At 42.3% G+C, this 220,694-nt stretch overlaps 6 protein-coding genes, 1 long non-coding RNA gene, 1 other non-coding gene and 1 pseudogene across 20 annotated transcripts; 4 read left to right on the top strand and 5 right to left on the bottom strand.

Moving 5' to 3' along the window:
• Positions 1 to 6,797: 6,797 nt before the first annotated feature.
• Positions 6,798 to 58,450, top strand: stxbp5b (syntaxin binding protein 5b (tomosyn)). 5 transcript variants are annotated; one of them, XM_029729474.1, is made up of 29 exons: positions 6,798 to 7,288; positions 8,081 to 8,178; positions 15,484 to 15,565; positions 16,656 to 16,756; positions 17,751 to 17,885; positions 19,146 to 19,209; positions 19,325 to 19,408; positions 19,809 to 19,932; positions 21,866 to 21,944; positions 22,091 to 22,245; positions 34,052 to 34,124; positions 34,349 to 34,496; positions 34,694 to 34,761; positions 34,956 to 34,996; positions 35,155 to 35,381; positions 37,550 to 37,731; positions 37,994 to 38,119; positions 38,527 to 38,678; positions 46,905 to 46,970; positions 47,147 to 47,209; positions 47,327 to 47,374; positions 48,283 to 48,333; positions 48,682 to 48,801; positions 50,082 to 50,321; positions 52,413 to 52,770; positions 54,560 to 54,725; positions 54,834 to 54,945; positions 55,189 to 55,409; positions 55,707 to 58,450. In XM_029729474.1, exons 1-29 carry the CDS (start codon positions 7,151 to 7,153, stop codon positions 55,746 to 55,748), a joined length of 3,564 nt encoding a protein of 1,187 aa, XP_029585334.1. In that variant the 5' UTR covers positions 6,798 to 7,150; the 3' UTR covers positions 55,749 to 58,450. The 5 variants fall into 5 exon arrangements, with proteins under 5 accessions (XP_029585334.1, XP_029585336.1, XP_029585335.1 ...); XM_029729476.1 differs by lacking the exon at positions 48,682 to 48,801 and having other exon boundaries at positions 6,799 to 7,288; XM_029729475.1 differs by lacking the exons at positions 47,147 to 47,209; positions 47,327 to 47,374 and having other exon boundaries at positions 6,799 to 7,288.
• A 1,535-nt stretch (positions 58,451 to 59,985) lies between these two features.
• Positions 59,986 to 144,177, top strand: LOC115172243 (SAM and SH3 domain-containing protein 1). Of its 5 annotated transcripts, none has more exons than XM_029729480.1 (22): positions 59,986 to 61,313; positions 94,056 to 94,082; positions 124,046 to 124,180; positions 124,449 to 124,499; positions 124,919 to 124,974; positions 129,351 to 129,391; positions 129,737 to 129,826; positions 131,111 to 131,223; positions 131,482 to 131,583; positions 133,171 to 133,303; positions 133,766 to 134,044; positions 134,234 to 134,433; positions 134,861 to 134,935; positions 135,032 to 135,178; positions 135,361 to 135,499; positions 135,716 to 135,885; positions 137,710 to 137,916; positions 140,307 to 140,457; positions 140,647 to 140,778; positions 142,262 to 143,262; positions 143,656 to 143,787; positions 143,915 to 144,177. In XM_029729480.1, the coding sequence occupies exons 1-22, from the start codon at positions 60,780 to 60,782 to the stop codon at positions 143,969 to 143,971; spliced, it is 3,972 nt and encodes a 1,323-aa protein (XP_029585340.1). In that variant the 5' UTR covers positions 59,986 to 60,779; the 3' UTR covers positions 143,972 to 144,177. The 5 variants fall into 5 exon arrangements, with proteins under 5 accessions (XP_029585340.1, XP_029585342.1, XP_029585341.1 ...); XM_029729481.1 differs by having other exon boundaries at positions 59,987 to 61,313; positions 133,766 to 134,035; XM_029729482.1 differs by lacking the exon at positions 94,056 to 94,082.
• A 3,325-nt stretch (positions 144,178 to 147,502) lies between these two features.
• LOC115172061 (D-aspartate oxidase-like) lies at positions 147,503 to 159,299 on the bottom strand (annotated as a pseudogene).
• A 1,016-nt stretch (positions 159,300 to 160,315) lies between these two features.
• On the top strand, positions 160,316 to 167,546 carry zbtb24 (zinc finger and BTB domain containing 24). 4 transcript variants are annotated; one of them, XM_029729488.1, is made up of 9 exons: positions 160,316 to 160,362; positions 160,976 to 161,320; positions 163,116 to 163,794; positions 164,006 to 164,173; positions 164,365 to 164,532; positions 164,610 to 164,691; positions 164,954 to 165,218; positions 165,410 to 165,667; positions 166,065 to 167,546. In XM_029729488.1, the coding sequence occupies exons 2-9, from the start codon at positions 161,024 to 161,026 to the stop codon at positions 166,542 to 166,544; spliced, it is 2,397 nt and encodes a 798-aa protein (XP_029585348.1). In that variant the 5' UTR covers positions 160,316 to 160,362; positions 160,976 to 161,023; the 3' UTR covers positions 166,545 to 167,546. The 4 variants fall into 4 exon arrangements, with proteins under 4 accessions (XP_029585348.1, XP_029585349.1, XP_029585347.1 ...); XM_029729489.1 differs by having other exon boundaries at positions 160,350 to 160,367; XM_029729487.1 differs by lacking the exon at positions 160,316 to 160,362 and adding an exon at positions 160,374 to 160,854.
• A 262-nt stretch (positions 167,547 to 167,808) lies between these two features.
• Positions 167,809 to 171,416, bottom strand: LOC115172245 (uncharacterized). Its single transcript, XR_003871410.1, has 2 exons — positions 171,136 to 171,416; positions 167,809 to 168,274 (listed from the first exon to the last, which is right to left on the bottom strand). It is a non-coding gene; the product is annotated as an uncharacterized LOC115172245 (long non-coding RNA).
• Positions 171,417 to 171,781: 365 nt separating this feature from the next.
• trnal-uaa (transfer RNA leucine (anticodon UAA)) lies at positions 171,782 to 171,864 on the bottom strand. Its single transcript has one exon. It is a non-coding gene; the product is annotated as a tRNA-Leu (tRNA).
• A 1,169-nt stretch (positions 171,865 to 173,033) lies between these two features.
• On the bottom strand, positions 173,034 to 180,080 carry LOC115172246 (syntaxin-11). 2 transcript variants are annotated; one of them, XM_029729491.1, is made up of 3 exons: positions 179,935 to 180,080; positions 175,700 to 176,388; positions 173,034 to 174,138 (listed from the first exon to the last, which is right to left on the bottom strand). In XM_029729491.1, the coding sequence occupies exons 2-3, from the start codon at positions 176,381 to 176,383 to the stop codon at positions 173,983 to 173,985; spliced, it is 840 nt and encodes a 279-aa protein (XP_029585351.1). In that variant the 5' UTR covers positions 176,384 to 176,388; positions 179,935 to 180,080; the 3' UTR covers positions 173,034 to 173,982. The 2 variants fall into 2 exon arrangements, with proteins under 2 accessions (XP_029585351.1, XP_029585350.1); XM_029729490.1 differs by lacking the exon at positions 173,034 to 174,138 and having other exon boundaries at positions 174,655 to 176,388.
• Positions 180,081 to 184,393: 4,313 nt separating this feature from the next.
• LOC115172250 (syntaxin-11) lies at positions 184,394 to 188,162 on the bottom strand. The gene is made up of 2 exons (XM_029729507.1): positions 188,005 to 188,162; positions 184,394 to 185,893 (listed from the first exon to the last, which is right to left on the bottom strand). Exon 2 carries the CDS (start codon positions 185,891 to 185,893, stop codon positions 184,988 to 184,990), a length of 906 nt encoding a protein of 301 aa, XP_029585367.1. The 5' UTR covers positions 188,005 to 188,162; the 3' UTR covers positions 184,394 to 184,987.
• Positions 188,163 to 204,188: 16,026 nt separating this feature from the next.
• akap12a (A kinase (PRKA) anchor protein 12a) lies at positions 204,189 to 217,930 on the top strand. The gene is made up of 4 exons (XM_029729503.1): positions 204,189 to 204,536; positions 210,507 to 210,606; positions 210,855 to 216,964; positions 217,074 to 217,930. Exon 3 carries the CDS (start codon positions 211,538 to 211,540, stop codon positions 216,920 to 216,922), a length of 5,385 nt encoding a protein of 1,794 aa, XP_029585363.1. The 5' UTR covers positions 204,189 to 204,536; positions 210,507 to 210,606; positions 210,855 to 211,537; the 3' UTR covers positions 216,923 to 216,964; positions 217,074 to 217,930.
• The last annotated feature ends 2,764 nt before the right edge of the window (positions 217,931 to 220,694 follow it).

Genomic DNA, 220,694 nt, shown 5'->3' on the forward strand with positions numbered 1-220,694 from the left:
CATTTGCCATCATCATGAGTGTCAAAGGAGTAGGCATGATGGCACAAACAGACTGGACTCAGGCTAAGGTCTGCAGCAGCTAGGAATGTGTGTGAGAGTGTGTGTGTGTGTGTGTGTGTGTGTGTGTGTGTGTGTGTGTGCGTGCGTGCGTGCGTGCGTGCGTGCGTGCGTGCGTGGGAGACAGAGTGTGCGGAAGAGCATTTTGTGGAGAGAACAGAACAGTGGAAAATATCTCTCCTCTTATCTGTGTTGCCATACCTTCTTACCCCTCAGGAGAAATATTTCAGACAAGGTAAATAATCTCTATTCCCATCACATTTATCTGACTTACCTAACCTCTGCTATGTTAGAGAAGATAGGAGAGAATATTAAAAGACAGGTATCTTACATCACAGGTTAGAGCGTTGGGCCAGTAACCGAAACGTCGCTGTTTCGAATCCTGTAAGTCGCTCTGGATAAGAGCGTTTGCAAGGGGGTCGGATCAAATAGGCCTACACATTTCATTTCCCATGGAATGACCCTTGCGTAAATAAGTGAAGTATGTGTGTGTGTGTGTGTGTGGAAATGTTAAGCCTGCTTGTTGTAGTACAGTACCGTACCACGTCTGTGTGTGTGGAACCACCAAGACTCTTCCTAGAGCTGGCCGCCTGGCCAAACTGAGCAATCGGGGAAGGGCCTTGGTCAGGCAGGTGACCAAGAACCCGATGGTCACTCTGACAGAGCTCCAGAGTTCCTCTGTGGAGATGGGAGAACCTTCCAGAAGGACAACCATCTCTGTAACACCACCAATCAGTCCTTTATGGTAGAGTGGCCAAACGGAACTCACTCCTCAGTAAAAGGAACATGACAGCCTGCTTGGAGTTTGCCAAAAGGCACCTAAAGGAATCTCAGTCCAGGAGAAAAATGATTCTCTGGTCTGATGAAACCAAGATTGAACTCTTTGGCCTGAATGCCAAGCTTCAAGTCTGGAGGAAAGCTGGCACCATCCCTACGGTGAACCATGATGGTGGCAGCATCATGCTGTGGGGATGTTTTTCAGCAGCAGGGACTGGGAGAGTACTCAGGATAGAGAGAAAGATGAACATAGCAAAGTACAGAGAGATCTTTGATGAAAACCTGCTCCAGAGCACTCAGGACCTCAGACTGGCGTGAAGGTTCACCTTCCAATAGGACAACAACCCTAAGCACACAACCTAGACAACACAGGAGTGGCTTTGGGATGAGTCACTGAATGTCCTTGAGCCCGGACTTGAACCCGATCAAACATCTCTGGAGAGACCTGAAAATATCTGTGCAGCGACGCTTCCCATCCAACCTGGCAGAGCTTGAAAGGATCTGTAGAGAAGAATGGGAGAAAATCCCCAAATACAGGTGTGCCAAGCTTGTAGTGTCATACCCAAGAAGACTCGAGGCTGTAATCGCTGCCAAAGGGTCAAGTCAAAATATATGTCACGTTGTCAAGTGTGCTCCCTCTCCAGCCTCTAGGTCACCAGGCTGCTCATTATGGCGCACACCTGTCACCATTGTTACTGTCACAACTTCCTTCGAAGTCGGTCCCTCTCCTTGTTCGGGCGACGTTTGGCGGTCGACGTCACCGGTCTTCTAGCCATTGCCGATCCAACTTTCATTTTCCATTTGTTTTGTCTTGTCTTCCAACACTCCTGGTTTCAATCCCATCAATTACATGTTGTGTATTTAACTCTCTGTTCCCCACATCTCCTTGTCCAGTATTGTTGATTGTAAGAGATTGTGCACGTTATGTCTGGCGTGCGAAGGGTTTCGTCCCATTGTATTTATTTATTGTGTTTGTTCACGGGGATTTTATTATTAAACTGCACCGTTGTAATATAGTCTTTGCTCTCCTGCGCCTGACTTCTCTGCCGCCAGTACGCACACATTACAGTTACGCGCACCTGCGCGTCATCAGACTCACCTGGACTCCATCACTTCCCTGATTACCTTCCCTATATGTCACTCCCTTTGGTTCCTTCCCCAGGCGTTATTGTTTCTGTTCCTGTGTCATGTCTGTGCGTTGTTCATGTTTCTTATTTTGCATTATGTTGTGTTTATTTATTAAAGCACTCACTCCCTGTACTTGCTTCCCGACTCCCAGCGCACATCGTTACACACGTGCCGAATACAAGAGGTGTAGACCTTACCATGAAATGCTTACTTACAAGCCTTTAACCAACAATGCCGTTTTAAGAAAAATAAGACTTAACAAAATATTTACTAAATAAACTTAAGTAAAAAATAATAGAGCAAAAACAAAATAACAATAACGAGGCGATATACATTCTTCTACAAAGTACTGAGTAAAGGGTCTGAATACTTTATATTAATAATATTTTTTTTACCCATTTTCCTCCCAAATTGGTAGTTACAGTCGTGTCATCGCTGCAACTCCTGTACGAACTTGGGAGAGGCGAAGGTTGAGAGCCATATGGCCTCTGAATCATGACCCTGCCAGGCCGCACTGCTTCTTGACACACTGCTCGCTTAACCCGGAAGCCAGCTGTACCAATGTGTCGGAGGAAACACCGTCCAACTGGAGACCGTGACAGCCTGCATGCGCCCGGACCTCCACAGAAGTCACTAAAGCGCAATAGGACAAGGACATCCCGGCCGGCCAATCCTTCCCCTAACCCGGACGACGCTGGGCCAATTGCTCACATCGGCTACGGAGAGCGTGATCACACAGTAGTTCAGAACAGCTGGTGCTCTCATGCATGCTTCAGTGTTGCTTGCCTCAAAGCGAGCATAAAAGGCATTTAGCTCATCTGGTAGGGTTGCGTCACTGGGCAGCTCGCAGCTGGGTTTCCCTTTGTAGTCCGTAATAGTTTGCAAGCCCTGCCACGTCCAATGAGCGCCAGAACCGGTGTAGTAGGATTTAATCTTAGTCCTGTATTGACGCTTTGCCTGTTTGATGGTTCCTCTGAGGGCATAGTGAGATTTCTTATAAGCGTCCGGATTACCGTTCCGCTCCTTGAAAGCGGCAGCTCTAGCCTTTAGCTTGGTGCGGATGTTACCTGTAATCCATGGCTTCTGGTTGGGATATGTACAGTTGAAGTCGGAAGTTTACATACACTTAGGTTGGAGTCATTAAAACTCGTTTTTCAAACACTCCACAAATTTCTTGTTAACAACTACAGTTTTGGCAAGTCTGTTAGGACATCTACTTTGTGCATGACACAAGTAAGTTTTCCAACAATTGTTTACAGACAGATTATTTCACTTATAATTCACTGTATCACAATTCCACTGGGTCAGAAGTTTACATACACTAAGTTGACCGTGCTTTTAAACAGCTTGGAAAATTCCTGAAAATGATATCATGGCTTTAGAAGCTTCTGTTAGACTAATTGACCTCATTTGAGTCAATTGGAGGTGAACCTGTGGATATATTTCAAGGCCTACCTTCAAACTCAGTGCCTCGTTGCTTGACATCATGGGAAAATCAAAAGAAATCAGCCAAGACCTTAGAAAAAAAATTGTAGACCGCCACAAATTGCTCCCAAGGTTCATCCTTGGGAGCAATTTCCAAACGCCTGAAGGTACCACGTTCATCTGTACAAACAATAGTACGCAAGTATAAATACCATGCGACCACGCAGCCGGCATACCGCTCAGGAAGGAGACGTGTTCTGTCTCCTAGAGATGAACGTACTTTGGTGCGAAAAGTGCAAATCAATCCCAGAACAACAGCAAAGGACCTTGTGAAGATGCTGGAGGAAACCGGTACAAAAGTATCTATATCCACAGTAAAACGAGTCCTATATCAACATAACCTGAAAGGAAGCTCAGCAAGGAAGAAGCTACTGCTCCAAATCTGCCATAAAAAGCCAGACTACGGTTTGCAACTGCACACGGGGACAAAGATCGTACTTTTTGGAGAAATGTCCTCTGGTCTGATGAAACAAAAATAGAACTGTTTGGATATTATTACCATCGTTATGTTTGGAGGAAAAAGGGGGAGGCTTGCAAGCCAAAGAACACCATCCCAATCGTGAAGAACGGGGGTGGTAGCATCATGTTGTGGGGGTGCTTTGCTGCAGGAGGGACTGGTGCACTTCACAAAATAGATGGCATCATGAGGTGAGAAAATTATGTGGAAATATTGAAGCAACATCTCAAGGTATCAGTCAGGAAGTAAAAGCTTGGTTGCAAATGGGTCTTCCAAATGGACAATGACCCCAAGCATACTTCCAAAGTTATAGCAAAATGGCTTAAGGACAACAAAGTCAAGGTATTGGAGTGGTCAGCACAAAGCTTTGACCTCAATCCTATAGAAAATATGTGGGCAGAACTGAAAAAGCGTGTGTGAGCAAGGAGGCCTACAAACCTGACTCAGTTACATCAGCTCTGTCAGGAGGAATGGGCCAAAATTCACCCAACTTATTGTGGGAAGCTTGTGGAAGGCTACCCGAAACATTTGACCCAAGTTAAACAATTTAAAGGCCAAATACTACCAAATACTAATTGAGTGTATGTAAACTTCTGACCCACTGGGAAGGTGATAAAATAAATAAAAGCTGCAATTAAACCATTCTCTCTACTATTATTCTGACATTTCACATTCTTACAATAAAGTGGTGATCCTAACTGACCTAAGACAGGGAATTTTTACTAGGATTAAATGTCAGGAATTGTGAAAAACTGAGTTTCAATGTACTTGGCGAAGATGTATGTAAACTTCCGACTTCAACTGTACATACGGTCTTTGTGGGGACGCCGTCGTCGAGGCACTGATGAAGCCGGTGACTGAGGTGGTATACTCCTCAATGCCATTGGATGAATCCCGGAACATATTATTATTTGTATGAATATAACAAGATTCAACAACAGAGACATAAACTGAACAAGTTCCACAGACATGTGACTAACAGAAATGGAATAATGTGTCCCTGAACAAAGTTGGGGTCAAAATCAAAGTAACAGTCAGTATCTGGTGTGGCCACCAGCTGCATTAAGTACTGCAGTGCATCTCCTCCTCATGGACTGCACCAGATTTTCCAGTTCTTGCTGTGAGATGTTACCTCACTCTTCCACCAAGGTACCTGCAAGTTCCCAGACATTTCTGGGGGGAATGGCCGTAGCCCTCACCCTCCGATCCAACAGGTCCCAGACCTCCTCAATGGGATTGAGATCCGGGCTCTTCGCTGGCCATGGCAGAACACTGACATTCCTGTCTTGTAGGAAATCACGCACAGAACGAGCAGTATGGCTGGTGGCATTGTCATGCTGGAGGGTCATGTCAGGATGAGCCTGCAGGAAGGGTACCACATGAGGGAGGTGGATGTCATGGTCTGGGGCGGTGTGTCACAGCATCATCAGACTGAGCTTGTTGTCATTGCAGGCAATCTCAACGCTGTGCGTTCCCTGTAACGCACAGCGTTAAGATTGCCTGCAATGAAAACAAGCTCAGTCTGATGATGCTGTGACACACCGCCCCAGACCATGACAGACCCTCCACCTCCAAATCGATCCCGCTCCAGAGTACAGGCCTCGGTGTAACGCTCATTCCTTCGACAATAAACACGAATCCGACCATCACCCCTAGTGAGACAAAACCGCGACTCGTCAGTGAAGAGCACTTTTTGCCAGTCCTGTCTGGTCCAGCGACGGTGGGTTTGTGCACATAGGCGACGTTGTTGCCGGTGATGTCTGGTGAGGACCTGCCTACAACAAGCCCTCAGTCCAGCCTCTCTCAGCCTATTGTGGACAGTCTGAGCACTGATTTAGTGATTGTGCATTCCTGGTGTAACTCGGACAGTTGTTGTTGCCATCCTGTACCTGTCCCGCAGGTGTGATGTTCGGATGTACCGATCCTGTGCAGATGTTATTACATGTGGTCTGCCACTGCGAGGACGATCAGCTGTCCGTCCTGTCTCCCTGTAGTGCTGTCTTAGGCGTCTCACAGTACGAACATTGCAATTTATTGCCCTGGCCACATCTGCAGTCCTCATGCTTCCTTGCAGCATGCCTAAGGCACGTTCACGCAGATGAGCAGGGACCCTGGGCATCTTTCTTTTGGTGTTTTTCAGAGTCAGTAGAAAGGCCTCTTTAGTGTTCTAAGTTTTCATAACTGTGACCTTAATTGCCTACTGTCTGTAAGCTGTTAGTGTCTTAACGACCTTTCCACAGGTGCATGTTCATTAATTGTTTATGGTTCATTGAACAAGCATGGGAAACAGTGTTTAAATCCTTTATAATGAAGATCTGTGAAATTATTTGGATTTTGACGAATTATCTTTGAAAGACAGGGTCCTGAAAAAGGGATGTTTATTTTTTTGCTGAGTTTATATAACGTTTTTTTTTTAATCAAAGTTGCCCGGATGTCACGTGTTCTACTTATATCAGTACACTCGTAACAACGTAACCATTACGAAACTTCCATTTGATCAAATAAACCTCAGCCATTACATGTTTTTGTTGACCAAATTCGACACTTTTGTTGACCTTCATACAAAACTCCTCGCTTTGTGAGTGGAAAAAGAAACGAAACAACTCCACCTGCCGGAGAAAACATTATTGGTCCAGTTGTCCATGTAGCTTCGCCTCTATTTTCAATGAGTGCTAGCATTGTGATTTTGTCAAGTAAACTCGCTGGATAGGAACATTAATGTATAGTGCATATTTCATAATGTTGAAGGTTATTATCTTATTCAGTGATTCGTAATTTGTTTAACAACAGTTTCCAAAAATAATAATTGAACGTTATTTATACGTTTACATACTGGATCCAATGTGTAACGTTACATCCGGCGTGTTGCTGCCTCTACCGCGCAGACTCGTCTCTGCGTTTCCGTGTTAGCTAGGCTGGCTAACAGTAGCCTAGCTAGCTGGCTGCCGTCAGCGGAGGGCTTACAATCGACTCCGACTGGATACATGCAATATCGATGGTTACAAATAGATTTTTCGATAAGAATGCATTATTGTGCATATGCTTAAACTGTGTACACGTGAATTGTACTGTGGAGAGTGCAGTGACAACACAGTCCGTAACATGCGAGCGAGATTAAGAACAAGATAATAGTGTTAGCCAAGTGTGCGTCTTTAACTAACATCTAACTAGGAAGTGCACCATCCAATTTATGGTGGCTTTGTTGATCCAATTTGTGTGTTTCGTCCTCGTCTGTATTGAGGGAAAATGAAGAAGTTCAATATTAGAAAAGTGCTGGACGGCTTGGCTTCTTCTTCATTTTCCTCTGCATCTCCACAACCGGGAACTAGTCAAAACGATGTGATCCAAGAGACACTACGGTCGGAGCATTTTCAGCTCTGTAAGGTGGGCTACTAACTAGATAGCTGTTTTGCTGGGAATCATTGAAGTTTACAGCGAGTTAGCAGGTGCAGTGTTGACACATTGACAGCGCTTGATTTTTAAATCGTTAGTGTCTAAGTTATTTGTGTCTATGCTGACATTGCTTTGATGCGGTTCTTGTAACTAGCTAGTATAGGGGGTAGCCAGCTATAGAATTGTTAGTTGTCAAGATAATCAACTGACTGCCTCCCACAGTCCCAATTTCTGGCATTGCCATTGGCCAAAGCATCAACCCACCAGTTAACAAGCAAGGTTATGTCATCTTTGTCTTTAATGTCCTCAACCAACCAGCCATAAATTCAATCTGAATAATCCTCTGGATTATGTAATTAAGTACCGGACTAAACTGCACTCCATGGTCAAGGAATTTTCAGATTTAATGTCAGTGGAGTTTAGCCTGCTATAATTAAAGTGATAATGTTATCCGGTGTTGTTGGCTAGCTAGCAAGCTACAGCAGCTATCCAATGATCTGACTGTGACAGGGAACACCTGGCTTGTCAAACGGGATAGCTACTTTCCTAGAAATATTTAGCTTTTTACTTCTGTGGAAAAGAGACACTCGTCTAGATATGGATTTAAACTGATCATACATCTTTTGTATTTAGACGAAAACAAATGCCTCTGAAATGTCACACAGTTTCCTGGATACAACAAAACATGAGATGACATAAGAGTAGTTGATTGTATGTCTGTAAAATGTTGAATCTGGATGTGATCTAACAGCTAATGCAGGATATGTTATTTGGCTTCTTCAGACTGTGCGCCATGGCTTCCCTTACCAGCCCTCCTCCATGGCCTTTGACCCTGTGCAGAAGATTCTGGCCGTTGGGACTCAGAGCGGAGCTGTGAGACTGTATCTTTTTTGTCTTTAAATAGGGAACTCAACAAACAATATTAGCAGTGCAATTAGACCTATCTCTGAGATTATTCATTTATGACCAGTTTCCCAGACAGGTTAAGCCTTGTCCAGGATTAAAAAGCATGCTCAATGGAGATTCTCTGTTGATAGTATTATGGGACCTTATATTGGCTTCTGTGTAAGATCCTCAAGTACAATAAATTAGGAAATTGTGGTTATAGAGGATTACCCAATAGTACCACATGTTTTCTCTGAGCAGCAGAGTCAGGTTCCCTATATAGGGAATAGGATGCTGTTTGGGACGCACCCTCATACTCATTAGTTAATATCTCTACCATGACATGATGAGCTGTTCGGCTCTGCTCTGCTGCCATATCCTGGGGAGCCAACCTGGCCTAAGCTCCTCCACTGTGCTGCCTGGTGTGTGCCAGGATGACAGCCCATTTCCACCTCGTGGCCTAGGCTATGTGCTTTGAACAAAACTGGTCCTGCTGTGCATGTCTGTCAGACCATGTGAGAGCGCACACAGCCAAGCTGCTGGCTACATGCTGCAGGCCAGGCAGGGTCCCGGTCCTCACTGGTGAAACATAAGCCTTAAGAATAAAATAGCTGTTGGGTTTGTACAACTCCCTAAAGTCAGTTAAGCTCGGCTTGGGTAAACGTATTGATTTGAAGGTCATTCAATGGCATGGCACCAGTTTATATTGTTCTCAGAGAGTCTTTTTTTGGCATCATGCCATGCTCTAGTTTAGAAAATGTTTGCTTTGCACAGCCCAAAGTAACACAATCTACTGTATGTCATCAGGAGCATCTCATTGCTCCTTGGTCAAGTTGTTATTGTAAAAGATAATGTGTTCTCAATGACTTACCTGATTTTAACAAAGCCAATATATGAGCAGCCATTTACCATATGTTTGTTATTTTATAGGGATGGGTTGCTCTATTCCTTTATCAATCCCAGTCTATACCCTAGGACCATTGTTTAGTTATAATCCACCTCCTAAAGAACATAAACACACACTCCTCCATGTTTTAGTGTTCTAAAGAATGTAATTACTAAAGAACACACAGCAAAATGGTCTACATTTTATAGATCTGTCTCTACTACCACAGTGTTTTTATCTCTATATTTCATGGACATTTCCACTACTTATCTAATACCTTTATTTCTATGGCTCTTGGCGACAGGTAGCCTAGAGGTTAGAGTGTTGGGCCAGTAACCGAAAGGTTGCAGGTGTCAATACCCAAACCGACAAGGTGAAAAATCTGTCGACGTGTCCTTGAGCAAGGCACTTAACCCTAATTTACTCCAGGGCCACCTTACTACTGTGTGTGTGTGTGTGTGTGTGTGTGTGTGTGTGTGTGTGTGTGTGTGTGTGTGTGTGTGAGTGAGAGTGTGAAACCGGCAGTAGTAGTCCAAGAAATAAGGCCCAAGGTGGTGTGGTACAGTGCATTCAGAAAGTATTCAGACCCTACTAAAATAGTTTTTTTCCCTTCAATCTACACACAGTACCCCATAATGACAAAGCAAAAACAGATTTAGTTTTTGCAAATGTATTAAAAATAAAAAACTGAAATAAACATTTATGTAAGTATTCAGACCCTTTACTCAGTACTTTGTTGAAACACCTTTGCCAGCGATTACAGCCTCGAGTCTTCTTGGGTATGACGCTACAAGCTTGGCACTTGTATTTGGGGAGTTTCTCCCATTCTTATCTGCAGATCTTCTCAAGATCTGCCAGGTTGGATGGGAAGTGTCGCTGCACAGCTATTTTCAGGTCTCTCCAGAGATGTTTGATCGGGTTCAAGTCCGGGCTCTGGCTGGGCCTCTCAAGGACATTCAGAGACTTGTCCCAAAGCCACTCCTGCGTTGTCTTGGCTGTGTGCTTAGGGTTGTTGTCCTGTTGGAAGGTGAAACCTCACCCCAATCTGAGGTCCTGAGTGCTCTGGAGCAGGTTTTCATCAAGTATCTCTCTGTACTTTGCTCCGTTCATCTTTCCCTCTATCCTGAATACTCTCCCAGTCCCTGCCGCTGAAAAACATTCCCACAGCATGACGCTGCCACCACCACGCTTCACCGTAGGGATGGTGCCAGATTTCCTCCAGACGTGATGCTTGGCATTTAGGCCAAAGAGTTCTATCTTTTTTTTCTCCTGGTCTGAGAGTCCTTTAGGTGCCTTTTGGCAAACTCCAAGTGGGCTGTCATGTGCCTTTAACTGCGGAGTGGGTTCTGTCTGGCCACTCTACCATAAAGGCCTGAATGGTGAAGTGCTGCAGAGATGGCTGTCCTTCTGGAAGGTTCTCACATCTCCACAGAGGAGCTCTGGAGCTCTCTCAGAGTGACCATCGGGTTCTTGGTCACCTGCCTGACCTAGGCCCTTCTCCCCCGATTGCTAGTCTTGTTAGTTTCAAGCTTCTTCAATTTAAGAATGATGGAGGCCACTGTGCTCTTGGGGACCTTCAATGCTGCAGACATTTTTTGGTCCCTGTCCCAAGATCTGTGCCTCGACACAATCCTGTCTCTGAGCTCTACGGACAATTCCTTCGACCTCCTGGCTTGGTTTTTGCTCTGACATGCTCTGTCAACTGTGGGACCTTATATCGACAGGTGTGTGCCTTTCCAAATCATGTCCAATTAATTGAGTTTACGACAGGTGAACTCCAATTAAGTTGTAGAAACATCTCAAGGATGATGAATGTAAACAGGATACACTTGATCTCAGTTTTTAATCTCATAGGAAAGGGTCTGAATACTTATTTAAATAAGGTATTTCTGTTTTATTTTTTATACATTTAAAAAAAAAATCTAAGCCTGTTTTCGCTTTGTCACTTTGGCGTATTGTGTGTACATTGATGATGATAAATGTTGTATATAATAAATTACAGTAAGGCTGTAACGTAACAAGATGTGGAAAAAGTCAAGGGGTCTGAATACTTTACGAATGCACTGTATATGGCCAATATACCACTGCCAAGGGCTGTTCTTGTGCATGCTGTTGTGGCGTGATATAATGGTCATATATCAAAAACTCCTGAGGTGCCTTATTGCTATTATAAACTGCTTACCAATGTAAATTAAGCACAAAAAATACATGTTTTGTCATATCCATTATCAGGCGATCAGCATTCAGGGTTCAAACCACCCAGTTTATAATACAGTAGTGTTACCGGTTACAGAATCTTTGGCGTTTGACACTAGTTCCTACTTCACAAATGTCAAATAGCAGAAGAGCAAGTTATTTGCGTGTTGTGTTATATTGTAAGCTGTTTGGTTTTCTATTGAAACACATTGTTTGTACATTTTCATGTGACTTGAGGTATGCAGGTTCTTGTCTTATGATGATTGTCATCATGTTGTCATCTGATATGAACCCTCTTGTTGTTGTGAAATGCTGCAAGGCGAACCACTGTGGTTTACCAATGAGGAAGTGTCTCTTTTTCTGTCAGTTGGTGGAATAGCCCTTCTCTCTCTGTGGTGTAGTTTTACTTAGCATACCTGGGTTAAAACATACTGAACAAAAATATAAACACAACATGTAAAGTGTTGGTTTCATGAGCTGAAATAAAATAAATCCAAGAGATTTTCCATATGCACAAAAATCTTCTTTCAAATTTGGTGCACAAATGTGTGGCATATCAATAAGCTGACTAAACAGCATGATCATTACACAGGTGCACCTTGTGCCGGGGACCATAAAAGCCACTTTTTAAAATGTGCAGTTTTGTCACACAACACAATGCCACAGATGTCTCAAGTTTTAAGGGAGTGTGCAATTGGCATTCTGACTGCAGGAATGTCCACCAGAGCTGTTGCCAGAGAATGTAATGTTCATTTCTCTACCATAAGCTGTCGAATTTGTCAGTACTTCCAAATGGCCTCACAACCACGCCAGCTCAGGACCTCCACATCTGGCTTCTTCACCTGGACAGCTGATGAAACTGTGGAAACCGTCTCAGGGAAGCTCATTTACATGCTCATCGTCCTCAAGTTGGCCTTGACCTGACTGCAGTTTGGTGTCGTAACTGACTTCAGTGGGCAAATGCTCACCTTTGCTGGCATGCTGGAGAAGTGTGCTCTTCACAGATTAACCCCGGTTTCAATTGTACAGGGCAGACCGCGTGTATGGCGTCGTGTGGGCGAGCGGTTTGCTAATGTCAACGTTGTGAACAGAGTTCCCCATGGTGGCGGTGGGGTTATGGTATGGTCAGGCATAAGCTACGAACAACGAACACAAATTGCATTTTATTGATGGCAATTTGAATGCACAGAGATACCGTGACGAGATCCTGAGGCCCATTGTTGTGCCATTCATCCGCCGCCATCACCTCACGTTTAGGCATGATAATGCTCGGTCCCATGTCGCAAAGATCTGTACACAATTCCTGGAAGCTGAAATGTCCCAGTTCTTCCATGGCCTGCATACTCACCGCCCATTGAGCATGTTTGGGATGCTCTGAATCAACGTGTACGTCAGCGTGTTCCAGTTCCTGCCAATATCCAGCAACTTTGCACAGCCATTGAAGAGGTGTGAGACAACATGCCACAATCAACAGCCTGATCAACTCTATACGAAGGAGATGTGCCGCGCTGCATGATGCTGATGGTGGTCACACCAGGTACTGACTGGTTTTCTGATCTATGCCCTTACCTTTTTTTTGTAAGGTGTCTGTGACCAACAGATGCATGTCTATATTCCCAGTCAAGTGAAATCCATAGATTAGGGCCTAATGAATTTATTTAAATTGACTGATTTCCTTATATGAACTGTAACTCAGTAAAATCTTTGAAATTGTTACACGTTGCGTTTTATATATTTTTTCAGTGTACTATTTGAAATCTTGAATACTTTGAGAGTTTGTTCTAGCCTACCTGAAGTGTCAGATGGGTGGGGTTTACAGTTTTGGGACTATTCTATTGGTCTACTAAAGCCAGGCAGACTCAATCAATTACAGATCAATTATTTGAACTGATATCAAATAGTATTGGAACCCAAGTCTGCTACTAAGAACAGTGCCTCTCAACTAGAAAGGAGATGCTGATGCTATCATAGGGACCACATGTGACTACTTCCTGTGCCATGACATTCCAAAAGCATGTGTTTTGGCTTTTCATGAGAAGTGGAAAATGTTAGCACTAAAATATTCTTGTAATTGATTGTGTGGTGGTGATTAGTGAATCCTGTACTCTGTCAGCAGCCCAGCAGCAGCTATGTAAACTGTAGGAGTCTTGGGTGTTAACGCTGCTGCACAATCAACATGAACTCAACTGCTTTTGGACTTGGGAGAAGGAACTCTACTCACTTGATCACAGTAATTGTTCAGATGATGTATGCGGAGTGATCACTGACATTACACTTTATAGCCCTCTGATCAGATGATATTGTGATGCCTACGGTGGAGGCTGCCTGGTTAATGGCACTCTGTTGGGCTGTAGTGTAACCCCACCTTAGTTTGTTCAAGGCATTCAGGGGTTGTTTGATTATAGTTGTTGTTAATCCTGTTCAAACAGACATTATTTCAGTGTGTCTGTCAGATCCAAGCTAATGACACAGTTGCAAGTACACTGAGTGTACAAAACATTAGGAACATCATCCTTATGTTGCGTTGCACTCCCTTTTGCCCGCAGAACAGCTTCAATTAATTTGTGTCGAAAGCATTCCTCAGGGATGCTGGCCCATGTTGACTCCAATGCTTCCCACAGTTGTGTCAAGTTGGCCTGTTAGTGGCATGGGGCATTATCTTGCTGAAAATATCAATTTTGCAGATGGATACACTGCTGCCATGAAGGGATGCACATGATTGGCAATGATGTCCTGTGGCATTCAAAACGTTGCTCCACTTTTATCGAGGGGCCCAATGTCTGCCATGAAAACAGACCCCACACCACCACCAGCCTGCAATGTTGACACGCACCATGTTGGATGTATGTACTCATGGTCCCCCCCCCCCCCCCCACACACACACACACACACACGTTGCGAGCAAAACATTTTAGTGGCCCCCCTCTAGACAGCGGCCGGCCTGTAATTCGACCATGATAACAAGTTTAGATAGTTTAGTGCTAAGTTAGCTGGCCAATCTAAAAAAATGTAACATGGGTGTTAGCTAACAAGAGAGAAACTGCTGATGCACAACCAAATTTCGAAATTGCACCTTGTCTTTTCTAACTCGCAACAGTAAGTTGAGACTCTGACTGAGTTTCAATGTTTTAGTTTTTTTATGATCCGAGGATCATGGAAAGAGCAGGCGTTCCGGATGTTTTGTACACTCCGTTTATAGCCATTGATTCTTGAAGAATATGACTTAGAAATGCCGCCTTAGTTAAACTTTCTAACCCCATTAGAAACCAACACATAAGCTTGTTTTATCCCTTTTGTTTGTAGACAATGTAATTGTAAACAGACTACAGATTGGCCCTGTAGGTATTTTTAAGGTCTAACTCATTTAATCTACATTCATTTTGAGACCGCTATTGGCTCAATTCCACAGTGAATTATTTCTCACAGGACTGTTCCCATGGTTGCTTGGCAGTTATGTACAGTATATCAGTGGCCTTGTGGTCATAGTTTCACAGTGTCAGCAGACGGGAAACCTCTGACTTGAAGGACCCCACAGCCTGCATCCCAAATGGCACCCTATTCCCTATGTATTGTACTACTTTTGACCAGAGCCCTAGTCACAGGTAGTGCACTAGGGAATAAGGTGCCATTTGGGACACACCCGGAGAGAGAGAGCTGATACTCCGCAGTAGCCCTGTGCTGCTTGTCTAATTGGCTTCCATACTGATTGATGCATAGAGTTATGAATAACACTGTCATGGTCCACTGGTTTTTATTTGTAAGTCCCTCACTTGTATTTAGTCAGTCATATGGACAGATATAGTTGTGTGGAGCGGAGTCAGTCAGTGTTGTTTTAAAAGCTAAGGGAGGGAAGCAAAGAGTCTTGACTTTCTGTGGTTGGGATCTCCAAGCTCATTCAACTCTTGGGCTCAGGGAAAATACATCATCCAGACCCATTGCTGAAGTTGAATGCAACCTGGTCCAAGCATAGGAGGATTCTCATGTGCCAGTCATATACAGTACTACCATGCCTCCCTTTTTAATTACTACACATCTGTATTGTTTCCTTGAACCCTGCCAGAATGGGTATTTACACAAAATATTTACACGATGGCTGGTGCTGTATGTCTTGCTGGTGACAAATCTAATTTCCCCTGGGGATGTGTATAAACCCAGATGCTGATGACGAATACGTGGTCCATCTCTCCTGTATGGTCTGTTCCTTGACTGAGCTGTTTAGTTTTGGCCGTGCGGGTGTGGAGTGTTACTGTCAACATGAGAGTGGTGCAGCTGTCATTCAGCTCCAGTTCCTGGTCAACGAGGTGAGTCCCACTCATAGAGTTGGGTGCAGGGCACATCTTTGCATTTTTGTTCCCCCTCTATCCAACTCTATTGTCCCGCTCCCCAGCAGCACTCCCCAGGGCTCTGTCTCAACAGTGTTTCCTCTCTGTTCTCACCTTCTCCAAACGCATTTGAGAAGAAGGTCCGAGGGACAGAACCTCCAATGCGTTTTGAGAAGGAATCGAGGAGAAAGAACATTATGGAATCGAGGAAATACTATTGATAAAGTCCTGGATTGAATCATTGCCTTATCCCTTCAGCGCTAGTTATTCATCCCTCCAGCCCCATTCCTCTCCCATTATATAATCTGTTTTATCTGTTCATTAGCATGCACTACAGTTAGACAGTATGTAACTAGCCTAGTGGTTCTCACCCAATGTTTAAAGGGTAGGTAGCATAAACGTTACCATATTTAGCATATGGATTTGTGTCAAAAGTCCCAATGCAAAGTTACAGTTCACTTTTCTATTTTGGGATTTATTACATAAAACCGATCAAAATGTCGGAAAATTTTCGGTAGCACAGAATAGATCCTCCATATGACGTTGAGAAATAGTGCATTGTGGGTAGTTCCGGAAATAAATTAATAAATGTCAAAACCCCGAAACATAACTATGTTTGTAGTTATAGGTAACCAGACCGTGACTACAACTAAGTTACTAAATCTTTGACCACACTGTGTTGTTACTTTGGTTAGTAAAAACGCGTGCTTCCTACCCTTTAATGGACCATGAATCTTTACTAGTGAACACATTGAGTTAACAGTAATGTAGGCTTTGTGGAGGCAAAACTCTGTAATGGGTTCTTTATTGTATGGACATGATATTGTTTTATTCAGCCCTTCCTCTGACTCAGACCTGTCCTTTTAGCATGTTCACTGAAGTTATGTTCAGTAGGCAGGCAAAAAAAACGAAAGAAAATGTCCAAAATGGAGTGAAATGTGTACTTGTCGAATGAGAAACACATTTTTGTAAAACTTTTTGTAACCGTGTGCCATTATGAACATTACCCTGTTGGTTCTTTATTAGATGTGTGGAGGTATTATAACCCCTTTATAACCACTATCAACAGGGGGCGCTAGTCAGTGCCTTAGCTGATGACAGCGTTCATCTGTGGAACCTGAGGCAGAAGCAGCCAGCTATCCTGCACACTCTCAAATTCAACAGAGAGAGGTACGTAGGTATAACATGAACAGTGGTCGTATTTGAATAGAGCTGTAGCTACATTAAAATAGGCTAACTTAGACCTGTGAGTCATCATATGAAATATTCCCTTTTAAGTATTTTCTCTCGTCTTAATTCCCCCTCTCTGCGGTTGTGGCTACGTCCAAAATGGCACCCTATTCCCAATATAGTGCACTACGTTTGACCAAGGCCCATCAAACGTAGTGTGCCATCTAGGGAATAGGGTGCAATTTGGGGTATATGTGTGTCTAAAATTACTCCTGCTGCTTGTTGAATTTCTCCCGCTTCTCTGTCTGGCCAATAGCCCTTGAACCTGCTTGATACCATAGTAACCATTTTCCGTCTGCATTTAGTGATATATCATGTGTTTTATTCTAATGAAAGACTTCTCAAGGCACCGTCTTCATTTTATAGTGCACTACTTTTGACCAAGGCCCATTGGGCAATAGTGTATAATTTCGGACACAGCCAGTCAGTTGCTTGCTACCAGATAGGAATTCATGCTGCTGGCTCTGCATGCAAATATTACACTGTGTATTTATTATGGACCCTTTTTGTCACATGAAAGTGTAGGTTCACCTGTCAAATACTGTAGAATTTTTGATATGTCCCTTGCTAAAATAGGTTATTAGGTCCCCCTTTCTAATGTGTTTTAATGTGTATATTTTATTGCTTCAGAGAAAGCTATCAGATTTACAGTATTTGACAGGTGAACCTACACTTGATGTAGTTATGTTTGTTGAAGTAACTAAGAAATAATATACTCTTTCTCATTCACCTTTTTACATTATTCCCTCCCATTTTGACAGGATCATGATCAAATAATCATAATGTCTGCATCCGAAATGGCACCCTATTCCATATATAGTGCACTACTTTTGACCAGAACCTTATGGGCCCTGGTCAAAAGTAGTACACTATATACGGAATAGCATGCCATTTGCGATTCACCTCTTGATTAGTTTTGCCTTTGCCCCTCCAGGATCACGTTTTGTCACCTGCCCTTCCAGAGTAAATGGCTGTACATTGGCACAGAGAAAGGAAACATCCACATCGTCAACGTTGAGTCCTTCACACTCTCAGGCTACGTTATCATGTGGAACAAAGCCATCGAACTGTGAGTCTGTCTGTCTGTATTATGCTGTTATCTGCTTAGGTTTCTATGTCTACGCCCCAAATGACATCCTATTCCCTATGGGCTCTAATCAAAAATAGTACACTATACAGGAAATATGGTGCCATTTGGGACGCACGCAACCTGTGTGTTAGTTAGAAGTCTGTCAAAGACTGTGTTTATTCTTTTGTGCCATTTCTGCCGTGTTTTTTGTACTTAGACCAAGGGTTTTAAACCAAGGGTCCGTAGCCCCTTGGAGTCCGCGGAGGTACTGCAGCGGGACCATAAAAATTTATATAAAAATATATATATCTTTCTAATGATGTCAACTTTATTTTTCAATTCCTAATATTGAGCAAATTACACTCACTGGAGTATCTGACATATGCTTTGAAAAAGTACCTGCAAATACTGTAGGCTACCAGTGCGGCAAGTGCTGCTGGTAAGCTTTTTTGACTTGGACATACTTTTTTGCCAACACATGTCTAACCTTTGTTTAACAAACTAAACACATGCTCTTAGCGAAAATGTGTTTGTAGTTACCTTTCTAGGACATAGGCTAAGTTAGAGTTTACACGTACTCTTTCAAAATAATGAAAAACGATCTACCAAATCTCCAAAAGGACTGATTCGAGGCAGAAATTAGTTGGAGCACTCAGCAAAAAAAGCAGAGTAATAACTTTGTTCAGGATGAGTACAGTTGACTGACATTTTGACATCAAGCTGATGTGTTCTTTAGTGTCAAAGTCAGTCACCTGTACTCATCCTGAACAATGGATTAAAGTGAGTTAAAATGAATTATTCTCAGCCTTTTTTCTTGACTGCTCCAACTCCTTTCTGCCTCGAATTAGTCCTTTTGGAACTTTTTCTTGGTAAGCCCTTTTCATGATTTGTGTCATTGTTGTCGAGCACCTTTGTTTGGTGAGGTGTGAAAGCCCACCTGAACTCTTATCTCCCAAATCTATTCATTTTAAAATGTTGTTTACTTCTCCTTGCCTTTATCGTTCACCTGATGGTAAGACAAGACATGGTATTTTCTTCCCCACTAACGTACAGTGGGGGTCCCTGGGTTTGCCTGGGAGGGGGTTGAAGACCCCTGACTTAGACTATTAATTTCCTTGACAGCTGGGGAAGTTGGAATGTAAACCAGGAAGAAGAATTTAATTAGATAAGAATGTTACATTCATCGTTTGAATCAGACAGTAGAAGCCAAGCATGTTAGGAGTGAGCATGTTCCCTCCATCTCCCCTTGTACCTCCTTAGGTCCTCCAAGTCACACCCTGGGCCTGTGGTCCACATCAGTGATAACCCTATGGACGAGGGAAAGGTAGGAACTTTCCAAAGAACCTTCATTTATTCATTCCAGAGCTTCATAACATTACTGATTATTTACAACATGCTACTAAAAATAAAATTTTCAAAATGTTTTGTTATTTTGGCAGATTTTGATTGGATTTGAATGTGGGACTGTTGTGTTGTGGGACCTGAAATGCAAAAAAGCTGACTACCGCTACAATTATGATGAGGTAAGGCATCTTCCTGTGGCTGTTGGTTCCTGTGGGAACTGACTGGAAAGAGGGGAAGTTCCATTTAAATATGAAATACACAGTGAACAATGTTGTTCATGATTTGTCGTACTACATTATTGATCTTCATTGCTTAAGTTTGTATTGGGGCTTTATGTTGATGCTCAATTCAACGTAATTTTTGGAAAGTACCAATGGATTTGTAAGAAATGTATATTTTTGTGGATTCTGACTGATTATGTAGCAATATTTTGGGAAAAATAGGATGTTAGAGATAGCCTTTTCTAAAAGTCATGAGATCCACACCACAACATGCTGTTATTTCCCTCAAAGTTAATATACACTATGAAGCAGCCACTCTGTGTTTAGTCCTATCTCTGTGTTTTCTCTTTATCTCCAGGCTATCCACTCAGTAGCCTGGCACCATGAGGGCAAACAGTTCACCTGCAGCCACTCAGATGGAACTCTGACTACATGGAACGTACGCGTCCCTGCCAAGCCTACAATCACCATCACACCACACGGTACGTTCTGCTGTACACACAGACATACCACCAAGGGTCTCAATGCACCTTAGGGGGGAAAAAAGATGGATGGAAACAGCACAACATAGGGAAGCCGATGTGCGTTAGACCTTTAAACAAGTTAGCACTCACAAGGTTGTAGGGCCAGACGGATTACCAGGACGCATACTCCGAGCGTGTGCTGACCAGCCGGTGTCTACACTGACATTTTCAACCTCTCCCTGACCCAGTCCGTAATGTCTACATGTTTCAAGCAGACCACCATAGTTCCTGTGCCCAAGAACGCCAGGGTAACCTGCCTAAATGACTACAGCCCCATAGTACTCACATCTGTAGCCATGAAAAGCTTTGAAAGGCTGGTCATGGCTCGCATCAACACCATCATCCCAGAAAGCCTGGACCCACTCCTATTCGCATAGCTCCCCAACAGATCCACAGTTGACGCAATCTCTATTGCACTTTTACACGGCCCTTTTCCACCTGGATAAACGGAACATCTACATGAGCATTCAGCACCATAGTGCCCTCCAAGCTCATCACTAAGCTAAGGACCCTGGGACTGAACATCTCCCCCTGCAACTGGATCCTGGACTTCCTGACAGGCTGCCACGCTGACCCTCAAAACGGGGGCCCCTCAGGGCTGCGTGCTTAGTTCCCTCCTGTACTCCCTGTTCATCCACGACTGTGTGGCCATGCACGACTCCAACGCCATCATTAAATTTGCAGACGACACAACGGCGGTAGGCCTGATCGCCGAAGACGATGAGACTGCCTATAGGGAGGAGGTCAGAGACCTGACATTGTGGTGCCATGACAACAACCTCTCCCTCAACGTGAGCAAGAAAAAGGAGCTGATCGTGGACTACAGGAAAAGGAGGGCCGAGCACACTCCCATTCACATTGACAGAGCTGTAGTGGAGCGGGTTGAGAGCTTTAAGTTCCTTGGTGTCCACATCACTAGGGACCTATCATGGTCAAACACACCAACACAGTTGTGAAGAGGGCATGATAACGCATATTCTCCCTCAGGAGACTGAGAAGATTTGGCATGGAACCTCAGATCCTCAAAAAGCTCTACAGCTGCACCATCGAGAGTATCCGGCTTCTGATCGCAAGGCGCTATAGAGAGTAGTGCGTATGGCCCAGTACATCACTGGGACCGAGCTTCCTGCCATCCAGGACCTCTATACCAGGCGGTGTCAGAAGGGCCTAAAAATTGTTGACTCGAAATACCCAAGTCAATGACTGTTCTCTCTGCTACTGCATGGCAAGTGGTACTGGAGCGCCTTGTCGGGGACCAAAAGGCTCATTAAAAGCTTTTACCCCCAAGCCATAAGACTGCTGAACAGTTAATCAAATGGACTATTTACATTATTGACCCCCTTATTTTATTCTTATTTGTTGTTATTTTTTGTACTGACTCTCTTGCACAGGCTTGATGTACACTCACTGGACTCTAACCACACACGTACACACACACAAAACACATGCATATTGACGCTACACACACACACACATTTACATTCTCTGTTTATTATCTATGCATAGTCACTTTACCCCTACCTACATGTACATATTACTTCAATTTCCTCGACTAACCCGAACCCCTGCGCATTGACTCGGTACCGGTACCCCTTGTATATAGCCTTGTTAAAATGATTTTGTGTTACTATTATTCCTTTAGTTTATTTAGCAACTTTTTAAACTTTTTTAATCTTTGCAATGTTGGTTAAGGGCTCATAAGTAAGTATTTCCCGGTGAGGTCTATACCTGTTGTATTCAGCGCATGTGACTAATTACAATTTCATTTGAGCACGCCTAAATGAGTTATGATAGACTATATGTTTATGTGGGCATTTAAATACATGTTTACTAGTTCTATTAATCAGTGTAGAGAAAATAATTTTTTGTTGTGTGCAAAATGACATCTCAGGTAAGCAGCCCAAGGATGGAAAGAAGCCAGAACCATGCAAACCTATCCTTAAAGTGGAGTACAAAACGACAAGAGCTGGGTGAGTGATTGGTTGTCCGAATAAACAATAAATAAAGGCTAGACCAGGGACCCACACATGGTGCCATCTGGGGGCCTGTCCTGCGACACACTTGACCATATGATAGGTCTTGTATTATTTATTTAATTTACTTGTTTCTTATCTAGGGACGCCTTCATGGTCATGTCTGGAGGCCTGTCCTATGACACAGGGTGCAGGAGAGCCTGTCTGACAGTGATGCATGGGAAGAGTACCGCCCTCCTGGAGATGGACTATCCCATCGTAGACTTCCTCACGCTCTGCGAAACACCATATCCAAATGGTGAGTTCGAGTTTTATACTATGGAAGCATATAGCTGTAAAAAATCATTTTGAAATTGGATAATGATACATTTTGAGAGCCACCGTGCCTTCAGAAAGTATTTATAACTGTTGACTTATTCCACATTTTGTTGTTACAGCCTGAATTCAAAATGGATTAGATTTTTCTCTCTCACCCATGTACACACAATACCCCATAATGACAAAGGGAAAACTTTTTTTGAAATTTTTCCAAATTTATTGAAAATGAATTTGAAATATCTCATTTACATAAGTATTCGCACCCCTGAGTCCATACTTTATAGATTACAGCTGTGAGTCTCTAAGAGCTTTCCACACCTGGATTGTGCAACATTTGCCAATTTATTATTTTCAAAATTCTTCAAGCTCTGTCAAATTGGTTGTTGATCATTGCTAGACAACCATTTTCAGGTCTTGCCATATTTTCAAGTAAATTTAAGTCAAAGCTGTAATTCGGCCACTCCGGAACATTCACTTTCTTCTTGGTAAGCAACTCCAGTGTAGATTTGGCCTTGTGTGTTAGGTCATTTTCCTGAAAGGTGAATTAATCTCCCAGTGTCTGGTGGAAAGCTAGTATTTTTCCTGTGCTTAGCTCCATTTTGTTTCTTTTTTTTAATCCTGGAAAAACTCCCCAGTCCGTAACGATTACACATAACATGATGCAGCCTCCACTATTCTTGGAAATATAAGCAGAGGTAATCAGTAACGTGTTGTATTAGATTTGCCCCAAACATAACACTTTTTGTTCAGGACTAAAAGTGAATTGCTTTGCCACATTTTTTTCCTGTATTATTTTAGTGCTTTGCTGAAAACAGGATGCATGTTTTGGAATATTTTTATTCTGTACAGGCTTCCTTCTTTTCTCTCTGTCAATTAGGTTAGTATTGTGGAGTAACTTCAATGTTGTTGATACAGCCTCAGTTTTCTCCTATCACAGCCATTAAACTCTAACCATTTTAAAGTCACCGTTGGCCTCATGGTGAAATCCCTGAGTGATTTCCTTCCTCTCCGGCCACTGAGTTATGAAGAATGCCTTTATCTTTGTAGTGACTTCACCGTGCTCCAAGGGATAGTCAATTTTTTTACCCATCTACAAATAGGTGCCCATCTTTGCGAGGCGTTGATAAACCTCCCTGGTATTTATTATTGAATTTGTGTTTGAAATTCACTGCTCGACTGAGGGACCTTACAGATTATTGTATGTGTGGGGTGCAGAGATGAGGTAGTCATTCATAAATCATGTTAAACACTTATTGCACACACAGTCCATTCAACTTATGTGACTTGTTAAGCACATTTTTACTCCTAAACTTATTTAGGTTTGCAATAATAAAGGGGTTAAATACTTATTGACTCAAGACATTTCAGCTTTTCATTTTTTATTAATTTGTAAAAAAAAAAAAATGTTTAAACATAATTCCACTTTGACATTATGGGGTATTGTTTGTAGGCTACTGACAAAAAAACATGACATGCCAAAACGTGGTATATTTGGAAAGAAGAAATCTGGGAGATTGAGGAAATGACCAGAAGATAGATAGGTGTTACATAGTTCAGAATACACAAGATCAAACACACACACAATTACGTTTTTTATTTATTTTGAGAGTTGTCTTTCATTGACAATCTGAGTGAATTATTGATTCCCAGAGCTGGAAACAGATCAGATGGCTTCCACAACATGTGAACAATATATGAATAAAATGGGATTGATAGATCCAACAACTAGAAATGGGCAGATGTTTTAGTAAGTGGTGTCAGGTGTGGTCACGGGACATTTCCAAGTGTCCCTAAACCTCTCCAAAGGTTAGATAATTCCAGTGCTATTACATATTTGCAATCCCTAAATGCTATTTGTTCTGTATAAAAACACAATTCATACCATATCAACCTCTCTCAAACATTGTGGTGGTGTTGGGGTACATACAAGGGATATCCAAGTGTTTTTTTTTCAACCTCTCCAAAGTGCCTGAACGTTTAGCCTAGGCATATCCAATGTATTGGTCCCACATACAAATGAACTGTTTACAAAAACAATACAAAAGCAACAGATATACATAAAATATACTGCTCAAAAAAATAAAGGGAACACTTAAACAACACGTCCTAGATCTGAATGAAAGAAATAATCTTATTAAATACTTTTTTCTTTACATAGTTGAATGTGCTGACAACAAAATCACACAAAAATAATCAATGGAAATCCAATTTATCAACACATGGAGGTCTGGATTTGGAGTCACACTCAAAATTAAAGTGGAAAACCACACTACAGGCTGATCCAACTTTGATGTAATGTCCTTAAAACAAGTCAAAATGAGGCTCAGTGGTGTGTGGCGCCTCCACGTGCCTGTATGACCTCCCTACAACGCCTGGGCATGCTGATGAGGTGGCGGATGGTCTCCTGAGGGATCTCCTCCCGGACCTGGACTAAAGCATCCGCCAACTCCTGGACAGTCTGTGGTGCAACGTGGCGTTGGTGGATGGAGCGAGACATGATGTCCCAGATGTGCTCAATTGGATTCAGGTCTGGGGAACGGGCGGGCCAGTCCATAGCATCAATGCCTTCCTCTTGCAGGAACTGCTGACACACTCCAGCCACATGAGGTCTAGCATTGTCTTGCATTAGGAGGAACCCAGGGCCAACCGCACTAGCATATGGTCTCACAAGGGGTCTGAGGATCTCATCTCGGTACCTAATGGCAGTCAGGCTACCTCTGGCGAGCACATGGAGGGCTGTGCGGCCCCCCAAAGAAATGCCACCCCACACCATGACTGACCCACCGCCAAACCGGTCATGCTGGAGGATGTTGCAGGCAGCAGAACGTTCTCCACGGCGTCTCCAGACTCTGTCACGTCTGTCACGTGCTCAGTGTGAACCTGCTTTCATCTGTGAAGAGCACAGGGTGCCAGTGGCGAATTTGCCAATCTTGGTGTTCTCTGGCAAATGCCAAACATCCTGCACGGTGTTGGGCTGTAAGCACAACCCCCACCTGTGGACGTCGGGCCCTCATACCATCCTCATGGAGTCTGTTTCTGACCGTTTGAGCAGACACATGCACATTTGTGGCCTGGTGGAGGTCATTTTGCAGGGCTTTGGCAGTGCTTCTCCTGCTCCAACTTGCACAAAGGCGGAGGTAGCGGTCCTGCTGCTGGGTTGTTGCCCTCCTACGGCCTCCTCCACGTCTCCTGATGTACTGGCCTGTCTCCTGGTAGCGCCTCCATGCTCTGGACACTACGCTGACAGACACAGCAAACCTTCTTGCCACAGCTCGCATTGATGTGCCATCCTGGATGAGCTGCACTACCTGACCCACTAGTGTGGGTTGTAGACTCCGTCTCATGCTACCACTAGAGTGAAAGCACCGCCAGCATTCAAAAGTGACCAAAACATCAGCCAGGAAGCATAGGAACTGAGAAGTGGTCTGTGGTCCCCACCTGCAGAACCACTCCTTTATTGGGGGTGTCTTGCTAATTGCCTATAATTTCCACCTGTTGTCTATTCCATTTGCACAACAGCATGTGAAATTTATTGTCAATCAGTGTTGCTTCCTAAGTGGACAGTTTGATTTCACAGAAGTGTGATTGACTTGGAGTTACATTGTGTTGTTTAAGTGTTCACTTTATTTTTTTGAGCCGTGTATATATTAAAATGTTTTATCAAACACAAACTTGGTTAGACACGTGTCCTTCACTAAAAAAGGTGCAAAAATAGAAATAAGCTGAACTATTTACAAATGGCATTCGTGTTGGTTTTACATCCCAGGTGTAGATCATTAGATTTCACTTTCAACGTAGCTTGTGCATGTCCTGATAGTCTTTGAAGCAGTCCCTCTCTGCTCTCTGCCAGGAAACATTTCAGACAAAAGATCTGTCATTTCCCCTTTTTCCCCCTCCTCTGTGTTTTGTGCAATGCTTGCAGTTCTTCCTTTTTGTCTTTTGGCATGTGTGTTGGATAGTGGCATTCACCTTGAGTGGGGGTCTTGTGATGGTTGTGAGGTTGCTTTGGGCCCCCAATTCGGCCATTTCAAACACCAGCTGCTCTCGAAGGCCAACTGGGAGAGAGGGGTTTGACCTTTTGCTTTGGCCATCTGCTTGTGGAGAATGGAAGCATTTACTGTAGCAAACCTCTCTTATACCACATCCTGGTCTTGTGGAGGACCTGGTAGTAGCCTATCAGAGCATCAGATAGGTCGACATCCCCATGCTGGCATTGTAGTCCTTCACAGGAATGAGGACATTCTTCCTCCTTGAGACATGGTTGTTATTGAATGCCTTATGCTGTGTGGTGAGCATGGTTACTTTCCTAGTGTCCTTCCATTTCACAAAAAGCACCTTGTTCAAATCAAATTCTATTGGTCACATACATGTATTTGGCAGATGTTATTGAGGGTGTAGCGAAATGCTTGTGTTTCTAGCTCCAACAATACAGTAATATCTAACAATTTCACAACATACACACAAGTCTAAGTAAAGGAATGGAATTATGAATATATAAATATATTGGTGAGCAATGTCAGAGCAGCATAGACTAAGATACAGTACACTCCCAGCCTCCCTGTAGGCTGTCTCATCATTGTTGGTAATCAAGCCTACTACTGTTGTCGTCTGCAAACTTGATGATTGAGTTGGAGGCGTCCGTGGCCACGCAGTCATGAGTGAACAGGGAGTACAGGAGGCTGAGCACACACCCTTGTGGGGCCCCAGTGTTGAGGATCAGCGAAGTGGAGATGTTGTTTCCTACCTTCACCACCTAGGGGTGGCCCATCAGGAAGTCCAGGACCCAGTTGCACAGGGCAGGGTTCAGACCCAGGGCCTCAAGCTGAATGATGAGCTTGGAGGCGACAATGGTGTTGAAGGCTGAGCTATAGTCAATGAACAGCATTCTTACATAGGTATTCCTCTTGTCCAGATGGGATAGGGCAGTGCGATGGCGATTGCATCGTCTGTGGACCTGTTGGGGCGGAAAGCATATTGAAGTGGGTCTAGGGTGACGGGTAAGGTAGAGGTGATATGATCCTTGACTAGTCTCTCAAAGCACTTCATGATGACAGAAGTGAGTGCTACAGGGCGATAGGCAGTTCAGTTCCCTTTGCTTTCTTGGGTACAGGAACAATGGTGGCCATCTTGAAGCATGTGGGGAGAGCAGACTGGGATAGGGAAAGATTGAATATCCCCGTAAACACACCAGCCAGTTGGTCTGCGCATGCTCTGAGCACGCAGCTTAGGATGCCGTCTGGGCCGGAAGCTTTGCAAGGGTTAACACGATTAAATGTCTTACTCACGTCGGCCACGGAGAAGGAGAGCCCACAGTCCTTCGTAGTGGGCCTCGTTGATGGCACTGTTATCCTCAAAGCGGGCAAAGAAGCTGTTTAGCTTGTCCAGAAGCAAGATGCCGGTGTCCGCGATGTGGCTGGTTTTCCTTTTGTAGTCCGTGATTGTCTGTAGACCCTACCACATAACGTCTTGTGTCTGAGCTGGTAAATTGTGACTCCACTTTGTCGCTATACTGATGTTTTGCCTGTTTGATTGCCTTACGAAGGGAATAACTACACTCTTTGTATTCTGCCATATTCCCAGTCGGAAGCTACCTGGAACATATCCCGGTCCGTGTGATAAAAACAATCTTGAAGTGTGGATTCCGATTGGTCAGACAAGCGTTGAATTGTCCTTAGCAAGTGTACTTTGTTAAAATCCCCAGCTGCAATAAATGCGGCCTCATGATATGTGGTTTCTAGTTCGCATGGAGTCCAGTGAAGTTCCTTGAGGGCCGTCGTGGTATCGGCTTGAGGGGGGATATACATGACTGTGACTATAACCGAATAGAATTCTCTTGGGAGATAATATGGTCTGCATTTATTCTAGGTCGGGTGAACAAAAGGACTTGAGTTCCTGTATGTTATCACAATCACACCATGAGTCGTTAATCATGAAATATACACCCCCGCCCTTCTTCTTTCCGGAGAGATATTTATTTCTGTCTGTGCGATGAACTGAGAACCCAACTGGCTTGATGGACTCAGACAGTATATCCCGAGAGAGCCATGTTTCCATGAAACAGAGTATGTTATAATCCCTGATGTCTCTCTGGAAAGAAATCCTCACCCTGAGCTCGTGAACTTTATTATCCAGAGACTGAACATTAGCGAGTAATATACTGCAGTGGGTGGTGTGGTGTGCACGCCTCCTAAGTTGGACTAGAAGTCCACTCAGAGTACCTCTCCTCCGCCGGCGGTGTTTTTCGGTCGGCCTCTGGAATCAGTTAAATTGCCCTGCGGGGTGCGAACAAAGGATCCAATTCAGGAAAGACGTATTCCTCGTCGTAATGCTAGTAGTGCTGGTGAGTTATCGCTGCTATGATATCAATAGTTCTTCCCGGCTCTATGTAATAACACAAACCAAAAATCTGGGCAACTAATGTAAGAAGTAATACATAAAAAATAAAAAAAATATTGCAAAGTTTCCTAAGAGCTAGAAGCACGGCTGCCCATCAGACGGGGTGATTGGTTGACATATCTGTTGGGGGTGAAGACCTTGACCGGTGGGGGCAATTTATGGGGAGGGGTGGCTCTACAAATGATATCATCAAAAATCTCTGCATCCTACCACTCTTTGTTAGTCCTGATCTAACGTATGGTCCCCCTCTCCGCTGTCTTTGTCATGTCGTTTACCTTGGTCTTGGGGAACCCGATTCTGTTCGGAGGAATGGTGCCACAAGCCCCTATTTTCTTTTTCAAAGAGGTCTATGAAAAGTGGATGTAGAACCATCAGAGGTGGTGATTGACATAGCAGTGGGGAGTGAAGACCTTGACCGGCGGGGGGCAGTTGCTGGGGAGTGGTGGCTCCCAAATGTTATCATCAAAAATCTCAGCATCCTACCACTTTGGTGAATAAAATAAAGGGATATATTGTTGTAAGACACACATAGTTACAGTTGACTGAATTTAGAAAATGACATTAGTGTAAAGTAAAAACACCAAGCCTAAACTTTATCTGTAAAGTGACTCACATAGGTGTGAAGTGCACACACACAATGCAAACAGTAACATTTTGGAGACAAAGGAACAGGTGAGAACCACAAATTAACAACATTAACAATGAGAGTTTAGTGATCTATCCAAAGGATGAAACTCAGAAGAGCAAACAGTGAAGTAATATGAAACATAGACAATAACTACTTTGGAATTATATAACATTGAAATTACTTGTTACATAGGCCTATGCAAACTAAATCCAATGCAGAAAAAGCAGACAACTTTTATAAAAAATGAAATACATATAGTAAATTATCTCTGTCAAGTCATGAAAATAATTTACTTGCAGATCTAAAAGTGGATCCAATCCTTCTAGAAAGCAATCTTTGTCGGCCGAGTCGAAATCCTCGCCGTCCAAATCGCTCCCCTGGTCCGAGTCAGACTAGTATTTTATTAAAAGCTTCTATGTTGGTATGCTTATTCATAGCTGCCTTCTTTTTAGCTTCCTGTTCGATATTCTTAGTTTTTACCTTTCTTACCCCCTTGAGAAGCCATCTTTTATGCTAAACGATGAAATCTGTTTACAATGTAATGTAACGTGCTTGATGCATCTTGTCTCTGGGCCAGGTAGCAATAGTTCACATTATACATAAAAGGTTCTAGGCCTTGCTTTCTCCCACCCAGGTTAACTGCATATCCCTAGAAAACGTATCTCATTGGCTACAAGACTATCAAGGTGCCATAGTAGCCAATCCCCTGTGTAATGGATGCCTACGGCGCGTAAGCAGCCGCCGTCATATTTTTGATGCGCAAAGATATAGTTACTCGGTGGACATTCACATGTTGCCATTAAGTCATGCATCATCAGATAACATTGGCAATAGGCTAGATTTGTTCCTACCAACCTAAGGATTCATTTCATACCCCCCCATGTATCTCTAACTCAAAACACAGACCAAATGGAAGCTTACCTTGTAAATGTTTGGTGAAAATGTTGTGAAAAATATACATTTTGACTCTCAGGGCTGGTGGTCAATAACGGTAGGTCACAGGCAGCCAAATAAGACATCCTCATTTTATTTCTTGATTTAACCTTTAGTCAAATTCTTATTTTACAATGATGGCCAAACCCTCCCCTAACCCGGACGACGCTGAGCCAATTGTGCGCCGCCCTATGGGACTCCTGATCATGGCCGGTTGTGATACAGCCCGGGATTGAACCAGGGTCTGTAGTGACGCCTCTAGCACTGAGATGCAGTGCCTTAGACCGCTGCGCCACTCGGGAGTCCCGGATTTCAGTGTGTATCGACGTATTCCGTGTTTATTTAGTTTATGCTTCACAACCCTAACCGGAATGTACAGTTGAAGTCGGAAGTTTACATACACTTAAGTTGGAGTCATTAAAACTCGTTTTTGAACCACTCCACAAATGTCTTGTTAACAAACTATAGTTTTGCAAGTCGGGTAGGACATCTACTTTGTGCATGACACAAGTCATTTTTCCAACGATTTTTTACAGACAGATTATTTCACTTATAATTCACTGTATCACAATTCCAGTGGGTCAGAAGTTTTACATACACTAAGTTGACTGTGCCTTTAAACAGCTTGGAAAATTCCAGAAAATGATGTCATGGCTTTAGAAGCTCTGATAGGCTAATTGACACTTTTGAGTCAATTGGAGGTACCTGTGGATGTATTTCAAGGCCTACCTTCAAACTCAAGTGCGTCTTTGCTTAACATCATGGGAAAATTAAAATAAATTTACCAAGACCTCAGGAAAAAAAAATTGTATACCTCCACAAGTCTGGTTCACCCTTGGGAGCAATTTCCAAACGCCTGAAGATAGCACGTTCGTCTGTACAAACAATAGTACACAAGTATAAACACCATGGGACCACGCAGCTGTCATACCGCTCAGGAAGGAGACGCGTTCTGTCTCCTAGAGATGAATGTACTTTGGTGCAAAAAGTGCAAATCAATCCCAGAACCACAGCAAAGGACCTTGTGAAGATGCTGGAGGAAACGGGTACAAAAGTACCCGTAAGGCCGCTCAACAAGGAAGAAGCCACTGCTCTAAAACCGCCATAAAAAGCCAGACTACGGTTTGCAACTGCACATGGGGACAAAAATTTTACTTTTTGGAGAAATGTCCTCTGGTCTGATGAAACAAAAATAGAACTGTTTGGCCATAATGACCATTGTTATGTTTGGAGGAAAAAGGGGGATGCTTGCAGGCCGAAGAACACCATCCCAACCGTGAAGCATGGGGGTGGCAGCATCATGTTGTGGGGGTGCTTTGCTGCAGGAGGGACTGGTGCACTTCACAAAATAGATGGCGTCATGAGGGAAGATTTATGTGCATATATTGAAGCAACATCTCAAGACAGCAGTCAGGAAGTTAAAGCTTGGTCGCAAATGGGTCTTCTAAATGGACAATGACCCCAAGCATACTTCCAAAGTTGTGGCAAAATGGCTTAAGGACAACAAAGTCAAGGTATTGGAGTGGCCATCACAAAGCCCTGACCTCAATCCTATAGAAGATTTGTGAGCAGAACTGAAAAAGCGTGTGAGCAAGGAGGCCTACAAATCTGACTCAGTTACACCATCTCTGTCAGGTGGAATGGGCCAAAGTTCACCCAACCAATTGTGGGACGCTTGTGGAAGGCTACCCGAAACGTTTGACCGAAGTTCATCAATTTAAAGGCAATGCTACCAAATACTAATTGAGTGTATGTAAACTTCTGACCCACTGTGATGAAAGAAATAAAAGCTGAAATAAATCATTCTCTCTACTAATATTCTGACATTTCACATTCTTAAAATAAAGTGGTGATCCTAACTGACCTAAGACAGGGAATTTTTAATGGGATTAAATGTCAGGAATGGTGAAAAACTGAGTTTAAATGTAATTGGCTAAGGTGTATGTAAACTTCCGACGACTTCAACTCTAGGTAGCATCCATCTTGAAATGAGGTCTTCGGCTCAGCCTGCCTTTATACATTCATATGCCCATATATGATAGTAAGTCACAAAGATTTTAAGGCACAGATCAATAGCCAAGATATCCAGCATTCCGCAGACATCCTGCTTTTGCAGATAAGGGCTACCGTTCTCATACCAGACTGAATTGAATTAAAAAATCTTTACATTTAAGAGGTTAAACAACAAAATGTGAAAAAGGGTCAAGGGGTGTGAATAATTTATGAAGGCATTGTATATTAAGCTTCAATATCTAACACTATCATTAGGATTTCTTTATCAAGACTTTTCTGTCGTTTTCTAATGGTTTAACTCTTTTTAACCTCTCTAGGGCAGGTGGCACCAAATCGTCCCACCTACGTAACAGCCAGTTGAATCCTGTGGCGCGATTTTCAAATACCTTAGAAATGCTATTACTTCAATTTCTCAAACATATGACTATTTTACAGCTATTTAAAGACAAGACTCTCGTTAATCTAACCACACTGTCCGATTTCAAAAAGGCTTTACAACGAAAGCAAAACATTAGATTATGTCAGCAGAGTACCCAGCCAGAAATAATCAGACACCCATTTTTCAAGCTAGCATATAATGTCACAAAAACCCAGAAGACAGCTAAATGCAGCACTAACCTTTGATGATCTTCATCAGATGACACACCTAGGACATTATGTTATACAATACATGCATGATTTGTTCAATCAAGTTCATATTTATATCAAAAACCAGCTTTTTACATTAGCATGTGACGTTCAGAACTAGCATACCCCCCCGCAAACTTCCGGGGAATTTACTAACAATTTACTAAATTACTCACGATAAACGTTCACAAAAAGCATATCAATTATTTTAAGAATTATAGATACAGAACTCCTCTATGCACTCGATATGTCCGATTTTAAAATAGCTTTTTGGTGAAAGCACATTTTGCAATATTCTAAGTACATAGCCCAGCCATCACGGGCTAGCTATTTAGACACCCAGCAAGTTTAGCCTTCACCAAAATCAGATTTACTATAACAAAAATGTTATTACCTTTGCTGTTCTTCGTCAGAATGCACTCCCAGGACTTCTACTTCAATAACAAATGTTGGTTTGGTCCCAAATAATCCATCGTTATATCCAAACAGCGGCGTTTTGTTCGTGCGTTCACGACACTATCCGAAATGGTAAATAAGGGTCACGAGCATGGCGCTTTTCGTGACAAAAAAATTCGAAATATTCCATTACCGTACTTCGAAGCATGTCAACCGCTGTTTAAAATCAATTATTATGCAATTTATCTCGTAAAAAAGCGATAATATTCCAACCGGGAATATGCGTTTAGCTAAATAGAGGAAAAAAAAGAAAGACGGGGGCGACCAGTGCACGCGCCTAATGCCCATTGTCTACTGATCGGCCACTTGACAAAGGCGATCATGTGTTTCAGCCTGGGGCTGCAATGACGACATTCAGCTTTTTCCCGGGCTCTGAGAGCCTATGGGAGCCGTGGGAAGTGTCACGTTACCGCAGAGATCCTTTGTTTTGGAAAGAGATGTCAAAGATGTCAAAGAAAGCCAATAAATGGTCAGACAGGCCACTTCCTGTAAAGGAATCTCTCAGGTTTTTGCCTGCCATATGAGTTCTGTTATACTCACAGACACCACTCAAACAGTTTTAGAAACTTTAGGGTGTTTTCTAATAAGTATATGCATATTCTAGTTACTGGGTAGGAGTAGTAACCAGATTAAATCGGTTACGTTTTTTATCCGGCCGTGTAAATACTGCCCCCTAGCCCTAAGAGGTTAACATGTTTTAACTTTTTATTTTTTTTCTTCTGCGTCCTCACAGATTTCCAGGATCCTTATGCCGTAGTTGTCCTTTTGGAAAATGATTTAGTTGTCATCGACCTTAGACAAATTGGGTGAGTTTTGTAGTTACAGTAGGCTACTTGTGTGCTTACTTGCATGTTTACTTATGGTGGCACGATACATGGAACGATGGCCTGCTGTTTGCAGACTTGACATATAGTAGGGGGGAGGGGTTAGAATGAAAGCAGAAGACAAGTTTCCATTTGACACTAAAGTAATATTCTTCTTCTAAGTCTTAGTGTCTTACAACCACAGCCTTTTCCCTTTTGACTGACAGATACCCAATATTTGAGAACCCGTACTCTCTGTCGATCCACAAGTCTCCAGTGACGTGCGTAGAATATTTTGCTGACTGCCCTCCTGAACTCATACCTGCACTTTACTCTGTTGGCTCCTGGCAAAAGAGACCTGGTTACAGTAAGAAGGTAATGTATCCCACTTAAAAATAATATTTTAGAAAATAGGCTTTATCCCACTTAAGAAATGTGTTATGTGCTTACATTTGTTTTTCAATATTGGAATAGGGCTTACTGAATTGTTTTATATTGGAATAGGGCTTTGACTGTATTTATGTGGTCACAAGGTTATATTTGTGTAGTAAATGCCTTTTTTGTATTTCCAGGAATGGCCCATAAGTGGTGGTAACTGGGGCCAAGGCACACTAAGCTACCCTGAGATCATCGTCACTGGGTGAGTACCTACCGAACACCTGAAGGCTGAGACAGAAACACAACCATAGAGATCCTATAATTCCCCTCTATAAGTAATTCTTAATATGTCTATGTGCACAACACTTACCTAACACAAACTGGATTTCGAGTATGTATTTACGGTATGTATTTACAAACAAAACTGTTCTCATTTTCCTTCTTTGCAATGAACAGACATGCTGATGGATCAATCAAGTTTTGGGATGCTTCTGCAAGTGAGTGGCGTTTCATTTGATTCCTTCTATTATATAATTGGATGAAATAGGAATACCACAATGGTTCGTCCCTTTTGTAAAGCAATGGAATACATTTGTGTGTAGTATGTAGGTCGTTGCTCACAGTTCATTACATTATCCCCCTTCCTTTGTTCTAGTAATGCTCCAAGTACTGTACAAGCTGAAGACTGCCAAGGTGTTTGAGAAGGCTCTAAAGGGCGGTAAGGAGGAGAAGCCGAGCACGGAGATAGTGGATGAGGATCCCTACGCCATCCAGACCTTGTCGTGGTGCCCAGAGAGCAGGATGCTGTGTGTGGCTGGAGTCTCTGCCCACGTCATCATCTATAGGTTCAGCAAACAGGAAATAACCACTGAGGTGGTGCAGGTAACTGTAGCAACCAGTTTCTCAATATCATACCAATGCAGTGTTTTGAATATACGGTTGAAGTCGGAAGTTTACATACATCTTCGCCAAGTACATTTAAACTCAGTTTTTCACAATTCCTGACATTTAATCCTAGTATAAATTCCCTGTCTTAGGTCAGTTAGGATCACCACTTTATTGTAAGAATGTGAAATGTCACAATAATAGTAGAGAGAATGGTTTAATTGCAGCTTTTATTTATTTTATCACATTCCCAGTGGGTCAGAAGTTTACATACACTCAATTAGTATTTGGTAGCATTGCCTTTAAATTGTTTAACTTGGGTCAAATATTTCGGGTAGCCTTCCACAAGCGTCCCACAATTGGTTGGGTGAATTTTGGCCCATTCGTCCTGACAGAGCTGATGTAACTGAGTCAGGTTTGTAGGCCTCCTTGCTCACACACACTTTTTCAGTTCTGCTCACACATTTTCTATAGGATTGAGGTTAGGGCTTTGTGCTGACCACTCCAATACCTTGACTTTGTTGTCCTTAAGCCATTTTGCTATAACTTTGGAAGTATGCTTGGGGTCATTGTCCATTTGGAAGACGTATTTGCAACCAAGCTTTAACTTCCTGACTGATACCTTGATGTTGCTTCAATATATCCACAGAATTTTCTCTCCTCATGATGCCATCTATTTTGTGAAATGCACCAGTCCCTGCTGCAGCAAAGCACCCTCACAACATGATGCTGCCACCCCCGTGCTTCACGATTGGGATGGTGTTCTTCGGCTTGCAAGCATCCCTCTTTTTCCTCCAAACATAACAATGGTCATTATGGCCAAACAGTTCTATTTTTGTTTCATCAGACCAGAGGACATTTCTCCAAAAAGTACCATCTTTGTCCCGATGTGCAGTTGCAAACCGTAGTTTGGCTTTTTATGGCAGTTTTGGAGCAGCGGCTTGTTCCTGGCTGAGCTTCCTTTCAGGTTATGTTGATATAGGACTCGTTTTACTGTGGATATAGATACTTTTGTACCGGTTTCCTCCAGCATCTTCACAAGGTCCTTTGCTGTTGTTCTGGGATTGATTCGCACTTTTCACACCAAAGTACGTTCATCTCTAGGCGATAGAACGCGTCTCCTTCCTGAGCGGTATGACAGCTGCGTGGTCCCATGGTATTTATACTTGCGTACTATTGTTTGTACAGATGAACGTGGTACCTTCAGGCGTTTGGAAATTGCTCCCAAGGATGAACCAAACTTGTGGAGGTCTACAATTTCTTTTCTGAGGTCTTGGCTGATTTCTTTTGATTTTCCCATTATGTCAAGCAACGAGGCACTGAGTTTGAAGGTAGGCCTTGAAATATATCCACAGGTACACCTCCAATTGACTCAAATGAGGTCAATTAGTCTATCAGAAGCTTTTAATGCCATGATATCATTTTCAGGAATTATCCAAGCTGTTTAAAGGCACACACAACTTAGTTTATGTAAAACTTCTGACCCACTGGAATTGTGATACAGTGAATTATAAGTGAAATAATCTTTCTTAAGAAAATTGTTGGAAAAATGACTTGTGTCATGCACAAAGTAGATGTCCTAACCAACTCACCCAAACTATAGTTTGTTAACAAGAAATTTGTGGAGTGATTGAAAAACGAGTTTTAATGACTCCAACCTAAGTGTATGTAAACTTCCGACTTCAACTCTATATTAGGATGTGTGGGTGTATTACAGGGATGTTTTTTTTTTACCTGACTCATCTGGAATTCCTGCTTTTCTGACATCATTCTCCATTCATAAAATCGTTGAACTTTACCTATTTCCAAAACCAGTATTTCCACCTGATTTCCCATTTCACCTGCTATTAGTGTTCATGTTTATGACTAGATATTATCACTAGGGCCCTGTGTTTTGGGCATTAATGTCATGGATTTTAACCTTTATTTAAAACATTTTCATCAAACTTTCCCCTTTTCTTTTTATGTCAGATGGTCCAGCACCATCCTCAATTGCTTTCATTTTTGGTGTAATTCTTTAATTTGAATGGTTAAGCTCTAGGTCATGTGATATGATACTCCAAAACACAGGGCCCTAATTATGACTGTAAATAGCTGTGGATAAGAGTGTCTGCTAAATTACTCAACAACAAAAATTAAATAACATATTTGTTGTTGACTCTCAGCTGTTGGAGGTGCGTATGCAGTGTGAGCTGGATGATGTGGATTCTCCAGACACTGCAGGAGAGCATCCTCCCACCCCATCTACCCCAGTACACTCCTCCTGCCCAACCCAGGAGGGAGACCCCCCTGAGACCCAGCCCTCCACAACTGATGACGGGCCCCGGGATAATGTACCATGCCTCAAGTACGAACCAAACAGTTCATGTTTTTTTCCTGCTTAGCATTGACATTTCAATTGTAGACTCCAAATCTCCAATATAGTGTTTTATTACAAAAAGTGCCATCCGTGAAGATAAGATAATAATTAGGCTATTTGTATATAAGATTAATGCAGATACAAATGCATGTGAACAATAGGTGGTAGTGTAGATGTGTATCTAGGTACACTACAGTATTCACTTTTAACACCGCAAGTCATCTAATCCTGGTGTGTTGTTTCACTGCAGAGTCCGGAGCTCCCCTCTGAAGCAGTCTCCTGGTTACCAGGTGGAGCTGGTCATTCAGCTGGTCTGGGTTAGTGGGGAGCCGCCTCAGCAGATCACCAGCCTGGCTGTCAACTCCTTTTACGGACTGTAAGTCTACGTCTGCCTGCCTGTCTGTCGGTGTCCGCACGAACCACTGCACTCTTGATGGTCAAGATGTACATTAGACACATCACCTGCGGTTGTATTCATGCAGAGATCACACACAAAGGGAATATACTGTAACTGTGTCAAAGGCTTTATTGGTTGCCTTAGTGTCAAACTCATTCCATGGAGGGCTGAGTGTCTGCGGGTTTTCGCTCCTCCCTTTTACTTGATTGGTGAATTAAGGTCACTGATTAGTTTTAATTGAAAGGAAAAAACGACAACCTGCAGACACTAGGCCCTTCATGGAATGAGTTTGACACCCCTGCCTTAGGGGCTGAAAACCTTTTGTGTTGTTTATAAAACTGCAGATGACATCAGTTAAAAAATTAGCGCATTCTCTTTTCCTTCAGTGTGGCGTTTGGCAACAGCAATGGTCTGGCTGTAGTGGACTACCTTCAGAAGATCCTCCTCCTGAACATGGGCACGTCAGAGCTGTACAGTCCCTCAGACCCCTACCAGAGACAGCCTCGGTCGCCTCGCAAGAAACGACAGCCATCTGGAGGTGAGGGGCTCCCTGAATGTTGAGTAGGCTAAGGCATGTATGTTCCCAGAAATGAGAAATGGAGTATATTCGGACAAAAAGTAGAATCAGAAAGACTACAATATCTTCCTTATGCGATTAGTTTTTCATGCAGCAGCAGGGGATAATAACTTAAGTATGTTCCCTAGAGCCCCCACTTGATGGTGTTATGAAAGATATTAGTATAGTGATGTCAAGCGAGTTGTAGTCCGGACTGAAAGGTATTGATAGTCAAAGCCAGGGGATCGAATAAGAACACAACTACTGTATATTCAGTGAGGTCCAAAAGTATTTGGACCGTGACAATTTCTGTTGTTGTTTTGGTTCTCTACTCCAGCACTTTGTAATGACACAATGACTGAGGTTAATGGCCCAGTGCAATCAAAATAGGTTTTTCTGTTGTTAAATATATTTCCACTCTATAAGGTTAGAATAATATTGTGAAAATGATAATGCCCTTTTAGTGTAAGAGCTTTTTAAAAAGACTGCCTGAAATTTCAGCCTGTTTTGGTGGGATGGAGTTTTGACCTGCCTGGTGACATCACCAGGTAAATTAGTTTATAGACCAATAAGAAAGATTTCCAAGCCTCTCTGCCAATAACAGCTAGTTTTCAGTTTCCCCCTCCCCACTCAGACCCCTCCCAGACATTCCTAGTAAAATTCTTGCTTGAGAAATTGCTCTTTTTGTTTGTTTTCAATTAAAGTGGTCAAAAACACAGTTAGGTACTTACTTGTTACATAAAAATGGCTACATTGGGGCTTTAAAGTGCAGACTGTCATATTTTAGTTTGAGGGTATTTTCATCCATATCGTGTGAAACATTTAGAAATTACACCACTTTATGTATATAGTCTTTTCATTTTAGAGGACCAAAAGTATTGGGACAATTTACTTGTGTATTAACTTACTGTAGTCAAAAGTGTAGTATTTGGTCCCATATTCCTAGCACGCAATGACTACATCATGCTTGTGACTCTACAAACTTGTTGGATGCATTTGCAGTTTGTTTTGGTTGGGTTTCTGATTATTTGGTGCCCAATAGAAATTCATGGATAATAATGCGTTGTCATTTTGGAGTCACTTTTATTGTAAATAAGAATAGAATTTGTTTCTGAACACTTTTATATTAATGTGGAGGCTAGTTTGTAGCCAGAAGTTTGATGTAGTCATTGCATGCTAGGAATATTGGACCAAATACTAAACTTTTGACAACTTTAATACACATAAGTGAATTTGTACAAATTCTTTTGGTTCCCTAAAATGGGTTGGCAGTGTAGAAAAAGTGCTGTAACTTCTAAACGGTTCACCCGATATGGATGAAAATACCCTCAAATTAAAACTACAGTCCGCACTTTAACCTCATAGTCATTGTATCATTTAAATTACAAAGTGCTGGAGTACAGAATCAAAACAACAAAACATGTCACTGTTCAAATACTTTTGGGCCTGTCTGTCTATGACTCTTAAAGCCAGTCACTGAGCTGGCTAGATGTGCAGGCCTCACACTCTTGGCAGCCAAGTGCTCCACCCCCTCCAGTAGCATCTCTCTCTCATCACAGGTGGACTGTCCATCTGTTCAGTGGCTCAGTAGAAACTCCGAGAAGCATGCTCATTATGAGTGGGATCTGTCTGTGCCGTGGAGGTACTGCAGGGGGTCCGCGGACAGATTAAAAAAAATAAAATAAAAAATATTTTTACATTTCTTTTTTTCTTTTTATTACTAACAACAACAGATTCAACAAATTTTGGCCAAGGGATCCGTGGAATAAGTTTAAAGCTTGCAATGCAATACAATGTAATAATATTAAAGGTACTATATGTAATATTTTTCCATTGTAATTTCAGAAAATGTCTTTAAAATATCTACAATAATAGTTTAATGATAGTGTTTCACAATACTTTTTCCCCAAAATGTTTTATTGGGCACACACAAAATTGCATTTAATGGTGCAGCCTTCTTATTGGTCAACAAAAGACGCACCATCTCAATTCCACACCATGAGAGCCATGAGAAAACTAGTGATCAGTCGTGGAAATAAAAAGTGCTGAAAACAACTTGGCTTCCTATTTAAAAAAGAAGATGAATAAGCTATGAAAGAAAAATACTGGAGTTTTGGTGCAGTTACTAGCGCTAAAACTATATTGCTATATTGTCAAAACGATATATCCTAAAAAAGAATATCCCTATGTAAATATCATTATTTAAAATAAATTATCTCTATTTACATGTGATAAGGCCGCACAGAAGGTCAGAGATAATTACAGACCATTGTAAAAATCTGAAGGATCCAAAAGTGCCACTAGATGTCTTGTGATACCAAAATTCTGGTATTGTAGTTTACTAGTGAATTTATAAAGTTCCCAGTAATATACCCTCTCTTTGCAACCCTAGTCCTGTCATTCCCCCACTCATGTTCTCTTGCTTTCTTGCTTTCTCTCTCTCCCCTCTGCCTCCCCTCTCTCTGTCCGTCTCTGTCCTCCTTTTACTCGTGCTCTTCTATATACGTTCATTCATCTTCTGTATTACACATTTATTGACTACAGTCAAATGAAACTTTCAGTTTCACTCACATCTATTCAAACATCTTGATTGGATTTATAGAAAAATACCATTTACAAATCTATAAACGGTGCCATTGTTTGAAAACAGTCAATTTAATTAGGGAGTGCAGATGGGTCATTCCACGAAAAGAGTGCCTTTGTGCGTCCCTTTGATATTTTAAGTAGACATTGTGCACCGATATTGCATTTTAAAAGCCTGTTATATGTAATGAAGTGCCCTTCAATATAGACCACATCGAGAATTCAATAAATCTTCAAAATTCTGCGTTTTGACATGCCCCGCCGTGCACCCTCTGTGACTTCTAGGAAGATTTTAACCCACTTAACCCCCAAATGTCTCCCAAGTTTTATCATCGTTGTAAAGCCCTAGTTATTTTGGTGCTTTGACAAATTCATTTCTTAAGATTATTTATTTAGTGTAATTAGTGATTCATTAATCCCCTCATTTTGAGATCAACCCTGTTACGTGAGGTGAACTCTCGTTTTTAATATGGTGAAAATATTCCTTGTTAAATATTTTCTTCAAAAGAAACAGTGAACATCTAATGGGTAAATCACAGTGTAAAAGCAGGTGAGCTGGTTCTACTCTTGTTGGCCATGTTCTCTTTTGTGATGGAGAACTGAGTGGGTCGAGCATAACGCGTCAACCCTGTTACCCATAGATAGACAGGCTAGACATGTTTTAACAATTTACATTTTGCTTGGGAAGCTTTCATTCAATTGCCGCTCGCTGTTGCACACAAGCTTCAATTCCCCCTGTCAAAAAGGGGATTTATGGGTAATTTTAAGATGAAATGGTCAACCCTGTTACTTTTTATTTGGCACTTAATAGGCTCTTACTATAGTATACTTTATTTATTTAACCTCTTGATTGGAAAACATGTTTTTTAGGAAATTGAACATGTACTCTTTATGATACAAAAAAAGAGAAGAGAATGAGGTGAAATCAAATGTTTTTTTGGGACCAAGTTACACTTATCAAAAGGCACCAAATTGGTGGAACGACCCAGATGCTAGCCTCTGAGTTCCTTGGATTTTTTCTATTCTTATGATTTTTTTGTATCAATGTTTTGTCTTACCTTTCTTTACTGTTGTTCTCCTTCTGTTGCTCTCTCTCTCTCTGTTGCTCTCCCTCTCTCTCTCTGTTGCTCTCTCTCTCTCTGTTGCTCTCTCTCTCTCTCTGTTGCTCTCTCTCTCTCTCTGTTGCTCTCTCTGTTGCTCTCTCTCTCTCTCTGTTGCTCTCTCTCTGTTGCTCTCTCTCTCTCTCTCTCTCTCTCTGTTGCGCTCTCTCTCTCTCTGTTGCGCTCTCTCTCTCTCTGTTGCGCTCTCTCTCTCTCTGTTGCGCTCTCTCTCTCTCTGTTGGTCTCTCTCTCTCTGTTGGTCTCCTTGTCTTGCCTTGTAAAGACAAAGACATTCCGCCTGTGACGTCTTGCATGGCCCGCCTTTCTATCTTTTATAAGTCTGTGAAACAGACTTATCGTTCTTCTAACACCCGTAAGTCATCTCATGTTTATCATACTCGGTTGTCTTCTACATTTTTTTCCCTCTCCATCTCTCTCTTTCTCTTCAAACTGTATCAATCACCATTTGTTTTCATGCACTCAGACAACTTATTTTAGTTGACACTTATTTAAAAGTGTATGAATAAGTAGCTTAACTGGACATGGAATATGATTTTCAAATGATAGCCACATGGAGGAATGGGGAAGATATTGCGATTACTGACAGCCTTAGTCTTTGTTAATATCTATCAGCTCAGTTAAAAAGCTGCTCATACTAGAGGTCGACCGATTCTGATTTTTCAACGCCGATACCGATTATTGGAGGACCAAAAAAAGCCGATACCGATTAATCGTCCGTTTTTTTATTTATTATTTTTTTAATTATTATTTAAAAAAAATATATATTTATTTTTATTTATTTGTAATAATGACAATTACAACAATACTGAATGAACACTTATTTTAACTTAATATAATACATCAATAAAATCTATTTAGCCTCAAATAAATAATGAAACATGTTCAATTTGGTTTAAATAATGCAAAACAAAGTGTTGGAGAAGAAAGTAAAAGTGCAATATGTGTCATGTAAGAAAGCTAATGTTTAAGTTCCTTGCTCAGAACATGAGAACATATGAAAGCTGGTGGTTCCTTTTAACATGAGTCTTCAATATTCCCAGGTAAGAAGTTTTAGGTTGTAGTTATTATAGGAATTATAGGACTATTTCTCTCTCTACAATTTGTATTTCATATACCTTTGACTATTGGATGTTCTTATAGGCACTTTAGTATTGCCAGTGTAACAGTATAGCTTCCGTCCCTCTCCTCGCTCGAACCAGGAACACATCGACAACAGCCACCCTCGAAGCAGCGTTACCGATGTAGAGCAAGGGGAACAACCACTCCCAAGTCTCAGAGCGAGTGACGTTTGAAACGCTATTAGCGCGCACCCTGCTAACTAGCTAGCCATTTCACATCGGTTACACCAGCCTAATCTCGGGGGTTGAAGTCATAAACAGTGCAATGCTTGAAGAATTGCGAAGATCTGCTGGCAAACGCACAAAGGTGCTGTTTGAATGAATGCTTACGAGCCTGCTGCTGCTGCCTACCATCGCTCAGTCAGACTGCTCTATCAAATATGAAATCATAGACTTAATTATAACATAATAACACACAGAAATACGAGACTTTAGTCATTAATATGGTCGAATCCGGAAACGATCATTTCGAAAACGAAACGTTTATTATTTCAGTGAAATACGGAACCGTTCCGTATTTTATCTAAAGGGTGGCATCCCTAAGTCTAAATATTCCTGTTACATTGCTCAATATTATGTCATGATTATGTACAATTCTGGCAAATTAATTACGGCCTTTGTTAGGAATAAATGGACTTCACACAGTTCGCAATGAGCCAGGCGGCCCAGACTGCTGTATATACCCTGACTGCTTGCACGGAACTTAAGAGAAGTAACACAACGTCACTTCCCTAGTTATAAGAAATTCATGTTAGCAGGCAATATTAACTAAATATGCAGGTTTAAAAATATATACTTGTGTATTGATTTTAAAGAAAGGCATTGATGTTTATGGTTAGGTACATTGGTGCAACGACAGTGCTTTTTTCGCAAATGCGCTTGTTAAATCATCACCCGTTTGTGGAAGTAGGCTGTGATTCGATGAGAAATTAACAGGCACCGCATCGATTATATGCAACACAGGACACGTTAGATAACTACACATGGCTGATGATATTACTAGTTTAGTGATTATGTTAAGATTGATTGTTTTCTTATAAGATAAGTTTAATGCTAGCTAGCAACTTACCTTGGCTTCTTACTGCCCTTGCGTAACAGGTAGTCAGCCTGCCACGCAGGCTCCTCGTGGAGTGCAATGTAAGGCAGGTGGTTAGAGCGTTGGACTAGTAACCGGAAGGTTGCAAAAACGAATCCCCGAGGTGACAAGGTAAAAATCTGTTGTTTTGCCCCTGAACAAGGCAGTTAACCCCCGTTCCTAGGCCGTCATTGAAACTAAGAATGTGTTCTTAAAACCTCTTGCGCATATCATCCCGTTAGCGGGATCCTTTTCCAGCGAAAACTCCTAGCGACATTAGCATAACGAAATTCAATATTTTTTTTTTTTTCAAATATAGGGCTGTCTCATATCGTTTTATAGATACACCTCTCTTGAATCGACCCTCGTTGTCCGATTTCAAAAAGGTTTTACAGGAAAAGCACAATATTAGATTATGTTAGAGGAGTACTTTGTAAAAATTGCATCATATGAATTTTCCAACCAAGCACATGCATCACATATAACCAAAAAACAGCTAAATGCAGCACTAACCTTTTACAAACTTCATCAGATGACACACCTAGGACATCATGTTACACACAGCATGCAATCTTTTGTTCAATAAAGGTCATATTTCTATATAAAAACAGCACTTTACATCGGCACCTGACGTTGACTAACTATTTTCCCATAAAATGCGTCCCGGGAAACAGTGCTACAATTTTATAAATTACTATTCGAAAACATTTTTTTTTTTTATATTGTCAATCTAAGATTTATAGATGAATATCTCTTGAAAACACCTGTCATAACAGATTTTAAATTAACTTTACAGGGTAATCACACTTTGAGATCAAAGGGGATGCGATACCCAGAAAATGAGCTCGAAAGCCTAGCTCGGCGCCATCTTTGAACAATTGCAAATCACATCTGATATTGTATAATATCGCCAATAATCCCTCACCTTTAGTTGTCTTCATCAGAAAGCACTTCCCGATATCCCAGGTCCATGACAAATGTATTTTCGGTCGAAAAAGTCCATGCTTTATGTTCCATTAGCTTCCTGTTGTTAGCGCGTCCTAAGGCTGTAATCAAATGTTGATCCGTGCGCGGCACCTGGCTGACGATAAATGACTGTTTACTGTCAGTTAGGTTCGTTCAAACATGTCAAACGTTGTATAAAATAATCGTCAGGGCCTGTTTCAACAAGAGAGCCAATCAGATTCGAGTGAGACGATTTCATTGTGTTTCAAAAGGTTTCCAAAGGTGGGGGCAGACACGGCCGCCGACGTCACAATGCTGATGGCCCTACTACAGTGACCAATTGCCACATCGTCTCTTTCACTGAGTTTCGACCGCAGAACCCTCAAAACACTTTGTAAAGACTGGGGACATCTAGTGGAAGCACTGGAAAGTGCTCAATTATCATTTTTTCACGTTGTGAATTATAGGTAAGGCTGTGAAGTCGAGTCGACAATTCAGATTCCCACTTCCTGGTTCAATCGGTCTCGGGGTTTTGACTGCCATACGAGTTCTGTTATACTCACAGACACCATTCAAACAGTTTTAGAAAATTTTGGGTGTTTTCTATCCATATAAAATAAGTATATGCATGTCCTAGCTTCTGACTTTGATTAGTAGGCTGTTGAAAATGGGAACGATTTTTTTTCAAAATGCGCTGTGGCGCCCCCTATCCTAGGGTAACGTCAAGAAATCTGACTTGCCTAGTTAAATAAAGGTGTAAAAAAAAAAAAATTATCGGCAAATCGGTGTCCAAAAATACTGATTACCGATTGTTATAAAAACTTGAAATCGGCCCTAATTAATCGGCCATTCCGGTTAATTGGTCGACCTCTAGCTCATACCATAGTTACTTGCTTCAGATTTTTCCAAACTATGAACATTTTAAGCTCACTTTGAAGCTAGTTGATGGTCAGCAGCAGTCTTCAATGTAGAGAACACATTGGTCTTAGACATGTCTGTTCTCCACAGTTCTGTGATAACAACACGTTGGTCTAAGACATGTCTGTTCTCCACAGTTCTGTGATAACAACACGTTGGTCTTAGACATGTCTGTTCTCCACAGTTCTGTGATAACAACACGTTGGTCTAAGACATGTCTGTTCTCCACAGTTCTGTGATAACAACACGTTGGTCTAAGACATGTCTGTTCTCCACAGCTCTGTTGGTCTAAGACATGTCTGTTCTCCACAGCTCTGTTGGTCTAAGACATGTCTGTTCTCCACAGCTCTGTTGGTCTAAGACATGTCTGTTCTCCACAGCTCTGTTGGTCTAAGACATGTCTGTTCTCCACAGCTCTGTTGGTCTAAGACATGTCTGTTCTCCACAGCTCTCAGTGATAACAACAATGGAAACAACGCTTTAGAAGAGAAAAGCAACAAATCCCCAACGTCAGGTAAAATGTCATTCTCCATTACTGTATAATACAAACGCAATCTACCTTTTTTCTTGAAGAAGTACAAATTACACATGTTTGATATATCTATTTACGAGCTGCTTTTGGGTATCGACTCAGTAAAGGAGTGTTAAAAGGGTTGATGTCCACTGAAGTGTTGTTGTTGCCGTATACAGTAGGCTCTACGTCACCTACCAATTCAGACGATGAACACAAACAGCAAAGGTTCATACAGAAGGGTACTGTATTACATTGATGAATCAACAACATCTACTCAGCTTCATTCTTCCCATATGTTCTGGCCATCGGCAATGCAATTTTACATTTGCCTTTGTCTTTTTAAAACACATTTGCAGTGAAGTCCAAAAGCAGGCGGTTTTCCAAGACGGTTGCCAATGACTTTGGTAGTGTATGATCCCTGTGTTATAAACTCTACTGCTTTCTCTCTTACCGACTTCACTGGGCTTCTAACCAAGGCTGTGCCTTAATCCAACGTGCTGCTGCTGATGATGATGATGATGATGGAGAAGATACATGCAATCTGTGGGTTGTTGTTGTCAATTACAAGGTGGCTGATGGTCTATCGAAGTGATCCGCTGCACTTTGTCAAATGCATGACAGATAGACGGGCCTCCACATTTCTCTCTCAGATGAAATTTACTATGCTTTTTGCACCAGAGTAAAATCATTGTAGCACATGTTCTCTCTAAAGAGAATATAATGTGAAATAAAGATCACAAAAACTTTTTACAAAATCACTCAAATCTAAAAGCGTTTAAACGTATAGTAATTCTGACTGTTAATCTTTTACCAATTTCGAACTAATTTGAGGTATTGGGAATGTTCATCAATAGAATAATGTAAGTTTTGGTTTGACAAAAATATATAAATATTTATATTACAGGACCTTGGTACTTGATTATTCCCTTGAATGATTTTTCCTCTCTCTCCTTTCCAGTCTTCCATTGTAACAATAACCAGAATTCCATCTCTTTTTCTTGTGTACCTCTTGCTTTTTTTGACGTTACAGGCTGTGTGTGTGTAATAATGCTAGGCTGGCATTGACTGTGTGAGAGAGGGTACTTCTCCTCGTAGCCTGGCTGTTTGGCATGATGCACTAAATAACCAGCTGCCTCCGAGGATCAATGCTAATTCTACATTCTCCTCTCATGCTTTTTGCCAATGAATGACAGATGACAAATTTGCTGAGAGTGATCAAAACAAGCGTCATTTTATATGGCCAGTTCAAAATGTTTTATTCATTTGTAAAGAGGGTATGTTTTATTTTATTTATACATTTTTTTTCTTGCAGCCAAGATGTCAAGGAAAATTTGCTCGCCTACAGAGCAAAAGACAGACCTGGGTAAGCTCTTCTAACTTTGTGTTGTTTACATTCCCTAGTAGTCCTTCTACTTTTCAGGTGCTGTTCCATTCCCACTTCTTAAGTACCCCAAACGTTCCTTACATTTTCAATGTTCATAAATGTTGTTTTGTGAGAGTGTAGCCCTAGCCTGGTGGAACCAGCCTGATAGCACACTATTCTGTTGTAATGGTAAACGCAGCTATCGCACGATCAGGCTGGTCCCACCAGGCTAAGCTTAGCCTAACCTGTAAGAAAGACACTAATGTGCAAAATTCAAATGCTGTTATCTTTTAATCTGGTAAACTGAGACACGTACTCTCTGTTTGCCCTCGTCCTCTCTGTGAGCAGAGAAGAGGGTGCGACGCCAGCGCTCTCTCCCGTATAAGAAGCGCTTTTGTTGTGTGAAGGAGGGCAAGGAGCCCAGGAAGTCTCTCTCCCAACAAAGGACTCTCTCAGTCCCTTACCTCAGTGAGTGGACCAGGCATGTGGTCTGTGTCTGAAATGGCACCCTATTCCCTAAATAGTGCACTACTTTTGACCAGGGCCCACATAGGGCTCAGGTCAAACGTAGTGCACTGTATAGGGAATAGGGTGCCATTGACTTGGGCTGCAGTGGGATAACTGGTACTGGTACTAACCCCCACCACTTCTGCTAAGGCCTACTGTTAGCTGGTTCTGAACTTTAACACTAACTCTCTCACTGACTGACTTGTTGATTCCCTTGTTTTGTTTTTGAGGACGTTCTTCAGTTACTGTCTGTATTGTGTTGAAAATCCTTCTTTTCTTGTTTACTTCTCTGAAACACGTGTGTTGAATGCAGCAATGTGTTTGACACAGAGATGGATAGTGATCACGACTTGGAAATAACCTGTTTTTGCATGGACATTGCCATTGAGGGCTTTCACCATTTTGAAGCAGTCAACTAGGTGAGACTTCCTATGGGTTAAGGAAGGATCACATAATTCCATCCAGGTCACCAGAAGGGATGAGCCGTTATACTCGTGAGCAAACATTCTATAACCAGCACGTGGCAGTAAATCACCAAACCTTGGCTTCATATCTGTTTTAAACAACACACTCCAGGTGGCACAATATGCAACCTTTCAGCCAGACAGCCAGTTTGTTTACCAACTCCTAGAAGTAGTAGAAGAAAATGGACTACTTCAAAATGGAGATGGCCTCAATGGGTCTGCCCCTGCTCTCACAGGCACCATCATGGTACAGACACAAAGATTAGTCATCTATGTTTTTCCCATGCTATTCAAACTGCCACTCATATTGTAGTAAAGTAATCCCCCCTCTTGTCTCCTCAAGTGTGGTACTGCATAAGGTAGGTTTTTTTTGGGACGTTTCACATTGAGAATAGACTTTCTTTGGGCAAATTGCCAGTGTGTTACTGTAGGTGAATTAGGCACTGAACTTATTTGTCAATGTTTTTAACATATTTGTCGTTTTGGAAAACACAATTAACACGATCTCCGGTAATCTCTCAATGATGAAAGGCCATGTGGTTTCTCTGGAATTGCCTTTATTTTCTGCTACTCTAGTTGGGTGTGTGTTTCATGTGCATTGTGAAGAAATTTGATGTTTTTTTCTCATTCTCTCTAGCTTGGATGTACCTCTGTCTCCCTGGGTTAATAACCACTCCTATTTTCCTTTTCCTATTCCTACTAAATCAAAGTAACCACTTTCATATTATCCCTCACGTCCCCTCTCTCTCCATTTGTCCTCTGTGGGCCACCATCCAGATGCCAAGGACAGTTTGTTCAGCCGCTCGAGGAGCTCCAGTGTGACCAGTATAGAGCGGGAGTCCCGCGAGGCCATCTCCTCCTTCCACTTCAGTGAGAGTTTCCCCAGGAAGTCCGACAGCAGTGGCAGTCCCAGCCTGTGGGTGGGCACTACCCAGGGCACTGTTCTGGTCCTGGCCCTAAGCCTGCCACCCACAGGGGACCTGAGGCTTCAGCAACCTGTCAGAGTATCATCTTGTGGTCAGTGTGTTTGCACCCTATTCCATGTAGTGCACTACTTTTGACCGTGGCCCATAGGGCAGCCATGGTAAGTTTTAATGACAAGACAATGAGTGCTACTCAGGGAGCCAGTCCAACTTTTTAGGTCTCAGAGAAGGTTAATTAGTCACACAAGCCGGTTCACTGAACCATCTCTGTGGCAGAAGCATTACCACCACCCTCATTGTGGTGGCGGAATCTGGATGTAACCGGAAGGAATAGCTTGCAGCCACAAATCTTTATTTGCATTAAAGCAGTGGTTCCCATACTGTGGTTTGGGTACAACTAGTGGTGTACAAGGTTACTGCAGATTGTCACCAAACTATATATTAACACAAATATATACAGTGCATTCGGAAAGTATTCAGACCCCTTCTTCCACATTTTGTTACATTACGGCCTTATTCTAAAATGGATTAAATAAAACATTTTCCTCATCAGTCTACACACAATACCCATAATGACAAAGTGAAAAAAGGTTTTTAGAAATGTTTGCAAATGTATTAAAAATAAAAACATACCTTATTTACATAAATATTCATACTCCTTGCTATGAGACTAGAAACTGAGCTCATGTGCATCCTGTTTCCATTGATCATCCTTGAGATGTTTCTACAACTTTGATTGGAGTCCACCTGTGGTAAATTCAATTGATTGGACATGATTTGGAAGGGCACACACCTGTCTATATAAGATCCCACAGTTGACAGTGCATGTCAGAGCAAAACCCAAGTCATGAGGATGAAGGAATTGTTTGTAGAGCTCCGAGACAGGATAGTGTCGAGTTACAGATCTGGGGAAGGGTACCAAAAAATGTCTGCAGCATTGAAGGTCCCCAAGAACACAGTGGCCACCGTCATTCTTAAATGGAAGAAGTTTGGAATCACCAAGACTCTTCCTAGAGCTGGCCGCCCGACCAAACTGAGCAATCGAGGGAGAAGGGCCTTGGCCAGGAAGGTGACCAAGAACCCAATGGTCACTCTGACAGAGCTCCAGAGTTCCTCTGTGGAGATGCAGCACCCCACCAATCAGGCCTTTATGGTAGAGTGGCCAGGCGGAAGCCACTCCTCAGTAAAAAACACATGACAGCCCACTTGGAGTTTGACAAAAGGCACCTAAAGGACTCTGACCATGAGAAACAAGATTCACTGGTCTGATGAAACCAAGAATGAAATCTTTGGCCTGGAGGAAACCTGGCACCATCCCTATGGTGAAGAATGTTGGTGGCAGCATCATGCTGTGGGGATGTTTTTCAGTGGCAGGGACTGGGAGACTAGTCAGGATCGAGGGAAAGATGAACGGCGCAAAGTGCAGAGAGATCCTTGATAAAACCTGCTCCAGAGCGTTCAGGATCTTAGACTGGTTCACCTTCCAACAGGACAACGACCCTTAAGCACACAGCCAAGACAACGCAGGAGTGGCTTCAGGACAAGTCTCTGAATGTCCTTGAGTGGCCCAGCCAGAGCCCGGACTTGAACCCAATCGAACATCTCTGGAGAGACCTGAAAATAGCTGTGCAGCGACGTTCCCCATCCAACCTGACAGAGCTTGAGAGGATCTGCAGGGAAGAATGGGAGAAACTCCCCAAATACAGATGTGCCAAGCTTGTAGCGTCACACCCAAGAAGACTCGAGGCCGTAATCGCTCCCAAAGGTGCTTCAACAAAGTACTGAGTAAAGGGTCTGAATACTTATTTAAATGTGTTTTAAGTTTTTTTTATTTTATGAATTTATAAAAACCTGTTTTTGCTTTGTCATTATGGGGTATTGTGTGTAGATTGAGTGGAGAAAAATTTAATACATTTTAGAATAAGGCTGTAACGTAACAAAATGTGTAAAAAGTCAAGGGATCGGAATACCGTACTTTCCGAATGCACTGTAATATACTCATGTTATTTTTTTGCGTTTGTTTGCATTAGAGAAGGAGGGAGTGAGAAACTTCCTCAGAGGTCTAACCTGTCTCTATTTTCCAGGTACTCTGATCAGACTATGGTGCAGCATAGCTCATAAAGCATGATAAATGTGCTTGTAATTCATCATGATTGGAAATACATGACTTGTCTCTGTATCCCAGGTACTCTGGTCACACTTAAAGGAGGTATCCTGACCATGGCTTTCCTTGACTCCCTCGGGGCGGTCCTCCCCCCTTCCTACGAGCCGTGGTCGGAGCCCAACCCTCCGGACGAGGAGAAGGAGAAGGTGAGGAAGCGCAGGCCGGCCTCTCCACCCCCCACCCAGGAGGGTCAGGACAGCCAGTATGCTGTGGTGTGTTCAGAGAAACAGGCCAAGGTGGTGGGCCTACCCTCCCAGTCCTGCTTCTTCAAACACAACATCACAGAGGGCTCCTTTGTGCTGAGAGCTGACGTGGTGCAGATGACTGCTGGACTCTGCCTCGCCTGCTTCTGTGCTAATGGACACATCATGGCTTTGAGGTACTCTTAAAGGCCCAGTCTGTGGTACTGTACAGTGGGGGGGAAAAGTATTTGATCCCCTGCTGATTTTGTACGTTTGCCCACTGACAAAGAAAGGATCAGTCTATAATTTTAATGGTAGGTTTATTTCAACAATGAGAAACAGAATAACAACAAAAATATCCAGAAAAACGCATGTCAGAAATGTTATAAATTGATTTGCATTATAATGAGGGAAATAAGTATTTGACCCCCTTTCAATCAGAAAGATTTCTGGATCCCAGGTGTCTTTTATACAGGTAACGAGCTGAGATTAGGAGCACACTCTTAAAGGGAGTGCTCCTAACCGCAGCTTGTTACCTGTAAAAAAGACACCTGTCCACAGAAGCAATCAATCAATCAGATTCCAAACTCTCCACCATGGCCAAGACCAAAGAGCTCTCCAAGGATGTCAGGGACAAGATTGTAGACCTACACAAGGCTGGAATGGGCTACAAGACCATCGCCAAGCAGCTTGGTGAGAAGGTGACAACATTTGGTGCGATTATTCGCAAATGGAAGAAACACAAAAGAACTGTCAATATCCCTCGGGCTGGGGCTCCATGCAAGATCTCACCTCGTGGAGTTGCAATGATCATGAGAACGGTGAGGAATCAGCCCAGAACTACACGGGAGGATCTTGTCAATGATCTCAAGGCAGCTGGGACCATAGTCACCAAGAAAACAATTGGTAACACACTATGCCGTGAAGGACTGAAATCCTGCAGCGCCCGCAAGGTCCCCCTGCTCAAGAATACATATACATGCCCGTCTGAAGTTTGCCAATGAACATCTGAATGACTCAGAGGACAACTGGTGAAAGTGTTGTGGTCAGATGAGACCAAAATGGAGCTCTTTGACATCAACTCAACTCGCCATGTTTGGAGGAGGAGGAATGCTGCCTATGACCCCAAGAACACCATCCCCACCGTCAAACATGGAGGTGGAAACATTATGCTTTGGGGATGTTTTTCTGCTAAGGGGACAGGACAACTTCACCGCATCAAAGGGACGATGGACGGGGCCATGTACCGTCAAATCTTGGGAGAGAACCTCCTTCCCTCAGTCAGGCATTGAAAATGGGTCGTGGATGGGTATTCCAGCATGACAATGACCCAAAACACACAGCCAAGGCAACAAAGGAGTGGCTCAAGAAGAATCACATTAAGGTCCTGGAGTGGCCTAGCCAGTCTCTAGACCTTAATCCCATAGAAAATCTGTGGAGGGAGCTGAAGGTTCAAGTTGCCAAACGTCAGCCTCGAAACCTTAATGACTTGGAGAAGATCTGCAAAGAGGAGTGGGACAAAATCCCTCCTGAGATGTGTCCAACTACAAGAAACGTGTGACCTCTGTGATTGCTAACAAGGGTTTTGCCACCAAGTACTAAGTCATGTTTTGCAGAGGGGTCAAATACTTATTTCCCTCATTAAAATGCAAATCATTTTATAACTTTTTTGACATGAGCTTTTCTGGATTTTTTTGTTATTCTGTCTCTCGCTGTTCAAATAAACCTACTATTAAAATTATAGACTGATCATTTCTTTGTAAGTGGGCAAACGTACAAAATCAGCAGGGGATCAAATACTTTTTTCCCCCACTGTATGTACTCTGAGGTACTCTTACTGTAACACAGACCTCTAGTGCTGTCTATGGCTGATTGTGGCAGATGTTGTATACTACAATGCCTACTTCAGTGCATTCATACTGTTTGTGTCTCTTGCTCAATCTTTGCCTCTCTCCCTGTCTTTCTCGCTCCTTCTCTCCCTTCCAGTCTACCCAGTCTCAGACCACTCCTGGATGTGAACTACCTTCCCCTGACAGACATGAGGATAGCCCGGACCTTCTGCTTCTCCAACCTGGGCCAGGCCATGTACCTCACCTCCCCCACCGAGATACAGAGAATCACATACAGCCAGGAGACCTGCGACAATCTACAGGTACGCGTGTGTGTGTGTGTGTGTGAGTGACGGAGAGCTATCACGTTTTGTGGGTATGATTAAATACTGCTGTTCTCTTTGACACTGTTACATCGGCATCTTTTCTAGGAAATGATGGGAGAGTTGTTTACACCGATAGAGACACCTGAGGCTCCTAACAGAGGTTTCTTCAAGGGCCTGTTTGGGGGAGGAGCTCAGTCCCTGGATAGAGAAGACCTGTGTGAGTATCATCCCCACAGTACACCTCACCGTCAATATAAAACGGTCTTCTCATTTAACTGTGACTGACATTCTAGAGCATTTTGAGGGCACATCGGATTGATTTGGACATAGATTATCCCATACAATATGTTTGGCATGTGTTTATTAATGGCAGATTCTTATTGGACATAGAGCTAATGGCATTGCAATGATGAAGCCTGTTTTGTTGGCACACTGTTTTCTCTCCTTTTCTCCTCGACAGTTGGTGAGACGGCGGCGGGTAAGGCGTCTCGTAGCCTGGCGCAGCACATTCCTGGGCCCCAGGGAATGGAGGGCATGAAGGGGGCAGCCTCGGGAGTGGTGGGGGACCTGGCCCGTGCCCGGATAGCCCTGGACGAGAGGGGGCAGAAACTGGGCGAGCTGGAGGACAGAACCGCAGCCATGATGGCCAGCGCTGACTCCTTCTCTAAACACGCTCATGATGTAGGGAATATCCACCTGGTCATCTGTGAGGTGGAAACCTGGTGTCAACTAGTATTTGTTCTCTTTCAAATACTTTGAGCGCTTGATTGATTCTGCCTGGAGTGCACGATGGACAGGGTTTTCACTTTTGAAAAAACAATGAAGCTCAGCTAAAGTATTTGAAAGAAAATTAATACTACCTGAACCCAGGTTTGATGTGAAGCCTGCCTTCTGTGACAGTGTTGTCAATATATATATTTTACCTTTTTATTTTATGAGTCTCGTACTCTCATCCTCTTCCTTCTTTTTCTCTCTCAGATGATGCTGAAGTACAAAGATAAGAAGTGGTATCAGCTCTGAACGCAGCGAGAGGAGACAGTGGGCCTCAGTTGTCTGCTCGCACCATTTCATCTGCAGGAGATGCAGCTCCTCCTCCTCTTCTTCATCTCTCTGCAGGAGGAAGAGTTATCTAACAGACTGATGCTTTCCTCCTAGCAGCACAATAAAACACTGCATTACCTCAGTCACCTGGTTACCAATGAGGACGAGTAGACTAACAGACTTGGAAGGAACAGAGGAGGAAAGTTTATTCTGGATGTTTCTTTCTATGTCATCTGAAAGAGATTATTTCCTTAACACACCAGAGGAGGGGAGACTAAATGTATGGGGGCTTCTCCTGTGTTTTATCAGTTATGTTCTCAGCTGCTTTGTTGTCCATGAGGTAAGACAATTCTACTCAAAATGAGCACCGTTAGGTTGCCTGTGATTTACCTGTGCAGTGTCCAGGTGAGGTGATGTCTGCTCTTCAGTGTCAACCAATCGCAATGGGACCTCTAAGGGGAGTCTCCTGTGTGTGGAGGAAGCTCCATGGAAACCACAGTCAGTGGAGCCAGCTTTCTGCTTTTGAAGTCTCAATATCTATAGCAATGGGTATGAAAGGATGAATCAGCGATTGATTCACCCCCCCCCCCCCTTGTTTCGTCTCAAGTCCTTACTTTTTTTCTACAGATTTGTGTTGTCTTTCATGCAAGTCTTTATTTGTCGTCTTTATTTGAGACCGTTTTTGTTTTTCAGGAGTCCATCCAAGCACTTAATTAACCACGAGTTTATTGACCAGTTTATTTACCATGAGTTCTTATCACACCATCAATATAACTTATCTTTTCTCCTACTTACAGTTGGCCTGGTTATACGTTATTATCACGGTTAGTTTTCCTATCAGGTTTGTTTTGAAGCAGGAAGTCAAGGGCCTGTTCCCATGTTTGTTTACTGAAAGGTGAAAGTTGAACTGGTTATCATGGAGAGTAAGTTATCGGCTGCTGTGTGTTCTGAGTGAAAATATTACAGGCTCTTACTGAATCCACTAGACAAAATGAAGTCTACATTAATATGACCAAAAGGTGAAGGATTAGTATGTTGAAAACACTTTGCAGCTGATACTGTATATAGTTCTATCGTACTAATAGAGGTATGGCCATAGAATGTCAGTGCCAGCTTTGTATTTTTGTTCTGGGCTCTTGATTGGCTGAGACAAGAGTTGAGGTTAATGTTCTGGGCTCTTGATTGGCTGAGAGATAGAGTTGAGAGTAATGTACAACGGAATAGGGTGAAGTTGCCCCTAGATGCTGATTTTGGGTCAGTTTAGCATTTTCCTCACTAATGGATAGGGGATTCTAGCTAATCCTAAGTCTGTACCTAGGGGAAACCTAAAGGCCTACAACTCTTCCTCAACATACTAAACAATGTGGTAATATTGCAGTACTGTATACAGGTTGGATTACTCTCTGTGGCTTATCATTTGAAATAGTTTTTAATGTTTAGAAAAGAAAGCATGTCTGTTCCATCACAAGGATACAGACATAAGCCATCTGTCTTTTTGTATTCGTAGCATCAGTAGAAGAAGTGACCAGGTGCCACTTGATGTGCGGTAAAACATTCATTGGTCATTATTCTCTGAATCAACAGCCATCTTAGACGACTCTCTTCCGCCTTTGCTTATCATGACGCTGTATATGCTAGCCTCTACCTATGTATGTGTATATCTGTGTGTGTGTTTGTGAACGTACATATATTCAGATATGTGTATGGGCACATATTTTTTTTCCCTTAATGGTGTTTTTCAGCGGGATTTTTTGTTGTTGTTGCCCCGTGCAAGGAGATGCTGCCATTTGAGTTGAGGTAGATGTGTTTCTCTTATGTTCTTGATTTTCCAAATGATTTTCCAAATAAGAGACTACAGATTGTTTTCACCCCAGCCAAAAGCTGTAAATAAATGAGTAGTGCGACAAGACAACTGGAGACATCTGATGGTGTTGGTTCGGGGGAAATGGCACGGGGTCTGTCCCAAATGGCACCCTATTCAAAAGTAGTGTACTACATAGGGAAAAGGGTGCCATTTGGGACACGGGTGGAGACAGGTCAGCAGCCATTTTATTTTCTGACACCAAAGAGTTGCTTAATTATACACTGTTGTCTTGTTTGTCCAAACTCCAACAGTCTGTCTGGATGTGATAACTCTATAGACCATACTGTTTGGAAAATGGTGGAACAGCTTCTCCTCGCTTGTCACTCCCTAAACTTGTCACATTACATCATGTACCCGGTGTGCAGAAGACCCAGGAAAAGTAGATTTTCATTTGACCGGATGTGTTATTTGTCGTACTACTGAGCTACATGTATTGTAAAGAGCTGTTGTGTGGTTTTGCACTGTTTCGTACCTTGAACCACTTGTTTGTTTTTGTTTATATTTTTCCTTTTTCTTGTTCATTTCTCTGAGGGACCAAAACATGATGGAAACGTTAACTGTGTCATTTCCCAGTAATATACAGCCTTGCTTCACTTTCGGATTTGTTTTCATTGCCAGTTAATGATGTTCTAATAGATTTATATATTTGAAAAAATATATATTTTAATTTCAATATATTCCATATTAATACTTTTAATATAATTTAAGAAGAATAGAATGGTGCATTTTAAGACGCCACATTTTTCTCCAAAACAATGGTTGTACATATTGCCCAATATTCAAACATGAAAATAAACATTTCTGGTGATCTATTAAATGTGTGCATCTCAGAATCCGCTAGATCCAGTTTCTGGAAGATTGTCTGAAGGTGATTTCTCTGGATGGGTTCCCAGTATATTTACATCCACTAGAAGCCATTCAGTCAGGTCACAACATATTTGAGGTCCTTGTTGTTCTCTTGCACTTAGGAGGATGCATGAACTTTTCATGTTTACAGACTTGAAAGAACCATGTATTCCATACGGTCTATTGCAACCTATCTTGATTGACCACAAATTCATGAAATTTCTCGTTATCAATGTTTGTTTTTCCTCTGGAGTGTGAAAGACTATTTATTTGCTCCTTGATATCTGTGATCCTTGGGACATCTCTACCCCATTGAAGTTGACATTTTAAAATGGTAGGGTTTAGGGTAGGGATGTCCCAAAGATTCCAGATAGAAATAACCATATTTATTTGATGAGAGCCATGATTTTGTTTTCCTGTGTTCCCCATACTCCCTTTTCTTACCTAGCAGATCTATTGCAACTGAAACAATACTGTACACAAACTGCAACCAGGAGAGGCCAAAAGGTTTCTCAACCAACCAACCGCCATACTCGTATGGGATAAAATAGCTGTGTAGTTACAATTTATTGTACAGTTTTATAAAGCTGCAATTTCACATGGATTGATGTCTGAGTCTGAATACATCTGCTGCCACAAACGATATAGGAAGTATGTAGCTACACTACATGGCCAAAAGTATGTGGACACCCCTTCAAATTTCAGCCACCAAGACATGCAATCTCCATAGACAAACATTGGCAGTAGAATGGCCGTACTGAAGAGCTCCGTGACTTTCAACGTGGCACCGTCATAGGATGCCACCTTTCCAACAAGTCAGTTTGTCAAATTTTTGCACTGCTAGAGATGCCCTGCTCAACTGTAAGTACTGTTATTGTGAAGTGGAAACGTCTACGAGCAACAACGGCTCAGACGCAAAGTGGTAGACCACACAAGCTCACAGAATGGGACCGCCGAATGCGGAAGCTCGTAAAAATCATCTGTCCTCGGTTGCAACACTCACTACCAAGTTCCAAACTGCCTCTGGAAGCAACGTCAGCACAAGAACTGTTTGTCGAGAGCTTCATGAAATGTGTTTCCATGGCCAAGCAGCCGCACACAAGCCTAAGATCACCATGCACAATGCCAAGTGTCGGCTGGAGCGGTGTAAAGCTCACCGCCATTGGAGTCTGGAGCAGTGGAAACACTTTCTCTGGAGTTATGAATCACGCTTCCAACATCTGGCAGTCCGACGGATGAATCTGGGTTTGGCAGATGCAAGGAGAACGCTACCTGCCCCAATGCATAGTGCCAACTGTAAAGTTTGGAGGAGGAGGATTAATGGTCTGGGGCTGTTTATCATGGTTCGGGCTAGGCCCCTTAGTTCCAGTGACGGGGAATCTTAACTCTTAAATCATAAATCAGGCGTGGTACAACTCATTAAAAAAAAATATATATATATTTGGAGCCTACTGATTCACATCACTCGGCAATTATTGCCTTAATTTTTCAATCAGTCAACTACGGTGTGTCGGACAGGGGCCGCTAGAGTACAGATCATTCTCACTGGTCATAAAACAACACAGGCAGGCGCAAAGCGAACACGTTTTGATTGAATGGAACTTTGGATTCGAAAGCATACCAGACGGAAGAGAATGTTCAATCGGGAGAGAGAGGATGCATTGAACCATGTGCTCCAACAAATGTATTGGTATCTGTTGATAAGAAGCAGTGATAAATGAAAACCTTTTTATCTCACATTTAGGTTACGGTGTCGGATCCTCCTGAAGTTGAACTATATCGCGACTGCCTTTGGAAACTGCTGCAACGAAACGAACATACGGTTGAGGAATAGAAACAGACTGAAGTTCAGCCTGTGTAGGCCTACACCTATTGCGCAATTCCTTTATTTGTCTTTTGAAACCTATTGTGTTTTGCTTGGATATCATGCCACGCTTTCTCGTTCTCGCCTGCTTGGATTGATTGGTAACCACATGCACCTGCTTGGTTGGATTTTTGGAACCTCCACAACGTGTAGGCTTATGAAACATTTAGGCAAAAATGTTTCTATTCTGAATCGTGAATGCGCACGTCTTGGTCATTATTGTAACACTAGTTGACTTGATTCCTTGGATCTTTCATAAGTGGAATCATCTTTGCATGAGCCTGGAACGTTGGACAACTCATGGCGATGACATAGCTGCCGCGGCATATGTAACGTCTCAAGGATACCGCGCGCCCCTGAAGTTTACGTTTTGGATATAATACTATTTCTAACAGCATGTGCATGGCATACATTGCTTATCGTATCGGATATCAAAATGATGCGCACCGGCCCCAGCTTTGTCTACGAGTGGCTACACACTATTCAGCTGCCTCAATACTTGGAGGCGTTTGTGGACAATGGATACGATGATCTGGAAGTTTGTAAACAAATTGGGGACCCCGATCTTGACGCCATAGGGGTACACGCGCAGCACCACCGACAAAAAGTACTCAACGCGGTGAAGAAGTTGAGAGAGGAGGACAAGAAAAAGGCTCCCGGTCTTTACTTCACCCTCGAGCCTTTGAACCCCTCTCCCCTTAGCCCCTTGTTAGGCACCAGCACCACGCTCATCACAGATTGCGAGAATGATTTCCAGTGGTCAAGGTCATGGACAGAATCCAATCAGGAGGAAGTTGGAAATGGGGGTCACCAAAGATGTCGCCAACAATCATCTTGTCCTACAAACCACAATCTAAGTTTAACTGATGATTGTAAAAAGCTGGTGACCAATCCCAAACTGAAGGTCTTGATCAGGGATAAACTTGTGAAAGATGGAGTCAACCTCAATGAGCCGCCATACACCTATAAGGTAGGCTCCTATTTATCATTCATGGTGTTGATTACTATAAGGATTTGTTCAGAGACTGTCACATACAATTACACACTCTTCCCTCTGGGCTTGCTGTGATGAATAGTATGGCCAATTTCTTTGATGGTGCTGTCTACCATCAATTCTGCTCATTCTTTCAGTCAGGATGACCTCTTTGAGGTCTGTGACAGGCAGTCAGAGGACTTAAATATGCATACATTTAGAAAATGTATTTACTCAGAAATGATTTTGGTCCTATAGGTCTGACCCGACCTGCTGAAGCAATCTTCCGTTGTCCGAGTGCATTTCATTTAAGTCCTACGGTAAAACGTTATTGCCCTGGCAGCTGTCAATGTTACCTAACAGTGTTTTACTGTGGGTAGAACTAATGGCTTCCGTTGTGGAGGAGTCTGCCTCCATAGAGAAATACAATGCCTTCAGACTTTTTCCACATTTTGTTGTTACAGCCTGAATTTAAAATGGGATACATGTAGATTTTTTGGGGGGGGGCACTGGCCTACACACAATAACCCAGAATGTAGAAGTGGAATTGTTTTTGAAATGTATACAAATGAATTACAAATGATAAACTGAAATGTCTTAAGTCAATAAGTATTCAACCCCTTTTGTTATGGCAAGCCTAAATAAGTTCAGGAGTAACAATGTGCTTAACAAGCCACATAATAAGTTGCATGGACTCACTCTGTGTGCAATAAGTGTTTAACATGATTTATGAATGACTACCTTCTCTGTAGCCCACACGTACAATTGTCTGTAAAGTCCCTCAGTCTAGCAGTGAATTTCAAACGGATACAACCACAAAGACCAGGGAGGTTTTCCAATGCTTCGCAAAGAAGGGCACCTATTGGTAGATGAGTAAAAAATAAAATAGCAGACATTGAATATCCTTTTGAGCATGGTGAAGTTATTAGTTACTTCTTGAATGGCGTATCAATACACCCAGTCACTACAAAGATACAGGAGTCCTTCCTAACTTGGTTGTCGGAGAGGAAGGAAACCACTCAGGGATTTCACCATGAGGCCAATGGTGACTTTAAAACGGTTACTGAGTTTAATGTCTGTGATAGGAGAACACTGAAGGATGGATCAATATTGTAGTCGCTCCACAATCATAATGTAATTGACAGAATGAAAAGGAAGCCTGTTCAGAATAAAACTATTTCAAAACATGCATCCTGTTTGCAATAAGGCACTAAAGTAAAACTGCAAAAAAAAAATATAATAATGAGTGTGATTTCCGGGATCGGTGAGCCAGGCACGGCTGTCCAAAATGTCTCTTCTCCTCCAAAAAGTCGTATTGGAGCTGAGCTGTGTCACAACCGATTAAGAAGACATGCTTAGACTACAGTCTCGGGCAGCATTCTATAGAATGTCGAGAACACAGCGCATCAGCTACTTTGTGTTGGTTTCCTTTTTAATGTCTTTAGCTCCTCTCTGAAAAGATTACATTTGATTTAAAAAAATATATATATTTACTGTGGCTCAGAGTTTTCACATTGCAATCTGTATTATGTAACATGTTATAACTCTTCCACACGCAAGTAAAATTAAACTCCTTCCAAATCTGACTTGGATCATCAGTATTTTCCAAACTACAGTGCCACTGATAAGTGACTTGATTATTATCCATAGCATGAGTAGATGCGATGCATGCAGAACTGTGCAGAGCTCTCATGGCTGCTCTGCGCGCATTTTAAGACGATGTTGTGCTTTTGTGCTCCGATTCTCTCCTACATGCCCATAATGTTCATGAAAGATTCAGGGGCTACGAACTGCTAAGTGCAGAGAGGCACTTTGTGACTCACTACTGACCTTTTTGTATGGAAGCACAGGCAAACAGATTCAGGTTTATCTGACGGAAAATATACTGAACAAAAATAGAAATGCAACATGTAAAGTGTTGGTTCCATGAGCTGAACTGAAAGATCCCAGAAATGTTCTATACGCACAAAAAGCTTATTTCTCAACTTTTGCACAAATTTGTTTACATCCCTGCTCGTGATAATTTCTCCTTTGCCATGATAATCCATCCAGGTGTGGCATATCACGAAACGGATTAAACGGCATGATCATTACACAGGTGCACTTTGTGCTGTGGACAATAAAAGGCCACTCTAAAATGTGCAGTTTCGTCACACAGCACAATACCGCAATTGACATGCTGACTGCAGGAATGCCCACCTGAGCTGTTGCCAGAGAATTGAATGTTAATTTCTCTACCATAAGCCATCTGAACGTTGTTTTAGAGAATTTGGCAGTATGTCCAACCTGCCTCACAACTGCAGACCACGTGTGGCCAGATCAGGACCTCCACATCCCTTTTGTGGGGAATAACTCATTCTGATTGGCTGGGCCTGGCTCCCCAGTGGCTGGGCCTGGCTCCCCAGTGGGTAGGCCTATGCCCTCCCAGGTCCACCCATGTCTGCGTCGCACCTGCCCAGTCATGTTGAATCCATAGATTAGGGCCTAATGAATTTACTGAACTGTAACTCAGTAAAATTGTTGCATGTTGCGTTTTATATTTTTGTTCAATATAGTTATTTTTGGTCCTATAGTCGTTTCAAAGCAGCACAGACAATTTAGTTAGACTAATCATTGGCTGACCTGATCACTTCCGCAGAGGGTTTTATAACAATACATTAAAAGGGAGCAAACAGGAAAATAGTGGAGAAATGGAAGAGCCAGAGATGATAGGAACCAGAGGCTATGGCAAAAATGTTTTCCATGTCTGCCATAATCACAGCATCTGTGTGAATTTGATTATGATACCCTAATTGATAAGATTGTACAGCACACCACTGTTCAATGTTTGTTTTGACCTACAGTATTTACCTTGTTGATATAACCGTTAACTCTGGCATTGTTTGCTCTTACATATATCTGTTGATGTCAAACTGGCATTTGGAAAAGGACGGCCACAACCAGCGCTTGATCCATGGGCTGTTGATAGCTTTTTGGAACCGAGTCCTTTCAGGTCAGCAGTTTTAATTCCATTAAGTTGGAGGATGCAGCTATAGGCTACAGGCCAGTTAGAATGATTCATGCTTTCTACAACCGGAGGAGGAACCATAGAATCAGTCGAATTGTAGAATTAGAATCATTCTATGTAAGGGGCTGTGTTGGGGATAAAGGGATCAATCAGAACTGTTTTACCAGAGTAATAATATATGCGATTAGTGTTATTATAGTTATGCATGGTAATAGCGTTGTTATTACACAGTGAGAATGAATCTTATTACAAGCAGATCTGACCGCATTGTAAAGTAAATGCTGCTAGTTTGGACACTGTCCTAATTTGACCATTGAAAAAATGGGTCTGTATGCTGTAATTGCCTAAAACCTTGGCCTTGTTTCGATGTGTGTTCCATAGCTGCACGGCACGATCAATCCTAACTAACTGAGCCCTACAGTTTTTTTTGCCTGCCTGGCTACGTTCCAAATGGCACCCTATTCCCTTTTCTAGTGCACAAATTTTGACCAACGCGTCTGGGGGGGGGGAACAATTAATACAATTAGGCCCTCATAAACGACTTAACTACTGCCTCGGGCCTGGAATAGACATTGTGTCTCATAGAAAATGACAAGCATTAGAGGCTATTTAAAGTATAGCTGTAATCTATGTGCATATAATACGGTTGCAGCCTCAGGCTCGACTTTCTCACAGTGAAGTTAATCTATGCTGGAATACTTAGCTACTGTAGGTATTTCTCTTTTACTATATTGACAAAGACGAGATTTAGAGAAATAAGAACTCATGAGTCATGAGATGTAGCTCGCACCGTTGAGGTTTTAGCAGAACTATGTAATGTGGCCTAGTTGGTTAAGTCTGTTTTTAACTGATTTTATTCTTTTTTTCGGCTGGTGTTTTACAAGGATCCAACAAAGTACATCATGAGATTTCTCTGAATTCACGTAGAAAATGTGCCTTTCATTCTAACGTGAGGCAGCATATGGTAAGTTTTGTCTGGTGGGACGTATTCCCCCTTTCTCTCTGTCACAACAATGGGGCACATTACCCCAGAACCCCTCTGCTCCACTGGACTGGCAGTCTGACACATTCTTAGAAGAGAATGGCTAACAACAGTTCTACTACCAGAGAATTAGAATGAGTTCTATAACTTCTAAAGCCCTGCTCCGGAAGGGTTGGCCTGGTTTGCCCTTCGAGGTTCGCAGGACAAGCAGAACCAGCAGGCTCTTTTGGATAGTCTGGCCCAAGATAAAGCCAAGCTGAATAGGACCTCAAACGGACAAAGCTCTATAGAAACAGACAGATGTCTTTGTTACAAAAAATACAGTATTAAATGGACTGTTTGTCTTTCATGCGTTTCTTAAAACAATTGACTACTTGTGCTTATGTGAGAGTTGGGGGGTATCCAGATTTCCATAACTTCATACTGTTCCTGCGCCATTCCAGGCTATACACTACCGTTCAAAAGTTTGGGGTCACATAGAAATGTCCTTGTTTTTGAAAGAAAAGCTATTTTGTCCATTTAAAATGACATCAAATTGATCAGAAATACAGTATAGATATTGTTAATGTTGTAAATGACTATTGTAGCTTGAAACGGCTGATTTTAATGGAATATCTTCAGAGGCGTACAGAGGCTTATCAGCCACAATTACTCCTGTGTTCCAATGGTACGTTGTGTTAGCTAGTCCAGGTTTATCATTTTAAAAGGCTAATTGATCATTAGAAAACCCTTTTGCAATTGTTAGCACAGCTGAAAAGGGTGGTTCTGATTTAAAGAAGCAATAAAACTGTCCATCTTTAGACTAGTTAAGTATCTGGAAGATCAGCATTTGTCGGTTCGATTACTGGCTCAAAATGGCCAGAAACAAAGAACTTTCTTCTGAAACTCGTCAGTCTAGTCATGTTCTGATAAATTAAGGCTATTCCGGACCTATTTTCTCTCCATATCCCCGGATTTCTACCGCTAGCTCTGGACATTTACACCTGGTTCTTGCAGCTAGCTAGCTGCTATCCGAGTGACTTGGCTAACGTCGGTCCCGGAGCTAACATCAATTATTCCGGAGCTAGCCAGCTGAAGAGTTCCATCAGCCACTCCTGGGCTACGATCACCTATCCGGACCCGTTTTACTGCCGATGCGGAGGCCCATCGGTCCTTCCCGACTGGACTACCGACGTTATCTGGCCGAAGGAATTATCCAACTGGCCCCTCCGTCGCGACGTAACCTGAACGCCCATCTGCGGCCAGCTAATCGTTAGCTGTCTTATCGGCTGCTATCTGAATAGGTCTATCAGCCAATTTTCTTGGGCCACTATAACTATTTTGCCAATTGGATTGGTCCCCTCTACCACACGGAACCCCACTAATCTACCGACGGAAACGCACGAGGTGGCTAATAACAGACCATCTTCCGCAACCGACCTCACTACTCACTGGACCCCTTTGATCACTTGGCTAAGCATGCCTCTCCTTAATGTCAATATGCCTTGTCCATTGCTGTCCTGGTTAGTGTTTATTGGCTTATTTCACTGTAGAGCTCTAGCCCTGCTCATTATACCTTATCCAACCTCTCAGTTCCACCACCCACACATGCGATGACATCACCTGGGTTCAATGATGTTTCTAGAGACAATATCTCTCTCATCACTCAATGCCTAGGTTTACCTCCACTGTATTCACATCCTACCATACCTTTGTCTGTATATTATACCTTGAAGATATTTTATCGCCCCCAGAAACCTGCTCCTTTTACTCTCTGTTCCGGATGTCCTAGACGACCAATTCTCATAGCTTTTAGCCGTACCCTTATCCTACTCCTCTGGCGATGTAGAGGTGAATCCAGGCCCTGCAGTGCCTAGCTCCACTCCTATTCCCCAGGCGCTCTCTTTTGATGACCTTTGTAACCGTAATAGCCTTGGTTTCATGCATGTTAACATTAGAAGCCTCCTCCCTAAATTTGTTTTATTCACTGATTTAGCACACTCTGCCAACCCGGATGTCCTAGCCGTGTCTGAAAATACTGGCTTAGGAAGACCACCCAAAACTCTGAAATCTCCATCCCTAACTACAAAATTTTCAGACAAGATAAAGGAGGTGGTGTTGCAATCTACTGCAGAGAGAGCCTGCAGAGTTCTGTCCTACTATCCAGGTCTGTACCCAAACAATTTGAACTTCTTCTTTTAAAAATCCACCTCTCTAAAAACAAGTCTCTCACCGTTGCCGCCTGCTATAGACCACCCTCTGCCCCCAGCTGTGCTCTGGACACCATATGTGAACTGATTGCCCCCCCATCTATCTTCAGAGCTCGTGCTGCTAGGTGACCTAAACTGGGACATGCTTAACACCCCAGCCATCCTACAATCTAAGCTTGATGCCCTCAATCTCACACAAATTATCAATGTACCTACCAGGTACCACCCCAAAGCCGTAAACACGGGCACCCTCATAGATATCATCCTAACCAACTTGCCCTCTAAATACAACTCTGCTGTTTTCAACCAAGATCTCAGCAATCACTGCCTCATTGCCTGCATCCGTAATGGGTCAGCGGACAAATGACCTCCACTCATCACTGTCAAACGCTCCCTGAAACACTTCAGCGAGCAGGCCTTTCTAATCGACCTGGCCCGGGTATCCTGGAAGGATATTTACCTCATCCTTTCAGTAGAGGATGCCTGGTTATTTTTGTTGAAATGCCTTCCTCACCATCTTAAATAAGCATTCCCCATTCAAGAAATTTAGAACCAGGAACAGATATAGCCCTTGGTTCTCTCCAGACCTAACTGCCCTTAACCAACACAAAAACATCCTGTGGCGTTCTGCATTAGCATCGAACAGCCCCCGTGATATGCAACTTTTCAGGGAAGTTAGAAACCAATATACACAGGCAGTTAGAAAAGCCAAGGCTAGCTTTTTCAAGCAGAAATTTGCTTCCTGCAACACAAACTCAAAGTTCTGGGACACTGTAAAGTCCTTGGGGAATAAGAGCACCTCCTCCCAGCTGCCCACTGCACTGAGGATAGGAAACTCTGTCACCACCAATAAATCCACTATAATTGAGAATTTCAAAAAGCATTTTTCTACGGCTGGCCATGCTTTCCACCTGGCTACCCCTACCCCGGTCAACAGCACTGCACCCCCCACAGCAACTCGCCCAAGCCTTCCCCATTTCTCCTTCTCCCAAATCCAGTCAGCTAATGTTCTGAAAGAACTGCAAAATCTGGACCCCTACAAATCAGCCGGGCTAGACAATCTGCACCCTTTCTTTCTAAAATGATCTGCCGAAATTGTTGCAACCCCTATTACTAGCCTGTTCAACCTTTCTTTCGTGTCGTCTGAGATTCCCAAAGATTGTAAAGCAGCTGAGATCATCCCCCTCTTCAAAGGGGGGACATTCTTGACCCAAACTGGTACAGACCTATATCTATCCTACCCTGCCTCTCTAAAGTCTTCGAAAGCCAAGTCAACAAACAGATTACCGACCATTTCGAATCCCACCACATCTTCTCTGCTATGCAATCTGGTTTCAGAGCTGGTCATGGGTGCACCTCAGCCACGCTCAAGGTCCTAAACGATATCTTAACCGCCATCGATAAGAAACTATACTGTGCAGCATTATTCATTGACCTGGCCAAGGCTTTCGACTCAGTCAATCACCACATCCTCATTGGCAGACTCAACAGCCTTGGTTTCTCAAATGATTGCCTCACCTGGTTCACCAACTACTTCTCTGATAGAGTTCAGTGTGTCAAATCGGAGGGCCTGTTGTCCGGGCCTCTGGCAGTCTCTATGGGGGTGCCACAGGGTTCAATTCTTGGGCCGACTCTTTTCTCTGTGTACATCAATGATGTCGCTCTTGCTGCTGGTGGTTCTCTGATCCACCTCTACGCAGATGACACCATTCTGTATACTTCTGGCCCATCTTTGGACACTGTTAACTACCCTCCAGACGAGCTTCAATGCAATACAACTCTCCTTCCGTGGCCTCGAACTGCTCTTAAATACAAGTAAAACTAAATACATGCTCTTCAACCGATCGCTGCCTGCACCTGCCCGCCTGTTCAGCATCACTACTCTGAACGGCTCTGACTTGGAATATGTGGACAACTACAAATACCTAGGTGTCTGGTTAGACTGTAAACTCTCCTTCCAGACTCACATCAAACATCTCCAATCCAAAGTTAAATCTAGAATTGGCTTCCTATTTCGCAACAAAGCATCCTTCACTCATGCTGCCAAACATACCCTCGTAAAACTGACCATCCTACCGATCCTTGACTTCGGCGACGTCATTTACAAAATAGCCTCCAATACCCTACTCAATAAATTGGATGCAGTCTATCACAGTGCCATCTGTTTTGTCACCAAAGCCCCATATACTACACGCCACTGCGACCTGTACGCTCTCGTTGGCTGGCCCTCGCTTCATACTCATCGCCAATCCCACTGGCTACGGGTCATCTACAAGACCCTGCTAGGTAAAGTTCCCCCTTATCTCAGCTCGCTGGTCACCATAGCAGCACCCAACTGTAGCACGCGCTCCAGCAGGTATATGTCTCTGGTCACCCCCAAAGCCAATTCCTCCTTTTGGCCGCCTCTCCTTCCAGTTCTCTGCTGCCAATGACTGGAACGAACTACAAAAATTTCTAAAACTGTAAACACTTATCTCCCTCACTAGCTTTAAGCACCAGCTGTCAGAGCAGCTCACAGATTACTGCACCTGTACATAGCCCATCTATAATTTATCCCAAACAACTCCCTCTTCCCCTACTGTATTTATTTATTTATTTTGCTCCTTTGCACCCCATTATTTCTACTTTGCACTTTCTTCCACTGCAAATCTACCATTCCAGTGTTTTACTTGCTATATTGTATTTACTTCGCCACCATGGCCTTTTTTGCCTTTACCTCCCTTATCTAACCTCATTTGCTCACTTTGTATATAGATTTATTTTTCTACTATATTAGAAAATTAGACTGTTTGTTTTACTCCATGTGTAACTCTGTTGTTGTTGTATGTGTCAAACTGCTTGCTTTATCTTGGCCAGGTCGCAAATGTAAATGAGAACTTGTTCTCAACTTGCCTACCTGATTAAATAAAGGTGAAATAAAATACATTTAAAAAAGACGTGCCATTGAAACACAGGAGTGATGGTTGCTGATAATGGGCCTATGTAGATATTCCATAAATCTGCCGTTTCCAGCTACAATAGTCATTTACAACATTAACAATGTCTACACTGTATTCCTGATCAATTTGATGTTATTTTAATGGACAAATGTGCTTTTCTTTCAAAAACAAGGACATTTCTAAGTGACCCCGGTAGTGGTAAATGCAACATGCAATCATTTTAAAGATTTTACTGAGTTACAGTTCATAAGGAAATCCATCAATTGAAATACATTCACTATGCCCTAATCTATGGGTTTCACATGACTGGGAATACAGATATGCATCTGTTGGTTACAGATATCTTAAAGGTAGGGGCGGGGGATCAGAAAATCAGTGAAGTTCCTTCCCTCTGTAAGTGATGTTTTGAATTACAGCGTATCTGTTTTAAAAGCCCAAGTACTTTAAGAACTGTACATTCATGTCTGCTTTAATCCTCTAGAGTGGTCGCCTTGTCAGTCTGTAACATTGCCTCACTACCCTGTGTAACAGTATAGCTTCCGTCCCTCTCCTCGCCCCAACCTGGGCTTGAACCAGGGACCCTCTGTACACATCAACAACTGACACCCACCGAAGCATCGTTACCCATCGCGCCACAAAAGCCGCGGTCCTTGCAGAGCAAGGGGAACAACTACTTCAGGTCTCGGAGCAAGTGAAGTCACCCGATTTGAAACGCTATTAGCGCGCACCACCGCTAACTAACTAGCCATTTCACATCGGTTACACCTGCAGACACATCAGTGCAATAAATCTTGACCTTAATAGCCTTGCAGCACAGTGACTGACTGGTATTTAGTATCCCTAGTAGTACTTCACTATCCCTTTACTGACATTAACAGCTATAAGTAGACCTACTGTATATGATAAATACATTAATGCATATTTCTGTCAGAGTAGAGTACACTGAAGGTCAGGTCAACTATATAATGTAGGTCATAGTCAGTGCCCTATGGAAGTCAGATGAGGTTGTTCAATAGACTACTATCGCAGTCTAAATATAACTTAGCTCAGTCTTGTTAATTGCAATCCACTTTTCTGAATCAGTAGTGAACAATTTAGGGAATAGGGTGCCATTTGAGATGCAGTCTTTGTTTTCAATTAGTTGTATGCTCCTGCTGGCTGCTAAGTTTACCCATAGTTGGCAACCTATTGGCCACCAGCTGTTTATTCCCAAAGAGCTATCCCCCTGTCTTCACATCCTCTCCTCCAATAGTTGAGGGTCATAGCCAGGCTGGTCCCAAGGAGCTAGACCCTCCCCTCTTCACATCCTCCTCTCCTTCTCTTATAGGTGAGGGTCATAGCTAGCCACCCTCTTCACCTCCCTCTCTATAGTCTAGTCACCAAGCCCAGACTACAACCTATTGCCCACCAGCTGCCAGCCCCAGTGTGGTTCCAGGGATGTAGCTCTCCTCTCCTTCTCCCTCTATAGTGGAGGGTCACAGCCAGGCCACCACTGTAATAGTGCATTTGAAGCCTGCTACAATGACCTTGCTTAAGTTCCACAACTGACTTACACTTTTTCTCTCCCTCCCTCAAAACACTTTTTACTAGATTTAAGATTGGACATTTTCAGGGGGGTTAGTTTAGTTTAAAAAAAATAAAAAATTATCTACCTTTTTTATTTAATCAGGGAGTCACCGTTGAGACCAGCGTCTCTCTTACGAATTAGCCCGGCATAAACCATTTTATTGCATGCATCCCTCTATGCTTCGAGTTACCCAACCAAGGTGAAATGGAAATATCCTGTTACCGTGTGTGTACTATATTGGTGGAAAATAAAATTGGGAAAGTAGTAAGTAACCCTGTCACACACATACAAGAGAATCCGTACCTATGTTTTCTTCCAATTGGCTACATATTCTCATGCGAATATTCTACCATCCGCATGAAGAAAATATTCGAATATTCCCACCTGTGGTGTTTCCGCCAACCTCACTTGTGGATACAAATCAGTGCGTGATGAAATAGTGTGCGCAAAATGTACTTTATTGATTAAGTTTTCATTTACTGAAAAAAATGCGTTTCCAGTGCTTTTTCAACTCTACGGATAGTTGTGTCACATGCTATTTATTAACGTAACAGTAAATGTGCATACTCTGGTCTTGGCATGTGTGCTCTAACCAACAGCTTGCAGATACAGTGCGGGTATACAAGTCTCAAATATTATTATGGATGAGAGCGAGCATATTTGTCAAACTGCAGTCAAACGTCGATCATCATATCACCAGAATCAGGCCCTCGATTTTTATTAGAAAGGAGCATGAAAATCATCACCATGCACTTTCACCACCACGTGAAATCCGTAACTCCTTTAATCTGTAGCCTAGTACTGCGTGGTTTCCGGAGTCGTAGTGGGAGGACCACACACCAATATCATTGTGTGAATCCAAGTTTACTTCAATATGATGGTTATTATAGGCGATCAATATTTGCACATTAAAGGCGTTTCCAGCGAAAATTTCACGTAATTTTAGACAGAAAGATCCCACCATGTCGAACTAACAAATTATCTGTCGGTATTTCTAAAGTTGTACCGAAGGGGGGGAGATAATGTGTCTTACTTTAATTTAGGATTATCTGCATGTCTTCGGGTTATGATATTTGTGCGTCTAACTTTCTCACTCATCATTACTCACAATTCATTCAGTATCATCTGTAATCATGGTAACGTCCACATAGTGTAGAAGGGATTAGTAACACATTACATTCTTATTTACAATCAACGTGACTCAAATGACACAATACATTATTTACCATTCATTTCTATTGGGCACAAAATAATGAAACGCAACCAATACAAACAGCAAATGCATCCAACAATTTTGTAAAGCTCACAAGCTTGAACTTGTCATGTCGTGCTATGAATATGAGACAAATACGTAAGTTTGTATTACTTTAATACACAAGTGAATTTATCCCAATACTTTTGGTCCCCTTAAATGGGGGGACTATGTACAGAAAGTGGTGTAATTTCTAAACGGTTCACCTGATAAGGATGAAAATACCCTTAAATTAAAATATGACAGTCTGCACTTCAACGTCAGTCATTGTGTCATTTCAAACCCAAAGTGCTAGATTTGAAGTCTAAACCCAACTTTTTATTTTTATTGCCTCTTCACTGTTTAACAGGGAAAATCCATATTTATGAACAGAACATGCTTTTTTTTTTTAGGTTTGCCATAGTACATTATATTGAAAACGTGTTTTTAATGACTAGATTACTAATCTACTACCTTCCCGGAAAATCCCACCCACAATAATTAATTGACCCTACCAACTCTGACTAATTTTATTAAAATAAACAGAACAGCACACAATGTAATTGTGTTTTTGTTCTTAACCACACATTTCTACTGTAGCCTACCTTGACAATCTTGCTTTTAAGATCAAAGAAAATAAAAGGGTTTTACATTTAAGAAATCTGTAGCCTGCAGAACTAGGCTACTATTATTATTCCCCCCTTTTTTTTAATTGCCCTTCTGTTTTTAAGTGTCATTTTGAACAACCACGTTGAGTAGGCTATATCTTACAGCAAGTGAAGAACTAGAATAATCCTGAAAAGGTATGAGGAAAAACAAGTGTAGTCTCAGCAAGTAGATTAGTTGTCCTTTCCTTTTTCCTCCGACATTAACATTTTTTTAGGCACCATTGTTTGAAATGTTGTCACCATGTTTAAAAGAATATATAAAAAAATGCAGCATACATATTTGGTGCAAAGAGGGTAGAAAGTGCTTATTTGGTCAATTTTTAACCTACCAAGCCAACTACAGCTGTTTTATCGAGATACAAATATCCTGTGCTTTTTTTCATTTGGCACATAGGCGCATACAGACCACTGCATAAAAAGGCACATTTGCAGGTTGAACACACTAGTGCACAATTCCGAAAATGTTCTGTTTCTGGGAAATTTGTGGGCACGTGTCCAGCAGTGTTCGGGCCTTCGTGTCCCATAAATCTCAGATAATGTATGGACGTGTAATATGTCCGGAAACGGTTCAGTAAATCCTGAGGAAAGGACCACACACATCTACCCACTTACCAGAACACATCTTGAAATTCCAGTGCTTGCCTTTGACGTTAGTTGCAATACATCTCCGTTCCATGTCCCTCCCATAAATGGCTGTGTACTTGCTCAAGGTTGGGCATACTTATTCGCCTCATTGAATGCTGATGCTTGCCTTGGTGGCTGTCACTGGTGTATTGAAAACACAATTATTAAATGAAGGAATTACAGTGAATTAGGAATGAATTAATTACTTTTTAATTATTATCTTCACACATCAGGGTTCCTTCACCTTTTCAGAAATGTAATTCAAGCACCACTATGAAGGTTTTTCCAGCACCTCACAACATCGATATACTAAAACGACTCTTAGTTCTTTGAATAAAACAATACACAATACACTTCTTGAAGGATGACAATTTCAGTAGAGCAAGAGAAAGCGGGTAATAGCATCTGCATTTAAGCTGAGCGGAGCCTGAAACTAAAGTAACTCCAGTACTCTGTTTTGATTCTTTTGAAAACGCTTTAATCTTTTGAATTTTGAATGTTGTGCTTACCTGCTTAAATGTCTTAAAGGGGGTTGGGTGTTCTACCTCATGGAGGAATATGAACGGGCCTATTCAAAGATCGAACAAAGTATTTTCAAGAGAATCAAGCACAATACTGACAGTAGCCATCCAGCTTGGCCCAGAGCGAGGCTCCATTGGGGGTGCTATAGTGTTGGGTTGAGGGGTCAATGGGATATAGGTTTGCCTTGATCGAAACCCCAGACATGATCCGTGTGGTGTGGCTCGCGAAGTAGCTTTGGTCCCTCTCAAAGCAGCGCTGTAGTTCTTAAATAAGGGCAGTGAGGGAGGACCACACTCCGGAAGTAGGGACGTGACGAGCCACATTGGTTGACCGTTTTGCAGGCCATCCTCTTCATCGCTCATCAGGTCCTCATTAACTGCTCTCTAAATGTCTCTCACATCGTCTGCAAGCACTCTTGACCGTGCATCTAGAACACAGTAAACAAAGGCATCAGTCTCAAGTAATATATCTTTATCCCACCAACCTCAGATTGAGAGATAGTAAAGGGGAATTCGAACCTTTGACATTTATCACTTACCTTGATTGTACTTCCCCAAACAGTTTTTCTTATCTTGTGAAGATTATTGGACTATTGTGAAAACAACATTCAACGACTGTTTTCATTCTACTCTTCTAGACTGAAATACAGCACCAGTCCAATGTTTGGACACACCTGCTTATTCAAGGGTTTTTCTTTATTTTGACTATTATCTACATTGTAGAATAATAGTGAAGATATCAAAACTATGAAATAACACCTATGGAATCAGGTAATAACCAAAGAAAAGTGTTAAACAAATCAAAATGTATGTTATATTTGAGATTCTTCAAAGTAGCCACCCTTTGCATTGATGACAGCTTTGCACAGTCTTGATATTCTCTCAACCAGCTTCATGAGGAATGCTTTTCCAACACTCTTGAAGGAGTTCCCACATATGCTGGGCACTTGTTGGCTGATTTATTTTTTTTCCTTCACTCTGCAGTCTAACTCATCCCAAACCATCTCAATTGGGTTGATGTCGGTGATTGTGGAAACCAGGTCATCTGATGCAGCACTCATTACTCTCCTTCTTGGTCAAATAGCCCTTACACAGCCTGGATGTGTGTTGCGTCATTGTCCTGTTGAATAACAAATGACAGCCCCACTAAGCACAACCCAGATGGGATGGCGTATCACTGCAGAATGCTGTAGTAGCCATGCTGGTTAAGTGTGCCTTGAAATCTAAATAAATCACTGACAGTGTCTCCAGCAAATCACCCCCTACACCATCACACCACCTCCTCCATGCTTCAAGGTGGGAACTACACATGCAGAGGTCATCTGTTCACCTACTCTGCATCTCACGAAGACATGGCGGTTGGAAACAAAAATCTCAAATTTTGACTCATCAGACCAAAAAACAGATTTCCACTGGTCTAATGTCCATTGCTTATGTTTCTTCGACCAAGCAAGTCTCCTCTTATTGGTGTCCTTTAGTAGTGGTTTCTTTTAAAGCAATTCGACCATGAAGGCCTGATTCACGCAGTCTCCTCTGAAAAGTTGATGTTGAGATGTCTGTTACTTGAACTCTGAAGCGTTTATTTGGGTTGGAATCTTAGGTGCAGTTAACTCTAATTGTCTTATCCTCTGCAGCAGAGGTAAGCAACACTGAAGCATGCACGAGAACACCAGCTGTTTTGGATGACTGTGTGATAACGCTCCTGGTAGCCGATGTGAGCAAGACCTTTAAACAGGTCAACATTCACAAAGCCGCGGGGCCAGATGGATTACCAGGACGTGTACTCAAAGCATGCGCGGACCAACTGGCAAGTGTCTTCACTGACATTTTCAACCTCTCCCTGACTGAGTCTGTAATACCTACATGTTTCAAGCAGACCACCATAGTCCCTGTGTCCAAGGAAGCGAAGGTAACCTGCCTAAATGATTACCACCCGGTAGCACTCACGTCGGTAGCCATGAAGTGCTATGAAAGGCTGGTCATGGCTCACATCAACAGCATCCTGCCATATACCCTAGACCCACTCCAATTTGCATACTGCCCCAACAGATCCACAGATGGCGCAATCTCAATCGCACTCCACACTGCCCTTTCCCACCTGGACAAAAGGAACGCCTATGTGCGAATGCTGTTCATTGATTACAGCTCAGCGTTCAACATCATAGTGCCCACGAAGCTCATCACTAAGCTAAGGATCCTGTGACTAAACACCTTCTGCAACTGGATCCTGGACTCCCTGACGGGCCGCCCCCAGGGGGTAAGGGTAGGCAACAACACGTCTGCCACGCTGAATCTCAAAGCTGGGGCCCCTCAGGGGTGTGTACTTAGTCCCCTCCTGTACTCTTTCTTCACCCATGACTGAGTGGCCAAACAACTCCAACACCATCATTAGGTTTGCTGACGACACAACAGTGGTAGGCCTGATCACCAACAACGATGAGATGGCCTATATGGACGGGGTCAGAGAACTGGCAGTGTGGTGCCAGGAAAAGAACCTCTCCCTCAATGTGAGCAAGACAAAGGAGCTGATCGTGGACTACAGGAATGGGGGCCGAACAGGCCCCCATTAACATCAACGGGCTGTAGTGGAGCGGGTCGAGAGTTTCAAGTTCCTTGGTGTCCAGATCGTTGGTGATGTGATCATGGTCCAAACTCACCAAGACAGTCGTGAAGAGGGCAGTACATCACTGGGGCCAAGCTTCCTGCAATCCAGCTTCTTGCAATTTTCCGCATTGACTGACCTTCATGCCTGAGTATAAACCCATCCATCAACATACCTTCATACAGTATAAACCCATCCATCAACATGCCTTCATACAGTATAAACCTTTCCATCCCATCAACATACCGGCAGTTCTAAACACAGTAATCTAACATTGTATTTATGAGGAAATTACTATTCTGAGAGCCTGGAATATGTGTTTCTCATAGTCAAACTTTCCATATCCAGAATGAAGGAATGTATATACAGTATCCCTAGTGGCAGGACAGAACTCCATGAATATAAATCTAAGTTTCTATTCCCTGGTTTCTCATCAGATGGTGGTGACATTTTATGATCTCTTAGATCTCCCATCTTTTACACATCTCCATTCTCTACTAGTTTAGATACTGTCTGAATAATGAATGACTACTGTATGTTACTTCTCACCTCACAGAGACTGATAATAAGATGACCACTCTCAAAGAGCTTCTAGGGTACAGGCTGAGGCAACTGGGGCCAGTAGATGTGAATCTGTGTTAGAGATGCTGGGAGTAGTGCTATGGTACCGTCTATATCCCCAAAGCTAACAGGGAAGTGCAACTCCAATTATGGAGTTTCAAGTATCTTTCACAACAACTACAAAATGTTAAACGGGGAAACGGTGCCACTGTCCTTCCCACGGTGGTTAGAAATGCATCAAAACACTAGGATATTGAAGTAAAGACCCTTACCAACTAATATCAACATTTTTATATTTACGTGTGCAAAATGATTTGCCTTCTGTAAGTTTAAGAAAATATTTCCTTGTGTCTTTTCCTTCCGTTACCTAAGGATAATGAAAGTTCACAGAAGTAACAAGTAAAGGTAGACCTACCAATTTAGTTTAGTATTTTTACTGCTAACAATTTTGTTTATGATTTAAGTAATTTAAAACGTGTGACTCTGTTACCACATCGGTAATACAATGACCAAAAAATCTGTAAGAGGATGACTGCAACTGATTTGGCTACAATGGTAATTCATAGTAGTCACAAACCACAGCTGGGTCACCTGCTGGGTCACCTGCTGGGTCACCTGCTGGGTCACCCCCCCACACAGTTAATGTCACCTCTCCTGGCTCTTACCGACCAGCTAACCATGAGCCCCCTTTCTTTCCATTTACTGTAACCAGCATTCTCACCTACTGAGCACTGACCGACACCAGTCATCTCAGCGTTATTCTGACTGTGGAATTGCCATACACAGATAATATTTTCTAAGGAATGTAATTGTAGAAAGAGGAACAAGACAGCGGGGCCGTCTCTCTTTTTCCCTCTAGCTAACCGCTGGCAGAAATAATAAGACCAGTAACACATTTACCCAGCATGAACCAACTGTGCGCACAGTATAGCATGTGGGCGAAAGTGTTTGTTGATTGTGTACAGTGTTGGTATATTAACACTTAATCTTTCAATAAAGAAGTAAACTGAAATCTCTTCTAAATTGCTGCTGTGGGGGGGGGGATCATGTAAGTGAACTGTTAATGCTGTACATCAGATTAGATGGGAAAGGTCAACAGAGGTTTACTGATGCATTTAGTGGAGTCAGACCGTATGGGGAAATCCACAGGAAACTGGCTTGCCCAGACTGCCTGTCGTCTGTCTATACCTGAGTCACTCTCTGCTCCCTTTCAACTCTGCAGTTGATCCATAGCCTTTAAAGTTTATAGTTGAAACTATACAGGAGAGCAAACAGGAAACGTATACATTTATCACTGCGTGCTTTATATTTCCTTCAAATGTATTTTTGTCCTCTGGGGGGGAGAATTTTTTAGATGGGTAAAATACATTTATTTAAATGGTTTACAATACTTTGACAAAATCATACAAAGCTGACCTAAGAACTTGTCAGTCCATTTCTATACATCTGACAGCATGGATATTGTGCACCAACTCCCATCCTCTTTATTAATCGTTCTTCTCTGTTGTCAGGCAGACTCTTTATAGCTTTGACCTGGACAGCTGGAAAAGGGACTGATATCAAAACAGTACGATTGATTTAAGTTGGAGCTGTAACTGAACACTCAGGAAACTGAACACTCTCAGTCAAGGAGCATTAACTTACAAATTGCTTAAACATTGCACAGCTGGAAGGACAATTAGGTGTGTGGGTATGGATGAGTGCATGCTGAGCCAAGTAACCTAAACATGCCATCCAATCACTAGGAGAGTCATGCAATTGCCATCTTAGAAAACCACTACTGTCTTGGCAAGACATTCAACCTTATCCAAGCAAGTAAGAGCATTTACTTCACTGCTCCTCTCCACACTCACTCTGGTGTCAAATCTATTGGTGATTCCCCAGATACTACAGTACCGTAGTAGCATATGGAGGTGGGAAGGGGAAACTTTGCTCCGTCCCAGTACCCAGCACAGATGGACAGACTGGATAATGTAGTCACAAACGCCAAACACCGAGTGTCTGTCTATTGACAGACACTGAAGTGGAATGCAGCCTATGGTTGTGTCCCAAATAGCTCCCTATATAGTACACTCCTTTTGACCAGAGCCCTATGGATCCTGGTTAAATGTAGTGCACCCCATGTTTTAAAGTATAGGGCTGGAACCACTTGACCTTTCCTTCTTAAGTGACCATGGCTCGCCTCTTTTTAATGATTCCATTTCTCCGCTGCCAACACTGTTCCGCTGTGGAATCATAATGTATTAGTAGTCAATATGCAATGAAAGTATTCATACCCCTTGACTTATTCCAAATGTTTTAGACATTTTAACAAATGCATTGAAAATGAAATGCAGAAATATCTCATTGACATACAGTACCAATCAAAAGTGTGGATACACCTACCGTAATTTCCGAACTATTGAGCGCACCTGAATATAAGCCGCACCCACTGAATTTAAAAAAATATATATTATTTTGAACATAAATAAGCCGCACATGTCTATAAGCCGCAGGTGCCTACCGGTACATTGAAACAACAAATGAACTTTACACAGGCTTTAACGAAACACGGCTTGTAACAAAAAATCAAAAATTAGCAGTAAGCTTTAGTTGTCTTTTTGCACTGAGTCAATTCCTCACGCTGCTGTTTCCAACGTCTTATCGACTCATTAAGACCAAGCTCCTGTGCAGCAGCTCTATTTCCTTTTCCAACAGCCAGATCAATTGCCTTCAACTTGAAAGCTGCATCATATGCATTTCTCCGTGTCTTTGCCATGATGAGGGTGACAAAATGACTACCGTAATCAGAATGATGGGAAGTTTGAGAGCGCTCGATTTTAATCTAAACCGTAAACAAAAAAGTTGTTTGACCTTAACCCGTTCGGCAATTTCATTGGTCTAATGAAAGCTTCATGCCGCCAAAAAACTGAGCACGTCCCAGAATGGGTTTTTTTGGAGAAAAAAAATTTGAAAGCGGGAAAAATCCATAGGTTCAAAGTGTGGGAAAAAAGTTGCGGCTTATAGTCCGGAAATTACGGTACTCATTCAAGGGATTTTCTTTTATTTTTACTATTTTCTACGTTGTAGAATAATAGTGAAGACATCAAAACTATGAAATGTATTAAAGTGGCCAGTGATTTGGGTCTGTATGTTGGCAGCAGCCTCTCTCTTAGTCGCTTTGTAAGTCGCTCTGGATAAGAGCGTCTGCTAAATGACTTAAATGTAAATGTAAGTCACTACTTCACAGGAGAGCCGTTTTGAATGTAAAAAATCACAATATAAAAGAAAATATCAATATAATAAAAAAAATATATATCAATCAAAATGCGTTTTTGGCTCCCAAACCTCCCTGGTCTTTGTGGTTGTATCTGTGTTTGAAATTCACTGCTCGACTGAGGGACCTTACACATACAAATGTGTGGGGTATAGAGATGAAGTAGTCAATCAGAAATCATGTTAAACACTATTATTGCACACAGAGTGAGTCCATGCAACTTATTATGTGACTTGTTGAGCACGTTTTTACTCCTGAATCTTTTGTCTTGCCATAACAAAGGGGGTTGAATACTTATTGACTCGACATTTCAGCTTTTCATTTGTACCAATGTTGAAAAACATAATAGGGTATTGTGTGTAGGCCAGTGACCATTTAATCAATTTTAAAATCAGGCTGTAACACAAAATGTGGAAAAAGTCAAGGGGTGTGAATACTTTCTAAAGGCACTGTATAAGGTAAATAGTTAATTTCATGACGAGGACAGCAATCACTTTTGCGAGGTACACTGCATGGTTGAAGCGAGAGAAGAGAACTCAACTTCCAAATGGTTAATTTTTTTTGTTGTTGAGATGGTGGTGAAATCCAAAATTGTTATATATTCATTGTCATAGCTAATTTGTCAACGATAAATATTGATACATTACTATTTCAAACACTTAATCTGCAAAACTGACAAGTTAATTAGTGGGCGATGGTAATTTCAGAACCAAAGTGAGGGGACAAAAACAGTCTTCTTTGACCCCCTAATCTGATAGTGTGGTGGTAGATGCCATGTCTTATTGATGGCTCAGGTGCCTACGTATTACATACACCATAGACATACAGTGACCTCTGTAATTATTGGGACAGCAAAGTATTGTTTTCTTCTTTTGTCTCTATACTCCAAACTTTTGGATTTGAAATCAATGACTATGATGTTAAAGTGCATACTGTCAGCTTTGAGGTTATTTTCATCCATATCAGGTGAACTGTTTTAGAAATTACAGCACTTTTTGTACGTAGTCCCCCCCATGCTATCATGATTACAGATAATTCTGAATGAATTGTGAATAATGATGAGGGAGGAAGTTAGATGCACAATATCATAATTATTCACAATTAATTCAGAATGACACACTACATTATTTACCATTAATTTCTATTGGGAACAAAATAATCTGAAACACAACTGAAACAAACAGCAAATGCATCCAAGAAATGTGTAGTCACAAGCTTGACGTAGCTATTACATGCTATGAATATGGGAGCAAATACTTTTTTTACCACTTTCATACCAGTGGCGGTCGGTACCGTTTTAAGATGAGGGAGGACGGTTTTATTTTTATGAGCATGGCCTTATTTCTATTAATATTCTGTTCACCCAGCTCAATGTAAAATCAATAGGTTTAGGCTACTACATGATACTAAAATGTTCGCTATACCCATCATGAGGTTGCTACAACTTAGCCTGCGAATTAAAGTTTACAACGTAGGTGCACAGGTAGAGACATTTTTAGTAATTAAGGTGATAGTGACTCATTCAATACCAACTTGCACACTCTTGCAAACAAGTTTCTGTTGGACAAATTCAAGTATGTTTATCCCCGTTTTGTTCGGTTTGCTACTGTTTTAAGAAATATTTTTCAACAAAATGAATAGACCCCTGATCACCGCAAACAGTTCACTTTCATGGCAGCCACATACAAACAGCATGATCAGCCACCTTAGTGATAGACTGTTCTCTCTGCTACCGCACAGCAAGCAGTACCGGAGCGCCAAGTCTAGGTCCAAAAGGCTTCTAAACAGCTGCTACCCCCAAGCCATAAGACTCCTGAACATCTAATCAAATGGCTATTTGCATTGTCCCCCCTCCCCTCTTTTACGCTGATGCTACTCTGTTTATTATCTATGAATAGTCACTTTAACTCTACTCTACCTCTAGAGGGGCGGCAGATAGCCTAGTGGTTAGTGTTGGGCCAGTAACTGAAAGGTTGCAGGATCGAATCCCCGAGCTGACAAGGTAAAAATCTGTACCCCCTGTATATAGCCTCGCTAGTGTTTATTTTAATTTCGATTTTTTTACTTAACTTATTTTTCATAACTGCATTGTTGGTTAAGGGCTTGTAAGTAAGCATTTCACTAAGGTCTACACCTGTAGTATTCGGCGCATGTGACAAATTTGATTTAATCGTTTGCTTGTATTATTCCTTCTCACATTTACACGCTGTCCTCCTCCTCTTACTTTTTCCTCTCACCTTTTCCTTTCGCTTGTGGACAATACAACAGCTGTCTGTGACCAGGCGAAAAAAATCTTTCCAAGCCAAACCTTCAAACCGTAACCGCTGCACACAGCCTACATGGTTGTCATCATGTTAACTGACATCAATCAACATAGCTACTAGAACTAATTTGTTAATAAACCTGCTACAATCATGCAGTACAGTGTACAACAAGCAGTTGTTAACCACTAGCTAGGTAAGTGAAAGTGGAAAAAAATACTACAAAATCTCTGCTTCTCCATTTATGAACAAATTAATTTGTTCAACTGTTGTAAGTCGCTCTGGATAAGAGCGTCTGCTAAATGACGTAAATGTAAATGTCTTTCTCATACTTTGAGTCAACTACTCACCACATTTTATACACTGCCGTGCTAGCTTACCTATAGCTTTTGCTTTCAGTACTAGATTCATTTTCTGATCCTTTGATTGACATGTTGACCCAGTCACATACTGCAAAAGGTCTGATTGGTTGGAGGATGTACTCTCAAAGTTGTCATAATTACTGTGTAAGTCCATGGAAGGGGGTGAGAACCACGAGCCTCCTAGGTTTTGTATTGAAGTCCATGTACCCAGTGGAGGACGGAAAATAGCTGACCTCTGGTTACACCATGGTGCTACCCCAGAGAGTGCTTTTGAGGCTACTGTAGACCTTCATTGCAACCATGCGTTTCTAATCATTTTATTTGATGACGTGAGTATATTTAGTATAGTTTTATCTAAAAATTACATTTTATATTTCACAATTTTTCTGATATTCACTGAGGAGGATGGTCCTCCCCTTCTCTTTCAATGTTTAATACACGTGAATATGTCCCAATACTTTTGGTCCCTTAAAATGGGCGGACTATGTACAAAAAGTGATATTTCTAAACAGTTCACCCGATATGGATGTACCCTCAAATTAAAGCTCAGTCTGCACTTTAATCACTGTCCCAATAATTACAGAGTGCACTGGACAGCATTTACACACAGAAACAGAAGTCAGCTGGGAGAGGCCCAGCTCATGAGATCCATCAGCAGCAGATTTTAATTTCAAATGGAAAATCAATGTGCAACATTTTAACGTATCAAATTGAACCGAATTGCATCGATTCGTTCTCTAATCAAATTGAACCGCACCAAATTGTATCTTTATGCATATTGAATCGTCTTGAATGGGAATGATGCACATCCCTAAATAATAGTGATGGCTCGTCTCTCTGGTTAGATTCTGAAGCATTGAGTAGTATTCTGAAACCCACTTCACTGCTCCTCTGGTGTGTGACTGATGCATTGTTGGTAGTCATTAGCTCAGCGGCACAGCGGGGAGGTGCTGTGGGTTTGAGCTGGCAGACCGGCAGACCCCGGGCTCTGGGCCCCATGCTGTGTCCTTTCACTCCCCTGTCACCAGGAGGCAGGAGCAGCTATGTGTGGCCAGGCCAACACTGGCCTCAGTGGACCGTGCTGCTGGTTGCCTACTGGGCTGAGATGTTAGCGACTTGTCTGGCCTGAACCTGACAGCTGCTGTAGTCAGGGCCGCCTGCCTGGGTTAACCCTAACCCTGCCTGGGGCTTACCTCTTCACCAGCAGTTAAGGGTTGGTACACCCAGGGCTCACACTGTACTGTAATTAGTCTAGATGAGCAGACAAACTCCATATTGCACAATGAGGCCGACGTGCTGAGACAATACCCACGTGGTGCCTCCTATACAGGCTGAATCTCCTGTGTGAGGCCTCCTGCCTCCGACACACACCAACGTCTCTAGCCTCATATATGGGCTAACGGACTCACTTGTCTGAGCGCCTTTAGCTCAGGCACCAGCCAGTCTCCTTTTGAGGTGAAGTGAAGGGAATGATGGGGTTTATAAATATTCCATTGGCATGTTATGGGTTCAGAGGTTAAACAGGGACTGACTCATCCATGTAGTTGTTGGTGCTACAGTGAAAAGTACACCCATGATCATCATCAAACTGGAAGGCTTCTTTCTCACAGGGAATTTCCTAAATGTCACAGAATGAAAAGAGCACTCTTATCACTTCAGCATCAGTCTAGGAGCTTTGGTGGTGAAGGTTGGAGCTAATGCTTAATTCTTTCTCCACTCTGGCAATAATATGATGTTTGACTGGATAGACAGCCTTGTTTTTAATTTGCTTTTGCCATGGGATGATGGCAGACCTGAGTTCAAATACTATTTGAAATCATTTTCAATGATTGAGCTTGCCTGGCATAGTGGAACCAATTGAATAGAATAGTCGCAAAACAGCAGGGGTCTCACAACTGTATTTCTGCGTGTGCCATTTCTGAAGTCATACATACGCATGTTTCCCGTTTATAAATCAGACCTTTCATAAAACTGCGGGCGTAAACAAATATTAAAACTCAGCCTGGAAAACGCCTTTAATGGTGACGGCACCATTTTATTTTATGTATAATTTGGAACTATTTGCATTATGCCGTGGCATACAGAAGACAAATTGTTCAATATTTAGATTATTGGGTTTCTATGTCCGGCCTTGGAATAGGCTCTGAGATTAAATGGGCAATGATGTCACGCTCCTATCACACAGTAATACTGTAGCCCACCCATAATGTCAAATATTTTACGTAGACCAGTAGCTTATGTGAATTTTGTTGAATTTCTGAAGGAGAAAACAATGGCACATTTTGTTGTGGACCTGTCAGCAGGACATTTCATTTCGACAAGGTTTTGCATCGACTTTTCCCCCAACCTAAATAAGATGCACTGCCTGCAAATGCGGAAGCATTGTCTAAGGTCAGGCTACTCAAAAATATGCAATTACAGTAGCATACACTGGCCTACATCAATGTAAAATGTTAACTGTTCAACAGTTAAATTCGACTGGATAATATAAACCGTGCTGCCTATTGGATTGCAAAACTTGAAATATAAGTACGCAGCCTATCAATTTAATAGGTCCAATTAAATGAGCGATGCGCATGGTAATTTTTGTGTTTCTTCAGGAGCATGAACCCATCACCACAAAAAGTGAGGGATTTATTCTGCAAGAGTTATGACAATAACATAAATAGGGAAAAGACAACGGCAATCTGTAGCATGCAGGTATGAATTGAGCCACATCTAAAACGTTATACCTTTTCTATATCCATATAGAAACACTAGCTACGACCTGCCTTATTTAGCTAGCTCAATGTGAAATTCTGAAAAACCCAAAAGTCAGCTAGCAACAACAAAAAACTATCCACTCAGAAAACAACCCCAAACAGATTAACACTTGTCAATATTATCATCAATATTACAGGTTAAAAGAGTCTCAGAAACAGCTGTACAGGTTATGTACATCATACATTTGTTTCCCTATTTTAGATTTTTTTAAAAAATGCATAGATTTTTGCTCTACTCACAAATGGAAAATTTGTAATAGGAGGAAATAATGTTTTCCTCCTATTTTATTTTTAAGAATAAGCTTTATCATATCCCCCATTTGCACAAAATACTTACTTGCCCACTTTTAATGCAATATTTCAACCATTGGCGGAGATATGCATACGCAAAACTAAAGTTTGCAGGGAGGTGAGCACATTCTCCAGTTAAGTTAAATTTACAGTGCATTTGGAAAGTATTCAGACCCCTTGACTTTTTCCACATTTTGTTACTTTACAGCCTTAATCTAAAATGGATATAATTTTGTTTTTTCTCATCAATCTACACACAATACCCCATAATGACAAAGCAAAAACACATTTTATAAAAAATATAAAACTGCTATCACATTTACATAAGTATTCAGACCCTTGACTCAGTACTTTGTTGAAGCACCTTTGGCAGCTATTACAGTCTTGTCTCCTTGGGTATGACTTAACAAGCTTGACACACCTGTATTTAGGGAGTTTCTCCCATTCGGTTCTGGCTTGGCCCCTCAGAGAATTGTCCTGAAGCCACTGCGTTGTCTTAGTTGTTGTCCTGTTGGAAGGTGAACCTTCGCCCCAGTCTGAGGTCCTGAGCACTCTAGAGCAAGTTTTCATCAAGGATCTCTGTACTTTTCTCCGTTCATCTTTCCCTCGATCCTGACTAGTCACCCAGTCACTGCTGCTGAAAACATCCCCACAGCATGACGCTGCCACCCATGTTTTACCATAAGGATGGTTCCTCCAGACGTGACCCTTGGCATTGAGAATTCAGTCTTGGTTTCATCAGACCCGAGAATCTTGTTTCTCATGGACAGAGTCCTTTTGGGTGCCTTTTGGCAAACTCCAAGTGAGATGTCATGTGCCTTTTTACTGAGAAGTGGCTTCCATCTGGCCACTCTACCATAAAGGCCTGATTGGTAGAGTGCTGCAGAGATGGTTGTCCTTCTGGAAGGTTCTCCCATCTCCACAGAGGAGCTCTCACCTCCCTGACCAAGGCCCTTCTCCCCTGATTGCTCAGTTTGGCCGGGCGGCCAGCTCTAGGAAGAGTCTTGGTGGTTCCAAACTTATTTCATTTTTGAATAATGAAGGCCACTGTGTTCTTGGGGAACTTCAATGCTGCAGAAATTTTTTGGTACCCTTCCCAAGATCTGTGCCTCGACACAATCTTGTCTCGGAGCTCTACGGACAATTCCTTCGACCTCATGGCTTGGTTTTTGCTCTGACATGCTCTGTCAACTGTGAGACCTCTGTCAGGTGTGTGCCTTTCCAAATCGTGTCCAATCAATTGAATTTACCACAGGTGGTGCATCTCAAGGATGATCAATGTAAACAGGATGCACCTGAGCTCAATTTCAAGTCTCATAGCGAAGGGTCTGAATACTTATGTAAATAAGGTATTTCTGTTTTCGCCTTTTCATTATGGGGTATTGTGTGTAGATTGATGCAATGTTTTATTTAATACATTTTAGAATAAGGCTGTAACATAACAATGTGGGAAAACTGTAAGGGGTCTGAATACTTATAAATGCCAACTTTTGCGTGTGAACTGCCACACGCACATTTTGGGGTATATTGTGTACATACGCACGGTTTATAAATGAGGCCCCTGAGAACAATGTAGCATATTTTTGTGTTTGTCAGGAGTTCTTTCTACCGTGTGTGACATTGTTAAACATCCATATCGAAATTCTTAATGCGCTTTAAAAGCAGTCAGAGAGCAGAGATTCCTTGAACAGCCGATGTTTACTGGAGCGTTGTTTGTCATCATGCCCAATGGTTCCCATGTAAGAGTGACTCGTGCGATCTCTTTCTCGCGTGCTCACCTTTTCTCTCTCGCCCCCCCCCCCCCCGCCTTCTCGCTCTCATCTTTATTTCCATCTCCGTCTGTCTTTATTTCCATCTCTGTCTCTTTCTTGCTCTCGCTCTTTCCATCTCGCTCTCTCGGCAGGCTGTGTCACCCCCTGGCTGCTCCACATACACCATGTTAATATGCATGGCACAGATGGGAATATAATGTAAATTAGAATACTGTATAATGTATTGGTGTCCCTGGTCTCAGAGTATGTTAGTGGTGTTAGGTGAGAGACAGGTCTGTAAAATCCTGTGAAATGTTTTTGACATTTGTGCCTGAAGTATTTATCAGGACACAATTAATTGAAAAATAGTTTTATGAAATGTTGGCCTTTGCATTATAACAGAGAACATTCTTCTTTCAACAACAACATCATCAGTCTACCGTGAATAAGGGAGAGCCCTGAAGAGGATAGCAGATGCGTTGACATTTTAGTTTTTTAAAGTTCCTGTCTCACTAGATTCAAAAACATTGATTCAAAGGATATGGGGGGAATTTACAGGGTAGACAATTAATTGATTCAAACATGAGAGTTTGAGAGATTTCTACACTGGTTTTGTTACGGTACAAATGTTCAAGCATTCTAGACAGTTTTAGGATATACTTGTTTCAAAACTCTGCAAAGAGGATGACTTTCTTCATGAGACGATCAATCATTTATAGCCACTATGCTACATCAGTTGGGCTACAGGTGATAATGCTTCCTTCTAATAGTATACCTGAAAGTATGGATCATGCATAGGCTAATATGTTAAAATCAGTGCCTTCAAAAGTATTCATACCCCTCAACTTATTACACAATTTGTTACAACCTGAATACAAAATTGATAAAATGTTATCTTTTTTTCTTACCCATCTACACACAATACCCCCATAATGACAAAGTGAAAGCATGTTTTTAGAATATTTTACAAATGTATAGCTTTGCACACCTGGATTCTACTATCTTTCACATTCTTTTAATATTTCTTCAAGCTCTGTCAAGTTGGTTGTTGATCACTGCTAGACAGCCATTTTCATGTCTCGCCATAGATTTTCAAGCCAATTTATTTCAAAACTGTAGCTAGGCCACTCAGGAACATTAAATGTCATCTTGGTAACATTGTCCTGCTGGAAGATGAATTTGTCTCTGTCTGTTGGAAAGCAGACTGAACCAGGTTTTTGTCATAAGATTTTGCCTGTGTAAACTATCACAGCCATTAAAATAAGAATTTCTTCTTATCTGACTTGCCTAGTTAAATAAATTGTTTTAGTTAAATCAAATCAAATGTATTTATATAGCCCTTCTTACATCAGCTGATATCTCAAAGTGCTGTACAGAAACCCAGCCTAAAACCCCAAACAGCAAGCAATGCAGGTGTAGAAGCACGGTGGCTAGGAAAAACTCCCTAGAAAGGCCGAAACCTAGAGAGGAACCAGGCTATGAGAGGTGGCCAGTCCTCTTCTGGCTGTGCCGGGTGGAGATTATAACAGCACATGGCCAAGATGTTCAAATGTTCAGAAATGACCAGCATGGTCAAATAATAATAATCATAGTAGTTGTCGAGGGTGCAACAAGTCAGCAACTCGAGTAAGTGTCAGTTGGCTTTTTCATAGCCGATCTTTGAGAGTATCTCTATCGCTCCTGCTGTCTCTAGAGAGTTGAAAACAGCAGGTCTGGGACAGGTAGCACGTCCGGTGAACAGGTCAGGGTTCCAGCAGGTCTGGGACAGGTAGAACGTCCAGTGAACAGGTCAGGGTTCCAGCAGGTCTGGGACAGCAGGTCTGGGACAGGTAGCACGTCCGGTGAACAGGCCAGGGTTCCATAGCCGCAGGCAGAACAGTTGAAACTGGAGCAGCAGCACGGCCAGGTGGACTGGGGACAGCAAGGAGTCATCATGCCAAGTAGTCCTGAGGCATGGTCCTAGGGCTCAGGTCCTCCGAGAGAGAGAAAGAAAGAGAGAATTAGAGAGAGCATATTTAAATTCACACAGGACACCGGATAAGACGAGAAATACTCCAGATGTAACAGACTGACCCTAGCCCCCCGACACACAAACTACTGCAGCATAAATACTGGAGGCTGAGACAGGAGGGGTCAGGAGACACTGTGGCCCCATCCGATGAAACCCCCGGACAGGGCCAAACAGGCAGGATATAAACCCACCCACTTTGCCAAAGCACAGCCCCCACACCACTGGAGGGATATCTCCAACCACCAACCTACCATCCTGAGACAAGGCCGAGTATAGCCTACAAAGATCTCCGCCACGGCACAACCCAAGGGGGGGCGCCAACCCAGACAGGAAGACCACGTCAGTGACTCAACCCACTCAAGTGACGCACCCCTCCCAGGGACGGCATGGAAGAACACCAGTAAGCCAGTGACTCAGCCCCTGTAATAGGGTTAGAGGCAGAGAATCCCAGTGGAGAGAGGGGAACCGGCCAGGCAGAGACGGCAAGGGTGGTTTGTTGCTCCAGCCTTTCCGTTCACCTTCACACCCCTGGGCCAGACTACACTTAATCATAGGACCTACTGAAGAGATGAGTCTTCAGTGTGAAGACCCTCCCACTCTGTCTGCCGTATTTTCTCTCTTTGCTCTTGTTCCTTATTAGGATGCCGGTGGGCGGAGTTGGGAGGGTCGTCAGCTACATGGGAAACACCTGGGCCCGGGTGTGTCCCAGGATAAAGGCACCTCTTCCACATTCATTGGGGAGACTCTCTCCATGCTGACACCTTGTTGTTTTTGGCTGTGGTAGTTGTGGTTTTTGGTTGTTTTGCTTTGGCACCCTTCAACACTCTGCGTTATTACATTCAGGTATGCAAAACACTCACTTATACTACTAATTACACACACCATTGTTAATTACTTAGTTACTTTATTAAATAAAGTAACTATTTTGATACTCCTTGTCTCCACGTTGTCTCCCTTTTGTTGCGAACTCTGAGCCGGTTGGTAACATCAGTAAAGACTTAAAGGTTGAGACTGAGTCTGCGTCTCTCACATGGGTAGGCAGACCATTCCATAAAAATGGAGCTCTATAGGAGAAAGCCCTGCCTCCAGCTGTTTGCTTAGAAATTCTAGGGACAATTAGGAGGCCCGCGTCTTGTGACCGTAGGGTACGTGTAGGTATGTACGGCAGGACCAAATCGGAAAGATGGGTAGGAGCAAGCCCATGTAATGCTTTGTAGGTTAGCAGTAAAACCTTGAAATCAGCCCTTGCCTTAACAGGAAGCCAGTGTAGGGAGGCTAGCACTGGAGTAATATGATCAAATTTTTTGGTTCTAGTCAGGATTCTAGCAGCCGTATTTAGCACTAACTGAAGTTTATTTAGTGCTTTATCCGGGTAGCCGGAAAGTAGAGCATTGCAGTAGTCCAACCTAGAAGTAACAAAAGCATGGATTAATTTTTCTGCATCATTTTTGGACAGAAAGTTTCTGATTTTTGCTATGTTACGTAGATGGAAAAAAGCTGTCCTTGAAACAGTCTTGATATGTTCTTCAAAAGAGAGATCAGGGTCCAGAGTAACGCCGAGGTCCTTCACAGTTTTATTTGAGATGACTGTACAACCATCCAGATTAATTGTCAGATTCAACAGAAGATCTCTTTGTTTCTTGGGACCTAGAACAAGCATCTCTGTTTTGTCCGAGTTTAAAAGTAGAAAGTTTGCAGCCATCCACTTCCTTATGTCTGAAACACAGGCTTCTAGCGAGGGCAATTTTGGGGCTTCACCATGTTTCATTGAAATGTACAGCTGTGTGTCATCCGCATAGCAGTGAAATTTAACATTATGTTTTCGAATGACATCCCCAAGAGGTAAAATTATATTTAACATTATGTTTTCGAATGACATCCCCAAGAGGTAAAATTATATAGTGAAAACAATAGTGGTCCTAAAACGGAACCTTGAGGAACACTGAAATTTACAGTTGATTTGTCAGAGGACAAACCATTCACAGAGGCGAACTGATATCTTTCCGACAGATAAGATCTAAACCAGGCCAGAACTTGTCCATGTAGACCAATTTGGGTTTCCAATCTCTCCAAAAGAATGTGATGATCGATGATATCAAAAGCAGCACTAAGATCTAGGAGCACGAGGACAGATCTAGGAGTCACCATTGGACTCGTGAGGAAATCCCTGAGCGGTTTACTTCCTCTCCGACAACAGAGTTAGGAAGGACGCCTGTACCTTTGTAGTGACTTGTTGTATTGATACACCATCCAAAGTGTAATTGATAACTTCAACATACTCAGGGATATTCAATGTCTGCTTTTTACATTTTTACCCATCTACCAATAGGTGCCCTTCTTTGTGAGGCATTGGAAAACCTCCCTGGTCTTTGTGGTTGAATCTGTGTTTGAAATTCACTGTTTGAATGAGGGATCTTGCAGATATTTGTCGTTCAAAAATTATGTTAAGCATTTACTGCACACAGTGAGTCCATGCAAATTAGTATGTGACTTGTTAAGCACATTTTTCCTCCTGAACTTATTTAGGCTTGCCATAACAAAGGGGATGAATACTTATTGACTTAAGACATTTCAGCATTTCATTTTTTTAAATTAATTTGTAAAAAATTATATAAACTTAATTCCACTTTTACATTATAGGGTCTTGTGTGTAGGCCAGTGACACACCATCTAAATTTAATCCATTTAGGGGTGGATGGTGGATTGTGATGTCAGGTTTAGTACGCCGTGGAGTGTGTGTGTGTGTGTGTGTGTGTGTGTGTGTGTGTGTGTGGTAGATCATGGTGATGCTGGGAATGAACACAATCCAAACTTGTGCTCTACTACTCGTGCTATACTGTACAAGCAACCAGCTCTTGCTGTTTCAAACATACAGAGTACCATAGAAGAGCCTGTACATCTCTTGTGGCTCTTTTTCCTGAAGTGGCATTCAGTAGGCTGTTTCTAGGTGAAGTAATCTCTATTGTGGTGTTTTTGTGTTTCAGTATGTGTGGGTTAGGTGCTCATCATACATCACTGAATTAATCGGAGTGGAAAAAAGTCCAAATAACACAGCTGTGTCCACTTTCCTCAAAAGGAGTCTCCAGTTTTGTGATCATTGTGCCCGAACCTGATTCTGCTCTCCTGTATCTAACCTCATTTGTATCTTCCTTAGGACTCTGTCATCAAGCCTGCCTTGCCAGTGAGTGTCAATTTGGTTCCCATTCTAGAGTTGGTCAATTTAGATGTATGGGAGTTAACTCCATCTGCTGCTTTGATGGCTTTCGGTCAGTGAGTGAGAGATGCCTTCCCACATGTTGTGTGATACATGTCCTCTATGGGAGCAGTGGAGCGCAGCGGTGTCCTTGTCTGGCTCATTCACATGTTGCATGTGCACTCTCCCCAGAATGTATACTGTAAAGCTCTACTAATCATACACCGGTTAACAAAAACTACATTTTTCTAGTGATTCCTTTGCTTTGGCCTCAGTAGTTTGTCTATTGAACGTGTTACAGGATTTGGTTTTTCCATTTAAATTTCGAGGTTGGATGTGAGCACGTGGGGTGCACCAACGCGTCACCTCGTTAGTATGTGTTACACCTGTGCTGGTTGGTCATCTCGTTAGTGGGAAGGTGTTTCACCTGTGCTGGCCCTGGTGCTATTTAAGAGTGGCCGGCTCCAGTTCTCTTGAGATGTGGAGGGTTAACACCTTTTTAGTTGACGCTCTCTATGTTTGTCTAGAAATCTGACAGTGTTAACCTCAATAACATGTGCCCCATTCCCTGCAGAATGGGGCACCACTAATAAATCCTTCAATTCCTCCTTTTATTCTGGTCTGGGAAATTCCACAGTAGAGTGATGCGAAGACAGATTTTTCACTTTAAAATGTATTCCATAATTCGGTTACCAAGCTTTGCATCTGCACTGTTCAAGTAAATGTGTTTTTGTAAAATATTCAGTGGAAATTCTTGACCGTAGTCCTTGTGCATGGTTTGTTTTAACGTTGCAATCATTGGTTTTTGTTTGACATTTTAAAGTGAAAAATCTGAGTCTCAGCATCACTTTAGTGGAATTGCCAGTCTCCTTTAAAGCTACAGTCTGTGATTTTGTTTTTAGAGAAACTGTATCCTTGTCACTTTTTTTGCTGTAAAGCTGAGTGATATTGCACCTTTACGGCTAGAGCCCAGGGATTTCTCCTGTCTGCTCCTCTCCTGCATGTTCCTTGACAGGATGGGGCACATCAAATAAATCTGCAGTTTCTTTTAATCTGGTGTGCTTTCATAAAACTGGGGGGATTTGTACCTGACCCTCTAAATGTATCACTGAATGAAGTAGGCCTAATCAGAAATTGTAAATCATGAAATGTGTAATAACCTCAAATTTTTTTAAAGAATTGTCCTGTCTCTGACTTGCATATACCTGGGCCTCTATTTCTCTCTCTGTGGTCCTGTTTGGTTCAGTTGGTAAGACCATGGCTCTAGCTATGTGAAGATTGTGGGTTCAATTTCCGCAGAAATCACCTACTCATAATGAAAATGTATACACTCACCGTACCTTGATCTAAACTCTTTATGACGGAGATACTTTTGGTCACAATGTTGCCATATCTCTAAGACACAATCTCCACATTTAGACACACTAAATTTAGAATACAGGATTTATTCATGAATCTCATTTTTTGTACGTTGCTTAATGTGTTTCCTGATATAATGGACCTTGTGTACTATTTCTATGCTTTGTTTTGTTTTTGCATCTTTTACCAGCTTCAAATAGCTGAAAATCAATATTTTTGGTTATAGCAAAGATATTTCACAGCAGTTTAAATGGTACAATGACTCTGTACACTATACTTGCTTGTTTTGTCACACAAACTGAAATTAGGCAAACTATTAGAATTTTTGCATACAGGAAATGGCGGAGTGATTTCTGCATAGTGCATCTTTAAAGGCCCAGTGCAGTCAAATGTGTTTACATACACTTAGGTTGGAGTCATTAAAACTCGTTTTTCAACCACTCCACACATTTCTTGTTAATAAACAATAGTTTTGGCAAGTCGGTTAGGACATCTACTTTGTGCATGAAAGGTAATTTTTCCAACAATTGTTTACAGACAGATTATTTCACTTATAATTCACTGTATCACAATTCCAGTGGGTCAGAAGTTTACATACACTAAGTTGACTGTGCCTTTAAACAGCTTGGAAAATTCCAGAAAATGATGTCATGGCTTTAGAAGCTTCTGATAGGCTAATTGACATAATTTGAGTCAATTGGAGCTGTACCTGTGGATGTATTTCAAGGCCTACCTTCAAACACACTGCCTCTTTGCTTGACATCATGGGAAAATCATAAGAAATCAGCCATGACCTCAAAAACAAATGGTAGACCTCCAAGTCTGGTTCATCCTTGGGAGCAATTTCCAAACGCCTGAAGGTACCACGTTCATCTGTACAAACAATAGTAACAAAAGCAAGTATTAACACCATGGGACCACGCAGACGTCATACCGCTCAGGTATGACGTCTGCTGCTGCTACTCTGTTTATCTTATATGCATAGTCACTTTAACCATACATCCATATACATACTACCTCAATTGGCCCGACCAACCAGTGCCCCCGCACATTGGCTAACTGGGCTATCTACATTGTGTCCCACCTCCCGCCAACCCCTCCTTTTACGCTACTGCTATATATATATATATATATATATATATATATATATATATATATATATATATATATATACCTTTTTTTCGCACTATTGGTTAGAGCCTGTAAGTAAGCATTTCACTGTAAGGTCTACACCTGTTGTATTCGGCGGACGTGACAAACTTTGATTTGATTTAAATCGTCACCCGTTTGGCAAAGTTGAAGTAGGCTGTGAGTCAATGATAAATTAACAGGCACCACATTGATTATATGCAACGCAGGACAAGCTAGTTAACCTCTATGGGCTAGCAAACGTCCCACCCTAGTCAACAGCCAGTGGAATCCCGTGGCGCGATATTCAAATACTTTAGAAATGCTATTACTTCAATTTCTCAAACATATGACTATTTTACACCATTTTAAAGACAAGACTCTCGTTAATCTAACCACACTGTCCGATTTCAAAAAGGCTTTACAACGAAAGCAAAACATTAGATTATGTCAGCAGAGTACCCAGCCAGAAATAATCACACACCCATTTTTCAAGTTAGCATATAATGTCACAAAAACCAAAACCACAGCTAAATGCACCACTAACCTTTGATGATCTTCATCAGATGACACTCCTAGGACATTGTTATACAATACATGCATGTTTTGTTCAATCAAGTTCATATTTATATCAAAAACCAGCTTTTTACATTAGCATGTGACGTTCAGAACTAGCATTCCCACCGAACACTTCCGGTGAATTTACTAAATTACTCACGATAAACGTTCACAAAAAACATAATTATTTTAAGAATTATAGATACAGACTCCTTTATGCAATCGCGGTGTCCGATTTTAAAATAGCTTTTCGGTGAAAGCACATTTTGCAATGTTCTGAGTAGATAGCCCGGCCATAAAAGGCTAGCTATTTTGACACCGACCAAGTTTGGTACTCACCAAACTCAGATTTACTATAGGAAAAATTGGATTACCTTTGCTGTTCTTCGTCAGAATGCACTCCCAGGACTTCTACTTCAACAACAAATGTTGTTTTGGTTCCAAATAATCCATAGTTATATCCAAATACCGCCGTTTTGTTTGTGCGTTCAGGTCACTATCCAAAGGGTAATGCGCGAGCGCATTTCGTGACAAAAAATGCAAAATATTCCATTACCGTACTTAGAAGCATGTCAAACGCTGTTTAAAATCAAATTTTATGCGATTTTTCTCGTAAAATAGCGATAATATTCCAACCGGGCAACGTTGTATTCATTTAAAGGCTGAAAGAAAAAAACTGGAGAAGTCTCGTGAACGCGCATCTCAGTCTCACTGTCCCCAGGCTGACCACTTACAAACTCTGCTGCTGTTCTTTGCCCAGAGACAGCAGACACCCCATTCCACTTTCTGGCAGCTTTAGAGAGCCAATGGAAGCCTTAGAAAGTGTCACGTTACAGCACAGATGCTGTATTTTCGATAGAGATGCAACAGAAGGACAACAAATTGTCAGACAGGGCACTTCCTGTATGGAATCTTCTCAGGTTTTGGCCTGCCATATGAGTTCTGTTATACTCACAGACACCATTCACAGTTTTAGAAACTTTAGAGTGTTTTCTATTCAAAATTTTCTAATTATATGCATATTCTCGTTTCTGGGCAAGAGTAGTAACCAGTTTAAATCGGGTACGTTTTTTTATCCGGCCTTGAAAATAGTTTTTTTTTTATTTTATTTTTTTATATAAGTTTAATGCTAACTAGCAACTTACCTTGGCTCATTGCAGCCACAAGGTCCTTTTGACGCTGCACTCGCGTAACAGGTGGTCAGCCTGCCACGCAGTTTCCTCATGGATTGCAATGATCGGCCATAATCGGTGTTCAAAAAGGCCGATTACCGATTGTTATGAGAACTTGAAATTGGCCCAAATTATATCGGCCATGCCCAAATGTGCCTAATTGGTTTATTCATACATTTAAGTTAATAATTGTGCACTCTCCTCAAACAATAGCATGGTATTATTTCACTGTAATAGCTACTGTAAATTGGACAGTGCAGTTAGATTAACAAGAATTTAAGCTTTCTGTGAATATCAGATATATGTCTATGTCCTGGGAAATTTTCTTGTTACTTACAACCTAATGAAAATCGCATTAGCCTACGTTAGCTCAACCATCCCGCGGGGAGGACACCGATCCTGTAGAGGTTAATAGAGCCCCACAGTGGAGATGTCCATAAAACCTATCGGTCAAATAACCGTGTAAATCTCTTAGACAAGGTAACTAGCTTTTGTCAATATCTGGCTTTATTTGCTCTGATTCGAAAATGCTAATTAGCATCAAAGTAGACGACATACAAAACCACAAATCCCGGCATGCTCAATTTTAAAACTTGCACAAGACAGTTCATATAATTGTCCATTTTAAAGAAATGTAGCCAATTCATTACTACATTAAGCTAACATTCGATAGTTCATCCAGAAATCCATAACTTTGCCTCGATTCGCCAGTCTCGTCCAGATCATCATGGTATCCAAATTAGCATTTTAATTTTGGGGGGGTAAATACAGCTTATATATATATATTAATATAATATATATATATATATATATAAGTCACCTTGTCCTAGAGAGACTTTTTATATTATCAAAACATCAGGCCAGGGTAGGCCTAAACAAAACACAGCCCTTATTTTAAAATGTTTCTAAACTCCCTTAAGGGGAAAATTAATGGTGGAAAACGATTTGAAACATTTCCCTGTTTGACCGCTAGCATTTATAGGTATTATGACTTGTACTCTGTTGGACCTTTTTAAGAGACACGGTAGCACATGAAGACGAACTGGCTGGGGTGCAGTGATTGAGATAATGGAGATCTCAATCTAGACCAAGATCAAAATCTGTGGCCCATTTTGAAGCTCTGGTCAAAAGTATTACAATATTTTGGGAATAGGGTGTCATTTGTGACACAGCTAATGTCCTGAGAACTAGAGGGTCTGTTTGAAAGGCTCATGGCACCAGAGACAAAAGGACTTTAATTTCAACAGAGCCCTCATCACTAAAATAAGTATAATCGAACTGACTGAAGTAAATGAATGTGCACTCGATGCTTTTGGCTCTGCTGTGAAGGAGAATGAGCGAGCATGGAGCTCGTGGTTATTGAAAAGGAGCTCATTCACATTAAGACTGTCTCTCCTCTTTCTGTCCCTCTTTCACAGTCACTCATTCTCTCTTCTGTGGTCGTTGTTCTTAACTGTGGTAGAGTCCTAAGTGAAGGCCTGTCTCTTCCCTGTGGGAGATTTTATTTTTCAGGAGACGGAACCTAACGCCCCGCTAATGTACTTAAAATGTTCCTGCATACCCTTTCTACACACTCCTTTTGACATCTACAAGCTCCAACAGACCTCACTACAGCGCTGGGAACATTGTCTCCTAAGTGTGTGTGGTAGTGTGTGTGGTAGTGATGTCGAAAGTTCAGGCTGCTGCTCATACACTGTGGGAGCTCTAGCCTAGAGTGCCTGGTTAAATTGTTTGAGTGCATTTTTGAACTCTCTAAATTATTAAATAGAATTAGATGTAATTGTTGCAATAGCTTGTGAGTGGGCAACCTACTATCATCCTAAATTGACATGTTGAATTATTTTGCCATATTAAATTATTTTATATTGCACACATTTTCCTAATGTGGACACTGTGTTACTACCTTTACAACAAGCTTGCATTTTCACCACAGAGTGGAATTACACATACTTTTTACCTGATTGGTGATGTAAATATAAACATTTAGTCATCAAGATTATACTAAATTGACGCTTTAAACAGCTTGTGTTTCGTTTAGTTCTGTTTTTATCATACGTGCCTGTCTGTCCCAGGACTTAGAAGCAGTTGTCATTTTCAAACTCAAATGGCACAGATAATTGAGTGCTCTTTGTATAAAAGTCGCTGGTCACAAACAAATAGTCAAGCTACTGTATCACTTAAATGAAAGCCAGCCCCTGTCGCTATATAGAATTACCTGTGAGGTGATGAGTCATAAAAAATGATCCAGTCAATTGTTGCGTTTCCTTTTTTCATGTTGGCCATCTACCGTAAACATTGTGGCACAAGGAGATTAGTTGATAAATGGTTACTACAGGTTCTCATCAATCGACAGGTACGGTGCCTTCAGAAAGTATTCATACCCCTTGACTTATTCCACATTTTGTTGCAGCCTGCATCTACATACAATACCCCATAATGACAAGTGAAAACATGTTTTTAGAAAGTTTAGCAAATTTGTTGAAAATGAAATGCTTCTCATTTACAGAAGTATTCACACCCCTGAGTCAGATTTTTCTCAAGCTCTTAAATTAGATAGGGAGCGGCGGTGAACAGCAATCTTCAAGTCTTTCCACAGATTTTCAATGGGATTCAAGTCTGGGCTTTGGCTGGGCTACTTAAGGACTTTCACATTCTTGTTCTGAAGCTATTCCAGTGTTGCTTTGGCTGTATGCTTGGGGTCATTGTCCTGGTGAAATGTAAATCTCAGTCTAAGTTTGTTTGCACTCTGAAGCAGGTTCTTATCAAGGATTTGAAAAAGAAAAGGAGAGCCGCACACTAGGAGCTCAGATGCAATAATTTAATAATCTAATATCCGTTTCGACAGACAAGCTGTCTTCATCAGGGTATAATGACAAACACTGCGGGGTGACTAGATTATATAGTGTCAAAGGACACACTCACACAGGTGTCTGGAATCATGGCTGGGTGTGGCCTGATATCATTGGTTAATTCTCAGATATAAAAATAACATACAAAAAACATGAATGATAGCATACGATCATAGATACAATTTGGCTACAATAGCAAAATCACAATAAAAAGAATGGCTAAAGATCAAAATATTTGTTGAGACCGAAGGGAGCAAGCCTCTCGTTTTAACAATAAATTGTCGAGGGCCCCCCTCTCCTAGGGAAGGTGACATGTTCAATGCCGATGGGACGAAATCGAGTGGTTCGCTTCCAAAAAGTGGGCCGCAACTGGGTAAGTCGAGTTCCTGCACCTAAAGGTGCTACGTTGCTCCGAGATTCACACTTTTAATTCGTGCTTTGTTTTATCCACGTAAGGACAAGTTAAGATAACTGCCTTAGTGGAGCACGTGATAACACCTTTGGTTGGGATCGGTTTCCCTGTTTGAAGGATCTACATTTGTAAGTGCCATTGCATTGAACGCAGCCATTACACTTGTAGTTTCCATTCGGTAGAGGCACAAATAAATGTTGTGCAGGGATATTTTGGGGCGATAAATCAGTCGACCAATTGAGTTCTGATTTCTGCCCCGTGAGAATACGACAAAGGGAAGGTCCGAAAACACATTACCGATACTGTCATCGGATCATAGAATGTGCCAATGTTTGAACTATTCCCTTAATTTGTTCAGAGCACTTTGAATAGCGGGTAGTTAGAATGCAAGAATGCTTATTTTTGCGAGACTGTCCTTGAAAGAGATCATGTCTAGATTTGTTTTGAATTTTCTCAATGGCAGTATTAATCTGACAATTTTTGTACCCCCTCTTTATTTTCTTTGTGTCTCAGACATATTTCTTTCAATCTGAATGTTTTTTGCAAATTATTTTGATTCGGCAGAATTGGCTGTAGGCTAAACTGTTTTTCAAGGGAAGGGGTGACCACTATCAGCCCTCAAACTGTTACGATCGGTAGGTTTCCTGTAAAGGTCAGTGTATAGAACATTATCCTCACCCAAAATCAGAAGGTCAAGGAAACTGATTTGACGTGTGTCAGACTACATTGTAAATCTCAGATGCTCAGAACAAGAGTTAAGAAAAGCATGGACTTCCTGGAGCTGTTTTGCATCACCCCTCCATAGAACAAAAATATAATCAATGTACCGTTTCCAAATGTTAGGCAAGAAAACGTTTGAGAGGGTTGAACATTGACTGTTTCTCAATGTAACCCACATACAAATTAGCATAGTTCAGGGCCATAGGGGATCCCATAGCAGTACCCTTCGTCTGAATAAAGAAATAATTTAGAAACATGAAGAAGTGTGTGTGTGTGTGTGTGTGTGTGTGTGTGTGTGTGAGTACTATTTCAGCCAATGTTATAATGCATGCACTGGAAGGTAATTCATTAGGGTCACGTTACAGAACAAAATGTTCCATGGCTTCAATATCGCCCTCGTGTGGAATATTCGTGTATAACGACTCAACATCATCAAAAGTAACTAACAAGGTGTTATCCGGGAGAGGATCAAGAGATTCAATAATAGAGATCACACTGCTGGTGTCCTTTACAAAGGAGGGGAGCTGTTCTGCGAGGGGTCTAATGAAGTCAACAAAAGTCGATAAAGGGGCCGTTACTGCATCAGTGCCTGCTACAATAGGGCACCCTGGAGGTTTTGTTTCTTTCGCCTCCAGATCTCAAAGGATTTGCCTGTATTTGGCTCTAGGAATTGTTCACTCTATCCTTACTAGTCTCTCAGTCCCTGCCGCTGAAAAGCATCCCCATCGCATGATGCTTCACGGTAGGTATGGTGTTAGACGGGTGATGAGCCTTTTTCTCAGGACAGGCTTCCATCTGGCCACTTCCATAAAGCCCAGATTGGTGAGGTGCTGTAGATACTAAAGTCCTTCTGGCAGGTTCTCCCATCTCAGCCAAGGACCTCTGTAGTTCAGTCAGAGTGGCCATTGGGTTCTTGGTCACCTTCTTACCCGGTTTCTCAGTTTGGTCTGGGTAGTTCCATATTTTTTTCAATTTCCCAGTGATGGAGACCACTGTGCTCTTGGAAACTTTCAACACTCTTGAAATTGTTCTATACCCTTCCCCAGATATGTCCCATCACAATTCTCTCTCGGAGATCTACGGACAGTTCCTTGGACTTCATGGTATAGTTTCTGCTTTGGCATGCACTGTCAACTGTGGGATCTTCTGTAAACGGGTGTGTTTTTTTTCTAAGTCATGTCCAAACAATTGAATTGGCCACAGGTGGACTCCAAGTTGTAGTGACATCTCAAGGATGAACGAAGGAAATTGGATGCACCTGAGCTCAATTTGGAGTGTCATAGCAAAAGGGTGTGAATACTTATTTCAATGAGATATTTCTGTGTTTCTTTTACAAGAAATGTGCAAACATTTCTAAAAACATGTTTTCGCTTTCATTATAGGGTTGCGTGTAGATGGTTAAAAATATATATTTAATCCATCTTGAATTCAGGCTGTAACACAAAGTGGAGTAATTGAAGGGGTATGAATACTTTCTGAAGGCATGCAGTATACTCAAGTACATTGTGGTTTGTCTTTGAGAAGAGTGCAAACGGTACATGTCGCAGAGGTTGTCCTAGTTAAATATATCTTCCTACAATATTTATGAGAGTGATTTCATTTGCACGGACTATTGATTTTATAGTAGAACAAGCTAATGAATTCTAGTTTGGAGTGGCCACTTGGTGAATGTTGGTGAGTGTGCTGTTTTTAAGGTTCTAATTTAGCCAGATTTAAGTCATCTGAACACAGGTGTGATAATGTATGTGTAAGGAGTCATTTTTATGTTTTGGTCTTCAAAATATCACAATCTATTTCAGCATTTGATTATGAATTTGGACATTTTAAAACCGGTGTTTTTGACTCCTGGCTATAAATCAAATATTTGACAAGAACAAGCAGCAACAGTATAATTTTCAATATATGTTTTAGGAATATAAATTATACTTAAAAAATATATATATTTTTGTATATGTAAAAAAATATAAAATATATATATATTACACTGCTCCAAAAAATAAAGGGGACACTTAAACACATCCTAGATCTGAATGAAAGAAATAATCTTATTAAATACTTTTTTCTGTACATAGTTTAATGTGCTGACAACGAAATCACACAAACATAATCAATGGAAATCCAATTTATCAACCCATGGAGGTCTGGATTTGGAGTCACACTCAGAATTAAAGTGGAAAACCACCCTACAGGCTGATCCAACTTTGATGTAATGTCCTTAAAACAAGTCAAAATGAGGCTCAGTAGTGTGTGTGGCCTCCACGTGCCTGTATGACCTCCCTACAACGCCTGGGCATGCTCCTGATGAGGTGGCGGATGGTCTCCTGAGGGATCTCCTCCCAGACCTGGACTAAAGCATCCGCCAACTCCTGGACAGTCTGTGGTGCAACGTGGCGTTGGTGGATGGAGCGAGACATGATGTCCCAGATGTGCTCAATTGGATTCAGGTCTGGGGAACGGGCGGGCCAGTCCATAGCATCAATGCCTTCCTCTTGCAAGAACTGCTGACACACTCCAGCCACATGAGGTCTAGCATTGTCTTGCATTAGGAGGAACACAGGGCCAACCGCACCAGCATATGGTCTCACAAGGGGTCTGAGGATCTCATCTCGGCACCTAATGGCAGTCAGGCTACCTCTGGCGAGCACATGGAGGGCTGTGCGGCCCCCCCAAAGAAATGCCACCCCACACCATGACTGACCCACCGCCAAACCGGTCATGCTGGAGGATGTTGCAGTCAGCAGAACGTTCTCCACGGTGTCTCCAGACTCTGTCACGTCTGTCACGTGCTCAGTGGGAACCTGCTTTCATCTGTGAAGAGCACAGGGCGCCAGTGGCAAATTTGCCAATCTTGATGTTCTCTGGCAAATGCCAAACGTCCTGCACGGTATTGGGCTGTAAGCACAACCCCCACCTGTGGACGTCGGGCCCTCATACCACCCTCATGGACTGTTTCTGACCGTTTGAGCAGACACATGCACATTTGTGGCCTGCTGGAGGTCATTTTGCAGGGCTCTGGCAGTGCTCCTCCTGCTCCTCCTTGCACAAAGGCGGAGGTAGCGGTCCTACTGCTGGGTTGTTGCCCTCCTACGGCCTCCTCCACGTCTCCTGATGTACTGGCCTGTCTCCTGGTAGCGCCTCCATGCTCTGGACACTACGCTGACAGACACAGCAAACCTTCTTGCCACAGCTCGCATTGATGTGCTATCCTGGATGAGCTGCACTACCTGAGCCACTTGTGTGGGTTGTAGACTCCGTCTCATGCTACCACTAGAGTGAAAGCACCGCCAGCATTCAAAAGTGACCAAAACATCAGCCAGGAAGCATAGGAACTGAGAAGTGGTCTGTGGTCTCCACCTGCAGAACCACTCCTTTATTGGGGGTGTCTTGCTTATTGCCTATAATTTCCACCTGTTGTCTATTCCATTTGCACAACAGCATGTGACATTTATTGTAAATCAGTGTTGCTTCCTAAGTGGACAGTTTGATTGCACAGAAGTGTGATTGACTTGGAGTTACATTGTGTTGTTTAAGTGTTCCCTTTATTTTTTTGAGCAGTATATATATTAAACCCGGTTTCTGCTTAATCAGGTGAAAACGTGCTTTGATTTAATGATTTTGATAATATAACTAAAATAGTGGAGATAAGTTTCTCACCTAGGAATCTTTATTTAGATCTTCAGTTGACTGACTCTCAGCTTTCCCATCTCCTTTTTCTGTCTGTCCTCCCAAGGACATCCTCCTCCATAGCTACACTGAACAAAAAATATAAATGCGACACGCAACAATTTCAAAGATTTACTAATTTACAGTTCATATAAGGAAATCAGTCAATTGAACTAAATTCATTAGGCTCTAATCTATGGATGTCACATGACTGGGAATACAGCTGGATAATATCCATGACCAGGTTACGAAAAAAAACCAATTTTTATTCAATATGTAGCATAGGCCTCTGTGTGAGCGACTCACATTTGGCTGGTTTAAACCTGTCAATGTGTGTTCAGTCACTTCAATGCACAGACACCACCAGTCTCCTATGTTTCCAGGATTGTGAGGTTGAAAGAAAGATACAGTAAAATGCATTCCATTTCATTTTTCCAATAAGATGAGACCGTTTCCAATCTAAATGGATAAGATCCAACCGAGTGACAAACTTATGAAAATATCATCTCACCCTGAAAAATGCAGAATACTTAAACCAAAAGGATTCACGCAGAAAAGATGGGGAAATGAACAAGTTAATGGTTGTGAATTCTATATCTTTCTCTACGTGGAACCTCTGTTGCAGGTCGTATTAAACACACTTTTTTAATAGCTCTAAAATGAAAGTGAGGTCTTGATGAGAAATGTTCAATGTCATATTTCAACGTTTGAGGATTTATGAGCAATATCTCTGAGTCTTTGTAGCTAATAGATAAACTATGAAATTATAAAATTGTAAAATTGTACACAGTGGCCAAATGCACTGTGCATCATTTCAGGAAGGTAGAAATCTTTTCACTGGATTGTAATCACAATGTAGGCACATTTTTACAACAGAAAAAGGGAACAAATGTACAACATGTTGATTGTAGGTTTCATTGAATCTTAATAAATGTTTATTTTCTGTTCCATTGGTTTGCAGCCTTATCGAGCATGTTATAACAAGATTGACAGCTTCCCTGTCTCTCCTGGGAGCTCTTTCTTTGCCTCTCCCAAGGTGTTGGTCTAGTGGAGAAGTTGATTCCCACAAATATTAACACTGCAAACCACAGTGTTGTGGATGGGCTGCTGAAATCTCAGGGGACTCACTGGATTTGTCCCAAATGGGATTAGGGTACCATTTGGGACAAATACACCATGTGTGTTGATTACCATTGCATGAAGCCAGATGAAATTATTTCTGCACCTCTGAATTAAACATTGTTTAAGGCCAGAAACAATCTACTGGCAGGCTCCTCAACCATACAGAGGGAAAACGACCCCCTAGATTTCTGTGTGTCTCTCGCTCTCTCTCTCCATGTGCCTCGTTCTCTCTCGTTGATTTTTAATCTCTTGTCTGTGGAGATATTTTTGGGACATTTTTGTCCGCTTGTTAGAAATGCTCAGCGTTTGTTCCACTTATTCCCATCTTCTTTTAAAGTTTCATTCAGGCCCTTTTTCAACAGTTCTGTTTTATCCGTGATTGATTTAAAGAAATTATATTAGATAATAAATGTATGAGCAGCCACCCGCTGTGGGATGTTCTTCCATATAGCAACAGCCTCTATGCGGAGGAGCTCAAGCAGGAGAGGGCATATCAGTGGCTGATATGCATAACATTATGACAAGGACTAACAGACTTGTTTTTTCTGTGTGGTAATGCTGGTCTGTTGTCTCTTATTGTAGGAAACAGTCCATGTCTGTGTGGATGGAAGGAAGGTGATGTTAAGAGAGAGGGGAAGGGAAGATGATGGGGGGAGGCGGAGGAGAGAGCGAGGGTGGGGAGAGAGAGGTATACTGTGTAATGTGATTTCAGACTAGGTCAGATTGAATAAGCACTCTTTTTTAAAATGCAGTATGTTGCTGTGACAACATGTCACAGTGGTCCCTCATCAACCTCAGGCCTCATTTGGGTCAAAATCCACTTAGAGCAGCTAGCCTCTACAGGTCCTCCTGTTCTCTCGTTGGGGGGGCCATCCACAGACTGTGCACCTCTCTCTCTCACACTAAAATGGTTAATGTGGAAGTCTTCTTGCTCTCAATCTGCATCTTTCACAGTCTTTTCAAATGTATTTAATAGAAGTTTTAAGACATTCTTGTACCCCTTTACAAACAGACTGAGCTCCTAAGGCTTCATCGCTAAGGTCAACAGACTCCTACCAGCCCGGTGCAGATGAAGTCAGGGGAGTTTATGATCATATTCAGGGGGAACTGGCAGACCCAGACAGACAGCATACCTCCACCCGTCCATCCCCGGTGCACTGAGGTGACACCCTGCACTGTGTATCCAGGCGGAAAACTGCCCTCTGGCACAAGCTGCCTAGCGTTGCCGTGTGTGTGTGTGGTGGGGGGTGTAGGCAGCTCGTACCTGCCTCACCCCATCTGCCCCTGCACTATAATCTCTGGGACCGATCTAATGACTGTGTTCCTGGCTACCCTGCCATAGCTCCTGAGTGGTGCAGCGGTCTAAGGCACTGCATCTCAGTGCTAGAGACGTCACTACAGACACCCTGGTTTGAATCTAGGCTGTATCACAACCGTCCATGATTGGGAGTCCCAAAGGGCGGGGCCCAGCGTCGTCCGGTTTTGGCCGGTGTAGGCCATCATTGTAAATAAGAATTTGTTCTTAACTGACTTGCCTAGTTAAATAAAGGTTAAATAAAGGTTCAACCAGCTAAACTGCAGTACCAAAAGTACTCTGAGCACAGTGGAACGCGTCCTTCCAGACCAGAACCCTGGCCCCCTGATCTCCCCTCAAGTCGCCTTCACCCTCTGTGAACCAAGAAGGGGAGAATCTCTGGATGGGCTAGTTGTTGCCTTTTGCTGCCCTCTGCTGGTGGTCAGTGAGACGTTGGGTTGAATGAGCATCACTATATCTTGCCCCTTTTCTGCTGTTTCTAAGTTCATTTTGCACCATACTCATTTAGTGTCAAATATTTCTGGTAGAAAGTCCTCATCCGTGCTTGAATAACCTTTTTGTGGTTAAGTTTGTCGGGAGGATACATGTGTTATACACACCAGCCAGGTCACTCCAGATCCAATGCAATATTCAACATTCGTTCAGGTATTCAATACTGGCCTCTAGGGGCAAAGGTGAGCACTTACCATCAAGTAAGCTCGTGGCTTGCTAGGGATGGTGGATGGGTGTAAGCCGTGAGCTACGTCTCCGAGGATCACAGGTTCAATCCCAGTGCTTGGCACTCTTATTTATTTTACCTTAACCCTTACCTTAATCATTTGGAATTAATGCCTAAACTTAGCCGTCAAGTTGTTTCTGTTTTAAGCCTTAACCAATCGGAATGAATGCCTACATATAATTTGACCCACCCCCCCCCCCCCCCCCCCGACAAACGTTGAATACTGAAGTCAGACGGTGCCAGACCGTGAGATCTTGTTACACACCAAAGATATCCTAACACTCAGAGTGGTTTATGTTATCTAGCAGTGAGTCAGTGTGTATGGTAGTGTGCTGTCCTTGCAGCTGGGGCAGCGAGCTCCACCCCGTTCCTTACAGCAGCCACACACACGGAGCCCCACCCTCACTGCAGCTCCAGCGTCATTCTGTAGTCGTCCCCTGGCTATATTTTATGTGTGCTGGACACTGCTCTTTGAGTTGCATTGTTCTCCCCTGACTGTTCTGTGGGGTGACTCAGTCAAGTTTGAAAAGAGAAAGAGGAGACGGACTGTCGTTCCAGCTGTGTAGCACAACTGGAGAACATAATAAACAGGCTGCCAACTTGTGGTGAGTTTAGAATTTAAGGATCTCTTTTCTTTTCCCATTTACTCTCTCTTTCTCTCAACTGGAAAATAAGTTTTTTTTTGTTAGGTTTTTGCAGATACAATTGGAAGTTAAGTTTAACTAGGATAAAGTCATGAAGTTCTTTAATGATGTATACTTCTTTAATGGCTGTGGAGAAGTTTGAGCTCATCTTTTTTATTTGCTCTATCTGTGGTTCCTTACCTTAATCTCGTCCTGTTTCCCCAAGTTGTGTATGGTGTGTATGACCCTGCTCAAAGACTGTGTTGTGGTATACATGATAGCTGTGATGTAGGGTATGACCCAGTCCCCTGTTATTAGACTGTGTTGATACATGACACAAAGGGAAATGGAGAATTATACGGTAACCGAGGGATGCGGTAAAATGTATGCCAAACAAAAAAGTTAAACAAACTATACAAGTCTGTGCACAAGTGCGACTTTTAACAATTTCCACTGAACATTTTTACAAAAATACGTTTTCTTGAACAATGCAGATGCAAAGTTTGGTAACGGAATGACGGCATCAACAGCACAAACCGTCATTCTGTTACCAAACTTTGCATCTGCACTGCTCTTCAAGTAAATGTTTTTTGTAAAATGTTCTGTTGAAATTAAATTTGCCCTTGTGCATAGGGTCATTTTCCATCTAAAAGGACCCATGAGCACCAACATGTGACGTTCATAGGCGCTTGTCAAATCTGGAGTCAAACGAAAGCTAAGAGTCTATTTTTGAGAAATTTAAGGCATACACTACCGGTCAAAGTTTTTAGAACACCTACTGCACTCATTCAAGGGTTTTTCTTTATTTGTACTGTTTTCTACATTGTAGAATAATAGTGAAGACATCAACTCTATGAAATAACACATATGGAATCATGTAGTAACCAGAAAGGTTTTAAACAAATCAAAATATATTTCAGATTCTTCAAATAGTCACCATTTGCCTTGATGACAGCTTTGCACACTCCTGGCATTTTTTCAACCAGTTTCATGAGGTAGTCACCTGTAATGCATTTCAATTAACAGGCGTGCCTTGTTAAAAGTTCATTTGTGGAATTTCCTTCCTCCTTAATGCGTTTGAGCCAATCAGTTGTGTTGTGACAAGGTAGGGGTGGTATACAGAAGATAGCCCTATTTGGTAAAATACCAAGTCCATATTGTGTCAAGAACAGCTCAAATAAGCAGGTGTTCTAAAACTTTTGACCGGTAGAGTGTGTGTATATATACACATTTTTTCAACCATTGTATAGCCTAAATATTAGGGATACGCAAAGGCTTTGATTTCTGTTCAAACAGATGAAAAAGGGGTCTTTTTAGAAAACATCAACCAAAAAAAGTCTAAAGGTATTAGAAATTCATCAAAACACAGAAATGTTGAAGTAAAGACCCCTGTCAACTAATATCATCACTTGTAAATTATTAAGGGATTAAAACACATGAAATTCTGTTACCAAATTGTTAACAACATTTCAGAAAATCAGTAACAAAATTACTGCAAATGAATTGGCTACAATTCACAGTTGGGTCCCCTAGCTACAGTCCTCCTTTCCACTGGCATACTGTTACATTCAACTCATAACTGTTCTTTATCTTCCTGTCGTCTGGACAACCCCTCACTTTCTCTCTGTCTGCCTCTATCTCATTAAAATATCACCTATCTCGGCTCTTACTGGCATCTACCATAACACCTACCCTCAGGACACGAGTCAAGGAAGATCAATTGTCTTCACAGAGATGTTCCATATCCAATCGTTGTCAGCCGGTAACGTGACACCAACGTTCTCCTTTTAACTCCTCTGATCTGATGAGACCCTGTTACAAGGGGCTGCCTCAATTACGGCTTTGTTATGAAGAGAGTTTAGTTTAGAGATGTAAGGAAGCCCTGATGCTGCTGTTAGGTCGTTTTCTATTGGGATTCCACCTGTCAGGACACGCACAGGGCGTTTGCAACCCATCCATACTGGCCTACTGTTTGTCTGAGTGTCATAACAAAGGTGCCATGTTATGGCTTTCCTTCTACTCTCTGACTGACAAGCATCAGACTGTTGTATACAAAACAAAGTATTTAGCATGATCTTGAATGGGAAATATAACCATGAATGTTACATTCACAAGAGCATAATGTAAGAAGTGAAGACATCTAGACAGTTATTTTTTTTTTAATACGTTTTAGCAGACACTTATCCAGAGCGACATACATTTGAGGGCATACATTTTCATACTGGTCCCCTGTGGGGATCGAACTCACATTCTCCACTAACTGAGCCACACGGGACCATATAGTACAGTACCAGTCAAAAGTTTGGACACACTCATTCAAGGGTTTTTCTTTTACTTTTTACTATTTCCTACATTGTAGAATAATAGTGGAGACATCAAAACTATAAATTAACACATATGGAATCATGTAGTAGCCACCCTTTGCCTTGACAGCTTTGCACACTCTTGGCATTGTTTCAACCAGCTTCATGAGGAATGCTTTTCCAACAGTCTTGAAGGAGTTCCCACATATATGCTGAACACTTGATGGCTGCTTTTCCTTCACTGCGGTCCAACTCATCCCAGACCATTTCAATTGGGTTGAGGTCGGGTGATTGTGGAGGCCAGGTCATCTGATGCAGCACTCCATCACCCTCCTTCTTGGTCAAATAGTCCTTACACAGCCTGGAGGTGTGTTGGGTCATTGTCCAGTTGAAAAACAAATGACAGTCCCACTAAGTGCAAACCAGATGGGATGGCGTATCACTGCTGGTTAAGTGTGCCTTGAATTCGAGATAAATCACGACAGTGTCACCAGCAAAGCACCATCACACCACCTCCATGCTTCACGGTGGGAACTACACATGCGGAGCTCATCCGTTAACATACTCTGCGTCTCAAATTTGGACTCATCAGACCAAAGGACAGATTTCCCGACGGCCTATGTCAATTGCTCGTGTTTCTTGGCCCAAGCAAGTCTCTTCTTCTTCTTATTGGTGTCCTTTTTAGTTGTGGTTTCTTTGCAGCAATTCGACCATGAAGGCCTGATTCACACAGTCTCCTCTGACCAGTTGTTGAGATGTCTGTTACTTGAGCTCTGTGAAGAATTTATTTGGCCTGCATTTTCTGAGGCTGGTTACTCTAATGAACATATTCTCTGCAGCAGAGGCAACTCTGGGTTTTCCTTTCCTGTGGCGGTCCTCATGAGAGCCAGTTTTATCATAGCGCTTGATGGTTTTTGCGACTGCACTTGAATAAACTTTCAAAGTTCTTGACATTTTCCGCATTGACTGACCTTCATGTCTTAAAGTAATGATGGACTGGCATTTTATTATTTTAGCTGTTCTTGCCATAATATGGACTTAGCCCTAATTGGTAAAGGACCACCTTCTGTATACCAACCCTACCTTGTCACAACACAACTGATTGGCTCAAACGCATTAAGAAGGAAAGAAATTCCACAAATTAACTTTTAACAAGGCGCACTTGTTAATTGAAATGCATTCCAGGTGACTACCTCATGAAGCTGGTTCAGAGAATTCCAAGAGTGTGGAAAGGGTGGCTACTTTGAAGAATCTCAAATATAAAATATATTTTGATTTGTTTAACACTTTGTTTGGTTACTACATGATTCCATGTGTTATTTCATAGTATTGATGTCTTCACTATTATTCTACAATGTAGAAAATAGTACAAATAAAGAAAAACCCTGGTGTGTCAAATTTGGATTGGTACTGTATACTAGCTATGATGATGTAGGACATGTTGTTTTGAACAGAAACATGCATACCATGCCAAATAAGCACTGGGGGACATGAGATATAATGTGGTCAGACCACAATGGACTGGTTATAAGAAGCATGCAGTGGCGATCAGTCTGTGATCTCACAGTACTATGTCTCTCACTGGACCACAGCCTATTCATTCATTCCTCAACTCAACTGTTGAAAAGAAAAGCACTGCGTCCCAAATGGCACCTTATTCCCTATATAGTGCATTATTTTTGACCAGAGCCTTATGGGCCATTATAGGGTCCCATTTGGGACTCAGTTGGATTTCAGGCTGTTTCTGACCTCATGGCATCATGTCATTTAAGCAAATCAATGAATGGTTCTCTTTTCTGGACTGTTGAGCCAGTCAGTCACACAGTACCATACCACGAGAAGGAGACAAGTCATCCTACAGTATTGGTAGTCACAACACAGGACTGTACGGGAGGGTTTTGAATTACCAAGGCCCTCACGATACGATATTATTACGATACTTAGGTGCCGATATGTACTGCAATTCGATGTTCCAAACATATTGCTCACCATATGTCTGCTGCAGAGGTACAAGAGAGCCATGAGAACACATTTTGATCAGTCATGGAAGTAAAAGTGCTGAAAACAAATTGGCTCCCTGTTTATAAGGACGGAGAACAAGCTATGAAGGAGTTTTGTCAATACAATATATCATAAAAAATAACATCCCGATATGTAACTAATATTTATTTGTTCACCCATCACTACTGTTTGTGGCAAACTATTAGCATGCAAACCCCTTGAAATTCCCCCTTTTTTTAAATTAAAAGTAACATTAATATTTTCTGAGTTTAGATCTAAGGTTGTGGCAAAGTGTAGACACATTTGCATACACACAAGGGAGTGGTGTGAGGGATGAATACCCTTTTTTAAATGAACTCATAAGATTTCATAAACAGATTTTAGTATCTTCAGATTTATTTATGTAGTCTTTATACTTTATCTAGTTGTAGGGTTGGTAAATTCCATTTCAATTCAGGAATTTAAAACGGATGAATTGGAATGGAATTGACCCCAATCATGTGTTTATATCACCCCTTAAATGTGTCTGCATGCTTTATGTGGTTGGGATGAATAACATTTTAACTTTGTCAATCCAGTTGACTGCCTGTGTGTTTGTACTGGAAGCCTGTAGTCTGACGAGACAGGGCAAATAATGGGATAGTGTTTATTTCTCTGTTCTGACTGATGACAGTAATAGCCTCATTCTAAGTGCTCACAACAACCCCTGTCATGTGATATATCAGGCTAAAGAGGACATACTGTAGCCTACTTACAGTACAGTTAGGAACCACAGCTAACTGCATGAAGTATTAAATCAAAGGGCATTTTCAGTTTTGAGCTACAGTTTGAATCCGAGTTCGATTATTTGATACATCCAACGTTTATTGGACAAAATGTGTTTATTGGACAAAAATGCACAAGTTAAATCCATCTGTGATTATCATGAAGCATCACTTGTGTGTACCAATCATATTACTTTCGCTTTGGTCTTCTAACATGCGAGAGGAAACAATAGCCGCTCTAACTGCGATGTGAATAGGCTATATTCAGTAGCCTATATCCCCCCCCCAACCTACATTGGATGAGCTCATAAATGCGCTGCTGCTCACAAGTTTTCAAAGATCTAAAACTGTATTTGTCACATGCTTCATGAACAACCGACGGTGAAATGCTTACTTGTGTCCTTTTCCAACAATGCAGAGCTAAAGATTTTAAGCAATTATATAAAAAATAGTGACACGAGGAATAAATACACAGTGAATAACAATAATGAATAAAAATAACATGGCTATATACAGAGTACCAGTACAAAGTCGATGGGCAGGGGTATGATGTAATTGAGGTAGCTAAGTACATATATGTAGGGATAAAGTGACTAGGCAACAGGATAGATAATAGACTTAGGTGTAGCAGCAACATGTGGAGCAGTAGGAGCTGTGTGTGTGTGTGTGTGTGTGTGTGTGTGTGTGTGTGTGTGTGTGTGTGGCGTCAGTATGCATGTGTGCACATGTTATGTGAGTGTGGGCATACAGAATGTAGTGAGTGTGTGGGTAGAGTCCTTTGTGTGTGCATAGTCAGTGCGAGAGAGTTAGTTGAAAAAAAGGGATGATGCAGGTGGTAGTCCAAGTAGCCATTTGATTAGTCATTTAGCAGTCTTGTTTAGCATTCAGAAAGTATTCAGACCACTTAACTTTTTCCACATTTTGTTACTTTAGACTCATTCTAAAATTGATTAAATATATTTTTTTCTCACCAATCTGCACACAATACCTCATAATGACAAAGCAAATATAGATTTCTAGAAATGTATACAAATAAAAGCCTTATTTAGACAAGTATTCAGACCCTTTATTATGAGACTTGAAATTGAGCTCAGGTGCATCCTGTTTCCATTGATCATCTGTCACATTGAAGGTCCCCAAGAAAACAATGGCCTCCATCATTCTTAAATGGAAGAAGTTTGGACCACCAAGACTCTTCCTAGAGCTGGCCGCCCAGCCAAATTGGTCAGGGAGGTGACCAAGAACCCATTGGTCACTCTGCCAGAGTTCCTCTGTGGAGATGAGAGAACCTTCCAGAAGGACAACCATCTCTGCAGCACTCCACCAATCAGGCCTTTATGGTAGAGTGGCCAGACAGAAGCCACTCCTCAGTAAAAGGCACATGACAGCCAGCTTGGAGTTTGCCAAAGGGCACTTAAAAGTCTTTGACCATGAGAAACTAGATTCTCTGGTCTGATGAAACCAAGATTGAACTCTTTGGCCTGAATTCCAAGTGTCACGTCTGGGGGAAACATGGCACCATCCCTACTGTGAAGCATGATGGTGGCAGCATCATGCTGTGGGGATGTTTTTCAGCGGCAGGGACTGGGAGACTAGTCAGGATCGAGGGAACGATGAACGGAGCAAAGTACAGAGATCCTTGATGAAAACTTGCTCCAGAGCGTTCAGGATCTGACTAGTGCGAAGGTTCACATTCCAACAGGACAATGACCCTAAGCACACAGCCAAGACGGTGGGTTTGGGACAAGTCTCTGAATGTCCTTGAGTGGCCCAGACAGAGCCCAGACTTGAACCCGATCTAACATCCCTGGAGAGACCTGAAAATAGCTCGGCAGCAACGCTCCCCATCAAACCTGACAGAGCTTGGGAGGATCTGCAGAGAAGAATGGGGGAAACTCCACAAATGTTTTATTTTAAGAATGTGAAATGTCAGAATAATAGTAGCTTTTATTTCTTTCATCACATTCCCAGTGGGTCAGAAGTTTACATACTAATTGAGTGTATTTGGTAGCATTTCCTTTAAATTTCTTAACTTGGGTGAAATGTTTCGGGTAGCCTTCCACAAGCTTCCCACAATAACTTGGGTGAATTTTGGCCCATTCCTCCTGACAGAGCTGGTGTAACTGAGTCAGGTTTGTAGGCCTCCTTGCTCGCACACGCCTTTTCAGTTCTGCCCACACATTTTCCATGGGATTGAGGTCAGGGCTTTGTGATGGCCACTCCAATACCTTGACTTTGTTGTCCTTAAGCAATTTCGCCACAACTTTTGGAAGTATGCTTGGGGTCATTGTCCATTTGGAAGACCCATTTGCGACCAAGCTTCAACTTCCTGACTGATGTCTTGAGATGTTGCTTCAATATATCCACAATTTTCCATCCTCATGATGCCATCTATTTTATGAAGTGCACCAGTTCCTCCTGCAGCAAAGTACCCCCACAACACGATGCTGCCACCCCCGTGCTTCATGGTTCGGATGGTGTTCTTCGGCTCCCCCTTTTTCCTCCAAACATGACGATGGTCATTATGGTCAAACAGTTCTATTTTTGTTTCATCAGACCAGAGGACATTTCTCCAAAAAGTACAATCTTTGTCCCCATGTACAGTTGCAAACTGCACATTTTTTATGGCAGGTTTGGAGCAGTGGCTTCTTCCTTACTAAGCGGACTTTCAGGTTATGTCAATATAGGACTCGTTTTACTGTGGATATAGATACTTTTGTACCCGTTTCCTCCAGCATCTTCAAAAAGTCCTTTGCTGATGTTCTGGGATTGATTTGCACTTTTCGTGCCCAAGTACGTTCATCTCTAGGAGACAGAACGCGTCTCCTTCCTGAGCGGTATGATGGCTGCGTGGTCCCATGGTGTTTATACTTGCGTACTATTGTTTGTACAGATGAACGTGGTACCTTCAGACGTTTGGAAATTGCTCCCAAGGATGAACCAGACTTGTGGAGGTCTACAATTTATTTTCTGAGGTCTTGGCTGATTTCTTTTGATATTCCTATGATGTCAAGCAAAGAGGCACTGAGTTTGAAGGTAGGTCTTGAAATACATCCACAGGTACACCTCCAATAGGCTAATTGACATCATTTGAGTCAATCAGAAGCTTCTAAAGCCATGGAATTTTCCAAGCTGTTTAAAGGCACAGTCAACTTAGTGTATGTAAACTTCTGACCAAGTGGAATTGTGATACAGTGAATTACAAGTGAAATAATCTGTCTAAACAATTGTTGGAAAAATTACTTGTCATGCACAAAGTAGATGCCCTAACCGACTTTCCAAAACTATAGTTTGTTAACAAGACATTTGTGGGGTGGTTGAAAAACGAGTTTTAATGACTCCAACCTAAGTGTATGTAAACTTCCGACTTGAGCTGTATTAAGGGAATAGGGTGCCATTTGGAAGAAGTGGCAGTATTGATATGGGGGTATCAAAATGTGATTCAGCAGCATAGTCTCTGTCAATGATGCCATGTCCTAGTCCCTGTTATGCAGTGTAAGCGTAACGATAGTGTCACGGTTTTCTTCAGTGTAAGAGGACCAAGGCGCAGCGGAAGTGTGGATACTCATATTTTTAATGTTCAAAAAAAGGAGTAGAGCATCCACTTGAAACATACAAAACAACACTCACAACCGCAACAGTGTGGCAGGCTCAAACAAACGCAGTGCACACAACAATTCCCCACAACCCCAAAAGGCAAAGTAGGCCACTTATGTGTGACTCCCAATCAGCCACAACCCTCTACAGCTGTGCCTGATTGGAAGTCACACGGCCAAAATAAATGAAACAACAAACACAGACTCTTCTGCCACGTCCTGACCCAACTACACCCTCTACTGGTCAGGACGTGACAGTACCCCCCCCTTAAAGGTGCTAACCCCGGAAGCACCTTTTAAAACAAAACAAAAACAACAACCCCAAACAACAAAACAAAAATTCCCCTCTACTAAAGGGAGGGAAGGGAGGGTGGCTGCCGTCAACGACGGCACTGTGCTACACCCCCCCTCCCCAACCCACCTATATCAGGAGGTGGCTCCGGTTCTGGCCTTTCCCGGCAGTTCGGGCCACTCTGGCAGTTCGGGCCACTCTGGCAGTTCGGGGCAGTCTGGCAGCTCGGGGCAGTCTGGCAGCTCGGGGCAGTCTGGCAACTCGGGGCAGTCTGGCAACTCGGCAGTCTGGGCAGTCTGGCAACTCGGGGCAGTCTGGCAACTCGGGGCAGTCTGGCAACTCGGGACAGTCTGGGCAGTCCGGCAACTCGGGACAGTCTGGGCAGTCCGGCAACTCGGGACAGTCTGGGCAGTCCGGCAACTCGGGACAGTCTGGGCAGTCCGGCAACTCGGGACAGTCTGGGCAGTCCGGCAACTCGGGGCAGTCTGGGCAGTCCGGCAACTCGGGACAGTCTGGGCAGTCCGGCAACTCGGGACAGTCTGGGCAGTCCGGCAACTCGGGACAGTCTGGGCAGTCCGGCAACTCGGGGCAGTCTGGCAACTCGGGGCAGTCTGGCAACTCGGGGCAGTCTGGCAACTCGGGACAGTCTGGCAACTCGGGACAGTCTGGCAACTCGGGACAGTCTGGGCAGTCCGGCAACTCGGGACAGTCTGGGCAGTCCGGCAACTCGGGACAGTCTGGGCAGTCCGGCAACTCGGGACAGTCTGGGCAGTCCGGCAACTCGGGACAGTCTGGGCAGTCCGGCAACTCGGGGCAGTCTGGGCAGTCCGGCAACTCGGGGCAGTCCGGGGCAGTCTGGCCACTCCGGCAGTTCGGGGCAGTCTGGCCACTCCGGCAGTTCGGGGCAGTCTGGCCACTCCGGCAGTTCGGGGCAGTCTGGCCACTCCGGCAGTTCGGGGCAGTCTGGCCACTCCGGCGGTTCGGGGCAGTCTGGCCACTCCGGCGGTTCGGGGCAGTCTGGCCACTCCGGCGGTTCGGGGCAGTCTGGCCACTCCGGCGGTTCGGCGCAGTCTGGCCACTCCGGCAGTTCGGCGCAGTCTGGCCACTCCGGCAGTTCGGCGCAGTCTGACCTCTCTGGCGACGGTTGACTGGCGGGCAGCTCTGACGACGGTTGACTGGCGGGCAGCTCTGACGACGGTTGACTGGCGGGCAGCTCTGACGACGGTTGACTGGCGGGCAGCTCTGACGACGGTTGACTGGCGGGCAGCTCTGACGACGGTTGACTGGCGGGCAGCTCTGACGACGGTTGACTGGCGGGCCGCTCTGACGACTGTTGACTGGCGAGCCTGGGTTCACGCACTTGAAGCCTGGTGCGTGGTGCTGGTACTGGGCGTACCCGATTGTGACCACGCACCTCCATGCTAGTGCGGGGAGCTGGCCTGGGGCTCCATTCTTGCCCCGCAACACTCCCCTTGTGCCCCCCCTAAAAATTTATTGGGGGTGCCTCTCGGTCTCCCTTACCTCGCCAGCCTTCTTCCGCTGCTTGGTCGTGTGTTGGTGGGGAATTCTGTCACGGTTTTCTTCAGTGTAAGAGGACCAAGGCGCAGCGGAAGTGTGGATACTCATATTTTTAATGTTAAAAAAAAAGGAGTAGAGCATCCACTTGAAACATACAAAACAACAAACAATACTCACAACCGCAACAGTGTGGCAGGCTCGAACAAACGCAGTGCACACAACAATTCCCCACAACCCCAAAAGGCAAAGTAGGCCACTTATGTGTGACTCCCAATCAGCCACAACCCTCTACAGCTGTGCCTGATTGGAAGTCACACGGCCAAAATAAATGAAACAACAAACACAGACTCTTCTGCCACGTCCTGACCCAACTACACCCTCTACTGGTCAGGACGTGACAGATAGACTATAATGCCAATTCGATTACAAAGTCATTGACACATGGTTATTACACTGAACAAAAATGTAAACGCAACATGCAACAATTTCGTAGTTAGTATGGAAATCATTCAGTTGAAATAAATTCAACAGGCCCTAATCTATGGATTTCACATGACTGGGAATACAAATATGCATCTGTTGGTCACAGATACCTTAAAATAAAAGGTAGGGGCGTGGATCAGAAAACCTGTCAGTATTTGGTGTGATGCCATATACGCCATCTACCCGGTATAGTTGAAACGGCGATTCATCCGAAAAGAGCACACTTCTGTAGCGTGCCAGTGGCCGTCGAAGATGAGCGTTTGCCCACTGAAGTTGATTACGACGCCAAACTGCAGTCAGGTTAAGACCTTGGTGAGGATGATGAGCATGCAGATGTGCTTTCCTGAGATGGTTTCTGACAGTTTTTGCAGAAATTCTTCGGTTGTGCAAATCCACAGTTTAATCAGCTGTCTGGGTGGCTGGTCTCAGACGATTCCGCAGGTGAAGAAGCCGGATGTGGAGGTCCTGGGCTGGCATGGTTACACGTGGTCTGCGATTGTGAGGCCGGTTGGTCATACTACCAAATTCTCTGAAACAATGTTGGAGGCGGCTTATGGTAGAGAAATTATCATTAAATGATCTGGCAACAGCTCTGGTGGACATTCCTGCAGTCAGCATGCCAATTGCATGCCCGCTTAACTTGAGACATCTGTGGCATTGTGTTGTAACAAAACTGCACATTTTAGAGTGGCCTTTTATCGTCCTCAGCACAAGGTGCACCTGTGTAATGATCGTGCTGTTTAATCAGCTTCTTGATATGCCACACACTAACAAGGACGTATACAAAATTTGAGAGAAATAATATTTTTGTGCATATGGAAAATGTCTGAGATATTTTCTTTCAGCTCATGAAACATGGACCAACACTGTTGCGTTTAAAAAAAATAAAACAATTCTGTGTATATACTGTACATTAAGACCAGGCTCGACACCCCAGTAGGGCTGTTTGTTTTATCTTAATCATATCACAATCAACTTTGACCAGTTGATTGTAGACACAAATATAATATTTTTTTGTATACTTAAAAAAAAAAATCTAAATATATTTGAGATTCTTCAAAGTAGCCACCCTTTGCCTATAGTCCACTTTAACATTCTCTATGAAATGGGCTTTGAAGTTGTGTAATTCAATGTAGTGAGCTTTGAAATTATTGATGTGTCCATTTTAAAGTGGTTAAAATTCATAAAAATGGTGATGACGGTAGTATGATAAACAAAATAAACTCAGCAAAAAACGAAACGTCCTCTTACTGTCAACTGCGTTTATTTTCAGCAAACTTAATGTGTAACTATTTGTATGAACATAAGATTCAACAACTGAGACAAACTGAACATGTTCCACAGACATGTAACTAACAGAAATTGAATAATGTGTCCCTGAACAAAGGGGGGGATCAAAAGTAGCAGTCAGTATGGGATTGAGATCCGGGCTCTTCGCTGGCCGTGGCAGAACACTGACATTCCTGTCTTGCAGTAAATCACTCACAGAACGAGCAGTATGGCTGGTGGCATTGTCATGCTGGAGGGTCATGTCAGGATGAGCCTGCAAGAAGGGTACCACATGAGGGAGGAGGATGTCTTCCCTGTAACACACAGCATTGAGATTGCCTGCAATGACAACAAGCTCAGTCCGATGATGCTCTGACACACTGCCCCAGACCACGACAGACCCTCCACCTCCAAATCGATCCCGCTCCAGAGTACAGGCCTCGGTGTAACGCTCATTCCTTCGACAATAAACACGAATCCGACCATCACCCCTGGTGAGACAAAACCGCAACTCGTCAGTGAAGAGCACTTTTTGCCAGTCCGGTCTGGTACAGCGACGGTGGGTTAATGCCCATAGGCGACGTTGTTGCCGGTGATGTCTAGTGAGGACCTGCCTTACAACAGGCCTACAAGCCCTCAGTCCAGCCTCTCTCAGCCTATTGCTGACAGTCTGAGCACTGATGGAGGGATTGTGCGTTCCTGCTGTAACTCGGGCAGTTGTTGCCATCCTGTACCTGTCCCGCAGGTGTGATGTTCAGCTGTACCGATCCTGTGCAGGCAGGTGTTGTTACACATAGTCTACCACTGTGAAGACGATCAGCTGTCCTTCCTGTCTCCCTGTAGCACTGTCTTAGGCGCCTCACAGTACGGACATTGCAATTTATTGCCCTGGCCACATCTGCAGTCCTCATGCCTCCTTGCAGCATGCCTAAGGCACGTTCACGCAGATGAGCAGGGACCCTGGGCGTCTTTCTTTTGGTGTTTTTCAGAGTCAGTAGAAAGGCCTCTTTAGTGTCCTAGGTTTTCATAACTGTGACCTTGATTGCCTACCGTCTGTAAGCTGTTAGTGTCTTAACGACCGTTCCACAGGTGCATGTTCATTAATTGTTTATGGTTCATTGAACAAGCATGGGAAACAGTGTTTAAACCCTTTACAATGAAGATCTGTGAAGTTATGTGGATTTTTACAAATTATCTTTGAAAGACAGGGTCCTGAAAAAGGGAGTTTATAACTTTAATGATTTATTTTTTTCTTCATTTTTAGGTTTACTTTTTGAAAATACTAATGTTAATGGAACAAAATACCAAGAAATCTCAAAATTGATAGGTTGATGAAAAAATGTAATTTCAGCCTGTGGTGCCTGGCCTTAAATGATTTCAGCCTCTGTAGGACAGTGAACCGATATCACTATATTATTAATTTTATAAATCCATTTTGTGAGATGAAAATCCTTAGCAATACTTTGAAGACATTTGCAGGAGATGAGTCTGCAAAAGTCCTGAAACTTTCCCATCTTTTTCTTCAGCCAATACAACAAAGGGCACTAAGGAACACAATAGCAGGAAGTCTCTGCAGAGTCATGTGTGGGTCTGGAGGTCCTGGGTTTCTGTCAAGGAAAACGCGCCTCTACTGTTCCCGATAATTTATGGTACACTGAGATGTGTCTATGATCCCACAGCGACTCAAGTTGATCCTGTTGACTGTTGTGAGGTCAAAGAGAACTGTAGCTGCGTCACAATGCTTCTCCCCCTCGCTATGCCTCTGGGGTCACAGCTGAGGAGGTCTGGAGAGTGTAGGGGTCATGGGCAACTGGGGAGAGGCAAGTACAGTAGCTCAGAGACACACACATTCGGTCTGGCCCTGGTCACAAACACACTTTGCTGGTTCTCTACCACTCCACATTCCTATTGCTTCTGATGTTGTAAAAAACACTGGTCAGTTTATTTGTCTTCTGTGGTGCTGTATGCACTGATTGTGAGTCTAATGTGATGGCTTGTGCTGACTCTCCGTAACATGTAGATCCTTACTATGTGGTGAGGTAGGACTTCCTCGCTGTTCTTACGGACTATGTCTTCTCTGTTTTAGGATGGCTCGTTGGGAACCTTTGAGGACTTGGCTCAGGAGTACTCAGAGTATTACAGCACTTCTCTCACTGACGTCCAAGACAGAATGGAGGAGATCTGCAAACGCAAACTTGTACAAGTTGCAGAGTCAGAGATGGTACGATCATATATTACATGTTCAGTGTGATACAGATTACAACGTTTTTTTTCCATCTGTGGATACCCGCTTTGCACCGACTTCATTCTAATTCAAATGATGTGGAGGAAGCCTTTAGAAATGTGGTTTTCATTTAAATCCTCTAATATGTGTGCGAGTTTAGGGTGACGTTACAATTTTGTCCCGTTCATTTATCAAGATATTTATGTTTTGAAATGCTGATTGAATCAGATGTTGTCATTCCTTAATTTGCCTCTGTGCGTTTCAGGAAAAGGTTGACTTAGTGCCCACATCACTGCAGCCTCGCTCACAGATACAGGTGACGGACTCCTATTCTCCCTATTGGTTTTGACCCCTATTGTATGTTAACCCTCTGGGAGGAGGGATTTTCTCAGCCCTGATCCTGCAGACATCAGATCAGCTATGAACCAGATCACAGCCCTGTCATTGTAGCATTATAACATCTTGGTTTTCCTTGATCACAAATTCCCGTTTCACTCTCTATAATGGAGACTCTGTGGCCTTGTTATTTGTAATGCATACTGTTAATATGTGTCCGGAAATAACGTTTCAAAAAATACACCCGAGGAATGTGCACTGTAGCCTTTTTGTGGCCAATGAGATACACGTTAAAGAGTTCCAAACCAATATGCCGGCCAGTGAGCTAGACTGTGGTTCCTCTAAGTTTGTCAGTTTCCATTGCCTGCCTGTCTGACTGCATTGTTCTGTTCTCTACAGGATTCGCTAGGGCTGAGTAGCAGTAGCGCTGTGTCCACTCCCGAGACAGAGAGAAGGTAAGACCGTAGAGATACTGAAACTGTTATTCTGTAGTCGTCAACGGTATTGTCTCCCCTTTGTGTGGAGTGTGTTATATTGTGATGTCCTTATACTGTATGTAGTTCAATTGGTGTTGTCGATCAGTGAAGTAGGAAAGTCATAGCAGTCCCATACATTGTCTTCATGTCCTAGTGAAATTGTCTTTCTGTAAATTGACAAACTCCTGGGAGGTATTTGGGCGACTCTACAGAAGTGGTGTAAATTGCTGACCCACTCCAAAGAAACTAAAATGGTTAAGTCTCCAAACTTACTTCATGATATATGTTCTAATTAATTCCAAGGCAATAACAAACATATTTTTTAATGAATATAGTACAAAGTCATTGTTTATACACCTATTGAGGTGGAGGTCCCTAACCCTGATTCCTAAACACAATTCATGAATTTAGATGTTAAAGTAATTACACTTATTTCAATAGAACATCTTGAATTGTTATATTATTATATTTGAAAGAAAACTGACCTAATAATAAGTAGTTTTGTATATTTTTAAGCATGTAAAAAAAAAAAATAAAGATATGCTTTCCTACCTTTTTGATGGCACTAGCGAAACACACCCATTAAAAGACTGCAGAATGAATGTGCCTTAAGCTACACCCATACAAATATCACCAGGTGATGGGATTGCACCCCTCTCCAGCATGGCCACATGGTGAGTAGTCTTATCTGCAAACATTGTGGAGAAAATTTGTGAGCAAGTTGCTAAACCTTCATGTCTTTTTAAGAGGTGTCCCCACCGAACATCTAATATTTTAAGAAATATGTAAAGTACGGTTTTGAGACAAAAATATATGTTTGCTGGGATGTACATCTGATACATTTAAGGCTAGCCAGGCATATGCTCGCTATGGGGATTCATTAAATGGATGCTTCAGGATTTTGGCAATGAAGCCCTTTTTTATTTAAGAAACGTGTTGGAAATTCCAAATGGTTTGCGTAGTCAACTTACACACAGCACTGACACACACACACTTACCCCACCAGACATGCAACCAGGGGTCTTTTCACGGTCCCCAGGCCCAGAACACATTCAAGGAAACGTACAGTATTATACAGAGCCATGAGTGCATGGAACTCCATTACATCTTTTATAGTAAAGTGAACAGCAAACCTGGTTTAAAGAAAATAAAGCGACACCTCAAGGCGCAACGCCTCTCCCCATGTGACCTACTTGTTGTGTGTATGTACTGATGTGAGTTAACTGATAGATGCACACACACACTACATGTTAATGTTTTTAAATGCATGCAAATTGTAAAGTCTTTTGTCTGATGTATTTTTGGTTATATGTCTGACCCCAGTAAGACTAGCTGTCGCTAATAAATCAAAATCCAATCTATTTCCCCTGAGAAAGACGAACTCGTGGATACCATTTTTATGTCTCTGCGTACAGTTTGAAGGATGTACATGGGAATTTAACCCGCAAAAGGTATTTTTATGTGTACTATGTCATTGTAACAGTGTAGGTTCCGTCCCTCTCTTCGCCCCAACCCGGGCTCAAACCAGGGACCCTTGCACACATCAACAACTGACACCCACGAAGCATCGTTACCCATCGCGCCACAAAAGCCGCGGCCCTTGCAACGCAAGGGGAAACCCTACTTCAAGTCTCAGAGCGAGTGACGTCACTGATTGAAATGCTATTAGCGCGCACCACCGCTAACTAACTAGCCATTTCACATCGGTTACACTCACCCCCCCTTTTGACCTCCTCCTTTTCCACAGCAATGATCCGGGTCACGGCACCAATGTAACAGTGTAGGTTCCATCCCTCTCTTTGCCCCAACCTGGGCTCGAACCAGGGACCCTTGCACACATCAACTGACACCCACGAAGCATCGTTACCCATCACGCCACAAAAGCCGCGGCCCTTGCAACGCAAGGGGAAACCCTACTTCAAGTCTCAGAGCGAGTGACGTCACTGATTGAAATGCTATTAGCGCGCACCACCGCTAACTAACTAGCCATTTCACATCGGTTACATCATCACGCACATCCTTTTATCCGCAACAAGTGAATTTGGTGGGAAACTGCGCATATTGTTTTTATGCAGATTTTAGAATATTTTCATTAAATCTGTCGCCAATTGGATGGAAACGTAGCTTATGAGTGACTCTTGATTGTTAGTCCACTGTATTATTTTAATAATTATTTATATGTTTGATTATTTTTTTAGAATTATTGAAGGACAGGGACATCCATAAGGTGCCAACATGTCAAAGTACAGCGGACAGAGTTTAAAACGGACCCTGTGCAATATCAAGAATATCTGATATAGAAATAAATGCTAGAAGGAAGGAAGTGGGAAAGTAAGTCAAATTTCGTGAAATATTTATCCAAGAGGTACACGAGCAAGAGGGCAGGAGTGAGAAGGCAGACAGACGCAGACAGAAAGACATGTCTTTTATTGATTGTGATAATGATGTGAATCACATGTGCCCCATTCGATATGGAAGCAGTTAAGTTCAAAATGTACACGCCAGGTCACAACCGAAGAAAATGTCACTACCAACGCGGCGGATATTTTGCCACAAATAAGATGGGTAAAGTGACCATTTTTTAAAAATCAATCAACATAATTAGATGCGTAAGTAATTCAATCAATAGGTTGCAGATTCATTCATAAAATCAACATTGTCTAATTTTTCTCTGTAAAATATTCAATATTTCCCTAAATTACATTTTAAGGTTTTAAAGTCAGTTTAAAAGGCCTGTTTTTACTATTTAGTAAATGTTGTATGCTAATAAAATTAATCTGTAATCAAAAATGTATCAAAATTCACTACTGTGCCTTTTATTGCAACTTTTCACTGTTTCAGTAGTGACACATTTAGTGGGATGGTGAGGAATTCAGGACAAGATTTAACATATGCAAAGTTTTAGTATTTAACACATACTGTATGTTTCCACCACTTCTGTAAAATGAGCCTCATAGGACAGGACAGTCAGTAAGACAGTCATTCCCTTTCATACATTATCCCCATAGGTTCTGTCTCAAATGGCACCCTATTCCCTATTTGGTGCACTTCTTTTGACCAAGGCCACATAGGGTTCTCTCTGGTCAATAGGGTGCCATTTGGCACGCAGCCCCTAGTCAGCGCGAGGAAATGTTTCATACTTCCTGTCCTGATGACCTCCAGCCACCTTTTATGAAGTGTTCCTCTGCTAGTATACCAACAGGAAACGTCCTGTCCTTCCCCCTATTGTGTGTTTGGAGATGGTCATATTGTGAACGCAGGAGAAATAAGGGAGGAAAGGAGGAATCTGGGTAATGAGTAATAGCATAGTACTATACACTGAGTCAGCGGGGTGTCTGCAACACCAGATTTAAGTTTGTTTACTTGCCTAGTTCCACCTTAGCTTTAGCATTGTCCAGTGCAAAACAATGATTGAAGTAGTAACTCCTGTTAGCATGCTCTAAGAAGTATCCCAAATCACCTCAAAGTAACGTGACTTTATACAGTATGCTGGTTTTGAGTAGCCACCTCTGAGAATTGGTTCACTTCATAAACGACCAGAACACAAGAGCCTTGATTTCTACTAATCTTGCTGAGGGAAAGGTTGTACAGTACTGGGCTTGCTGTGAATTTAGGCAAGGCACCCTCTTGTGGCCACCTGTAGAACTGTGTCGATGGGGAATGATAGTTGTTGCTGATGCTAGAGACTATCAGCTGATGTCAGAGGAGAGAGATTGGGAGAGAGAGGGGTGCGAGAGGGAGTGAGGAGACAGACCGACAAGGTAGACAGTGAAAGAGCAAGTGTGAGAGAGTTAGAGAGGGAGACAGAACAGCGATAGAGAGAGAAATTTGAGAGGGTGATATGGAGGCCACGTGAAGAGCTGTAGTGTTGAAGTGAGTGCAGTCAGTAAAACCCAGGCAGTCGGGGTGTGAAAAGCCTCTATTGTTGTTGAGAGAGCCTCAGTGATCTGACCTCTGTCCAGCAGACTGACAGCGTGATGTTTTCCCATCTGGACTGACCACTGGGAGCGGCCCCCACTAACACTGCACTGTACTGGCCGGGTCCAGTGGCACGAGGGACAGTGCACATTTGTGAGGGATACGGTAGTGCATATTTGTTAGGGACAGTGCACGCGTCTGTAATTCTTGAACAGGGACAGAGAACTCAGTGGATAAAGGGGTGTTTTGTTCGAAGACGGTACAGTAGGATAGCAGCAGTACAATGAAGAAAATTGCATTGGAAAACAGGTGAGATGATGATGATGATGATGATGATGATGTCTGTGACCGGACTCTGCATCTTTTTATTTCTTGGATTGTGTTTTTTTTTTTGTGCCATCTGTCTTGTTTTTGATTCAATCTTGGTTTATTTTTAGGTTGTCCATGCATAAATCAAGTTCTGAGGATGCATCAGGGGGTATGTTTGTTTATTTTTTATCATCAGTTCTGTAGTTTGATGGGTCTAGGTAAAATATCATGTAATTACTTGACATTTTAAATTGTGTGTAACTACAAACACAACTGTTGTCATTGTGTCTGACTACAAATTTACTACAATAGTACCTCATTTGAAGATTGAACTTGGGACAGTTTTTGTTTTGATCACAATTGAGACACAATTTAATGTGTTATATTTTGGAATAACTACATATGCATAACTTAAAAAACCATCTACATATTTTGAAAGTTTGCTAGGGGTAGCCATTGTATGGGGCAGTGTGGGTTTTATATGTTTTAAACCCTACTGTACCTCCTTGTTTAGGAAAATGGGACGGAAAGAGACAGAAAAATAAGTCATTCTGGCAGAATTTCCGGAAGTCGCAGAAAGGTGTCGTGCGGCAGACCACAAGAGGTATGTTTTTGTTTTGGACACATCCTCCGTCTTTACCCAACATTTCTGATCACACAAATCAGGGAACTGTGTCCCATTCTCACTGCATCTGTTTTTTTTTTTAATCTAATTTTGTATTTTTCATGTGTTTATTGAAAGGGACTGCTCTGAAATGAAGGAAAAACTGGTAAAGGGAATAGTGTATAGGAGAGAGTTGGGACTGGTATTCGATCCCACACGGCATGTGCTGGGGGCAGCGGTATGAATATAAACAAAACGTATTTGCAGATCTCCTGATATACCTGACCAATATTGAAAACTCAATGCCCCCTTTGCTAAAAATCTTTTCAGAATACAATATACAATATGCAAGATGTACAAAACCTTGCAGAGAGCCTATCCAACTGACAAACTCTTAGAAAATATAAACTATTGGAACCAAGAACTATTGTTGGCATAAAATGGAGGGAAAGTTGGAGCTTAACTAACAAAATTACAGTTAACATAAATGTACCCTTAATACAGTATAAACTAATGTATAGAATTTCTTACACAAAATTCACAAATTCTACAGCACATTGGCAGAGTCATGTTTTAAGTGTAAAACTAATAAGACTCAATAATCCATCCTTTCTGGGAACGCTATAAAGTCGAAGTTGCGGGCGGAGTATTACATAACTATTACAATCTAAATGTGCTCTTAATCTGTCTGCATACTTCAAGACATGGCATATGGGGGTGTAGTGAGATACCCGATGGGTTGGACGATTCTCTTCTAATCACTCATCTTGAGAAAAACGTTTACTAAGAACACAATGGAAAAATCAACCGATTTTATTATTTCACTACTGAAAGTGCGTGGGCTATGGAGAGAAACAAAATGGTGCAGTTTCAGGCCATGTGGCAAACAATGCAGGCGCTAGGGATGGTGTATGAGCATGTGGGTCTGGGCAGAAGAGATGTAGCCGTTGTTTGCGTTGAAGTTGTTGTTTGTATTTGGTGTGGGGGGAAAAATAATACATTTCAATGTGATTTAAAAAAAGAAGTGTTTAGATGCACCATCTCATTTTCAATAGTGTAAAAAAATGCACACTATACTTAGTAACAATAATAATATGGCAACTACTGTCTAATAACAATGAAATAATAATACGCATTTTAAACTTACATTAACAAAAAACCTATAATATATACAGTACATACATATTTACAAATATCTACACATGTTTCTATTAGTTAAAAACACAGTTTGTTCCTAACATTTGAAAAATACTTTTCTTAAATTCCCTGTGTTCTATTTACCAGGTGAGGACATAGGTTTTGTAGCCAGTGACATCACTATGAGTGATGAAGAGCGCATCCAGCTGATGATGATGGTCAAGGAGAAGATGATAAGTGTGGAGGAGGCCTTGGCAAGGGTATGATGATGTCACTTCCTGTCTTCCTACTGTATGATGTAGTTTCCTCCAGATACTGTACTGGATCTCTTTTCTCAGGATGTACTGTAGGCGTCCTCTGCAATTACTGGATATTGAGCATCTCAGTAGGATTTATAACGAGGGAATACAAGTCTGATTTGATCACGTATTTATTGTGCTGCTTTAGCTCTTATAGTGCCATATTGGATACTTATGGAGTCTCCTTCTCCTCTCTTCTCTCCCCTCTCTTCCTCACAGCTGAAAGAGTTTGAGACCCAGAGCAGGCAGAACTGCAGCACTGTTCTTACAGAATGGCCTGATGCTCCCAGTCCAACCCTGAACGAGTCCTCCAACTGCAATGTAAGTGTCGCTGATAACTCATGGATATAAGTGTTGTCGCTCTGTATGGATTTGGTGTGTTTGGTGTATACCGTATGAGCTCATCGTCCTGCCATCTAACAAGGCTAGTGAGGTGTTTATGCCCCCCTCGGTCTCTCTCTGTGTGTGTAACCTGCAACCTGCCCACTCCAGGCCCTTTCCCAACAGGCAGTCCTCTATTCATCCCAGTCAAAGCACCTGCTTAACCCCCTATTGTGTTGCTGTGAGTGGGTAGATTCAGCACTGTGCTGTGTTATGCAGGCCACAGCTCTTTTCTGCATGGTTGGGGTGATTAGGGGGCTCAGGTCCAGCCCACATATTTCAGATTCATCTGGATGGCCTCACTCTGTTTCTCGCTCTGTCATCTCTTCACACGGCCGTTTTCTCTATCCCCCCACTGTCACTTTAAAAAAAAAAATGTATAAACCTAATTCTCTGTTTGTAGTGTATCCCCATCAAAACCAAAGTGTTTGCACTTTTGAGCTTTAAATTGATGCGCATTTTCCTGGAGACTTCACTTGTTTTCCTGCTAGTTCTTGGCTCCATGTTGCAGCTACAGCTTCTGACTTCAACTTTATCTTCCAATTATTAGAAAATACTTTGAACTGTTCTTTATCATTCTTTGAGTTGTCTCATGAAGAATTTACAACTATAGTTCTGTAAATAATAGAGTACTCTCTCAAACATTTTTAATCTCATCTCTTTTTTTTTTGCCAAGATGAAACCTGCTCTAGACAGGCAGAATGGGCATTATATTTAATGGTTCAAGATGCTATGCGTACTGTGATATAGCCTGTATGAACGCCCCTGAATCAGGTGTACATTTTATCTCACCAAGATGAGATGATCTGTGACAAGATGAGCCCATGTGGTCAGATGTCTGCTAGGCTATATTTAAGAAATGATAACCATGGTTTCTTTTTCTCCTCTGGCCCACAGCTGTAGCTTTCACATATGGTTTCTTTCTCACTAACTGGTGAGCTGTAGCACATTCAGTGCGTCATCAAAAGCATATAAAAATGACGTGGGAAAGCGGCTGATTTTATAGCTGTGGCGCGCTGAACTATTGATCCACTGTGAATAAACTGATGGTTTTGTTCTGACCACTGTCCCAGGCGCTACATATGAGATGATATTTTGGTCTGACACTTCTAACTGCTCTGACCTTTTTTCATGTAGATGGGGTATTCCAGCTTTCAGACCTTTTTGTTTTCTAGCGCAAACCTCTGAGTCAAACAGGCCGACCACAGTGCCTATACATAAACTGCAGGTCTACACTCTGGTTTGATACTTCGTTATTTATATTGAGGTCATGTGCTGCATGCAGTCTCTACCTTAACAATAATAGAGCTATGTTCCCATTATGCATTTCTCGGAAAGGGTGAAGAATCCTTCTAATACTAACTTTACTTATAAACAGGTCAAATAAACATTCAAATGTACATTATTTTCACAGGTTCCATTTTCCTAGTTTTAAGGCTTCAGAGCTACTGACTGACTCTTTATCATCCTTACCACCTTTTAACTGGGTCTCCTCTCCTTCCAACCCGGTTCGTCTGTTATCTTCAGTCATGTGAGCAGTCGGATGGTGAACAGGAGGAGTCCGGGACGTTCAGACGGCTCCATAAGCTGGTCAGCTCCAGTCGTAGGGTCCGCAAGAAACTCCTCAGGATCGACGAGTCCAAGAAGCCTGGGTCTGACGGTGAGACGGGTCACTGCAGGAGTGTTATGACAAGCCCAAACACTCTTAGTCCCCATAGGAGAACCCTATTGAGAACCCTATGTGGAAAGGGTTCTACCTGGAACCAAAAGGGGTTCTTCAAAGGGTTCTCCTATAGGGAAAGCCAAATAACCTTTTTTGGTTCTAGATGGCACCTTTTTTTCAACAAGTGTAGGGTGAAGATTAGGGCAAGACCATAGTGCACCAGATATGATTTGGACAAGTCCCATTAGGGTCCAGATGTGAACCTTTAAATAGTCTGTAGTCTATACCCAACAAACTATGTTGTTGTTCTCTAGAGGTCTTCACTTGGCTTGTTTAAAAAAGGACTACTACTACTAATCCAAGTTGAGTTGTCATCCATTACACAACACATTGTCTTGCGATTCCCTGGCTCTGCCACAAACCTGTCCTTACTCCTGTCACCTCCCCTGTCCCTCCCAGAGTCTCTGAGTATGGTCGGGCCTGTCCTGGGTGATGCCATGTCCTCTCTGTCCCTGTACTCTGGGGTTCAGAAGAAGCAGTCTGGCGGGTGTCACCTCGATGACTCCCTGTCCTCCGCCTTGCGCGACCAGCTGACTTATGACCTTCGAGACTCAGACAGCCTGACCACCTCTCCCTCCTCCTCCTCCTTGGACACCTGCAGCAGCAACACACACACCCACAGCCTGGATACAGTCTCCAGCACCAGCCAGCGACTGTCCACAGCCTTCAGTAAGACGGGTGAAGAAAGTCCCAATTTTCTTCTTCTATTAAGATGTGTTGCTATGACAAAATTGAAACTAAGCTTCAATTGCTACTTATATCCCAGTTATTTTTTATGTGATCTATTTTTGGTTCCTAGCAACCTTCATTTGTTTAAGCAAGATGATAAGAGTTGAGCACGTTCTCTCCTTTTACCTGATGATGCAGGAGGATCCAGCCCAGCCTGTAGCCCAGGGAGATGCCCGGACACAGGCCCCAGCGGCGACGTGAGGGCAGTGAGGGCCGGGGGTAGTGGTTCCTCCCTGTCAGAGATAGAGGTTGGTGGTGGAGAGGATGGACCCAGGATGGCCCGGTCAGTCACGGATGGAGAGATCAGGAGAGTAATCGGCCCACTCAGCTACCATGGGGTGAGTAATGTTTGGCCGGATCCCAAATGGCAACCTATTCCCTATATAGTGCACTACCCACATGGCTCTGGTCAAAAGCAGAACACTATATAGGGAATAGGGTGCCGTTTAGGAATTAGTGTATGCACTGTGTAGTTTCTATATCTTTAATCAGGGACAGTTTAGCCTGGGTGCCAGTCTGTTTCTGCTCCCTTGCCAACTCCTTATGGAATTGTAATGTTTGGCTTGACAATGACGGCAATTGAGTTGGCATGAGCACAAACAGATCTGGGACCAGGCTAGGACCGGTTGGATGTTCACTCAGTCCAAAACTATCGTCACAATGAACCACACTGTCGTATGTGCTTGATTGATGAACCTGTCAATATCTCCATTTGGAAGTGATAGTTTTTAAGGTGGTTTATTGATTTCCTCCTTTGTTTCACAGAGAACCTGTAGCTTTGGTGGGTTTGATCTGACCAACCGGTCTCTGCACATGGTCACCGGAGATCAGGACCTCACTGTAAGTAGTTTAACAATCATTTGAATCATTGAGTTGGGATTTTTTGTTTTCCAATGCTTTTGTTTCCAGACCTCCCATACTTCATACTAATTTTAGAGCAAAGATGGGGATGCCGGTGTGAAAGGCGTAGTCAAGTCTCCACAGACGAACCATCGAATCTCTTTGGGCAAGAAAGTGAAGTCAGTGAAAGAAACCATGAGAAAACGCATCTCAAAGAGATACCACTGCGCTCTCTCTGAACAGGTACGTCAGACTTGATGCAAATCGTATGCAAAATGACCCAGTGGTCAAACCATACTGACAATCTTGCTCGTGTCCCTGGTGGCAATTCGTTGGACTTGGTTCATGATGATTGATAGATTAAGCTGGAGGGAACGTGTAGTAACCATGTAATAAACCTGTAGTTTCGTCTTCTTGCCTTCCAGTTAAGCCCAGACCGTATGTCCAGCGGGCCCCAGTCCCCCCACAGCCACACAGACACAGACTCACTGGAGAAACCCAAGCTGAAGGCTGGAGGCTCAGTGGAGAGCCTGAGGAGCTCCCTCAGCGGACAGAGCTCCATGAGTAAGTACCACCTGTGTTTGGGGGTAGGTGTGGGGGTCTGTCTGGGTCCACATTTATTTGTCTTGTATGTGGCCTATATTCAGCTTAATTCCAAAGTGAACCTGTTATTTACAGTGACCGGCAGGCAGAACAGACAACTCTTGCATGTTCATTTTCCATAGAATTTGATGTGGTTTAGATCCTTTGAATGACCCTCTCATCTCTTGTTGTTTGCAGGTGGTCAGACAGTGGGCACCACAGACTCCTCCAACAGCAACAGAGAGAGTGTGAAGTCTGAGGATGGAGAGGAGGATGAACTTCCCTACAGAGGACCCTTCTGTGGTCGAGCTATGGTGCACACTGACTTCACCCCCAGCCCCTACGACACTGACTCTCTCAAACTGAAGGTAATGCACCCACACACATACACATACACATATATGTATGTATGTATGTGTGTGTGTGGGTGTGTGCGTGTACCTGTATATGTGTGTGTGTGTGTGTATGTATACGTATGTGTGTATGTATACATGTGTATGTGTGTATATATACGTGTGTATAGTGAGGGGAAAAAAGTAGTTGATCCCCTGCTGATTTTGTACGTTTGCCCACTGACAAAGAAATGATCAGTCTATAATTTTAATGGTAGATTTATTTGAACAGTGAGAGACAGAATAACAACAAAAAAATCCAGAAAAACGCATGTCAAAAATGTTATAAAATGATTTGCATTTTAATGAGGGAAATAAGTATTTGAACCCTCTGCAAAACATGACCTAGCCCTTGTTGGCAATCACAGAGGTCAGATGTTTCTTGTAGTTGGCCACCAGGTTTGCACACATCTCAGGAGGGATTTTGTCCCACTCCTCTTTGCAGATCTTCAAGTCATTAAGGTTTCGAGGCTGACGTTTGGCAACTCGAACCTTCAGCTCCCTCCACGGATTTTCTATGGGATTAAGGTCTGGAGTCTGGCTAGGCCACTCCAGGACCTTAATGTGCTTCGTCTTGAGCCACTCCTTTGTTGCCTTGGTCGTGTGTTTTGGGTCATTGTCATGCTGGAATACCCATCCACAACCAATTTTCAATGCCCTGGCTGAGGGAAGGAGGTTCTCACCCAAGATTTGACGGTACATGGCCCCGTCCATTGTCCCTTTGATGCGGTGAAGCTGTCCTGTCACCTTAGCAGAAAAACACCCCCAAAGCATAATATTTCCACCTCCATGTTTGACGGTGGGGATGGTGTTCTTGGGGTCATAGGCAGCATTCCTTTTCCTCCAAACACGGCGAGTTGAGTTGATGCCAAAGAGCTCCATTTGGTCTCATCTGACCACAACACTTTCACCCAATTGTCCTCTGAATCATTCAGATGTTCACTGGCAAACTTCAGACGGGCATGTATATGTGCTTTCTTAAGCAGGGGGACCTTGCGGGCGCTGCAGGATTTCAGTCTTTCACGACGTAGTGTGTTACCAATTGTTTTCTTGGTGACTATGGTCCCAGCTGCCTTGATCATTGACAAGATCCTCCCGTGTAGTTCTGGGCTGATTCCTCACCCTTCTCATGATCATTGCAACTCCACGAGGTGAGATCTTGCATGGAGCCCCAGGCCGAGGGAGATTGACCGTTCTTTTGTGTTTCTTCCATTTGCGAATAATCACACCAACTGTTGTCACCTTCTCACCAAGCTGCTTGGCGATGGTCTTGTAGCCCATTCCAGCCTTGTGTAGGTCTACAATCTTGTCCCTGACATCCTTGGAGAACTCTTTGGTCTTGGCCATGGTGGAGAGTTTGGAATCTGATTGATTGATTGCTTCTGTGGACAGGTGTCTTTTATACAGGTAATAAACTGAGATTAGGAGCACTCCCTTTAAGAGTGTGCTCCTAATCTCAGCTCGTTACCTGTATAAAAGACACCTGGGAGCCAGAAATCTTTCTGATTGAGAGGGGGTCAAATACTTATTTCCCTCATTTAAAATGCAAATCAATTTATAACATTTTTGACATGTTTTTCTGGATTTTTTTGTTATTCTGTCTCTCACTGTTCAAATAAACCCACCATTAAAATAATAGACTGATCATTTCTTTGTCAGTGGGCAAACGTACAAAATCAGCAGGGGATCAAATACTTTTTTCCCTCACTGTGTGTGTGTGTGTGTGTGTGTGTGTGTATATATGCATGTGTATCTCATTATCCAAATGGACCAATCACAGTATTTGTTCTTGTTTTGCAGAGAGGTGATGTGATTGACATCATCAGCAAGCCTCCAATGGGGACGTGGATGGGCCTGCTGAACAGTAAGGTGGGAACATTTAAGTTCATCTACGTGGACGTTCTGGCTGAGGAGGAAGACAAACCTAAACACACCCGACGGAGGAGGAAGGGACGGCAGCCCAAACCCACCTCTGTAGAGGAACTCCTGGAACGCATCAACCTCAAAGTAATGACTCGACTTGAACAATATAAACACAGATAAACTCACACACTCAACCTCGTAGTAACAACCCTACAGTAATTGTAGACACTCACACACTTAAATGCTGTTAATATCCTCCTCCTTTTGTGATATACAGAGTTCAAGTCGGAAATGTACATACACTTAGGTTGGAGTCATTAAAACTCGTTTTTCAACCACTCCACAAATGTCTTGTTAACAAACTATAGTTTTGGAAATTCGTTTAGGACATCTACTTTGTGCATGACAAAAGTAATTTTTCCAACAATTGTTTACTGACGGATTATTTCACTTATAATTCACTGTATCACAGTTCCAGCGGGTCAGAAGATTACAAACACTAAGTTGACTGTGCCTTTAAACAGCTTGGAAAATTCCAGAAAATGATGTCATGGCTTTAGAAGCTTCTGATAGGCTAAATGACATCATTTGAGTCAATTGGAGGTGTACCTGTGGATGTATTTCAAGACCTACAGTTGAAGTCAGAAGTTTACATATACCTTAGCCAAATACATTTAAACTCGGTTTTTCACAATTCCTGATATTTGATCCTAGTAAAAATTCCCTGTCTTAGGTCAGTTAGGATCACTGCTTTATTTTAAGAATGTGAAATGTCAGAATAATAGTAGAGAATTATTTATTTAAGCTTTTATTTCTTTTATCACATTCCCAGTGGGTCAGATGTTTACATATACTCAATCAGTATTTGGTAGCAATGCCTTTAAATTGTTTAACTTGGGTCAAATGTTTTGGGTATGCCTTCCACAAGCTTCCCACAATAAATTGGGTGAATTTTGGCCCATTCCTCCGGACAGAGCTGGTGTAACTGAGTCAGGTTTGTAGGCCTCCTTGCTCACACATGCTTTTTCAGTTCTGCCCACAAATGTTCTATAGGATTGAGGTCAGGGCTTTGTGATGGCCACTCCAATACCTTGACTTTGTTGTCCTTAAGCCATTTTGCCACAACTTTGGAAGTATGCTTGGGGTCCTTGTCCATTTGGAAGACCCATTTGCGACCAAGCTTTAACTTCCTGTCTGATTTCTTGAGATGTTGCTTCAATATCTCCACATAATTTTCCATCCTCATGAAGCCATCTATTTTGTGAAGTGCACCAGTCCCTCCTGCAGCAAAGGACCCCCACAACATGATGCTGCCACCGCCGTGCTTCACGGTTGGGATGGTGTTCTTCAGCAAAGTGCCTCTTTGCTTGACATCATAGGAAAATCAAAAGAAATAGCCAAAACCTCAGAAAAAAATGGAGACCTCCACAAGTCTGGTTCATCCTTGGGAGCAATTGCCAAACGCTTGAAGGTACCACGTTCATCTGTACAAACAATAGTACACAAGTATAAACACCATGGGACCACGCAGCCATTATACCGCTCAGGAAGGAGACGCGTTCTGTCTCCTAGAGATTAACGTACTTTGGTGTGAAAAGTGCAAATCAATCCCAGAACAACAGCAAAGGACCTTGTGAAGATGCTGGAGGAAACGGGTACAAAAGTATCTTTTTCCACAGTAAAACGAGTCCTATAGCGACATTACCTGAAAGGCCGCTCAGCAAGGAACAAGCCACTGCTTCAAAACCGCCATTAAAAAGCCAGACTACGGTTTGCAACTGCACATGGGGACAAAGATCATACTTTTTGGAGAAATGTCCTCTGGTCTGATGAAACAAAAATAGAACTGTTTGGTCATAATGACCATCTTTATGTTTGGAGGAAAAGGGGGGAGGCTTGCAAGCCGAAGAACACCATCCTAACCGCGAAGCATGGCGGTGGCAGCATCATGTTGTGAGGGTGCTTTGCTGCAGGAGGGACTGGTGCGCTTCACAAAATAGATGGCATCATGAGGATATATTGAAGCAACATCTCCAGACATCAGTCAGGAAGTTAAAGCTTGGTCGCAAATGGGTCTTCCAAATGGACAATGACCCCAAGCATACTTCCAAAGTTGTGGCAAAATGGCTTAAGGACAACAAAGTCAAGATATTGGAGTGGCCATCACAAAGCCCTGAGCTCAATCCCATAGAAAATTTGTGGGCAGAACTGAAAAGGCGTGTGCGAGCAAGGAGGCCTACAAACCTGACTCAGTTACATCAGCTCTGTCAGGAGGAATGGGACAAACTTCACCCAACTTATTGTGGGAAGCTTGTGGAAGGCTACCCAAAATGTTTGACCCAAGCTAAACAATTTAAAGGCATTGCTACCAAATACTAATTGAGTGTATGTAAACTTCTGACCCACTGGGAATGTGATGAAAGAAATAAAAGCTGAACTAAATCATTATCTCTGCTATTATTCTGACATTTCACATTCTTAAAATGAAGCGGTGATCCTAACTGACCTAAGCCTTCCCCTATCCTTTGCCCCAGGAGCACCTACCCACTTTCCTCTTCAATGGCTATGAGGACCTGGATACCTTTAAGCTTCTGGAAGAGGAGGATCTAGACGAGCTTGACATCGGTGACCCTCAACACAGGGCTGTGCTGCTCACTGCTGTGGAGCTTCTGCAGGAGTACGACGGTTAGTACACACATTGATAGACACGCACACAGAAACACACACGCACATAGACACCAGAGGATGCTGGTGGGAGGAGCAATAAGAGGACGGGCTCGTTGTAATGGAATAAATGGAACGTTTTCAAACATGGAAACCACGTTTGACTCTGTCCCGTTGACGTCCCTCTGCTGGTGTTGTTGTGCCCTACAGGTAGCAGCGACCCGGACCGTAGCAGCCAGACAGGGGGTTCTCAGGAGAAGCTGTTACTGGACCGCCGGGGCCTACTGGGGGACTCCCCACGAGACTCTGGCTGCTACGAGAGCAACGAGAATCTGGAGAACGGTAACGACAGCCTGACTCGACTCTGACTCTCCTCTTCTTCATCCTCTTCTTGCTGCCATGGGTCTTCTCCAACCACCTCATTCTCTATCTAAAGGCTATGGGCTCCTAATTCTGGACTGATTTTGGATCAGTTTTGCCTTTTAGATCTTATAAATATGATTATATAGACAGCAGGGGGACCTGATCCTAGATCAGCACTCTTACGCAGAGCTTTTTGAATACAGGCACTGATCTTCTGACTCTGTATTTTTTTGTTCCAAAAATGTATTTTCCCTTCATTGAAAACGGGGGAGAACTGAACTGATCAGATGGTATCTATCTCTGCCTGTGTAGAAAAGACAGGGAGAGGACAGCTAACTCTTTTACACTCAGTAACTCAATTATTTTCAGAGACCTGTACTACTGTATGTGTTCTGTAGGGCTGTTTCTAGACCTATACAGGAAGAGTTCTGTCTTAGTATACTGCGTGATGGTGGTTTTGCATTTGCTGAAAATGGTGACTGTTGAACCAAAGGTGTGACGATAAGCTGTAGTTTAAAAATAAATACTTGTCAGTACTACTTACATATTTACTGTGAAAGCTTGCTTTATTTGATAACTATACCATTCTTATTGTGGTTGTTTGCTTTGGGTTTAGTCTTTAAAATAATGTATAACAAAGAATGGTGCTGATTTTTGTAGGCTGTTGTGAATGTCAACAGCCTCTGTGGAGAGTTTGACGTCAGAGTATTTTCCACACTTGTATATTTCTCTCTAGATTTTTGCTGTTTTTGTGTGTATATTTTTCTAGTTCAGAACCATATGTTGCACAATATTTTATGATGTGCTTAAATACAGACCTGCATTATGCAAATAATTTAAGATTTACTAAAATGGTTCAATTATACTTGGGGGCGCAACATTTTTTGTTCAACAATAATTGTGGGCGCATCAAAATGCATAGTTGTAACTGAAACAAATTATTAAAATGTCTAAGATATAAACTGTGTATTAGAGTTGAGGAAACCTTCAAATCTGTGTTAAATACAGTTCATTGCAATCTTCCATAGCACTTCTGATGCTAGGAGTAATACTGGCTGAGATATATTAGGTCAAGTCCCAAATGGCACCCTTTTCCTTTTGACCAAGGCCCATAGTGCACTACATAGGTAATAGGGTGCCCATTGGGACATAACGACAGTCTTTGAGCAGTTCTGAAGTGTGCCACTGTCTGAGTGAGAGCCCGGGGATGGAATAAACTACTCAGTGGTGTACTAGACCGGCCTGTCTACCTGCTTATTTCTGCCTCCTTTCATTTCACTCACCATCAATTCCTACCGGACAACCACTGTATACCAGTCAACTTTCACAATTCAATAAATACTCTTCTTTTTTGATTTTCTGTTCCTCATGTATTTCTATTTTCCTCTGGAAAGAGCTTCATATAATAAAGTAAGTAACAAATGATGTGCATTATGCACACACCTGTACCTGTTTGTTTCAGGAGGGAGGGGCAAAAAGACGTCTTCTTCCATGAGCAGGTCCTCGTCTGGTTTTCAATCCAGTCACCTCCCATCCCCAGAGTCCCCCGGCCTCCCCCTCACCCCGACCCACCCCAGCCTCCCCCTGATCCACCCCAGCAAGACCACCTTACAGACCAGACCAGAGCACCAGTCCACTACCTTACCATCTCTAGGAGCCTCCATGACCAGCTGCAACCTTCTGAGCCCAGGCAGGAGCCAGAGCCATCACAGTCACACCCACAGAGCCATGCCACTGAGGAGCTGGAGCTGTGATAACCTGGGCCTGGCAGGTAAGCCTACTCCCACAGCCCTGGGGCTGCTCCCCCTGGGGGAGCTTCACTCAGACCAGGGCCTCTACACCACTGAGCTCCACACCCTGGAAGACATGAAGCCAGCTCATACCACCATGTCCAAGGCTAAGGGACAGGGCTACCCGACACAAGAGGAGGCCCTACAGCAGTTGTTGACACACTCTGAAGGATCTTTCCTGCCCTCACAACCACTGCTCCCCTCACCTTGTAGTATTCTGTCTGATACGTTAGAGTTGGACATGGGAGTTCCCAGGTTAACAGACCTCCTTCCATACACACACCTCAAAATATCCACTCCAGCACCAGGACGTAGGCCCAAGCATCGTTCAGCCAAGCCTTTCCTGTCAAACCCATGTATACCATCATCACCCCCAGCAATGACCAGTGACGGTGGTAGTGCCTATAAACTCTTCTCTTTAGATGGCACCTCTTTAAAGGATGAAGTTATTACAGAGGCAACAACCCAACCGTGCAGCTCAGACCTGGCAACCCACACCTGTATCTCAGACTGTGACCTTGCAGACTATCCTCTCCAGTCTGAAGCCCACAGGACGCAGCCTGCTGGGGGAATGGAAACTATGCCTGTCAGGTCGGTCAACCTGGGACCCCTCCTGGAGGAAAGACTGGAGTCAGAGGGGATAGATCTGACAGCGGAGCCCTTCTCTGACAAGGTATGCTCTCACCACAATTATACAGTACTGGTAGTAGTACTATGCTCATGCAGTACTAAGAAGTACTCGGGGGGGGCTAAGTAGCACTATGTTCACTCAGGATTAAGCAGCAGTACTATGCTCATAACATTTCAATGTGTTAATGTAAGTACTGTGTTCAGTTACATAAGGTATCCACAGTGCTGTCTACATGCAAAAGGGTACACAACACATTCACTGGCCTCCTCACAAATGGCACCCTATTCCCTATATAGTGCACTACTTTTGGCCAGGGCCCATAGGGCTCTGGTCAAAAGTAGTGCACTATATAGGGAATAGGGTCTCATTTGGGACGGACCCACAATGTTGCCCCTTTAAGCCCAGTGTTTCACTCTGACCCATCTCCACCTGCAGTATGGTCGCTATGGAATCCCCCAGTCTCTGGTCCAGAGGTACGCCACTGACCTGAACCAGCCTCTAACAGAGACCATGTATGCCATGGACCTGCTCAGACTCACACAGCTCCGCAAGCAGCAGCGCATGGCAGTGAGTGACCTTCTATACTACTACAGTCTTAATTTATTCCTTCTTTAGAACATTTTAAATACGTTCAGGGTAGCATTATCTTCATGACAATGCTCTAAATGGCTTTTCCTATCCTCCATACCCCCAGGTGTGTCAAAAGCCACAGACCCTAGCGCTTGGACTAACAGCAGTGACTGACGACTGACACAAATATCATTTACTGCAGCTTACTGGGTTTCCTATCAAGGTTTCATATCAAGTAATTTACCTTTGATTCTAAACTATTATGAACATTTTTAAGCTATCATGTTAATAGTGTACATGAAATACTGCGACTGACTACTGATTTATTCTTTTTTTCTTCATTTAAATATTGTATAAGGTTGAGTGCCATTAAAGCAATACAAAACATTTTCTTTCAATGTACCTTTTCTGGAAAGTTAAAATGTATAAAAAAAACTGAGATATCTGAACACGTGTAGCCTTAACATTCTGTATACTCCCCTTGTCCTAAGGGTAAAAAATTACCTGCCTTCACTAAAGCCCTAAAATAAAGCAGCTTAATTGAATTTTAAACCCCAAATGTATTTTGCATGAAGAAACAACCTGTCATTCATCACAAACTTTGAATATCTGGGTTTTCCCTCTTCACAATGTAGGAAGACTGCATTTAATCAGTGGACACCACTCGTTTTTATTACAACACACCTGTCATAATTGTTTTCTTTACTAAAGTAGAGGTTTATTTATTATTATTGCTAAAGGTACTGCATAGGTGTAAACATAAACAATTTAGCAAGAGATGGCACTTGTATAGCCTAAGAAAGTAGCAGAAATGTGCAGAAAGTAGTTTTAAATGCATTTTATTGAAGCAGTCTTGAACTTTTTTGGCAACATAGTGAGATATTCTTATATACTGTACAATGAGGAATTCAACTACAAAATACTAGTCCTCTCCCATTTTTTTTAACGATTCCACATGTAGGACTGTATGCAAGTGTGTGTGTGCATGGACTTTGCAGATGTATTTCTCATGTGCAGCACATAGTATTTGTTTTACAGTCCTTCTTTGGGGGGCAGAATTGGCATCTCCTCCTCTTGCCTGCCCTAGCTGCAGCCTCAGATGGATCAGGGCAAGATTCAGCCCCCTGAACAGCTTTCACAAGCGCTGCAGAGGCTGCTGTCCGGGGGCGGCGCTCCCTTCTTTGAATATGTGGAGTTACAAGTGCCTTTCCCAGCTGCTTCAGGAACACCCTCCTCCCGCTTATCAGGCATCCAGGTAGGGTTGATCTTGTTCTATGTCAAAGGCATTGTATGAGGAAACATCAATGATGTTATGGAAGATGACCACGAGCCTGCTGGCAGTCATAATCCTGCAGCTGTAAGTTCCAATCACCTTGTCCAGGTTGTCCACGCCTCCTTTGTTGTGGTTGTAGTCCAGGATGATGGCTGGCTTCCTGTCCTCACGATCACTGATCTCAGCCGTTTTGCACAGTGTGCTCAGGAGGACCACATTCTTGTTCCTCTTTGGGAGGTAAGAAACTAGAGTGGGGGTGAAGGCAAACTTTGATGAGAAGGCCTCTCTCCCCCTTGTTGCGAGGAGTGCAGGGGGGAGCTCAGGCTTGTTCTTTCTAACTGTGCCAACCATGGTGATCTTCTTCCTCAGGAGCTGCTGGCTGAGTTCATAAGAGGTGAAGAAATTGTCACACGTGACATTGTGCCCCCTCAGTCCATCTGTCACATCAAGCACAACCCGCATCCCCTGGTTCTTCTCTGGGCCTCCACTGGTCGGCTTCCCTGTGTAGACTTGCATCTTCCAAGCGTAGCTGGATTGTGCGTCACAGGCATATACTGTAGGAAAGGACAGTGACCTTTAGACGCAAGAGATTACTATCAGTAATTAGTATCGGTGTCACAGAAAACAATCACATAAATCAATGATATTACAGCAATACATAATAAAAATAACAGTGAAAATCCCTTACATTACAGATATGAAAACACAAATTTACCTCTGAATGGAACCAGTTGCTCATCCACTGTTACCTCAGGCCCAGGGATGTAGAGGTATGGCAGACGCTCCACCCACTTCTCCCAGACCTCTCTTATGGCCGCCAGTTTGTCTCACACGTCTTGCAGGTCTTGACTCACGGTTATCAAATCGTATCATTCTTGAGAAAGTGTGAAAGACTTTCAGCGGCATCGTGGCACGGAAAATCGCCCTTCCGCTCTCTGCATCCCAGAGACTACATGTAGCCTCTCCTCGTGAACTATACACACTCGCTAAGATTAGCAGCCCTATGTAGGCACACAGGTCAATCTCATCCATCCTTTTCCAGGAAACGCTCCAAATTTGTCATCTCCAGGATGATTTTTTCGATGGCTGATGTGATGAACAAGTAGAATGTTAAGGCAATGTCCTGGGCATGGGCAACTGCATGCCTTGTGTCCTTATGACATTTTGTGCTGCCATCCTGCTCTGGTTGTCATATGGTGACAAGGACCATGTTATTTTGCTGTTATTTGACAAAAATGTCTCTTTCAGTTTGGGGGATTTATTTTTTATCTGAAGATGATGCATCGTGCTCTGGGTTGTATTCTTCCCCATCTTCTTCTTCATATACCTCCTCCTCTTCTAAATCATTGTTCTCTTGTTCCTCCTGGACATCTGAAAAAATCAGATATACGACCTGTTGGGCACTGAAAAGTGCACTCATGGCTTCAGCAAAGAGAGAGCTGGGGGGACTGTCATCTGCAGCACCTTTATAGCCTCAGACTGCATTCCCCATTAGTAAACAATGCTTTCAATAAATGTTTATTTTGTTTGAAAGTTTGTTGATTTTGTCTGAAATTCTTTTTATTTTGTCTGTGAACTTGAGTCGTGTGGGGTCGTGGAGGGGAGATGCTGCACATGCACAAGAACGTTTTAGTTTTGACTCAGTTTAATCAGTAGCACACATCTCAATTTCTCATTGTGTGTGTGTGTGTCTTTGGTTTTTGTGGTGTGTAAATTATTTTATAACTACCGGGTCAAAAATGACCCTAAGACAATCTTTGTACCCTGGTGGTGTACAGCTTTCATGGAAATATGAACAAAGGCGATGTTTCACTTTTTCTAATGTTGGGGTCACTCTAGGAAAAGTCCTCAAATTTCAAGTTGAAAAAATATAATTCAGGGACTTTTCTTTGCTGTTAAACATAGTGGTGGATCATTTTTGACCCTTAAGAAAACACAAGGGTTAAAACAATACTAACTGAAATGTCAAGCCCCTGTGCCGTACTATTCTACTGCAGCGATTATTGATTGCTTGTCTGAAATATCCTTCTCCCTGAGGGGTTTTGGCTATGTTTAAATGGCATATGTACTGTTCAGTAGAATCCAAAAATGTATTCATTCAATGTCATTAGTCTTGGTAGCTTCCAAAACATTCAAATGACTTCTAACACTATTTCACAGTAGAGATTCAATTCATAAAATCAATTGCATTTTATATCAAGCCGGCAAAATCTCTATTAATGCATTAATTTAATTCATGTGCAATGGCAGGTATCACTGATTGTGACCAAAAAAAGGTGCATACCGAGTGAATAGATCATATTGTTTCATGATTTATCTCTAGCAGAGCATCTGTTTACAGCCTGGTCCTGAAGGGCCTCTGTTCAGAAATCATTCACATTTTATTTCAAGAACGCTAAATCTCTGCTTTCTATTCATGAATTCATTGCTTTCTTTTCATTTATAGTAGCAGGTATCACTAATTGTTTTAACATAAAATGGTGCAGAGTGAGTGATTTTATATTATTATATCCTGGTACCTGTGGTGCATAACTATGGCCCTGGGGGGCCTCTCATGGAGACACTTTCCGACCAGCCCCCATGGCCATAGTTATGCACCACAGGTACCTGTCGGCTCCCAGGAGGACAAGTGCCCTCTCCACCTGGACGTTCTTCCTACCCTGTCTCAGCCCCACAGACACCCCCAGGACCCTGGCCCTGCTCAGGGACGGCTCTAGCTTGCTTACAGCACTCCAGGATGCCCTGGCTGTCCCTTGGATCCACCTTCAAGTGCCAGTCGTCCGCCTGCCTACGGTACCAATCAGCCAAACAGTCGCACAAAGACATCAACTGTTTTCCTCCGAAGAGCATACAGATTTAACTTGTAGTGAACATGTGGAAAGTTGTTTTAGATCTTAGTGGTAGAACCTGGGCATCCCCCTTTCTATTTTATCATCATGTCATTTTGTTTATTTCGGAGTATTCCTCATCATCATGTAAAGAGCATCTCATTTTATGATGCAATGATGTTTTCTAATAAAGTTGTACTGGACTTGCCTGGTGTGCCGCCCATCGTCACGCTGTGCATCCTTGGGTAGATGTAGAACTGCCTTTCACCATTCCGGATTAAGTGTTGGAGCCAGGGGGCCTGGGCCTTCAAATCAAAGTTTGTCATATACAGCGTAGTGTACACAGCACAATGACATGCTTATTTACAAGCTCTCCTCTCAGGTATGTGTGTGTATAAACACCTTCAGGACCTGTCCCCTAACAGGGTAGACCTGAGAGTCCCCTACTAAAGACTTGGCCCCCAGACTGGGGCAGTTGACAATGACATATCCCTGGCTGCTTAGTTCCTGGAGATGTTTACTTTCTGCTTCACAACCAGGCCTCCTGCTTTTCTAAACCTAAAAGTCACAAAAGACACAGATTTGTGATTTTAAATTCAAAGTCCAAAAAGAGTGTACAGTGCCTTCAGAAAGTATTCACACACCTTTACTTTTGCCACAATTTTTGTCTTACAGCCTGAATTAAAATGTAACTCAATTGAGATGTTGTCACTGCTCTACACACAATAATGTCAAAATTGAATTTTGTTGGTACAACATTTGAGAAATGTATAGAAAATGAAAAGCGCAAATGTCTTGAGTCAATAACTATTCAATCCCTTTGTTATGGCAAGCCAAAAGAAGTCTATGAGTGAAAATGTGCTTAACATATTGCATAATAAGTTGCATGGACTCATTCCGTGTTCAATAATACCCCATCTCTCTACCACACACACACACACACAATTATCTCTAAGGTCCCGCAATCGAGTAGTGAATTTCAAGAACAGATTCCACTACAAAGAACAGGAAGGTTGTTCAATGCTTCAGGGGGAAAAAAGGAAGCCTGCACAGAATTCAACTAAATCCAAAACATGCATCCTGTTTGCAACAAAGCACTTAAATAATACTGCAAAAAAAATGTTTTGTCCTGAATACAAAGCGTTATGTTTGAGGCAAATCCAACACAGCTCATCATATTTTCAAGTATGGTGATGACTGCATAATGTTATGGCTATGCTTGTCATCGGCAAGGACTAGGGATAAAAATAAACTAAATACAGGTATAATCCTGAAGGGAAAATGGCTGTCTAGCAATAATCAACTTGACAGAGATTGAAGAATTTAAGAATGGGCAAATATTTTACAATTCAGATGTGCAAAGCTCTTAGATGTACCCAAAAAAAGGATCTCAGCTTTAATTGCCGCCAAAGGTGCTTTTTACAAAGTATTGACTCAGGGGTGTGAAAACTTATGTAAATTTGATTTCTGTATTTAATTTTCAATACATTTACATTTCTAAAAACACTTTCACTTTGTCATTATGAGGTATTGTGTGTACATGGGTGAGAGAAAAAAATAAATGTTTTTATCAATATTGAATTCCGATTAACATAGCAAAATGTGGCGCTGTACAGTATCCTTTACAATGTTTATGATAGCTGTTAATCGAACACATGACGACAGTACAGTATAGAAGTAAAACTATATAACCAATCCACTTTAGGGTTGGGATCCTTTTTAACCAGAAGGACTTCCAAATGAATGAATGCATGTCGAACTAATTGAACTGGGTTTGACACATTATGTGCTTCGAAATGGCAACTTATTCACTATATATAGTGTACTCTTCTGGCTCTGGTCAAAAGTAGTGCACTATAGAAGTAATAGGGTGTCATTTTGGACGCATCCATTCCCTCATGGTTGAGTATCATTACCCTGAGCTAAGCAACGCCCAAGCCTCTGATGCTTCTTCTGATTGGGTGATGGCAAGCAGGTGATCTATCGTCTTCTTGAATCCAATCAAATCAAAGATTATTGGTTGCATACACAGATTTGGAGATGTTATCGCAAGTGCAGCAAAATGCTTGTTTCTAACTCCAACAGTGCAGTATACCTAGCGCTAAAAAATTTAAAACACATAATCCCCAAACATACAGTACCATTCAAAAGTTTGGGGTCACTTAGAAATGTCCTTGTTTTTTAAGGAAAAGCAAAAAAAAATTGTCCATTAAAACAACATCAAATTGATCAGAAATACATTGTTAATGTTGTAAATGAATATTGTAGCAGGAAACTGCTGATTTTTAATGGAATATCTACAGAGGCCCATTTTCAGCAACCATCACTCCTGGGTTCCAATGGCACGTTGTGTTAGCTAATCCAGGTATATCATTTTAAAAGGCTAATTGATCATTAGAAACCCTTTTGCAATTATGTTAGCACTGCTGAAAACTGTTGTTCTGATTAAATGAAGCAATAAAACTGGCCTCTTTTAGACTAGTTGAGTATCTGGAACATCAGCGTTTGTGGGTTTGATTACAGGCTCAAAATGGCCAGAATCACTGAAACTCGTCAGTCTACTCGTTCTGGGAAATGAAGGCTATTCCATGTGAGAAATTGCCAAGAAACTGAAGATCTCATACAATGCTGTGTACTACTCCCTTCACAGAACAGTGCAAACTGGCTCTAACCAGAATAGAAAGAGGAGTGCTCACAACTGAGCAAGAGGACAACTACATTAGTGTCTAGTTTCAGAAACAGACGCCTCACAAGTCCTCAACTGGCAGGTTCATTAAATAGTACCTGCAAAACACCAATCTCAATGTCAACAGTGAAGAGGCAATTTCTCGCATGGAATAGCCTTGATTTCTCAGAACAAGAATAGACTGACGAGTTTTAGAAGAAAGTTCTTTGTTTCTGGCCATTTTGAGTCTGTAATTGAACCCACAAATGCTGATGCTCAACTAGTCTAAAGAATTCCAGTTTTATTGCTTCTTTTATCAGAACAACCATTTTCAGCTGTGCTTACATAATTGCAAAAGTGTATAGAAAAGGTGTCTAATAGAAAAGGTGTCTACAGCAGTAGTTTTTTTAGGATGAGCCATTACTAAAATACAGTATATACAGTACATTCGGAAAGTATTCAGACCCCTTGACTTTATCCACATTTTGTTACGTTACAGACTAATTCTAAAATGGATTGAAATGTCTTTTCCCTCATCAACCTACAAAGCCAAAACAGGTTTTTGGAAATGTTTGCAAATGTATTAAAAAAACTGAAATATTATATTTACATATGTATTCAGACCCTTTACTCAGTCCTTTGTTGAAGCACCTTTGGCAGAGATTACAGTCTCGAGTCTTCTTGGGTATGACCCTTGAGGAATGACCCTACAAGCTTGGCACACCTGTATTTTGGGAGTTTCTCCCATTCTTCTCTGCGGATCCTCTCAAGATCTGTCAGGTTGGATGGGGAGCGTCGCTGCACAGCTATTTTCAGGTCTCTCCAGAGATGTTCAATCAGGTTCAAATCCGGGCTCTGGCTGTCCCGAAGCCACTCCTGCGTTGTCTTGCCTGCGTGCTTTGGGTTGTTGTCCTGTTGGAAGGTCAACCTTTGCCACAGTCTGAGGTCCTGAACGCTCTGGAGCAGGTTTTCATCAATGATCTCTCTGTACTTTGCTCCGTTCATCTTTCCCTCAATCCTGACTAGTCTCCCAGTTCCTGCCGATGAAAAACATCCCCACACCATGCTTAACCGTAGGGATGGTGCCAGGTTTCCTCAAGACATGACGCTTTGCATTCAGGACAAAGAATTCAATCTTGTTTTCATCAGAACAGAGAATGTAGTTTCTCATGGTCTGAGTGTCCTTTGGGTGCCTTTTAGGCAAATTCCAAGTGGGCTGTCATGCTTTTTTTACTGAGGAGTGGCTTCCGTCTGACCACTCTACCATACAGGCCTGATTGGTGGAGTGCTGCAGAGATGGTTGTTCTTCTGGAAGGTTCTCCCATCTCCACAGAGGAACTCTAGAGCTCTGTCAGTGTCCATTGGGTTCTCGGTACCTTCCTGACCAAGGCCCTTCTCCCCCAATTGCTCCATTTGGTCGGGCGGCTAGCTCTAGGAAGAGTCTTGGTGGTTCCAAACTTCTTCCATTTAAGAATGATGGAGGCCACATTGTTCTTGGGGACCTTCAATGCTGCAGAAATATTTTGGTACCCTTCCCCTTATCTAGACAGGTGTGTGCCTTTCCCAATCATGTTAAATCGATTGGATTTACCACAGGTGGACTCTGTAGAAACATCTCAAGGATGATCAATGGAAACAGGATGTACCTGAGCAAAATTTCAAGTCTCATAGCAAAGGGTCTGAATACTTATGTAAATAAGGTATTTCAGGTTTTTATATTTTTAATAAATGTGCACATTTTTCTAAAAACCTGTTTTTGCCTTGTTATTATGGTGTATTGAGGGTAGATTGCTGAGTTGTTTTTTTTAATGAATTTTAGAATAAGGTTGTAACGTAACAAAATGTGGAAAAAGTCAAAGGGTCTGAATACTTTCCGAATGCACTGTTGGTATTTTTTTACATTTTATTAGGATCCCCATTAGCTATTGCAAAAGCTGCAGCTACTCTTCCTGGGGTCCACACAACACATGAAACAGCAAGAAAGTAGACCTCTGTTTACATCACATACCCTATCAAGCATTTCACACACATTATTTAGATACTGACTGCCATCACTTGGTGGCCTATAGCAACACCCCAAAGGAAAACGCTTTAGATGTGCCAAGTGAACTTGCAACCACAACACTTCAATAACACTTGACATAAGATCTTCTCTAAGCATTACAGGGATTTGGCTCTGAATATATATATATACATATAAAGCAACACCTCCACCATAAGCATTTATGTATCTTCTATAGATGTTATATACTTGAATTGCTACTGCTGTACCATCAAATGAATTATCTAAGTGAGTCTCAGAAATGGCTAATATATGAATGTTATCTAATGTTAGCTAGTTATTGATTTCATGAACCTTATTTATAAGGCTACATACATTAATATGGGCTATTTTCAGCCCTTTCCTAGGTAGCTTATTAGAGAGAGACTTAATATGGAAAAGAGCAAACAAAGCTGTGGGCTTGAAGCTACTAACCCATAGGCTTGGCGCTCTCATCCCTTCCAGGCTTCTGGGAGGGAAGGTGGACAATGAGTCTGTCATATCGGATGTAAGCCATGTACATATGAAGTGAGTAAAACAGTATGCAAACATTATTAAAGTGACCAGTGTTCAATGACTATGCACATAGCGTGGCAGTCTCTAAGGTGCTGGGTTGAGTACCGGGTGGTAGTCGGCTAGTAACAGGGACTAAGGTTCAGGGCAGAGCACTGGGCAGAGGACAGCTAGTGGTGTCCTCACCTTCCAACAGGACAACAACCCTAATCACAAGACAACACAGGAGTGGCTTTGGAACAAGTCTCTGAATGCCCTTGAGTGGCCCAGTCAGAGCCCGGATTTGAACCCGATCGAACATCTCTGAAAATAGTTGTGCAGTGACGCTCCCCATCCAACCTGACAGAGCTTAAGAGGATCTGCAGAGAAGAATGGGAAAAACTCCCCAAATAAAGGTGTACCAAGCTTGTAGCGTCACACCCAAGAAAACTCAAGGCAGTAATCGCTGCCAAAGATGCTTCAACAAAGTACTGAGTAAAGGGTCTGAATACTTATGTAAATGTGATTTTTCAGTTTTACATTTTTACTAGATTTGCAAAAATGTCTAAACCTGTTTTTGCTTTGTCATAATGGGGAATTGTGTGTAGATTGATGAGGGGGAAAAAACAATTACATTTATTTTAGAATAAGGCTGTAATGTAACAAAATGTGGAAAAAGGCAAGGGAGTCTGCATACTTTCCAAATGCACTGTAGCTGGTCTGTTTGTACACTTCCATGTTCCCAGTCACCTTGCCATGGTTTAATGCAGTGGCGTGTGAAAGCTGCCATCTATCCTCATTTTTAGGTTTGGATCAATTCTAATCATCACAGTGGGAACAACATCCTCTATGCAGTTCCTGATGAACCCAGTCACTGCGTCCGTATATAAGTCTGAAGCGACCCAGGACTATTTTCTAGTCCGCGTGATCAAAACAATCTTGAAGCATAGATTTCGATTGTTCAGACCAACGTTGAACAGTCCTTACCACGGGAGCATCCTGCTTAATTTTCTGCCTATAGGTGGAGAGGAGCTGAATGGAGGCGTGATCTGATTTGCATAAGGGAGGGCGGTGGAGGCCCTTGTAGCTGTCCCGGAAGGGAGAGTAGCAATGATCCAGGTCCATGTTACGCGTGTAGCACAGGAGATGTGTTGATAGAATTTCTGTCAGGGAGGGAGGAGTAATGGTCCCATCAACTGGGGATGATCTTTTCTGATTAATTTACTTTAATTCATTGTGAATTAATTATTATAATTCACTTTAATCAACCTAGAGCAGTGACACATACAGTTGAAGTCGGAAGTTTACATACACTTAGGTTAGTCATTAAAACACATTTTTTCAACCACTCCACAAATTTCTTGTTAACAAACTATAGTTTTGGCAAGTCGGTTAGGACTGTCACAGTATCCACAGAAAATGGTGCCCCTCCTCGGCCGGGCGGCGCTCGGCGGTCGTCGTCGCCGGTCTACTAGCTGCCACCGATCTATGTTCTGTGTTCGTTGTGTTTTGTCTGTTTAAGTCCGCACCTGTTTCCGTTTCTGTAATTAGTGGGGGGGTATTTAGTTTGTTCCTTGTGTTTTGTGCGGGATTGTTTATTCGTCAGCGGGCAGGTCTGTGAACGTTTGTTTTCTGCACATTTTTCCCCAGCGGCTTCTCGCTAGAGGAATGTTATATTTGCCGGGCTGCGCCCAGTGCGTATCTTTATTTTCTCGGGGTTAACTGTGTTCCCGGGTGGTCTCTGGGCACACCCTATGCCCTTGTGTTACGCCGAGTGGTTTGTTCCCGGTGAAATAAATATACCGTTCTACGGCACAACTGGACTACGTCTCCTGCGTTTGACTCTGCCTTTTCCTCCTGCCTTACGGAACCGTGACAAGGACATCTACTTTGTGCATGACACAAGTCATTTTTCCAACAATTGTTTACAGACAGATTATTTCACTTATAATTCACTGTATCACAATTCCAGTGGGTCAGAAGTTTACATTCACTAAGTTGACTGTGCCTTTAAACAGCTTGGAAAATTCCAGAAAATGATGTCATGGCTTTAGAAGCTCTGATAGGCTAATTGACATCATTTGAGTCAATTGGAGGTGTACCTGTGGATGTATTTCAAGGCCTACCTTCAAACTCAGTGCCTCTTTGCTTGACATCATGGGAAAATCAAAATAAATCAGCCAAGACCTCAGAAAAAATTGTAGACCTCCACAAGTCTGGTTCATCCTTTGGAGCAATTTCAAACGCCTGAAGGTACCACGTTCATCTGTACAAACAATAGTACGCAAGTATAAACACCATGGGACCACGCAGCCGTCATACCGCTCAGGAAGGAGACGCGTTCTCTCTCCTAGAGATGAACGTACTTTGGTGCGAAAAGTGCAAATCAATCCCAGAACAACAGCAAAGGACCTTGTGAAGATGCTGGAGGAAACAGGTACAAAAGTATCTATATCTACAGTAAAATGAGTCCTATATCGACATAAGCTGCTCAGCAAGGAAGAAGCCACTGCTCCAAAACCGACAAGAAACCCAGACTACGGTTTGCAACTGCACATGGGGACAATGATCGTACTTTTTGAGAAATGTCCTATGGTCTGATGAAACAAAAATAGAACTGTTTGGTCCTTGTCATGGCCTCCAAACCCTCAAGCTGCATATTGGACCCTATTCCAACTAAACTACTGAAAGAGCTGCTTCCTGTGCTTGGCCCTCCTATGTTGAACATAATAAACGGCTCTCTATCCACCGGATGTGTACCAAGCTCACTAAAAGTGGCAGTAATAAAGCCTCTCTTGAAAAAGCCGAATCTTGACCCAGAAATTATAAAAAACTATCGGCCTATATCGAATCTTCCATTCCTCTCAAAAATTTTAGAAAAAGTTGTTGCGCAGCAACTCACTGCCTTCCTGAAGACAAACAATGTATACGAAACGCTTCAGTCTGGTTTTAGACCCCATCATAGCACTGAGACTGCACTTGTGAAGGTGGTAAATGACCTTTTAATGACGTCAGACCGAGGCTCTTCATCTGTCCTCATGCTCCTAGATCTTAGTGCCGCTTTTGATACCATCGATCACCACATTCTTTTGGAGAGATTGGAAACCCAAATTGGTCTACATGGACAAGTTCTGGCCTGGTTTAGATCTTATCTGTCGGAAAGATATCAGTTTGTCTCTCTGAATGGTTCGTCCTCTGACAAATCAATTGTAAATTTCGGTGTTCCTCAAGGTTCCGTTCTAGGACCACTATTGTTTTCACTATATATTTTACCTCTTGGGGATGTCATTCGAAAACATAATGTTAAATTTCACTGCTATGCGGACGACACACAGCTGTACATTTCAATGAAACATGGTGAAGCCCCAAAATTGCCCTCGCTAGAAGCCTGTGTTTCAGACATAAGGAAGTGGATGGCTGCAAATGTTCTACTTTTAAACTCGGACAAAACAGAGATGCTTGTCCTAGGTCCCAAGAAACAAAGAGATCTTCTGTTGAATCTGACAATTAATCTGGATGGTTGTACAGTCGTCTCAAATAAAACTGTGAAGGACCTCGGCGTTACTCTGGACCCTGATCTCTCTTTTGAAGAACATATCAAGACTGCTTCAAGGACAGCTTTTTTCCATCTACGTAACATTGCAAAAATCAGAAACTTTCTGTCCAAAAATGACGCAGAAAAATTATTCCATGCTTTTGTTACTTCTAGGCTCGACTACTGCAATGCTTTACTTTCCCGCTACCCGGATAAAGCACTAAACAAACTTCAGTTAGTGCTAAATACGGCTGCTAGAATCCTGACTAGAACCAAAAAATTTGATCATATTACTCCAGTGCTAGCCTCCCTACACTGGCTTCCTGTTAAGGCAAGGGCTGATTTCAAGGTTTTACTGCTAACCTACAAAGCATTACATGGGCTTGCTCCTACCTATCTTTCCGATTTGGTCCTGCCGTACATACCTACACGTACGCTACGGTCACAAGACGCAGGCCTCCTAATTGTCCCTAGAATTTCTAAGCAAACGGCTGGAGGTAGGGCTTTCTCCTATAGAGCTCCATTTTTATGGAATGGTCTGCCTACCCATGTGAGAGACGCAGACTCAGTCTCAACCTTTAAGTCTTTACTGAAGACTTATCTCTTCAGTAGGTCCTATGATTAAGTATAGTCTGGCCCAGGAGTGTGAAGGTGAACGGAAAGGCTGGAGCAACGAACCGCCCTTGCTGTCTCTGCCTTGTCGGTTCCCCTCTTCCCACTGGGATTCTCTGCCTCTAACCCTTTTACAGGGGCTGAGTCACTGACTTACTGGTGTTCTTCCATGCCGTCCATGGGAGGGGTGCGTCACTTGAGTAGGTTGAGCCACTGACGTGGTCTTCCTGTCTGGGTTGGCGCCCCCCCCTTGGGTTGTGCCGTGGCGGAGATCTTTGTGGGCTATACTCGGCCTTGTCTTCGGACGGTAAGTTGGTGGTTGTAGATATCCCTCTAGTGGTGTGGGGGCTGTGCTTTGGCAAAGTGGGTGGGGTTATATCCTGCCTGTTTGGCCCTGTCCGGGGGTATCATCGGATGGGGCCACAGTGTCTTCTGATCCCTCCTGTCTCAGCCTCCAGTATTTATGCTGCAGTAGTTTATGTGTCGGGGGGCTAGGGTCAGTCTGTTACATCTGGAGTATTCTCTTGTCTTATCCGGTGTCCTGTGTGAATGTAAATATGCTCTCTCTAATTCTCTCTTTCTTTCTTTCTCTCGGAGGACCTGAGCCCTAGGACCATGCCTCAGGACTACCTGGCATGATGACTCCTTGCTGTCCCCAGTCCACCTGGCCATGCTGCTGCTCCAGTTTCAACTGTTCTGCCTGCGGCTACGGAACCCTGACCTGTTCACCGGACGTGCTTGTTGCACCCTCGACAATTACTATGATTATTATTATTTTACCATGCTGGTCATTTACGAACATTTTAACATCTTGACCATGTTCTGTTATAATATCCACCCTGCACAGCCAGAAGAGGACTGGCCACCCCTCATAGCCTGGTTCCTCTCTAGGTTTCTTCCTAGGTTTTTGGCCTTTCTCAGGAGTTTTTCCTAGGGAGTTTTTCCCAGCCACCGTGCTTCTTTCACATGCATTGCTTGCTGTTTGGGGTTTTAGGCTGGGTTTCTGTACAGCACTTTGAGATTTCAGCTGATGTACGAAGGGCTATATAAATAAATTTGATTTGATTTTGATTTGATTTGGTCATAATGACCATCGTTACGTTTGGAGGAAAAAGGGGGAAGCTTGCAAGCCGAAGAACACCATCCCAACCGTGAAGCACAGGGGTGGCAGCATCATGTTGTGGGGGTCCTTTGCTGCAGGAGGGACTATTGCACTTCACAAAATAGATGGCTTCATGAGGATGGAAAATTATGTTGAAATATTGAAGCAACATGTCAGGAAGTTAAAGCTTGGTCGCAAATGGGTATTCCAAATGGACAATGACCCAAGCATACTTCCAAAGTTGTGGCAAAATGGCTTAAGGACAACAAAGTCAAGGTATTGGAGTGGCCATCACAAAGCCCTGACCTCAATCCTATAGAACATTTGTGGGCAGAACTGAAACAGCATGTGTGAGCAAGGAGGCCTACAAACCTGACTCAGTTACACCAGCTCTGTCAGGAGGAATGGGCCAAAATTCACCCAACTTATTGTGGGAAGCTTGTGGAAGGCTACCCAAAACGTTTGACCCAAGTTAAACAATTTCAAGGCAATGCAACCAAATACTAATTGAGTGTATGTAACCATCTGACCCACTGGGAATGTTAAGAAATAATTCTCTACTATTATTCTGACATTTCACATTCTTAAAATAAAGTGGTGATCCTAACTGACCTAAGACATATAATTTTTACTAGGATTAAATGTTAGGAATTGTGAAAAACTGAGTTTAAATGTATTTGGCTAAGGTGTATGTAAACTTCTGACTTCAACTGTAGTTAGCCTAGTACACCTTTTATAGCATAGCAAAGTTGTATATCTTATTGTCTACCCATTCACATGAAGTGATCAGAGAAGTAATTAATTGTTAATAAACAATCAATAAATTGGATGAAAATAAGACTGTGCCTCACCTGGTGTCAGGGGTAAACCTGTCTGCTATGAGGGTCACAGAGCAGTGGGGGAGGGCCTCAGCGATGCACACAGCTATGGCGAAACCCACCACACCCCCAGCCACCACCATACCTTCAGACACTTCGTCTCAGGATGATTCTGCTGGGAGAAAAACTACAAAATAAGTTAAACTTGTACTACCTAGGTACCTATTTTTGTGTTATACTGTGTATACCTGATATGTGCAAACACCTTTAGGTTATACATTAATGTGAGTATGATCAAATGTAAATCCATATCAAAACAGCAGGACAGTGTTCCAGACATTGCTATGTTGGCTAAAGGTTAAGGATAAGTGGGTTGGTTAAGGTTGACTACACTGCAATTACAATATGCTATTTGTAAAACCACAGCCCGTCCACTTGACTCAATTAAGTGCGCAACATTCAAATATTAATTTTAAAACATGTTAATGTACAGATAAAACACTTATTTGCCCATAGTCTTATGATCCATTATATAACTTCTCCAGCAAATTGTTGACCTATCTGCAGGCTGTGCGAGGTTATCAACTCATTTATGACTCTGTATAATGAACACCCGAATCATCGCATCGAATTCCTGATATACGACGCCTCTGGTGGGACGCTCTGACAGTGCAGGGGGAAAGTCCTGAAAAGAAACCAGAGATCCTATTTTTAAACTATTTTATTTTAGTTTTGAAACATTTATTTTGTTGATCCCAAAAATCTGTTAAATAACCATATGTGCTCCAAAGCGCCCCGTAGAATAACTACCATAGTTATTTATGACAGAAAAGGCTAGGATACTGACCAATGATTTATATGTACATCATTGATACTGAAAGAAAGTCCCACAAATTGTTCCAGTTGACCTTTGTCAGACAACAGGCATGACTAGAGTCTGGAGATCGATAAAGATTCGCCCCAACAACATTTATAATAAACATGTGAAAGATTCGACCACGGAGGAATAATAATAACTATTTGACTCCCATAAATATTTCCTTGCTCCTGAGCATAGATATAACAACACCGTGGACAGATTAATGCAGTGAAAAATTATACCAATCAAAGTTTATAAAGATCGTGGATTCAAACTGCGCGAACATGAAACACCCGTGAACAACCTCCACATCTCGCGATAATCTGAACAACTGCGAAGAAGAGACGGTAAGGTCCTGAAAGCTTGATATCTTTTTTTTAAAGGCATTGCAGTGTTTGAAGCAATCATAGAAACGCTGAGAAAGTTTCTTAGTCTTTTTATTGAACATTGTTGTTCTGTTTAGATTTTGGGTTCCACTTGAAGTGCATTCATTGTGTATCATGTAGAAAGCTTACATGGCGCCCGCCGGTGTTGTGTCGCTGTTTGAAACGATGCGAACATGTATGCGCACACTTCTTTGTGACCAGTGATCGCTAAATTGATCTGTCCTGTCCTTCAACATATCTTACTAAGGTCTCAAACAGCTGTTGATCGATAAAATGTATATATGTGAAAAATCGCAACAACAACAAAAAATCGAGAGAAATGTTTTCTATAGTGAGAGCCTGGAGCACTCATTGTTCTGTAGGCTGCAGTAGCACATTTTGTGTGAAGTCAAGAGCCCTGAAAAGTTCAGATGAGATGGATGGGCTATAGGTACATTTCAAGCAGTCTCACAAGTATGAACTGTGAATTATAATGAACACGCCACTGCTTTGCGCCAATCTCAACATATTCCATACAATTTATTGCACTTTATTAGGCCTATTTCTTTCCAATTTATGTTTCACTTTGTTGCAGGTGGTGAGGTTTGGTTGGAATCATACTTCACAATCCATCCTCAAGAAAATGTCTGAGAAGACCCTAATCACACCCACCTCCCTCACAGCCATTCATTCAACAACACACAAGGACACCATCCTCTGCAAATTTGACAAGCTTAGGAAACGGGAGCTTCTGTGTGACATTACCCTTATCGTAGAAGATGTGCACTTCAAAGCACATAAGGCCCTGTTAGCCGCCAGCAGTGACTACTTCTCCCTCATGTTCACTGCTGAGGAGCAGATCAGCCAGTCTACCTACAGGCTGGACGGCATGGCGGCGGAGACCTTTGGAGCTGTACTAGAGTTCATCTACAGTGCCCAGGTATCTTGGGGTGGAAATGGGGGTAATGGAAACGGGGTTTCGTGGAGTGAAATTCCAGGGCAAAACCAAAATTATATTTATATTTACATCCAGTGGGAAGAAAAGTATGTGAACCCTTTAGAATTACCTGGATTTCTGCTTAAATTGGTCATACAATTTGATCTGATCTTCATCTAAGTCACGACAATAGACAAACACAGTCTGCTTAAACTAATAACACACAAACAATTATACATGTTCATGTCTTTATTGAACACACCGTGTAAACATTCACAGTGCAGGGTGGGAAAAGTATGTGAACCCTTGGATTTAATAACAGGTTGACCCTCCTTTGGCAATAACCTCAAACCAACGTTTTCTGTAGTTGCGGATCAGACCTGCACAACGGTCAGGAAGAATTTTGGACCGTTCCTCTTTACAAAACTGTTTCAGTTCCACAATATTCTTGGGATGTCTGGTGTGAACCGCTCTTTTGAGGTCATGCCACAGCATCTCAATTGGGTTGAGGTCAGGACTCTGACTGGGCCACTGCAGAAGGCACGTTTTCTTCTGTTCAAGCCATTCTGTTACTTCTGTGTTTTGGGTCGTTTTCCTGTTGCATCACCCAACTTCTGTTGAGCTTCAATTGGCGAACAGATAGCCTTACATTCTCCTGCAAAATGCCTTGATAATCTTGGGAATTCATTTTTCCGTCGATGATAGCCAGCTGTCCAGGCCCTGAGGCAGCAAAGCAGCCCAAACCATGATTCTCCCTCCACCATAGCTTACAGTTGGGATGAAGTTTTGATGTTGTTGTGTTGTGCCTTTTTTCTCCACACATAGTGTTGTGTTACTTCCAAACAGCTCAACTTTAGTTTAATCTGTCCACAGAATATTTTGCCAGTAGTGCTGTGGAACATCCAGGTGCTCTTTTGCGAACTTCAGACATGCAGCGATGTTTGTTTTGGACAGGAGTGGCTTCTTCCATGTTGTCCTCCCATAAACACTATTCTTGTTTAGAGTTTTATCTATTGTAGACTGGTCAACAGAGATGTTAACATCTTCCAGAGATTTCTGTAATTCTTTAGCTGACACTCTAGGATTCTTCTTAACCTCATTGAGCATTCTGCGCTGTGCTCTTGCAGTCATCTTTGCAGGACAGCCACTCCTAGGGAGTAGAAACCGTGCTGAAATTTCTCAATTTATAGGCAATTTGTCTAACCGTGGACTGACTTTTAGAGATACTTTTGTAACCCTTTCCAGCTTTATGCAAGGTAACAATTCTTAATCTTAGGTCTTCTGAGATCTCTTTTGTTTGAGGCATGGTTCACGTCAGGCAATGCTTCTTGTGAATAGCAAACTCAAATTTTGTGAGTGTTTTTTATGGGGCAGGGCAGCTCTAACCAAAATCTCCAATTTCGTCTCATTGATTCGACTCCAGGTTAGTTGACTCCTGACTCCAATTAGCTTTTGGAGAAGTAATTAGCCTAGGGGTTCACATACTTTTTCCAACCTACACTGTGAATGTTTTTAAATTATGTATTCAACATAGACAAGAAAAATACAATAATTTGTGTGTTATTAGTTTAAGCACACTGAGTTTGTCTATTGTTGTGACTCAGATGAAGATCAGATCAAATTTTATGTCACATTTATGTAGAATTCCAGGTAATTCCAAAGGGTTCACATACTTTTTCTTGTCACTGTAAATGTTCATTTTACATTGAGTTCAAGGAGTGTGATCATTTTGACATGCACTGAAAATTCAAGGATCTTGCATCCAAGAGTGATTTTTCTTCCATTTCTATCCCTGCAGGTATCTGTGGAGGAGAGTGTTACCGAGCAGCTACTAGACCTGGCCAGACTCCTAGAGGTTAGTGACCTTGTGAAAGCACACATTACCTATCCAGGTGTAGAGGGGAGGGGCCTTAGTAACATCACCTGTCCTGGTTTCGAGGTGAGACCGGAAGTGAACACAGACAGCGGAGAAGGTAAAGGACTGGGAGAAGGGACATCGTCAGCGATTCAGCCAAAACGGAAAAGGGGTCGTCCCAGGAAGAATGAAGTGGACATGTCTGTGAAGACGTTGGAAAAGTCCAATAAACAGGAAGTAAGAAGTGATATCATCAATATCCAGGATGCAGCCAATGAAAAGCAGCAGGTTACAGTTGATGTCACAGTAGACTGTGTAGACCCTGAAGAATGTCTGGTTGAGTCACATGATAAACTGGATTCTCCAATAAGAGACTCTGATGATGCAGACTATGATCCCAGATCAGCCCGTACTAGGCGGCAGAGTAAGAGGAAGATCAGACCGCCGGTGAAATTTAAGGGCTACAGGGTGGGGGACCGGGACGACACTACGTCTGAATGCAGAGAACCAGGGAAGAGGGGCAGGAAGAGAAAATACCCCAACACAGAAGCACGGTGTGAAGACTGTGGGAAAGTGTTCAAAAACCACCTGTTCTTAAAGATACACCAAAGGACTCATACAGGTGAGGCCTGGGACCTCTACTACTCTACTACTTCCAGGATTGTTTTTATTGGCTAATTTCATTTAATTATAGACAGAATTACTAGAACACATTTATTTCTGGCAAGTTCCTCACAGGTGAGGCCTGTGACTATATCCCTCCAATTAGATTAAAGCATATTATTTCATAGGCCTGAGTGAGTGATAATAATGTTTTAAAATGTTCCCACCAGGTGAAAAGCCTTTCAAGTGTTTTGCGTGCGGGAAGAGTTTCACACAGAAGCACACCCTCCTGGTTCACCAGCGGATGCACACTGGAGAGAAACCCTTCGTCTGTATCGTCTGCTCTAAAGCCCTGTCCACCAAACACTCACTAGTGGATCACATGAACTTACACACAGGTTGCCTACTTGTCTGACTTATAGCGAGTGTTTTAATGGTTTAGCGTGTTTCTTGGGGTATACAACTTCAATCAAAACGTATATAAAGTGTATCCCTTTTCAGTTCGGCTTTCATATTCGGAATAACTCAAGTATAAGTTTTGCCTTTAATGAATTGTACTTGGACTCTTATTCTCTCCTTTAAATCCTAGAGGAGAAAACATTCAGCTGTGACAAATGTGAAAAGACGTTCAGCCAGAAGAGACAACTAAAGAGCCATTACAGGGTCCATACGGGTAAATCTTTACCAGAATGTGCACACTGTCAACGTAGGTTCATGGATGCAGCTCAACTGAAGAAGCACATGAGAACTCACACAGGTAGAGTGAGACGAGGTCTAACTTCTACAAATTCTAGTGTGTTACTATGTAATAAGTTGTTGCTGATCTTGTTACAGGTGAGAAGCCTTTCACTTGTGAGATCTGTGGGAAGTGTTTTACAGCCAAGAGCACACTACAGACGCACATCAGGATTCACAGGTGAGATATGACTTATACAAGGCTGAGCTATTCCACCATGTTTCAATCCTGAGAGACGGTGAAAAAAAACTCCCTTACCGTATGTTTATTTAATTTATTTTCACGCATCAAATATGACGCAATCTATGTGCATGTGAGGATCACAAACTCAAAAGGGGCTTATAACGAATGTGTTCTACACACGAAGACTCCGCAACAGATATGAATGAAAATGTGATCCGGTCCACATCCATTTACCGGTGTGAACATGTTTGTATTCCAGAGGAGAGAAGCCATATGTCTGTAACGTCTGCAACAAGTCATTCTCCGACGCCAGTGCCAGGCGACGTCACGTAGCCTCCCATACCGGAAAGAAGCCCTTCACCTGCTCCTTCTGCAACCTCTCCTTCGCTCGCCTGGACAACTTGAAGACCCACACCAAAACCCACAACAAGGAGAGCGTAGTCACCATCACCACCGAGGAGGCTCAGAGCGGGGCCGGGGTCGTGGAAGAGGAGGCTGGGGTCACCACAGGGGAAACGGAGGAGGTAGACTTAGGAAATTTTGTTTAAGTGCCACGCCACAATAATACAGTCTAATTGACAATACAAATGACAGATTTCAAAACTACTCTATGGTCCACTCAGGGCTTTGTGACACTGTAGGCAATCATAGTAGGCAACCATCGTGAAGTATGTCATTGATATCAGCTATAATACATGACATCATCTATACACAGGTACGCAGCATCCTACAGCTCCAGCAGTACCAGCTACCTGGTCACCCAGAGCAGGAGATCCAGCTGGTTGTGACTGGAGATGTGGATAATCTAAACAACCTCAACTTTGTGCCCAGTCACTGTGGACATGACCAGGGCATCAGCATTATTACTACAACAGAGGGTGGGGTCTCTGAGGCGGCAGACCAGGCCCACTCCAGACTGACCCTCCTTACCCAGCCGTCAGGACACATGCAAAACGTGGCATTGGTCACGCAGGTAAAGTGAGCCAATAATGGTCTTGTCCCAAATGGCACCCTATTCTCTATACTGCACTACTATTGACTAGGGCCCATTGGGCTCTGGTCAAAAGTAGTACTCTTTGTAGGGAATAGGGTGCCATTTGGGATGCAGCCAATATATTGTACAGTCCCTTGCTTTTATGCAGTGTTTATTCTTTTGTTTATATGTATCGTATTTGGACACACCAGCCATCAGTACTCAGGTCTATGTGTACTGATGTACAGTATGTCTATGTATCTGTATTGTCCTATGCTTGTCCAATGTTGGGTTTCCCCTCTAGGGCTCAATAAAGGGCTAGGGCCTTGTCCTTTTGGTTTTTTGAATGGCATGTTAAAATCCAATGTATTATTATTATTATTATTATTCAATTCAGGGCAGCGTGGACCATCACAACCAGCAGATCCAGACTATCAGCGTGCTGCAGGACGGACACATGACCAACGGGGTTGGGGTCGCAGGGCAGCCTGAACAGATGCATGTCATCACTCTATCCAAGGAAGACATGGAGCACCTTCAGGCCCACCACGGGCCACCCCAGCCCCTGCACATAGCACCCAGGCCTGGCTCCCTCCCTGGCTCTGTACAGCAGCTCCACGTCATGCACCAGCAGCACCAGCACCAGACCCTCTCTCAGCTGGCTGTCACCCAGGACCAGAGCACCATACTGGGGCAGATGAGCAGAGAGCAGCAGGGTCAGGCCCAGGCTATCCACATCAACAGCCAGAGCAGCCAGCCCATCTCAATCAGTCAGACCAGTGAACAGATCCCAAGCCACCATATCCAGGGCCAGACCTTCCAGATACAGGCTGGTACTGTCTCCTACCTCTACACCACCAGCCTAGCTCCGCCATAGACTGTACAGGCCCGGCACAACTGACTGAAGGACTGAAGAACCAATCTGCCCTAACAGAACTGACTGAAGGGGCGGGAACTGTCTCCTAGCTCTACACCACCAGTCTAGCCCAGCCATAGCCCTGATACATGGCCGTTGACGCCGCAAAGAAGTCAACAGCCATGTATCAGGACCAGCCCAGCCATAGACTGTATGGGCACAGCAGAACTGACTGAAGAACCAGTCTGGCCCAACACAGTTGACTTTGCCTTAGTTCACACTCAGGTTGGACAATGGATGTAAAATGCATTTGTCACAATGGTTGTAAATTGAATTTAGTTATGCAGTAATGCCAGGATATTGAAATGACGGAGGTAGAGAAAATGTGATTCCAACTAGGTTATTCTGTGTGACACTGACATCTTCTGGCTGACGTGATGTAAAAGCTCTGAGCCAATAGCTATTATTTCAGGCTACAATAAAAGGGCTATTTAGAAGCAGATAAAAGGTATTATTTGCATGTCAAGTCACAATGTAAAAATGTTATTTTTTTATATGCATATTTATATTGTGAGGTGAAACAAATGCATTGTTTTTATTATGAAGGTAAAATACTGCCATTTGTGGTGCTGCAATAGCAAGGCGAGAGTGGAAAAGTATTGATGCCAGGGATATTGTTGGTGTCTGCGTGCTACTGAAGCGCCGTGGCCCTGTGTGCTCTTTCATTAGTTTTGTTTTCATTCATTTATTTCTGGTACCCTCCTACCTGAGAGGAATGAGGCCTGTGTGGTGTTAAAACTGCAAACCCGCATGCTGTAAGTCCTCTCTGCTCCACCTAAGTGTTTTAATGGGCCGATGTGGGTATTAACCATTGTACATGCATTCTCTCCTCTTTACTGCTTTAAGCCTTTTTATGCCATTGTTTACCACTTCAGTGTCCTTAAATCTGTAGTTTGAAGCATATAAAACATTTTGTTTCACTATATTAAATATTCAACAAGAAACATATCACACAATACTTTACAAGGGTGTCTGGGATGATTCTTATGTTTGCTTGTCCACTATCTCTCCTGGTAAATTAAGTTTTATATGTAGTTGACATTTTACAGGTAATAGTCTAGCCAAAACTATTCACTGTTTCACATGTACAAAGTAACAATACATCATCTTAGAAAAGATTTAAAAAGACAACCTAAAATACTCAGTGACTGACTATATATTTAAAAACATTTTAAAACAATACATTATACTATAGACCTGCTATTGTATAAAGAAACAGAATGAAAAAAGTGTTTATGTATTTATTTTAGATGCAGCAATTGTTCACGACTCAATCATTGGATGACTTGGTGAAGTTGTGGTAGAGCAAAGCGGGTTTTCCCCTCCTTCATCCATGGTGCTCGTTCAACGTTGCATTTGGAGAGTCCTGTGAGCATCAACTGTCATGAACTTGTCATTCTGAACAGTACCATCTTCCTAATTGGCATAATATGAAATCTGATGGGCAACTGCAGAACCTCCATAAAGTCTAAAGACATGTTTAAAGATTTTTTTTCAGTCAAGCATGTTGCTATGTGTATAATCTGTTATTGACAAAAGGCATAGAAAACTTTATTGTTCCATGTACAATAGATTGAGGTGTGTTTATTAGAAAAGTGGTGGTGGATTGCATGTGGATGGTAGTCATGGATAATGATGGATGTTTGTCATCCTGCAGTCGGAACGGCAGCATGACCAGGGGCTCAGCTCCTCTGGGAGATGAGACGAAGAAAAGAGGGGGGCTGTTAGTGGGAGCATGCCTAAGATCACACATTTCACCAGGGCCCATATCCACAAAGCATCTAATGCTGCTTTTTCAACTAACATCAGTGTTACACTAGTGTATACACCCTTTTGTAATACTAGTGAAATTGTTTCCATAGCTAGGGCTGTGAGGACTTGTGAAGAGCAGAATCAACAGCCTCTGCATAATCAAAACAGTTGCTTCGTGAGAAGAGAAGATAATATTCACAGTTAAACAATGTTATGTAACTGCCAGCTGAAAAGTACCAGTGGCCTGGCTTTAGCCCCAAGTGAGAGCCGGTCCGCCGGAGCCATGGCCCAGTGAGACACGGGTGCCGGACCGAGTAGATGGAAACAGAAAAGTCTGAGCCTTTTTGGTAAAAGACTGAGGTAAATCCTGCAATCAAACAGGCTAAACATCAGTACAGAGACAAAGTGGCGTCGCAATTCAATGGCTCAGACACGAGACAAATGTGGCAGGGTCTACAGACAATCACGGATTACAAAGGGAAAACCAGCCACGTCGTGCTTCTGGACAAGCTAAACACCTTTGCCCCCTTTGAGGATAACACAGTGCCACCGACGCGGTCCGCTCCCAAGGACTGTGGGCTCTCATTCTCTGTGGCCGACCTGAGTAAGACATTTACGCGTGTTAACCCTTGCAAGGCTGCCGCCCCAGACGGTATCCCTAGCCGCGTCCTTAGAGCATGCACAGACCAGCTGGCTGGAGTGTTTACAGACATATTCAATCTCTCCCTATCCTACTCTGCTGTCCCCACTTGCTTCAAGATGTCCACCATAGTTCCTGTACCCAAGAAAGCAAAGGTAACTGAACTAAATGACTATCACACCGTAGCACTCACTTCTGTCATCATGAAGTGCTTTGAGAGGCTAGTCAAGGATCATATCACCTCCATCTTACCTGACACCCTAGAACCACTTCAGTTTGCTTCCTGCTCCAATAGATCCACAGATCTATCTGCCATTTCACTGCACACTGCCCTATCCCATCTGGACAAGAGGAATACCTATGTAAGAATGCTGTTCATTGACTATAGCTCAGCCTTCAACCCCATAGTACAATCCAAGCTCATCACTAAGCTCGAGGTCCTGGGTCTGAACCCAGCACTGTGCAACTGGGTCCTGGACTTCCTGAGGGGCCGCCCCCAGGTGGTGAAGGTAGGGAACAACACCTGCACTACGCTGATCCTCAACACAGGGGCTCCTCATGGGTGCATGTTCAGCCCCCTCCTGTACTCCCTGTTCACCCATGACTGCGTGGTCACGCACGCCTCTAACTCAATCATCAAGTTTGCAGACGACACAACAGTAGTAGGCCTGATTACCGACAATGATGAGACAGCCTACAGGGTGGAGGTGAGAGCCCTGGTAGAGTGGTGCCAGGAAAATAACCTCTCCCTCAATGTCAACAAAACAAAGGAGCTGATCGTGGACTTCAGGAGACAACAGAGCGAGCACGCCCCTATTCACATCGACGGGACCACAGTGGAGAAGGTGAAAAGCTTCAAGCTTCTCAGCGTACACATCACTGACAATCTGAAATTGTCCACCCACACAGACAGTGTGGCGAAGAAGGCGCAACAGAGCCTCTTCAACCTCAGGAGGCTAAAGAAATTTGTTTTGGCCCCTAAGACCCTCACAAACTTTTACAGATATACAATTGAGAGCATCCTATCGGGCTGTATCCCCGCCTGGTACGGAAACTACACTGCCCGCAACCGTAGGGCTCTCCAGAGGGTGGTGCGGTCTGCCCAACGCATCACCGGGGGCACACTGCCTGCCCTCCAGGACACCTACAGTCACTGATATCACAGGAAGGCCAAAAAGATCATCAAGGACATCAACCACCTGAGCCACCTCCTCCAATTTGCTTTGCTAAAATCACCAGCTACAATAAATGGGGCCTCAGGATATGTGGTTTCCAGTTTGCACAAAGTCCAGTGTAGTTCCTTGAGGGCTGTCCTGGTATCAGCTTGAGGGGGAATATACACGGCTGTGACTATAACCGGAGAGAATTCTCTTGGGAGGCAATATGGTCGATTGTGAGGTATTCTAGATCGGGTGAACAAAATGACTTGAGTTTCTGTACGTTATCACAATCACACCATGAGTAGTTAATCATAAAACATACACTAACGCCTTTATTCTTCCCAGAGAGTTCTTTATTCCTGTCTGCGCGATGTACTGAGAACCCAGCTGGCTGTATGGACGGGGACAGTATATCCAGAGAGAGCTATGATTCCGTGAAACAGAGTATGTTACAGTCCCTGATGTCTCTCTGGAAGGAGATCCTCGCCCTGAGCTCGTCTACTTTATTGTCCAGAGACTGAACATTCGCGAGTGAAATATACTCGGAAGTGGTGGATGGAGTGCACACCTCCTGAATCGGACTAGAAGTCCACTCCGAATAATTCTTCTCCGCTGGCGGCGTCTTGGAGCAGCCTCTGGGATGAGTTCAATTGCCCTGGTGGGTACGAACAAAGGATCCAATTCGGGAAAGTCGTATTCCTGGTCGTAATGCTGGGGAGTTATCGCCGCTCTGATATCCAAAAGTTCTTTCCAGCTGTATGTAATAATACAAAAAAAACGTTCTGGGCTAATAATGTAACAAATAATACACCAAAAATATATATACTGCAAAGTTGCATAGGAGCTAGCAACAGGACTGCCATGTCTGTCAGCGCCAGGCTCTTTCCAATGAATACAGGCGGTTGATGTCAACAACCTTCATCGAATATTTAAAAAATGATTACAATACTAATTTATCTACAAATATAAAGAAAGGGTAGGCGGGAGCTAGACAACCTACCATGAGGCTTTGTGGACAACGACTCCCGTTGTTAGGGTCACTATATCCATCATCTTTGGTTTGACTATGTTTTCCTCTGACCAAAATCTGTATGGAGGTTAGTGAGAGTCTCGAATTTGGTCAACAAAAAAATGTAACTGGTAATTTGATCTAATAGCAGTTTCATAATGTGGACGCACGTCGCATTTCGGCAACTTTGAAAATACAACTTTATATCTGAGTTGTGCCTGTTGTCATAGAGATAGATAGAGGACTCGATTGATATAACTTTTTTTAGGGACATTGCCATGGAGGGCTTTCACCATTTTTGTTTTGGGAGACTCATTCAGCCTCAATGGCGCTGCCCATGCTGTCACAGATACGACAATGGCACCGATACAAATATGAGTTCTCTATCTAATCTCTATGGCCTGTTGTTCGCCCTCTCATTGGCTAGAGTAGTCCCACCTGATCTCCGCCTGCCTTCCATCTTTGAGGACATGTATTTCAATTGTTATTGCGGTCACTTGACTATCTTGACATTATAATATACGGCGCTGTAACTCTTTCAGGTTGTGAATACGTTTTCCGCACATCTTTAGGAGAAGTATTAACATTACCAATGACATCAGGAACTCGGAACTATTAATAAAAAATGTGCGCTGATTACCAGGAGTGGGGTTCGAACCCACGCGGACATATGTCCATTGGATCTTAAGTCCAACGCCTTAACCACTCGGCCATCCTGGTTGGCGTAAAATAGAGGTCCAATACCAGATCATGGATATCGATATATACTGCGAAGGTTAATCATTTTCTTGCCAATTGTGATACTTGAGTAAAAGTATAGATACCTCAACACAAAGTTACTCATGTAAAAGTTAGTCACCCAGTAAAATGCTACTTGAGTAAAAGTCTAAAAGTATTTGGTTCTAAATGTATTTAAGTTTCAAAAGTAAATGTAATTGCTAAAATATACTTAAGTATCAAAAGTATAAATAATTTCAAATCATATTAAGCAAAGCAGATGTCCCCATTTTCTTGTTTTTAAATGTAGAGATCGCTAGAGGCACACCAACACTCAGACATAATTTACGAATTATACACTTGTGTTTAGTAAATCCGTCAGATCAGAGGCAGTAGGGATGACCACGTGCTATCTTGACAAGTGCCTGCTGCAGCAGCATTGGTATCGGCAAAGCTTGATTGCCCAATGACCGCAAACTTCCTGTAGCCTAAGTGATTGACTCACATTCTAAAACATCGGGCACATTGCATTATATTTAATATAATTTAGTGTTCTACCTTCTATACTGTAGGTTGAGGTTCAATTCTGTAATACAAACGAACTTGTAGAAGTATGACTATATAGTTTGCACATCCACTCCTTTCAGATCTACACAGCAGGATCATTAGATATCTGTGGGGAAAGGGCAGTGGTCGATTTAGGATTGGGCGACTGTCAAACAGAGATAGGTACCTCACTTGCTGGTGGGGTTATGGAACACAGACGTTGAAAGTTAGCCTACACGTCACAGCAATCTGATGAGGATTCTATGAATCTGTTTTTGACTCATGCTGGACACTAAAAATAGCAATGGTCTCTTGGCTATCTGCATGTGATGTGTACTATACAATGGAAAAATCAAGGTATATTCTTGTTTTCTTAACATTTACATTTACGTCATTGAGCAGACGCTCTTATCCAGAGCGACTTACAAATTGGTGCATTCATAACAATGTAAAATCCTGTTGAGTCATTTAGAGGTTGCCTTCTGTTGCAATATCAGTCAGTGTAGCAATAACCGTTGTGTCTCCAAGAAAGGAACTCAAATGTATCACAATTATAAGTTTACAATGATGCATCATGATCAAGTAATTGTGTACATCAAAAATGAATGCTCAGATGAAACACAAAGGGCCATTCTACAGCATTTGTATTCATAAAAATCACAATATCCTGTCATTAAACATAAGTAATGTAAAAAATTGTCAAATCAAACATTCAATTCAGCAGAACGTTATAGGACAAGTGGGAGAAGTAAGCATTTGAGCTGCACTCAAGTAAACATTCTTGATTGACTAATCAAGTATTCCTTTAACTGCCACCCTGGAGCACCGAACAAGTGTTTTCTTTTTACATTAAAGAAATGGAACACCCCATATCACGCGATTGCATGTTAGCTTCTGTGGTTTGACATCAAGATGCTTGGTCTTCTCTCCTAACACCAGCTAGGCAAAGGTGTTAATATAAAATGTGTCTTCTACGGTAAGAGGCAGAAATAGCTGCATGACATACAAAATGGCACATTCTCATTCAAACTGCGTAAATCATTTTAAACAAACATACCGCTGAGTGTACGAAACATTAGGACCACCTGCTCTTTCCATGACATAGACTGACCAGGTGAATCAGTTGAAAGCTATGATCCCTTATTGATGTCATTAGTTAAATCCACTTCAATCAGTGCAGATGAAGAGGAGGAGACAGGTTAAAGAAGGATTTTTAAACCTGGAAACGTGGATTGTGTATGTGTGCCATTCAGAGGGTGAATGGGCAAGACAAAATATTTAAGTGCCTTTCAATGGGGAATGGTAGTAGATTCAACTCAATATTAAGAAGGTGTTCTTAATGTTTTGTACACTCAGTGTACATTGGAACACACATACTGTACATCTGAAAATATTCAGGACCAAGCGCATACTTGTGTAAACAACTGCGAATTAATTAATTCTACTTCTTTAAATACATTGTCATGGCCATGAAAACACATTTGAGAGGATCTTGACTTGAGATAAAACAATAACACTATCGGTCTCTGTCTGTCTCACTTGTTGCAGCATGGGAAACAGCAACAGAACAACTTCCTACAGGGGTTGTTCTTCTTGTACTTCACCGCCAGTTTGATCTGAGCCTGGGCCTTGCCTACGAAGTCTGTTGTTGCGACTACGTTGGCCTCTGTTGTCCACCATGGCCCCCTGTTCCTCCACCAGCAGAGCCATCTGGAAGAACAGCTCATGGATGTCCATTTAGTGGAAGTATTACTATATAGTTTATGTATCCAATCCTTTCAGATCTACACAGCGGGATCATTAGATATCTGTGGGGAAGGAGCAGTGAGTGGTTGATTTAGGATTGGGTGATTGTCGAACAGAGAGATAGGTACCTCACTTGCTGGTGGGGTTATGGAACACAGACGTTGAAAGTTAGCCTACACGTCACAGCAATCTGATGAGGATTTTCTGAGTCTGTTTTTGACTCATGATGGACACTAAAAATAGCAATGGTCTCTTGGATATCTGCATGTGATGTGTACTATCAATGGAAAAATTGAGCCACATTCTTGTTCTCTTAACAATGTAAAATCCAGTTGAGTCATTTTGAGGTTGCCTTCAGTTGCAATATCAGTCAGTGTAGCAATAACCGTTGTGTCTCCAAGAAAGGAACTCAAATGTATCACAATGATAACAGTTTAGAATGATGCATCATGATCAAGTAATTGTGAACATCAAAAATGAATGCTCAAATGAAACATAAAGGGCCATTCTACAGCATTTATAAAATTCCCAATATCCTGTCATAAAACATAAATAATATCAAAAAATTGTAAAATAATCAAACATTCAATACAGCTGAAAGTTAAAGGAATAGTGGGGAGAAGCAAACATTTGAACTGCACTCAAGTAAACATTCTTGATGGACTAATCACATATTCTTTTAACTGCCACCCTGGAGCACCGAACAAGTGTTTTCTTTTTACATTAAAGAAATGGAACACCCCATATCACGCTATTGCATGTTAGCTTCAGCGCTTTGACATCAAGATACTGGGTCTTCTCTCCTAACACCAGCTAGGCAAGGGTGTTAATGTACAGTAAGAGATAGAAATAGCTGCATGACCTACAAAATGGCACCCTCATTCAAACTGCATAAATCATTTTAAACATACACTGAGTGCACAAAACATTAGGAACACCTGCCCTTTCCATTACATAGACTGACCAGGTGAATCAGTTGAAAGCTATGATGCCTTATTGATGTCACCTATTAAATCCACTTCAATCAGTGTCGATGAAGGGGAGGAGACAGGTTAAAGTGTGCCATTCAGAGGGTGAATGGGCAAGACAACATATTGAAGTGCCTTTCAGTTGGGAATGGTAGTAGATTCAACTCAATATTAAGAAGGTGTTCTTAATGTTTTGTACACTCAGTGTACATTGGAACACACATACTGTACATCTGAAAATATTCAGGATCAAGCGCATACTTGTGTAAACAACTGCAAATTGATTACTTCTACTTCTTTAAATACATTGTCATGGCCATGAAAACACATTGGATCTTGACTTGATATAAAACAATAACACTGATATCGGTCTGTCTGTCTCACTTGTTGCAGCATGGGCAACAGCAACAGAACAACTTCCTACAGGGGTTGTTCTTCTTGTACTTCACCGCCAGCTTGATCTGAGCCTGGGCCTTGCCCACAAAGTCTGTTGTGGCGACTACGTTGGCCTCTATGTTGTCCACCATGGCCCCCTGTTCCTCCACCAGCAGAGCCATCTGGAAGAACAGCTCATGGATGTCCTTGATCCGACTCTCCAGCTCAACCAGCTCCTTGTGCCGGTTCTCGATCTCCGTAAGCGCTGATCGCGCCGTCCGCCCGTCCGCCAGGAGGTTGTCGGAGAACACGTTCCACTTACCCGTCTCGACCATCTCCTCAATCTGATCTCCGGTCACCTCCTTGCCCATTATCTTTGCCTGGCGCTGGATCCGGGTCTTGCAGTTCTCCCTCTGGCCCATCTCCGCTTGGTTGTACTCAGACATGGCCTCGTGGAAGGCCCCGGTGAGAGAAACATACTGAGAACGCACCATGCGGACCAGAGCAGAATGGGCACCATGCTCTTCTTCCAGCTGTTTGTGCTGCATGCCAATCTTCTCCAGCCGTGTGTAGATGCCCTCCCCCCGGGTCTTGATGCCCTTGGCCAGGGCATTGGAGTCTCGTTTGATGGAGCTGATCCGCCGGACAGAGGTGAGGAATCGGGTGTTCTGCTTGCCCAGGCGCTTCACATCCAGCCGGAGCAGAGCGATCTCCTTCCTCATTGACTGGACCTGTCTGAAGATGCTGTCCATCATCTCTTCGCCTTCGAACACCACTGACTGGTGCTCCAGCTGTTCCTTGTCATCAGTGCCCTGACCCTGACCTCCCTCGTCCATGTCTGAAGAAGCGGGGGCCACCCCCTTCAGGTCAACCAGTCTGTCTCTCATCCTACCTGGAATGGGAGGAAAATGTTGAGGGTTACTGTATGATCTCCTTATCATCTCCTCTCTTTCATCCTACTTACTGTATATTGTAGAGCAGAACCCTGCTAGAGCAGTGCAGTTTTCATTCTTTATGATCATGCAAGAAATTTCAGCAAATGTTGACTTTTTCATGCCTTAAAGAAGTTAGCGAGCTGCATAAACTGTATTAAGTGCAGCATATCTGATTTAAACAGATAACAGCCACAAGCCCTCTTTCTATTAAGGCAATTTAACGGCATTCTATAAGAGGAAATTAAATGACACCTATTAGCGCTGCAGACGATACAGGACTATTAAAGGCCCAGTGCACTACTTTTGTGAAGAATTTTTTTTTCTTCAATGTTTTAATTAATATGTTGGGTTTTTTCAGCACCCCTACATGTTGCGGCTATGGGCGGTGGTGACTTTATTTTTTATAGACATCAGTTATTAGATTCCACTCCATTGACTCATAGGACATCTGTAACAAAAGTTACGATTTTAACAACAATTTGGTCACTGAAAGACATAGATGATCAAATCTGTGGTGTGTTTCTTTACCACCCTTTAACACACCTCAAACCTTTTCCAAGCATTTAATTATAGGCTTAGGTTATGACTTATCGTCTCTCTATAATCTCTTTCATGAGGCTACATGTATTTTACTGTTACAGTAGGCTACACAAGAGAATGCAGTATGACAAGTTTCTTTCTGTGCACCAACTGAACACCGTGACAAAAGTATCAGGCCAAAATACAAGCGCACATACACACCTACTGTACAGTACCAGTCAAAAGTTTGGACACGTGCTCATTCAAGGGTTTTTCTTTATTTGTACTATTTTCTACATTGTAGGATAGTAGTGAAGACGTCAAACTATGAAATAACACATAAGGAATCATGTAGAAACCATAAAAGTGTTAAAGAAATCTAAATATATTTTATATTTGAGATTCTTCAAAGTAACCACCCTTTGCCATGATGCCAGCTTTGCACACTCTTGGCATTCTCTCAACCAGCTTCATGAGGTAGTCACCTGGAATGCATTTCAATTAACAGGTGTGCCTTGTTAAAAGTTATTTTGTGGAATTTCTTTCCTTCTTAATGCGTTTGAGCCAATCAGTTGTGTTGTGACAAGGTAGGGATGGTATACAGAAGATAGCCCTATTTGGTAAATAGTCGCTCCTACCAGGTGGCGTGGCGAGAATCTGTCTCCGCACCACGCGCTCTCACCACTGGTGTCCCCCAGGGCTCTGTTCTAGGCCCTCTCCTATTCTCGCTATACACCAATTCACTTGGCTCTGTCATATCCTCACATGGTCTCTCCTATCATTGCTATGCAGACGACACACAATTAATCTTCTCCTTTCCCCCTTCTGATAACCAGGCGGTGAATCGCATCTCTGCATGTCTGGCAGACATATCAGTGTGGATGACGGATCACCACCTCAAGCTGAACCTCGGCAAGACGGAGCTGCTCTTCCTCCCGGGGAAGGACTGCCCGTTCCATGATCTCGCCATCACGGTTGACAACTCCCTTGTGTCCTCCTCCCAGAGTGCTAAGAACCTTGGCGTGATCCTGGACAACACCCTGTCGTTCTCCACTAACATCAAGGCGGTGACCCGATCCTGTAGGTTCATGCTCTACAACATTCGCAGAGTACGACCCTGCCTCACACAGGAAGCGACGCAGGTCCTAATCCAGGCACTTGTCATCTCCCGTCTGGATTACTGCAACTCGCTGTTGGCTGGGCTCCCTGCCTGTGCCATTAAACCCCTACAACTCATCCAGAACGCCGCAGCCCGTCTGGTGTTCAACCTTCCCAAGTTCTCTCACGTCACCCCGCTCCTCCGCTCTCTCCACTGGCTTCTAGTTGAAGCTCGCATCCACTACAAGACCATGGTGCTTGCCTACGGAGCTGTGAGGGGAACGGCACCTCCATACCTTCAGGCTCTGATCAGGCCCTACACCCAAACAAGGGCACTGCGTTCATCCACCTCTGGCCTGCTGGCCCCCCTACCTCTGAGGAAGCACGGTTCCCGCTCAGCCCAGTCCAAACTGTTCGCTGCTCTGGCATCCCAATGGTGGAACAAGCTCCCTCACGACGCCAGGACAGCGGAGTCAATCACCACCTTCCGGAGACACCTGAAACCCCACCTCTTTAAGGAATACCTGGGATAGGATAAAGTAATCCTTCTAACCCCCCCCCCCCTTAAAAGATTTAGATGCACTATTGTAAAGTGGTTGTTCCACTGGATATCATAAGGTGAATGCACCAATTTGTAAGTCGCTCTGGATAAGAGCGTCTGCTAAATGACTTAAATGTAAATGTAAATGTAAAAGACCAAGTCCATATTATGGTAATAACAGCTTAAATAAGCAAAGAGAAACGACAGTCCATCATTACTTTAAGGCATGAAGGTCAGTCAAAAACAGAAAATGTCAAGAACTTTGAACGTTTCTTCAAGTGCAGTCCAAAAACCATCAAGCGCTATGATGAAACTGGCTCTCATGAGGACCACCACAGGAATGGAAGACCCAGAGTTACCTCTGCTGCAGAGGATAAGTTTATTAGAGTTAACTGCACCTCGGATTGCAACCCAAATAAAATGCTTCACAGAGTTCAAGTGTCTGATGAGTCCAACCACCATGTGTTTGTGAGACGCAGAGTATGTGAACGGATGATCTCAGCATGTGTAATTCCCACCGAGAAGCATGGAGGAGGAGGTGTGATGGTGTGGGGGTGCTTTGCTGGTGACACTGTCTGTATTTTATTTAGAATTCAAGGCACACTTAATCAGCATGGCTACCACAGCATTCTGCAGCAATACGCCATCCCATCTGGTTTGCGCATAGTGGGACTATCATTTGTTTTTCAACAGGACAATGACCCAAAACACACCTCCAGACTGTTTTTGACCAAGGAGAGTGATTGAGTGCTGCAGATGACCTGGCCTCCACAATCACCCGACCTCAACCCAATTGAGATGGTTTTTTGATGAGATGGACCACAGAGTGAAGGAAAAGCAGCCAACAAGTGCTCAGCATTTGTGGGAACTCCTTCAAAACTGTTGGAAAAGCATTCCTCATGAAGGTGGTTGAGAGAACGCCAAGAATGTGCAAAGCTGTCATCAAGGCAAAGGGTGGCTACTTTGAAGAATCTAAAATCTTGATTTGTTTAAACACTTTTTTGATTACTACATGATTCCATGTGTTATTTCAAAGTTTTGATGTCTTCACTATTATTCTACAATGTAGAAAATAGTAAAAATAAAGAAAAACCCTTGAATAAGTAGGTGTGCCCAAACTTTTGACTGGTACTGTATATTGGCGACATTATTTATTGTAACAGAAAACAGGCGCAACATATTACATTTAAATAACAATTAGCATTCAAATGAAATAAAGCAGCTAAAAATTTCACTCGCCCAACAACCCAAACTCAACTTGATGAGCAAAACGCAACCTAGTGTACAGTAGGCTAAATTAAATAACAGGACTGAAACAACTCCAAACTGAATCAGAAACATTTACCTGATATCGTGCTCCGTAGACTATCCTATAACACCAAAATCATTCAAACAGAACAGACAAATGCTCGAAGAATCATTTCCCCTTTCTGCTCCGTTTAGTCATCTAGCTGTGTCTGCCAGGAACCAACCCACCACCTACTTTATTGCGTATATTCATTAGTGCAAACTGTAGCAAATCGTAACAAAACGTTTCGTATTGGGTAAATTCAGATTGAGCCGTCCCGTGTCTGCACGTTTGGTTCCGTTTGGTTCCTACTGAATACACCCCTGGCAGGGAGTTTCCCCATGGCTGCTCTGACTTTTCTCATCCACAGCAACAGTGAAGGTGAAAAAGCGGAAGCAAGGACAACAACCATGTTCCCGTTTTCATATTTTAAACTCTTAAAACATTGTTGACAGTAATCATTTATATTGTGGTTGTTTTATGTTACTGGAAACTGAGATTTAGTCAATGTTGTTGTACATTATACTTCTGGTATATTTGAATGAGCATGATGGAACATATTGTGCATATGGGGCGGATTCCAACCTGAGTTAAGCGTGCGTAAATGGAACGCAATTCCCGTTTTATGCACTTTTCTCTCTAAGCATATTCTGAATTTGAACATAAGCAAGAGAACAGCATGGCATTCTGACCTTGATTTAATTCCATGGTACGAATTAATGGGGAGTCGGCGGCGTTTAGCTCCCCTAAATGCAACAAAAGTCAACATGTGGCGTGTTTCCACATAATGCTAATTTAGCCATTCTCATATTTCTTTAAAATGCAGTGGTAAATATATTTTACAGTGGTCAATATGAAAATAAAATATTCCAATGAAACAAACACCCCCACCTCTCTGTCATGGTTTAAACATTTTTTTTCTATGTGGGAAAGCCGCCCAGCTGGTAGGCCTAGTGCTGAATTTCAGCCTCAGCTGAGCTCCTTTATGCATATTTGTTTGCCAGGCGACCTTGATAAAAAAATAGCCATTATTCCAATGAATTATATTTATCCGTTAATTTATCATCGTTTGCTTTAGTCATTCAGCTGTTTAGAGCGCTCATTGCTTTGTTGTTCAGGTGCGCGGGTACTGGTGTTATCCGTGCCATCTGTGGCCAGAAGTAGTAGACCATTTATTTATCTTCATTATTTTCTATCTGTTTTCTTTACTGGATCACCTTTGGCATGTGGTATTTATTAGGATCTACATTAGCCCCTGCAAAAGCATCAGCTACTCTTCCTGGGGTCCTTATGAAACATGACATAATACATTGTACAGAACATTATTAGTCAAGGACTGAAATACATACATTTAAAACGTCACACATAGCCTATATATCAATCCATACACACAATATCTAGGTCTAATACATGATACATGGCAAATTACAATAAAATATATATAAAATGACTGTCTCTTCACAGTCCCCTTTGTGCAGTAAGGTGTTTTTTGAACATTTTTTTTTTTTTGTTACTATTTTTAATCCTACCTTGAGTTATCTGGGGTGGCAGAGCGTCCCATGTAGTCATGGCTCTATTTAATACTGTGCGTTGCCCAGCCTCTGTTCTGGACCTGGGGACTGTGAAGAGACCTCAGGTTGAATGTCTTGTGTTGTACGGATGAGTCTCCAAACTGTTGGCCAACTGCTTGAACAGACAGTTCGGTACCTTCAACACAGCGATACATCACACAAAGACCAATAGTGATGCAGTTAATCTCTTCACAACTTTGAGCCAGGAGAGACTGACATGCGTATTACTGGAACTTTCCCTCCGTGCACATCTAAGTGCAATACGTGCTGCTTTGTTCTTGACCAACTGCAATTTACCTATGTCCCTCTTTGCCGCACATGACCACACAACTGGGCAGTAATCCAGGTGCGAAAAAACGAGGGAATGTAGGACCTGTCTGGTCGACTGAGATGTCAAGAAGGCAGAGCAACGCCCTATCATGGACAGACCTCTTCCCATTTTAGCAACCATTGAGTCTATATGTTTTGACCATGTGATGATGGTCGATAATTTCACTAGACTAGCCTACAGCCTACAGCTAGATAACAATGCGCATCGAATCCACCCAACAAGTATACGTTAATGACAGTAGGCCTATGGTTGACTCTCGGTTAGAAACATTTGATTTTGCAATGGCGTAGGCCTATATTATTTTGGATTTGTGTGCCCACGAGAACTGTTTCACGGCAAAACATAATACTATGAAAAGTATGCATAGTTACACTTACAGTGCATTTTCCCGAGATCTCCAAGATCTATTAGTAATGACAAATAACACTGTCATACATGTCATTCATGTAAGGAAAGAAAAATAGTGTTTTATGTCACACGATCTGTGAAGACTCCAAACATTAACTCATGAATTATGGACACCTCATGAACTAGGGTGTAGAACATGTTTTGATTCACCTAATGTATTATTTAATTTGGCTTTGCTTTATCTTGGCCAGGTCGCAGTTGTAAATGAGAACTTGTTCTCAACTAGCTTACCAGGTTAAATAAAGGTGAAATAAAAAAATAAAAAAATAAATATATATTGAATGTAGGCTAACTATTCTGCCTGTGTTCATGTGTTTAAAATTGCCTTGGCTGAGAGGGTAGGCTTCCGCAGTAGTGTAGGCCTGGAGGAGGGTAAATGCAAGTAAACGCTGTTCACCCACATATAAAAAAAAAATGCATTGAAAGCATAGGGAGCGGTACTTTTTTTCACAGCGACCGGCAATCAGAGTTTACCCACATATTTTTTTTAACACTATACCACTGGCTACCGGTAGGCCTATTTGAAGTTCAGGGTAATACAGATGGTATCCTAGTCTAGTAAGTTGAGCATGTGTGTTAGGTGGACCATCCCATTTTTCCCTAGACAGTTTCAGCCCCATTTCAGGTGTCCTGACTTTTCAGGCTACAAAAAAAGGTACATTTGGCCTAATCAATGGGAATGGCGGACTGTCATTAGGCACGCTTCTTGTTGTTTTGTAACAGATGTTTATTTCCATTAATCAAATGGTGCGATTATGTATACATGCAGTTTGGATGTTGGAATCATGTTGTGGAAGAACTACTTTTTAAAGTGATTTGTTTGACAATCAGATGACAACATCATGACTGGTTGTGTTCATGCCACATTAAAAGGTAATACTTTTTTACTGTTTAAATGAATGTCATAGTGTAATTCACACTGCTTAATGCCCTCATAATTACACCACCTTTACGTGCAAGGAAACCATGAATAAGGTTGAGCGAACCTGCCTGTTCCAAGTGGAAAAAGCATCTACTTCCTTTTTTCCGATAGAAATAACAGCATTCGCCATGCACTGTAATTTATAAATTGATAAGATCTATTGATAAGAGCTAGGTAAATAAGTCATCAGTTTGGAGGAGGGGATTATAAAAACACATAGCAATTGTTTTAGATTCATTTTCCTTATGATCCTCGGAGAAGAATGTGAAACCAGTTATATCGAAGCAAATCATTTGGGACATGACGCCTATTTGAACCGTTATGGAACTCAGACCACACACAGCAGATTAAACCTGGAGCCTGGCGCACGGTTCACCACGACTGGACCGCTGTCATACAGTTCCATGATTAGTGAAGGTAGATTAGGTAGATCAACCCTTATTGTACACCTTTTCCCTCCTTCCAATATTTCATGGATTGACCTTGAATATGACAACTTAGAGGATAAATCAATACAGTGAGGGAAAAAAGTATTTGATCCCCTGCTGATTTTGTACGTTTGCCCACTGACAAAGAAATGATCAGTCTCTAATTTTAATGGTGGGTTTATTTGAACAGTGAGAGACAGAATAACAACAAAAAAATCCAGAAAAACGCATGTCAAAAAAGTTAGCCATATTCCTTTTCTTTTTATAAAAAAACTAAACTGCCTAGTCCTTGCCAATGACAAACACATCCATAACATGATGCAGCCACCATCATGCTTGAAAATATGAAGCTTTGTACTCAGTGATGTGTTGTGTTGGATTTGATCTAAACATAACACTGTATTCAGGACATGAAGTTAACTTCTTTGCCACATTTTTTGCAGTTTTACTTTAGTTTTGGGATATTTCATTCTGTACAAGCTTCCTTCTTTTCACTCTGTTAATTAGGTTAGTATTGTGGAGTAACTACAATGTTGTTGATCCATCCTCAGTTTTGTATTTTTTTAACAGCCATTAAACTCTGTTACTGTTTTAAAGTCACTGTTGGCCTCATGGTGAAATCCCTGAGAGGTTTCTTTCCTCTCCGGCAACTGAGTTAGGAAGGACGCCTGTATCTTTTTAGTGACTGGGTGTATTGTTGCACCATCCAAAGTGTAATTAATAACTTCACCATGCTCAAAGGGATATTCAATGTATGTTTTTTTTTACCCGTCTACCAATAGGTGCCCTTCTTTGCGAGGTATTGGAAAACTTTGGTCTTTGTGATTGAATCTGTGATTGAAATTCACTACTCGACTGAGGGACCTTACAGATACTGTAATTGTATGTGTGGGGTAGAGATGAGATAGTCATTCAAAAAACATGTTAAGCACTTATTGCATAGAGAGTAAGTCTATACAACTTATTATGTGACTTGATAAGCACATTCTTACTCCTGAACTTATTTAGGCTTGCCATAATAAAAGGATTGCAAACTTATTTACTCCTTATTGACTCCTATCAACAACCCCTATCAACATCTGCTTCCTCTATTACCAAATCAGCTTCCCATTGTGCTAATGATAAGAATTTACACATCAGCTCATCCTTCTCAATACTAAAGTCCAAATTATCAAACCTAGAATAGAAAGAGTTCAGACTCTCTGCAAACTCAATGCAATGTTCTTTTGATTGAAAGTGTCATTGGTTGGTAGTCCAGAGAGAGTTTTTAGGCCCTTCTATGCATCCCTCATACAGTATTTCCCTCCTGGAAATGGTTATCCATCGTTACCTGGCCTTATTGTAGGCCAACCTCCCAGTCCCACTGCTTTCTTAAAAAAATCATATTATTTACAATAATATCAAGGTAATTAATGTATCACATACATAATGTATCAGATGAGATATACAATCATTTGCAACATGGAAAACAGCAACAGAACAGTTTCTTGATGGGATTGTTCTTGTCATATCTTTTGGCTTCGTTCAGTTGATCCCTGGCAATCGCGATAGGTGCCTCCGTCTTTTGTACGTTGGTCTCGATGTTGTTGAGCACCGCTCCCTGTTCCTCTGTCAGCACAGCCACATCCAGAAACAGCTCTTGAACCCCCTGGATCCTCTTCTCCAGGTCCAGCAGCTCTTTGTGTCTACTAGCAATCTGCGTCAGTGCCGACTGGGCCGTCCCATCAGCCAGGGCGTTGAAGATATTCAACTGCTGCCCGCTCTCCATCATCACCTCAACCTCCTCAGACGTGACGTCTCTGCCCACAATCGCCATCTGTCTCTGGATCAGTTTCTTACAGTTCTCCCTGTGTCCCAGCTCTGTCTCGTTGTAGTTGAACATCACTTCCCTGAAGGTGGTGCTCAGGTTGGTGTACTGCGTCCGGGCGATACGTACCACGTGGTCAGTGCTACCTCGTTGAACCTCCAGCTTCCTGGTCTCCCTGTTCATCCTGTGCAGCCTCTGCAACACAGCCCCTCCTCTGGCCTTAATGTCTGTTGCAATGTTGTTGGCGTCCCTGATCACATCACTGGTGTCGTCCATAAATGTATTGTTCAAGGCGTGGTAGTTCTGGTGCCGGAGCTGGGCATGGTCTCCCTGGATCTGTTGGATCTCCTGCCGAACATTTTGGGCCTCCTGGAGGATGCGGTTCAGCTCAGGGTCGTTGTCAGGTGCCACTGTTGCACAGTTCCTGCCCGAATGGGCAGACAGGTCATTTAGGTCCAGGTCCACATTGGGGAAGGCCTCATTGGTATAACCTCCTCCTCCTCCAGGCTCGTCCAACGCATCCTGAAGTTGGCCAAATCTGTCTTTCATCTGGAGAGAGAGAGAGAGAGTCAGTGCTAACCATTGACCCAGCCACCATACCATACCACCAGGCTACCCATCTGCTACCTGTGTTGTCCCTCCTGCCTTGCTGGATTCCAATGGCCTATTCAGGCTTAGGAAATCTATTTATTTTTCACACATTTAGATTGAAGCACTTCTCAGTAGTTGGTATTTTGACTTACTGTATGCAGGTGCATAAGGGGCTTTCAGGTGTGGCTCCCTTGCGCACACTATTGTTATATTGTTATATGTCACTCACTGACAGTCACTCAATTATCCCATGTCAGTTAAAACATTTTAGATTGTTAAATGAGTCTAGTTAGTCTATCCAGTTTCTAAACTTGTAGTAATCTTGCAGAAAAAATGTTTCTCAACTCCCATGGAAAAATGTGTAGAATTGCAGGAAATTAGCTGGAAAGCAAACTCATTTGTTTACTTTTTGTGAATAAAATGTTTTTTTCTGCTAACAGATCCCTCTGTACATATTACATTCTAGTTTTTAATCCCAGCTATTTTAGTAAATGAAGCTACAGCAACCAATGTGATAATGGCTGGGGTCAACCCCCCCCCACAGCTTTTTAAACATTACAGTAGAAAAGAGGCCGAAATACCTGTCATGTTGACATGCTTTTCAGTTGCTTAAATATGACTGTTTTCACATTTGTCTCCAGAGATCATAAAGTAAAATAGATCTAAAACAATTGTCATTTATATTTACAATTCCATGAACTTAATGGATTGCTTATTTACCTAGGTCTTATCAATAGATATTATCGATGTATAAATTACAGTGCATTGAGATCGGTGTTATTTCGAAAGGAAAAAAACGAAGTCAATGTTTTTCCACTTGGAACCGATAGGTTGATCGAACATATTCATGGTTTCCTCACATGTAAATGTGGTGGAATTATGAGGCGAAGCGAGAGGCGACACTCGTGAAAATATGTCAATGCGAGAATACAGCGTAAGCAGACCAAGTGGAGATTTTCTGTATGGAGGCCTATGAGAGTGTCGGATTTGACTCCCGTTGTTAGGGCGAAGACAAGACCATCTCGTCTTTATATAGAATATCTCTGGTCAAGGTAAGAATATGGCGTATCTGTAAACAACCTCTGCCACACCTCCATCTCTATGATCTCCACCCCAAATGAATAGCTGGCTGTCACATGTGTTTTCTTATGCTTAAAGGTAGATGCACAAAGTAAGCATAGTGGGTCAAATTCCGCAACAACTAAGAGCATTGAACCGCAAGGCTCAACTTCTCCGTCGTTTTAGTCCCATGGGTAGCATGCTGTAACAGCATGAAGCTAACCTGTGCACATGCGCAGATACTGTGTGTGACTGTGTGAATATCTGTGGTGCTGCTGCTCATGGCAAAGTCATTCTGCTGAGTCTATCTTGAAGTTAATTGTCAGAATACCCAATACGTTCAGAGAGAAAACTGGAAGAAAAAGTGAATAAAGTTCAATTTATGCGCACATAACTCGGGTCTGAATTCCCCCCATACTGCCTATTTTCCTACATGCTCTGCCTTTTGTCTTGAATCTCATGATTGGCTGGTGTTTTATCCTGTTTTGCCCTTGCCCTTTCCTGTCCTTTATCTGCTTATTTACCCACTGATATCTGAGATCTTCAACCAGTTCATCCCATTCATGTTTTAGTTCTTAAAATCAAAATGTCATGCAACTAAACTCACCAAACAAGTTTGTTCTTAATGCAAAGATCTGGTAATAAAGATCTTTTTAAAAGCATACTTGAGCTTGTCTTTTTTTACATGGAAAACTGTGTTTGTTTTTGATTGAATGAGAGTGACTTGGCAAATTAACCCAGTAATTTACCAAAACCTTTGACAAAAAATGTTGGTCTTACCCAATATGAGCATGAAAAGTAGCTTTAACAAGACGCAAGATAAGCTATTTGTCAAAGATTATTATCACATGCCTTTTCACACAGTAGTCTAATATGTAGAGAGTGAAAGGAAAGAGATCACATGTAACCATTGAATAAAAGCAATGATTGCGCCCATTTAACTCTAGGACAAAATAGTCATGATATTCAACATCTACATATTTCAATCAGAATGAGTTTGGTTTGGTTACCCTTCCAATATGATGAATGTTGGTCGTCCAAATATGTTACATTTCTTCTCCTCTTTTACTCAAGAACACAGAAAACGCAGGTAGTGACTAAATATGTCCAATGATGAAAGTGGATGGAACAGGTGAGTTATTCTGAACTGTAAGCCACTGTCGCTTATTGGCCAGGTTAAGTTCTTACAACATTCCAGTCACGTCACAGTCTCATGTCACATGGGCCTATGGAATGTCTGAAAGCTATTGTTTTTAAAGACAACATGTCTATTACAGGACGTGTGGTGCCTTTTTGAATCCAGTCTGCCCGTATCACCCTGATTTCAACTGGATCTCAATAAACATATGACTTGTTTCCAAAACAGTGCTTTATAGACCTATTCCAGAAGGCCTCAAGTCAATAGCACTTTACCTGACCTTGAAAACAAATACGTCTTCCTGTAATACCACGATTGTACATGGCAGTTTTTTTTAATACTATTTTCATTAAAACACTAGGCATACAAATGCTTTGTTATGGGGTTGTGGCAGGTAGACTGCATAGGGGTGATTACCCAAACAACTAAGACAAATCATGTAGCCTACGCTAGGCCAAATATGCACAAGATAACACCTACAAAGTTCACGTCACTGTACACTGACAATGCACACCAAAATAATGTGAGAAATAAGAAGGAAGTATTCTAGATATTTAATCTACCAAGTGGGTGTAGTCATCAGAGGAAGTGAAATGTTAATGTGAGACAAGATCGCCAAAGTGTTACTGTCAGGGCTACATCCCATCCTCCTCTTTACTTAAGCCATGGTCATACTGTATACATGCTGAACTGCTGGATTATTTCTCATACCTACAAATAAAATATTATGTTACTCAATATAATGAATCGTGTTGAGGTTCAACCAATGATATATATATATAGTTCCGTGAAAAAGTATTTGACCCCTTTCAAATTTTCTCTACTTTCGCATATTTTTAATACTGAATGTTATCTGATCTTCAACCAAAACCTAATATTAGATAAAGGGACCCTGAGTGAACAAATAACACAATAATTACATACTTATTTCATAAACAAAGTTATGCAACACCCAATGCCCCTGTGTGAAAAAGTAATTGCCCCCTTACACTCAATAACTGGTTGTGCCACCTTTAGCTGCAATGACTCCAACCAAATGCTTCCTGTAGTTGTTGATCAGTTTCTCACATCGCTGTGGAGGAATTTTGGCCCACTCGTCCATGCAGAACTGCTGTAACTCAGCAACATTTGTGGGTTTTCAAGCATGAACTGCTCGTTTCAAGTCCCGCCTCATCTCAGTTGGGATTAGGTCTGGACATTGAATAGGCCATTGTGGTGAAGAAGGCGCAACAGAGCCTCTTCAACCTCAGGAGGCTAAAGAAATTTGGCTTGTCACCTAAAATCCTCACAAATTTTTACAGATGCACAGTTGAAAGCATCCTGTCGGGCTGTATCACCGCTTGGAACGGCAACTGCACTGCCAGCAACCGCAAGGCTCTCCAGAGGGTGGTGCGGTGTGCCCAACGCATTACCGGAGGCACACTACTTGCCCTCCAGGACACCTACAGCACCCGATGTCACAGGAAGGCCAAAAAGATCATCAAGGACATCAACCACCCGAGCCATTGCCTGTTCACCCCGCTATCATCCAGAAGGCGAGGTCAGTACAGGTGCATCAAAGCTGGGACTGAGAGACTGAAAAAGAGCTTCTATCTCAAAGCCATCAGACTGTCAAACAGCAATCACTAGAACATCCCACCGGGGGCCAGCACAGAACATTTTTTTTAATGAAATTGTATGAAATGTATGCATTCACTACTGTAAGTTGCTCTGGATAAGAGCGTCTGCTAAATGACTAAAATGTAAATGTAAATGTAAACATTAGAGGCTGCTGCCTATAAGCATAGACTAGGAATCAATTGACCATTTTAAGGAATGGAACACTAGTCACTTTAATAATGTTTACATATCTGGCATTACTCATCTCATATGTGTTGTTAGGTCCTTATTTTTCAGAGTAAATAACTCACGGATACTAGATAAGCTTTAACCAAGTTTAATTCTTCCTAAAGGTTCTGTACAGCTGTAATCAGACAACCCAACATTTGCCCCACTCAGATATATATATCCCACTTAAGAATCAAATCCAATTTATTTATATAGCCCTTCTCACATCAGCTGATGCCACAAAGTGCTGTACAGAAACCCAGCCTAAAACCCCAAACAGCAAGCAATGCAGGTGTAGAAGCACAGTGGCTAGATAAAACTCCCTAGAAAGGCAAAAACCTAGGAAGAAACCTAGAGAGGAACCAGGCTATGAGGGGTGGCCAGTCCTCTTCTGGTTGTGCCGGGTGGAGATTATAACAGAACATGGCCAAGATGTTCAAATGTTCATAAATGAGCAGCATTTATGAGCAGCATTTACCTCAGGAGTAAATGTCAGTTGGCTTTTCATAGGCGATCATTGAGAGTATCTCTACCGCTCTTGCTGTCTCTAGAGAGTTAAAAACAGCAGGTCTGGGACAGGTAGCACATCCGGTGAACAGGTCAGAGTTCCATAGCCGCAGGCAGAACAGTCGAAACTGGAGCAGCAGCACGGCCAGGTGGACTGGGGACAGCAAGGAGTCATCATGCCAGGTAGTCCTGAGGCATGGTCCTAGGGCTCAGGTCCCCCGAGAGAGAGAAAGAAAGAAAGAAAGAAAGAAAGAAAGAAAGAAAGAAAGAGAGAATTAGAGAGAGCATGCTTAAATTCACACAGGACACTGGAGAAATACTCCAGATATAACAGACTGACCCTAGCCCCTCGACACATAATCTACTGCAGCATAAATACTGGAGGCTGAGACAGGAGGGGTCAGGAGACACTGTGGCCCCATCCGATGATACCCCCGACAGGGCCAAACAGGCAGGATATAACCCCACCCACTTTGCCACAGCCCCACACCACTAGAGGCATATCTTCAACCACCAACTTACCACCCTGAGACCTGAGACAAGGCCGAGTATAGCCCACAAAGATCTGCGCCATGGCACAACCCAAGTGGGGACGTCAACCCAGACAGGAAGACGACATCAGTGACTCAACCCACTCAGGTGACGCACCCCTCCTAGGGACGGCATGGAAGAGCACCAGTAAGCCAGTGACTTGGCCCCTGTAATAGGGTTAGAGGCAGAGAATCCCAGTGGAGAGAGGGGAACCGGCTAGACAGAGACAGCAAGGGTGGTTCGTTGCTCCAGTGCCTTTCCGTTCACCTTCACACTCCTGGGCCAGACTACACTCAATCATAAGACCTACTGAAGAGATGAGTCTTCAATAAAGACTTAAAGGTTGAGACCGAGTCTGCGTCTCTCACATGGGTAGGCAGAGCATTCCATAAAAATTGAGCTCTATAGGAGAAAGCCCTGCCTCCAGCTGTTTGCTTAGAAATTCTAGGTACAATAAGGAGGCCTGCGTCTTGTGACTGTAGCGTACGTGTAGGTATGTACGGCAGGACCAAATCGGAAAGATGGGTAGGAGCAAGCCCATGTAATGCTTTGTAGGTTAGCAGTAAAACCTTGAAATCAGCCCTTGCCTTAACAGGAAGCCAGTGTAGAGAGGCTTTGGTTCTAGTCAGGATTCTAGCAGCCCTATTTAACACTAACTGAAGTTTATTTAGTGCTTTACCTGGGTAGCCGGAAAGTAGAGCATTGCAGTAGTCTAACCTAGAAGTAAGAAAAGCATTGATTCATTTTTCTGCATCAATTTTGGACAGAACATTTCTGATCTTTGCAATGTTACGCAGATGGAAAAAAGCTGTCCTTGAAACAATCTTGATATGTTCGTCAAAAAAGAGATCAGGGTCCAGAGTAACGCCGAGGTCCTTCACAGTTTTATTTGAGATGACTGTACAACCATCAAGATTAATTGTCAGATTCAACAGAAGATCTCTTTGTTTCTTGGGATCTAGAACAAGCATCTCTGTTTTGTCCGAGTTTAAAAGTAGAAAGTTTGCAGTCATTCACTTCCTTATGTCTGAAACACAGGCTTCTAGCGAGGGCAATTTTGGGGCTTCACCATGTTTCATTGAAATGTACAGCTGTGTGTCATCCGCATAGCAGTGAAAGTTAACATTATGTTTTTGAATGACATCCCCAAGAGGTAAAATATATAGTGAAAACAATAGTGGTCCTAAAACGGAACCTTGAGGAACACCGAAATTTACAGTTGATTCGTCAGAGGACAAACCATTCACAGAGACAAACTGATATCTTTCCGACAGATAAGATCTAAACCAGGCCAGAACTTGTCCGTGTAGACCAATTTGGATTTCCAATCTCTCCAAAAGAATGTGGTGATCGATGGTATCAAAAGCAGCACTAAGGTCTTGGAGCACGAGGACAGATGCAGAGCCTCGGTCTGACGCCATTAAAAGGTAATTTACCACCTTCACAAGTGCAGTCTCAGTGCTATGATGGGGTCTAAAACCAGACTGAAGCATTTCGTATACATTGTTTGTCTTCAGGAAGGCAGTGAGTTGCTGTGCAACAGCTTTTTCTAAAAGTTTTGAGAGGAATGGGAGATTCGATATATGCCGATAGTTTTTTATATTTTCTGGGTCAAGGTTTGGCTTTTTCAATAGAGGCTTTATTACTGCCACTTTTAGTGAGTTTGGTACACATCCGGTGGATAGAGAGCCATTTATTATGTTCAACATAGGAGGGCCAAGCACAGAAGCTCTTTTAGTAGTCTAGTTGGAATAGGGTCCAGTATGCAGCTTGAAGGTTTAGAGGCCATGATTATTTTCATCATTGTGTCAAGAGATATAGTACTAAAACACTTGAGTGTCTCCCTTGATCCTAGGTCCTGGCAGAGTTGTGCAGACTCAGGACAACTGAGCTTTGGAGGAATACGCAGATTTAAAGAGGAGTCCATAATTTGCTTTCTAATGATCATGATGTTTTCCTCAAAGAAGTTCATGAATTTATTACTGCTGAAGTGAAAGCCATCCTTTCTTGGGGAATGCTGCGTTTTTTTGTGACAGTATCAAAAAGACATTTCGGATTGTTCTAATTTTCCTCAATTAGGTTGGAAAAATAGGATGAACGAGTAGCAGTGATGTCCCGCCCTGACCTTAGAGATCCTGTCTCTATTTTGGTTGGTCAGGGCGTGAGTTGGGGTGGGCATTCTATGTCCTTTTTTCTATGTTTGTTATTTCTTTGTTTCGGCCGGGTATGGCTCTCAATCAGGGACAGCTGTATATCGTTGTTGCTGATTGGGAGCCATACTTAGGCAGCCTGTTTTCCTTTGGGTTTTGTGGGTGGTTATTTTCTGTTTAGTCATTTGTTACCTGACATAACTGTTTAGCTGTTGCACTTTGGTTTTTTTCAGTGTTCATTCAAATAAATTTCATGATGAGCACTAACCACGCTGCGCCTTGGTCTACTCTTTCAGACGGCCGTTACAAGTGAGGGCTCTTCGATACTGCACGGTACTGTCTTTCCAAGCTAGTCGGAAGACTTCCAGTTTGGTGTGACGCCATTTCCGTTCCAATTTTCTGGAAGCTTGCTTCAAAGCTCGGGTATTTTCTGTATACCAGAGAGCTAGTTTCTTATGACAAATGTTTTTAGGGGGGCAACTGCATCTAGGGTATTGCACAAGGTTAAATTGAGTTCCTCAGTTAGGTGGTTAACTTATTGTTGTCCTCTGACGTCCTTGGGTAGGCAGAGGGAGTCTGGAAGGGCATCAAGGAATCTTTAGGTTGTCTGAGAATTTATAGCACGACTTTTGATGCTCCTTGGTTGGGGTCTGAGCAGATTATTTGTTGCGATTGCAAACGTAGATGGTCTGATAGTCCAGGATTATGAGGAAAAATATTAAGATCCACAACATTTACTCCATGGGACAAAACTAGGTCCAGAGTATGACTGTGACAGTGAGTAGGTCCGGAGACATGTCGGACAAAACCCACTGAGTCGATGGTGGCTCCAAAAGCCTTTTGGAGTGGGTCTGTGGACTTTTCCATGTGAATATTAAAATCACCACAAATGTGAATATTATCTGCAATGACTACAAGGTCCGATAGGAATTCAGGGAACTCAGTGAGGAACGCAGTATATGGCCCAGGAGGCCTGTAAACAGTAGCTATAAAAAGTTATTGAGTAGGCTGCATAGATTTCATGACTAGAAGCTCAAAAGACGAAAACGTCGGTTTTTTTTTGTAAATTGAAATTTGCTATCGTAAATGTTAGCAACACCTCCGCCTTTAGCGGGATGCGCGGGGGATATAGTCACTAGTGTAACCAGGAGGTGAGGCCTCATTTAACACAGTAAATTCATCAGGCTTAAGCCATGTTTCAGTCAGGCCAATCACATCAAGATTATGATCAGTGATTAGTTCATTGACTATAACTGCCTTGGAAGTGAGGGATCTAACATTAAGTAGCCCTATTTGAGATGTGAGGTATCACGATCTCTTTCAATAATGGCAGGAATGGAGGAGGTCTTTATTCTAGTGAGATTGATAAGGCGAACACCGCCATGTTTAGTTTTGCCCAACCTAGGTCGAGGCACAGACACGTTCTCAATGGGGATAGCTGAGCTGACTACACTGACTGTTTTAGTAGCAGACTCCACTAAACTGGCAGGCTGGCTAACAGCCTGCTGCCTGGCCTGCACCCTCTCTCATTGTGGAGCTAAGGGAGTTAGAGCCCTGTCTATGTTCGTAGATAAGATGAGAGCACCCCTCCAGCTAGGATGGAGTCCGTCACTCATCAACAGGCCAGGCTTGGTCCTGTTTGTGGGTGAGTCCCAGAAAGAGAGTCAATTATCTACAAATTCTATCTTTTGGGAGGGGCAGAAAACAGTTTTCAACCAGCGATTGAGTTGTGAGACTGCTGTAGAGCTCATCACTCCCCCTAACTGGGAGGTGGCCAGAGACAATTACTCGATGCCGACACATCTTTCTAGCTGATTTACACGCTAAAGCTATGTTGCGCTTGGTGACCTCTGACTGTTTCATCCTAACATCGTTAGTGCCAACGTGGATAACAATATCCCTATACTATCTACACTCGCCAGTTTTAGCTTTAGCCAGCACCCTCTTTAGATTAGCCTTAACGTCGGTAGGCCTGCCCCCTGGTAAACAGTGTATGATCGCTGGATGATTCGTTTTAGTCTACTACGGGTAATGGAGTCGCCAATGACTAGGGATTTCAATTTGTCAGAGCTAATGGTGGGAGCCTTCGGCGTCTCAGACCCCGGAGTAGAGACCAGAGAAGGCTCGGCCTCAGACTCCGACTCGTTGCTTAATGGAGAGAACCGTTTGAAAGTTTCTGTCGACTGAATGATCGACACCGGCTGAGCATTCCTACAGCATTTCCCTCCAGAAGCCATGAGAAAGTTGTCCGGCTGCGGGGATCGTGCGAGGGGATTTATACTACTATCTGTACTTACTGGTGGCACAGACACTGTTTCATCCTTTCCTACACTAAAATTACCCTTGCCTAACGATTGCGTCTGAAGCTGGGCTTGCAGCACAGCTATCCTCGCCGTAAGGCGATCGTTCTCCTGTATATTATGAGTACAGCGACTGCAATTGGAAGGCATCATGTTAATGTTACTACTTAGCTTCGGCTGTTGGAGGTCTTGACGAACCATGTCCAGATAAAGCGTCCGGAGTGAAAAAGTTGAATGAAAAAAAAGTTGAGTGAGGGAAAAACTAAAAATATAAACAGTAATTAAAAACTGTAAAGTTGTCAGGTAGCAAATTAAGGTTCACTTCTCCTTCTCTCCAATCCTTCTTATGGTTTAACAGGAAAAGAGTAACAAGATCCCAAACCGTTATTACTCCCTTCAGATGACCTGTCCTCACCTCCTGACCTCAACCGCTCCTTCACCTAATCCACAGATGTCCATCTGTCTTTCCTGTATCAACACGGTGCTCTGCTCCCGTCCCCCAACACATTCCAACACATTCCACAGCTATCTGTCTTGCTACAGAGGCCCAGTCTCTTTCTCCTTTGATTCTATACTTCTTTCCTATCATTTATTTAATATCTCAATGTTCAAAATGTCGAATCCAACACTATATACTGTTTTCTATACTATTCTACGGTATCTTAGTCACTTAATGTTTACATCTTAATGTTTACATCTCATCTCTATATACTGTTTTCTATACAATTCTATGGTATCTCATTCACTTAATAATGCTTACATATCTGGCATTACTCATCTCATATGTATATACTGTTTTCTATACAATTCTATGGTATCTCATTCACTTAATAATGTTTACATATCTTTCATTACTCATCTCATTTGTATATGCTGTTTTTCTATACTATTCTACTGTATCTTAGTCTGTTCCGCTCAGACATCGCTCGTCCATATGTATATAGTCTTAATCCATTCCTACTTAGATTTGTGTGTATTGGGTATATGCTGTGTAATTTGTTAGATATTACTGCACTGTCGGAGATAGAAGCACAAGCATTTTGCTACACCCGCAATAACATCTGCTAATCACGTGTATGTGACCAATAACATTTTATTTGAACTTTATGTGCAATTCCTGGTCTACGGCAGCATTTGGAACTGTCGATCAATGTTAAGCTTGGAACTTAACATTGTTGTCATGTATCGCCCACCTGGTGCCCTTAGAGAGTTACTCAATGAGATTGACACCTTGATAAGCTCATTTCCTGACTATGCTCTTCGTATTGGGCAACTTCAACCTCCCGATGTTTGCCTTTGATTCATTTCTTTCCAACTCTTTCTTTCCCCTCCTTGCCTCTTTTGACCTCACCCTTTCCCAGTCCCCTCCCACTCACAAGGCATACACTTGACTTCATCTTTACTAGAGGCTGTTCGCCTACTAATCTCACGGCAACCCACTTCCAGGTCTCTGTTCTCCTACTAATCTCACGGCAACCCCCTTCCAGGTCTCTGTTCGCCTACTAATCTCACTGCAACCCCCTTCCAGGTCTCTGTTCTCCTACTAATCTCACTGCAACCCCCCTCCAGGTCTCTGATCACTACTTTGTTTCCTTTTCTGTCTCCCTTTTCTCCAACCCTAGCCACTCAGCCCTACCCAGATGGTCATGCGCTGTCACAATCTTCACTCTCTCATCTTCTATCCTATCATCTCTCCCTTCTGCTAAAACCTTCTCCCGCATGTCTCCTGGTTCTGCCTCTTCGATCCTACTATCTTCCATTTCTGAATCCTATGATTCGCACTGTCCCCTTTCCTCCCGGCCAACTCGGCCCTCCCCTTCTGCTCCATGGCTAAGTGACTCATTGCAAGCTTACAGAACAGGGCTGGAAAACTAAACTTCCGGAGAACCTATCATAATTTCACTCCCTACTCTCCACCTTCTCTTCCTTTTTATCCGCAGCTAAAGCCACATTCTATCACAATACATTTCAAGCTTTTTCCTCTACCCCTAGGAAACTCTTTTGCACCTTCTCTGCCCTCCCTAATCTTCCACCCCCTCCCACTTCATCCTCCCTCTCTGCGAACGACTTTGTCATCCACTTTAAAAAGAAGGTTGACGACATCCGCTCCTCATTCACACCTATTTAGTCCACTGGTCCCACTCACACAGAACTACCCTAGACCTTAACCTCTTTCTCCCTTCTCTCTCCAGTTGAAATCCTGCGACTAGTGAGGTCCGGATGACCGACAACCTGCATGCTCTATCCAATCCCCTCCTCCAGACCATCTTTGGAGACCTTCTCCCATTCTTCATCAACTCGTTCCTGACCACTGGCTGTTTCCCCTCTGACTACAAAATGGACAAAGTTGCTCCCCTCCTCAAGAAACCAACACTCAACCCCTCTGACATCAAAAACTACAGGCCGTTATCCCTTCTTTCTTTTCTTTCCAAAACACTTGAGGGTGCTGTCTCTGATCAGCTCTCTCACCATCTCTCTCAGAATTACCTTCTTGACCCTAACAAGTCAGGCTTCAAGATGGGTCACTCAGCCAAGACTGAATCTCTCTCCTCTGTTCTCATCCTCCTAGATCTATCCACTGCCTTCGACACCGTGAACCATCAGATCCTCCTCTCCACCCTCTCAGGGCTGGGCATCTCAGACTCTTGGATTGCATCCTACCTGCCAGGCTGCTCCTACCAGGTGATGTGGAGAGGATACTGGTGTCCCGCAGCGATCTGTCCTAGACCCTCTTCTCTCTATACACCAAGTCACTCGCCTCCGTCATATCCTCACATGGTATCTCCCATCATTGCTATGAGGATGACACAACTACATTTTTCCTTCACCCATTCTGACACCCAGGCGGCAACGCACATCTTTGAGTGCCTGGCAGATATATCAGCTTGGATGCCCGCTCCAAGACCGCTCCATCATGGTTGACAACTCCACCCATAGTGAAAAAACAACCTTGGCGTGACTTTGGACAACACCCTGTCGTTCTCTGCAAACATCAAAGCAGTGACTCGCTCCTGCAGGTTCACGATCTACAACATCCGTAGAGTACAACCCTACCTCACACAGGAAGCGGCGCAGGTCCTAATCCAGGCACTTGTCATCTCCCGTCTGGACTACTGTAACTCGCTGTTGGCTGGGCTATCCGCTTGTGCCATCAAACCCCTGCAACTTATCCAGAATGCTGCAACCCGCCTGGTGTTCAACTGTCCCATGTTCTCCCATGTCATCCCACCCCGCCGCACACTGCACTGGCTACCAGTCGAAGCTCGCATCCACTATAAGATGTTACTTGCCTACGGAGCAGCAAGAAGAACTGCCCCTCTCTACCTTCAGGTTCTGTTCAAACCCTACACCCCAACCGAGTACTCCGCTCTGCCACCTCTGGTCTCTTGGCCCTCCCACCCATATGGGAGGGCAGCTACCGCTCAGCCTTGTCCAAGCTCTTCTCTGTCCTGGCACCCCAATGGTGGGACCAGCTTCCCCCTGAAGCTAGGACAGCAGAGTCCCTGTCCACCTTCCAAAAACATCTGAAACTCTACCTCTTATTAAATAATCCCACAGCACCCCGCCTTGCAGCCCCTCATCAACCCCCCCCCCCCCCCATCATGATCTAACATTCGCACTTGACTCTTTTCTTCTCCTTATTATCTCTGACTTTGCTGATGTACTTACAGGTTTCCATCCAATTGGCGACAGATTTTCATGCGAATATTCTAAAATCAGTATCATAAAATATGCGCATTTTCTCCACCAGTGTTGTGTTTCCACCAAACTGACTTGTTGCAGGTAAAAATGAGTGCGTGATGACGTAGTGCACACAAAATGTACTTTTTTCCTTAAGTTTTCATGTACCGGATAAAAATAGAATGTTTAATGTGTCACAAAAACTGTTGCATTACATAGTAAATGTGTCTACCCTTATCTTGGCACATGCGCTCAAGCTAACAGCTCGCAGATACAGAGCGGGTAGGCTAGTCTACATGATGAGATTATGGATAAGAGCGAAAATGTGTTTATTTGTCAAAAGAGCCGTCAAGCATTGATTATCACGTCACCAGAATAAGACCGTCGACATTTATTGGAAAGGAGCATCAAGCTCATCACCGTGGACTTTCACCACCCTGTGAAGTTCATCATTTATTTAATCTGTAGCCTAATTTAAACTGCATGGTTTCCGGAGTCATACAGGGAGGACCACACACCATGTCATCGTGTGACTCCAAGTTTACTTTGATACAATGGTTTTTATATAAATATTTGTGCGCATAAAGGTGTTCCCATCTCCATTTCTTGCATAATACATTTTACAGACACAAACGTTGAACAAACAAATGATCTGTCAGCATTTATAAAATCGTACCGAAACTTCCTGTTTCTATCACAGCTGTCATAATTTTTTTTATATGGTTTGACTTTACTTGCATAAAAACTGAGGATGGAAAGTCCAGTGGAGGCTGATGGGAGGAGTTATAGCAGGACGGGCTCATTGTAATGGCTGGAATGGAATAAATGGAACAGAGTTTCCCTATGTTTGATGTGTTTTATATCGTTCCATAGATTCCACTCCAGCCATTACAACGAGCCTGTTCTCCTATAGCTCCTCCTACCAGCCTCCTCTGATGGAAACGTGGTTTATGACTGTGATATGTGGTTGTCCCGCCAACTATCTTAAGATGAATGCACTAACTGTAAGTCACTCTGGATAGGAGCGTCTGCTTAAATGACTCAAATTTAAATGTACATTTATCCAAAATACAGAGGTAGTAATTGTGGATACTGTAAGCTGTTCAGAACCCCAAATGGGTCTGTAAACTCAGGCCGGGATTCAATCAGATTGCACTTTGTTGACAATGCACCCTTTAAAGGCAATGTTCCCGCGTTTGCGGAAACTGAATCTGAAATACAGTTCAGTTTCAAAACAACACATTTAAATCTAAATCACTTTTTACCACAATACATTTTTAACTGTAATTTCAAAACAACGTTGGGGCTCTATTTTCGGCTGGCATTTTCAATTTTGTCATGTAAAAACTGGCGCACTGCCATTTTCCAGCCGCTGAGGCTGTCCAGCTCGCTTGCTTTCTGATGGGAGGGGTGGAAATATGAGGTTTGTCCTTAAAAACATGATCCAAAGTGCTAATTTCAGGCAGCGCTGGTAGGGATATTAAATGGGGAGAACACCCGTGGCGTGCATGCAATACAACTTTTGGAGAAGTGTGAATGCGATCTGTGATATGGTTCCAATATGTTCAGTATATAAAACATTATATTTGGGAGCAGTATACGGTGAGTGGACATCCTCCCTTTCTCTTTACATGGGATCTTTGTCCAGCTACTGTAAAAAGTTTGGATGTGTGTAAAACCCTCAATAGTCTGCGTTGTTTAATAGGCTATTACATGTCCACGGAAAGCTATTATTTTTGGGGGGCGCCAGGACCATTCACAGTTTAGCTCAACACTGATCGGCTATTATTTTATACTTTATTTATCAAGGGAGGCCAAATGCTCGCTGGCTTTCTTTGCATTCAATGCTATGGGCGGCCACAATGTCATACTCTTTTTGACCAGACAGCATCAGATAGCTGACCTACACATACAGAGACAGAGTGGTGCTGTTTTCCATAGCTAGGATGCTTTCTCCGGTGAGATGCATTGAACCTCTTGCAAATTGAAGGAACATTATGCAACACAGAGAGACTATTGTGTTTCATAATTATATACAGTTGAAGTCGGAAGTTTACATACGATTTTCAACCACTGCACAAATTTCTTGTTAACAAACTATAGTTTTGGCAAGTCGGTTAGGACATCTACTTTGTGCATGACACAAGTAATTTTTCCAAAAATTGTTTACAGACATATTATTTCACTTAAAATTCACCCTATCACAAATTCCAGTGGGTCAGAAGTTTACATACACTAAGTTGACATTGCCTTTAAACAGCTTGGAAAATTCCAGAAAATGATGTCATGGCTTTAGAAGATTCTGATAGGCTAATTGACATAATTTGAGTCAATTGGAGGTGTACCTGTGGATGTATTTCAAGGCCAACAGTGAGGGAAAAAAATATTTGATCCCCTGCTGATTTTGTACGTTTGCCCACTGACAAAGAAATTATCAGTTTATAATTTTAATGGTAGGTTTATTTGAACAGTGAGAGACAGAATAACAACAACAAAAATCCAGAAAAACGCATGTCAAAAATGTTATAAAATGATTTGCATTTTAATGAGGGAAATAAGTATTTGACCCCTCTGCAAAACATGACTTAGTACTTGGTGGCAAAACCCTTGTTGGCAATCACAGAGGTCAGACGTTTCTTGTAGTTGGCCACCAGGTTGGCACACATCTCAGGAGGGATTTTGTCCCACTCCTCTTTGCAGATCTTCTCCAAGTCATTAAGGTTTTGAGCCTGATGTTTGGCAACTCGAACCTTCAGCTCTCTCCAGATTTTCTATGGGATTAAGGTCTGGAGACTAGCTAGGCCACTCCAGGACCTTAATGTGCTTCTTCTTGAGCCACTCCTTTGTTGCCTTGGCCGTGTGTTTTGGGTCATTGTCATGCTGGAATACCCATCCACGACCCATTTTCAATGCCCTGGCTGAGGGAAGGAGGTTCTTACCCAAGATTTGACGGTACATGACCCCGTCCATCGTCCCTTTGATGCGGTGAAGTTGTCCTGTCCCCTAAGCAGAAAAACACCCCCAAAGTATAATGTTTCCACCTCCATGTTTGACAATGGGGATGGTGTTCTTGGGGTCATAGGCAGCATTCCTCCTCCTCCAAACATGGCGAGTTGAGTTGATGCCAAAGAGCTCCATTTTGGTCTCATCTGACCACAACACTTTCACCCAGTTGTCCTCTAAATCATTCAGATGTTCATTGGCAAACTTCAGACGGGCATGTATATGTGCTTTCTTGAGCAGGGGGATCTTGCGGGCACTGCAGGATTTCAGTCCTTCACGGCGTAGTGTGTTACCAATTGTTTTCTTGGAGACTATGGTCCCAGCTGCCTTGAGATCATTGACAAGATCCTCCTGTGTAGTTCTGGGCTGATTCCTCACCGTTCTCATGATCATTGCAACTCCACGAGGTGAGATCTTGTATGGAACCCCAGGCCGAGGGAGATTGACAGTTCTTTTGTGTTTCTTCCATTTGCGAATAATCGCAACTGTTGTCACCTTCTCACCAAGCTGCTTGGCGATGGTCTTGTAGCCCATTCCAGCCTTGTGTAGGTCTACAATCTTGCTCCTGACATCCTTGGAGAGCTCTTTGGTCTTGGCCATGGTGGAGAGTTTGGAATCTGATTGATTGATTGCTTCTGTGGACAGGTGTATTTTATACAGGTAACAAACTGAGATTAGGAGCACTCCCTTTAAGAGTGTGCTCCTAATCTCAGCTCGTTACCTGTATAAAAGACACCTGGGAGCCAGAAATCTTTCTGATTGAGAGGGGGACAAATAATTATTTCCCTCATTAAAATGCAAATCAATTTATAACATTTTTGACATGTGTTTTTCTGGATTTTTTTGTTGTTATGCTGTCTCTCACTGTTCAAATAAACCCACCATTAAAATTATAGACTGATCATTTCTTTGTCAGTGGGCAAATGTACAAAATCAGCAGGGGATCAAATTATTTTTTCCCTCACTGTAGGTGGTAATCTCATTGATCAATGTCTCAACCAAATATGACCAAATAATCCACAGTGAAATTATGTGGTGTTCTCAATGAAAAATTATGTGGTGTTCTCAAAAAAAATCTGATACCCCCAAAAAAGAAAAATGGCGTTCAATAAAATAGTCAGGCGATGACTTGTTCCTTTAGGACTCGGACATTCCACTGAAATAGCCAACTCAGACAAGACCACACCATAATAAGATTTGTCCAATCAAGTGTGGGGTCAGGAGTCAATTGCATAGCTTCCTCTGGATAAAGGTCATGGGGAGGTTATGTTCATTCTAGGATCACACATTCAAATGAATCAGGGGTTACAACTGTATAGACTACCCCTGCACATACTGTGTGGCCTCACAATTTATGGGTGATTAGTTTCATGGTATGTTAAAAATGGCTTTGTCAACATGTTTTATGAAATATGGCAAATCAAATTGAGGGAGACTGCAAACTTAAGTTATGCCCTTCCTTTTAAAATATACTGTCTGTGGTCCGTTCTGGCATCTTTAGGATGGTTTAAAACACATAAATTCTATTCATTCAGGGTATAATATTAGAGGTTGACAGTAAAATATCTGTGTATTAAAGTTATTAAATATAGAAAAGAATAATCAAATAGACAAATACTTCAAACAGTTCTTGAATGCAAAAAGATGTTATCACAAGTCACCAACAGGTCCATCTCCATAGGGGAAAAGGTCAACTGCTTCTTCTAATAATGTTGAACATTCCACCATAATAACTTCATAGAGATTTGGAAGTTAAGATCACATAGCTCACTTTCCAAACAGCAAATGAATACAATTATAAAAAAATATCTACATTACTATGAAGGTCATTATTATGTAATTTACAAAAAGACTGCTTGTGACTGGCCACCTCTGCCATATGTGCCTGAGATAGTGAGATGCTTGTTGCAATAGTCATCCCAGGACAGGTTCTCAGTCTCCCTGCACTCAGAAGTCTTGATGCAGCAAGGCAAGGTGTGCCATAGGCAATACTGTAATGGGGAGGCGTTTTTCTAAAAGAGTTTGCAGGAGGACCATACTGCACCAATTTAAAGCCTTTCAGAAGAAAAAATAAATATCCCAAAAGTTGTGCACTGGGCCTTTAATAGCCCTGTATTTGCTGACCGATATAGCCGTCTGTAGCGCGGGCAAATGATTTACTTTTCTGCTCCCATACCCTATGGCTTTTGTTGCTGTTTTCATTTTGGGGGGATATTCTGTGCCATTGATGTCGGTATCTGTTCACACAGTACCGGACAGGACCGGGAGCCGCTACAGTTCTGTTCATGGGGTCGACTGAATCTGCGCAGCAGCGGGAGGATAGCCGCAAGTGCGACGACGAGGAAGCAGTGGCAGATGAGGAGAGTGCGAACAACCTACAGGATGCCGAGACTCCTGATGCCAAGGTAAAACTAAATAGTAGATTGATGTATTGACAACTAACCCAACAGGAAACACATTTCTATATCTACAGCATCACCAAGGGGATGTTGTCCTTAAATAGCTGAAGTGACATTTAGGGAACGTTTTAAATATGGACAGAGGAGTGCATAAACAATCACCACACTGTTACAGTAATTATACATGCATCTTATTATGTCTTCTTATTAAATGGTAGGCTTTTATTAGCCTATGTATGTCTCCTGACATTCAAGTGAAAGGCTTATATGGACAATTAAAGCCACACAATAAGAGACGATGCTTCTCAACTGTCTGTGAAGTGTTGTTTTTGTCGGGCTGCAGAGATAAGGTTGGTTATTCAGTTGATTGACGTGAGCACCAGCGCCAGATACCGACCCCATTTAACAACAATACATTTGATACAGTATCTATTTTCACTGCTTCACAAAGTATTCCACTTCATTCCAAAGTATTTAAATGAATTAAATGGCACTGGAATAGGCTAGATATAAAATCAAAAGGGTTACATTTTCACTATTGGAAATTGTCCAACCATTATCTTTCCAGGATATATATTAGCCATATCTATGACTAAAATGAGAAGACGTTTTACAATCGGAAATGATACAATATCTCTGATGTAAAACATGTCAAATGGCCACCGGAATATTACATTGACCCCCCATGTGTTTGTACACTGCTGCTACTCGCTGTTTATTATCTATGCATAGTCACTTCACCCCTACCTACATGTACAAATTACCTCAACTAACCTGTACCGCCGCACACCGACTCGGTACCGGTACCCCCTGTATATAGCCTCGTTATTGTTATGTTATTGTGTTACTTGTATTTTTTTACTTTAGTTTATTTGGTAAATATTTTCTTAACTCTTCTTGAACTGCACTGTTGGTTAAGGGCTTGTAAGTAAGCATTTCATGGTAGGTTTACACTTCTAGTATTCGGCGCATGTGACAAATAAAGTTTGATTTGATGTTCTCTTTTTAGTCATAGTTATGGCCTGATACATATAGGCTATTCTTTAGTTTATTCCTATTGACTTGCTTTACCAAGGATCACCTTCAGTGCTCGGTTGTCTCCACCAAGTCTGTCCCCAAATAATTTGATTTGCTGGTTTTAAGCATTCAACTTTCAAATAGGTATTTGTTGGTTGTTGCTGGGTGCTATCGTCCTCCATCAGCACCGGCCTGTAGCCTACCTGCCCTAAACTCTCTCCTGGCCCCTTACACTAAGTCTGAATTTGTCCTGCTAGGCGACCTAAACTGGGACATGTTTGAACCACCTGACCAAGTCCTAATTTTGTCTAGCCTTTTAATCATTATATGTGTTATTGTTTTTACCATCAAGGACCACTTTGGAAACAAGTGTTTTAATGAATACTTTCAAGTGATATCCTCTGGGTCCACATTGTACATTTTGTTGTATATGTCTGTTACCCAAAATAAATTCAATTCAAAGCAAAGGGACTCCCTAAATTTTTCTCAGAGTATTACCAATCCCACAAGATATGACTCCAAACACCCAGAAAAGGCTACTCTCCTCGATGTTATCCTCACAAATAATCCTGATAGGTATCAGTCTGGTGTTTTCTGTAATGACCTTAGTGATCACTGTTTTACAGCCTGTGTTCGTAATGGCTGCTCAGTAAAACGACCTGTCCTGATTTGTCATAGACGCTTGCTAAAAAACTTTAATGAGCAAGCCTTGCTTCATGAACTGGCCTCTGTAAAATTGTATAGAATCAGCTTGATCCCCCTCTGTCGAAGACTTGGAATTAATTTTTTTGATATTTTCAGTGGTATTGTTAACAAACACGTCCCCATAGGGAAAATAAGAATTAAAAACAGGTTCAGCCCCTGGTTCGACCGTGATCTTGCCGAGTTACTCCACCTCAAGAATTGCATTAGGCGAAAGGCTCGACACACGCATACTCAGGCTGACTGGCTCTCGTTCAGGCAAATGAGAAATAAGTGCACTCAGGCTATCCGGAAGGCCAAAGTTAGTTACTTTAAGGAGCAGTTCTCTCTCTGTGGGTCTAACCCCAAGAAGTTCTGGAAAACGGTTAAAGACCTGGAGAATAAACCCTCCTCCTCACAGCTGTCCCTTAATGTTGATGATGTGGTTGTTACTGACAAGGAGCACATGGCTGAGCTCTTTAATCAACACTTCATTAAGTCAGGATTCCTATTTGACTCAGCCATGCCTCTTAGCCCGTCCAACATTTCCCATGGGAAATGGGAACCCCTTCTAATGCGACTAGCCCCGATGCTCCTCTCTCTTTTTCCCCTGCACTGCTACAAAGTTTCTCCTTGCAGGCGGTCACTGGGTCCGAGGTGCTAAAGGAGCTCCTAAAACTTGACCCCAACAAAAACATCTGGGTCAGATGGTTTAGACCCTTTCTTGTTTGTACCATGTTTTGTGCTAGTACCATGTTGTTCTGCTGCCATGTTGTGTTGCTACCATGTTGTGTTGCTACCATACTGTGTTGTCATGTGTTGCTGCCTTGCTATGTTGTTGTCTTAGGTCTCTCTTTATGTAGCGTTGTCTCTCTTGTCATGATGTGTGTTTTATCCTATATATTTTTATTTATTTTGAATCCCAGCACCCGTCCCCGCAGGAGGCCTTTTGGTAGGCCTCTTGTAAATAAGAATTTGTTCTTAACTGACTTGCCTAGTTAAATAAAAGGTTAAATAAAAGGTTAAATAAAATCCAAATTAAGTCCTTTACTTTCTTAGTAGGCTCTCTCTAATAACTTGGAGTTTATATCATTCTCACAATACAATCTCATAGCAAATATTTCAGTTTTATCCCACATGAAAATTACAATAGTTTATTTATGTATGAATACTGTAGTATTACTAAAGTTACAAAACTGCTGTGTTTTTGCAAACATTACTGTAGTATCTACTAGTGTTTTTTTGCAGATAAAAGTGTAAAAAGGCCTATTCACTATAGCATTCTACAGTATACTACAAAATGCTATAGTAAGTACTACACATGATCGAGGGATACTACAGTGTGTAGTATATTATAAACTGGGTGGTTCGAGCCCTGAATGCTGATTAGCTGACAGCTGTGGTATATCAGACCGTATACTGTACCAAGGGTATGACAAAACATGTATTTTTACTTCTCTATTTATGTTGGTAACCAGTTTATAACAGCAATAAGGCACTTTGGGGGTTTGTGGTACATGGCCAATATACCACGGCTAAGGGCTGTATCCAGACACTCCGCTTTGAGTCGTGCAAAAGAACAGCCCTTAGCCGTGGTATATTGGCCATATATCACACCTTGTGCCTTATTGCTTAAGTATACTACAGTTTACGACAAAATTCTATTGTAAGTACTGTAGTATTCTATAGTAAACTGTAATATTTTATCATGTGAGATTAGGCTACATATTTTATAGGCATGGTCAAAGGGCAATACATCTACAGCTCTGTAAGGGACCTGACTGTTCATATTCAATTACACATTGTGTCACTGTCCTTTTTGACACTTCTCTGCGAGTCAATGTTTGGCTTTTGATTGTGTGTTGCTATTGTTATGCTGCCTCTTAGCCAGATCTTCCCTGAGAATAATATGTCATCCTCAATGGGACTAACCTTAAAGAGATACCATCTTCCAGTGTCATTGGAGGGTCCATTCATTATTTGCACTATCATGGTCCATGTTTGACTTTTCAGTTGTTGGAGACTGTAGAATACCAGTGGAAACTGTTACTAGTGGAATGGTGACCTTCCATTCTTAGATGTATCTAAGGGCTTGATTCAATCCGTATAGCCCAAGTTCAGCGCTATAGTGCGATTGAAGTTTAAAGACAATGTTGCCACGTTTGCGGAGGCTGCATTCACGGTAAACGCTGCGTAAGTCGGCTCAATCGGTAATTACCTTTACATTTCAACTGAGCTATAGCGCTGAACTTTGGCGATACGGATTGAATCTAGCCCTAAATTAAGTGTGGGACCCTAGAGAGAGAGAGAGAGAGAGAGAGAGAGAGAGAGATGGAATTTCACCTTGTCTGCACTCTTTATAAAGCATTGATTATCTTTGCACTGTAAGACATGATGAGCTCAGCTGTGGGTGAGCAGGAAGTCTGTTAGCTGTGTCTGAGGACTCAAATTCTTCATTAAATACTTAGGTTACACATCATAATAACTTTCCAGATTAAGCCATTATAAATGCTTTTAACATGTGTAGATGCTTACAAAGGCTTTACAAATGTTGACAAATAATTACTTTTTTGTCGTTGTTTATAAATAGATAATAGATAGATAATTAAATTAAATAGATGAATTAAAAGCGTATTCATGATCATTTATTACCAAATGTTACCACTTGATTACCAATTTAGATATTCAAGGGATTAAAAGGAAACAACTACAATGGATTGTTGCTGAGGGTTTGTGTGTGTGTGTGTGTGTGCTCTGTTTTAGAGAACCACTCCACAGCAGGGATGGATAGAATCATGAGTCAGCAGCCGCTATGGTCCAGCCAACTGAGCCAAGTCTTTCTACATGGATGCTACCCAATTGGCACCCTATTTAGTTGTTGCCATTTAGGACAGACAGCAAAACAGGGAAAGTACATGTGGGTTGTTGAGTCCGTCACTAAAAGTCACAAGAATTTGTCACAACGTAAAAGCGATGTAATGACACGAGGAACCATTGTGCAATGTTTATTTTGCACCTTGTCTCATGCATATTGGTCCAAAAACTGTGTAGAAAACATTGAACATTACCACATTATAGAAACGAATGAAGGAAGACGTACTTTGCTGTGTGTTTTGGTCAGCATGTTTCTTGCAATGTTATTAGAGATGAACTATCTTCAGAGTAATGACTCGAGACGTCGGTTATAAGGCGAAAGCTTTTTTTTTTTTATTGATAAAACTTGTTCACGTTACATTTTGCCACTTTAGATTCTACAAAACAATAAAAGAAAGTTGCTAGCGCAAGCCACGCTAATCACTTGTTGGATTCTTACCTGGACCACGACTGAAACATTGACATGTTTAAGATGAGATAGAGGCCCATTCGCTATTGTTCTTTGTTGTCTAGTAGTCATAGAATGACGAGCATCATCGGTGTCTCCTTGTAATACATTTCAGCACAGCCCAAACACTACTGTTAATCATTTGTGCCTGAGATTCCTTTTAGTAACCCAAGTTCTACAAATCTTCCAAGCTTATTTGTCTGAGGTGGCATATTCTCAGATTTTTTTGCATGCAAAATTATCATAATTTCATAGAGGACGTCCTGGTTCCTGATAAGTTTAAAGCAATAAATAACATTACAGGATAACATGACTCATGCACTAATACTGCTATTGCAGTCTTAAAAGCTGTCCCCCCTTTCTCCCAAAGGGAAAATATGATTCTGAAAAAAAGTGCATTTTCATGTATTTAATCCTTAAGAGTCTATTGGCACATCCGTGCGTCAATCTAATTAACATAATACAACAATTCCCATAAAAAATTAAGCTGGAGATATCATCTGCCTATGTTGGCCTTCCGCATCTTCAGTGGAAGGTGGCCGAGCTACAGCTGTGTTTGTCAGATCATGAGATATTCCGAAAATTGGCCTACAAACTATTATGCTATTACTCTCACGAACTTGATGGTGTTCTCCATCAAGATACCTAAAAGACGTCCTAAAATTAAAAATCAAATAGCTAAATGATCCATGTTATTTTACAATAATTCCATATGCTAGTTTAGTACCCCCCCACCCCAGAGGTTAAGTTATGTTGTATGTATGTGTATATATATACACATACATACATACATACATACATATATACATACATACATACATACATACATACATACATACATACATACATACATACATACATACATACATACATACATACATACATACATACATACATACATACATACATACATACATATATATACACATCTCAAAATGTTCCCTTCTCTGTTTTAGTTACTCCAAAAGAATGGACAGATCTCCGGGCTGAGTGAAAAAGCAGCAGGCAAGACTGAGGAGGTCAACGGCCTGTGTGAAGACAGGGTCGTTGCAGACGGTGAGTCATCACAGTGTGGACGAGAGTTAATTTGTGTGTGAATGAGAAAGGATTTACTTCTGGCTTCTTTGAAAAAGAGTTCAGTTGTTTCCTCAAGTTCTTACAATGTTACGATCATGGTGAACACTTCACATTAAGCTATATATGTGGTTGTAAAGAGTTTATTTGTAGTTTATAATTATAGGTTATTTGTATGAATCAGGCAATTTAACAGTTTTGGGTAATGCATATTTGTTTTTTCATTGCAGTTGGTGAGATAAATTCAGTTATAATTTCTCAGAATAAGGACATTCCGGAGACGATAGAGACTCTCACAAAGAAGATACCACCTCTGGAAAACTTGATGGGAAGGAATCACCAGATGCAGATGATGAGGCATCAACAAATGAGACTGAAACAGAAGTTAAATTAAATGAAGTCAATGAACGTTTAAAAAAATTATTCCGTTCAATTGGTTTAAAATTCACATTGAAAAAAGACTGACACAACACAAGAAGAAGTGAGCCCTAAGAAAGTAGAGGGTGAAGCAAGAACTCCTGAGGATATGAAGGACACAGAAGAGACCACTATAGATAATGCTGAGGAGAATACCGAGCAGATCTGACTGATGATACAATAAAATACATTGTTGGTGATACACCAAAAGAGTCTGTTGGCGATACACTAAAAGAACTTGTAGATGATACACTAGAAAAACTTGTTGACGAAATACTAAAAGAGCCTGCTGATGATATACCAGATGAGCCTACTGATGATACACAAAAAGAGCTTGTAGATGATACACTAGAAGCGCATATCGACGATGCACCGAATGAGGTTGTTGATGACACAACAGAGGAACCTGCTGATGATTGTACCTCTTGCCATATGATGACAGACCTCACATTTGTGAAATCTTCTCAATAAAACTACCAAGGAACATACCACAGAAATGATAGAACCTAAGGAGGAAGTCACACCTGAAGAAGTGGCAAAGGTAGAGAGAGAGGCAGAGGCACCAGCCCCACTGGTTCCGGTAGTTGACCAAATGTCTCCATTGAAACGTTTTTTCCTGACAGGAAAAATACACAAGCAGGTCAAGCAAGAACCCACAAAAGAATACAAGGTGGAACCTAAGGATGAAGTCAAGGAAGAACCTACAGTAGAACCCAAGACAGAACCCAAGGATGAACCCAAAGAGGAACCAAAGGAAGAAGTCAATGGGAAACCTAAGGACAAAGTCAAGGAGAAAGTAGAGGAGGAAGTCTTCCCAACCGAAGAGACAGAGGCACCAGCATCAACCATTCTGGATGTTGAAGAAGAAATTATATCCCCGATTAAGAAGTTTTTCACTACTGGAATCTTTGCCAGTTTAAAGAAAAAGAAAAAGCTTATAGAAGAGGAAACGCCCAAATATGAGACCATTGAGAAGGAACAGGAACTGCAAAGCATTGAAAAACAGGAGGACGTAAACACACAAGAGGAAGCTGGACTTGAGCAAGAACCAACAAAAGAGGAGATCAGTCCAGGTGTTGAGGGGGAACAAAATGAGAAAGAACTTCAATTTGAAATTGCAGCCACAATGTTAGCGGGAGTAACAGATTCCCTAATGGCTGAGACATCCAATGTCCCCGAACTCACCGAACTCATTAAGAGTAATGTCTCTAAAACTAGTGGAAACAGAGAGGATGTTCTTGAAGAGCAGACAGCTACTAATATATTACAAACAATTATCTCAAATGAAGCTGAACTTCTTAGTTCAGGAAGTTCAGTCCAGGATTTTCTTGAAGACCAGTGTCCTTCTTGGAGTTTCGTAACCATTATAACAAATAAAGCTGAAACAAATGAAGCCAAACATCTTAGCTCTCAAAACAAAGTTAAAACACAGGAAAGTCTTGAAGAGCAGTCTCATTCTTGGGGATTTGTCACCGTCACAGAGGATGTTACTGAAGAGGAACCAGCTCCTGTGGTATTACTGACAGTTACCTCAAATGAGGCTAAACTTCTAAACTCTCAAGAGAAAGCTAAAAGCCAAGGAAGTCCAGTCCAGGATATGATTGACAAGCAGTCTTCTTCTTGGGGATTCCACACAGTTATCTCAAATGAAGCTGAACTTCTTAGCTCAGAAGAGAAAGCTAAAAATCAAGGAAGTCCACTCAGGAAGCTCTTGTCTGGAGCTGGTTTGAAGAAGCTTACTAGGAAGCGGAGAGGTTGTAAACCAGACAAGTTGACTGGATCTGGTGAGCATGTAGCTGAGGATCTACTGTCATCCACAGATTCAGTGGAGTACCAGAAAGGAGAAAGTACTGCCTCTCTGCCACAAGAATTAGCAGCAGAGCAGGTAAACGTGTCTGCTCAGGCTAGGTTGAGCCACGAATCAGATGATGTAACCTCTGACAGTGAAAGGAAGAAGGATGGTACCTGGACTTCCTTCAAAAAACGAATGACGCCCAAAAGACATCCCAAAAGATCCTCTGAGAGTGAGGATGAGTCAGCACTTGTAGGCTTACATGAGGAGCCAAAGCAAAGTGAAGGGGAGCAGGTACTAGAACATATCACAGAAGAGCCCAAAAAGAAGGTTGATATATCTGTTTCTTGGGAGGCTCTCCTATGTGGATCTGCAAAGAGGAGGGGCAGAAAAACATCGGACTCAGAGGAGGAAGCACCCATGAATGAAGGTAAAATACTAAGTGAACCAGGAAACACTGCAGAGTCGCCATTGGACAGTTCTCAGGAGAGAGGTTATGAACATTTTACCTCTTACCCTGAGCAAGTTGGAAGTCCCTCGGGGAGTGAAGGGGGGTCTACATGGAAATACCTTAAAAAGCTGATCACCTCAAAAACAAAGGCAAAAACCGAGGAGGCCGTCAAAGTTAGCTCACCAGAGCAGATGCAATCTGGCATCGAAATCACCAAAGAGAAGTCTTCTTTTTCTCTAAAGAAACTCATCCCTGGACGCAAAAAGGGAAAGCATGGAGAAAAGCAGGAACCAATATCTTCTGACGAGGCAGATAAGGGTGTTGGATCGGATGATGAGGACTCTGAAACGCCAGCAGTGGTCCCCATGTCAGAGTTTGATGCAGAAGAGCTAGGAGAGAAACACAACATATCAACTGAGGCTGTTATAGAAACTCCATTACACATAACAGAAGAAGAAACCCAGCCAGACATCTCTAGTACGTTCACCGAATCGGCCATACCCAAAGACACCCTGCCCACTGAAGCAGAGAAGGCTCAAGCCAAATATACTGTGGAACAGTTGGCCCCATCAACATCCCCCACTGCAATGGAAGACTTTGAGGACCTTACGGAATTCATAAGTAAACATCAGCAACTCAGTGATATACCTGAAGAAGGCTTAATAGAGGAGACCATTGCCACACAAGTGTCTACTCCTGAAGAAGCCAATCAAGACGATACCATAGCCGAGGACCTAATAGAGTTGACATCTGAAGCAGTCACTGCCCCAGAACCTCTAGATGAAGAAACAACAGAAATGGTTTCAGCAGTGTCACAGCTGACAGATGAGTCCCCCAAAACATCAGGCAGCACAACACCTGTCCCACTAGAATACGAGTTAAAGGATACAGAGTTACTTCTGCATGAGACTGTTGATACCATTAGCAGAACCCAAACTCTCTCATTGGTAAATACAAAAGACCCACATCTGGAAGCCATTTCAGTTTCTCCACAAATATTACACACACCAAAAGAGAAGGAAGCAACAGTTTTGATAGCTCATGAAAAATCAGATGCAGTTGAAATCCGCACAGGTGAAGAGTCTCAACAAATTGATGCTGTTGATAAAAGCCCAGGAACTCCTATGGTAGAGTGTCCATCTGAGGTCATTGAGGTAGTACCCACAGAGTTGGCACCTGAGGACACTGAAGAGTCTGATGCTGCAAGAATCACTACAGATGATTTACACAAAGCTGAAGATGAATCAATTCCAATCATGTGCATAGAAACTGAAAAAGACCCACAAACAGAATTGGTAAATGAGTTACAAGAGGCAAGACCAGAACTTGTAGCCTACATTAATTCAGAAGAAGGTGTAGCTCAGGTTGACGAAAAGGTGGTAGCAGAAGACACTCCACAGCCTGATACAGAGAGTCTGGATGTATCGGTCACAGACAAACTTATCTCCATACAACCTCTCACGGAGTTCACTCTTGAAGAAGAGAATGCGGAATTCCTGGATGTTGTGGAGGATGCTGCAGACAATGAGAATGCACCAGTTATAGAAACAATCACATGTGAGGTTCAAGATGTCACAGCTGCAATGCATGACGTTTCAATGTCGAAACCATCTGACGTTCTGGAATGTTTGATTGCCATAGTGACACCTGAAGTAGAATCCCCAGAGAAAAGGGATCCTGTGGGTTCTCTAAGACCACTTGAAGAGGCAAGACCAGTACTTGTCACCACCGTTAATTCAGAAGAAGCTCAGGTTGAAGGAAAGGACGTTCTGAAAACTTTGATTGCCGTAGTGGCACCTGAAGTAGAATCCCCAGAGAAGAAAGATCCTTTGGGTGCTCTAAGACCACTCATATGCGCTGCTATGGTTCAGACACTAAAGGTAGAGGACATGGTTGTGATGAAGAATGTGCCATCAGCACAGTTTGTTGATGGCCATGTGATCCAAGTACAAGTGACGGATGCAGAGCTAAAGTCAGCTGAAGAAATTGATGAGATAGTGCTTGAAGTGGGCTCATCTGGGGCAAATGATCACAAGATTATATTGCAACAGGTGAACACTGAGATTGAATCAGATGAAGCAAATGTTGAGACAACCCTTGAGGTGGGATCAACTGATGATCACGAGATTATAGTACAAGTGGCGGATGCATGGTTAAAGTCTGCTCAAGTAATTATTGATAAAGTGCTTGAAATTGACTCAACCAATGTCACTGATCATGAGATCCAATTAAAAGGGTTGGACGTAGAGACTGAATCAGCTGAAACAATTGTTGATACAGTTCTTGAGGTTGTCTTAACTGATGTCAAGGGTCATGAGATCCAAGTACAAGTAACAGATGCAAATGCTGAGAAGGGTTCAGCTAAAGCTATTGTGGAGACAGCACTTGAGGTGGTTTCCTCAACCGATACTAAAGAGGTCATAGACGTTTGTGACAAAATGGAGGACGAAGGAGAGGGTGAGAATGCCAATGAGGAGATTGAGGAGGACATGTTTGAAGAGGCCAGCAGTATTAGAACTCAGGAAATTGTACAGCAGAATTCATCAGAAGACCCCAATATTGTACCACAATCAAGTGAAAAGGCTGAAGTTGAATTATCGAGTGAAGCAGAAGTTTCGAAATCACCAGAGAGTACACCAGCGGTCGCAGTTATAGATAGTCAAGGACATCCACATGTAACTGCACAGGTGCGAAAGACAATTCATTTATTTGAAAACTATTTAGATCTTAATACTCAGGGAAATGCACAAGAACCTTCAGAAAAAGAAACCGAGCCTTCGATTGCTCTCGAAGTTGATACAGTATGTGAGGATAGAAAAACTCCTGAGGCATTTGTAGAGCCCACTTCTGAATTCAACAGCATACCTGACGACACAGTTCCCACTACATTTGCAGATTCTTGTTCACAGGCAGATGTGCAAGACGTTTTTGGAACAGAGGCTGAATTCATTATTTATTCTGAAGTAGATCAAGCCATTGATGTTTCAGACTCTACTAGCGGGCATAAGAAGGAACTAGTGGGAATGGTAGTAGAATCAGCAAAGGAATCAGTGGAGTCGTTTGAAAAGAGACTATCTATAGAACCCCATGTCCATATTCATCTCCACATTAAACCCAGAGATGCTGGAGTTGTGTCTGCGGGATTAGAGTCATCACCACTTGCTATTTGGCCACCTCCAAGTACTACTGCAGAAGTTGCAGTGAATACTGACAGCCCTCTAACAGAATCAATAGAAAGTGCAAGTACTATTGCAAAGAGTTCAGTGAATACTGACTGCGTTCTAACAGAATCAATGGAAAGTGCTCAACTTTGTGAAGTCAGTCAAATTGAGCAAACCAGTGACACTACACCTCATGTGCCACTGCATACCCCACCTGTAACAGTGCTGTACACCCTAAACCCTGAAACAGAACAGGTAATGACCAATGCAGTAGGGTCTAACCCACACATAGAGGAAGAGAATGACCTAGAACTGTGGCTGGATGCTGAGGACGATATTGGCACAGTAAAATCCCATGTCTTGGAAGTTCTAAGCAAAAAAACAGATAGAGGAGTAGAGAAGACGCTGCAGGACAGTGAAGAGATATTTGATATTGCACTTGAGCCTCAAAGCTTTCTGTCCGGAGGTGATACCTAATAAGACTGCAGCCATTCCACCAAACTGACGTATCATGAACTGGTAAGTCAGTCCTTTACATTTCTTGTTATTCTACTATGTATTTAAGTACTTGAAGAAGTACACAAATATAATGTCTCCTGAACTTGCCTCCTGAACTTTCTTCTCTTAGGTTTAACGAGCTAAAGGAGTGCTGGACTACCAAAGAACAACCTGAAAGAGAAGATAGAAGTCCACACATGAAGGATGACCCACCACAACGGAGCTAATGGAGACATTCTTCAGATCGTTGAATACATTAATGTTAGTTTCAATGTTATTATATCACAGTTTAACTGTATGTGTAATTACTTCTACTTCTTTAAATACAATTTGTTGTCCTTTTCAAAGGCACCATGTCATCTTATCAGAACTTGGAGGTAAAATAATGTATATTATATAATATTTATGTTAACATTTTAGAAGATGTTTGTCCTGTTTGTCCTTCTATTACACAGAGTATATTTATCTGAGTTTAGTTTTCTTTAGCGATAATGTCATTTGTGGATTGAACAGAAGCCTTCCATGTATCAACATATAATACACTTACATTCAACACAGGACATATGTACCACACTGCTCACCAAAACAATGCAAAGACAAACTGTGATTAGATATACAGGTATATAGATTTGTTCGCGATGTTACTGTGTTATCACTGTCTTCTGTCAGACACTAAATGTTTGCTCGACTCAGCACATACCAGTAATAGAACATTTGCTCTAGGCATGTGTAGTGACTAGAATTTGTATCACATTTATCATCATTCCTATGAATATTGCCATCCATCTTCATTATCTCAGAATTATAGTTGAATTGCCAAGTTTTCAAACTATGCACTGCAATGGTTAGTTGACACAGACCAAAATACTAATACAAAATGTGTATTTTATCACGAGTTACGTGGTGTATCGGTCACAGACAAACTTATCAACAGAACTATATTTGTTTATTCATTTTTGCCTGTGAATATACACGGAGTATACAAAACATTAAGAACATGACATAGACTGACAAAGTGAATCCAGGTGAAAGCTATGACCCCTTATTGATGTCATTTGTTAAATCCACTTCAAATTCAGTATAGATGGGCAGGGTGGGGGGGTGGGACTGGGCAGGTTAAAGAAGGATTTTTAAGCCTTGAGACAATTGAGACATGGATTGTGTATGTGTGCCATTCAGAGGGAGAATGGGCAAGACAAAATATTTAAAGATGCTATGCAGAAATCACTCTGCCACTTCCTGGTTGCCAAAATTCTAATAGTTCTCTTAATTTAAGTTTACATGACAAAACAAGCAAGTATAGTGTAGAGAATCATTGTACCATCTAAAATATATTTTCCATAACCAAACATATTGTATTTTCAGCTGTTTGAAGCTGGTGTACAAAACTGAAAGTAAAAGACGCAAAAACAGAACTTAAGAATGGGAAGCAGAGAAATAGTGCACATGTAACAGATCTACCACTTCTTTGACTTTCTTTCAATGACAGATCTATAACACACATTTCTATATGAATATGGTCAGGTAGTGAAAAAAGTTACATAACGCAGCTTTAAGTGCCTTTGAACAGGGTATAGTAGTAGGTGCCAGGTGCACCGGTTTAAATGCGTGTCAAGAACTGCAACGCTGCTGGGTTTTTCACACTCAACAGTTTCCCATGTGTATCAAGAATGCTCCACCACCCAAAGGACATCCAGCCAACTTGAAACAACTGTGGGAAGCATTGGAGTCAACATGGGCCAGCATCCCTGTGGAACACTTGACACCTTGTAGAGTCCATGCCCTGACGAATTGAGGCTGTTCTGAGGGCAAAAGGGGGTACAACTCAATATTAAGAAGGTGTTCCTAATGTTTTGTACACTCAGAATATATATATATATATATATATATATATATATTCCTCTTTATTTTAAAATGTAATATTAACTAATAACTAAATGCAAAACATAAAAGAGTTGCATGAACATTTTTATATTTCAAAGCTGTGAATGAAATAAATGAAAACTATTTACATCCGGCTTGAAGGACCACTCTGAGCCTCTCGGGGCCTTTCTTACAGATGAGTTAAGGTTCTGTCACTATGCTTCTACCTATACTAAATACAGCAAGACGTGATGACAATATGCAAGTTAGTTCAGTCTACTTTATTTTATAAATCAAACACACAACAAACTTCATCAAAGGAGATGACAGCTGTCACCAAATGTATGTGCTGTAGATCTTCATGGCTCATATGAATGTGAATGACATTTGACATGGCAAGACCACAGACAATTAGCATCTTCTAAATGACCTGCAGCTCCAGGCAATAGGCTCAGCTTCTTCCAGACAAGTCACTGGGTTGATGAGATATCGGATTGGTCGTTTGAATTATTACAGTTTGCCAGAATGAAGAAATACACAGAAATGTATGTCTGCAAATATATAAATACGTACAGTGAATCAATTCATATAGGCAATTTAAAGTTTCAACTCAAATATAAACACAAGCATATAAAGCCCCAAAAAACATGCATATATTAATGATGGGGATGTAATGACTCACCGATACGCATCAGTCCCTTAATGAAATGTTTAAAATAGGACTGCGTCGGTCCACGGACCCCAAACCCATCCAAATGTAGCATGCATCGGTCAGAAAATCCATTCAAACGTGACGAATCGCACATTCACAATTCTTTCTACCTTCCCGAAAATACCTCATATTTGTGACAACTGATGCGTCTGATAGTGTCGAACGAAGCATGTAACTGTGTTGACAGTCATAGATCTACAAATCATTTTGATTGTTGAATAACCCTAAGGAATATTATTTCTTTTTTATTACAAAAAACACAAGGAAGGGGTAACGTTAACCCTAGGGAATATTAGCAGATTAGACAAACTGCACGCTGTGACAAATTTAGCACGCTGACCAACGCGAGGTAGGCAGCCTGTTCCTGATCTTGCACATCTATGCGGAACCATCAGCATTTAAATGCTGAAATGGCATTAGGCTTTATTAGTTGTGAGACAACCTTTGTAATTTGATAAGTTATTGTTATCTATACGCTGTTGAAAATAAAAGTAAGCAACAACTCTCATCTGGCTATACCTGCTGAACGGGGCTTACAACATATTTATTTAGATTGTTCAGGTTCCCCATCAGCAATAGTTTTGACTGAAACATTCAGTGTATACGGTCATTTTTAGATATGAAATGATCAACTTTTCGCTGTATAACGAGGGATAACTTTTGCTAGGCACACTTCATGGCCAAAGCTGGAGGAGAAAAAGAAGCTCACTAAACTTCCAAACGGCCAAAACCATTTCATTTTGAGATGGGGGTAAGGGGTAAAATCCAAAATGGTGCTTATATATTCATTGGCTAAGTCATAGCTAATTTGTAAATGATAAATGTTCATACATCACTAGCTCAAACACTTAATCTGTAAAAATTGACAAGTTAATTAGATGATGATTTCAGAACCAGAGTGGGAGGACAAAAAGCATAGGCTACATTCTAAATTAATTATCAGGTAAAACAAAAAAAATCAGCAGGCTTCGGACCTCATAGGGTAAGAGTTGAATACCCCTGGTATAGACCATAGAAACACATCATTTCACACACACACACACATGCGCACACACACACACACACACACACACACACACACACACACACACACACACACACACACACACACACACACACACACACACACACACACACACACACACACACACACACACACACACACACACACACACA

Source organism: Salmo trutta, chromosome 33 (genome assembly GCF_901001165.1).
Source record: "Salmo trutta chromosome 33, fSalTru1.1, whole genome shotgun sequence".
In the NCBI taxonomy this organism is placed as follows: domain Eukaryota; kingdom Metazoa; phylum Chordata; class Actinopteri; order Salmoniformes; family Salmonidae; genus Salmo; species Salmo trutta.

What these genes read in the sequence shown, in the direction of transcription:
- stxbp5b (XM_029729474.1), top strand. Translation starts at nt 7,151, where the DNA reads ATGAAGAAGTTCAATATTAGAAAAGTGCTGGACGGCTTGGCTTCTTCT. An exon ending in GTCAACTCCTTTTACGGACT is followed by an intron (nt 38,120 to 38,526) that starts GTAAGTCTACGT and finishes CTTTTCCTTCAG; the next exon opens with TGTGGCGTTTGGCAACAGCA. An exon ending in TCTCTAAACACGCTCATGAT is followed by an intron (nt 55,410 to 55,706) that starts GTAGGGAATATC and finishes TTTCTCTCTCAG; the next exon opens with ATGATGCTGAAGTACAAAGA.
- akap12a (XM_029729503.1), top strand. Translation starts at nt 211,538, where the DNA reads ATGATAGAACCTAAGGAGGAAGTCACACCTGAAGAAGTGGCAAAGGTA.
- LOC115172250 (XM_029729507.1), bottom strand. Translation starts at nt 185,893, where the DNA reads ATGAAAGACAGATTTGGCCAACTTCAGGATGCGTTGGACGAGCCTGGA.
- LOC115172246 (XM_029729490.1), bottom strand. Translation starts at nt 176,383, where the DNA reads ATGAGAGACAGACTGGTTGACCTGAAGGGGGTGGCCCCCGCTTCTTCA.
- zbtb24 (XM_029729488.1), top strand. Translation starts at nt 161,024, where the DNA reads ATGTCTGAGAAGACCCTAATCACACCCACCTCCCTCACAGCCATTCAT. An exon ending in AGTTCATCTACAGTGCCCAG is followed by an intron (nt 161,321 to 163,115) that starts GTATCTTGGGGT and finishes CTATCCCTGCAG; the next exon opens with GTATCTGTGGAGGAGAGTGT. An exon ending in ACACCAAAGGACTCATACAG is followed by an intron (nt 163,795 to 164,005) that starts GTGAGGCCTGGG and finishes TGTTCCCACCAG; the next exon opens with GTGAAAAGCCTTTCAAGTGT.
- LOC115172243 (XM_029729480.1), top strand. Translation starts at nt 60,780, where the DNA reads ATGATGCGCACCGGCCCCAGCTTTGTCTACGAGTGGCTACACACTATT. An exon ending in GCCCACTCAGCTACCATGGG is followed by an intron (nt 134,434 to 134,860) that starts GTGAGTAATGTT and finishes TTTGTTTCACAG; the next exon opens with AGAACCTGTAGCTTTGGTGG. An exon ending in GCAAGCAGCAGCGCATGGCA is followed by an intron (nt 143,788 to 143,914) that starts GTGAGTGACCTT and finishes CCATACCCCCAG; the next exon opens with GTGTGTCAAAAGCCACAGAC.